This window comes from Mytilus trossulus, chromosome 9 (genome assembly GCF_036588685.1).
Source record: "Mytilus trossulus isolate FHL-02 chromosome 9, PNRI_Mtr1.1.1.hap1, whole genome shotgun sequence".
In the NCBI taxonomy this organism is placed as follows: domain Eukaryota; kingdom Metazoa; phylum Mollusca; class Bivalvia; order Mytilida; family Mytilidae; genus Mytilus; species Mytilus trossulus.
In genome coordinates this window covers 6,065,798-6,347,498 of record NC_086381.1, presented here as the reverse complement: position 1 = coordinate 6,347,498, position 281,701 = coordinate 6,065,798, and the positions used below count along the sequence as shown (strand labels likewise).

At 32.6% G+C, this 281,701-nt stretch overlaps 4 protein-coding genes and 1 long non-coding RNA gene across 13 annotated transcripts; 4 read left to right on the top strand and 1 right to left on the bottom strand.

Annotated features, from left to right (window-relative positions):
- Positions 1-22,626: 22,626 nt before the first annotated feature.
- LOC134685033 (transgelin-2-like) lies at positions 22,627-38,674 on the top strand. Of its 6 annotated transcripts, XM_063544394.1 has the most exons (7): positions 22,627-22,644; positions 22,695-22,779; positions 28,670-28,767; positions 30,592-30,678; positions 31,793-31,851; positions 37,002-37,224; positions 38,147-38,674. In XM_063544394.1, exons 3-7 carry the CDS (start codon positions 28,708-28,710, stop codon positions 38,210-38,212), a joined length of 495 nt encoding a protein of 164 aa, XP_063400464.1. In that variant the 5' UTR covers positions 22,627-22,644; positions 22,695-22,779; positions 28,670-28,707; the 3' UTR covers positions 38,213-38,674. The 6 variants fall into 6 exon arrangements, with proteins under 6 accessions (XP_063400464.1, XP_063400459.1, XP_063400463.1 ...); XM_063544389.1 differs by lacking the exons at positions 22,627-22,644; positions 28,670-28,767 and adding an exon at positions 28,132-28,214 and having other exon boundaries at positions 22,689-22,779; XM_063544393.1 differs by lacking the exons at positions 22,627-22,644; positions 28,670-28,767 and adding an exon at positions 28,008-28,088 and having other exon boundaries at positions 22,689-22,779.
- Positions 38,675-74,522: 35,848 nt separating this feature from the next.
- Positions 74,523-165,124, bottom strand: LOC134685029 (uncharacterized). 4 transcript variants are annotated; one of them, XM_063544384.1, is made up of 10 exons: positions 165,056-165,124; positions 140,122-140,242; positions 115,917-116,210; positions 115,055-115,170; positions 113,584-113,773; positions 105,085-105,213; positions 88,289-88,327; positions 87,022-87,069; positions 79,225-79,320; positions 74,523-74,870 (listed from the first exon to the last, which is right to left on the bottom strand). In XM_063544384.1, exons 2-9 carry the CDS (start codon positions 140,207-140,209, stop codon positions 79,232-79,234), a joined length of 993 nt encoding a protein of 330 aa, XP_063400454.1. In that variant the 5' UTR covers positions 140,210-140,242; positions 165,056-165,124; the 3' UTR covers positions 74,523-74,870; positions 79,225-79,231. The 4 variants fall into 4 exon arrangements, with proteins under 4 accessions (XP_063400454.1, XP_063400455.1, XP_063400456.1 ...); XM_063544385.1 differs by lacking the exon at positions 87,022-87,069; XM_063544386.1 differs by lacking the exon at positions 105,085-105,213.
- LOC134685030 (uncharacterized) lies at positions 123,896-159,596 on the top strand. Its single transcript, XR_010101249.1, has 5 exons — positions 123,896-123,945; positions 132,031-132,111; positions 133,456-133,569; positions 136,811-136,931; positions 157,892-159,596. It is a non-coding gene; the product is annotated as an uncharacterized LOC134685030 (long non-coding RNA).
- An 11,727-nt stretch (positions 165,125-176,851) lies between the features above and the next one.
- LOC134683659 (uncharacterized metal-dependent hydrolase YabD-like) lies at positions 176,852-178,076 on the top strand. Its single transcript, XM_063542971.1, has 2 exons — positions 176,852-176,998; positions 177,501-178,076. The coding sequence occupies exons 1-2, from the start codon at positions 176,852-176,854 to the stop codon at positions 178,074-178,076; spliced, it is 723 nt and encodes a 240-aa protein (XP_063399041.1).
- Positions 178,077-192,828: 14,752 nt separating this feature from the next.
- LOC134683526 (uncharacterized) lies at positions 192,829-214,136 on the top strand. The gene is made up of 5 exons (XM_063542836.1): positions 192,829-193,133; positions 197,050-197,391; positions 198,292-198,612; positions 208,573-208,833; positions 213,519-214,136. The coding sequence occupies exons 1-5, from the start codon at positions 192,923-192,925 to the stop codon at positions 214,007-214,009; spliced, it is 1,626 nt and encodes a 541-aa protein (XP_063398906.1). The 5' UTR covers positions 192,829-192,922; the 3' UTR covers positions 214,010-214,136.
- The last annotated feature ends 67,565 nt before the right edge of the window (positions 214,137-281,701 follow it).

The following is a 281,701-nucleotide window of genomic DNA, read 5'->3' as shown; positions in this document are numbered from 1 at the left end:
TATGCTGAGTTACAAAATGAATTGTGAATAGCTAACTGATTTATCAAGCAGTTTATATAATTCTATTTACAACGAAAAAATATTTTTGTTAATGGCGTTGTCTGAGGAATGAACAGCATACTTTGTCATTGAGGTAGGACAGGTGTTATGCAGCATTTGGGTCAGTTTTGGCATAGTGTTACATCCCCTTTTTTTATTTTTATAGATCAAATGTATTCGTTCGGTGTATGTATCAGCGTGACATATCAAATAGTAGCATATTTTTCATTCATGACAATAAAGAAGATAACTGGTTCATCTGATGTTTTATGAACAATATGTTAAGATTAAGGGTAATACCCCACCCCCTTTTGTTAATATGCAAAATAAAAGCGATGTCTCCTATGCATACTCTTTAAATGCCAGAGAGAGGAAATTGTTTGGACAATACTTAAATACGAACGTCTGTGGAGTTTTTCAAATTCCTGTTCACCGTTTCTGGCCGTCATCATAAATGATGTAAATATTTTTTTAAATTATTATTTGTAATTTCTAATAGGATCTTATGCATGAGGCGAATGTCATGTATTTTCGTTGTTACACATGGCTTGACTCGGTTCGTACACATCCCGTCATTCTCTTTCTGTGCTATGGTATGAAAAATTTATTGTTTGTTCACAAATCGTTGTCAATATAATGCAAATATCTACGACTGGCATACAAGAATGCGGTTTATCTAGCTATACAACCAGGTTTAAAGTAGCACAATACAAATATTTGTTCACTTCCAATCAGACAACTTTAAACTGATGTAATTCATTTAATCCTTCTTTATATATTATAAATGAGGTACCAAAAGAAAGAAGAAAGATTAATCTTTCAAAATGTAATAATTTAATTATGACATAGTTATTACATAATTGATTATTATGTAATTAGTTGCTATACTGTGATGTTATCACTTGAAAAAAAATAGCGTCTTTGTTCTTCATAGCTTCCCAAAATATTTTATAGATTCTTGTACAACACAGCTTGACCTCCAAAACTGTGTCTCAGATTTTTCCTATTATAGACGATGAAAACATTGTTAAACTTAATAACATCTGTTAAAACAAGGGCTTGTATGGTGAGACCTCACTTTACTTGGTTGAAATAGTAGAAACATATCACTATTTTCAAAGTTAAAACAATTTTTCAGAATGTTATAAAATCTACGAGGTACTTGTACATATATATTTATTCTATAAATGACAAACGCGAAACCTATTTTTTTCCGACTCTGCTAAATGTACACTCGATTAAATTCAATTGAAACAATTTTGCATTTTAAAGTTCAGCAATTGAGTCATTAACGGCAAATCCGTGTTTTTGTTTTGTTTTTGCAATCTTTGGACACACGCTAAACTAAGCTGAGAAAAATATTCCTAAATTTTGTCTCACATGCTCCCTTCAGACTCGTTGTAATTTATTTATCGTCTGATGATACAGTTCAATTAATATTGTGCAATTGATATTAATTTCACTTCAGACCAGTAAAAGTCTGAAATTACCTATATCTGTATTTAACTGTATTGATTTAAACTCGACCAGTTTGAAGATTTTACTCGACATTACTTGACCCAAGTCTTACCCATACTCGATTGTACTGATATGTACTTGAGCCTTTTCTTTGCCATTCAAGACCTTTCTGAACTGTTACTCGATATTACTCGACCCAGTCTTAACCATACTCAATTGTACTGATATATAATTGAGCCTTTTTTGCCATTCAAGACCTTTCTGAACTGTTACTTGACCCAGTCTAAAACAGTCTTAACCGATTCTCGATCTGTATTCGACATATTGTTTTCAGTCTAAACCATACTAAAAAAAGGTCTCAACAATACTTGACCAGTCTGAATCATACTTGCAAAAATAACCTCTACTTTTGTAATATTTTATCTGTGAAAAAAATGTTTTTGTTTAACTGACATGACAACAGCCGCAAAACGATAAAGATATGAATGTATATTTAAACATATTTATATATCCTGGCAGATTATCAAATAGAGATAGTTAAAAAAAAATGATCGATTATTATAATTTAATTATATCTATTTTGGAGTTTTGAATTCACTAGAAAGGTGCTACACGAGTTTAAGAAAAATGACTATCATTTTAACTGTAAAAAAAAATGATGCAACTAAACTGTATCAAAGTGTTTCTTGTATGCAATTTATTTAAAGTTAAGATATGAACGTTGTTTTTAACTTATACTGGTTATATTTTTGTCGTTTTGTCCGCTTTAATATATTTGCCTTCGGGTTTATATGATCCGTTCATCCTATTTCGACGCTTCAAAATTCAAGAGCTTATCCTAAATTGAAGTAAATTATTTTGCCTTCCTAATATCGATTCGATTCTTAACATCACAGATGAGACATTAATTGTCGAAATCCTGATATGGTGTACAATTGTTTGCAAATCATGTTTGCGGAGGAACACCATCTTTTCCGCAAGATTATTGTTTGCTGTTTTGGAATACATTAATAAAAAGATCTATTTTGCTTCATCTGGTGATCCGTGTATTTGGCAATCGCTAATTGCATTACGTAGGGTTGAAGAACATCCGTTGCTAGTCAAATACGTTAAGTTAAAATATACTTTTTTAAAACTTTTTTTGTCTTTTTGAAAATGTTGTTTGTGCTATATTTGACCCCTCTACCAAGACATGTGTCTTGCATGCACACGTATAAAAAAATGAAGTTTTTATCCATATTATTTTAGACTTGTTTCTTTGTATAAATATATCAGGTTCTCCTTTAGATGACCGAGCATTCTCTTTTACATTAATTTCGAAAATTAAAAAAAGAAACCGATATAAAACAAAACGCATTAATAATTAAAAAAGTACAACATACCTTTAAGGTTCTATCCCCTCTACATGCGCTAACTAAAAATGACAAAGCAGATCTAGATCTCTTACATATTTAGATATATCACATGCAATAGTTATTTAATTCGACAAGCAATGTATCAGTTTTCAACATTATATTTACTCAAAAACGGAAAGTTTATATATGTAATAATACCTTTCTTTATTTATAACAATTGATATGGAACAGATCGTTTTCTCTAAGGCTGTTATCGTGTTCTATAAGACTACGCACTTATACCTTATACGATAATGCATATGCTGCTCAATAAAGAGATGTCCTAAAATGAGAATGTAAAAAAAACCGTTTGAGCGATGATTTACAATACAGATGCTTCTTCTATTTGACAATCTCACCTTACGTGTCTTTTACAATTAAATTTCTCACAGAATTTTACATACTTCTTTTTCTGAACAATTTTGATTGTACAAAAAAATCATTTTCAACTATCACCATCGATTAATTTGAAGATTCCAGTAGAGCTAGGGTTTGTTATATGTGTATGAATGCAATCTGTAATGAATACCATTTCTTATTTGAATGCAATTCCATATTAGAAAAAACTATTTATGCATATAAAATCAATACATTCTAGAGTATTATATAAAATATTCCAGCGCAACAAAAATAAAAAGAACTACTGTCATTGGGTAATAGAAAGGTACTAAAACTATATTCCTATTTATTTCAAAGTTAACCAAAGTAGTATAAAGTGAAGTATATATTACACTTTAAACATGTTAAAGTTGATTTATTTATTTCTATAATCCATGGGATTGAATTTGGATATGTTTACCTCTTTTTTCACAAGTATATGTGTCATAGTGTTTTTGTTTGTTTTAATAAATCGTATACCGGGTATTAGTAAATATAACAATAAAGCATAGCTTTAGTGCATATGGAATGTCTATATGGAATGGCGTAAATATGATATGTAATATTGTATCTATAATGAGTTTATTCTCAAATAACAACTTTGATTATTCGGAACTTCTCGTCCTCTTTTTATCGACTGTTACATCAGAGTTTCAAGCCAACTATTACACATTTATTACTTGCAAAGCGACGGGTTACCGACACAGTACTTCATGTTGTTGTTTTTGTTGAGTTGGGGTTGCTCAATCGTTAGTTTTCTGTAAAGTATTTGTAAATTGTATCTGCCTTTGTTCGGGTGTTGTTTGTCCTTTTCGGCGCGATATTATCGGCTTTTGATATATCTTGTTTTTCGAATTTTGTTCATTATATATATATTTTTTCAAACAACTGGAAAATGCAAGACAAGAACTACCACAGAAATGCGTTTTGATGCAATATTTTACGAATGTCTATGGTTCACGTAACGAAAATCCCTTCAGCTTTATCGTTTTTATTTGTAGGAACAAAGGCTGATATAATTGATAAATACGTATACTTCACAGAAAACAAAAGATTGAGCAACAGTAACATTCGTTAAAATGTATCCCTCGCTAACGTTCAGGATAAGATTCGAATATTAAGACCCAGGGCAAGGGTAGACTTCCAACAAATCTATTGCTTCCAAGAATCATTTCCCAAATCTAATTTAATTCAACTAGTTTCCGTTATCATAAAAACTTTAAATGAGATTCCATAGGTAGCACACAACAATTTTATTGTTTTGACTAGATGATGCTAGTTGATGCAAATGTCTTCATTGATGGGCGCCATAAAGAATCCGTTATAAGTAACTTATAGCACATGGAAACAATTTATCGGGGCACACACTGTTCCTTCAGATATTTCTGATTATGTGTGGGTCAAAAAGGCGAGAAAAAGGTTAATATCTTTGCAATTATAAAATTGCTTTATAAACTGCAAACAAAAAAGTAATCAAAAAATCTTAAACTAAAAAAATGTTGATTTTAACTAAGTAGATATAGGAAGATGTGGTGTGGGTGCAAATGAGACAACTCTCCATCCCATAAACAATTTATAAAAGTAAACCATTATATGTCAACGTACGGCCTTCAAGACGGAGCCTTTGCTCACATCGAAAAACAAGCTATAAAGGGCCCCAAAATTACTACTGTAAAACCATTCAAACGGGTAAACCAACGGTCTAATTTATATTAAAAAAAGTACATAGATACGCCATTTTATTATAAAAAGATAATGTATGATTGATGAAAAGTTCCTTTACATGTTCCTGAATTAAATCTTAGTTTTTTTACACCAGTTTTGAAACAATAAAGTATATCACATAACACTAAGACTTAGACACTTTTATTCTCTTTCACACTGCATTTTTACGTATAGATGAGTTTTGATAGTTTTCGTTCGAAGAGAAATGATAATTCGCTTTTAGCAACCAATATGGTTCCATTTTGTCAAATAAAGCTAAGAAAAATTGATGATGAATTATTCTATTGCAAGTGAATAATTCAATCTCATTTAGTCCGTATTCATATGAACTTTAGTTCATCCCATTAAATAGAAATGGATAACGCATGAATAGTGTGTGCTCGGTTATTCAAATTAAAAGAATGTCAACATTGAATGTGAAACAAAGGTAAATCGTTTGATTGAATGATTTAATCCACAAAAATCATTCTTATATACAGGTAATAACAATGATAAACATATAGTTTTAATCTATAATATGAAATTAAACAGACCTAAATATTATCGAGCCCATGTCCTGTAAATTGTTCATATTATACTTTTATTTTATAATTCGGAATAATGTTTTACATGGTTATAAATCAAAAATGAGAATTTGAGTCAAATCGGTGAACATGCATTCGTCAGCTATCGTGGCTTTATTTCAACCCTTATTTCATTTTTTGTAACATCCTTAAATCAATAGGTCTGACTTTTTCTCTTCAACTGTTTTGGTTCTCATAAATCCTTGTCTTTCAAATATTCGGCTTAAAAGCATTCCTGATGAGGAATATCGAGAAAAGCGCTCCGATCATATTTGTTTTAACAAATTGTGAAATATGTTTTCACCATAGCTTTTCTTACACATTGTATAACACAGACCTCCATATAGGTATAAAAAGTTTGTAATATGATATAATTGTTGTTTTGTAATATAGGTAAACATTATGTCTAGGAAATTAAAGTTAGATATTTTGTTTTGTAATTTAAAAATAAGTATACTGACGCATTGTTCAAATATTTATCATACAGGTTACTTGACTAGCATTCATCGTATTTTTTTTTTACTTTCACCTACTTTTTAAGAACCATATATGCAATCGTAAAGATGCTGTGGTAGCTGCTGAGCATGTTTTAAGATTAAGAAAACAATTGGATTGGATAATCCTTGTAAACTTTTAGAAAAATTATTTGATTCATTAGTAAGCCCCATATTGCTGTATTGTAGTGAGATTTGGGGTGTTTTTGATAATTCGGGAAAATTCCATATGAAATTCCTAAAAGAAATTCTAGGTGTTCATTGTAAAGCAATTAATGCTGCTTGTAGAGCTGAACTTTGCAGGCTACCGTTATGCTCAAAAATATCATTTTCTTGTATTAAGTTTTATGATCATATTTTAAGGTCTGAAAACACACTTATATCCAAAGTTTTTCTGGCAACTGAAAAAAATAACCCCCGGACAAAGAAACTTTATTCTATTTTTAACAATCTAGGATTTTCAAACCTAGCCGGGGGGAAACTTTTCTATTAAACAATATCTACCAAGTATTAAACAACGAGTGATTGATCAGTGCACACAGGATCAATCATCAAAAATTCATGATTCATCAAAATTAAAATTTTACCAACAATTTCATAATTCAAAGCAGCGTAGTTCTTATGTTGATGTTCTAAGAAATAAATTAGAAAGGTCATCTCTGTGTAAAATTATATTGAGTGCACACAATCTTGCTATTGAAAAGGGGCGATATCTAGGTTTACACACTGATGAACGAGTTTGTAATGTATGTAAATCAGGTGAGGTAGAAGATGAAAATCACTTTTTACTGAAATGTGAAATTTTTTCCAACTATAGAATTAACTTTAAAAATAAGATATTAAATATACTTCCTACATGTTGTAGTGAAAATCAGCTAAATATTAATAGTTGTGTTAATAGTAATTCTTTAAAAGTCCTGAAAGTGACTAGTTCTTATATATATAAATGTCTGGTGTATAGAAACGAGATTTTAGCTTCTTAATTGTAACATATTTAAATACTAGTAACTGTATGCTGTATTCATTGTTGTTATGGACTGTAATATGGGCCTTTGCCAATTATTGTGATTGTGTTTGTGCCAATAAAAATATTTGTATTTGTATTTGTATACATTTGTCATCTTTTGGTCGTCTCGAATTTAAAATTTGTTAAAAGTCTGACCGTGTGAAAACTAGTTGGTCTTTTATCTTTCGGACTTTGTGTTCACATTGATAGTTTATCTTTTAATTCGCATATCATCTCTATCTCAATTTTTTCATCTTATATCTTTTATTGAATTCATGAAACTATTTATCCGATAATGGTTTCTTTTATATCTACATAAGAATTTTTGAATTTGATAATAGACAATAACTTATCCCTTATTTGTTAGTGTTATGAAAATATTCAGTGTTAAATTTTGAAACAAAGATAATTTGATTTAAATCGTCAAAAACCTGAAAAAAAGTTCGCGTTTTGTGTTAAAAAAATTCTGACTCAGACAAAAAATCATAACCGCCCCCAACTCCCCTTTTTGAATTTAAATGGTTGTTCCCTTATGAATTGTCTTATGTCTAATTTAAACAAAGAAGAAAAACAAGAAAATAATAATTCTCATAGTACCGTGTATAAAATTGTCCAACGGTAATAGAATATCGCCAAAAGTGAAAACATGCTTCGAATTTTCCTCAAATTTGTATTTTATTGTTCAGTCCTTTCCGGTCTGAATGTTTATATAATAACCAGAAACATTTAGTGCATCGAATGTATGCTGTGGAGTTTATTCCACTATTCAAGATTTCTCACAATGTAAGGTTGTTTTCGTCGTAATTGTCATCCCTACGACGTGATATTTTGAAAAAAAATCAAACATAATGGTTTGGAGGTGTTTTTTTTCGGAAGTTCAATAAATCTTAGGAATGAAAATGCCACAACTCTATTTATTGAAAATTAGCCATACATGATCGACAAAAAACATGTGAGGAGGGAATGGCGAAAAGATTTTAGATACAAAGCATACCTGGATACGACACAACAAAAACACTACGCTAAAACGGCCCGAACTATAATATAACAATGGCTATTTTCCTGATTTGGTCCAGTAAAAAAAATGTTGGGTTGACCTGGTATTGTGGCTAGCCATACTTCCCGCTTTTATGGCAATGTTAAATATAAGTAAAATGACAACATTGCAAGACACGATCTCAATACAAATACATTGGAAAACATATATGACAAAGAAACACACAAATAAAAGCTATCAAAAGCTACCAGGTATCTTCTTGCTGAAAAAAGATTGGTAAAACATCAACAATTCCGCAATTTTTTTTATTTCTTACTTCAAAATATTTTTCACAGTATACAAATTTAGCGTTGCACGAAATTTGTGGAATAACATCCGCATGAGGAGCAGTGACCATCCTTTATAGCTATTGACCCCAGTTTTATCATTTAAGGAGACTCGCGGGTACCAAAAAATCAGAAAAAAACTCAGCATTTGTTTTTGTCATTACAAATATTATTTATTACACTGTTAAGCCCAGTTCCACTAGACCACGATCGCACCACGCTCACCGCGATCTAAAATAAATTCATATCGCATTGATTTCACGATGATAATACGTCCTCAGAAAGTCAGAAGTGAATTTTTGTATTTTATCCGTTTTTGTTCTGTAGCTAGTCACCACTTCAGTTTTACCATGTATGTCTATTGTATAGTCATTTTATAAAAACTGTTTGCAAAGGTATGTTTCATTCTAAATTCTAAATAATATTAAAGGATGTTGTTGTCCCAGGTGGATAACACTGGCCGTGTTGGTCGAGACTTTTAAATTTTGGGTCCTCGATACTTTTCAGCTTTGTACTTGTTTTGGCTTTCAAACTGATTTCATCTGGGCGTCGCTAGTTAGTCTTATGTGGACATGGCGCGCGTCTGACGTATTAAATTTTATCAAAGTACCTTGTTTTAGCTGTTAATCGTTTGTGTCTCTGTCCTATTTTCCCTCATTTATTTGTATTGTAGTCCTGTCATGTAATTTTGTCAATTAAATGTTATAATTAACATTTCCATTCCGGGAGATTTGGCAAGCCACAAAACCAGGTTCAACCCACCATTTTATCTTAAAATGCCCTGAACCAAGTCGGGAAATTGTCGTTATTATGTTATAGTTCGTTTCTGTGTGTGTTACGTATTAGATAAAATACAAAGGTAGCAAAGAAACTTGACCTGACTACAAGTGCAGAAAAACTATTCGGTGGTTGTTACCGGCCTGTTTCTTTTGATACTTTTTTTTTTTTTATCTGAATTGAACGACGTTTCAAGAAAGTAAGAATACATTTTGCATGACTAAATATTTGAGAAACTTAAATAGCCTTGAAGCAGTAGTAGAAATGAAAATTATAGTATAAACACATTGTTTTTCATTTCCCTTCAACCGAGATTTTCATTCAAGAAAAACAATCAGGAATCTAATAATTTGATAAAAGAGAACCATTTCATGTTGTACACATTTAAGACTTTTTAGAATGCAACTTCGTCAAAAAAAAATTATTAATATATTAAAGAAATATTAAAGAAATATTTAAGTGGTAAGTAGGATAACGTTTGATTTTTATGGATGAACCGGACAGCGGGGAAAAGGGGGTGGGTCATTTTAGAATAAGCAGGCTGTTATCTTTATTTTTGATAAAAAAAATGCAGGATGTACCATTCCACCCCCCCCCCCCCCCATTCCCCCTTAAAAAATCGTAAAATTTGCGTGTTTGTAGCCAAATACATGAATTCAATATTCAGTGGTGGGGGGTCCCGGGGGTTAGAACAACCCTTTTTGGAAGATCAATGTATTTAAAAGGGGACATACATTGGACTCCCCTGTTTTGTCCTGGATTTGGAACTGGGTCCGCCACTGATATAAATTCGATAACAATATAAATGTATCGAAAGAATGAATTTCCTACTTCATTATATAGTAAATGAAATGTTTATGAAGAATGGATTTTATCTTAATATTATACATATTCAGGCATATACTTAATTTTTTTTCCAATTCATGCTTGTCTCTAGATCTGCAAGTGTTGGTCGGTATTAAACCAGTTTTACATTATGATCCAATCGCAGCTTACTGCCCAAATTTGAATGATTTTCTTCTTGATTTGCTGCATATTTGGACGTGTCTTACATGATCATTGATAGGGATTTTATCTTTTGATAAGATTTGACATTTTTGTTCATTTCCTGTCTCATTTTTATTGAAATATACACGTCAGTATCATCATTTCTTTACTTCAGCATTGTTCAGTTCAAAATACTATTCATGTTCATATATTGAAGAAAACATTTATTGACCGAATATTTTACTTCATAAAGGGGGCGTTTGTTCTTTTTTTTTAGTAAATTAACTATTTACTTTGCAACGCCATCACCCAAATGTTTTTGTTTAAACTATATTCAAAATATCTTTTTAAGGAGAAAACCATATCCCCCTTTTTGAGGTTAAACGTTTAATCCCTAAGTGTACTGATATGAATAGTATTTTACTGGAAATGTTTGAAAAAGATATTGATGCTAACGTTAATATTTTGTTCAATTAAAAGACAGGAAATAAGTCGGTGAACCAAAAAAGTCAAATCTAATTGATAGTTAAAGTGCCCATGAACTCACTGATCATGCACGAGTGATTCTATTTATAAAAAGTGTCCGTGTAACAACTAAAAAGAGTCCGTGTAACACCCGTTTATGTACTGCTTTTCTATAGCTCTGAGGGGGACAAAGTCGTACAAATTTTAATGGTGTGTTTCTGTTGTGTCGTATTTTTTTTTTATATTTGATACGTTTCCCTCATTGCAGTTTTAGTTTGTAACTCAGATTTTTTTTTCTTTATTGATTTATGATTTTCGAACAGCGGTTTCTACTGTTGCCTTTATTTACGCTTCTATAACGATCCTACTACGATTATACCACGTTCTCACTACGCTTTTTCTACGATAATCATGATCTTACTACGCTTATCGCGTTTTCACTTCGACCATACCACGAGTTATCCGATTCCAACACGATCTTACCACGCATCTACTGCGATTGTAGCACGTTCTTACCACGATTACATTCCGGTCAAAACGCGATTTTACTACGTTCTCAGCAATAACTTCGACATCGTGTTCCATATAAACGATTGCATGGGTAACATAAATGTGTCAAGCATGGTTGAGCCGTTGGAGAAAACGGACAAGAGGTCTTAATTACAGACAAACAAAAATATTAAAACCTGGAGAGTTTTTATATTTTTCACGTGAAAATGACAATGAACATGATGGTCGTGGTAGGAACGTAGTCAGGTCGTACGAATAGAGTGATGAGGACGGCATAGGCGTTCTAGAATCGTACTATGGTCTTGAAAAGCGTAGTGTAAACGTGGTATCGTCGTAGTGGGTTGCGGAGAGGACGTGATGGTCGTTGTGAGGTCGTAGTCACATCGCTGTCAGATCGTAGCGCACTCTCTCCGAATTGAACCAAGCTTTCGCTACGCTCTCGCTACGATGGTACAGCGACTTTCGATCTTACCACGACCTTATTGTGCTCTCAAAACGCTTCTACTACGACCTTATTTTGCCACGACCGCACCACGATTGTATAAGTTTATAAGTTTACAAGTTAAAATATGGTACAAAAATCAACCAAAAAATTGATTCGGTTTGGCCCCAGATGTTTTAAAATGTTTATATCATTGACAAAGCTCTAAACTATCCCCCTTTGGTGCAAAATGCCATAGATTACCTTAGCCGTATTTGGCACCACTTTTTGGAATTTTGGATCCTCAATGCTCAACTTTGTACTTGGTTGGCTCTATAAATATGTTGATATGAGCGATACTGATGAGTCTTATGTATAATTTAGGTCGTTAGTTTTCTCGTTTGAATTATTTACATTGTCATTACAGGGCCTTTTAAAGCTGACTACCCAGTATGGGCTTTGCTCATTGTTGAAGGTCGTACGGTGACCTATAATAGTTGTTAATGTGTGTGTCTTTTTGGTCTCTTGTTGAGAGTTGTCTCATTGACAATCATAGTTACCATATCTTGCTTTTCCCCCTAAATATCGATAGTTAATTAGATGGCGTCAAGACTTAAATACACACAAAACGAGGCTACATATTATCGAGCCCATATCTTGTAAATGGTTTTTAAGAAATGTTTTACATGGTAATAAATCAAATATTAGAATTTCAAAGCTAGTGCCTATTTTATGTATTAGTATTTTCTTATTTCATTTACGTACTATTCTTAAATCTATGGATCTGGCTATTTATATTCTTTTTAACCATAGAGCTCTTCTACTGTTTAAATTCTCATACATCCTTTGGCTTTCAAATATTAGGCTTTGAGCATTCCTGATGAAGGTAAATCCAGAAAAGCGCTCTATATATATGCAATTATTATAATATAGTTTTCATTTTTTGTATCTCGTATTTCATATAGGATCTTGACACAAAGAGCTAGTACAGCATCATAATTAATGATAATATTAAGTCTGTTTCAACAAATTGTGAAATTCTTTTTCACCCTAGCATTTCTTTCACATAGTATAAAACAGGCCTCCATATATGTATATACAATTTGTAATATAATATAAAAATGTTTGTTGATGTTAACATTATGTCAAGGAAACAAAGCTATATAGTTAGTTTTGTTATTTAAAATTAAGTATACTGACGCATTGTTCAAACATCTATCGTCCGGGTTACCTGACTAACAAGCCATTGCTGTTCATTTTAACTTTCACCTTCTGTGTATCCTGTAATAAGAAAGCATTACGGAATCTGCGCGATTGTTACTTTTTGTTCGTCTCGTAATTTTAATAACTATATTTTGTTGAATGCATGTATAATATCTACATGAGAATATTTAAACAAATTTATTTTCACAGTGGGCAATAACTTATCCCTAGTTACAATACTTTTGTGTTATGAACTTCTCAAAAAAAGTTCAGGGAATGACCATTTAACTTCAAGGGGAAGCGGAAACTGACGAAATTTGTTTTACATGCACACGTAAAAAAATTGGGGTTTTTATCCAACGTTTTTTTTATACGTGTGCATGTAACAAATTTCGTTGCAGAGGGGTCTAAATACGACACAAACAACATTTTAACATATTTTAACAAAACGCATTTAACTAACAGGTCGAACAACTGATGTTCTAAAACCCTGCTGTCATCCACTGACAATTGCCAAATAAATTGTTCACAAGGTATAACAAAATGGATCTCTATATTGATTTAATACAAAGTAGAAAACAATAAAGTTGCGGCATAGATGGTAAATCACAACATGATGGTGCAGAAAAATTGGTACCGTTAATGTTATAACTAGCACTGGGTCGATGCCTTTGCTGGTGGACTGTAAGTCTCCGAGGGTATCACCAGCCCAGTAGCTAGTACTTCGGTAGTGGCATGAAAATACGGATTTTTGTGTTATTAAAATTTGCTGTTACAAAATGTTTGAAATTATTATAAACTACGGAATGTATCTCCCTCATGCAAAGCTCTGATTCCTTTCACGGATTTGGCTTTACTTTTTGGAACTTTTATATTATAGCTCTTCATCTTTTATATAAGCTTTGGATTTCAAATGTTTTCACCACGAGCATCACTGAAGAGACATGTATTGTCGAAATGTGCATCTGGTGCAGAAAAAGTGGTACCGTTAATGTTATCATATAAGGCATGAAGACGGAATTGTTACAGATCAGCTGAAATATCCCGTATAAACGATCCTACAAATGAAAGATACAGTCACAGAAATACTTATATTTATATATATAAGAAATAGGATTTTCGAACTGATAATGAACCATGTCATTCTATGCATGTTTACTAAATATTGTTTGGTATAAACAAGGCTATTAACTCTCAACGGGTCAAGTTTTACGACATCATTTATACAAATTTGAGCTGACTTTTATGCATTTTGATACTATTATTTCATAGTATTATTTCATTGGCGACACAGTTATAAAATTGTTTGTCATCTAACTTTTTATTTTTAAAGTTTCATTTCTTTATGTCATGTGACTATATCTGTTGTAAACATTTAATTTACTTGTCCCATATACATACTGCGTCTAAAGAGTTCACATTTATTACTCAAAAGTGTTTAGGTTTGGCTTATTAAATACAGCAGGTATAATAGTTAAAATATCAGATGTTGTGATAGAAAAAACACATATGAATTGATATGTTACAAATCTCTGAAATATATTTTGAAAAAAAACATCACACGGACGTCGTTATTATTCTCAATCTAGAAAGTGGTTTTACAGCCTGCCATTAAGTCGTTGTCGTTTATTGTTCTAGATTATTTTGTATTTCGTTCATTATTTCGTACATAAATCTAGTTTTCTTGTTTGAATTGCTTTAAAATCATTTCAGGGGCTTTTAAAGCTGATTATACGGTGTGGGATTTTCCCATTATTGAAGGCCGTAGGATGACATATGTTTGTTAATTTCAGTGTCATTAGGGCTCTTGAAGAGTTGTCTCATTGTCGATACTACCACATCTTCTTTTTTGTATTGATACAAAATGCACCAAGGAAAAATGGCGTCTTAAAGGAAGCACTCTAGTTTATCCACTTACTAAGAATCTACAGAAAATTAACCAAATGTGTTGTCATCTAGATGCTGAATAGAAAGATTATCAGATTAAAATACATGTAGCAACTTTTTCGTACGATATGTTTGTAATTGGAGGGACGTTATCATACAACGTATGAACAATCATTCTTAAGCGAATTCTTAATTGTAATTATCGAACTAACTGACGTGGCGGAGATAATGTAATTTGTCAGTATCAAGGTTGCCTCTGTCATAAATTCTGGCTACCATCAGATTTCTGATGTTTTACAAGATCTTGTACAACCTAACTGTCAGAAATGATAACTATGATAGATATAAAGTATTTATTGTGGGCGAAGTAATATATTTGTTATATCTAACAGTAAGAAAGTAGGCATTTCATTTTTTAGATGATCAAGGTATAAAATCACACCCGCAACGACACGCATATGCATAAACAACAAATCAACCTTAATTATCTAAACTAGTCAAAGAAAGAAAACAATTACAACAAACAAACACACAAACAAAAATGAGAGGAACAAAGACAAAACTAAAAAAAGAAGAGTGAGAGAATTCACACACGGTAATAAATAGACAATTATATTAAGGAATACCAGGCAAGCATGCTGACAGAACTAATATTATTACCTTGGATATCTTGACATCATGCTGTCTCATATATACACTAGCTACATTTATCCTTAATCTTAAGTTATGTTCAAGGTTCAAGTAATATTTAAAATATACAAGTAATTCATAATCATTCCAATTACATTATGTTATTTCTCATAATCTTAATGTTAAAATAATTAATTGATTGATTGTCGATTGCTTAACGTCCATGAGAACACATTAGAATATAACAGCTAAGAACTATCTTTATACCTTAAAAAGAAAAGAACGAGCAACAAATATGTAACAGCTGCAAACGGCAACTACTGAATTACAGGCACATGCATACGAAATTGTGGCGGGTTTAAACATGTTAGCAGTGTCCCAACCCTCCCCTAACCTGGGACTGTGTTGTAACAGTACACCAAGACAATGAACTCTGAAAATCAGTTGAAAAAGGTTTGACTCATCAGATGGATACAAACAGAAATACACATAACAAAACATGTAGACGTGACTGGGTACTTGTACATCCCCACAACAAAAAGACACTCATTACAGATTTAGTTTAAACATAATTTATTTGCTGAATTAAAGCAAAATGGAATAGACACAAGTAAATCATACTTATGAAGTCTTCTCCATAATACAATATAAATTTACAGTACTAGTATAGTATAATACAATGGACATGCATATAAAACAAACAGTTTTTACAATAATATAATACAAGCTTTCATAGGTAAACAAAGAGGAGAGAAAGTAAAAAGAGAAAAAGAAAGTTTGAAAAATCGTATAATTCTGGGACGATGACTTGTGAATTGATGACAACGATGAATCAGTACAGATATGAGAGTAATCACAGTTAATAACAGCTTGTTCAAATCCAATTACAACTAACATAATATATCATGCATCTAAGACTAAATAATCAATCGGAACACATCCAACATCAAATGAATTTAGTGTAAAAATATTATGAACAGGCAGATAGTTTAAACACGTGACCTTGTGCAATGCCAAGATACTTGAGTCGACAGATTGTAGTTCCATGAAAGTGTATATGTATATTACAACAATATTTAGTCTGCTTAAAATTTACTGATAGCAAAATCAATATTAATACCAATGGAGAAAAAAATATTATATATTTCAGTCAACCCTTTGAAATTGTGTTTTTTATTTGATATGTGCTATTAGTGTTTGAGATTTGTTGTTAGGTCAACACGTATGATGATTTATTCTTTACCCGGGTACTCGTCAATGTATACACATGTATATAAGTCAACGACTTTAGTAAGACAACAGTGTCCTATGGTTAAAGCTGGAGTCTTTTTGGTCATAAACTAAAGTGTAGATCAACTAAACCTTTGTCCTTTTGTTCAGATCAATGCCAAGTCGAACATCCAGACCTATGAAACTTCAATCAAGCAAACATTTATAAGGATTATTACAAAAACGAGTGACTGAGTAAACATGAATTGGTTTTATAATTGGAGTTTTTCTTCCAATATGACTCGAAAAACCTGATTTCGAAATCCACTTTTTCTTTTCTTATATCAAACTTTAGAAACAGAATTCTATACATTTATGAATAAAAATGAAATATTAAAGTGTTGGCAAACCTTAAATAATTCCCTATTTTTGACAACTTATAATAAAAGTCTACCAAAACACTCTGAATACGCTACTGTATTTGATTTAAGATTTTACGTTCTCACGTTTGTATACGCACACATTATCCTTAAAGCTGAAACGATTTGAGGTCAAGAATGAGTAAATGTGTCACGAATGTTTGTAAGATTTGACATAATATATATATATATATATATATACAACTCGTCGAAACATTAACCCAACAATGTTAGATCTGTAAATTTGCTTTCGCAAATTTTTGGTTCTTCCCTCGCCGGGATTCGAACCCATGCTACTGTGATATCGTGACACCAAATCGCCTGCACTGCAGCCGTCCCGCTAGACCACACGATCACCTGGGCTATATATATATATACATGAATACATCTTCAGTGTCAATGTCTTTATCAAATACAATACACTAAGTGTTTGTATGTAAAATTATCTCATTCGAACAGCTAGATTTTAAACTTGATGAATTAATCTGAAATATTGCACCTCATACATGTGCAAGTAATACAAAACAAAACTCAATACTATATTGACGTGGATGTGCACTTATATATCCCAAAATGCTCATGATAGCTCGTGTTTATAGGTTTAAAATAATTGACAAGCGCCTCTATATCAACGAAAACTACTTTTATAGAGTAAAAAATGTATTTCTGTTGTAGTCATTTTAATCAAGCACATTTAGATCTTTTATGGCTTTGGAATTATTTTGCATAATCTGGGACTTTTTCAAATCCTCATTCATAAAGCTCATGAATAAAACCAAAGCTGGTTATTTTTAAAGGGGTGATAAATAGACATTTGCGGAAACTCTAGGATTACACTTTAGACTTACGATTACAGGTAACAAAAACAAGGGGTCATCCCAAAATACAAAAACAAACCAACAATACATATACGAAATAGCAAATGGTGTTTTCTATAAAACAAAATCAAATGTCCATAGCGCTTTTCTGCGTTTACCACACAAAGCCGAAAACCCTAAGACAAGGATTTTTAAGGACCGAATGTGTAGATTGAAATGTATGATATGATCAGCAAGAGAAATAGACTTTCCCCGCGAAACAGGGTTCTTTTAATGCAATGGTAAGTATACGAAAAACAGCAAAAATATTGTTCAGATGATTCTCTACTGCACGATTACAACTTTGTATCCGCAACTGTTGCGTTGTCGATTTAAATAGATTGAGATTTTTTTAACAATTTCTTTTCGCCTGCTGCTCTTTTGATTTTTTTTTATTCCTAACAATCAATTGAATAGATTTGCGTATAAACTTTTAGTTGAAATGAACAACGTCGCAGTGAGTTATCACGGACTGTTCTGGGGGTTGGAACACCCCTTATAAAATTTGTACCAGTCTCGGAACAGGGGTTAAATTTATCTCATGTTTCGAGCATACCAGTTCCACCTATGCTCATGGAAGATAGTTATCGACACCGTGAAAAAAAACCTCCATACTTAATGATTCCAGTGATCTTTTTATAATAATTGCATGAAAAAAAACCCCAACTTTCATTGGAACTCGTATGTCATTTTCTGTGTGTTGCTGTTGATAACATAGATAGCAAAGTTTTAACTATTTGAGTACAGCTATTTTACATTTGAGTCTGGCGAACAGTATAAAATATATTTCCGACACAGAAAAGTTCGTCGATAACTGTTTTTACCCTTGAATAGTTGTGTTTTTTTTCTATTGAAACCAAAAACGTAGACAAAAGTGTTTGTCCAATTCAGATTGAATAAAAGATTTCAAAATTATACCAAACGGCAAGTGAACTTTCATGAAGAATAAATACATAAAAAAACACGTTCGCTGTGTTTCATCATTTTCTTTAAAACAAAATAAAAGAGAGAAAGTATGTCAAAGCATAAACATGCCCCATGGTTGATTGCACCTTTCTTAAGCTTACACAAAGTATTGCTGACTTTTTCAGAAATTGTCACAATCTATCAACTACAATTGCGATATTGTGTGTGTCTCATGTTAAATTTATTTCTAAAAAAAAGTTAGTTCATTCTAGGCAGTTGCTATTTGTCCGGCTAGCCGGACGAATAGTTCCAGGACTATTTGTCCGGCCAATACAATGCGCATGTCACTATAATATTTGTGTGTGCGTGTAATATTATCATCAGCAGCACCAGGGGGTAGCACATGTTTGTAATCTTTAGTGTTAGGCCTAATCTTGTTACTGGTAATTGAAATTAATTTGCTGTTTTCTTCATACATGTCATACTGGTATATATAGTCCAATATGGATAACGAATAATTAAAAAAAATCATATCATATATATATCCCATATTTGTTATACATGTTATATAAGAAGAGAGAAGAAATTACTTGTAAAACAAACTTGACTCGTGCATTTTAGGTTAACGTAAAGGAATTGGTCTTGCTGCAAAAGGTACAAAATTATACATGTAGTCATTTTCTAAAAATAAATAACTGAAACGCGTAACTGTTAGTATTGTTATATTGAAGAAATTGTACACATGTATACAACCCTTTTCAAAAATTAAAAAATACACCGCTGATTATGATTTTAGCTTATTAAAGCGATGTAACTCTAAGAAAAATACGCTTGTTCCTGCATGAGAATGAAATCGTATAAATTAAAAAAAAAGTTTGCCATTCCGGATCCATTTAAGCATGGCATTCCAACATTACATGTTAAACATAACGCTATGATCTTACACTGAGGTAAGATTGCAGTCAAGAGAAGGAAGATTGTTCTTTCTAAAAACGAAGACTTCATAATTGTATACCAAAAATATATTAAACGTCTCAATATAAAACTTTGATACGTTTAAGTTTAACTCAACTACAAAGATATATTAGTTTCAACATGAACATTACTGAATGAATTTTGTTTTTAAATAAAATAAGAACTTTTGTATAGAACGCACGTAAATTCTGTGGGAGACTCCGTTCTGAAACATAGTCCAGTCAATGCAGTGCTTTGACTGGACTATGTGAAAATTAGTAATTTTAAAAAAAGTCGAAATTCAGCTTTTCGTAGTCTTTTTGTATACATGTGCATTCTATGTAAAATATACATTTATTTTAAATAAAACCTTTCCGTTATATTTTAATAAATTGATACTTAGTTATCTGTTTTTATCACTCACATAATATTTGGCGCTCAGAAATCCGAATTGAGTAAAGAAAAAGGCCTTTGTTTTATTTTCGATGATCTAAATTGTAGTATGCATTTATCTAGGTTAACTCATCCGTCAATTACTTGTAATTTTATATTTGATTTTATTTGGTTATGAAAGTGATAATACATATATATGATAGGAAAAATAGTCCATGATTAAATCATATCTGATATTCTGCACTACATGCTTTCAGTATTTGCCTGCATGTGCAAAAAATAATTAATTGTTCAAACAGATACTTATGCATACTAATTATGTTATGTTACTGCATGAGTTTTACTGGACTGAGATTCGGACAACGGAAAAATATACAAACATACCGCATTCAAATGGACTAGCGGACCTTAAGACTAACGAAACTTCGGACTAACACGACCTCGACAAACGGTCACCGTAACTGATGTGCAATATCATACATGCGTACTCGTTAAATACGAGAGAGAAAGAATTCAACATATAGGCACACAAATAGTTCAATTTAATTTAGAGGTGTTTTGCGTATTTAATACTCTTAACAATTCTATGTATGAACATGTCAAAATAATCAATGATTTAAAATTAAAACATAAAATTACACTACAGATTTAAAACAAATTTGGCGTTTATATACCACACTTTTAAACCAAAGTCCATAAAATTTCTTACAAATTCTCACGCATTTTATTGTCAATGCAGTACTGTGAGTTGAAAGATATAGCTGCAATCTTCCGTTGATTACGAAGTTTCAGTTATTCGTTGTATTTTGCCATACAGATGATATTAGCATACATTATGATTCAATTGACCCAAAGAAGAGTGATACGTTTCGCTCGATGATTAGTATAGCTGAGTACAAACAATCACCAAAATTAGTGCAGAACAAACAAGAATTATACAAGTGTGAAAAAACTCAGATGTTTTGGCAATTGTCATACTTAGCTATTTATCTATTTATTACCCGGAGGTATAAGCTAAGTAGTGTCAGTGTTAAAGACGCATAAATACATATGTACATACTTCGGAATGACACTTATATACATCGATTGGTACCGTTTTTATGATTTATTTCAGAATATAATCTAAGTGAAACAAGGTCCAAAACTGAACCGGCTGCTAACTTCACATCCATTCCAAAACAAGATAGTCTACACTATTCGATATCAAATAGTACAGATATGTTATAGAATAATTGAGAGAGAAGTTGAACATTGATATATTTTTCATAACCTTTTTACAATATTACTGAGCTTGTCTAATATATATTTATAATCAAGACAAGACCATTTTCTTCTTTTAAACCATTGTATACACTGGAACACAGAATGAAAATATAAGACATAGCATATATACATTGTAATACTTCGTGCACCTGACACACTCAAATTGTTATAATTGATATAAAAGATTATTTAGATGAATAGATTGGCAAATGCTACTCAAATTAACATGCTGTGAATTTATAGCTTTCATAACAGACATTTTTTTTTTTATAATTAAATTATTTCTATGCTGTATTTGCAGTAAATTACAAAGTTCAAATACGTGAATTTTACTCTGTTCAAGTACAAAATATAAAAAAAGTGTTTGTAAGTCGACTGCAGATTTGCAATTTAAAAGAAAATGAAAGTCGTCACCTAATTCTTGACATTTACATGTATTACACTATGTTCTCTGTCTTTCTGAACCGTCCCATCAACCAGTTTCAATTGTCAATTTGTGAATTCTAGTTCCTAATTTACCAATATGATCAAATCTGTTTTGTAATATTTCGAAATTATTTTTCGAACCTTGATGTTTTATTAAATATTTTTTATGATATAAGTAAGCCGTGAACCATTGTATGTAGACCGAGTCAGATTTTTTTTTAAATAAAATTTCATTTTTTTTTAAAATAAAATTTCATTTTTTTTTTAAAAGTTTAAAATTTAATTACTTTACATTGAAAATTCAGCAGCAAGTATTAGAGTACATGCACGAAATAAGAAACATTTTTTTTTATTTCTTGCAAACTGATTAAAATAAAATCGCGTGTAAAACAAATTCGAAAAATTATCCGTTTAAAACAACTTTGGAAAAGTTTTAAAGAGATCAAGTTAGATAAAGCTCGATAGATAAAGATGCTACAATGAAGCTTAATTTTTGCTTATGATGTTTTTGACAGAATTTAGAATAGTGCATCTTTGAAACTTTAATCTGGTTCAATTGATTTATAAAGATAAAATGATCTGCATGTGATATTATCATACAACGCACATTCCATGCCATTGTGATTTCTCTTCTCAAAGACATTTATTCGCAATAAGCACAAATCCCACTGCAAAAATATAATAAATTCCTATAATAACAACACACGAGCAAGCAGATAAATAGTTGAAATTCTTTCATTAATAATTTCACAAGTAAAACAAAAAACGCGAATCATAAATATATATAGAAATACACAGCGAAAGTTAATTATATGCTGTATATTTTCTACCGTTGACTCAAGCAACGCTATGTTATCGTTGTGTCTCAAGTTACCCTTCACTAAGCGAACCAAAGTATTTATCAGATGATGGGCGCGTGTTGTCTGTCTATAAAAGGATAGAAGTAGGCGAAGGGCGCAAGTTCCATAGCAGGAAAGTCGCCTCCCAAAACATCAATAATAAGGGCGGTTGGTGAAAACGAGGAATTTGATAATATTTTCACGTTAGTTCGCCTGTTGTACGGAGTAGGAAGGAAGGTTTTCAATCTTTAGAGTAAGTATACTTTACCTTTTTACAAATATTATGTATCTACTTAATGAATTGTTTGACCACTTTCCACTGTAGTTTCTTTATTTTCCAATTTGTTCCGTAGATTTGCTACACATTCAGGAAGTTTAAACCGGGAACAAGGAAGTGAGATTTTATCATCTCAGCGGAACGATTCTCATGCTATAGTTCAATCACTTTTACATGTAGCATTATTAACGGTTTGCAAGTGAGACAAGATAGGGAAAACCTAGGGAAAAACTAAGCTTAATTGCTGCATTACTTATCAAAAGCGATAACTTAAGCCTATAACATAACTACTTAATAAATCACATTTCGTAAAGGAAGCACACGTTTCTTCGTTTTATACCTTCTTGTATAAGAATATATGTGAGATAAACGCGTATAAGACAGCTACCCAACAACACTAGTTTTTAAAGCAAAACATCTTGAGAGATAATAATATGTGTGCTTGACTACTCTTCATTTGTTACAAGTACACATTTCTCCGTAGAGCATCAAATTTTGGTTCCTGCTGTTAATCACAATATACTTCGTTATGCCTTGGTGGTAATGTCAATTTCAAATATCAATATTAGCATAAAATAGGAAGATGTAGTATGATTGCCAATGAGACAACTCTCCGCAAATGCCAAAAAATTACATAGACGTTAGCAACTATAGGTCACCAGGTTTAACCTAATATATTTGTAGTTTAAGATTCAATATTAAAGTTCAAATTTATGAATATATTCGAAAGTTTAAAGCTGTTTTGGTTATATGCCATTCAAGGTGCTTATTTGGGAATACAAATTATTGTCTAATCTTACAGTCTACAGACAAACATTTTATCCATACACCATGCGAACTAATACAATACAGAGACTATCGAAGTTTTTGCAATACATTTTAATAACACATTAAAAAACAATAACAACCACATTCGTGGTTTCTGAATTGGGACAGTTGCACAAAATCATTTGACAGAGAAAATAGTATTTTACGTCATCAACCCTCCCCTTTTATCTAGATAGTTCCCTATTTAATAAATTCAGAAAAGACCCCCCCCCCCCCCCTTTTTCTCTCTGGATGATCTAGAATAAAACCAATTCAGAAAAAACATTTTTTTTTTCTCTGATCGATCTAGAATAAAACCAATTCAGGAAAGACCTGTTAATATATGAAACAGATTACAATTTGCATTAAAATGTACATTATATGCTTAAACCTTTCAGTTAGTATTGTATCTAGAGCGACGTTAAATTGTCGTCAATATTTCAATATTATAGAAAAAATATATAAAAATTCTTACTCAGTTCTATTCATACATTCATGCAAGTGGTGGGAAGTGCACATTTTTGATGTCACTGAATATTTCTTTCCGTTTTTCTCAATCGGATTATATATGTTTAAGTATTGATCGTCATCAGAGCTACAATGACGTTATTAGTGTGACGTGCCCACTATGTTGATTTGGGACAATGCTTGCTATATTGCTCTTCAATCTGTTGACCCTAAAGGCCAAGTGGTGTTATAATACTCTGTTCAAATTCATATAAAATTTCAAAGGACGTATATTTATCGAGAAAACTCTATCTTTCCAAAATATTTTGAAACCGAAAATTTGTGTATTTTTTTTTTTTTTGCTTATTCTGCATAAATTGAAGACAATTTCTGCTGATGCTCTATTTTAAGTATCAGAGGAGATACATAATCAGCTATAAATATTACCGACATATTTGTGCCATTAGTAATTAGCTGATACGTACTTGTGTGTGTCTGATTGATGGGTTAAGCAGTCGGTATATTTTTGGAAATGTTTATGCGCTTCTAAATTTTCTACTGTTTCTTATATATTTTCACCCAATAATTTACGTGTTTGGAAACATAGATATTTGAAGAATGCAAATATTATATCACTAAAATGTATCAAATACCTATAGCAAAATAAAAAAATACAAGTAGCAGTTCACAATTTCAGTTATCATAACTAGACACATTATTTTCTGAACTTAATAAGGAGGAGAATTTTCAAGACGTATTTAATGCCATACAACCTGTTTGTATATAACGCTTAAGTGTTTATTGTAAATTTCAATACGGAATAAGTGACGAAAAGTTGAATTGCATTTTTCTTTTATCAAATTTTATTTCAAAGAAAATACGCAAGGCTAAGAATGAAATAGAATTGCTTTACAAAAACAAAAGTCACATTATGAACTTTAAACTGGTTTTGGCGTTTTATTCTTGCATTCAACATCGTTTGCTGCCTGTGAATTTCAAATAATTTGCATTAAGTGTCGTCGGCGGAAAATAATGTACGTAACAAGGATTACGGTGAACCAAAGATGTATATTGTGATCAAGGATTAGTTCTGATAATCTTATTTCTTTGATCCTAATTGATGATAACGCAATCGGATTACTACGATGTCGATTACAGTATAAAACAAAAGTATAATGCCTCACACATGTATACATGCATTAGTGCGTGCCCATACCTCTTGTTGAATTCTTATGTCTCCGCAAATTCTCGGATTTGTACCTGATAAATATTAGTATGTCGGTAATGTGGAAAATATTTACCTTCCCCCTTTTTCAACGTCAAATTGGAATATAACAAATTCCTGGTGCATGTCTTTTTCAAGTGTGCATATTTGACGATAAGTATCTGATACATTCATGGAATTCAATTATAATGTGATTACATTGTACTTGTGCGGTAATGGCTGGCTCTAGAGCTCTTAACGATTAATTATAATCTGTCTTGATCTTATCCACTAACAACTGTATTAAATTGTTATGCTATTTCCGCATTGCTGAAATACATTGTCAAAACATCTTCCACTGCAGAAGATTCCATGACTCACACACACAGGCGTATGTAAATATAAGGCACTGATGATGATAAAAATAGATAAGATAATAATGCACGTGTAATTCAGTAAAGCATGTGCGGTCAAGGTTAATCAAATCTATTTGCGTGGTAGATACCGTCTTGGGTTTTTTTCTGGATTTAACGATTAAACTTGTCTACGCAGTACAAGCAATTCATTTGTTTTAAGTGCACGATTTCCACTAGACGCGTTGAAGAAAAATGTTTCTTTTATAACAGATTTATTTTTTGTCTTAAAAGTGAAATTTTAAGATGTGATATGCTGGCCTTTTAATATTACGTATACAGTATGTCTTTATTTTAAAAGTTTACTTAAAATAGATTTTTTTTATTATTAAAATCTGTAGAATAAGTACTCGTTTTGTTTTCTGTTCTGTACTTAAATAAACATTGAAATAAATGAAAAGTGACTGATATTTTTTTTGTTTGGACAAAACAGAAATTAAACTATCGGTCAGCAGACTTTATCTTTTTTGACACTTGTAGAACCAAGAGAAGCAAAATAGTAACGGTCATAAATATATTTTTATTGCACAGACGAATACTATAGTTCTTCATGTGAAATTTAATTGCATAGACGAATGCCATATTTATTCATATGTTATGAACATGTCTTTTGAATAAGGGACACAACATTTTTTTTAACTTTATTTCCGGATTTTACACTGTTCTTACATGATTTAAAGATATAATTTTATATATTTCTTTACAGTTATTTAACTACCACACGAAAAGAGACAAACACATTTATGCACCCTGTTAAGTTTACTTGGTTGTTGATCTCCTTAATAAGTTTACACAGCTCATTGGTTCTGAACATACTTTGAAATTCATTAATTCATGAAACTTCATTGTCTATTCCATCATGATATATAATGTATTGTGGCCTTAAGTAACCAAAAATTAAACAGTAAAATGTAATTGACTATATTCATAACTAATAGCATCATAGACAAGACCAGATTTAAATCATAATTGCACAATACGCACATTCTTTTTTTCTCTTTCTAAATTTTGACATCTGACAGTTTTAACGCGATGGGTACCAGACATAGAGAAGGTCAATGCTCACCTTTCCGAAGCACTCTAGTATACCAGATTGGTTTTTTATTTGCCTCAATTTCCTCCTTTTTAAGTTTTTACGTTGTGGTTTTTATACTTTTGTTTGTTTTTTTGTCATATTTCGTTTTTTGCCATTGCGTTGTCGGGTTGTTTTCGGCTTATGAGTTTGATTGCCCATTTCATATCGTCCGCCTTTCTTTTGAATTTATCAAGTCGAGGATATAGCTAAAGTAACCCTTGCGTGGTCGACTCTTTCTGGATTTTGGTATTATAATAAGATGTATCACCGATAAACTATGAAATTATGTTTACACAGACTACCTCTGGCATCACACCAGAACTTATACATTATTGAAAATCTAACTGAGATGTAGCGTTCTTGACGTTGAAACAATATCACCATTATCTGCCTGTCAAAACATTCGGATGAATGCCTTCTTGAAATAGTTTTATTTACATTACTTTTGCTGATAAATTATTCTAGATTGTTTATCTCAGTTTCTTTGTTCAAAGTTACCCAGTTAACAGAGTCTTTGTGCACTGTTGATCTTGCGAGTTTTAGGACTATATTGATGCTAGGATTTGAAGATGTTAATATCACGTTTGTTGCTTCCTTGTAGATATAAACTGCTAGCAACTATAATCCCTTGAAACCGAAGTAATCAAATTAAGGTGAAAGCAGGTGCGAGTCTGACTCATAAATCTAGTAATTTGCACAATGTTTTGAAAATTTGCCAATGACGTAAAGGAAACCGTTATTTTTTGTGTGTAATTAAAGGTAACTGTTCAGGGTTACCTAACAACAATTGATTGATTATTTCTTCTTTTTTCTGTTCATAACATGCTATACAATGTTTGACAAAAAAATGTTTATTGGAAAATAAAAAAAAATCATTTATATCCTTTTCATCAATACTACAAATATACAAAATCTAACACAAACGAGTATATGCTTTTTTCCATTCTCAATTTATTTTGAGATTGCGTTAGTTATCATTTAGAAAACGACCTCGATAAAATAAATAAAAAATAGTAAATGGATAGCCTTTTCAAAACTAGTTGTGTACAAGCGACCAACCTTCCATTGTTTTCACAACACTGCAACTACGATATAGTGTTACTGGTAGACTTGCTACAATTCTCTTTGTTTATTTCATCCTTACTAATTTATATGTGTAATGGACTAAACGCTCTCCTCATTTAAACTTTCTAAAAGCCGATAAGTTTTTTTTAGTTGAAAAGAGTATTTGTATTTCTTTTTACTTTTCAATAAACAGCAAAACAACATATCAGCAACCATGAGTGGCAGAGCTTCAAAAAGCGGTATTGGGTTAAAAGTTGAAAAGAAATTGGAAGAAGTAAGCATTTATTTTTAAGTGTATATACTTTTGTTATGTACAGATAATCCGAATTTCAAGATGTCTGGAACTGGTCGTGCAAATAAATCCGGCTTGGGATATGAAGTGGAAAAGAAGATGGAAGCGGTAAGCGGCATGACACGTGATCGTGACACGTGATTATTGAATGTTTTATTCCACATTTGTCTCTGATCTGAGCATGACTCTGCGTAAATATTGTCCTCAGTAGATTTGTACACTACACGGGTACAATATACATTCTTCTAGGGATAATATTCACCGATATTCATGCCATTACCCATTTATTGTTAAACAAAGCTTGAAAAAAAATGTTTCAAACATATTTGAAAGCTATACACTTGTGTTCAAAATAAGTTGATTTACAACAAAATGATGTACATGGTTTTGCCTCATTCAAAAATAAAACTCAATGTGGAATAAAGCATTCAGCTAGTGTCGTGATTCAACGTCGTGACCAAGAGTGTAGTAGTCTGACGTCATGATTCAAATGACAAATAACACTTAGAGTTGTGCCCCTTTGTCTCATTATCCCACTAATATCATTTATCATTTATTCGCAGTATAAGCAACAGAAAACACTACACATTGAGGGCCGAGGATGTCCTTCCGAGCTTCTAAGTCAGGATTAGGCTATGAAGTGCAACGTAAATTGGAATTAGTAAGATCTAGAGCTAGTTGTTTCTCTGTACAGTATAATCCATTTAATAGATTGTAGCTAGAATATAAACACATATATATGCCAAATTTGTCGTGACGTTGACAATGCAAAATGTAACTGCACTAGCATACAACTAAGGCGCATCACTTTATATATATAGTTTTTAGTTTATTGCACGCATACATGTAACTGTGAATTGTACACAATGTAAATATACTAAAAAGCAATAGATAGAATGAAGCATGGTTGATCGAGTTATAATTTTTCTGTGGAATGCATCATTTATGTATTCACGTTTAACTTCATGAAATATAAATTCGCGATTGTTTGTCTATTTGACTTCAGCATTAACATGTATCCTGAAAACTTTTCAAAATTTAGAAGAAGAAAACATGCTGTTATATCATTGCCGAAATATAGGGATAATGCCCATGTTTTAAATTTATATATTATTTCAAAATCTTGACCGATTTAGGGATATAGTGCAAAGTCAACGTTACATCATTTGCATGAAATAAATTAGCTACATCATATTATGTGTACACACATACAGTACCGTTCAAAATTTGATTAAACATAGTACAATATTTACATACAAGAGAAACAACTATACTATGCTAAAAATTTACTTAAGCATGGTGGCAGTGTTAAATGGACGTAACTAATGGTATCTGATTATACGAATGGCTAAAATAATTTTTAATTGGCGCAGCAAGTATAATGAAGTATAACACACTTTTTGTAACAGATTTAAAATCAAAATATTAATGACCAAAAACCAACATATACTGATACATGGTTCAAATATATTTGAAAATATATAATCGTCCTACAATCGCTTCATCTGCGTTCATTTTCATGGTCTGTTTTATTATATGTTTAATTCTCGCATAAAAATCCCATCACATTCTGAACTACACCTATTGTGTGATGTGTTTTATTTTTTTTACGTATTTTCTAGATACCAGTGCTGGAAGTTGAAGGGATTAACTTAAGATTATCTTTTTGAGTTAATAACAAGTAATAGAAAAATGTAACAAGTATCAATTTTATGAAATACACAATCCGTTTAACAGATTTTTTTTTATAGCATTGTCTGAATTAGAATTAAGTTTAAGGAGTTAATTTAGAAAGTGATATATATTTATCTATATTTCTCCCTCTCTCTCTACATATACATTGTGCTACATGTATACTAATGTACACTAATTCTATTCTGGCTTGTAAAAATGTCAGTATCGACATTTCTCATACTATTCATAATATTCAGCATAGCAAGAAAGTATCTTGTTTTAACAATTCTAATTATTTAATCATTCACTATTTAAAGTTTATGAAATTTAAACGGTTACTTCCTTTTACTGTTATATTGAATTTGATATGTACTTTATTTTGAATGTGTTATTATATATTATTGTACACATGTATTTTAAGGAAACAATGATATATGTTGATAAAAGTTTGCTTAAATTTTCCACTTGATTTTGATAATTTATTTACAAAATATAATATATAAAGTTAAACAAAAATCAGAGATTAGTTTTGAATTTGAATGTTTGAAATTTATTTGGATTCACACAAAGCACTGTAAAAATAGAAAGAAACATATGACTGAAACTGTTACAATAATTTAAACGTTTATATCTTATGTAAGTTTATAATTGTATTTTTATTACTTTTGTAAGTAAACATATATTTTGTCGATCTGAACAGCTCATTAGAACTTGTGTTTATCTAGTTTATTGAATATTGATTCTAAATAAAAGCTTTAAAAAGTTGACTTTGAACGCTATTACGTCATTAATATTTTTGATCTATTTTTAGAACTACGACAGAGAGGAAGCAGCAGGAACTCCTACTCACGTAGTCAACTGGGTAAACGCCATGGTCGGCAGCGAGCACGACCCAATCGTAAGTCTTATTTATAGTCAAAATGTGTAGATCATTTTATTATATTAATAGCCTATTTATCAGAAATACTTTATTGAGTTATATACACATGTATTTAATTTTATTGTAAAAGCAAATATTACAGCAATACTAATTTTCGACCGATATTGAATTTACTCTTTTAAAAAAAAGTAACTTATCATGAAAAGAGATGTTTAAGAGCAAAGAGGTCAATACCAAAGATGGCGTTCATATTAGTTTTTTTTCTTGTTTTTTTTTTGCATTCATAACTCTAAACGTTTACATGTATATACATAATTGCTTTTACGTACTCTTCAAGATGACTGAGATTGTATAGTTTTCATCTTAACTAATTTTCAACATATAAGGATCAACAGAAAATCATGAATATTATGCATAACTACAGAAATCATTGCTGTCTATGAAGTTATAATTTTTTGGCGCATAACAAAGGGCATTACAACTTTCATTTCACGTTATTTGTCCAGATCAGTTCGATTGAATTTAACTATGAAATTTAATTTTAGAATATTTCTTTCATCTGAATACATTTAGAAAAAAATCTGTGTTACTTTTAGAATATTAATGTGCTGATTATATTTGGGAAAAGTCCGTATCGTTTTTGAAAAGCTCAATTCATTGTCTCACATAATTTGAATATATAATGACTTGACATGTTTCTGAAGATTCTCAAACAAGCCTTTTTGTTTTACAATCGCCTTCCATATTAAAATAAACTCAATTTGTGAAATTCGAAAAAATATTTGAAAATTTACTGTCAACATTGAATAGTAGACATGTACTTTTGGTTATTAAAGCATTGCGGCTGAGCAAAGGTATGTTTGTAATAGTAACCATAGCAACCACACACATCTAACCTCAAGATTCAATTTTCATCATTACCACTTTGAATGTAGGTCTTCGAAAATTCAAAAACTATTTTGCAAATGAATTAATTTTGTTTTAAAAGAAAAGTAATAGTCTTGTATTTAATTTGTTTTTCGAAGACGTCTTTCACCTTTACCCATATATCATTCCAGTCGAGTTCCTGGTCTATATATAGATATCATAGACTAGTAATTTGGCTTGTGTTTACTATTCCTTTCCTTTATAGCCTGGCACTGATTGGAAGTCAATTTGCAACCATTTAAGGGACGGTGTTGCACTTTGCAAGTGAGTAGCTATGTTTCAGTCTTCTGTTGCTGTTGCATCGCTTACTTAGTTTTCATAACTTTTCTTGGATTGTGTTATTTCTGCAAAAAAAGCTAGAAACATTCAACATACTTATATTTTTAATCTTAAATTATATGTTGCATATACGTTTAGCATGCTTTCGAAAAAAATGAATTCCAGAAGAATATTTAATAAATTATTTAAATTAACCACTTACATTTCTTAATCTTTAAATTTGATCCCATTCGTCAAATTATTGTACTAAAATGAAGTGTTGTAATGGAATGCATAAACAATCAACATACTGTTTACAAATTAAATTCAGTTTTGGTTTGATGGCCAAACTCATAGCATGCTCGTTCATATTGGGTCTTTATGACGAAGCTAGGATTTGTTTTTGTGTTTCTTATCTTTAATAAATGATTTGAGCAAAACTTGTCAGTACAGTAATAGTCTCCTCTTTGTAAGAAATTAAAACGAATAAAATATGTTAATTTGCTAGTGCTAAATTATGCATGGGTAAATACCATAACTATATGTATGCCTTAATATATTGTAAAATTGATTTCAACATCAATGCATTACTGCACGATTTTAGTTAGAATACTTCTTTTGACCATTGTATATTTTCATATTTATTTTCCAGCAGTTTTAAAACATAATTTATTATGTATACCGAATAATGCAAATGTAAACTAGTAATGCCACTAACTGCCACTTTTCATAGCAATTTTCCATGTCACTGGCAATACGACTGATAAAACTAGTAAAGCAGGAACTGATATCCTGCCGAAGCATATGAGTATCTCTGTTTTGTTGTAAATGCAATTTACATAATATCTAGTTTTTAAATAGGATTTTACGAACTGCTTTTCGCCTTTTCGTCTTTCGCTTATTTTCTATTTATCAGTTTTGGTTATTTAAGCTTTTGGTTGTCATTCCGTTAAGTGTAATATTCCTACTCTTCTTTTTGAATTACTTAGCAATAAAAACACACATATATTACCATATTTGCGTTAAAGCTTCCAAAAAGACATTCTTACTATGACCAATTTACATAGTGTTAAATTTAATAACGATGCAGTCAATAACAATTTGCGTTAATAAAAATTTAAAATCCTTTAATGAAATTTGGGAAAACAAATCTGTATCGATATTGTTTAAACGGCATACTTATCAAAGCACTTGAATCATAGCACTCCATAACATAAGATTCTAATCATCTTGCTTTTCTTTTTATTATATACCTATCTGATCGTTTTAAAATTTTGTTAGTTGTGTTTGTATGAAAGCTGTAAGTTATTGTATCTAATTGATGCATAACATTAACAAATATTTACTATTGCCTGTATTCTGCTCATTGCTCTGTTTCATTTGTCGATTTCATTAAACATTTTCTATTTCATTATTTATGTTCAAATTTATACATATACATGCTATTATACACATTGCTCATACCTTTTCCCTGTTTAGTTCATATTTGACATAGATTTAGTAAATTGTTATTAAGTTAAATATATTTACCAATGTCTCCAATCATATACAATTGTTAGAAACCTTATAAAAGGAAAGTTCACAATAAGAAATTTCTCTGAAAGTTAAATATTCACATTCTATAAGAATTTTCGGATACTTTGAAGTCAAAACTAGTTGAAATATTTTATAGAACATTGAATTTGTACCGATATATTGATTTATTAGCGATTTCATATTCACGCGTCGGTAACATTTTCATATGGACATATTCGATCATCTGCTTATACGGAAGCTATATGATTGGCTCCCTGGGGTTTGAACTGAACGCTTTACCTGCTTGAATGCTGTTTGATTGCAAATTTGCAGATCTTCATGCTTTGTGAAATAAATCAATTAGGTAAGTTGAACTATAGTGGAAGAATAGTCTTGTATTCATGTTCATTGCACAATATAAAATTGATCATTTGCCCTTAAGTAGTTGAAATAAAGTTAAGTAAAATACGTTACGTTAGAATTTCGTTTTATCGATGCGGACATTTCAAAATCTTCATATACAAATAAATTGAAGAAGATAAGAAGGAAAAGTAGCATCACCGTGTTTTATTTCTTCATGATATATACACAATAGTTATTTTCTAATTCAATCTTTGTCACAATATTCTAGTTTTGTTTTAAATAGTATAAATGTTGAAATATTGTCGGCTAAATTATTATACGCTCATGTTAATATTTCTCTGTGTTTACAATGATTAAAAATTCTCCATAGGTTGATCAATATTTTATTGAAAAAAGATGGAAAATCACCAATCAATTTCCAAAAGAAGGTCATGTCACCCTTCGTTGCCATGACAAACATTGAAAACTTCAACAAAGGCATTCAAGATTATGGCGTAGACAGAGAATCCGAATTCCAAAGTGGGGATTTGTGGGAAGTAAGAAAAGGTCCTTTCCTCAATGTTATCAACTGTATCTCTAGCTTAGGATTTGTTGTAAGTGTAGTATATATGAAGATCAAATCAATCTTTGAAACTTAGACACTATTTAGTCACCAAAGAGTTTGTACTTAAAACATAACCAGTTGAAAGTCGAATTCAAACCAGTATTAGTATATCAAACATACCGATTAAAATTTTGTATGCCAGATGCGCGTTCCGTGTACAAAGGACTCATCAGTGACGCTTGACTGCCCTATTGAATTCCTTTTTTGCACATGTAAAACCATGGTGTTGTATATCTTTATTCCAAGCTCTTGGGAGAAAAAATGAAGAATATCAGATTAAAGCATTGTGCACAAACATACAACAAAATTTGACGAACATTTCATTGTTTTTACAAATGCAAACAACCCAATAATGTTATTCGTAGAAATATCATATCTGCTGCTAAGAACTACAAGACTTCATTAATATAGCTATTAACAGCAGTACTGGGAAATAATTTAACACAACCCACTGAATAAGGAGTAATACAATCTAAATGCAGTTTACAAAAAAATAAAAAATATTTAAGACAATTAAAGTGACGTATTATAGAAATTACTTTTCAGGCATAATATTACTATTCTAACAATATGTTACAATCGAGTATGCGAAATATGAGTTAGCGTTACAAAAACAAAACATGAACAATTCGAGTTTTATATCAGCTGATTCAAAATATGTCATATGCGGCCTGTATCCGAATTGTAAAAAGGACAATGAACAGAGATTAATATTCAGTCAAATAATTTGAAAACAACAGAATGTGAATTTTTGGAAAACATTAGAAATCCTGCTGTTTCATTATTTATGCGATGTAATGATTGAATGTATGATATGTTTTCATTTCAATTATCAAAACGACATACTTATACACTTTTGTCTCTATTGTAGGCAAACAAAAAGGGAGTTACTCCAAAATACACAGGAGAAATTCGTAAATACTTGGACAACGAATAGATGTGATACAAAATGCTGCAAGGACTCATGGCATTACGTCATCATTTCATTTAGATTGGACATTTTTTATCTTTAATTTGCAAACATTTACAATTTAAATAGTTTTTAACAATATGAGGACTGATGTACGTACAGAGGAATAACACTGAACCAACCTCAGATTGAACACTTATAAAACGGCAGCTTCCGGTCACGTGTTTTTGCGGAACCGCTTGAATCGCTAATCCATGTTTTCTAAGTTTCCAAAGATATTGTCAATGATTTAGATTTGTGTTTCTAAAAATAACAAGTAAAAGGACAACGCATCAAAAATTTCGATACATTTATTAATTAAAAGTTCACTGATATTCCCGTGTAGAAAAAAGATCGAATTGTCTGTCAACCTTACTATTTATGTTACAATAAATAAAATATTTATTGATATATTTTGATATCTCAGTTTATTAAAAAAAGACGATGTAGCAATTAATCAAGCTTACAAGTTTATTCATTTATATTGTCTTTTATGTCTAAAAATCCCCTAGTCGTCATTATAATTTCTTTTTTGTTTAAATATTCTATCAAAGGTTTTTATTTGCTTGATTATCCTTCATCAGATACGCTCAAAATTAATCATTTGAAAGCCAGGGATGAAAAGACATAGAAAAACTTTAAATGCAATATGGAAAATTGGGGCCGTTATAAGAAAAACACATCTTTGCCTTATAAAGCAGACACATATGTTTATCACTAATTATTGAATATTCAAACGGGGAATTTCAGAACAGATTGGTTATAGTTATGGTAGTACTAAAGCAATGACTACTGAACTTATTATACTCTAAAAAAGACAACAGTAGTATACCGCTGTTCAAAAGTCGTAAATCGATTGAGTGAAAATTAATCCTGGTTACAAACTAAAACCGAGGAATTCCAGGGACTTACAGGTCATCAGCAGTGTTAAACACCAAGTGCTAGCAAATGAAAATGACTGTATGTAATAGGTTTCATGTGTCTGAAGCGTTTTTGGATTAACCTTTATGGGAATGCTTAATCATCAACATGTAAAAAGTAATATCACAAAAATACTGAACTCCGAGGAGGATTCTAAAAGAAATTTCCTTTATTAAATGGGTATTTCAAAAACTCAAAAACATCAAACGAAAGGATAACAACTGTCGTATTCCTTATTTGGTACATGTATTTCAGTATGTAGACAATGATTTAAAAAACAGGGATATATAGTTACTTACAAAAACGAAGAGCTGTTTGAAAAAAATTATACAGAGAAAGGAATATCCGAATTCGTTTAAGGGTGAATTGTTCTGAGGGAGAGGGAACATTCGTTTGTTGAAAAGATTCTTAATTAGTCATTGGGGAATATAAAAAAGGTATGTTAAAATCGTGTCATAACAAATCATTGACACATTGAAAACAGGTAACGAGATTAAGCTGTGGGTAAGAAGAGGAGGAGTACTTATTACTTGTCAATATGTTAATTTCAGCGTTATTAGATTTGACTTAAATATGTCAAAGCATATAAATGTATAATTCTGAATAGATTAAAGCTGTCTATCGAATAAAGATTTTCCAATATAATCAACATTTATTTTATGATTATATTTCAGTAGGAATATTTAACTTTAACTCTTTTATGATGTTTTTAATTATTGAAAGAATACAGTTAGTATTTGCATGTTTCAATTGCCTAAAACTAATTATAATAAAATGAAAATTAAATCGTCATTTCTGTTTTAGGTTAATCAACATTCTTTTGAAAAAAGACGACAAACCACCAATTACCTTCCAGAAGAAGGTCATGTCACCATTTGTTGCTATGACAAATATCGAAAACTTTAACAAAGGCTGTGAACAGTATGGACTGGAAAAAGAATTTCAATTCCAAAGTGGTGACTTATGGGAAGTAAGGAAAGGTCCCTTCCTTAACGTCATCAACTGCCTCCATAGTTTAGGATTCTGTGTAAGTACTTGAAGTGAATGTTAATACTCTACTTTTGTCAAATATGATTCATATATAACAGAATCATGAGTATAATGTTAATACAAAGTTTGAGTATCATTCGGGTTTTGAAAAGAAGTGTATTAAATATATATCATTGGTAAGCTTTTGAACCCCATGCTATCCCACGTACGTTTGAAGAGGAATTTTTTTTTAAATAATATTTTTTTTCTGTAATATTTAAGTCGTTGTATTCCTGCTTTTTCTTGTTTAACACTAGTTAGTTTGGGTCATTCATAACTTGCTCGTTGGTATGAGCTAAGCCTCCGTGTTATAGGCCGTACTTTGACCTATAATTGTTAAGATTTTTTAAAAGTATCGATTTTTATGTTGATGATACGTTTTTGTTATACAAATTAGACATTCTTTGAAACAGGGGATTCCATTACATAATCTCTGCGGCAAGTCATCATTGAAAAGGAACAGTCGAATGGTTTAATAATAACAAGGTTACATGCTATTAAAACAATTACACAGCGCTGATATGCCTAAAACAATTACACAGGGCTGATATGCCTAAAACAATAACACAGGGCTGACATGCCTAAACAATAACACAGGGCTGACATGCCTAAACAATAACACAGGGCTGACATGCCTAAAACAATTACACAGGGCTGATATACCTAAAACAATAACACAGGGCTGACATGCCTAAAACCATTTCACAGGGCTGATACGCCTAAAACCATTACACAGGGCTGATATGCCTAAAACGAATTTATCTAAGATATCCAATCGTAGTATTTATCAAAGGATATGCAGACACAAATCCACACTTTTGAACAAATCTGAACCGAAGCAGCTTTATGCATACGGGTCAAAAATTATAGCGATACCCATCCAAATTTTTTTATATCATAAATATATTTTGTATTTTCAGTCAAATTCAAAGAGAGTCATCCCAGCATACACAGGAGAAATTGTTAAATACCTGGATAACGAATAAATGTGATAATGAGGCTGCAAGAAATTCATTTCAAAATGTCATCATATCATTAGTATGGGACAATTTCAGACTTGCACATGATTCTTACAAACTTATCTTGAGTACGTTCGGAAAAAGCCTATAAATGAGAGACCTACTGTTGTAACGGCAGCTTCCAGTCACGGGACTTTTCGGAAACGCTTGATATGCTAAATGAATGTTTCTGGCTTTTTGTGTCTATGTCTATTAATTTATTATAATGTGATGTATATATGATTAACTATTTTAGGAGGGACGAAAAACAGATCTTTACTCAATATTTTAACTTTTTTTAAAAATCTTTAAAGCCTATTGGATTTTAATTCATTCAAACATGTTAAAACTGCAATGGGGTTCATCGAGAGCACTATGTCTTAATTTTTATACCGAATATCAGTTGTCTCAATGTACCTTTAATTTATATTAAAATTATCTATTATTGTACCTCATTTTATTCTTTCTTTTGAAAAGTGTTGCTATGCAATGTCCTATTGAGTTCATAAAATCACTAGATTTCCTTACTAGAAATTTTTGGAGCAACTTGGATAGAAAAGTAAGTCGCATACTTTTTCAAAAAGTAAAATAACATTAAAAACGAACCAAAAGGAAAATGTAAAACGGAAAGTTTCTTTTTAAATGGCAAAATCAAATCACTAAAATGGAAAACAACTTTCATATTCCTGACTTGTGACGAGCATTTCTTAACGTCTAAAATAGTGGAACAAACATGGTTTTATAGCTATCGAAACATCTTCATTTACAGTCGGAGAAGATGACATTATATTTACAACAATGTATGAGCAAAACAAATAGACATATAGGTAAAAATGTCAAAACTTGGGTTACAGCACTCACGTTGTGTTAAAATTATCATCACTGTTAAACCTATATAACTTTATAAACAAGGAAAAACAAAATAGCATACAGACGTTCAATAGACTAAGCATATACACATCTATAAAAGACAAGCTTACTAAAAATTATCATATCACAATTTCACAGTGGCGAGATAAAAATAGATACCGAGCCACGCAAGAAAGGTATTACCAGCAATCAACTCAATAGTAAAGATTAAAAAACGTTTTAACATGTAATATGGTGGATACACAATCTATACTTCAAGGCCATCATGCATTATTTGTGAAATTTTCTCGGCATAATCATCAACTAGCTCTTGGTATCCTTCGATGAACCTTTTTGACACAAATAGACGGTAACATTCTTTTCGTTAGATAACAGTGGTTCAACAAACTTCCTGTCTAGACACTATTGACGTTTTAAACACTGAGTCGCCACTGAAAACTCTTGAATACCGAATAGTAGTAAAAGGTATATCCAATATACAGTTGAAGTTTGTTTATTGCTGCTAAGGTGGTAGACATTTATTATTTCGTTTGTCATAGATTTTGGTACTGAGATTATAGCTTATGTCAAATTCAAGGTATAGGTGTTTATATGAGACGGAGCAAGCCGTCTCTGCTGTTTCATTTATTTCTAGTTCTTGGAGGATACTTTAATGCAACCTAATAAACAAAAGTAAGTTTGATTGTTAATGATAAAAACACCATCAGTATATTTGAATGTGAAATTAAATCATCTGCCTTCTTTGATCTTCTTGAGTTTGACAAGTGACTAAAGTAGCTCCGATAAGTATGGCAATAAGAAGAGGTTTACAAAAAATGGCGCACATTTCGTAGTATAAGGAATGCTGACAATGTGTTGAAACAGTCTTCTTCCTAATTGAACAATTAGTCTATATAAGCATGGCTCATATATTTTTGTGAGCCAAACTCTTTGTTCGGGGTGTTGTCTCTTAAACACATTCCTCCATTCTCAATTTTATAGCATGTCAAAAATACTTAAAAATCGTTATTTTAACTATCCGCGGACAATAGAGATTAATGTCATACCAATATACACAAACAAATTTGTAGATGTAAATAAAAACGTGGAAATAAATAGCTTAAAGTCACACGTATCTGTTTCATTTTTTGTTGTTGTCAAGCATTTCTAGAGCTATGAATTTTTATCGGAGACGACTTTTAATCGGATATTTTCAATGTGTTAATAAATATCTGACCTCGGTTTCAAAAAAAAAATGGTGGAGGGAGACAAAAAAACCTATGGCAAATAACCCCCAGTCAAAAGATTCATGAGGTAATGCATGAACTAGATTCGATCATTAGATATATGGCGCCAGCAGCACCCTTTTGATAAAAGGTACACATGGCAGGGTCCAAATCGCAAACCAAGTCGTTTGGACTACTTCATGATTACCTCAGATATAGAATAAAATTGAGAAAGGAAATGAAAAATGTGTCAAAGCGACCACAACCCGACCATAGAGCAGACAACAGCCGGAGGCCCCCAGTGGGTCTTCAATGTAGCGAGAATTCCCGCACCCGTAGGTGTTCTTCAGCTGGCCACTAAAAAATATGTATACTAGTACAGTTATAATGGACGTTATACTAAACTCCGAATTATATCGTTGGTAGTTTCATCAGATATAGGGATAAGTTATAAATCGGACCATTCTCATGTATTGATTAATTTAAGGTTTCTAGTCAGAAAAGAGGGAAGGGTACATGGAAAGGAGAAGGTCCGGTAAGACATCTTTTTGGCCCAAAAATATAACAGTTTTACACAATTATTAAAATGTAAACTTTTAGTTATTTTTTGGACAAAAGAATGCTTCTGCTACATAAATATGGGCTGTTTTTAGCAATACATGGCACTTATATCGGGTACTAGCACCGTGAAGTCATGCTAAATCACTGAAATCTTCACAATTCTAGCATCATAGTATAATTTTAGACGGTTTTCGTCTAAAATGTAAGTTGTATTTGATTATATTACATACCATATATAAAGGTTGAGGATGAACACGGATGCGGCCACTTTCATTTTTGACAAAAACCATCTGAAAAGAGACATTTTCTCGGCATATTTTGTAGATTTTTCATTTTTGAGCTTGAATCGGATCGTTTATAATGACAAAATTTGAAACCAAAATCGGTCCTTACCGGACCTGCTCCTTTAATAACATTCTTTTGACGGAAACTGAATTTATTGAGAAAGTAAAAGGGGACATCGAAACTGTCATTGAAGAATATGAGTCTGATCCATCTATGGATATTGAGACTGATATTAAACATGGTATGAGCTTTTTAGTTTGCCATTTGATTTGGGACTTTCGGCTTTGAATTTGAACTTTGTATTTTACGTTTTTGTTGTCAAAACAAATTTTTGCCGAAACGTAACATACAGAGAAACGAACTATAATACAACAATGGCAATTTTCCTGACTTGGTACAGGGCATTTTATGAAAAAATGGTGGGATGAACCTGGTTGTGTGGCATGCCAAATCTCCCGCTTTAATGGCAGTGTTAATTATAACATTAAAATAACAACATTACGCGACAGGGTTACAATAAATAAACAGATAAATGAGAGAAAATATAGGACAAAGAAACAAACGATTAATAGCCATCCAAAGGTCACAGGTTAACAATTTATTTCATACACCAGACGCGCGCTACATCCACACAAAACTATGCTCCGATGTAAAACGTTTGAAGGCCATAACAACTACCAAGTTGAAGATCGCCGAGGACCAAATGTTCCACTATAAGAACTGATTAATTTATGTTGTTTTCAAAATGGAAATTTATTCAATCACTTTGATGGTTATCTGTATTTAGTTAAACATAATATAAATCTAAGGCGTATACAATGACTAAAATTGACGGAAATGTATAATCTCTATCTTATTTGCTATGAGATAAACCCACTTAACACTGACCGTATCTGATTATGACTGTCAACGGTACTCCAAAAATTCATGTTGGTAAATGTAAATGATTGTTTCCTCGTAAACGTCCGACAGCTGGAAATCTATAGAAAACGGTCATTTTATGTTTTCATGTAAGGAATAAATACTATGAATGGATGACCAGTAATCTATTTTAGATTTATTACATCATTGCAATCTTGCGCTATGTTTCGAAACAACCTCAATCTGATTATTCGAATTTGTATTGCATGATTGATTAAGGTATTTTTTTTATTTTTTTACCAGTGTACCACCCTTTTACATGTATTCGAAAGTCAATCCCTTTAGCAACAATATCCGCTGCAGTTGCAGATCGAGATCACAGTTTAAGTATATCGATTTTCTTTCCCTGTATATTTGACAACCAAAACATAAAAAAGAAGACAATTTTTATGAATTATTATGACAGATTTGGTGTTATAAAATAATAAAAAAATGTATATGAAGAATTCTTTCAAAGGGATAATATGAATACTTGGTGAGTATTATAATACCAATTTTTACAAAATTAAAAAAAATATCTATTTTTTTATTCTGTTTTCCTTTTGTTTCTCTACCAATATATTGCCCACCTGAAAAATACCTGTTATCCTACTTTTCGATTTGATGGAACATAATCCTGTAAATTGTTTTTTTTCCAAATATTTCAGAAGAAAAATCGCTATATGTTCGCAAACTTTGTAGGAAGGAGTCAAAATTGAAAGTAACTGTTTAAACAATTGTTTGGTACAGTGTCTAGTTACAAAATGCACACAACGCACAAAATTGTTGGTTTTGATGAAATAATTAATCAAATATTAACAGAAATATATACCCCCCCAAAAAAAAAGTAAATAAGGGGCTCTTTGTTTACCCCAATATTTATATCAGTCTTTAAGTTCTCTTTGATACAGTTCAACATCCTTTGAACAAGAATTGTTGTTAATGATGGGCATTGTGAGCATTGTCTCTACAAATATATGAGTTCTCAAAATTTACCCTCATTTATCACAATAAATAAAGGCAACAGTAGTATACCGCTTTTCAAAACTCGTAAATCTATGGACACAAAATTAAAATGTAACACACACAGAAACGGACAAAGCATTAGACAAAATCCGATGAGAATAACAAATATAACATCAAAACCAAATACATGAATGTGGGATAGAAAAGTACCGTGACACGTATTATAATAATGCAAATTCACACTCAAATATAAGAGAAAACAAACGACACAACGGAAACATAACGTTAAAATGTAACACACACAGAAACGAACTATGATATAACAATGGCAATGTTCCTGACTTAGTACCGCACATTTTTAAAGATTAAAATGGTGGGTTGAACCTGGTTTTATGGCATGCCAAACGTCGCACTGTAATGGCAATGTTAAATATAACATTGAAATGACAACATAATATTACAGAACTACAATACAAAAAAAAAGGTGAATTTTTAGACAAAGAAATACAGGATTAATAGATGAAAAAAGGCACCAGGTTTAAAATACAATACGCCACAATAAAAGTGTTGAAAAATTATTTTTGAGTCGTACACATTCATACGTCCTAATAACTTGATCACTTGTAATTTTTATCCATTGTGTATAATACTGTTTTATGTTCACATGTTTCACTTGGAGATAAATACCACTCTCTTTGTCTGCATAGTATCAGTGATCAAAAACCACCAAGTATGATAGTCTAACAGCATTTTTTAAAGCCGACTGTAGCCAAATATTTTGAAACAATTAATTGCATAGCTTTTAGAATATACGTGTATGTGCTATATGCTACCGGTAAAATTTTAATTAAGAAGTAAATATATGACATCTTAATAAGAAAAATTCGGAAATTTGTTATTTTTAATGGAAACCCCGAGTTTTATGGATCCTAAGATTTGCTATAACTAATAATTGGCGAAAATGTAAATATTCCCCGATATAAACTGTCTTTGCGGAAGATCACGCTTTTTATATTATCTTAAGCTTACTTTTTATCTTAAGTATTATGATATTATTTCCTAAACAAACATTTATATATATAACTATATACTATTACTGACGTAGAATGCTAAAGTGAAAATCAGAAAAATCGGAAATTCAATATTTTAAGAGAACTTTCTGTAAATAAGTCAAGCCCATCGTTTCCTTTTAAGTATTCCCACTTGAGGGTTTTTGCAAATTTAGTATGTTATAAAGCCTGTCATTTCTAAAGTTTTAATAATTCTAAAGACATTTGATCACACAAAAAGATGCAGTTCATTAGTAAGAATTTATATATTTTGTCATAAAAGTAATTAAGTAATCAGTGATCTTTTAGCTACCATGTCATTTGAATATTTGATTTGATATACAAGAATATGAAATAAGATATACAAGAATATGAAATAAGATATACAAGAATATGAAATAAGATATACAAGAATATGAAATAAGATATACAAGAATATGAAATAAGATATACTGGAATATAGTTTAAAAAACGTATTCAAGATATTCCATACATGAACATATTTTACAGATACAGTAATATAGGTGTACAGTGCGCAATGTGTATTATCAAAATGCAAGAAATAATGATTCCACCACTGCATCAAATGAGATACGACATATATTACTTCAGACAGTAAATTTTCCAATTTAAAACGCGAAACTCGCTCAGCGTTTTAAATATTTAAGATGTAACCGTCGAGAGTGGATAACTATCGTATTTAAAGAGATTTGGTGGTGGAATCTGTTTCTCTAATGTTTTTCTAAGAATATGCAGGCAAACCTATTCCTTCTTTTCGAAAGAACTGCAAAGAGATTTGTTATGTCTATGTGACGTCATCAGGCATGGTTGCCTTTAGGATGTCATACCATCAATTAAGGGCATCCGATACAGTTTCAAGGGAGTTAACTCTTGGCGCGACGTCAAGCGTTTGAATTCCCGCAAAACGTCACTTTTTGCGGGACGTAATGTGTGTAATGTTCCGTAATAAGAAACGTAATGTGGAATTTCGATGCTCCAATATCTGTTTCTCACGCATGCTAACTTCTACGCCATTAATATTAGTGCATTTGATTCTAATAGGATAACAGTCTAATAACATTATAAGAAATAAAACAAATTACTGTTTCTTTGAGATCTTCAACAAAATATCGTATAGTGAGCAATCTCAAGACGACTGACTCTTTTGGTGCATGTCAATTATCATTTTTACTATCATTCATCATCCATGACATTTTATTACAGCACAGGAAACCAATGATATTTAAAAACTAAAACCGAAAATGTAGGTACACGCCGCTAATATAAACAATGATACAATTTTTTATAAGAGAACAAAGTTCTTATTTCTTCCACGTTGCACGTATTTTATCTAACAAAAGGCAAAAGCCAACAATATGTTTATACACCCGTAAAAATTTTGACCGTACGTAATATGGTATACAAATGCCCGCGTCCGTCTGTCCGTCGTATACATGGTACAGCATATTATCAAAATTTCATTAAACTGAACATGGTTCTTTTTTCAGACATGATGGTCAAACGATCTGTTTAATTTTTGGTGAACTTTTTGAGTTACAGGAATTTGTTACTTGAACAGGTTTTTTTTCACAGTTCGCGCTGTATCTCAAATACAATTTAGGACTATTGCTTAAAAATTTACACACTTCTTAGTTATGTTAATCTGAAGATCTGTATATACTTTTTGAGGATGATTCAAAATTGTGATTTTAGAGTTATTGAGTTTATGACAAAAAAGGGGTTTTCACATGTCGCGCCGTATCTCAGAAACTATTTATAATTATTGCATAAAACTTCACATACTTTTTAGTTAAATTATTCTTAAGATTTGTATACTTTTGCGCGATGATACTTTAATTCATTTTTGAGTTCTTGAATTTTTATTGAGCTTCAATTTGGGGATCATATAAAACATGTTGTGATATACAAACTTCTTATGGAGCAAGAATAATGAATGAGTCAAGATATACTTAGCATGACTTCCTGTACAACCCCCGTTTTATTTTAAAAACATGTATTATGTTTTTTCATAAGACGACGGGCATATCATGCGCTCGTAGCGCAGCTGTTTATTTTGTTCTTTATATTTTTTATAAATATATTAGACAAATGACCGAATGACAGCAAATACAATGCAATTTCCAATATAATCAATATTTCCAAATGGCATAACTCTTTTAAAGAATAGTTGATATGAACTGATTTTCGAGCGTGCCCATACGATATCAGTTTTATAGAAAGTAACCAGAAGGACCGGAAGGACAGACAGAGGAATGGACGTGCGATATTTTATGTACGCGCTATATGGTGAAAAAAATATATAGTTATTGACAAAAAAAAATTACGCTATGAGAGTAGGATTTTAATCGCAACTAAATCCAATCGTTTTTGCCAAATCAAAAAATTCAAAGTTATAGTTTCATTGTTTGGACAAAAGCATTCTTTAGCAAATTGAAGATTCTCCTTTATCAGATTTTGCTTTTGTTGTCTGACCACATAAAACAGAAGGTGAGGTAAACTTTCCAATGAGACAACTCTCAACAAGAGACAAACATGACACAGAAATTAATAACTATAGGTCATCGTACGGTCTTCAACAATGAGCAAATCTCACATCGCATAGTCAGCTATAAAAGATCCCGAAATGACAATGTAAAACAATTCAAACGAGAAAAGTAACGGCCTAATTTATGTGCTGCAATTTATGTACAAAAAAAAAGAAGTTCCGTTTGCAGGATAATGCTGAGTTCACACATAATTCGAATTCGATTCGCATTAACTAATTCGAATTAGTTTAAGGTGGTATGGGTGTCTTTCGCCATCTTGGATTGTAAAAAACAGAGAATCTAAGGTCCATATTTTCTATCAAATTAGCAAAATTTGATGCAAGAATGCAGATATTTCATGTGTTTTTACATTTAAAAGATCCAATTTATAAGAGTATAACTTATAAATATAAATATATGTACAAGTGTAGATTATTTTTGGTTGTTTTTAAATATTTTGAAATTGTCATTTTAAGGGGAGGTAACTCTAAAACAGTGCATTTTCTGTTGGATTGTTCATGGAAATTGTCTACTTTGTATTTTAGCCGGAAAAAACGCACGGTGACCCTATCTTTTCTTTTGATATTATCAAAGCATTGTTTGAAAGCTATATTTTCCTAATTTATTTTACAATTCTATCATTTCGTTTAGTTTCTAATCACAAAATAGTGTTTTTTCCTGTATAATCCATACAAAATTTGTCATTTTGTCACGACCCGTAGCTTGAAAAAATGCACGGTGACCTATCATTTTAATAATATTTTTTAACATGTATCAATAGATACTACATTTTGGCAAAGTATGAACAAATTCTATCATTTTTATTTTAGACTCCCATACCACCTTAATTCGCATTCGAAATGTTTTACGTACTAACGTAAATTCTAATTCGAATTGCAATGCGCGTTAAATTTGATTTACTGTCCAAACGACGTTAACTTTTAATTCGTATCAACAAAACCGGATTTCTCAGTGATTAAAACGTGAATAAAAGGATTTTAAGGAATATTTGTAATGCAACAGCAGCCCACCAAACAAAACAAAATAAATCTAGAGGTCAACATACGGTATGAAATAATATAAGAGTGTGAACAGTAAATGTACCTGTATGTCAAGTTCTAAATTGCCGAGTCTTTAATTTTAAAAGCCGTAAAAATTATCAGCAGTGCCTAAATAACTTTTTCTTGAGATGTTTCTCACTTAGACCACAAACAGAGAGAGGTATTTGTTATTCACATGATTTTATTTCCGGAAACAATATTACCAATTAATAGATAGTACTTTACAAGCAATATTTAAACATCTGAAAATGTCGCCGGTAATTTGCAGAGATAACGTCGAAATTGTCTGCCAGCGACGTCGTGCACTTTAGCGCTAACGTTGAGGTTACAAAGGGGGGATGCAATTTTCAGGATAAATCGCGTTTATCAGGGAATCAAGCACGGTGACCTATATTTTTTATTTGAGATTTGGAGAAAACATGACAAAATGCAGTTTATGCAGAAAAATGATAAAAATGACATTTTCAGAAACAGTTTATTTCCATTTTTTAGGTTTAAAAAAATACCACTTTGAGCATCTGGTCCGCAATGACAAGCAAGGCTTGAATAATTGTATAGTTATTCATGTAGTGATTTATTTTTTTCCTTTTTGTCACTTATCACAGCTTCAGATTGAACCCGATCTTAATAATTTACGACGAAAAATATCTGCTCAAAAAAAATTATAACATTGCCTAATTTTTTTACAAAATTGCACAAATCCCCAATTTTCAGCCTCAACTTTCTCGAAAACAAGCACGGTGACCTATGTTTTATTTTGTGTTTTATTTCATAACTCGCCAAGGCCTACAATATATTTCAAAACTACAAAAATGACATTATATCGAAAAACTGTATCGGATGCCCTTAAAAGTCCCTATCTGTTCAACCAAATTTTACAATTTTCACAGCTTTCTAAATATTTCACCTTAAGTTTAACGTCATAGAAAGCAGGTATATCTTGAATAGTAATATATGTCTCTTTCACCTAAAGTTTCATGTCTGCAAATTTGTTGGTTAGTTTAAATAAACAATGACATCAAATGCACTATTTTTTGTCCGAGAAGGCCTTCTTTCACGTCCTAAATTTGAGGGATTAATTGGTGGTGTGACGCCTTAATCACATTTGGAAATTCATAGAAAGCAAGACAATTCCCACGTCATACTATAATTTTAACCAATGAAGAACTGAGATCAAACGAACCACACGTTGATAAAAAAAAATAGACAAGGGTGCAGAAAGGAATTTATTGACGAATAATTAGAGAAAGAATTATATCTGTTTTTCCAGACAGTCAAAGAGAGAAAAAAAATATTTGTTTTAATTGATATTGCATTGTCGTTGTATTTTACTGCATTAAAGCTTTCCAAGGAATCTTAATTAGAAAACAAAATTTCCTAAATTAAATAGAGTATTATTTTATGTAATTCAACAATAATTTCCGCGGGAGTTCCATCATCCGGGTCTGTTATCATTTAACACTAACCAGGCAACTGATTATGTTAATAAAAAAAGAAGTATCAAGCGCAGTGTGTTAAAATCAGTTGTATGAGGTTTTTTTTATAATATAAAAATGCCTTGTATTCGAATGCTTTAAAAATCCAACAATACTCAATTCAGCATATGGACTTGTCCAAGAAGAACACATATATCCCGTTACTGCACATATTCACATTGAATAACGCATTCCCTGAGAAAATTCGTCATAATTATACTTACTAACAGGTCATTATAATTACAATATGCATTTATAACACTCTAAATAAGTAGCAAAACCGACGTAAGAAGCTTCAAAGGTAGAATTAATTGACATGAAAAAACAGATTTGCACGGCTTACGGATCGACAATTAACAAAAGTGTAAAACGGACGTTTGTTTTGTGAACAATTTTGTATAAGCTTTATACCAAAAGACCGCTAACAAGGTGCTAACAGTTTTTTTTCGGAATTTAACAGTTTCTAACGAAAGGCATCATATATCCACGTAATACAATTTGATATTAAAGAATTAATCTCTAGTCAGCACAAATGTTAAGAAAAACATATAGGAACATGTATAAGAAAACCAATCCGTATTATACCTACGAGTCATCAAATAAAAGGATTTAGGTAAATCATTAAAACATATTTCAAAATTTATATTTGTAGAAATATGTCTTTCCCTGGTAATGTTGATATGTTTATTTACAATGATAAAACCAACGAACGGTTTCTCGCTTCGAAAAATACTCAATGCTGAGGATTCTGATGAACACAAAGAACTTTTCAGAGCTATGTTTTATTCTAATTGGAGCATCGATATCTTTGTAAGTATTGCATCTTATTTGTTTCCAATATATATTGTGTCTACGTTAGTATAAATAATCAAGTACTAATGATTTTATTCATTCAAAAGTATTCTAAAAATCACATAAAATTCAAGTATAACATTATTTGTTTTGCAACTGATATAACATTATTTGCAGAAATAATGGAAGGATTACGTGTGTTATATGATAAGTGTTTCATTTTTCAACATTTACGTTCGACGCTCAAAAACAAATTGAGCATATGCTATCAATATAAATCGATAGAATTATACAAAAAAGACAGAAAATTATCGTAACAAACTGCCTTAAAACACGTTAAGAAAATTGTAAAATAAATTAAAAAAATACCTTTCACTTTTAGTGCATGGTCCGTTATAGTTTATAGTAGGTTAAGTTATTAAGTATGGTTTTGTTTAGTATTTTATTGGATTTGTATATTTTATGAATTTTCAATTTGTCATTAGAATACGGACTTTCTGTTTTGAATTTTCCTTAGAATTGAGTATTTTTGTGATTTTATGTTTTATAGTTTTGATATATTTTAATACTAATGTTGCCTTTGGTTTTAGTGCACTGCGAATTCTGTATATTTTGAAAGTCTGCTGCTTACATGTCAAGAAAGAGCATTACAAGAACCTGTAATAGAATCTGGAAACATCACAGATATTGTACAAGTACGTAAACACATTCGGTTTTTGATTCTTCTTACTTTTCATCAATTGAGTACTTCAGTGATTTTTGGTTGAAATCCAGTTTTTAAATGACAATAAATGCATTATATTCATACTTAAAAATACGAAACCAAAATTTTATTAATTCCATGCCGTCTATTCTTCCTGCAATGCCGATTATTTGTTAGCCTATATATCTATAGCTAGGATGTACAAAAAACAGTTAAGTTGAAGAGCTTTATATCCATCAAAACGAAATTGACAAAATCCGAATTAATCAAATGTTAAATCTACCTGAAGATTTTAAAACACGGTATTCATTATCTTTTGCTGATTATCCTAAGTGTACAATTGAAAATTGATAGGGCCTAGAAAACTGAGTTGTCTATAAGCTCACACTATTATATCATTTGCCTAAACATTTGACGTTTTTAGCTCGAATGCTACTAGTGGTAGGTGTGCTTAAATCTTTATCAACTATGTTTATTGTCTGAGGTCGATGTTTATACAATGTATCTAGCCAATACATATTGAAATAAAACAAACATGCTGAAGATGGCATTCATCACAAACCAATCTTCTCGAATATAAAATGATTGTGGTTGAATTGACAAAGTGTATCTTGAATTTTGTCCATTATCTATCATGATATTTATGTCAATTTTTAAAGATAACATGTTATCAGTACATCAGCAAATAAAGGGAACATGCGCAGAAACGTAAGCAAAATGCAGAATGAACGTTATTGGGCGTACACATTCTTATATTGCAGATATCCTTAAATATATTGTGGTTAACTAAAACATGCATACTGATGATTAAAACATTCCTATCTAAAAATATTGCTGAGTTGTAGTTTTAATTTCCAAAGTCATCAAAGAACAATCATCAGGGATAACCTAATATTGAAAGAGGATATACCTTTCCCTAACAAAATAAAAACAAATTATTGAGCATACAAACAACTCACTGCAAACTGCAATCAGGAATACTAAATGTTGATGGAGCAACACAAAACAACATGACTGATTAAAATGACCGTGTCTTGAGAAAACACCATTATCGGCAATATTTCCAAATATATGACATTTCCGTTAAATAATAAGTGTAAAAGGTTTTAACAATGTAGTTAGTTTTTATTTTGGTTCATTCAGTTTGGGGATAATGCACGTTAAAAAATGTTTTAAGAAAATATGGTAGAATGCTTATGAGAATGCTTTGTTTTTTTGCAGGTTATAGGTAAAATGACAAGAAACGTTACCATCATACTATCTGGAAGGACCCAGTATGAAACTGTTTTGGACAAGTTGAAACAAATGTTACTTCGTCTTATGAGTACATTTCATGTTAATCTTGGGCCAATATTGAACATTCATGGAAGCGATTATCAGTATAACTCACAGCGAGATGTTCCCATCATTTTGTCATATTTAGGAAAAATACACAGATTGCTCAACAAAATATATCATAAAATATAAAATATCTGTGATAAATGGATTTACTTTGTGTTCACAACAATAATTTTGCTCAATTTGTCTTATATCAAATCATGTATTTATGTTTTTTGTATTTAAGTTTTTTTTATTACTCAGGGTAACAATTTGCATTATTTATTATTCGTTTTCCATTTCATATCGGCCCATATAAATGCATTTTTTATGTTTATTTTCCAATTGTATGTTATATTTATTTTTATTAAAAAAACAGTATACAAAGACGAATGTTTTCTTATGAATAAAGCAAAGGGTTTAGTGGGAATTTTATTGACGTCAAATGAGCTAGACTGGTTGAGTGGAGAGGATGAAAATATTCTGCAATGCAAGTATCACACACAATGCAAATCCAAAAATCTATGTCGTATGATTACAACTTACATTTGTTTTCTTCCTTTGATCAGACCGTTGAAGAATAACCGTTTTGTAGAATCAACTTCTTCCTTGATACATAGATAATTAATGGTATCTCTTTCAAAACGAATGTTATCAATAACACAAACATTCTAAGTTTATTCGACCTTATATAGATATCAAAATTACTATTTAAAATAAAATAATAGACGATAATAAAGCTGTTATCCGATAACATGTCTATATCGAGGCACTGAGTATATATATTTTGTCACAACTTCCACCACTAATTATAAGCCGCACGATATAAGTTGCGGAAACAATTGTTTTATCAGTGGTGATCCTTTCACGTTAACGTAATTTTACAAACAGATATTTCAAGTATATAAATTCAAAATGATAATATACAGAGAATAAAATACAAACATAGCACAACATATGATAAGCCTTATGAACATTATTGATAAGCAATGTGTCTTTGTTTAATGATTAACGTCAATAAATGATAAGTATCAAAAGAGAGGCGAAAGATACAAGAAGAACATTCAAACTCATAGATCGAAAATAAACTTAGAACGCCATGGCTAAAAAAGAAAAAAACAAACAATAGTACACAAGACACAACACTGAAATCTAAATAATAAATAACACGAATTTAAAAAAATCGTGGGTGATCTCAGGTTCTTCGGAAGCATAAAACCGATCCTTCTCAACATATATTAACCATTTCAAGTTTTGAGAATAAAATATATTGTCATCCCATAATACAAAACAAGCATTGACGAACACATATATTTGAGAACGAGCATTTCGTCCCATTTGACCTCAAACATTGACTGTATATGTAAATATTATAACAAAATGACACATAAATACAAAGAAAGAACTACTATAAGAACTCATCCCACTGCATTTGTTAGTTATTCAAAATCTATATTGACCATTTATTCATCCTTCATAAAAAGAATACAATGTACCACCAGTTGACAACATGTACAGAGACAAAAAAAATACACATGAACTAACGTTTCCGACTCACATAACATAACACAAAGTTAAATATACAAAAGATCAATGATAGATAATTTCTTCATTGATATCAACTGAATATCAACTTGAAATCAACTGTGAGAACAAAAATCAAAACCGGCTTATCTTACATTTTTCCTTGAGCTTTTTTTTGACAATCTTTTTAAATTCCGGACAAGTGAAATAACGATACTGCATTGTAAAATTCATTATTCCGGAAATGAGATGCTAGAAAAAGCGACAATATGAATACTAATTTTCAATTTTTGTGTTGGATTAACAGGTTGATGAATGCCAACTTGTACAGTAGATAATATAGGGTTATTGCATGAATATTGGGGAATATTGTCACAAGTAGAATTTTATATTGCACGAGCTTTCGAGTGCAATATATGTTCAACGAGGGAAAATATTCCCCAATATTCATTCAATAACCCTTTTATTGTAAAGAAATATAATATTTGAAAGAATAAATTAGTTTCAACTAAGATTTTGTCGTTGAAGACGTCATGAATTTTGAAGATTTAATGCACTAGTGCAATATTGGAATTTATTGCACGCTAACTTTTGGTTACTTTCTGTTGGAAATATTATATTGCTATGCAATAATATAAGATATTATCCTACAATACTCCATATTAGGTATAATCGGAGGTGTTGAGAACAGACTATCTTCTATCAGCTGTTATCAATGTATGTCAGATAATCGTTAACTTCAGTAATAGTCTTTACACAATCCTTGATATTCATATCAAGGAATTCAGGTAACATTCTTAAATGTTTGTTACGAAATAAACTTTTAAAACTAATTACAAATGAAAATAACTACAAAGGCGTAACCATTACAATGACTAAAGTCAAATTTATTTTACCGTTTGTCATCTCTACGAGATTGGTTATGTAGCTTGGGCATGTACGGTGAAAGCGAGAGAGGCAATCGAGTTGAGATTAACTTGAACGAAGGCAAAATTATGAAAAAGACAATTAATTGTACCAGTTTATATGAAATATTAAAACATCAGATTTTTTTTTAACTCTCCCAATATATTATCCAACTCGGATATACCTGTTATCTTACCTTTCATTCGATTTTAAAAAAGGAACAAAATCCTGTAAATTGTTTTTCTCAATTGTTTTTGAAAAAAATTCGCTTCATGTTTGTAAACTTTGTAGGAAGGGGTCAAAATTGAGCGTCACTACTTAAACACTTGTTTGGTACAGTATCTAGTTACAAAATCCACACATGATTGAGCAATTGTTGTATCTGGGTACATTCTTAATTATTTCAGTCAGTTCAACATCCCTTGAAATAGTGCAGTTGTTAATGCTGGGCATTATAAGCATTTGCTGTAAAAAATATATGAGTCCTCAAAATTTGACCGTTTTGCACAACTTTTTTCAGTAGTATAATTTCATAAATCCGTATAAAACAGGGACGAAAGATACAAGCGGGACAGTCAAACTCAAATATGTATATTGGATAACAAAACTGACAACGCCATGGTTAAAATAAAAAGACAAACATACACAAAATAGTACAGAAGACACAACTTGATTAATCGTTTGATGCATTGTGTCTGATACTGTTTTATGTAAGGTCACATGTTAAATTTGGAAGCAATTACCCCTCTGTCGGCATAATATAAGTTATGAAAAACTACCGAGTTTGGTAGTTTAACATTAGTTTTATGATTCTTACCGTTTCTTTATTCCTCTTTTTCTTAGTATATCAATGAAAATGCTATAAATCTAATTTGTCATGTTAAAAACAAATACTTGCATGCTACAGGTTAAACTTTAATTCAATGGAAAATATATGATATCTTATTATTAAAGATCGAAAATCGGTTATTTTTTGGTTCTAACCAAACATGGCCACAATCATCATTAGGTTATTTAGTTTAAAACATGTGTCACGTGACCCGGTCGCTAACTAATATGGCTGCATTAGCTCAACATAGAACATAGAGGTTAAATGTTTTTGGTTATCTTGAATATTATAACAAAAAGAGATAAACTGTAAACAGCAATAATGTTCAGCAATGTAAGGTTTATAAATGATTCAACATGACCAAAATGGTCAGGTGTCCTTTTCAGGAGTTATTGTCCTTTATAGTTAATTTTTAACAATTTTTCGTAAATTTTTGTTATCTTTTAAAACCTTCGAAACTACCAAGACAAACTTCACCACACTTGTCTTCGATTATTAATAAGGTATCTAGTTGAAAAAATGTGTCCAGTGACTTAGCCCGCAAACCAAGATGGTCGACATGGTTTAAAATAGTACATAGGTTTAAATGCAGTTTTTGATTTATCTAATATCTCTAAAACTACAGCATTTAGAGCAAACCTCACAGTGGGCAAAACGTTCATCAGATTTAGATATATCTACCATAAAATTTGCAGACAAATCTGATAACCCGTTGCTACCCCTGAGTTATTAATTTTACGAAAATTTTGCAGTTTTATACGACCGCAAAAATTATAAATGTTTTGCTATTATCTTAGATATGATTATAGTATCTAATAATATCTAATACTATAAATTATGATTTTAACATTATTGTACGTGATTTCAAAAGCATCAGTAAATCCATAGCGACACAGGCTCTTGAGAGCTTTAGTTTATGGATAACCAAGAGTCTTATGGATCCTAAAATTTGCTATAACTTGTTATTGGAGAAAATGCAAATATTCCCCGGACATAAATTATATTTGCGGAAGACCACGCTTTTTATATTATCGTAAGCTTGTTTTTTATATTACGTATTTTGATATTATTTTCCTAAACAAACATATATACAACTATATACTGTAACTAAAGTTAAATTCTAAAGTGAAAATCGAAGGAAAAAAATCGGAAATTCAAGATTTTGTATAAATTTCTGTAAATAAGTAAAGCCCATCGTTTCCTTTTAAGTATTTCCACTTGAGAGGGATTTTGCAAATTAAGTATGTTATAAAGCCTGTCATTTCTAAATTTATAATAATTTTAAAGACATTTGATCACACAAATAGATGCAGTCTATTAGTAAGAATTTAAATTTTTTGTCATTAAACTTTTCAAGTATTCAGTGATCTTTGGGCTAACAATTCATTTAAACAGGCAAATGCAACAAGATATACAATAATATATTAAAAAACCCGTATTCAAGATATTCAATAAATGAACATAAATCCAGTAATGAAAATGTACAGTGTGTTCTAAGTGATTCCAATTTGTATTGGAATTCATTTAAATGCAAGAAAGAACTTTATCTGTTTTTCCAGATAGTCAAATATAGAAAAATAAATGTAATTTTTTAAATTCATTGCTTCATGTACGCTTTCTAAGAAATCCTAATCAGAAAAATGTTTCGGAAGACCAGATAAGTTAATAGAGTAATTTTATCTACTGGGATACATTTAAATTTAATCCAAAAATAATTTCCGCCAGAGTTCTGTCCTTCGGCTCTACATGTATTATCATTTTACACAAACCAGTCACATGATTATGTTAATAAAAAAAGAGATATCCGGTGCATTCAGGTAGGGTTGTATGTTAAAATCATTTATATGCCTTTTTGTGATATCAATATTCCTTGTATTTTAATGCGTTTGAAGTCCGACAATACTCCAATTCAGCACATGGACTTGTCCTAGAGGAACGCATATGTACAGCTACTTCACTTTTCCACATTGAAAATAACATCCCCTTAAGGCGAATATTCGCCTGATGAAAATTAAACATTACAATATCTTCTAACATGTCAGGTCATTTGCAATATATATTTTATAGCACTCCAAATAAGTAGCAAAATGACATAAAAAGCTTCGAGTGTAGATTTAATATTTTCTAAGATGTCAGGTCATTTGCAATATATATTTTATAGCACTCCAAATAAGTAGCAAAATGACATAAGAAGCTTCAAGTGTACATTTAATTGAACATAAAAACCATATTTGCGCGGCTTTGATCGACAATTCCCAAAAAAATAAAACAAACGTGTGATTTATGAACAATGGTTTATATGCTTTATTCAAACGGCTGCTACCAAGGACCTGACAGCTTTTCAAAATTAACAAATAAAACAATCTAACGATTTACATCATCTTGCCATGTATTATAATTAGATTTACGAGAATTGATTAAGTTCGTGAATATTATTAAATATCTGGTCAACATAAATGGTCAGAAAAACATGTAGGAACATATGTTATTGTAGAAGAAAACCCATTCTTATAATACCGAGGAATCATCAAATAAATTAAAGAATTTTGGTAAATCTTTGAAACATATTTTTAAATTTATATTTGTAGAAATATATTCTTCCTTGGTAATTTTGATATGTTTATTTACAATGATAAAACCAAAAAACGGTCTCTCGCTTCGAAAAATACTCAATGCAGAGGATTATGAAGAACGTAACGAACTTTTGAGAGCTATGTTTTATGCTAATAGAAGCATAGGTATCTTTGTAAGTATTTTATCTTCATTTAAAATAAATATCGCTATCCACGTTACTTGGAATAATCAAGCACAAATAATTTTATCCGTTTAAAAGTATCCTTATATTGACATAAAAATCATATACAATTCAAATATAGTACTATTTTGTTTGTAACCGTTGAAACATTATTCAAAGAATAAATTGAAAGGTTACGTAAGAGTTTAATTTTTTGTCATGTGATACGTGTTTTTTTTAAAAACATTTACGTAGTCCGCTTAAACAAATTGGCCGAGCGCTATACTCATAAATCGGTAGAATTATATCAAAAAAGGCAGAAAAAGATCTTAACAAACGTTATTTAAATGTGAAATAAATTAAAATATATTATAAATTTTTCTTCTAAAGGACAATGAAAGCATTATATTCATAATTAAAAAATATGTAACCAAAATTTTATAAATTCTATGTATCCAAAGTGATTTTCCGGACTTTGGAACGTGCAATGCCGATTAATTGTTAGCCTAGATGTACAAAAACAAGATAACACGAAGAGCTATATATCCATAAAAGGAAATTAGCAAAATCTGAATTTATCAAAGTTTAACTCTGCCTTAGGAGTTAGGAACAAGGTATACATTGGTTTTGGATGATTATCCTTAGTCTTCAAACAAATTGAGATCAATTGGAAACTGATGGGGACTCAATGGCTGAGTTTTCTTTTTTAAAAAGTAAAACTACTTTTCACAAATGATATCGGATATGTTCCTTACGTTGTAACTACAATCCCCTTCCCTTTCATGAATGTGACCTACCGAATTAGACTATTTACCGGATTTGTTATCAGATAAGCAACACGACGGGTGTCACATGTGGAGCAGGATCTGCTAAGCCTTCCAGAGCACCTGTTTTTGTTCTGGTTCGTGTTGTTTATTCTTTAGTTTTCTATGTTGTGTCATGTGTACTATTGTATGTCTTTTTCATTTTAAGCCATGGCGTTGTCAGTTATTTCTCGATTTATGAGTTGGTATCTTTCGTCCCTTTTTTATATACATTATTAGCCTAAAACTCTGACGTTTTTACAGTGGATTGGGAAACAAGTTTTGCAACTCATATTAATCCCTTTCCACTTTGCGGGTGCGAGTGCTGCCTTGTAGCGGCATTAGCCTACTCTTTTTCGAAATCTACAAGACTGTCTTAACGTGCAAGATATATGGCTCTCTCTTAACACGGGTCAGCCATTTATCGTCCCCTTCCGACGGACTATCATCGTTTCCTCAAGACCATACTCGCAGATGGTGTCCAGGGAGAGCCGAAAATTGAGTTCCTGAAATTTTCATCATAAACGGGAATCGAACCAGAAACCTTTGTGTTAGTAGTCCGATGCACTAACCACTACACCACGGCTCTCTTGTTGTAGGTGTGCTTAACTCAGATCTGTATAAACTAGGATTGTCTAAGGTCGGTGGTTATATTTAGTTAATCCATACTGAAATGAAACATGCTGAAAGTGGCATTTATCACAAATCAATCAACTTTCAAATAAAATGATTGTAGAGGAATTGACAAAGTGTATCTTGAATTTTTGTCTATTATCTATCATGATATTTATGTCAATTTATAACGATACCACCGTATCAGAACACCTGCAAATAAAGGGAACATCCGCAGAACTTACGCAAATACAGAATGAACGTAATTGGGCGTGCACATCCTCACACTGGAGATATCCTCAAATGTTTCGTGGTAAATCAAAACATACGTACTGATAATATGAACATTCCTGTGTAAAACTATTGCTGAGTTGTGGTTTTACATTCCAAGGTCATCAAAGAGCATTCAACACTGGAAGCTAATACCAACCAGATGCTCCGCAGGGCGTAGCTTTATACGACCGCAGAGGTCGAATCCTGAACGGTTGGGGCAAGTATGGACACAACATTCAAACTGGATTCAGCTCTAAATTTGGATTGTGATTAAAAAGTTGACACAGCATAGGTTTCTGACAGAGAATGAATGTGTTCTAATGAAATTAAAATTTTTGTTTTCTCTTAGAGCAATTCACTATGCTGTTGAATATTAATCCTCTCAAAAAAATGTTTGAAGAAATTTTCTTTTTATTTATGAAATTTCAAATGAGAAAAATTGAACCAAATTTTTTTTTTATCACATCCCCCTTTCCCTTATTCCAAAACTGATCTCAATTAAAATTTCTAATGGAGTTTGCAACAATAACTACTCATTTAAATACATCATAAAATATTAAGATGTAAAAAAACTGCTTGTTATCACTGAATGGTAAAGATTATTTAAATTTATCAGTTGGTAGTAAAAAGTGAATATACATTGTATATTGTATATAACAAAGATTTAAGTTGATTCTGGACAAAGAATGATAACTCCAATTACAAAAAATCCTTGCTATTGCACAATATTGTGCAATTAGATATTTCTTGCTTACTATTCTGGACAAAGAAAGATAACTCTAATTAGAAAAAAAATTGCTATTTCACAATATTGTGCAATTAGATATTTCTTGACATTGCGCAATACTGTGCAATTGAAAAGACTTGCTATAGCACAATACTTAATATAATAATTTTAGATCCTGATTTGGACCAACTTGAAAACTGGGCCCATAATCAAAAATCTAAGTACATGTTTGGATTCAGTATATCAAAGAACCCCAAGATTTCAATTTTTGTTAAAATCAAACTAAGTTTAATTTTGGACCCTTTGGACTTTAATGTAGACCAATTTGAAAACAGGACCAAAAATGAAGAATCTACATACACAGTTAGATTTGGCATATCAAAGAACCCCATTTATTCAATTTTTGATGAAATCAAACAAAGTTTAATTTTGGACCCCGATTTGGACCAACTTGAAAACTGGGCCAATAATCAAGAATCTAAGTACATTTTTAGATTCAGCATAGCAAAGAACCCAACCCATTCATTTTTTGTCAAAATCAAACTAAGTTTAATTTTGGACCCTTTGGACCTTAATGTAGACCAATTTGAAAACGGGACGAAAAGTTAAGAATCTACATACACAGTTAGATTCGGCATATCAAAGAACCCCAATTATTCATTTTTGATGAAATCAAACAAAATTTAATTTTGGACCCTTTGGGCCCCTTATTCTGTTGGGACCAAAACACCCAAAATCAATACCAACCTTCCTTTTATGGTAATAAACCTTGTGTTTAAATTTCATAGATTTCTATTTACTTATACTAACGTTATGGTGCGAAAACCAAGAAAAATGCTTATTTGGGTCCCTTTTTGGCCCCTAATTCCTAAACTGTTGGGACCTAAACTCCCAAAATCAATACCAACCTTCCTTTTGTGGTCATAAACATTGTGTCAAAATTCCATAGATTTCTATTAACTTAAACTAAAGTTATAGTGCGAAAACAAAGAAAATGCTTATTTGGGCCCTTTTTGGCCCCTTATTCCTGAAATGTTGGGACCAAAACTTCCAAAATCAATTCTTACCTTCATTTTGTAGTCATAAAACTTTTGTTAAAATTTCAAAGATTTCTATTCACTTTTACTAAAGTTAGAGTGCGAAAACTAAAAGTATTCGGACGACGACGACGACAACGACGACGACGCAGACGACGACGCCAACGTGATAGCAACATACGACGAAATTTTTTTCAAATTTTGCGGTCGTATAAAAAGGGATATATCTGTATCTTACAAAAATAAAATCAAATTATTGAACATGCAAACAACTCACTGCAAACTGCAATCAGGAATACTAAAAGTTGATTGAGCAACACAAACCAACATGACTGATCGAAATAACAGTGTCTTTAGAAAAAGTTATTATCGGAAACATTTCCAAATATATGATACTTCCGTTAAATAATAAGTGTAAAAGGTTTAAACAATGTAGTTAGTTTTAATTTTGGTTCATTCAGCTTAGGGATAATGCACTTTAAAAAACGTTTTCAGATAATATGGTAGTATGCTTATGAGTATGCTTTTTTTTTCCAGGTTATAGGTAAAATGACAAGAAACGTTACCATCATACTATCTGAAAGGACCCAGTATGAAACTGTTTTGGATAACTTGAAACAAATGTTACTTCGTCTTATGATTACATTTCATGTCAATCTAGGGCCAATATTGAACGTTCATGGAAGCGAATATCATTATAACTCACAACGAGATGTTCCCATCATTTTGTCAAACTTAGGGCGAATACAGAGATTGCTCAACACAATATCTCATAGAATATAAAATATCTGTGATAAATGGAGTTACTTTGTGTTCACAACAATAATTTTGCTCAATTTGTCTTATTTCAAATCTTGTATTTATGTTTTTTGTATTTAAGTTTGTTTTTTTTATAACTCAGGGTAACAATTTGCATTATTTATTATTCGTTTTCCATTTCATATATGCCCATATAAATGCATTTTTTATGTTTATTTTCTTATTGTATGTTATATCTATTTTTATTAAACAAAAGTATACAAAGACGAATGTTTTCTTCTGAATAAAACGAAGAGTTTATTGGGAATTTAATGAACGTTTAATGAGCTACACCGATTGAGTGGAGAGGATGAACATATTCTGCAATACAAGTATCACACACAATGCAAATCCAACAATCTAAACGGTGTATGTTTACAACTTTGTTTTCATCCTTTGATTGGACCGTTAAAGAATAACCGTTTTGTAGAATCAGCTTCTTCCTTGATACATAGATAATTAATGGTATCTCTTTCAAACAGAAGGTTATCAGAAACACAAACATTCTAAGATTTTTCGACCTTATATAGATCTACAAATTACTATCGAAAATAGAATAATAGACTATAATAAAGCTCTAATCCGATAGCACGTCTATATCGAAGCACTGAGTATGTATACTTTGTAACAACTTCCACCACTTATAATAAACCGCACGATATAAGTTACGGAAACAAGTGTTTTATCAGTGGTGATCCTTTCACGTTAAAGTAATTTTACAAACAGATATTTTAGGTATATAAATTCAAAATAATAATCTACAAAGAATAAATTACAAACATAGCCCACATTGGATAAGCTATATGAACATTATTGATAAGCAATGTGTATTTGTTTAATGATTAACGTCAATAAATGATATGTACCAAAAGAGGGGCGAAAAATACAAGAGGGACATTCAAACTTAGAGATCCAAAATAAACTTAGAACGCCATGGCTAAAAAAGAAAAAAAATACAAACAATAGCACACAAGACCCAACATAGAAAACTAAAGAAAAAGTATCAAGAACTTCAAAAAATCATGGGATGGTCTCAGGTTCTTTGAAAGGGTAAACCGATCCAATTTTATTTTCTTAAACCATTTCAAGTTTTAGAATAAAATATACTGTCATCCCATAACACAATACAAGCTTTGACAAACACATATATATTTTACGATGAATAGTTCATCCCATTTGATCTCAAACATTGACTATATATGTACATACTATAAAAAAAAAATACACTAAAATGTAAAGAAAAGAACGATTATAAGAGCGTATCCCACTGTATCTGTTAGTTATTCAAAATAAGTATTGTTCTTTTACCCATATTTCATAATAGGAAAACAATAAGTTGACAACATATACAGAGGAGAAAACAAACTGCACATGGTGGAACGTTTCCGACTCACATAACTTAAAACGAAGTAAAATATACAAAATACCAAAGGTAAATAATTTCTTAATTGATATAAACCAAATTTTATTTTGAAATCAACTTGGACTACAAAAATCGAAACAGCTTATCTTATATATAGCTTTGATTTTTTTGTAGAAAACCATTTTAGCTTCCGGACAAGTGAAATAGCATGCCTCTAACGAAACTTTATTGAAAAATTACGATTCCGGAATTAGATTCTAGAAAAAGCTAAAAGATGAATACTTATTTTTAAATTATGTGTGGGATTAACGGGTGTTTTTTTGTTATAAAAATGTTGAAAATGCCAAAATGTACTGTAGATAAGATCTTAAAATACTCAATAATAAGTATAATTAGAGGTGTTAAGAAAAGAATATATTCTATCAATTTATTTCAGATAATCATTAACTCCAGTAATACGTTGACAGTCTTTATTAAATCCTTAATATTCATATCAAGAAATCTAAGTAATATTTTTTAATGTTTGTTATAAAATAAACTTTAAAACTGATTATAAATGAAAATACCTACAAAAAGCATGCACATTAAATAAATAAAATCAAATTTATTTAAAACTCCTCTTTTGCTTTATATTAGATATTGTATTGGATCAGCATACTATTTATTGATTATCGTTGGTCATCGCAACGAGATTTGGTATCTCGCTTGAGTCTGTACGGCGGAAGTGAGAAAAGCAATCGAGTTGAGATAACCAATGCTATTCAGTTTATCGCCATTTTTCCTATGAATACATTTATTTTTACATGGACAACGGCAAGTGAGCCTCCAAGTTCGAGAAAGAACATTATTAGTCAGATCAAAGGATTTTTTACGTTAAAAAGTTATATTCGAAATTATTTTATATTTCGTAAAAATATCGTATACAATTCATTATGTCATATTTGTTTTCGATTACCAACTTTTGACCAATAATTTAGCAAAATAAATGTTACGTTATTTGAAAATTGTACAAACGTGACACATTTGACACAAAATAAACCTTAACGAAGGCAATGTCATAAAAAAAAATGAATGGTACCAGTTCATATGAAATATAAAAATCAATTTGTTAATTTACTTTATTTTTAAATTACTCCTAATATATTGCCAAACATGGAAATACCTGTAATCCAACGTTTATTTCGATTTGAAAAAAGGAACATAATTATGTAAATTGTTTTCTCAATTGATTTTAGAAGAACGTTCGCGTTATGCTAGCAAACTGTGTAGGAAACGGTTAAAATTGAAAGTCACTATTTGAACAACTAAAATTGAGAATGGAAATGGGGAATGTGTCAAAGAGACAACAACCCGACCAAAATAAAAAAAACACAACAGCAGAAGGTCACCAACTGTTTGGTACAGTGTCTAGTTATAAATAAAGGCAACAGTAGTATACCGCCGTTCAAATTTCGTACATCGATGGACAAAAAACAAAATTGGGGTAACAAACTAAAACTAAGAGAAACGCATTAAACATAAGAGGAAAACAACGACACAGCATTCACATATAACACTCAGAAACGGACTAATCATTAACCAAAATCCGATGAGAATAACAAATATAACATTAAAACCAAATGCATAAATTTGGGATAGAAAGGTACCGAGACACGTCTTATAGTAATTTGAATTCTCACTCAAATATAAGAGAAAACAAATGAACCAACGGAAACACAACGTTAAGATGTTACACACAACGAATCGTGTATAACAATAATACAATACTTACACTCTCCAAAAAGTGGGACGAAAGGTACCAGAGGGACAGTCAAAATCATAGATAGAAAATGAACTCACAACGCCATGGCTAAATATATTAGCAGACGCACAGGTAAATAAAAGTACATACGACACAATATATAAACCTATAGACTAAGCAACACGAAACTCACAACAAGAGTGGACGCGCTGATATGTCTCGCTACTTTACTACTCATTGATATTATGTTGATAGTCTTAAGTATAAAGCTTTATTAAAAACTGTCACATAAACTTAACATTAACCAAGATAACTAAACAGAGACCAATGAACCATGATAATGAGGTCAAGGTCAGAGGAACCACACCTGCAGACATGTACAGCTAACAATGGTGTCATACAACAAATATAAGTGACCTATTACGTATACATGTAGTTTAAGAAAAATAGACGAAAACACCAAAACTAACACTGAGCAATGAACCGTGAAAATGAGGTAGAGGTCAAATAAAACCTATACAACTGACATATAGATCATAAAATATTTCCATACACCAAATATAGTTGACCAATGGCATATAGTATTAGATAAAAAGATCAAAACTCAAAAACCTAACTTTGACCACTCAACCATGCAGATGAGGTCAAGGTCAGATGACATGTGTACGCGAGACATGTGGAAATTACAACCCTTCCATACAACAAATATAGTAGATCTATAGCATCAAGTATGAGAAAAACACACAAAAACCATGAAAATGAGGTCAAGGTCAGATGACAACTTCCAGTTGGACATGTACACCTTACAGTCCTTCCATACACCGAATAATCTAGCCATATTGCTTATAGTATCTGAGATATGGACTTGACCACCAACACTTAACCTTGTTCACTGTCTATAAAATGAGGTCGAGGTCAAGTGAAAACTGTCTGACGCGCACGAGGACCTTGCAAGGTACGCACATACCAAATATAATTATCCTATTACTTATAATAAGAAAGAATTCAACATTACAAAAAATCTGAACTTTTTTTTCAAGTGGTCACTGAACCATATAATGAGGTCAAGGACATTTGACTGACGGAAACCTCTCAACATGAGGCATCCATATACAAAGTATGAAGGTTCCAGGTCTTCCATCTTCTCAAATATAAATCAAGCTAACGCCCCCGCTGTAGCCGCCTGATCACTATCCCTATGTCGAGCTTTCTGCAACAAAAGTTGCAGGCTCGACAAAAATTGTATATGATATCAGGTGCTTTTTAAGTGTAAGCAGATCTTGCTGCAGATGTGGCAGCCGTCGAACTGCTCGTGTTCTTACAAACCCGGTAAAAAGTCTAATTCGGTAGGTCACATTGTTAGCTTACGTAAACCGGGTTCTAATTCTACTTGTTTTCTTTAGGTTTGGTTTTGATGTCTGTTTGCATAGTATTATCGATAAAGTATATGTAGCTAGTTCACATGAAAACTTTCAGCAAGGATTTCGCGTTCATTTGGACGTTCGCTTTAATGCTTCTTCGTTATCGAAATGTAATCGAAATTTAAATGAATGACTAAAGCATTTCAGAATTGCACTACAATTTCTAATAAAGAAAGAACAAAACAATACATATGAATGTCTGTGTTTTATAGTGGAGCGGCAAAAAGGACAATTTTAGTAGTTCAAATTACCTAAATATCTCAGCGCATTTAAAGAGCTCATCAGAATGCTGAACCCGTGCACTTTTTGAAAATATTTGTCGTAAATAAAACTAGAGGCTCTCAAGAGCCTGTGTAGCTCACCTTGGTATATGTGAACAAAGGAAGCAGACAGTTCATGACAACATTGTGTTTAGGTGATTGTGATGTGTTTGTACATCTCACTTTACTGAAATTCTTGCTGCTTACAATTATCTCTATCTATAATGAACTTGTCCGTGTAGTTTCAGTGGAAAATGTTAGTAAAAATTTACAAATTTTATGAAAATTGTTAAAAATTGATTATAAAGGGCAATAACTTCTAAGGGGGTCAATTGATCATTTTGGTCATTGGACTTATTTTTTAGTGTTAAATTGCTGTACATTATTGCTGTTTACAGTTTATCTCTATCTATAATAATATTCAAGATAATAACCAAAAACAGTAAAATTTCCTTAAAATTACCAATTATGGGGCAGCAACCCACCAATGGGTTGTCTGATTCATATGAAAATTTCAGGGCAGAAAGATCTTCACCTGATAAACAATATAACCCCATGTCAGATTTGCTCTAAATGCTTTGGTTTTTTATTTATAAGCCAAAAACTGCATTTTACCCCTATGTTCTATTTTTAGCCATGGCGGCCATCTTGGTTGGTTGGCCGGGGAAAAAAACACAAATTTTAAACTAGATACATCAATGATGATTGTGGCCAAGTTTGGTGAAATTTGGCTCAGTAGTTTCAGAGTAGAAGATTTTTGTAAAAGTTAACGACGGACGACAGACGACGGACGACGACGGACGCCAAGTGATGAGAAAAGTTCACTTGGCCCTTTAGGCCAGGTGAGCTAAAAAGCAGGTTCGATCTTGCAAAAAACCAAGCTCAAAGGTTTTCCCTTAAAATGTTCCTATTTTCATTAGGAGAAACGAACCATTCATAATATTAAAAATACAAAATATATTAAAAACCTATTCAATAACAGTAACACAATGCCGTGCTATTTGACATCGACATAGCACCTTGAATAGGATTTCTTGAATACTTAAGAGTATTCAAAATGCAATGTTGATAAATCAAAAAATTTGCATTCATATTAAATTAAGTTTCAGTATTCCAGGATTCGACATGTCACCGAGTTTTCTTAAAATAAATGTCAACAGTCTCAAAAAACGATAATTTTTCAGCTGATGCTAGTTTTGTGTTCATTCGACATTTCCAAAATGAATGTAAGCGTATTGTTTAAAAAAATCAAAAAGTTACACATAACTGTTTCCATACAAAATGTAACGTTGAAAAAATCAAAAGTTACTAAATATGTAAAAAAACAATTCTCATAATAATTCATCTGTGTCATCACCTTTTTCAGCTGATACGGTATGGATATGGTTGTAAGTATCTACATTTTGTCAAGGTCACAAATTGCTTTCAAACACATGCTTCCTGTCAATATTTTTCTGCTTATACGAACAAATAAGATGTTTTCGGATGTCTACTGCCATTTTTTTTTCTCCAAGAAAACTGTCTCGAGCTTGTCATTTTTCAAACTTTTTCACCCAAAGCACATGGTTAGCCATTATCTTTGAAGGTTAAAGTTGCCGACACCAAAACACCAAGCCTTGTCATGTAGTACGTGTTGTTTAAATATTGATTCACATGGATAGAGCTTTATACGACTTTCATCTTTATAGTCAACTGATGTCTCACAAAACTTTGAATTTTTGAAATACTAGGGCTTTTCTTCCTTAGGAATAGATTACCTTAGCTGTATTTGGCAAAACATTTTGGAATTATTGGTCCTCAACATGCTCAATACTCTTCAGCTTTGAACTTTATTTTGGCCGTTGAAACACTTATTTGATTCGACCGTCACTGATGAGTCTTTTGTAGACAAAACGCGCATCTAGCGTGTATATCATGTATATAATCCTGGTATCTATAATGACTTTATTTATCAGCAAATTTACAATGTTTTGCTATTTCTTAGTATTATGAGTTGTATAAAGTAGTAACACACACCTTATAATCAACCACAGGACCAATATCAATATTATTAATGTTTTATGGCTACAAAATTAATGAAGCGGCCTCTGTTTTGTCCTGAAGAGGTTGAATTCTGAACTGTTATCGATTCCAAAAAATAAAAATTGAAATGGAATCAAACCCTTTTAAGGCTTGAACGACAGACTACCGTTGACAACTGGGTCAAAAGACGAATAAATAGCGTGAACATACATTCTTTTGTCAAAGCGTAATGACAAAATATAAAAGAAGAAGCGTTCACAAGATGTTAATGTTAACTCTTTAATAAATTTTCAAATAAAAAAAAGAGTATAAAATGTATTTAACAACCATGGAAATTTGAGCAAACGGTTATAGATTAAATTTGTGTTCGGAAAGGCGAACAAAGTCAATAAGTATAAATTCCTCTGCCATTAAAACTAATATTCCTTTGGAGTTGCACTTAACACATAATTGGTACAGCACCAATACACCTGGGTAACGGATTGATTGATTATGATGTTCAAATACACTTGATAAGCTATTGGCAATTCTGTGGCGGCAAGTTTTATATTGGAGGTACAGTGAGCCAGACAACATGGCTAAACCATACTTTCGGCTGGGGAACTGTCAATCCTAGTTAGCACTGCTCAGTCAGATGTGTAGATTTGCATTTTGGTCTCATTGGATTTTGACATATGAAAGCTAGTGTGAAATACAAATTATTTTTGGATTGCTGAAAATTAAGATGGTTTTTATATTGAATTTATATGAACATCAAGATTATGGGCTGATTTCTGCACGACAGAGCGTATTGTCATATATGCATACCACACTTTGGTGAAAATGTTTTTAACGTTTTGTCTTATAATATTGATACAAATTACAACCCCAAGTCTAATTCGAATATTTTAGTAAAAGTTGGACAGTGTATCCAATTTGATTGGTATTCTAGTTTAATAAAATTGAGAATGGAAATGGGGAATGTGTCAAAGAGACAACAACCCGACCAAATAAAAAACAACAGCAGAAGGTCACCAACAGGTCTTCAATGTAGAGAGAAATTCCCGCACCCGGAGGCGTCCTTCAGCTGGCCCCTAAACAAATATATACTAGTTCAGTGATAATGAACGCCATACTAATTTACAAATTGTACACAAGAAACTAAAATTAAAATAACACAAGACTAACAAGGCCAGAGGCTCCTGACTTGGGACAGGCGCAAAAATGCGGCGGGGTTAAACATGTTTGTGAGATCTTAACCCTCCTCTAACCAATGTAGAAAAGTAAAACTATATGAGGTAAAATGTGACATGATCATTCACATTTTACATTTTTTAAGTGATTACATTTGAAATGTTGACATACATACACAAAACAGGAATAAAACTTCACCCATTTAACTTTGAAAATCAAATCTATGCAAGATACTGATTACTTTTCCATATGCAGGTGACTTTTTGTATGACAACAATCGTTGTCTTAGTGGATAAGCATGCATGAATAGAAGATTTCAGTTTGGCTAACTTAATCAACTACAGTCAGGAGTCGATCGCATCGGCCTCGCAAGACGTTTGAACTTACCGCGTCACTGGTGTTGACAAAACGCGCGTCTGGCGTACACATATTTAATCATGGTATACATTTATATGATGAATTTGTTGATCTACAACCTGTTGTGACAGGCTGATGATCGCTGTAGATGTATTCCTTTTTCGCTTTTTTATAAATGACCTCTTAGACCATTCGAACACTTGTTCACTCTGAAAACAAAGACATATCAAATGCTTGAGAATCAGGTTATATATTAAGCTTCACCATTTATGTGTGATAATCTAAAACACCAAGGTCAACAAAAACAAAGGTTTGGTTGTAAATCATGTTTATTAAAAAGAATATATTTTAGATATAATCACCGGTAGCAGAACACACAATTACAGTGTAAAAATAGTTATTGGCAAGTCTTAAGTTATAATTCGTAAACGCTTCACGAATGTATATTTTCGACATATTGCAGTTATAGGCACCGGTAAATGAACACACTTTAACAGTGGATATCAAATGAACACACTTCGAAAGTGTATATCAATGAACACACTTTAACATTGTATATCAAATGAACACACTTAAATTATATATCAAATGAACACGATTTCAAGAAATTATTACACTGCAAAAATGTCTTTTTACATGGTATTTAACTATACATGTAGCTACAATTCGGTAAAAGATTTATTGCTTTTAATCGATCATAAAAAAATATTTAAAAAATTTAGACATCCATTCTAATTATAAATGTAAAATAACCCAGCCTTGTTTTTCAATACATGTAAATGAACCATGGCATAATGTGACAAATCAAAATTTCTTTTTTGAAGTTGTACAGTTATGTAAAAGTATCAACAAATATTTAAGTCTTCAGAAAACGTCTTCTGGAACGACGTCACATGGACGACATGCTTGCTTTCCAATAACAGCTCTGATAATCGCTGTTTTTAACTTTAAAAAAAACCGTAAATCACGGTGAACGCTTAAACATAAATACTGTGACAAGAGTTAAACAAAAAACGTAAAAAAAACAATTAAGAACCTGCAAAAAACAAATCACCATGTGCAGGCACAAGCGTTGTAAAGGTACTAAATATAAAAATAAAATGATGTCGGGAAGCAGTTTGTTAGGACCACAGAAATCAAAACTTATCAGGCATTATCTTCCCATCACGAAAAAAAACTTCAGCAATAATTCATAAATTGACAGAATCGTTTGACAAAGTTTTAAAAATGAATCTCATACTATATCTATTTCTATACAAGAAAAAAGTCCTAGATCCTATATCAGTAAAATGTGTCAAATTGGAAAAAATAAAATATTGTCAAATTGTGCTCTGGGTACTGTGTATGGATCACAAAAACAAGAATAAGTGCATAGTACACGTATGCTACTCTCACAGTAACATCTTCTATGTTTAATGGACTGCGAAAATTGGGTCAGAAGTTTAATTTGACTTTTTAATATGACGGTAATTTGAAAAATTAAAAGAATGGCGTGTACAAAAACGTTACATAATTTAAATATACAACAACACACATATGATCTTGAAACAACTTTAAGACTAAAATATCTAAAATTAACAACTGATCAAAAGTTATCATTCATCTAAAAAACACAGTCAATTACATGCAAAGACAGGTGAACAAAATTGTATAATACATAAAATGCTTAACGTTTACTTATCAGAGAGTACTCTATTAAGAAAAGAGGGGTAAAAGATACCAGTGGGACAGTTAAGCGCATAAATCGATAATAATCGGACAGTGCCTGAACTAAAAAATATATTAGAAGATAAAAATTGGGCTACCGGTAAAAGTTATGATAAATATTTACATATCAATTTTGTATATAAATTCCGTAAAAGTATAAACATGAGATACATTATAAGATGTTTCAAGCAATAGAAGCTGTACGTTCCTGCTTGTAAATGATAATGCTATTAAGTGTAACGTGACGGTATCCAAATTGCACCTTTTTTGACAGTTTTTTCACCTACGTTTTTTTATGATCAAGAAAAAAATGTCCATACTGTGTTTATTTTGTAGCCCTATCCTTCTTTATTGTATAGGTACACCAATTTATTTTTTTATCCTTATTGAGTCATTAAAAAATGGGTTTGAATCAACCTCCAAACTATCCATGATTCTGTAATGAGGAGTACCCAAATTGCATCCATGCTTAAATTCACGTCGTCAAAAGTCTAATAACTGAGCTTTTGTTTAATTTCTTCAAATATTTTGAACAATTGGATATTTGTCCATGCTTACTCTTCATATTTTACCAAATGGATACTTCTAATAAGATTGTATTTGCTAATTTTAAAAAGATGACGTTTTAATGACGTCGCATGATGACGTTTTCGTACATTTTGCTTTTTTCAGTCAACAGTCCATCTGTTGATAAATACTATAAAAGTTTTGTGTATATCTAAATATGTTTACCTATGTTGAAAGACGTGCATAGTATCAAATCTTAAAAATACAAATTGTTTAGCCTCTAGGAAATCTTGTAAGATTTTTGTTGCTATTTTTTCTAAATAGGTGCAATTTGGGTACTCGGTGCAATTTGGGTACCCTTACGTTATAAATGAAGTCAAAAAATCATATAACAGTATTCAATCGAGATTCACGAATTTGAGAAGAAACCAATGTTTCGTAAATATTGTGCTCAATATTTAAAAAGAGCTTCTTGCGTCGATCAATATCGTTGCATGAAAAATGAAACAAATAACAAAACACATTTTACACTGTTCAAAAAGATTTACATCATGTGACAATATAGTTCTTATATTGATATACTGCTTGAACAAATTAAAGTCTAATTCAAAACATACAAAAGAAATATTAATAAGATCAATCAATGAATCAATCAATATATCAGGTACCCGAATCTGAATTTCAACTGTGCGTTCAGAACTTCTGAAAATGTTTCTTACAGGTGTATTGTGAATAGATTGATAATACAAAACAATCCGGAGTATATCGATACTGATTATCATTATGTTAAATGCTATGAAATACCTGAAATTTTTTGTTAATGCTACATGACATTTTTATAAATATATGCCACCTAAAGAATGTAAAAAAACGTACTATTTAAATGGAAACAGTTGTCAACCTAAGTACATCAAACAATACGCCATATTGAAAACAATATTGGATTTCTTTTCTACTTCCAAATCAATTTTGACAGTCTAGAGTAGAGCATTTAAGATTTAACTAAAAAAAAGTGAAAATATTATTCTAAACAAACCAATTGAAATTAGTTTGACTAAAATCAGATCAGTACATGATATATAAGGCATGAAGATGTTATTGTTACAGATCAGCTAAATTATCTATAGTAAATGATCCTGAAAATTAATGTAAGATACAGTCACAGAAAATAATTATATTCATAAGTACGTCTGAGTCAGTTACAACTCTACAACAGATGTATCCATCGGATCGCCATCAATGATGGTGATACATGGCTGTGTACATAATGTATATACAACTCGATTAAAAATCAACCCAACAATGTTAGATCTTTAAATTTGCTTTCGCAAATGTTTGGTTCTTCCCTCGCCGGGATTCAAACCAATGCTTCTGTGATATCTTGACACCAAATCGCCTGCACTGCAGCCGTCCCGCTAGGCCACACGACCACCTGGGCTGTATCACCATCATTGATTCTGATTCGATGGATAAATCTGTTGTAGAGTTGTCACTGACTCAGACGTACTTATACATATAATTGTTTTCTGTGACTGTATCTTACATTTATTTGTAGGATCCTTTACTATAGATAATTAAGCTGATCTGTAACAATAACATCTCCATGCCTTATATATTATGTACTGTAGTACGCCGCTAGATTAAAACTGACGAGGAAAGGTAACACATGCCACCGAAAGTTTTACTTTTGTGAAGGCAATTTGGTGTCACGATATCACAGTAGCATTGGTTCGAATCCCGGCGAGGGAAGAACAAAAAAAAATGTGAAAGCAAATTTACAGATCTAACATTCTTGTGTTAATGTTAAGACGAGTTATATATACATATATATATAGTGTCTAAAATATATATATATATAATAAAATGGTAAAATAAGCTACAAAGTTAACAGTTCCATTCAATCGATTTCATCCTTCCATTGGGACTCTTCAGGATAACTTTATAGCTTATTTTACTATTTGATTTAATGAATATATACATCTACACATGTGAAAATTATTTTTTCGTCTATATATATATATATATATACAAAAAATAAAACAACAATAACAGCTTGGAATTTACAGGAAAATATTCGTCACCAAACTGCTACAGGTCCCGAAAAAACCACCATGACATAATGCTGTAATATATAATGTATATAATTAGCGTAAAAAATGTAAAGTAAAGACGAAATCATCAATACCAAAAACACATTTGTTTTCGCGTTTTTTACCCGATAATTTTTCAATCTTGGGCATTTGCTGCTATGTATCGATATTAAGATGTATTATCATGATTATATCTAAATAACCGTTTTTCTATCAAATTTTTTATATGGATATAATATTTTGACGTTTCAGTCTCGTACACATCTCGTCTTGTTTTTTTCAAAAATATTTGACACTAGTGGAAAAAATCTATGAATTTTAAAAAATTTCATAATCGAACATACAAAAAAAAAATTGTATTTACAATGAATAGTTTTTTTTTTTAAAGTAGTCCCGTTTTCGCTAAATTTTTGAAAATATAGGTGAGGGGTAAAAAGAATTATGTACATCCCATATCATTTTTGTCTCTTCAAATTTCTTTGATATGATTTTTTTTAATCATTTTTAACAAAAAAAATTGAAATAATATGCATTTTGTTCTAAAAACTGAGAAAAATCACAATTTTACAAAATTGACAGCATGGTAAATTTCACACAAAAACGCAGAAAAATATAAAACTTTCTTATATTAACACCTACTGATAGTTGATGTAAGTTAAATATATTCAGATTGGTTCACTTCGTCTTTATTGATAGTATGAAAAAAAGTTTTAATTGGAGAACTGTGATTATTTTTCATGATATAAGCCCCAAAATAGTTAAAAAAAGTGAGGAAAAATAGGAAAATCATCCAAATTGGGTATTTTCAATCGGTGGTAGCAAAAAACGAAGTGCACCACCATATTTTTTTCTTACCCAATTATCTTTTTATAGTCCTAAAAATCTCAAAATGGGGACTAGAAAAAAAAGTTTAATTCTAGAATTTGTTTGGCTCTTCAAAGGTGTACATCCTTAAAACAAATATTGGTTTAACTAATTAACCAATTTAATGGAAGAACCATTGTGCATGGTACCATACCAAACATGCCACAGGCAAACCAAAAAATAAAAAGCGAAAAGACTCATAAGTTCTTAAACTTTAACTGATTAAACATTATTGTACAAATGTAAATCTACATATTATGTCATCATTAAATGCAAACTTTCCCAAGATGTGTGGTTCCAGTGGAGTTTCGATAAGTTCAACATCTAGAAAAAGAATCTTCAAAGATTCACCAAATGTTTGTGTTTTTTTTCGGCGAAGTTGAGATGATAAATCTTTGCAGTAGTATATTAAGTCAAAAGTGCTTAGGATAAAATAGAATAACTCCTAGAAAAAAGAATTAAATCTGGTTTCCTGTTGATATGAACATCTACATAGTGTCTTTAGTATCTTTAAAATTTCACAAAATTCTGTTGTATGATTTAAAAAAAGTTGAATTAAAGAACTGATGTTGTTATGATGACAGGACAAACGGACCGGCGGACGGACGAATAGACTGACAGGCGGATGTACTGGTTTACAACATCAACAATATACTAATTTGTAGCGTGGTGTATACAGATAACTAAATGGATTAGCCATTGCATCATTTCCGTAAATCATGTTTGGGAACAATTAGTTTTACCGATAGAAAGTGGATGTGCACTGTGAATCCATATCTTCTGATAGTAATGATTTTTTATATAACCAGTATCTTATCCACACATCATAAAATAGCATTGATGTGATATTGAGCAGCAATCTACTATTGTCAAGCAATTGCAGTAGGTTATTGCAATTATTGAAATGCATTGTAGTTACGTCAATATCTGTATAGCTGAGTTTCAGTTCACCTTATAATGATGCAATTTGGCGTGGATCTTAACTTTGTCTCAACTATAAAGAAAGGAATCCCACATTTGTATTCACAGTGGATACAATCTTGACTTAAGTCAGGAGAATGGGCAATGTTATATTATAGTTTGTTTCTTTGTGTGTTACATTTTAATGTTGTGTTTCTGTTGTTCTTCTCTTATATTTGATGCATTTCCCTCAGTTTTAGTTTGTAACCCTGATTTGGTTTTTTCACTATCGATTTATGAATTTCAAAGGCGGACGCCCCCCCCCCCCCCCTTTGGGAAAAAAAATGTTGCTTGATTAGGGAATCACTGAAGCGTGACTGAAGCGCCCCCTTAGGCAGACAGAGGGCCCCTATTTATGAAAAATTCTGGATCCGACACTGGAATTCAGAATAGCAGAACGATCTCATGAGAAAGGGGTTGCACATTTTTCTCTGATTTCACAACATATTTTTGTGGAAAAGAAGCTAATTCTTTCAACAATTTTAAAACGACTAGTTATATTCTCTCATTTCTGTGGCAATACAAAATTGAGAAGCAGGATAGAGTATCATTGTCGACAGTTATTGAATTGTGTGGCTGTACCCATATACAAAATGTCAAAATGTTGTCATTGTGGTCATTTATTTGAAATCTATAAACATAAATCAAAGCAAAGAAGCTTGAGAAAAGGCATGTGCAGTATACAAAAATATGTGTGAGTGACGGTTCTCCCCTTTTTGGTCAAGTAAAATTATTATCACAAGTGACGAAATAATATCCCATCAGATATTAGAAGTAAAACAATTATTAGTTATGTAAGAAAACTTTTACCAGTAAAAAGGAGATTCGGAGGATACAAAATAAATATGCAAACTCGTGTCTAAAACTTAATGATAAAGTTATGACAAAAATCTAGTAGACAATCACTAGTAAACAAAACAAAACTTTTATAGAAACAAAAGAAAAAACAGGACCCACCAAATCCCAGAAGTTATCTGGGAAGAATAATCAGATTCTTCATAACATATGAAACCAGTCATGCTTGTAACTTACAAGCTCAGTGATCTGTATAAATCGTAGTAACCCTCTAGTAAGGAAATCATGATAGGAAAGACAATATATAAAATATCATTTCAACTGAAATATGTATGCCATATGTTGGTGCAAGATACATGAGTTATTCAAACTCGTAGATTAAAAATAAAATTGCAGATACGCCTAATTCTACATGACCATAACCAAATTGATTTTAATATAAACTTTGGCCCTATGTAAGGTCTGGGAATTTTCCGTAGGTTTTAATTTTGGGTCAACAATGCCCTTTAAGTTAGAACGTTATCATAACGTTTTGAATATTTGTTTCGAGCGTCAATGGTGAGTCTATCATAAGCGAAATTGGCATATGGCTAACATAACAAACGATTTCCCTTCATCTAAAAAGAGAGTATTTATAGATTAAAATGTATGACAAATCTACAACTAAACGTTTTTCATGAGATCACATAGGAATAAATACAGGGCTAACACCTCAAGAGATATATACAGTTGGGTGCAGACCAAGAATAACACAAGGTAAACGCACATTAACGCCGCTTGCAAATATTTCATAAGCTAACTTTAAATGTTTGCGTTTACAAGTAAACCTGCATTTACTATAATAACGTTAACATAAGTGGAAATGTGTAATGTCTACCCGAGTAAACGTGCGTTTTTCTAGTGTCCGTTTAGCAAGTCTACTTCAAATTTACAAGTTTGTTATTATATGCACTTCAAATTAAGCGTGAATCTACTACGGATTTATATTTTTTACGTGCACGTGCTCTTGCATTAACTACTTGTATAAGTTATAAAATAAATTTGGTGCACATTTGTACATTTTCTAAATTTTTCTTTAAAAAACCTTTTATCTTAATATTTTAGGCGGATTTATTTTTGGCAGGTTCAAAAGTTTTATCAATATCTTTGCATGAGCACTTTGCTCAATTGGCAAAAAAAACCGCTATAATGTACGGTCTTTAAAACACTAAAAAATTCAACATCACTTTTAATTTGACATATTAACTTTTATCAAATGCATGAAATCAGTTCCAGTGACTTTGTTTAACGGATTATCAATGTTTTCTTTAAAAAAAAATATGTACAGATATAGACTTACAAAAATATTGCGAGAATATGTGTACATGTTAAATTGTGTTGTGAATAGTAGCATGAGTAATAAGTAAAAATTCGCTCCAGCAGATTCAACTGTTATGCTTCAGAAATAAAATAAATAACAAATCGTACAAAAATTTGGTTCCATGTCAAGGACAATTTTCAATTCATTAAAGTTGTGTTATATCATTTACTGTATTCGTCAATAAATCAATCAAAAACGGACAGCTTGTCATGTGATATGTTAGATCAGTGTATCAAGAAACGATGACAATCTGCGAAAACGCTTTTACTACAAACAGTAAACGCCTGTTTACTCTTTACACAATAAGAATCCACACTGCTTTCGTATTAACGCGGAGGTTAACATGAAGGCTAGTATATTTCCCTCAACTTTTTGTAACCTATAAATGCAAGACCGATATAGCTCACCTGCATGTTAAGTTTTGCACAATAATTCAACACATTCAACATATTCTGGATCTTCTTTCTTTTTATTTAATGTTGATTCATCTGTCGTATATTTATCTACCAAATAAAGACATGTGTAATTTCAGGAAAATTTATTACGAACTAGTATTAGAATTACATAAAGCAATTTAAAAACCAGATGCTCCGCAGGGCGCAGCTTTATACGACCGCAGATGTTGAACCCTGAACGGTTGGGGCAAGTACGGACACAACATTCAAGCTGGATTAAGCTCTAAATTTGGAATGGATTAAATAGTTGACACAGCATAGGTTTCTGACACAGAATGAATGTGGTCTAATAAACTTAAAATTTTTGTTTTGCCTTTGAGCAATTCACTATGCTGTTGAATATTAATCCTCTCAAAAAAATGTTTGAAGAAATTTTCTTTTTTTTTTATGAAATTTCAAATGAGAAAAATTGCCCCCCTCAATTTTTTTTTTTCACATCCCCTTTTCCTTTATTCCAAAACAGATTTCAATTCAAATTTCTTATGGAGTTTGCAACAATAATTACTCATTTAAATACATCATAAAATATTAAAATGTAAAAAAAGTGCTTGTTATCACTGAATGGTAAAGATTGTTTTAATTTATCAGTTGGAAGTAAAAGTGAATATACATTGTATATTATATAAAACAATGATTTAAGTTGATCCAACTACTATTCTGGACAAACTCCAATTGAAATTATGCAATTAGATATTTCGTGCTATTATGCAATACTGTGCAATTGAACATACTTGCTATTGCACAATACTGTGCAATCGAAGATTTCTTGCTATTGCGCAATAATGTGCAATTGAAAATTTCTTGCTATTGCACAATACTGTGCAATTGAAGATTTCTTGTTATTGCTGAGTACTGTGCAATTGAAAATTTCTTGCTATTGCACAATACTTAATATAATAATTTTGAATCTTGATTTGGACCAACTTGAAAACTGGGCCCACAATCAAAAACTAGGTACATGTTTGGATTAAGCATATCAAAGAACCCCAAGAATTCAATTTTTGTTAAAATCAAACTTAGTTTAATTTTGGACCCTTTGGAATTAATTGTATACCAATTTGAAAACAGGGCCAAAAACTGAGAATCTACATACACAGTTAGATTTGGCATATCAAAGAACCCTATTTATTCAATTTTTGATGAAATCAAACAAAGTTTAATTTTGGACCCCGATTTTGACCAACTTGAAAACTGGGCCAATAATAAAAAATCTAAGTACATTTTTAGATTCAGCATATCAAAGAACCCAACAGATTCAATTTTTGTCAAAATCAAACTTAGTTTAATTTTGACCATTTGGACCTTAATGTAGACCAATTTGAAAACCGGGCCAAAAATTAAGAGTCTACATACACAGTTAGATTCGGCATATCAAAGAACCCCAATTAGTCAATTTTTGATGAAATAAAACAAAGTTTAATTTTGGACCCTTTGGGCCCCTTATTCCTAAACTGTTGAGACCAAAACTCCCTAAATCAACACCAACCTTCCTTTTATGGTCATAAACCTTGTGTTTAAATTTCATAGATTTCTATTAACTTATACTTAAGTTATGGTGCGAAAACCAAGAAAAATGCTTATTTGGGTCCCTTGTTGGCCCCTAATTCCTAAACTGTTGGAACCAAAAATCCCATAATCAATCCCAACCTTTCTTTTATGGTCATAAACCTTGTGTCAAAATTTCATAGATTTCTTTTAACTTAAACTTAAGTTATAGTGGTAAAACCAAAAAAAATGCTTATTTGGGCCCTTTTTGGCCCTTTATTCCTAAAATGTTGGGACCAAAAACTCCCAAAATCAATCATAACCTTCCTTTTGTGGTCATAAACCTTGTGTAAAAATTTCATAGATTTCTATTCACTTTTACTAAAGTGAGAGTGCGAAAACTAAAAGTATTCGGACGACGACGACGACGACGACGCCAACGTGATAGCAATATACGACGCAAAATTTAAAAACCCTTATATTTTTCAATATCGACAAAGAATAACATAGCTACAAACATAAATCACAGTTATTATCATTTTTGTTTAAAAAAGAAGCAACAATGCATATTGAAATTAAACCAGATGTTCCCCAGTGCGCAGCTTTATACGACCGCAGAGGTTGAACCCTGAACGGTGGGGGCAAGCATGGACACAACATTCAAGCTGGATTCAGCTATACATTTGGATTGTGATTAAATTGTTGACGCAACATAGATTTCTGACACCGAATGAATGTGGTCTAATGAACTACAAAAAATGTTTGTTTTGCCTTTGAGCAATTCACTATGCTGTTGAATATTAATCCTCTAAAAAAAATGTTTGAAGAAATTTTCTTTTTATTTATGAAATCTGAAATGAGAAAAATTGACCCTCCCCCCCATTTTTTTTCACATTCCCCTTTCCCTTATTCCAAAACTTAACCAAAAATTAAGAATCTACATACACAGTTAGATTTGGCATATCAAAGAAGCCCAATTATTCAATATTTGATGAAATCAAATCAAGTTTAATTTTGGACCCCGATTTGGACCAACTTGATAACTGGGCCAATAATCAAAAATCTAAGTACATTTTTAGATTCAGCATATCAAAGAACCCAAAGGATTCAATTTTTGTTAAAATCAAACTAAGAACCACAAGGATTCAATTTTTGTCAAAATCAAACTAAGATTACTTTTGGACCCTTTGGACCTTAATGTAGACCAATTTGAAAACAGGACCAAAAATTAAGATCCTACATACACAGTAACATTCGGCATATCAAAGAACACCGATTATTCAATTTTTGATGAAATTAAACAAAAAAAGTTTAGTTTTGGACCCTTTGGGCCCCTTTTTCTTGACTGTTAAGAACTAAACTTCCAAAATCAATCCCAACCTTCCTTTTAATGTCATTAAACCTTGTGTTTAAATTTCGTAGATTTCTGTTTTCTCATAATAAAGTTATGGTGCAAAAACCAAGACCAGATGTTCCACAGGGCGCAGCATCATGCGCCCGCAGAGGTTGAACCCTGAGCGGTTGCGGCAAGCATGGACACATCATCCAAGCTGGATTCAGCTCTAAATTTGGATTGTGATGTAATTGTTGACACAGCATAGGTTTCTGACACCGAATGAATTAGGTCTAATAAACTAAAAAAAACATGTTTTTTTGCCTTTCAGCAATTCGCTTTGCTGTTGAATATTAATCCTCTCAAAAAAATGTGTTGAAGAAATTTTCTTTTTATTCATAAAATCTAAAATGAAAAATATAAACCTTGTGTTTAAATTTCATAGATTTATATTCGCTTATAATAAGGTAATGGTGCGAAAACCAAGACCAGATGCTCCACAGGGCGCAGCTTCATGCCGAAATGTTCTTTTTATTTATGAAATCTAAAATGAAAAAAAATGATCCCCCCTCAATTGTTTTGCACATCCCCCTTTCCCTTTTTCCAAAACTGATCTCAATTCAAATTTCTAATGGAGTTTGCAACAATAACTACTCATATAAATACATATTAAAATGTAAAAAAAAGTGGTTTGTTACACTGAAAGGTAAATATTGTTTTAATTTATCAGTTGGTAGTAAAAGTGAATATACATTGTATGTTGTATAAAACAATGATTTAAGTTGATTCAACAACTATTCTGGACAAAGAAAGATAACTCCAATTGAAAATTTCTGGCTATTGCACAATATTGCACAATTAGATATTTCTTGCTTTTGCGCAAATCTGCAATTGAAAATATTTTCTATTGCACAAAATTGTGCAATTGAAGATTACTTGTTATTGGGCAATACTGTGCAATTGAAAATTTCTTGCAATTGCACAATACTGTACAATTGAAGATTTCTTGCTTTTGCTGAATACCCTGCAATTGAAAAGTCCTTGCTATTGTACAATACTTTATACAATAATTTTACATCCTGATTTGGACCAACTTGAAAACTGTGCCCATAATCAAAAATCTAAGTACATGTTTAGATTCAGCATATCAAAGAAACCCAAGAATTTAATTTTTGTTAAAATCATACTTAGTTTAATTTTGGACCCTTTAGACCTAAACGTAAACCAATTTGAAAACAGGACCACAAATGAAGAATTTACATACACAGTTGGATTTGGCATATCGAAGAACCCCAATTATTCAATTTTTGATGAAATCAAACAAAGTTTAATTTTGGACCCCGATTTGGACCAATTTAAAAACTGGGTCAATAATCAAAAATTTAAGTACATTTTTTGGTTCAGCATATCAAAGAAACCCCAAAAATTCAATTTTTGTTAAAATCAAACTAAGTTTAATTTTGGACCCTTTGTACCTTAATGTAGACCAATTTGAAAACGGGACCAAAAATTAAGAATCTACATACACAGTAACATTCGGCATATCAAAGAACACCGATTATTCAATTTTTGATGAAATTAAACAAAAAAGTTTAGTTTTTGACCCTTTGGGCCCCTTTTTCCTTTACTGTTAAGAACTAAACTTCCAAAATCAATCCCAACCTTCCTTTTAAAGTCATTAAACCTTGTGTTTAAATTTCATAGATTTCTGTTTTCTCATAATAAAGTTATGGTGCAAAAACCAAGACCAGATGTTCCACAGGGCGCAGCATCATGCGCCCGCAGAGGTTGAACCCTGAGCGGTTGCGGCAAGCATGGACACATCATCCAAGCTGGATTCAGCTCTAAATTTGGATTGTGATGTAATTGTTGACACAGCATAGGTTTCTGACACCGAATGAATTAGGTCTAATAAACTAAAAAAAACCATGTTTTTTTGCCTTTGAGCAATTCGCTTTGCTGTTGAATATTAATCCTCTCAAAAAATGTGTTGAAGAAATTTTCTTTTTATTCATAAAATCTAAAATGAAAAATATAAACCTTGTGTTTAAATTTCATAGATTTATATTCGCTTATAATAAGGTAATGGTGCGAAAACCAAGACCAGATGCTCCACAGGGCGCAGCTTCATGCCGAAATTTTCTTTTTATTTATGAAATCTAAAATGAAAAAAAATGATCCCCCTCAATTGTTTTGCACATCCTCCTTTCCCTTTTCCAAAACTGATCTCAATTCAAATTTCTAATGGAGTTTGCAACAATAACTACTCATATAAATACATATTAAAATGTAAAAAAAAAGTGGTTTGTTACACTGAAAGGTAAATATTGTTTTAATTTATCAGTTGGTAGTAAAAGTGAATATACATTGTATGTTGTATAATACAATGATTTAAGTTGATTCAACAACTATTCTGGACAAAGAAAGATAACTCCAATTGAAAATTTCTGGCTATTGCACAATATTGCACAATTAGATATTTCTTGCTTTTGCGCAAATGTGCAATTGAAAATATTTTCTATTGCACAAAATTGTGCAATTGAAGATTACTTGTTATTGGGCAATACTGTGCAATTGAAAATTTCTTGCTATTGCACAATACTGTACAATTGAAGATTTCTTGCTTTTGCTGAATACCCTGCAATTGAAAAGTCCTTGCAATTGTACAATACTTTATACAATTATTTTACATTCTGATTTGGACCAACTTGAAAACTGTGCCCATAATCAAAAATCTAAGTACATGTTTAGATTCAGCATATCAAAGAAACCCACTAATTTAATTTTTGTTAAAATCATACTAAGTTTAATTTTGGACCCTTTGTACCTTAATGTAGACCAATTTGAAAACGGTACCAAAAATTAAGAATCTACATACACAGTAACATTCGGCATATCAAAGAACACCGATTATTCAATTTTTTATGAAATCAAACAAAAAAAGTTTAGTTTTGGACCCTTTGGGCCCTTTTTACCTTTACTGTTGAGACCAAAATCAATACCAACCTTCCTTTTATGGTCATAAACCTTGTGTTTGAATTTCATAGATTTCTATTAACTTATACTAAAGTTATGGTGCAAAAACCAAGAAAAATGCTTATTTGGGTCCCTTTTTGGCCCCTTATTCCTAAACTGTTGGGACCTAAACTCCCAAAATCAATCCCAACCTTCCTTTTATAGTCATATATCTTTTTGTGCTTAAACTTTATAGATTTCTATTGACTAATTCTTAAGTTTTGTCGCAAAAACTAAGAAAAATGCTAATTCCTAAACTGTTGGGATCTCAACTCACAAAATCAATCCCAACCTTCCTGTTGTGTTCATGAGCCTTGTGTGTAAATTTCATTGATTTTTATTCACTTATACTAAAGTTATTGTGCAAAAATCAGGAATAATGCTTGTTGGGGCTTTTTTTGGCCCCTTATTCTTTAACAGTTAGAACCAAAACTCCCAGAACCAATCCCAACCTGCCTTTTGTGGTCATTAACCTTGTGTCAAAATTTCATAGAGTTCTACTTACCTCAACTAAAATTATAGTGCGAAAACCAAGAACATGCTTTTTTGGACCCTTTTTGGCCTCTATTTTCCTTAACTGATGGGAAAAAAACTTACAAAATCAATCCCTTCCTTTTATGGTCATAAACCTTGTGTTTAAATTTCATAGATTTCTATTTACTGAAACTAAGTTATAGTGCGAAAACCAAAAGTATTCGGACGACGACGACGACGACGACGACGCCAACGTGATACCAATATACGACCAAAAACTTAAAATGTTTGTGGTCGTATAAAAACTTTACTATAACCACTGAACCATGAAAATTAGGTCGAGGCCAAATGACACCTGCCAGTTGGACATGCACACCTTACAGTCCTTTTCATTGATTTCTATTTACTTATAAAACGAACCAAAAAAAATGCTTATTTTGGCCCTTTTTTGGGCCACTAATTCCTAAAATGACCTCAACTCCCAAAATCAATCCCAACCTTCCTTTTATTGTCATTAACCTTGTGTTAAAATTTTACTTATAATAAGAGAGAATTTAACATTACAAAAAATCTTAACTTTTTTTCAAGTAGTCATTAAACAATGAAAATGAGGTCAAATACATTGGACATGTGACTGACGGGAAGTTCGTAACATGAGGCATACATATACAAAGTATGAAGCATGCAGGTCTTCTACGCTTTAAAATATAAGAAGTTAGCTAATACCACCGCCGCCGCCGCCGGATCAGTATCCGTATGTCGAGCTTTTTGTTGGCCCCTTTTTGGCTCCTAATTCCTAAACTGTTCGGACCTCAACTCCCCAAAAAAAACCGACCCTTCCTTTTGTTGTAATAAACCTTGTGTTCAAATTTCATTGATTTCTATTTACATATACTACGAACCAATAAAAATGCTTATTTCGGCCTTTTTTTGCCCACTAACTCCAAAAACTCCCAAAATCAATCCCAACCTTCCTTTTTTGGTCATTAACCTTGTGTTAAAATTTTATAGATTTCTATTCAATTTTTCTTAAGCTAGAGTGCGAAAACTAAAAGTATTCGGACGACGAAGACGACGACAACACAGACGACGACGCCAACGTGATGCAAGTATTCTTCCAAAATAAAATTCAATGTTTGCGGTCATTTTTATAAATTTACTTTTTTGCAAAAGAATGCATTTTTTTCGAAATACTAAGGATTTTCTTATGCCAGGCATATATTAAATTAGCCGTATTGGGCACAATATTTTGGGTCCTCAATGCTATTCAACTGTATACTTGTTTGGCTTTCTTACCATATTGATATGATCGTCCCTTATGAGTCTTATGTAGACAAAACGCGCGTCTTCCATTTCAAATCATAACCCTGGTACAAATGTACCTTTGATAACTATTATCTCATCAGTTAAATGACAAGTTAGAGACCCAGGATATAATATACCTTTGGGTTTAGCATTGTCCTCTACTAACTCTATTAGCTCCATTTGATCTACAAAATGTTTTAAAATTCCCTGTTAACATATTCCACATTGTTATACATACTTTTAATATGAAATTTGATAACTATAATAAAACAATTTGGCAAAGTTAAACTGAACTGAACCAAACAGAAATTTCTTAAAAAACTACTAATTCTTTAAAGTTAAACTGAACTGAACCAAACAGAAATTTCTTAAAAAACTACTTATTCTTTAAAGTTAAATTTTTGTATAGGTCTTCCACGTCTAAATATAAATAAACCTTCAAACTACCATTTATTTGTCTATTAGTTTTCTTTTTTGTACTAAAATCTTTTACAATGTATCATAAAAACAATACATCAACTATCATGGATACTTTTGGAAGAATAAAGAAGAGGAGCGAAAAATACCAGAGGAAGATTCAATTCTTTAGTTATATATTAACAAAAAAGTTCTTACACAATCAAAAGCATTATAAAAGACCACTCATTTGTGAGCTTGAAGTTAGTAAATCAAAGTTGAAGAAGAATTCTAAAGTTGTTGTTTCCATAACATTAAATATTATAGGTTGCACTTTGTTAATACAGCTGTTTCCAAAACACGCCTCTTTTTGAGAGTATACTGAATATTCATAGAAAATAAATTTTGTTTACATACTGGTTCCCAGTTATGCTCTCTGTGATCCATCTCACAGAGACATAACTTGGGAATGTTACGAGTAAATAAACATGTGCATATTGTTTACATTGGAATCTGTGATAACCCTTCATTCAAGGTAGGGGTAGTTAAGACAATTTAAGTTAGTTTAAACTCTGAGAAGTTCAGGGAATATCAACGTTGCCAATATGCCGCACAGCCCTTTTTTTTTGACATATGAAAAAAAATGTGGTGCATATGAACTTTCAATTCTAGGATAAGTAGGCAGCACTTCGGTTTTCACATGAATATCAATTATAAGGAAATTTTGATGAATGTACTGGTTGCAAAAGTATAAATTTTTCGACATACTAAGGATTTTCTTGTCCGTGTCATCGTATTGGGCACACATGTTTTGGAATTTTGAGTACTCAATGCTCTTCAACTTTATACTTGTTTGGCTGTCTACCCATATTGATCTGAGAGTGCCTGAGGAGACTTATGTAGACAAAACGCGAGTCTGGCGTATTAAGTTATTATCCTGGTACCTTTGATAACAATTACCTTATCAGTTAGGTGCCAAATTAGAAATCCAATACATGTATATTATACCTTTGAGTATATTCTCTTCCTTTATAGGCTCCCTTTGATCTACAAAATACAGACAGGCTGTTTTAAATTTAAGTACTATAATAAAACAATTTGGCATATTTAAACTGAAGTTACTAACAGGCCTGGGGTAATGGTAATTTGTAATTATAATGCATTGTAATAATTTTTTTTTTATGTAATGCAAAGTAATTTGTAATGCACAATTTCTACATTACAATAACATGTAATGTAATGATTATTTTTGTTAAAATCAATGTAATTACTGTACATTACTTTTCATTACAAATTTGTAAAATACATAAAATTGTAAAATAGAAATAAAATATTAACAAAAATAAAAGAAAGTATTGAATAAAAGTATTGTCACAGTTAATTACTGTATTAAATAACGTAAACACACATATTAAGGTAAGAAATATAAAATTGTAAAAATCATCAAGTCTTAATCTTGGTTTCTGATATTTGTATAAAAAGATATTGGAAATATTTTAGTGTTTAGTGGTCTATGAAAAACAATTCTAAAAAAATATTGAACAAAACTATATATATGGATGGACAAAATATGGATATGAAACTTTTTGAATATTTTAGTGTTTGGTGGTCTATGAAAAAAACTTCTAAAAAAAATATTAAACAAAACTATATAGTTGGATGGACAAATAATGGATATGAAACTTGTGTATTCTATACACACCTTACATGTATTTCAATGAAAGATTGAATATGTTAATCAACATGTTTACACCAACCTGGGGTTTGGGTCCTGTCTGTGTTGTTATTTCACCTAATTAATATCAAAATGTTTTTATTGCAATCAAATCTTCTAAACTTATGTTTGTCTTCACAGAGCCCTCAGGCATTTAACAAGATAATCCTTTAATGACACATTTATTATATCTCTTTGAAATCCCTTTATGATGTCTTAATGATTAATATAAGTGATCAATGATAAAAACAAAATTTTATGATAATTTATTTATTTTTCACCACCGAAGAATCTTAAAAGTGACTTTTTCAGTTTCATGCCTCCTACTACTCCACCAAAGAGTAGACACAAGTTTGGTGCAGTTCATGATTTTGACATTTACTTGTCAAAGCCATGTGAAGAAATGTCAATCAATCCACTGGAATACTTGAAGTCAAATTCAGTGCATTTTTCTTAAGCTAATACAGCTATATCAAGTATTTAGCCATTTCCTCAACATCAGCTCCTGTTGAAAGGCTTTTTAGTATTAGTTGCCGGAAAGGTGTACAGACCTGATAATTTTTCTCTTAATGACAGCATGTTTGAATCAATTATGATAATAAAGAGCAATGGACATGTTAACTAACCAGTATTTGAAGTATATGTCTAAAACACTGTATACATGATATATATATATGTACATACTAGAACACACCCGTGATATTGCCGGTCCGTGACTGAATTAAAGTATATAACTATGCGTATGCCTTATTTTAGTATTGGTATCTGATATAAAGTTATGCTGATTATAAGATGCACAGTTTTCTCTGTTTTCAAAATCTTTCTGTTTGAACATGTTGAAGCCGTCGACCTGGAACCTATCAATTATTGGTAATATTAGTAATTTGCAAAACAAAAGGGCCTGGAATGGAATACTTTTTAACAGAATACAGGAAAATTCTAAATACACCGTTGGGTGGTGCGCCTGTCAAATGCGGAACGTACAGATAAGGTAATAGGCAACAGGTGAATATAATATTGGTATCGGTGTCGAACTCGATCCGGAACTTCTTAATTTATTGGCAGTATTAGTTACGTGGAAAACAAGGGCCTGGAGTGGTGTAATTTTTAATCAACACTATTGTACTATATTAGTTATATATAAAGTTGAATTCTTTGATTCATCGTTTTACGTGATGACGGCTGACAAATTGGACCTCGTAATTTTAGTATTATAGATACATGTACACCAGGCCAGTAATTGTTTCTTAAAAAAATCTGTTTTTGAAATGTTTTTAGTTTTTATATTGAAAAAGTAATGTGTAATGTAATGCATTACACAGGCAAAGTAATTGTAATGTAATGCATTACATGTGAGAAAAAATATAATTGTAATTGTAATGGAAGAATCACAAAGTAATTGTAATGTAATGTATTACATTGCAATGTAATGCCCTCAGGTTTTGTTACTAAACATAAATTTCTTTAAAATTATAAACTAATGTTTAAAGTTACACATTTGTATAGTTCTTCCACGTCTAAATAAACCCCAATCTACCATGTATTTATGTCGGCTTTTCTTCCTTCTTTTCATTCTAATATATATTTCAATGTATCATAGAGGTTAGGTTGCACTTTCTTAATACACCTGTTTCTCAAACTATGCCATTTTCGGGGAGATATATGATATGAATAGATAATTAATTTTGTTTTGGTACTGGTAACCAGTTATAATCTCTATGTTTCATTAAAACACTACTCAGGAATGTTGCCAGCATATACATATGCATATAAGTCATTTTGAAATTAAAGAACCTAGTGAGCACGCTCACATACCCCACGTCCCCAAATTGGCATTGGAGAATTAAATAAGTGTAAAATAAAATGTATAAGAAAAATAATGACTAATAATTTCTAGTCAATATGCACATCATGCACATCTACATAGTATTGTCATGAAATTCTGTTGTGTGTTTTCAGAAGAGTTGAGATAACAAACTGTTGCAGAAGTACATTGAAGCAAATGAGTTCAAAGGGGTGTAACTCCTAGAAAAAGAAATTGAATCGCAATTTCTCGTCGATATGCACAACTACATAGAATGTCCTTATTATCTGAAAAGGTTTCGTGAAATTCTGTTGTGTGGTTTGAGAGGAGTTGCGATGACAAACTGTTGCAGTAGTACATTAAAGTAAATAAGTTCAAAGAGGAGTAACTCCTATAAAATAATTGTATCGCAATTTCCTGTCGATATGCACAACTACATAGTATGTCCTTATTATCTGAAAAGGTTTTGTGAAATTCTGTTGTGCGGTTTGAGAGGAGTTGCGATGACAAACTGTTGCAGTAGTACATTAAAAGTAAATAAGTTCAAAGGGGCTTAACTCCTAGAAAAAAAATTAATCGCAATTTCCCGTCGATATGCACAACTACATAGTTTGTCCTTATTATCTGAAAAGGTTTCGTGAAATTCTGTTGAGTGATTTGAGAGGAGTTGGGATGACAAACTGTTGCAGTAGTACATTAAAGAAAATAAGTTCAAAAGGGCGTTACTCCTAGAAAAAAAAATTGAATCGCAATTTCCGGTCGATATGCACAACTACATAGAATGTCCTTCTTATCTAATAATGTTTCGTGAAATTCTGTTGTGTGGTTTGAGAGGAGTTACGATGACAAACTGTTGCAGTAGTACATTAAAGTAAATAAGTTCAATGAGGCTTAACTCCTAGAAAAATGTTGAATCGCAATTTCCTGTCGATATGCACAACAAATTAGTATTTCCTTATTATCTGAAAAGGTTTCGTGAAATTCTGTTGTGTGGTTTGAGAGGAGTTGGGATGACAGACTGTTGCAGTAGTACATTAAAGTAAATAAGTTCAAAGGGGCGTAACTCCTAGAAAACAAAATTGAATCGCAATTTCCCGTCGATATGCACAATTACATAGTTTGTCCTTATTATCTGAAAAGGTTTCGTGAAATTCTGTTGTGTGGTTTGAGAGGAGTTGCGATGACAAGAAACAGGATTGACGGACTGACGGACGGACGGGTCAAAAACATTATATCCTCCGCAACGCCTTGCGTGGGGTATAATTAGTGGTAATCCTTTACTCAAGGTAGGGATAGTTGAGAAATAAGTGCAAGTTTAGTTTGGGGTATATAAACGTTGAAAATATGCCGCACAGCTCTTTATTTTTACCTTTGAAAAAAAGTAGTGCATATGTATTTTGCAGTCTTCAAAACTTCATAGTAATAGTGGAACAGTGTTAGCCACAAAAGGAGTTCCTATGGGAAATTGCATTATCAATGTTTATAGAAATGCAACCTATATTGGGTGAAAAAAAAAGACGATACAGAATTTAACCAAAACAGGTTTATCTCACAGATTTTGTAATAAATAAAAATCAGATAGAAAGTTTTACAAGTATTTGAATATCTCATGACGATTGTGAAAATCCTGGTAAATAATTATGACGTTTCAGCATACAATCGCAGTTTACAGTATGCATAAGTTATTTAAAGCTCTGAATATAATATTAATTCATAATAATATATGTATATTTGTACGTTAAATGTTTAGAAGTGCTTATATTTACTCGTCACAGTCATTGAAACTCTAAGATCCTTGCTGAATAAAATTGTTGGGTTGTTTTTTTCCTTTTTATATCCCAAGAGTAAGTCGTAACCCCTAAACGTGCGTTTTCATCACTTCATAATAAATATAAATACGCCTAAGTGTGCGTTTTCATCACTTCGTAATAAAAAAAAATACAAGCTTAAAAGAAAATTGTCTCCTAAAAAACTTACAAAAGTGTGTTCTATCCGGAATATAATACATACTAAATATTCCATTTTGTTTGAAACATCAGATTAATTTAGGAAATTTAGAGGCCTACGGGGCAAAAAACTGAGAAAAACATCTACCCCTGGGTAATAAAATTAACGAATAATTTAATTCGTTAATAAAACGATTTTATGATTCTAAATATCTTTGATATAGAAAACAACCAGATGCTCCGCAGGGCACAGCTTTATACGAACGCAGAGGTCAGTTAGGGCAAGTATGGACACATCAATAAAGCTTGATACAGCTCTGAATTTGGACTGTGAATAAATATTTGACAAAACATAGATTTCTGACATAGAATGAATGAGGTATATGTAAGAACTTGAACTTAAAAACTGATTTTTATTAAATTGGACGTTTGCCTTTTTGGTCAAATATCCAAAATCTAAATACATGGTTAGATTCAGCATATCATAGAACCCCAATAATTCGATTTTTGATGAAATCAAATAATTTTTAATTTTAGACTCTTTAGATCTCAATGTAGACCAACTTGATAACCAGGCCCGAATATTAAAAATCTAAATACATGGGTCGATTCGGCATATTGAAGAACTCCATATATTTAACTTTTGTTGAAATCAAACAAAGTTATATTTTGGACCCCGATTTAGGACCAACTTGAAAACTGGGCCCATAATCAAAAATTTAAGTACATTGTTAGATTTAGCATATCAAAGAATCCCAATAATTTATTTTCTGGTGAAATCCAACAAAAATTCATTTCGGACCCTTTTGGCCCCTCATTCCTAAAATGTTGGGACCAAATTCCCAAAATCAATCCAAACCTTCCTTTTGTGGTCATCAACCTTATGTTTCAATTTCATAGATTTCAGTTGACTTATACTAAAGTTATTGTGCGAAAACCAAGACAAATGCTTTATTGGGACCTTTTTGGCCTATAATTTTTAAACTGTTGGGACCGAAACTCCCAAAATCCATCACAGCCTTCTCTTTATAATCATAAACCTTGCGTTTAAATCTATAGATTTCTATTTACTAATACTAAAGTAATAGTGCGAAAACCAAATGTCTTCGGACGACGACGACGACGAGCACGCCAAAGTCATACCAATATACGGCCAAACAATTTTCAATTTTTGCGTCGATAAAAACTGTGATTTCAAGTTTAATATGCTAAATCAGTTGTGAGCAGTCATTTCTTTAAATTGTTAAGTGAATTCATACATCAGACAGCTATCAGCATTCATACAACTTTTGCAAACATGGCTTTGTTTCAACACTTCTAGATCATATATTAGTTAAACTTTGTTATATAAAAGGCTAGAGATGATACTGTTGTGACAAGATTTCTTCACTGACCATTTTAGACAGAACTTGTGACCAGTCATTGACAAATGGGCATACAGTATGATGCGGAATGGAGACCGAGGCAGGATTGGATTATTCATATAACCTTGAATGTTGGAATGATTGACAGCTAAACAATATATTTCTGTGCTCTACGCGTAGTTATTTTTAGACGTTTTTATCTATTGTAAGAACCGGATTTGGATTTGGCGGGTAGTATATAAGTAAAGGGGCACGTTTTTTCTTTTATCGAGGTTAGGCGGTGACCACTACGTTGATTAATATTACAGTGTAGACATAGTTACAGTAGTGTAGAATTGTTATATAATTCAGAGATCAATCGGATGATTGTGTATTAATTATGATATTTGTTTATTTTTAGATATTCTGTAAGACCAGTGTACCATAAAATCAAAGCGCTGTAAGCACTGCAGGCAGTTAACCATGTATGTCATTCAATCTTTTTGAAATGAAAAACAGGAATGAATATGGTTTAGGCGTTGGTATCTAAATCTTTTTTCAAGTTTTCAAAACACACACAAGAAGGTGTGGGGTGACCCTAGGGACTACCCCTATTTTCATTTGATTTTTTATATTGTCCCATACATGAATATATATATATATGGTTTAAGGGTTCGGGATCTCGACCGTTATCAAGTTTTCAAACAGGGGACCCTAGTGACTTCCCCTATATTTCATTTGATTTGTTATATTGTCCAATACATGAATATATATGGTTTAGGGGTGGGGGTCTCATCTGTTTCTAAGTATCAAACAGGAGTGGGTAGGGTGTCCCTAAGGACTCTCCCCATATTTCATTTGATTAGTTCTCATACATGAATATATCTATACCATTAAACGAGAAGACCTCATTTTGGGTGTCGCTTCTCTTCTTTCCAAAATAAATTAATCAACACGCCGCTGTGTACTATAGGTAATGTGCATAGTGCCATTTGTCATCCACTCATATGATTATTCAGATTGAGTTATTTTTTGAGAAAAACGAGAAATAAGGCATCCGGATATTGTCCCGTCATTGGACGAAATTTTAAGTCGGATTAGACTTCCGGTTTGAGTTTTTATGTAAACTTTGAACATACATATACAAAGAATAAAGTGTATTTTCAGAATTATATCTGCTATCATTTTCAAGTTCACTATCCACGGCAGTCACAGAGTTTATTAAATAGAGAGGGTCTGTAAAAAATCGTCACTCTGTATACTATATCAATGACCACTATGGATCGATTAGTAAACTTAGAATTGAAAGTAAATACACTATATTTATTTAGTAATGCCGGAATGTTCATAATATACATTTAAGCGCTAAAAATATTCATGAATTCTGAAATTCTCCAGTTATTAAATCTTTTACAAAATTCATTGATTAAAAAAAAAAGAAGATGTGGTATGATTGCCATGTTGAGACAACTCTCCACAAGAGACCACTATGATACAGATATTTACAACTGTAGGTTACCGTACGACCTTCAACAACGAGCAAAGCACATACCGTATACTCAGCTTTAAAAGGCCCCGAACTGACAATGTAAAACAATTCAAACCAGAAAACTAGCGGCCTTATTTATATATACAAAAAAATGAACGAAAAACAAATATGTAACACATAAACAAACACTGAATTAGGCTCCTTACTTGAATGTTCATAACATACTTAATATATGTTCATATTGAAATTGATAGAAAACCAAAAAATGGGAATATTGGAAATAAAGGAGGAGGGATAAAAAAAAAAAAGCATTTTCCTGTCCCCAATAACCTATAACTTATGATACTTTTGCTGAAATTCTCATTCAATATTTTACAAAATTCTTCCAACAACACTTTACATACTTTAAACAACGCTCTGAATGCCCGCGATTTCACGGGTGTGTTCTAGTATGGTTTATTTTAAAGGTTGGGATCTCGACTGTTTCCAATTTTATCAATCAGATGACTGCAGGGACTCCCCCTATATTTCATTTAATTTAGAATTGGGGATCCCAACTGTTTCAAAGTTCTTAAACATGAGGGGTAGGGTGACCACAGGGACTTCCCCTATATTTCATTTGATTTGTTATATAGTCTTGTACATGAGTATATATGGTTAAGGGATGATGATCTCGAATTTTTCCAAGTTCTCACTCATGAAGGTGTACAGTGACCATATATAGGGACCCCCTTATAATTTATTTGATTTGTAATATTGTCCCATACATAAATATATATTGTTTAAGATTGTGGATCTCGACCGTTATAAATTCTAAAACAGAAAGGGGTAGAGTGGCCCCACGAACTCCACCTATATTTCATATGATTTGTTATATTGTCCCATACATGAATATATATATTGTTTTGGGGTGGGGATCTTGACCGTTACCAAATTTTGGTCATTTTGGTTTCTTGTGGATAGTTGTCTCCTTGCCGATCAAGCACATCTTTTTTTTTTTTTTTTATATATATAAGAAACCTGGGAACAGTATATCTATAAAGTCAATATATATGTTCCTGAAGAAACGTCCAGCTATTTTAACTGACCTATCAAAATTGAGGAGAAAAAAATACCCCTTGAAATTGCAGCAATATGTTTAACTTGAAAAGCATTTAACATGCATAACCAACATTTATCACTGATAAAAAAAAATTAAACTGTTACCAGGAACATATATATTGTTAGATAAACTGTTCCCAGCTGTCACTTATCAATGCTTGTATTGGATTTTGACATTAAAATTGGTGTACAAAATATTTTCTGCTTTTTCTTTCTTTTAATTAATTTTGGTTTTCAATTCTAGTGTTTATATTTATTTACAATGCATAGCTGTATTTTGTCACCTATCTGGATTTTTTGGTTAAAAAACCCGGGATTACCCTTATCCGCTTCCGGAATCGGATCCGATATTGTAGTCTCGCGGCAGCCATTTTGTTTACAATGTTGTTTTTGTCAGAAAGTGAGATACGAATTTACTCGGATTTACACATTATTTATCGGCGATTTTCTGTATAAAGCTAGCGGTTGAACAAATTGAACATCGCTGTCATGAATAGTTGGACCCATCCTATTTAATATTTTTATTAACGATTTGTTCTTTTTTGTAAAAAATTGTTCTTTATATAACTATGCTGATGACAATACTTTGTCAAAGTCTGAAAATTCCTTACAAGTTGTAATTTCTGCTCTTGAGGAAGACAGCAATCATTTAATACAGTGGTTTTCTTCCAATAAAATGCAGGCCAACCCAGAGAAATTTCAAGATATCTCTCTTGGCAAAAAAAACACATGATAAAAATATTGTGTTTGACTTGAATGGTATTTCTATATCATGTGAGGATGAGGTGAAACTTCTTGGAGTTACAATTGATTTTAAATTAAACTTTAATTTACACATTTCAAATATTTGTAAAAAGGCTGCAAGGCAATTAAATGTTTTGAAAAGAATTGGGAAACATCTAAACAAACTGAGTAAGCTTACAATTTACTACTCTTTTATTATGTCTAATTTCAGTTACTGCCCTTTGACTTGGCATTTCTGTGGGGAACAAAATACCAGAAAAATAGAAAAAATACAAGAACGAGCGCTTCGATTTATTTATGAAGACCATCTGAGCTCATACGAAACACTCCTACAGATTTCGAACCTTCCATCATTAAAAACTCGTAGAATGCGCTCAATTGCCTTGGAGACCTTTAAAATAATTAATAAAAAATGTCCTTTATTTATTCAAGATTTAGTTGTAATAAAAACTAATTCATATAATTTCAGGTATGTAAACACTGCTGAGGTACCTAGACCTAGAACCTCCAGTTATGGTAAAAGATCTTTTAGATTTGAGGCAGCACAAGTATGGAACTCACTTCCTAATGAGGCTAGACTCATGACTTCTTTTGACCAGTTTAGGAATTACATAAATTCCTGGTGTGGGGGTAAAAAATGCTTCTGCAGTTCATGTCGTTTCCATCTAGTGCTGTCTCAAAGCTGAAATTTCTTTCTTTCTTTTTATAATGGCCTTTTGCTCTGCTTTTTATGCATGTTTTTAAATATATATCTGCCATTAAATGCTAGTGCTTATTTTTATTTATTTATTGTTTGTATGCTTTTAGTTTGTTATATTTTATGATCGTCAAGTGATTTGTTGATTCCCCCGCTTCAATGCACATAGAGGCGCTTGCCACATGAGCTTTGACTCTGGAGGCTCACAAATCAATAGAAGTTTGCTTTCATTATATTGCATGTTTTATTTGGTAGTATTTGCATGATGCTGCATGGTTTTTATTGTGATAGTCGGTTAAAGAGCTCACCAGAGCTCATGTTTTCTCTGTTATAATGTATATATATGCCGACTCTAAAATAAAATTTACTTACTTACTTACTTACTTAGTAATGATGAAAATAAGTTTGTGATCGTTTTTTAGGAAACTTTGGTAAAAATGTTTGCAAAGTTATGTTTTTATTATTTTCAAGGTCCGTCGGGCGGAGCTAGTAATTAAGAAGAAAGTCCGACTGCAAAAGAGGAAGGTCATAGACCCCGGACAACCGCTAATTTGAACCCCTGCGTCCAAAATAAAAAGATACGAAAATTTCGTCTTCTAATTCAATATTGCCGCCAACAGCGTTATCAGTTGAACTTATATACGTAGTTGACTACGTATTGACGACAAACAATATTCCTACGAGTTTTGCAATTTGGGAAATCATAACTACTTGTCTTTAGAAATTTTCGTCGATGAAATATTTCATACATTTGTTCTTTGACATCTTCGCCAAAAGCTCAGGTGTGCTCTACTTCCTATGTGCAACTCGACGATCATTTAAGGTTTTTCTGGTCATATTTTTTGTAATCCAGAATGAAAAGTATGAAAAAACTGTCCAATAAGTTATAAATAATATAGTAGACAGCTAGATAATAACAATGGCACGTATTTCAGCATTTATTGGGTAGCACACAAATCCAGGGTGCTCGCATAAGGCAGCTTAACTGCCTAAAAACCTAGAGGCTCCAAAGAGCCTGTGTCGCTCACCTTGGTCTATGTGAATATTAAACAAAGGACACAGATGGATTAATGACAAAATTGTGTTTTGGTGATGGAAATGTGTTTGTAGATCTTACTTTTCTAAACATTCTTGCTGCTTATAATTATCTCTATCTATAATGAACTTGGCCCAATAGATTCAGTGGAAAATGTTAGTGAAAATTTACAATTTTTATGAAAATTTTTAATAAAAATTGACTAAAAAGGGCAATAACTCCCAAGGGGGTCAATTGACCATTTTGGTCATGTTGACTTATTTTTAGGTCTTACGTGGTGAACATTATTGCTGTTTACAGTTTATCTCTATCTATCAGTCTATAGTAATATTCAAAATAATAACCAAAAACAGCAAAGTTTCCTTAAAATTACCAATTCAGGGGCAATAACCTAACAACGGGTTGTCTGTTTCATCTGAAAATTTCAGGGCATATAGATGTAGACCTGATAAACAATTTTACACCTGTCAGATTTGCTCTAAATGCTTTGTGTTCGAGTTATAAGCCAAAAACTGCATTTTACCTCTATGTTCTATTTTTGGCCGAAGCGGCCATCTTGGTTGGAATGTCCGGTCACCAGACACCATTTTTAAACTAAATACCCCAATGATGATTGTGGCCAAGTTTGGTTTAATTTGTCCCAGTAGTTTTAGAGGAGAAGATTTTTCTAAAAGATAACTAAGATTTACGAAAAGTTGTTAAAAATTGACTGTAGAGGGCAATGACTCCTTTGGGGGTCAATCGACCATTTTGGTAGTGTTTGACTTATTTGTAGATCTTACTTTGCTGAACAGTTTTGCTGCCATCAGTTTATCTCTATCTATAATATTATTTAAGATAATAACCAATAACAGCAAAATTTCCTTAAAATTACCACTTCAGGGGCAGCTACCTAAAAACGGGTTGTCTGATTCATCTGAAAATATCAGGGCAGATAGATCTTGACCTGATAAACACTATAACCCCACGTTATATTTGCTTTAAATGCTTTGGGTTTTGAGTTAAAAGCCAAAAACTGCATTTTACCCCTATGTTCTATTTTTAACCGTGGTGGCCATCTTGGTTGGTATGCAGGGTCATCGGACACAACTTTTAAACTAGATACTCCAATAATGATTGTTGCTAAGTTTGGTTAAATTTGGCCCAGTAGTTTCAAAGGAGAAGATTTTTGTAAAAGTTTACGGACGACGGACGCTAAGTTATGAGAAAAGCTCACTTGGCCCTTTGGGCAAGGTGTGCTTAAAATATTTAGTGGACGTTTCGTATTTGCAATCAGTGAATCGCATGTTTTGGTGGACTATGAAAATTACTGTGGATTTATTTATTTTCGTGGGCATCAATTTTCGTGGATTGACGAAAACCCGTATTTTCGTGGATATTTGATTTCGTGTGTTTGCCAATATCTGCATACAAAGCCTATAGAAAATATGTTATTCGTTGAACACCTGTACCCACGAAAACCACGAAAATTGGTATCCAACGAATAATAATGAATTCACAGTAATGATGATTAAGTTTGTACAAATAAATGTTTAATAAAATGGACATGGTCACCATGCTGGACAAAGTCAGAAATATGTTTCTTTATTTTATAACAAAATGAAAAAGTATACAGTTTGGGTTTGAAGAAGGTTTCCGAAATTAAGTAGCGATGAGCACATAAATACTTTATGTTCGTTTGAACAAGTGAATTAGAACATAATTACATTTACAGTTTTCTGAAATGCTTTCAATTTGTTAATTATCAGAATAGTTTTAACCGTGTGCATAGGGTAAGCTGTCAATAAATAACGTCTTGCATTCAAATTCTTAAAATGGGTCACCATATATTCAATTTGGGTGGCATTCCAGTTATTGAAAGAGGGAGGGCCAACTTGCCGGAGATTTGTTTCATTCGATAAGATAGGTAAATCATGTTTTAAATAGCCCGATAGATGCTAATCATAGTACAAGAAAATACGTCACATTATTTATTTTCATACCTTGAACAGGTATTCCTACAAAAACAAGGCCAAGACTATTGTTTTTTTAATATTGGTTTTATTTAATTATTAACATCCTTAAATCAAGGTGGCATACTACGTTACTTGTCAAGGAGCCAAATAATATCGAACAAATTCAAATCGTGATTTTCTCATTCAAAATATACATTTATGTATATCTGTAATTGTCCTGGTCTTTTATTGTTTTATCGTCTATAAGATAAGATGAGAAAATACATGTATATATTTTGACCGGAGAACATCTTACATCAGTTGGTCATAGGTCAATGTTATATTGTCGTTTCTGTCATTTTAACAAATCGGCCCTTCGTTGTGATACAGATGCAACAGCTTCTTGATGTTTTACCTGATTTGTTCTGTTGTGTTGTTTTATTTTCTGATGCCTTGGGTACCGGTGTAGGGACGGGGGTAAACATTTCAGTACTAGTGTATTTATACAGTTTGTGAATTGGCGACAACATTGTTGTTGACTGCATTTGTTACATATAATACCATCTTCTTAAAAGGTTTCGAAAAAATGTCTGTGTTGTTTTGAAACTTGTATACAATGGCCTCATTTGAAGTTATGTGTATATCACACCCGCAACATGTAGAATTCATTGCTATAGGATTAATTCTCGTGTTATTGGTTATGTTCAGTTCAACGGCAGTTGTTCCTTGAATATATGTAATAAATGTAAACATGTGAATAGAAAGTACGTCAAAAGTATGCACGCAATAAGCGATACATTATTTTTTCTTTGATACATGTAAATTGATAAACTAGTATAGTCAAAATGAACCAGAATGACTCTTTGAATTAAGCAAATATCCAAAAAATATGATAGAGACATTAAAATTTAATATAAAAACACAAAAAATGCAAATGTATCTGAGCGAGATTCGAACCTTTTTATCAAAACCATCAATTATTAGTAGTTCTGTGTTTTACGGATGGAGCTACGGCGATACTTATATACAAATTAGTTATTAAGAAGCTATATAAGAACAATTTATCGATGTTACAATTTTTTCTTTAAAAAGTTGTTTTTTTATGTAATAAGGACACACTAAACCAATTTCATTTTTAAGGGGAAAAGTAATATAAATAGCAACAGTCTTAAAAAGCATAACTTTTTTTTGGTTTGAAATGTCCTTCTGTGGGGATTCCCTGTTTTTCTTAACTTAAAACACCCGAAAATCCGCATATTGGACTTTCATCCTTTTTTTAGGGTTAAATTAACTATTGATCACACATATCATAATATATGTAAATCGATATATTGATCAAAAAGCATTTTTATTTTTTGTTTCTATTGGAAATTTTATTCTGTCGGCACTTTTTGAAATTGGCCCTCCTGTGAAAAAAATCCTCGGCAAATTGGCCCTACCTCTTTGTGTCAGATTGGATAATGAACTAAACCTTAAGGAATTGATCTCACAATTTAATACAGAGCCATAGTATGCGACCCCTACCTGGTAACACAAACCAATATGTCAAGAGGCGAAATTCATCACCACAGATTACAAGTTAAGATAGGATAGATAAGTATTCAAAATGCTGGCCAAACAGGAACTACAACAAGATCTGTAGACAAGGACGAACCGGGCGTTGAAGCCAAAGTTAGTATTTATGTAAAAGTATTTGAAGGGCTGATTCACGCTATTGAACCAAACGAATTCCCCTAAAAAGCATGTCCGAAGAGAACCATAACTGCCGAAATAGCAAGTAAAAAATAACCCTAACTGTGAGCGTATTGACATTCCACCAAGTAAACCACCGTACAATATTCAAACTTTGTAAGACAGTGATTGCGCCGAATCAGCTAGACGACACTGTTGTTCACGCATCAAACGTAGGAACATCAAACCTGTCTTCTCGCACCGCCAATAAATCGGCGGCGCTCTCACAAACCGCTATATTAAAGCCAGCATCGATATCGACAATTTATTAACATGTCATACAGATACAGTTGTATTGTAAACACAGATTGAGTCGGATTTCCAGTACACCGATCTGTCTTATAACCAGTAGAAAGTGGACCAACACGGACACATTATATTTTCTTATAAAAAAAGCAGTTTGTAAAACGAAAAGACTATCAAGTTTCCCCCGATTATTATACAAATTAAATATTTTAACAATATTTTAGTTTTACTTCACATAATCAATAAAAGTATAAAATAGATTTATAAAATGAGTATCTTACCAACATTGGTTGTTACACTTCGATCTTTCGGGTAATAAGAAGGACTGAGAGTATGTAAATTAGTTGCCGGTTGATTACTACACAAACATGATAACACAAACAGATACCAGTTTGTATGTGAAATAGGAAATACGAAACCAAGCGCGGTAGACGGAGAAATATAATGGAAAGTAAATACGAATCAAGCGTAAGCAGAGATATGTAATGGAATGGAAGTTAAAGTCAATAGTATTGGAACAAGCCGCTGAAAGCCTCATTTTCCAAAAACTCAACCAAAAGGGAACATGTGTACAAAGTTTCGAGTTGATTGAACTTTAATTTCATCGAAAACTACCTTTACCAAAAACTTAAACCTGAAACTCACACTTTTAATTTCTATGTTCAGTAGACCATGAAAATGGGATCAGAGTCTAATTATCCTGAAGTGGGAGGAACGGACAGACAAACGAACGAACGAACGGACGAACATACGGAAGGATGCACAGACCAGAAAACAGAATGCCCCTCTACTATCATAGGTGGGGCATAAAAATGAAACAGGGGAAGAGTATTAAATGTAAATTAAAAGAAAAATAAAAGTATATGTAGTGATATCGATCTGTAAAGCTATATATTATATGAGACAAAGTGTTTGGAGAGTTTTCTATTTAAATAAATGTTTGTATTGGTTGCACTTTGTTCATACAGCTGTTTCTCAAACCACTTTTGAGGAGACAAATAATTTGCATAGATAATTAATTTTGTTAACGTACTGGTTACAAATTAGTATCTCTATGTTTCATCTCACAGAGACATAACTTTGGAATGTACCAGTAAATATACATAGGCTAATTGGTCATATTAAAATCTGTGGTAATCCTAAACTCAAGGTAGGGATAGTTTAGAAATTTAATGTTATTTTAAACTTTTAGACGTTTTGGGCATATCGACGCTAATAATATGCCATACAGCTCCTTATTTTGACCTTTAACAAATAGTAGCACATATCAACTTTCTATTCTAGGATATATTTGTTTTCAAAACTTCATAGTAAAATTGGTACAGTTTGAGTCGTAAAAGGAGTTCTTATGGGAAATTACATTGTCAATATTTACAGAAATCTAAGCCACAGACGCTACATAAACTAATATGAATAATGTTTGAAGACCATAGAAACCGAATATATTAAACATGGATTTTTTGGGGGTTTTACATCTAAAAAAAAACAACAGCTGTGGGCATAGACATAATAAAAACTTGAACAAGCGTCATCCTTATAACAGCTTTTGCTTATAAATCATTAAACGATATGCCACTTATTTTATCTTATTTCGATATTTATATTAGCTTACCATCCAACGAAACAGATGGAACTTAAATTATGCAATAGCTAGGATAAACACAACTAGGTAATCAACCTTAACCTTAATCTAGTGCCTTATACTTATTATTGCGTGTGTGTGTGTTTGTTTATGTATTTGAGTTGCTGTCTCATAAATTTATATCAAACATAAAGAAATTTACAAGAGATAACATCCTAAAATAATGCAGAATTTGAGCCAGGATTGAAGCTAAAAGCAATCAAAGAACTCGTGTACATGGAATCAAAGATCATGCTCTTTTGCTAAAGTAAGAAACCGGTACAAATCGCTTTACTTAAAAAGCTTAAAATGTAATTATTTTGCAGAAAAAAAACAGTTATTGAACACCTTAGAAATAAAATCATCGTTTAAAAAAAATGAGGAAATCGTTTTCTTACCTTTATTTTTCCTTCGCTGATGGACAGATCTTAGTTGTATTACAAAAACAGTCAGTATAACTGTTATAATTATAGTTGCTAAAGCAGTTATACCTAAGATAACCATATTATCTGTTGTTGTATAAATTGCTGAAAGAAAACAAGACATTTTGTGATGACGTTTTGTCTTGATGATGTAACCGTCAGCAAACACACTAATCGCATACTTAAAACCAACTTATTTGCGATATATTTTCGCGACTTTCGCGAGTAGAAAAATAACGCGAATATAAATCGTCGCGAATATGTAAACCGTGAACCTTTCCTTATTAAACTTCATCAAGTAAATAAAAAAATCGCAAAATTAAATAGCAGCGAAGTGGTCAAGAAAAGGTAAAAGGCGAAATAAAGTATCCGCGAAAATAAGTTGGTTTAACGTAGTATGTCCTCTTATTCTACAAGGTTTCGTGAAATTCTGTTGAGTTGTTTTAGAGGAGATGCGATGACAAACTGTTGCAGTAGTATATTGAATCAAGTAAGTTTAAAGTGGCGTAACTCCCAGAAAAAAAATTGCACATCAACATAGAATACCTTTATTATTTCAAAAGGTTTCATGAAATTTTGTTGTGCGGTTTTGCAGAGATGCCATGGCAAAAACAGGAATGACGGGCGATGCGTGGGGTATAAAATTGCTTTGTAAGATTGAAATATATTAAGTTTTGTATTTATGGTTTATAATTAATGTTTTTCATATTCGTTTGCGAAAATGACTTACCATATATTATTCAGTTTTTAAATGATTACAGTCGGAGATACCTTATTCGTTAATTGGTAAATTTAGTGATTTCTTTTTACTAATGCATTAATTTGAAAATATTGAAATTCAAACTTTGCACTTTTATTTGACCTTTCTGTGATTTAACACTCCACCAAAATCTATAATGAGTGACAATCGAAAACTTAGTTGACAGCAATTTTGGTTTAAGTAATAATGTACCAATTAAGATCCCCATATTTTAGAAAGGTCACCAGCGTAAATTTGAAAAAGAGCTATTTGCAGCAAAACCAAACAACTTAAAGTAGGTTATTATATATTCTCTAGAGTGATACATAAAGCCAACAGTAGTATATCGCTGTTCAAAAGTGATATATTCATTGAGAGAAGACAAAATGCCGGCAAGGTTGCAAACTAATACCAAGGGAAACACATCAACTATAAGACAACAAACGACAATGCAACATACATAGAGACGAACTATTTGATAACAAATGTCATGTTCCAGACTTTAAACAGAACATACTAAGAAAAATGGTGGGTTGAACCTGGTCTAAAGGCTACCTAAACCTCCGCGCTTAATGCTTATATTAAATATACGGTCGACAGCATTACATGCCTGGAATACAGTACAAATAAATGCAAGAAAATCCAAGACAAGACAAATACATAAGTGAATAAAATAATAGTACATTTCGACATGTTAACCACAGAAATACTACGAATAACTACACTAAAGTAAGGGCAGTACACAAAACCAGCTTAATAGATTTACGAGTCGTGTCTGTCACACGAATGCATCAACGCCACAAAAAGTAACATCACAGGTAAATTTCTTAAAAATCGATATAAATCAGGATTCTAATATGATGTGATTCTTTCGCTTTGTAAACAACACTATGATAAAATACTCGATATATCTATACTTAGCGCAGACTCCGTGGTGTACATAAAAATGGCTGTTACAATATACTCCCCACGTAAATCCACATGTATTGAAACCTATTTGCAAACCCTTTGCCGATTTTTGTGTGTGAAAAATTGCAATTTAAAAAGGACAAAATCACTTTTATTCTTATTCGGATGCGTAATAAAAAGAAGTAATGCACAAGACTTCGGAGAAACCAACAAAATAAAAATAAAATAAAATTCCGCGAAGGTCTATTAATGTTTTTGGCGCATTTAAGTCATTTCAAAACATGACGTCATACAAATGAAAACGCTAGAGTTGAAAGTTTTCTGTTACGTGAACCTTTGAAATGTTTTTTACTATTGTATTAAAATTGATTATCAAGGTGGGAATCATCGATAGAATAAATAAGAGAAAGGACTATCTGGAAAAATTTGTAAAAAAGACTGGGCTTAAATACGACAATGAAGGAAAGACATTCGTAAAGGTCAATGGAGAAGAATGCTCAGAACTGGACTACTTCCTACATGAACTTTGGAAAATAAAGCCAACACACAAGCAAGTGTTGAACAGCATTATGAACAACACGTCGGAACATCATCCTATAAAAATGAAAATATTATATTGAATCTCGAATGATGCTGATTGCAAAATCTAACTAAGGACTATACAAACCGAGCTGTCAAATGGGATAAAGTTGATATTGACCTATATGTAGCCATTACAAATGAACAGTCAAATTCTATACTGAACATGCCGCTAGAATCATTAGAACAAGCTACATCCGTCTTAGAGCAGGTGCATGTATTTCTAAATGATGCTACCGCTACATGTGCCTCAAACAAGCCTAGGTACAACGCAAAACCTAACTGAATAAATGGTCTCCAGATATAAAGTTAGCCCTAGATGAGATGCGTTAATATTATGCGCAGTGGGTCAAGCAAGGAAAAATAAAGGACCATGCAAATAATATATACCAACACAGATTGAGAACTAAAAAGGAATTTAGGAGACAGGTGCGAATTGAAAATGCTAAAGTCAAAGATACTGAAAAACAACGCAAAAGGGAAACAAGAACAAAGGATACAGAACTACCGTATAGCGGGCTTTTTTCGCGGGTGTAAATTTTCGCGATCGAGGGGCAACAAGGTATACGAAAAATTTTGGCGGTTTTTATTTTTGGCGGATTAATAATTCCCAATTAAATATTTTGGCGGTACCTAAATCATTGCATTTAATAAAAGTTGTACAAATTGACAGGAAGAAAACATTTGAAACATCTGAGTTGTAGTTCTGTATAAATACAAGAAATTAAAAGATTATCTGAGGAGGAAGAAATTCTCCTAAAAAATATATAATTACAAGTGAGTTTCTTTATTGTTATTAAATCAAATAAGTGTCTATTGTTATAGTTAATTATTTTTTGTTACCTGAATGACCTCTGATGTATTAATTACTGATGCAGTTAATCCTTAGAATACCGGTAACAAAGATCGATATTTGTCACAGGTGATAAAACTTCTTGTAAATGTTACGGTTGTTAAATATGAAATTGATCGGACCTTTGATGTACTAATTAGGTGATACAATTATAAATAGGAATTTACTTCTCTTATGTAATTTGACACTAATTAATAAGGATGAAATACCTGACAAAGTACTTTACACACTTAAATAATTTGACACTATTCAATATTATAAGGGTATTTTATAAAATACATGTATGTACAATGCCCTTTGGCATTTATAATGTTAAACTAAAATATTCCGTTATTGACCTGCCGACCGGAAAAAAATTATCTCACTTTAGCTTTGAGAAAGTACCGAACGTATGCATAAAATTTCGCGGAATTTATTTTCGCGATTTTCATTTATCCGCCAAAATAAGAGAAAATAAACACCCCGCGAAAATAACCCGCTATACGGTATTCCATCAACTTGTAAAGAGCAATAGAAAGAACAGGGGTAATACTATCATGGATCTGCACGTATGAGACATATGTATGTCTGGTGAGCAAAATGTTATTGAAGGCTTCAAACAGCACTTTAGAAACTTAGCAACTCCAGAGGAATCTAGTCTTAGAGAATAGACAATATCACCAGCAAGTAGAATACGAAATAGGATTAATCACAGAGATGGTGAAAGAGAAGAATATGCCACCGGCCACACTAGAAGAACTACACAAGGCCGTCAAATCAATTAATAAATGAAAATCAGCTGATATCTACGGAATCACTGTCGAACATATATTGCATGCAGGAAAAAAATGTTGCTACTGAACCTCTTAAATTTAATATTCAAAGAAGGCATGCTAAAGGAGGGATTACTCACCCCGTGTTTAAGAACAAAGGCGAGAAAAACATAGCAACCAATTACAGAGGAATCACTGTATTACCTGTGTTAAACAAAGTGATAGAAACAATTGTGAAATTAAGGATCAACCCAACAGTACTAATAACACAAAATGTAACTCAACGAGGATTTACAGCAGACTCAGGACCGGCAAATGTAGCATTACCGGTCGAAGAAATATACTGTGAAGCGAAAGACAACAATCAAGAATATGAACCTGTACTGCTGGACGAAAAATCAGCCTTTGATGTAATTATACATTCCCATGTAATGAAGCGGCTCTATAATGCTGGAATTGTTGATAAACACTGGACAATCATTCAGAGTATGCACACAAATGCAACAAATACAGTTAAATGGAATGACAAAACTTCAGAACTAATTAATGTACTACAAGGAGTACGCCAGGGGGATCCTAACTACAGATCTATACAAGCTTTACATTAATTCTCTACTTAACATGCTGGAAACATCAAATTTAGGATGTAGAATTGGAAATATACTCTGCAATACTAGCGCATTTGCAGATTATGTCGCACTCATGAGCAAAAAGACAACCGATATGCAAGTACAAATCAATATGGCAAACACCTTTGCTGGCATGGAAGGATATAAGCTGCAGCCCAAACAAAGCGTCGCTATTAACATCAAACCTAAGCCAACAAAGAAAGAAACGCTACTGGTAGACTATACATTAAATGAAGCTAGTATGCCACGAGTTGACTCAGCTATGCATTTAGGAATAATCCGAATGAACTCTTTGAAGCAAAATATCATAGCAAATATTGAGAAGAATATAAAAAAAATCAAGAAGAAGTGCTTATGCTCTACTTGGCAGTGGCTTCCATGGTGAAAATGGACTGGATATGGAAACTATTATACACCTGTTTAAAATCTATATCTTGCCGGTGTTATTATATGGAATGGATATATTAACACCATTATCTCTGGATCTAGAGAAATTGGAAAAATTTCAAAAGAAAATGCTCAAGCAACTGATGTCACTACCAACTAATACACCAGATCCGGCAATTAACATCTTGACGGAAAAACTACCAGTTGATACACAAATACACTTAAAGGTCATGACCCTATTAATAAATGTATTTACCCAACCCAACGAAAGTTTAGAAAAACAACTAGCAAGGAGGCAATTGTGCATCAAGTCAATGAATAGTAATAATATCTGGTTTATTCAAGTAAGAACAATCATGCTAAAATACGATCTAGGAAATGAAAGTGAGTGGCTAGATATTCAAATGAAAAAGGATGAACTGTTAAATAAAGCTAAAAAAGGTATCAATGCCTACTGGATTGAACGAACATCATCTCTAGCTAAGCTCTACATCGGCCTTCGATACCTCAACAGTGATATATTCATGCCAGGAAAAATACATCCATTATTGCGAATCAAGCACCAATCTCCAAGAGGCAGCAAGAGAGTACCCACCAAGATCAAACTTTTAACTGGAACTTATATTCTACAACCTTTAAGATATAAGATATACAAAGAAGGAACTGAAGATCATTGTATAGCCTGTGACTGTAAAGAAGAGACATTAGAATATTTGCTTATAGAATTTGAAGCGTGGAATTACCTGCGAGATCCAATATTACAAACAATTAAGAACCTACTAACCACAAATAGGAATGTGATAGTAGAAGATCTCACATGTGAAATAAATTAAAGTATTAATGGACATTACAAAAATACAAAAGATATACAGAATCACATCGGACCTCAAATAGAATTCCAATCAAGAAGAATAGTGTTCTTCATACACAACGCACGATATCAACTGGTGATGAAAGACCAAGCAAAGAAAAAGGCTGCCTGAGAGTGGGGGCAAGGATGGGAGGACAACAATGTAAAATTTAAACAAAGCATTTTAAAAATGTATTCTACCTAATACTATTTTTAACAGTATAATCTTTCTCATTAAATCTTAAGAGTCTCAGTTCATAAATATTCTGTAAACTAACTGTAAATAGTTGTAAAAGATATCATCTTACTAATTGTTCTTATAATACACAGCGAATAAATTAGTGTTAAATTAACTTTTAAAGATATATATAAAGGCGAATTCCTAAAGGACAAAGACCAAAATCTTTTTCTTTTTCTTTCATTTTGTTAATTATCTAAAAAGTGAATATGTAACCTAATCTGTAAATGTTATCATATTAAATATTGATCAGTAAACCAAAAAATAAAACAAACAAAAATAAATGAAATATAACTGCTAAAAGTAAAATCATAATGTTTCCTTTAGTTGTGTAATAAAAGTATTAAAAACTGTGATCTTCCCATGTAAAAGTCAAAATAAAACATGTAAACCTCCTTTGTAACAAGAGGCTCTCAAGAGCCTGAATCGCTCATCTTAATTTGTTTGGTTAAATCTCTCATCAATGATTACTTTGGCTTTTCAATTTATTTCAATGTTCTTTGAATCGTCCTATTTTCTTCAAAAGCAAAAAAAAAAAATCTTTTTCTCCTATGTTCTAATTTAGCCATAGGAGCTATGTTTCTTGACATACAAGGAAATAAAATATAAAATTTATACTAGATACTCTGAAACTCATTTAGCCTAAGTTTGGCTGAAATTGATACAGCAGTTTCAAAGGAGAAGTAAGTCAACATGATGAACAAATTGTAAAAAAAAGTCTTTAAGGGGCAATAACTCCTGAAGGGATCAATTGACAATTTTGGTCAAATTGACTCATTTATATATCTTACTTTGCTTAACATTTTTGCTATTAACAGTTTATCTGTATCTATAATAATATTCAAGATAATAACCAAAAACTGCGAAATTTCTTTAAAATCATCAATTCAAGGGCATTATACCTAAAAAACCAGTAACCCAATTCGGCTGAAAATGTCAGGATAGGTAGACCTTGACCTAATAAATACTGTAATTTCTTGTCTTATTTGCTCTAAATGCTTGAGTTTTTGAGATTCAAGCCAAAAACTGCATTTTACCCTGTGTTCTATTTTTAGCAATGACGGCCATGTTTTTTGACGAAATAGAAAATAAAACACAAACTTTATTTTATACACCCTACTGATCATTCAGTTGAAGTTTGGTTGAATTTGGTTGAGTAGTTTTAGAGGAGAATATGTTTTAAAGTTAGCAACCATGATGAACAAATTATGAAAAATTGTCATTAAAAAGGACAATAACCCATTAAGGGATCAATTGACAATTTTGGTCATATTAGCATATTTGTAGATCTTACTTTGCTGATCATTTTTGCTGTTTACAGTTTATCTTTATCTATAATAATATTCAAGATAATGACCAACAACTGCAAAATTTCCTTAAAATTACCAATTAAGTGGCAGCAACCCAACAATGGGTTGTTTCATTCATCTGAAAATATCAGGGCTGATAGATGTTGACCTAATTAACATTATACCCCATGTCAGATTTGCTCTAAATGCTTGCGTTTTTGAGATATTAGCCAAAAACTGCATTTGACCCCTATGTTTTATTTTTAGCGATGGCGACCATGTTTGTTGATAGATCAAAACTTCGGATACAATTTATAAACTAGATACTCTAAGGAACATTCAGTTAAAGTTTGGAAGTATTTGGCCAAGTAGTTTCAGAGGAGAAGATTCTTGAAATAGTTTACGACGACAGACGACGACGACGACAGACGACGATGAAGACGACGACAGACGACGGACGACGACGGACGCCAAGTAATGGCGTACGCTCACTTGGCCCTTTTGGCCAGGTGAGCTTAAAACACATAAAGACTTAAAAAAAATGTAAAAATAGTGTATATAATGTTGTTGTGTTACGATTGTTAATTTATTCTTCATGTCTATATTATTTTAATTTTTTTGGTGGTGGAACTGTTCGACATACAAAGTATGGTACCCTTAAAATGGTGTAAAGATCCAGAGAAGAAGAAGAAATTTCTAAGGGTGAAAATAGACTAAATATCAAACGCCTCGAGTCAAAATTCAACTGGGGACCTACAGTACTATACTCAGACTTTTTTGTCATCTTTATCCATTGGTCTTAACCACTAGACCAGGAATCCACGCTAATTAATCTAATTACATGAAGTATTGTGTCTAACAAATTCCAGCAGTTTAACGTTTTGCTAATATTTGAATGGCAAAGCGAACGGAAATAGGAACAGACAATCTGGCATACATCAATTTGAAATCATTACTCCGATAGCGATAGGGTTTGTTCTTCTCAGGATTGTTTTTGCTTCTAAATTTCAATTGATTTGAGAATGTCAGCACACATTAAAGTATTCCACGGAAATATCAATAATATTTGATCGACAGGCTTATTTTCAGTTGAGATATGTTGAGTGAAAACAGTTTTTCATGGTTTAACTGACCTACATTGTTATATGCCAATTCTGAGCAGAACATAATTATATAAATTTTATGGACTACCGATCGTTTAAACATACATGCGCTGTTCAAATTGAATCAGAATGGTTCCCAGTACTTACTTTTCAATTGAATATCTGCTATTGCTTCAAAAACTTTGAATTCATTCATTCCGATTGTGCAGTCGATTTGTATGGTTCCTGAACATTTCTTGTGCTGGCATATTCGATGGGAAATATTTAACTTGCCATTGAAAAATAGACTTGTTGTTGAATAAAAGTCACTGGTTATGTGTTCTGTGATATCTAATTTCTAGGAAAAATTATGTCAAAATTTGAAGGTGAAACAGATTCAAAGCAATTAAATGCACTTAAACATTACGTTGTTCAACTTCATTATTGCATTATTATATTAAGTTAAACAATTATCAATGTTCTTATTTTTTTCTTTTATTTCTTCTTCTTTCATGACATCATAGAATGTTTGAATTACTAATAAAAGAGTTTAACAATATATATTTCTTGTGCATATTTCACGGTCAACATTATGATCAACTAGATTATCAATACAAAAAACATAAATCACACTTTGTTTTTTGCTTTGTTGATTGTTGCAATTTTGTTTTAACACTTGTTTAAATATAAATGCAACTGCTGCAATTTGAATTTATTTCGATTTTAATGCATTCTATGTTTTTGTTAATGCTATAATGTATATTCATTATCTTGATGAAATACAATTAAGCAATTACACATTATTATGTTTATTCAATCTGTACTGATTCTTGAAACGTTATCATAACAAACAAAGTACCAGTAGAACATTTTTAAAGTACTTAGAAATTGTTTTGCTCGAGATCTGTTTATGACATTTTGAGAGTTTTTTGCTGTGTGGACGCTGTCTCATTAAAATATATAGTTAATATCTCCTCCAATTCGTTATCAGAAAATCGTTATCAGAAGAACACAATCAACATTTACAGAACGTAAATTACAAATACAGTGGGAAGAATATTCGTAATTATCTTGTATAACGTTTCCAAATGAAAGATATTTTGCAACTAAAATAGTGAACTATGAATCTATAACTATTAGTTATTTATAACCAATAGATCGATGCCACTTATGGTGGAGTTTTTGTACCCGATGGTATTACCAGCTTTGTAGTCCGGACTTCTGAGTAACATCTATTATCATTGATTTGGTCATAATTATAGAGTAACTCTTTACAAACATTTGGATTTTCGAGATACCTTAGCATTTCATACACAAGCAATAGATTTCCAAAGCTCCAAAACTTGCAGGAATGTTGTGTCGTCAGTACTCTCCAAATTCGTTCTTTAATTAGTTAGCCTTTTTTTCGAGCGTCACTGATGAGTCTTATTATAGACAAAACGCTATTCTGGCGAACACAATTTTCATCCTTGTATGTATGTCGCGTTATCATGAATGAGAAAGAACGAAGGTTTCAATTTATTTGCTTATTAAATATGGTCACACCCTGCAAAAATTACCATTAAATTTAAAAAATTGCTATATGCCATTCGTTCATTCTTACTTAAAGAAAGTCGGTATAAGAATTGTAGACTCTTACCTGAAATGAACCATTACATACTGGTTTAGGGTAAACTTCCAAGAATTCAACATTTGCATTCAGATAACCATTTATTACAGTAAAATTCTTTTTTAAAGTTTTCTCTGAAGGCATCACTAAAACATAAAATTCAATTTCTATTGACAAGCACCATAATTGTGAAGTGGTCAAACTTGTGATGACCTAAATCGAAGGCAAATTTTCAAATGACAAGCACAATGTTATGAAAGTAGTCGGACTTTAAATTGTATGGCTTTTGAATGATTGTTGATTATTATATAGCAATAAAAGCTGATCTTTGTATAACTGAAGTTAAATCACGTTGTATTATCATTCCAGTTTGATACATCAGTTCATAAAAAGATCATTTAACGTAAACTTTTGTTTTTTCATATGAAATTTCAATAACAATTTATGCATGTATATTTACTATAGCTTCTCATCGAGCTACATCTTGCTGTTTGTTTTAACTGTATGATTAATTTACTGAATAACATATCATTTTATAAGCTTTATTGAAAACCAAACGTTTTCCTATTCACGTGATATAAAGAGAAATTATAAATTGAGTTTCAACTAATGAATAAATTTATATAACATCATTTAAAAAATGTTTGCACAGAATACAATGTAACTATTGCCTGTTTGTCCTTACTTTGTCACATTAAGAAGGACGTTACAGGACTATATCCTGTTTTTATGTCATTAATATTATTCGTGTACACACGAACATGCTTTACTTTCTAATATTTATTAATACAAAGCGCAATTTTTGTATATTCATATTTCAACAATGTTTCATATCAACTGTATTATAATAATGACCCAATAACACATTTCCTTTTTACTATTACATACTTACGCGCAAAGTCATTTTCCTTAATTGTGAGATTTCTTGAGTATTTCAAAAATCCATGAAAACAAGTATACAAGCTATCTCCATCGTCTATTCCAAAGTTTTTTATTGTTAGGTAGGATGCATCAACACCCCATGACTCCTTATATTTGGCCTTATTATTCGACACTCGTCCTAATGTAAGGAGTGCGTTGGTTTTCCCTCCTGTCCACTGTGTTCCCTCGGGACAACAATCTTTGATATAGCATTTAAGGATGACATCCTTGTTGAATAAAAGCGGTTTCAATGGTTTCCAGTTAACTGAAGAAAACAATTTCATCATTTTATTTAGATTTTTTTTTTTTTTAATTCTTATCTCAACATAAAAAAAACCCGCAGAAAACACTCTTCCAAAACTACTTTATTTTATATTACATAATCATAGGTTGAATGTATGTGCAAATGAAAACAAATATCTCAAAACTAACATGTAAGGTTTAATTACAAAATGTATGAAGAATTGAATCGAGAGGGGCACCAAAGGGTTATTCAATCTAATATGTTGAAAACAATTTGACAATGTCGTGGCAAAATAAAATTTGTCATCAGGTAATGAAAAGTTTTTTCTTCTTAACAAATAGTTACTTCGGGTGAAGGAAAATAGGGGAGTGGCTTTTTCTTGACGTCGTTAAACAGTTCGCATTTAGAAATTATTTTATTTAACAATTTTTGGAAAACATAATTTAGTGGAAATGAAAAGAAAAATACAATTATATCATGTTAAAAGTTTCACAGAGTAAAAAATATTGACCTGAAAATTGAGCATGCATCGGTAATATCTTCAAAAAGTTATTTCATTTCTATGTGACGTCATCAAACATGCTTGTCGAAACGTCCTTTTAAGAAACTTGTAGGAAAGCCAGACATTTTGAATTTTGGCCAACGCAGAAGTGAGACCAAACGAGCCATACATTAACAATGATAAATCAACATAATAAGTCAACTGGGCACGAAAATTCAAAACACAAGAGTGCACACGCTGAAATGTCTCGCCTTCTTTACTAACCATTGATATTATGTTGATAGACCTAAATATAAAGCTTTATTACAACTATCACATAAACTCAACAATAACCAAGAAAATGAAACATTGATGCATGAACCATGAAAATGAGGTCAAGGTCAGATGAACCATGCCAGGCAGACATGATCAGCTAACAATTCTTCAATACAACAAATATAGTTGACTTATTGCTTATAAATTAAGAAAACAGACCAAAACACAAACACTTAACACTTAGCAATGGACCGTGAAAATGAGGTCAAGGTCAAATAAAACCTGCGTAACAGACATATAGATCATTAAATATTTTCATACACCAAATATAGTTGACCTAATGCATAAAGTATTAAAAAAATTGACTAAAACTCAAAGACTTAACTTTGACCACTGAACCACGAAAATGAGGTCAAGGTCAGATGACACCTGTCAGCTAGAAATGTACACCTTACAATCATTCCATACACCAAATATAATAGACCTATTGCATATACTATATAAAAAAAAAAGACTAAAACACGAAATATACTAGACCTATTACTTATAGTATTTGAGATATAGACTTGACCACCAAAACTTAATCTTTTTCACTGATCCATGGAATGAGGTCGAGGTCAAGAGAAAACTGTTTGACGGGCATTAGGACTTTGAAAGGTACTCACATACCAAATATAGTTATCCAAATACTTACAATAAGAGAGAATTTAAAATTACAATAGTATTAACTTTTTTCAAGTAGTCCCTGAACCATGAAAATGAGGTCAAGGACATTGAACATGTAACTGACGGAAAGTTCGTAACATGAGGCAACTATATACAAAGTTTGAATCTTCTACCTTCTTAAATATAAAACTTTTTATAAGTTAGCTAACGCCGCCGCCGCCGGGTCACTATCCCTTTGTCGAGCTTTCTGCAACTAAAGTTGCAGGCTCGACAAAAACGGCTTTTCCAAATTAAAATATAACTGAAATGAGTTGATTATCCAATGTGTCAACAAAACGGAACTATAAACAACCGTCATACAAATGGGAGGTACGGCTATCCATAAACCAGGTTTAACACACCATTTTAACCTCACAAAGATAAGATCGAATATCACAACTTACAGAATAATTCATATCAAACATAACATGTGAAGCAATAACCGGTATTTATTACGTTAGTCATGCTTAGTAAAAAGGAATAGTGGTATCACAAATTCTTCTTTGACAAAAAATAAATAAAAGCGCTGTAAGCACTGTAGGCAGTTAACCAAAATCCAAGGCAAACATAATTATGAAAACTGTAGCAATGTTGCTTCAAATTTTGTTTTAAAGATTTAAAAGAACAAACATTAAACATTCATATATAATTGTACATTTATGTTCATTAAATGAATTAATCATTATGGCAAATAATTCATATTTTATCAAGGTTTTCAATAGCAACGCACTTTACCACGAATGGTCATGCGTTTTTCATGAGTCAGCAGTGGTACAAGTTTGCAATGATTGCAGTTATTCTAGTTGATCGTAATTGTTCGTATTAGTTGACTGTTAGTAGTTCAAGTTGTCTTTAGTACGAGCTTATAAAAGTATGAATGGACTTGCTTCCCTGGAAAGAAAACTAAGTTTGTGTTGTACAGTAAAAAAGTTATGAGACACAAATCAGACAAATGTTTACTACAGGTATCAACGGTGAGGTCTGACTGACCTGTCCATAGTAAATGTAAAAGACTCCCAACTTCACCCCAAGTTCATAATGTCTAAGTTTGGAATAAAATGACAGGTGTTAGGGTCTAGCAAAGTGATATGCATATGAGATTGACCTTGTGTGTCATTCAATCTTTTTTGAAATGACAAACAGGAATGAATATGGTTTAGGCGTTGGTATCTCAATCTTTTACAAGTTATCAAACACACACAAGAGAGTGTGGGGTGACCCTAGGGACTACCCCTAATTTTCATTTGATTATTTTTATATTGTCCTATACATGAATATTTATGGTTTATGGGTGGGAATCTCGACCGTTATCAAGTTTTCAAAAAGGAGGGGGTGGAGGGCCCAAGTGACTTCCCCTATATTTCATTGGATATGTTATATTGTCCAATACATGAATATATATGTTTGAGGGGTGGGGATCTCATCTGTTTCTAATTTATCAAACAAGAGTGGGTAGGATGACCCTAAGGAGTCTCCCTATATTTCATTTGATTAATTCTCATACATGAATATATATGGTTTAATTTAAAGGTGGGAGCTCGACTGTTTCCAATTTCTCAATAAGGAGGGGTAGGGTGACTGCAGGGACTCCCCCTATATTTCATTTAATTTAGAGTTGGGGATCTCATCTGTTTCAAAGTTCTTAAACATGAGGGGTAGGGTGACCACAGGGACTTCCCCTATATTTCATTTGATTTGTTATATAGTCTTATACATGAGTATATATGGTCAAGGGGTGATGATCTGGAATTTTTTCAAGTTCTCAAACAGGAGGGTGTACAGTGACCATAGATTTCATTTGATTTGTAATATTTTCCCATACATAAATATATATTGTTTAAGATTGTGGATCTCGACCGTTATAAATTCTCCCACGACCTCCACCTATATTTCATATGATTTGTTATATTGTCCCATACGTGAATATACATGGTTTAGGGTGGGGGACCTTGATCGTTACCAAGTTTTGGTCAATTTGGTCTCTTGTGGATAGTTGTCTCATTGGCAATCATACCACATCTTTTTTTTTTTTTTTTTTTTATATAAGAGACTTCCAACTATTTTAACTGACCTATCAAAATTGAGAAGAAAAAAATACCCCTTGATATTGCAGAAATATGTTTAACTTGAAAAGCATTTAACATGAAATTACCAACATTTATCACTGATAAAGAAAATTAATACTGTTACCAGGAACATTTATATTGTTAGATAAACTGTTCCAAACTGTCACATTGTATTGGATTTTGACATTAAAATTGGTGTACAAAATTATTTTTGAAAATATTTTCTGATTTTTCTTTCCTTTGGTTTTCAATTCTAGTGTTTATATTATTTACCATGCATAGATGTATTTTGTCACCTGTCTGGATTTTTTAAGTTGAAAGCCAAAACCCGGGATTACCCTTATCCGCTTCCTGAATCGGCTCCGATATTGTATTTTCTTCTCACGGCAGCCATTTTATTTTCAATGTTGTTTTTGACAGATAGCGAGATACGATTTTGCTCGGATTTACACATTATTTATCGGCGATTTTCTGTATAAAGCTAGCGGTTGAACAAATTGAACATCGCTGTCATGAATAGTAATGATGAAAATAAGTTTGAGATCGTTTATAAGGAAACTTTGGTAAAAATGTTTGCAAAGTTATTTTTCTTTCTTTTAAGGTCCATCGGGCGTAGCTAGTAACTTGGGCAAGTAGAAAGTCCGACTGCAAAAGTGGAAGGTCGCAGATATCGGACCACCGCTAATTTGAATCCCTGCGTCCAAATTGAAAAGAAATTTCGTCTTCTAATTCAAAATTGCCGCCAACAGCGTGATCAGTTGAACTTATACTGACGTATATATACGTATTGTCGACAAACAATATTCCTACGACTTTTTCAATTTGGGAAATCTAAACTACTTTTCTTCAGAGATTTTCGGCGATTAAATATTTCAAACATTTGTTCTTTGACAGCTAAGCCAAAAGCTTAGGGGATAATAAACTACATAAGGATTCCTAATGCGCTCTACTTCCTATGTTCAACTTCAAAACTTTTGGGAAAATCGACGATCATTTAAGGTTTTTCTGGTCATATTTTTTGTAATCCAGAATGAAAAGTATGAAAAAACTGTCCAATAAGTTATAAATAATACAGTAGACAGCTAGATGATAACAATGGCACGTATTTCAGCATTTATTGGGTAGCACACAAAACCAGGGTGCTCGCATAAGGCAGCTAAACTGCCTAAAATTGAATTAGAATGTTACCAGTCCATCTGATCCTTCATTTCAAATTCTCATGATTAAAAAAAAACAGATCTATATAATTTGTTGAAATAAGAAATTTTGGAACTAAAATTATCTTAATTTGTAAATATTATATTCAGTTATCTATATAACTCTAATGACAAAGCACTTCAGAATATAATATTAATATACATATATGAGGTTCCAGTCCCTTATCTTAGATGTTTGGAGTTTGTGTAGTGTCATCAAGTCTAATGCGTTATAGTCAAACTTCAATCGGATTGGTGACGTTGATTGGTGTTTCAAAATATTTAAATTTCAGGACTATTGTGCTATTTCCTTGTCTTCGCTTTTTACTGGTAGACGAAGCCATGGTGCCTTTTAGGTGTATAAAAATATTTGATCCATTATTTCAAACATGAATATGTCCTAGCTTTCCGATGAAGGGACTGACACAAAATTGTAACTAATCTAATCACAATTTAACACATCAAATTCGCCTACCTTGTTAACTAAATGAAATAAGATTCGTCAACAGAAAAAACGATAAATCAAAAGAAAATTATCCAACAGCCTGTGTCGCTCACCTTGGTCTATGTGAATATCAAACAAAGGAAGCAGATGGATTAATGACAACATTGTGTTTTGGTGATGGTGATGTGTTTGTACATTTTACTTTACCGAACAGTCTTGCTGCTTACAATTATCTCTATCTATAATGAACTTGGCCCAGGAGTTTCAGTGGAAAATGTTAATAAAAATTTACAAATTTTATAAAAATTGTTAATAATTGACTATAAAGGACAATAACTCCGTAGGTGTCAATTGACCATTTCGGTCAGGTTTTCTTATTTGTGGATCTTACTTTGCTGAACAATATTGCTGTTTAAAGTTCGTCTCTATCTATAATAATATTCAAGAAAATAACCAAAAGCAGCAAAAATTCCTTAAATTTACCAATTCAGGGGCAGCAACACAACAACGGGTTGTCAGATTCATCTGTATATTTCAGGGCAGATATATCTTGACCTGATAAACAATTATACTCCTTGTCTGATTTGCTCTAAATGCTTTGGTTTTTGAATAATGAGCAAAAAACTGCATTTTACCCCTGTTCTATTTTTAGTCGTGGTGGCGATCTTGATAGGATGACAGGGTCAACGGAAACATTTTTGAAGATTGTGGCCAAGTTCAGATCAATTAAGCCTAGTAGTTTCGGAGGAGAAGATTGTTGTAAAAGATTACTAAGATAAGGGCAATAACTCCTTAAGGGGTCAACTGACCATTTCGGTCATATTGACTTATTTGTAGATCTTACTTTGCTGAACATTATTGCTGTTTACAGTTTATCTCTTTTAATAATAATATTCAAGAAAATAACCAAAAACAGCAACATTTCCTTAAAATTACCAATTCAGGGGCAGCAACCCAACAACAGGTTATCAGATTCATCTGAAAATTTCACAGCAGACATATCTTGCCCTGATAAACAATTGATACCTTATCGGATTTGCTCTTAATGCTTTGGTTTTTTAGTTAAAAGCCAAAAACTGCATTTCACCCATATGTTCTATTTTAAGCCGTGGCGGCCATCTTGGTTGAAAGGCAGGGTTTCCGGAAACTTTTTTTTTTAACTTAATGCCCCAAAGATGATTGTGGCCAAATTTGGATTAATTTGTCACTGTAGTTTCAGAGAAAAATTTTGTAAAAGATTACTAAGATTTGTGAAAAGTTGTTAAAAATTGACTATAAAGGGCAATAACTCCTAAAGGGGTCAACTGACCATTTCGGTCATATTGACTTATTTGTAGATCTTACTTTGCTGAACATTATTGCTGTTAACAGTTTATCTCTTTTAATAATAATATTCAAGAAAATAACCAAAAACAGCAACATTTCCTTAAAATTACCTATTCAGGGGCAGCAACCCAACAACAGGTTATCAGATTCATCTGAAAATTTCACAGCAGATATATCTTGCCCTCATTAACAATTGATACCTGATCGGATTTGCTCTTAATGCTTTGGTTTTTTAGTAAAAAGCCAAAAACTGCATTTCACCCCTATGGTCTATTTTAAGCCGTGGCGGCCATCATGGTTGAAAGGCAGGGTTTTCGGAAACATTTTTTTAAACTTAATGCCCCAAAGATGATTGTGGCCAAATTTGGATTAATTTGGCACTGTAGTTTCAGAGAAATATTTTGTAAAAGATTACTAAGATTTGTGAAAAATTGTTAAAAATTGACTATAAAGGGCAATAACTCCTAAAGGGGTCAACTGACCATTTCGGTCATGTAGACTTATTTGTAAATCTTACTTTGCTGAACATTATTGCTGTCTACAGTTTATCTCTATCTATAATAATATTCAAGATAATAACCCAAAACAGCACTTTCCTTAAAATTACCAATTCAGGGACAGCAAGCCAACAACGGGTTGTTCAATTCATCTGACAATTTCAGGGCAGATAGATCTTGACCTGATCAACAATTTTAATCCATGTCAGATTTCTCTAAATGATTTGGTTTTTGAGTTATGAGCCAAAAACTGCATTTTACCCTGATGTTCTATTTTTAGCCATGGCGGCCATCTTGGTTGGTTGGCCGAGTCACCGGACACTTTTTTTAAACTAGATACTTCAATGATGATTGTGACCAAGTTTGCTTTAATTTGCCTCAGTAGTTTCAGAGGAGAAGATTTTTGTAAAAGTTAACGACGACGGACGACGACAGACGACGGACTCAAAGTGATGGGAAAAGCTCACTTGGCTCTGTGGGCCAGGTGAGCTAATAATAAGACATGTTAGTATATATTCTTTTTAAATATTGTTCAATAGATCAAGGTATTAACAAAACCCTACCACACATAATCAAGGTATCATGTTCAAATAATAAATTCAAACTTGTCGTTTCAAGGTTTTGATTTTTTATTCATTTATACATGTCATTATTTATTTAAACCGTAAAATTATCACATGATCATCTGTTTATCATTTGTTGATAACAACGAAGGGGCGTACAAAGATTTAACCAGAAAGGAAATTTCTTTCCGTAAAATTAAGGTAATTAAAAACTATTTTGTAGAATGGTCATCGAGCAATTAATGTCACAATGAGCAGTTTATACAAATAAGTCAACAATTTATACACTTTAAAGCACTGAAACGTACGTCACATTACCACAGCGTATACATGCATTTGTTCATGAATTACTGAAACTAGTCTCGACAGGAACGCTGTAAACTTTTATTCTTTTGATAAAATTTATAACTTAAAATGAATATTTAGAAAGAAATAATTTAGGTGACAACTGGTTTCGCGTCATCAGTTATAAACAAAGGATGTATGTAGTGATTCAATAAAAAAAATTATTTGAAACTGTTATCGACTTTTATTTTGTAAACATTTGTATTAAGGTAGCACAATTCACAGATTTTTTTTACTTCCAATCACTAACATTTGAAATGCTGTAACTTTCTTATGATTGTATAGAAAATAATAATAGAGGTATATATAGATAGATAAAAGATTAATCTTTTAAATGAATGCAATATTTTTATTATGCAATCATTTGTAATCAATTATTATGTAATCAGTGGCTAAATCTGGGTAAGTTCACTTGAATGAAATTTAGCTCTATCATATCTTTACCTATACAGAAAATTTTAACTAAATATTAATCAACACATTATGGGCTTCCAAAGGGTGTCTCAGATTGTCTCTATGGTATTCCATTCTCTCATAAATCTCTAATTAATGTAAACATCCAAACCACATACAAGAAGATAATGTTTAATTAGGTGTACAATTTGTTCCATACATTCTATCTGAAATCTGAGACACCCTTTTGTAGATAATGGCCATAAGAACAACATATAATAAATTCAACCCTCTAGGGATATCTATGCAGAAGCTAATTTCAAAAATGGAGATTTGGTGAAAAATCTTTTAGACACAGTTAACATTATAATTGGTTACACAATTATTGCATAATACTAACATTGCATTAATTGGAAAGAGTTATCTGTTAGCTATCCAAAACTACCACTTTTATAAATTTTCAAGCATTATTAAGAAAGTAACATTTATATAAGCTTTGGATTTCAACTATTTTGGCAACGAGCATCACTGAAGAGACATGAATTGTCGAAATTCGCATCTGGTGCAAGAAAATTTGTACCGTTAATTTTATTTATAACAGCATTTTAAAACTTGGGAGTTGGAGTTATAAAATCTTTGTATTGTGCTACCTTAATCAACTAATAAATATTTCATGAAGAGAGGTTATTTGCTTTTGATAAACTGTATTGATACATGTTTGTCAGTTTTAAATAAACTATGACATGTGTATGAATACCTGCAATAACCCAATATGAAGGTTTTATTTTTCTTTGTTTTTCATCAATAAATACTGAACACCATCTTCGCTAGCCAAGGGTTATAACCCTTGGCTAGCGAAGATGTCGTATTGGAAATTATATCAAAATATATTCCATATTTTTGCCATATGAATCATCGAAGAAACATGAACTATTGAATTGCACAGTTGGTGCAGTAACCTTGTTTTTTTTTTATCGCTATGAACATGATTGAATAAGGAATAAAATTATATTTGACTATATCATGTTAATGAAAAAAAGATTAAATATTTAATACTGAAACTCCTACAAACCTAACAAGAAAAAATCAAGCCTTTTTAAAAAATCCTCTTTTAAGATTCCTAAATTTCGATGTCCTAGAGAAAGAAAAAAGATAGATCGCGGTAAAGCATTCATCTGTATTAAAGAGCAAACTATATATTATAATAACTTTAATTACATAATAGTTATTGAAAAACTGGTCATTGTCGTGATATATGGACCGTCCAAAGTACAGTCGAATTGACTTAGACAACGATAATGACGTGGCAGTTAATGTCATTGTCTAAGGCAGTCCATTACAATGCCAAGTTTTTCGATAACTATTATGATTATTTCATTAAGGAACTATATTTTAAAATTCTCATCAGTTCAAATTGTTCAAAGCAAACTCGAATAAGTGTACGATTTCTATATAAAAAAAAAAGAGTGAAGACAAGTCATAATGACAACTCTTAGTCACTACCAATCAGTTACGGCCATATTTCATTATATGAAAACAAAATAAAGTACTCTAAACCTTTATCAAGTTTATAGTTAACGAAAACATATGATAAACAATCAACAACGTCAATATAAAATTGAAATCAGAAAAATGTTCTATCTAAGGGACATCACTCTAAAGGGCTTTAGAGAAACCACGACGCATTAGTCATTAACATATACATTCATTAGTTTTCCGGTCCGGTTTCTTTTTCTGTTAAAGACCGATCGAATTTAATAATGAATGAAAACCTCCGCCATGAGCGCATGATTGGCCCGTCGTCGTGTGTGCGAATTTTAATGCAATAGTCATAATTAATTTCTGACATTCATCACGAAATGTAAAAAAAATAACTTTTTATTACAACAAGAGTGCACACGCTGAAATGTCTCGCCTTCTTTACATATCATTGATATTATGTTGACAGTCCAAAATATAAAGCTTAACTACAACTGTCACATAAACTTAACATTAACCAAGAAAACTAAACATTGACCAATAAATCATGAGGTCACTTTCAGACAGATGAGGTCCATACAACAAATTTAGTAACCTTTTGCTTATAGTTTAAGAAAAAACGGATGACACCTGTCAGTTGGACATCTACGCCTTACAGTCCTTCCATACACATAATATTCTAAACCTATTGCTTATACGATTTAAGATCTGGACTTGCCCACCAAAAATTAACCTTGCTAACTGATCCATGAAATGGGTCGGAGGTCAAGTGAACACTGTCTGACAGGCATGAGGACCTTGCAAGGTACTATCAAAGATAGTTATACCATTACTTATAATAATGAGGACCTTGCAATGTACTATCAAATATAGTTATCCCATTACTTATAATAAGAGCGAATTAAACATTACAAAAATGCTTCACTTTTTTTTCTTCAATTAGTCACTGAACCATGAAAATTAGACCAAGGACATTGGACAGGCATTCATATACAAAGTATGAAGCATCCTGGTCTTCCACCTTTTTTAAAATATAGACCTTTTTAAGAAATTAGATAACGCCGCCGCCGTATCAATATATCACTATCCCTATGTCAACTTTCTGCGCAGGCTCGACAAAAAAACTCAGTAACTCTGAAATAACATTTTGAAATATCACCAAAAAAGATACAGATCTGTAGATTATTAAAATCAAAGCGCTGTAAGCACTGTAGGCAGTAAACCAAAAGCCAAGGCAAACATAATTATGAGGCAATGCTGCCTCAACTTTTTTTCAAAGATTTAAAAGAACAAACATTACATATTCATATATAACTGTACATTTATGTTCATTTAATGAATTAAACATTAAGGCAAATTATTCATATCTTATCAAGGTTTTCAATAGCAATGCACATGACCACGAATGGTCATGAGTCTTTCATGAGTCAGCAGTGGTACAAATTTGCAATGATTGCAGTTCTTCTAGTTGAGCGTAATCATTCGTATTAGTTGAATGTTAGTAGTTCAAGTTGACTTTAGTAAAAATAGTAAAAATATGAATGGACTTGCTTCCCTGGAAAGAAAACTATCAGTTTGTGTTTACAGTACAAAAGTTATTAGACACAAATCAGAGAAATGTTTACTACTACAGGGATTAATGGTGATGTCTGACTGACCTGTCCATAGTAAATGAAAATGAAATGACTCCCACCTGCACCCAAAGTCCATGATGTCTAAGTTTGGAATAAAATGACAGGTGTTAGGGTCTAGCAAAGTGATATGAATATGTGTCGCCTATGAGATTGACCTTGTATGTCATTAAATCTTTTTAAAATGAAAAACAGGAATGAATATGGTTTAGGCGTTGGTGTCAAAATCTTTTACAAGTTCTCAAAAGCACACAAGAGGGTATGGGGTGACCCTAGGGACTACCCCTATTTTTCATTTGATTTTTTATATTGTCCCATACATGAATATTTATCGTTTATGGGTGGGGATCTCAACCGTTATCAGTTTTCAAACAGGAGGGGTGGGGGACCCCAGTGACTTTCCCTATATTCCATTTGATTTGTTATATTGTCCAAAACATGAATATATATGGTTAAGGGGTGGGGATCTCATCTATTTCTAAGTTGTCAAACAGGAGTGGGTAGGGTGACCCTAAGGACTCTCCCTATATTTCATTTGATGAGTTCTCATACATGAATATATATGGTTTAATTTATAGGTGGGGATCTCTACTGTTTCCAATTTCTCAATCAGGTGACTGCAGGGACTACCCCTATATTTTATTTAATTTAGAGTTGGGGATCCCACCTGTTTCAAAGTTCTTAAACATGAGGGGTAGGGTGACAACAGGGACTTCCACTATATTTCATTTGATTTGTTATAGTCTTATACATGAGTATATATGGTTAAGGGGTGATGATCTCGAATTTTTCCAAGTTCTCAAACAGGAGGGTGTGAAGTGACCATAGGGACCCCTTATAATTCATTTGATTTGTAATATTGTCCCATACATAAATATATATTGTTTAAGATTGTGGATCTCAACCGTTATAAATTCTCAAACAGAAAGGAGTAGAGTGGCCCCACGAACTCCACCTATATTTCATATGATTTGTTATATTGTCCCATACATGAATATATATGGTTTAGGGGTGGGGATCTTGACCATTACCAAGTTTTGGTCATTTTGGTTTCTTGTGGATAGTTGTCTCATTGGCAATTACACCACATCTTTTTTTTTTATATTAGGAACTTCCAGCTATTTTAACTGACCTATCCCAGTGTTCCAGCTTGGGCAGAAGGCCTAGGGTGCTTTTATGTTATTATTTATATAACTTAATTATACAAGTCTATAAAAATAAACAAGTAGTTCTGAAAGATGGAGCTAAACAAACTAGAATTTGTTATGTAATTTTAAAATTATCTACATTAAAATTACTTGCTTAGACATATAGTATTCGTGTTATTGAAAGTTACCGTACTTGTAATCATTTTAAAAATTGTTACAAAAAAGTATTAAGAAGTGCACACCAAAGTGCTCCAAAGTAGGGAGTTTTATAAATATAACAGGTATCGCGTGATACAAGAGATGATTATATTATAATGATGCAATAATACATTGCATATATTACAGAAGGTATTAACTCCATTATGGTTAAAAAAATAAAAGCATTTGTTAAGGGCTCCTATGTATGCCAAAACCCGGGATTACCCTTATCCGCTTCCGGAATCGGATCCGATATTGGAATCTCGCGGCCGCCATTTGTTTTCAATGTTGTTTTTGACAGAAAGTGAGATACGATTTTACTCGGATTTACACATTATTTATCGACGATTTTCTGTATAAAGCTAGCGGTTGAACAAATTGAACATCGCTGTCATGAATAGTGATGATGAAAATAAGTTTGAGATTTTTTTTTAGGAAACTTTGGTAAAAATGTTTGCAAAGTTATTTTTCAAGGTCCGTCGGGCATGGCGGGCGTAGCAAGTAATTAGGTAGAAAGTCTTACTGCAAAAGTGGAAGGTCACAGACCTCGGACCACCGCAAATTCAAACCCCTGCGTCCAACTTGAAAAGATACGAAAATTTCGTCTTCTAATTCAAAATTGCCGCAAACAGCGATCAGTTGAACTTATATTAATAGACTACTGCAAATATATACGTAGTTGACTACGTATTGACGACAAACTATATTCCTACGATTTTTGCAATTTGGGAAATCTGAGCTACTTGTCTTTAGAGATTTTCGGCGATTAAATATTTCATACATTTGTTCTTTGACATCTTAGCCAAAAGCTCAGGGGATAATAAACTACATAAGGATTCCTAATGTGCTCTACTTCCTATGTGCAACTTCAAAACTTTTGGGAAAATCGACGATCATTTAAGGTTTTTCTGGTCATATTTTTTGTAATCCAGAATGAAAAGTATGAAAAAACTGTCCAATAAGTTATAAATAATATAGTAGCCAGCTAGATGATAACAATGGCACGTATTTCAGCATTTATTGGGTAGCACACAAATCCAGGGTGCTCGCATAAGGCAGCTTAACTACCTAACAAAGAAGTGGGTAAAGTTTTTAGCAATAATCACAAATCGTTTTGGCGCGACTGGTGAAAAAAAACACACCCCTGGTTTAGTTACAAAGTCCCGTAACTCATAAAGTTGTAATAATATTTTCACAAAAAAGACTGTTTGAGTATCAGAAGAAACAACTATGTTAAGTTTAATTAATTTTGGATAACTCATGCTCAAGTTACGGTGCGACATTTTTACGTCAGATAGACGGAGGGACGCCGGACATTTGTATTCAATACTACGTCTTGTCTAAATTTGACGGGCACATAAAACTAGAGGCTCTAAAGAGCATGTGTCGCTCACCTTGGTATATAAGTGAATTTTAAACAAAAGAAGCATATAGATTCATGACACAATTGTGTTTTGGTGATGGTGATGTGTTTGTACATCTTACTTTAATGAACAGTCTTGCTGTTTACAATTATGTCTATCTATAATGAACTTGGCCCAGTAGTTTCAGTGGAAAATGTTAGTAAAAACTTACAAATTTTATGAAAATTGTTAAAAATTTACTATAAAGGACAATAACTCCTAAGGGGGTCAATTGACCATTTCAGTCATGTTGACTTATTTGTAAATCTTACTTTTCAGAACATAATTACTGTTTACAGGTTATTTCTATCTATAAACGTATTCAAGATAATAACCAAAAACAGCAAAATTTCCTTACAATTACCAATTTAGGGACAGCAACCTAACAGCTTAATACCCCAAAAATGATTGTGGCTTAGTTTGGATTAATTTGGCCCAGTTGTTTCAGGAGAAGATTGTTTGTAAAAGATTACTAAGATTTACGAAAAATGTTTAAAAATTGATGAACATTATTGCTGTTAACAGTTTATCTCTATCTATAATAATATTCAAGATAATAAACCCATAACAGTAAAATTTCCATAAAATTACCAATTCAGGGGCAGCAACCCAACAACAGGTTGTCCGATTCATCAGAAAATTTAAGGGAAGATAGATCTTGACCTGATGAACAATTTTACCATTGTTAGACTTGCTATAAATGCTTTGGTTTTTGAGTAATAAGCCAAAAACTGCATTTTACCCCATTGTTCTATTTTAAGCCATGGCGGCCATCTTGGTTAGTTGACTGGTTCACCGGACATATTTTTTGTTAACTGGATACCCTAATGATGATTGTGGCCTAGTTCTGATTAATTTGTCACAGTTGTTTCAGAGAAGATTTTTGTAAAAGATTACTACGATTAAGGAAAATGGTTAAAAACTTTCTAAAAGGGCAATAACTCCTAAAGGGGTCAACTGACCATTTCGGTCATGTTGACTTATTTGTAGATCTTACTTTGATGAACATTATTGTTGTTTACAGTTTATCTCTATCTATAATAATTTTCAAGATAGTAAACCAAAACAGTAAAATTTCCATAAAATAACCAATTCAGGGGTAGCAACCCAACAACGGGTTGTCCGATTCATCTGAAAATTTCCGGACAGATAGATATTGACCTGATGAACAATTTAACCGCTGTCAGATTTGCTCTAAATGCTTTGGTTTTTGAGTTATAAGCCAAATCATTTTACCCTAATGTTCTATTTCTAGCCATGGCGGCCATCTTGGTTGGTTGTCCTGGTCATCGGACACATTTTTTAAACTAGATACCAAAATGATGATTGCGGCCAAGTTTGGTTACATTTGACCCAGTTGTTTCGGAGAAGATTTTTGTCAAGTTAATGCCGGACGACGACGGACGACGGACTCCAAGAGATAAGAAAAGCTCACTTGGCCCTTCGGCCAGGTGAGCTAAAAAAGAATGTCATGTGACTAAATAATATCCAATTAGAGAAGTTTATTCTTAACAGATATGAAATAAGATACATTACATCTTAGTTTATTCTTTGAACTAATTGTTCTATGGATATATTCAACGACCAATATTCAAAGGAAGGAACTCAAACTTGTTATTTCGACTTTAATTCCGTCTATATGTTTTTTTAAATAATAAATTTACACGATGCAAACACTGCCATTTTTAGGAATTCTGTCCAAAGGGAAGAAACCCAAACTTGGTATAGAGTTATCTATTTGTTGTAGCAACGAACAGGTAAAAAATAAAGGTAATGACAAGCGCACAAAACAGGTAAGCAAAATGTAATTTCATAGAATAATCATATAACGATCAGTTTAGTAATAATCATATATACAATTAAATCAACGTTTTATATACTTTGGACATATAAATATATATATATATATATTTTATATATAGCACTGACAGATCCATCACATTTATCGGAATCATTGTTTAAAATCAATTAGTCCCATTTATAACTGAAAACATGTCTCGACAGCTTTGAATTTTTCAAAATAAAAATTATAAATGATTTTGAAATATTTAGTGAGACAGAAAGACTGTCAACTGATTTTGCTTCATTACAGATTTTGTTTAATGGTAAATCATAGATTTTATGACTGATTTTTTAATTAATACTTTTAATTTGTTTATATCTATTGAACTACTCATAAGTATTTCTTGGCGAGATATCGTTTGCCTTTGATTGTCTAAATTGAGACATATTTCTTATGTTATAAGTTTTGACATGTGAAGGAATACTTGCAACAACACATATGAAGGTTTTATTCAATTAAACATTGTCTTTGTTATTTAATAATTAAGCCTGAATAAACACACCCACACATATATGAGGTATAGAAAAAAGTCATTATTAGTTGGTTTTTAAAGCATATACCAATTACATTTTCGTGTTACTATTGTTCTTCTGATACAGTACAAGCTATATGATCCTATATCTGTATAATCACATAAGGCACATGAACTAAACCAATACAGTGTGTGTTTAATTTGAATGGATTTGACTGTTGTTGTAATGCGAAACTATAGACTGGCTTGAAACAAAGTTGCATCACTATAAGCTGGCTTGAAACAAAACTTTGAAGAGATTGATACAGTTGATGTGACGACAGTCTGGTATTGTTCTGACCATACTTTTAATAATAATTTTATTATTTTCGTTTCCATAATCTCACTGTAAAACTACTATTCTATTGCAAAAAGATAAAAAAGATGGCGATTTTTTTATTACAATAAAACTTGTTGTCTTCATAATAATTGGTTTAAAATTTTCTATAAAGAGGCATAATAATGCACTTTCATGACAACAAAAATAAATAATTAACTATGATCTAAATCGTTGGTCACCCTTTAAAAAGGAAAAATCTTTTCCAGTACTAAAATATGTATGTACAATACATAATTCAAATAACTGATAAATAACAATATAATAGGGAATATACAAATATTGTTTTATACAGAAAATGCTCAGATAATAATATGCAATTGTGTTTATAAACATTGCTTCCACTATTATTAATAATAAAACATAAATAGTAACTTAAATCCTAATGACTTAGCTGATATCATGTTTAAACATTTATTTCAGACAGCCATGACTGTACAACTGTATAATTATGTTATTCCTATTATCGACATAAAATTTGATAAAAATAACAGAAACCAGTGTAGTGCAAAGATTCAAGAACGTTTAAGAAATATGGTAAGAAATAATTAACATGAATTTAATATAATGAACTGAAGTTCAAAATTGTACTTTGTATATATTTATTTAATTTTGAAAAGATTTTGTAAAACCGTTTACATATTAACATAAAACAAGAATGTTTACTGGACCGTGAAATTGGGGTTTATACTTTAATTTGGCATTAAAACTAGAAAGATCATATCATTGTTAACATGTGTACTAAGTTTCAAGTTGACTTCAACTTCATCAAAAACTACCTCGACCAAAAACTTTAACCTGAAGCGAGACGAACGAACGGACGAACGAACGGAGGCACAGACCAGAAAACATAATGCCCCTCGTAGGTGGGGCATAAAAAAACCGGACACTGTTTGCCACCCTACCGCCCGAAACAATTACAAATTTTTACAAAATAAGGCTTAACTTCACTTATAAACACCTTCATGTTAATACTAAAATGATTGTAGTTTGTATGATTTTTGTCCAAACTATCTCTTAATTTCTAAGCTTAGGTCATGCAACGTTTTAATAAGATCGGCAAGTCTTTCTGTCCTATTAGGTCCAATGACACAGTAACCTTTTTGAGATAGAGCAGGTAGGATTTTTTTTTAATTTGAATTTATTGTTTGAAAGAAATGCATTACGAAATAACGGTGTTCTAGGGCCATCTGTCCCCGACCATAATTATCTTGCAAATGTAAAGGCGGTTGTAACAATTCGAAGTGCAAATTCAAAAACAAAACAAAATGTATTGTGTAATTCCAAGTGTCGTGGTTCGCCCACCTGCTCCAACAAATAAGAGCATTGTATATTATGATATAGTATTATATTGTAAATAGAGTTATCAGTGTGTTTCATATTGATTCGTTTTAAAATTGAATTCATTTTGATTTGAAAATATTGTGCAAGTTATAAGTGAAATTAAGCTTGATTTTGTACAAATTATAATGTGTACAGTCAAAAGTAAAAATACAAATTATAATTTGTACAATTGTTTCGGTACACATTATAATTTGTACAAAATGATAACTTGTAGACAATATATACAGCAATCAACATAACAACTGATGAACTCAACCTTGAATTCCGGTATTGGCAGAATTCTTGTTTGTACAGGGCATAGTCAAACTCGGATGTTTTTAAATCTAGGATAATGGATTATATTTCTAAGTCTTTTAAAAGAAAAATTAACTTAATTCTAGCCTGATGTGTCGAAGATCAAAATAAAAGAATTGTTGGACGGAAAAACAAATTCTCTAATCAAATATTGAAATATGTTGTTTTATTATTTATAAAAGTTTCCTTTTTGGTCAAGGCTAATCTATTTGTTTGCATCTATTCAGAAATTAGATTGGGATACTTTATGAATAGTTTGTCGACAACTTTAATGTTTGACATAATGTTTGTGGAACACATTTTACCCGAAATAAATAGGGAATGAAATAACAGAATAAAGACGAGAAATTTAAAGATCGACGAGTATTAGATTGGCCAGGATGCCAGGATAATAGATTAACTGTTGATTGCATAAGATCGAATGATACCTATTTTAAGAATATATACATTTCAAAAATGGAGGAAAAGAAATAATTGAAAATCAAGGGAAAAGTTTTGGTGGAATTAATTTATGACACGATAAAACAAGAACGTGTCTATAGTACATGGATGCCCCATCTGCACTATCATTTGTTATGTTTAATGGACACAGAAAATGGAATAAAAACTCTAATTTGGCATTGAAAGTAGAAAGATCATATTATAGGGAACATGTGTACTAAGTGTCAAGTTGACTGGACTTCAACTTCAACAAAGGCTACCTAGACCAAAAATTTTAACCTGGAGCGGGACAGACGAATGGGCGGACGAACGAACGGCCAAACAGACGCACAGACCAGAAAATATAATGCCCATAAATGGAGCATAAAAAATGGCCACCAATTTATCAATACAGTATCTTCGTTTATAGACCACGTTATTCGTTTTTGAAGATCTCTTGTTTTGCTTCAGTTGTAGATCCATTTTTAATTCAGTGTTGGGTTCACAATTTTGACTAGTGTTTGGGTCCTCAATTCTCTACAACTTTATACTTGTTTGGCTTTCAACTTTTTTGATCTGAGAGTTACTGATTAGTCTAATGTAGATGAAACGCGAATATTGTGTATTAATTTTTTAAGCCTGGTTTCTCTGATAGATATTTACACCACTAGGTCATGCCACTCATGGTGAACGTTTCGTGAACAGCTCATTAGTCAGCACTTCGATGTTGACATGAATATAAATTATAAGGTCATTTTTATAATAAAATGTTTACAAAAGTATAAACTATTCGATGCTTAGGATTTTCTTATCCCAGGCATAGATTACCTTAGTCGTATTTGGCATTTCATTATGGGATTCAGTGTTTTACTTCCTAACTTTATTTTATCTAAGCGTCACTAATTGGTCTTATGGACACAAAACGCGCGTCTTGCGTATCTTTTTATACGCCTGGAACTTTGATGGCTATTTATCCCAGTGGGTCGATGCCACTGCTGGTGGACGTTTCGTCTCGAAGGTATCACCAGCCCAGCTCTTCTATGTTGAAATTTATATCATTGATCTGGTCATTTTTGTTTTAAAATGACCCGATTGCAAAAGTATGAATTATTATAAATACTAGGGATTGTCTTATCCCATGCATAGATTACCTTAGTCGTATTTGGCAAAGCTTTTTTGTAATTCTGTATTTGGCTTACTAACTATTTTTATCTAATCACCACTAATGGGTGGTATGTAGACGGAACGCGCGTATCTATTTATATGCTTTGTACCTTAAATAGCCATCTACACCACTAGGTCGATGCCACTACTAGTGGACGTTGCGTCTCGAGGATATCACCATCCCAGTATTCCGCACTTCGATGTTGCATTTATATCAATTTAATGGTATTTTTTTTTTTAATTTGCTGAATGCAAAAGTATGAATTATTCGAAATACAAAGGATTTACTTATCCCAGTCATAGATTTAATACCTTAGCCGTATTTGACACATAATTTTGGAATTTAGTGTTTGACTTTCTAACATTTTCATCTGAGCGTCACTGATAGGTTTTATGTAGACGCGCGAATGAATTAATAAGCCTGGTACCTTTGATAGCTATTGACACAACTGGTATGATGCCACTGCTGGTGAATGTTTTTCAACTTAAAACCTGTTTAAGCCAAGTCACACGCTTATCAATACATAACATGGTCATTGATTTTATTGTTTACTAGGTGAAGAAGGCGGAGCTATACAGTGAAATACCAACCTGAGATGGAAGTTAAAGCGAAACTGGACAGAGTAATAACTAATCAAAGAGCAGATAGCTCTGAGGTGAAGGAAGATGCATGAAAGGTAACTTAAATTACCATGATAGTCCACACCCATCCAGCGTGATCTGTCCTTTATTTGCTTTGATGCTTTGAACGTAATTTTTTAACGATAACAAATATTTTTATTTAATTATTTTCTGTTATATAAATACCTAAGTAGCCCAGGTCGCATACTTAGGGACCCCTGTTTTTAACAGCCTCATTTGACCAGGGAAAATATCAAATGAGTTTAAGCTTCCCAAAGTTTTTCATAATTATACATTTAAAACTAACCAATACAATTGATTTTACCTGATACGCATCACTGGCACTGAAATAAATTATAATTAATGTATATCCGGTTCACTGACTTACATTATACATGTGTTGATTTAAACGCGAAAACTATATATTTGATTGCAAAAACATAAAAGTTAAAGTTAGAATTGGAAATTATGGAATAATGTGAATGAACAAAAGTTGAAATGATTCTGTGACTTACGTATGGATTATAAAAGTATAAAGCACATGTGGTGAGTACTGATGTATAAGACACGTGATGTGTGAATTTACTTATATACATATCAATATGCACAGACATAGATTCAAATATCAATTACAGTACAAATATTTCTTTCTGTAAAAAACACAATACCAAACAAACAAATTGTTCCCTGCGTTCTTCCTAAGATATACATGTAGTATCATTATTACATATGGAATCAAACACACCTTTAGTTTAGTGCAGTTGAACTAAAAATATCTACCTACATATCTCCGATAAAGAGTTAAATTTTTAATCTACATATATATTCTAAATCTGACCGTAGTAAAAGTAGTTTTAATTCGTTTTTCCTATGCAATTTCAACAAAGCCTGTATAGACTGCATACTCAGTTTATTTTTTTCGAATTTGCATTTATTACGTATTTTCCAAATAGCCCATTTAAAATAAAGTATTATTGCGTTAACAATTATATTATTCGAATTATCTAAACAGATTCCTAATAGAATATCTTTTTCAAAGAGTGCATCGTTATTTATTAAGTTACACAGTTGTAAATTTCTGATAACTGTTTCTATCAATGGTTTAACATTGTTACATTGGTAAAATAAATGCTTAAGAGTTTGGCATGATCTTCAGCTTCTGTGTTTTGGGGCTGAAGCTTTATAACTGTAGCTTCATAAACTCATATATGAATCCCTTATTTAGTGCATGCGTGAGTGAGGGGTGTTAGAAGATTGTTGTAGATTTTTCCGACTTGTAAAAGACCTTGCCCTCATAACTCGAAGGTTCTTCGAGGATCATGGACATATTGTTTTACCTCTGTCCGTCCATCCGTCAGTCAGTCAATAGATACTTGGTCCGGATGATTCACTAGGACGCATGCACATACATCTATTTCTAGTACTTCATTATTGCATCCCCCCTGAAGATTTTCAATTGACTTAGATGAATGCAACACCAGTTTTCTCAGCAACCATTGACATAACATTCACTAGATTCTTTTATATGGAGGGTCAGCTTGAGTACTCCGGATTGAGGTACGTCTCTACCCTTATTGTTTTCTGTCCCGTTTTGGGGAAATATATGGGGATAGTCTCAAAAAATAGAAGCTCGCAGATTTCTTGCTAATTATGGTTTTTTTTAGAGATTGTTTTCAGAGGTGGTTTTCGTCAGTTTCAGCTTCAAACTTAAATTTCTCGCTAATTGTACCACGCAATAGTCGAGACAAAATTGAGAATGGAAATGGGGAATGTGTCAAAAAGGCAACAACGCGACCATGGTTAAGACAACAGCAAAAGGTGACCAAACAGGTCTTCAATGTAGCGAAAATTCCCGCACCCAGAGGCGACCTTCAGCTGGCCCATAGACAAATATATTCTAGTTCAATGATAATGAACGCCATACTAAACTCCAAATTGTACACAATAAACTACATTGCATCTTCTATGTCTACATTGCATCCCCTTTAGAAAAATATTTCAATAATTTTACCTCAGAAAAACAAGTTTCGCCCCCTCCCCCCTAAGCTGATATCCTGGATCCGCCCCGGATATAGTTAACAATTCAAACCCATTCATTTTCTGTGTGTGCCTCACACAAATCTATTACCATTATTTTGCTATTGTTAATCATTTTTGTATTTCGTCTAAAAATATTTAACAAAAGTACGAGGGTAGGAATGCCTTTTTTTTTGTCAAAAATCAAATGGTCATTTTCTTAAATGTTACGTTACCATTAATACGTTACACAGCATCGAATTACTGGTTCCATACTCGAGGGTTGAAAAGTTGTGGTACCTTCATGACGAAAATGGTAAAAAAATTGGATTACTTATTATCACTAAAAACCCTTGTAACGTATGGCAATACATGTTATCAGTGAGAACATTCCTACAATGACTGACATGAAACTAGTACGTACTTTCGATATGGATTTTGACTTAAATGGTTTATACATTGATATTTCTGTCAACTGACGATTTATCGTTAGAAGCGTAAAGCAACAGCATATTTACGTGTGCGCTTGACTCTTTCTTATTGCAAAAGCATATTTGAAATATATATATACAACCTTTTGTTTAAAATAAAACCGGAAATATGGCTTGATTGAGTTAAGAATCTAAACATAAACAGAACAAAACAATCCGTATGTTTTTGTCAATCTTTGAGTTGAAGTCCTTTTCTAAGCATACAGATTATGCATTGTATGAATTAATGAAGAAACTATTTATTATAAAATTATTTGGAAACTTTCGGGTGCACAATTAAATTTCCAATGTGTGCATATGATAAGATACATAACCAACCTGCTTTGGATTACTTGTAACCCAAAAGTGTGACTTCTTTGTAAATCTTACTTTGTTGAACATTATTGCTGTTTACAGTTTATTTCTATCTATAATAATATTCCAGATACCAGATACTGCAAAATTTTCTTAAAATAAACAATTCATCATGTTCATGGGCAAAAGCCTAACAATGGCTTGTCTGATTCGTCTGACAACTTCAGGACAAATAGATCTTGACCTAAGATCACCTGATGAACAATTGTTTGCTCTAAATGCTTTGGTTTCAGAGATAAAAGCCAAAATCTACAGTTAACCCCCATGCTCTATTTTTAGCCATGGTGGCCATCTTGGTTGGTTGGCAGGGTCATTGGTTAAATTTGGTCAAATAGGTCCGGAGAATAAAAATGGAAAATACAACAATATAACGGTTTTATCTCACTTGTAGTCTGGCTGTCATTCAGGCTTTTTACTCTTTCTATGATGATACAAAGCAGAAACAACATGAAACCATTCGTCCTATTCTTCATTATTTACCATGGCATATTCCAAATTGGTTTAATCTAAAAAAAAAAATCATAGTATCAAAACTAATAAATTGCTTTGCTTGGCGCAGCCTGATACGACTGCCGAGGTTGAACCTTGAACAGCTGGGGCAAATTTTGAAACAAATTCAAGCTTTATACTGTCTGAATTTGTATTGTGATCAAATTTTTGACATAGTATAGGTTTCTGCCACAAAATAAATATCAAAATCTTACAAATATGTTGCGCAATAATGTACAATTAAAGATTCTTCTTGAATTTTTTCAAACATTTGTGAAATTTGAAAATTTGAGCAATTGAAATTCATATAGCTTGTTGTTCGGTGTGAGCCAAGGCTCTGTGCTGAAGGCCGTACATAGCCCTATAATGGTTTACTTTTTTTAAATTGTTATTTGATTGGAGAGTTGTCTCATTTGCACTCACACCACATCTTCCTATATCTATTATACACAAGTTACTACCCTAAAAGTAGGAACACGCTTTTTTTTTTAATCTTCCTAAATCCCCATCATCCCCAACCTTCCCTTTGAGGTACTGAACCATCTTATTAAATTTCATAGAGATCCATTCACTTAAACTAAAGTTATTGTTCGGAAACCAAATGTGTCTTCAATCGACGACCACCCAGACGACGACAACATCATACCATTATACGATCCCAAAAACAGATTTGCTGTCGTATCAAAATTGTGATAGCTGTTCACCATACAGGTATTGTATCTATAACCTCATTAGTCTAATTCAAGTATGAGAATATTGTCTTTTCAAAAACATTTCGAATCAATCTTAATATCTACATGATCATCATGATCTGTGCACATCTTTGACCTAATTTCATTCAAAACCTAACGGGAACATAAGACACTGATAATGCACTTTCATTATTCTTATCAACTGCTTAAAAGAGGGACAAGAGATACTAGAGGGAGAGTCAAACTCATAGATAGAAAATAATCTGACAACGCCATTGCTAAAAATAAAAAGATAAACAGACACAAGAGACAACATAGAAAACTGAAGAATAAACAACACGAACCCCACCAAAAAGTTGCGGTGAAATCAGGTGCTCCGGAAGGGTGAGCAGATCCTGCTTCACATGTGGCATCCGTCGTGTTGCTTATGTTTTTACAAATTCAATAAATAGTCTAATTCGTAATTCGATAGGTATCATTCGTGAAAAGGGAAAGGGTATTGTAGTGACGATAACGGTCAACTTCACCATTTGTAACTCTTGATTTAATAGCTTCCTTGTGAGTATCAATCCTCCATCAAGGAAATCATGATAGGAAATACAAGCCCGGGAATACAACAACAAATGGAAATTTTAACGACCTTGACTGGCTATATATTCCTTGCACGGTCGGGAATTTCGTATCAATCGAGAGATATATACTCCGTATGCAGGCGTTCCTGGAATGTTGCTTCATAGAAATTGTAAGTTCACAATTGGCAAGCTGAAATCATCTCTTTTGTCATAAAGTTTTGATTTTAACCAACCCTCATTGTCAATTTCTAGATGTAAGTAAAGATATGAGGTTGACTTAGCTGTATCTGTAGTGTCCTTTTTCTCCAGTTTGATGAGATAGATCCGTTCAACGTAGTCTCGAATTTTGTATTATTAAGTGAGAGAACATCCTCTATACCGCAGAAAGTAATGGATATTGCTAACTTCCTATCTTTTTTCCTACGAAGTTCCTGTATGAAGTCAGCCTCATAATAACATGAATAATAAAGAAACAAGTCGGCAAGAAGACGGACACAATTGGTTCAAATAACGGTCAACGAACTCGTGAAGGCGTCCGTAAAATTTACGAAGGGATGATTTCAACTTCACCATTTGGAACTCTTAGTTCAATAGCTTCCTTGTGAGTAGCAATCCTCCATCAAGAAAATCATGATAGGAAATACAAGGCCGGGAATACAACAACAAAAGTTTTTAACGACCTTGACTGTAAGTCAAGATATGAGGCTGACTTAGTTGTATCTGTAGTTTCCTTTATCTCCAGTTCGATTGGATAAATTCGTTCAACGTAGTCACCATTTTTTTTTAATTAGTGAGAGAAACATTATATATATAGCGGAACGTAAAGCTAAAGGGTATTGCTAACTTCCTAAGAAGCTCCTGTATGAAGCCATGCACATAATATTAAAGAAACAAGACGGCAAGAGCAGGGGAACAATTGATTTCCATTGAAATTCCGACAGTCTGTTGAAAAAGACGTTTTCCAAACGTAACAAATATGTTGCCAATCAAAAAATCAAGCATCTTGATAATGTAAGTTTCAGAGATTTTTTACAAAGTAGATGTGCGCTACAACATTTTCTATATTAATTAAGCAAAACCAATTTAATATAAATTTTGATTTACAAATTAAAGGAACTAAAGGCATATGGAAATCTTAAATAAAGAAGTTGTTGGCCTAAATTTTTCTCAATTTATGGACAAAGTTGGCAGTTGATGATTAAATTGGTGTACATAATTTTGATCTGCAAGTCATAGAAACACACAATTTTCATGACATGTCTTCACTTTATGGCTGAGTAAAAAGAATTGAATGAGAAGTAGGATGATGTATAATAGTTATAAAAGGTACCAGGATTATCATTTGGTCTTTTTCGTCTACATAAGACTCATCAGTGACGCTCCGATTAAACTAGTTAAAAAGCCAAACAAGTACAAAGTGGAAGAGCATTCAGGACCCAAAGTTCCAAAAAGTTTTGCCAAACAGAAAGGTTATCTATTCCTGGAATAAGCAAATCATTAGTTTCCAAAAAAAATCTATAACAGGAAATCTAAAAAAATAACCATATATTTGATATTCAAGTCAACAACGAAGTGCTAACTATTGGGCTGGTGATACCCTCGGGGACGAAACGTCCACCAGGATGGCATCGAGCCAGTGGTGTAAATAGTTATCAAAGGTAACAGAATTATAATTTAGTTTACATATAAGTAAATATTTTTGCCTTATCGAGTTTTCAGGACTAGACAGTCAGCTTGAACGCAGAAAGGTGTATCCCACTTTCTCTTTTCGATCACACTATATATATAGTCTCAGGGTCGATGCAGAAACAGCTTGGTAATAATACTAATTTAATATGTTTAAATATATGAAACCTTACGTTTAGGACATTCCTTCTCAGGAAAATGTTGCTTCGTTTTACAATTTTCATAAAATATATATGTACAATTCGTAATTAATCATTTATCCTGATATGTATATCATCATGCTCACTAACATACAAATTCATAAAAAGACTATATTATATTTCGTAATCCCGGGCTTTATGGGCCTGCTGAAGGACACCTCCGGGTACGGGAATTATCTCGTTACATTGAAGACAAGTTGGTGACCTTCTGTTGTTTTTTCTATGACCACCAGTCGAGTTGTTGTCTCTTTGATACATTCCCCATTTCCATTCTCAATTTTATTTGCTAGGGTTAATGATTGAAGACCTCATTGAACCTTTACTTTGCATAAGTTTGAGTACACCTGTAAGCGTCCTATTTATTTTAAAGGTTACACCTCAAGAACCAACAGACTATCGTGGTTAGTTACTATATATTATCAAAGATATGTGTCTCTAATATATAAAAATCATGCTAATATAGCTATGATTTATAAAATTTCTATACAGGCTTCTTTTGTTGACCTATATACAGTTACAGTTTGAGCGACAGTGATATGTCCGACTCAGACCACGATAAACTTGGTAAAGTGGACGACGACCAAGTTCTAACGTTATTCGCATCAGAAGAATAAATATATGCTTTTTTCTGGGATACCACAGGTGTAACGCGGAGCTGACACCGTTTCCATTCCGGATAAACCGAAAGTAGGTAAGATGCAAATGGATTCAAGGGTGTGAGATTGCTCGATAAAACTGTTCATATGAAAGAAAAAGTGCGAAGAAAAGACATGATAGTGGAAAAGAAAGGCTCCAAAACGGAAAACCTCAATAATTTATCAAAGAGTCCGCTGAGATGCTGTTCGGTGTGAGTCAATGCTCTGTTTTAAAGACCGTATTTAGACCTAAAATTTGTAAGGGTTCCGCGGAACCCAGTGTCTCGCCTACTTTTGCTGTAAATCACAGGCTAAACAAAAATGAGGAAAAAAATCAATAAAAATATTCCTCTTGATACTATCTTATGATTGTAAGAAGCTTCTGTCCAAGTTTGGTAAAAATCTAGAATAATTAATGAATCTAATAAATGTTTTGAAAACTTTAACTGCAGACTGTATGTAATGTTCACTGGAAGAAAATCTAAGTCCATTTAAAAGTAAAATACAGAAAAAATGGAGTTGTCTTTTTACAAAATTTACTTCTGGATACTATCTAATGATCATAAATAAGCTTTTGTCCAAGTTTAGTACAAACCCAGGATAGTTTAAGAAAGTTATTAAAATTTTAAAAACTTTTACCACAGAGTGAATGTTATGTTTCCCGCAGAAAAACTAAGTCCATTTAAAAGTAAAATACAGAAAAAATGGATTTATTTGTTTACAAAATTTACTTCTGGATACTATCTTAGGATCATAAACAAGTTTCTGTCCAAGTTTGGAATAAACCAAGGATAGTTTAAGAAAGTTATTAAAATTCTAAAAACTTTAACCTCAGAGTGAATGTAATGTTTCCCCGCAGAAAAAAACTAAGTCCATTTATAAGTAAAATACAGAAAAAATAGAATTTTATTTCTACAAAATTTACTTCTGGATACTATCTTATGATCATAAACAAGCTTCTGACCAAGTTTGGTAGAAATTCAGTATAGTTTAAGAAAGTTATTAAAATTTCAAAAACTTTAACCACAGAGTGAATATTTGTGGACGCCGCCGACGACGACGCCGACGCCGACGGAAAGTAGGATCGCTTAGTCTCGCTTTTTCGACTAAAGTCGAAGGCTCGACAATAATGGCTTACTTTTTAATACAATTGTAACTTGGATGGAGAGTTGTCACATTTGAGCCATAACGCATCTTTTATAGATCTGTGGTAAAGGTAGGACAATTGTCGAGAGCGATGATAATAATCAGAAGTATAACAAAGAGTCCGACAACCAAGGGGACGATGACCATAATAGTGACGGGCACACTTCTTTAGTTAGCCAAGTATTGAATATAGGGATGAAACATATGGTAACGAAGTTTGTGAATCCATCTCAAAAGTTGTTAAGGTATCTGGCACAAAGTCAAATGATAGTTAACAAATAAACAACAGCAAAATAATTTGTAGGAAGAATACAGATGTTTCAGCATTGAATGCATTCATGAACAGGCCAGTAAATCCAGAGATCTGGTAACTCCTAGACACGAAAAACAAAATCGTCTGATTTAGGTTTGAAAAATCTCCAGAGACTTCTTGCATACAGCATAACCACAGTTATCACTCTTTCTGGTGTTTACAAAACAAAATCAAAGCACCAATGGCGCTGTAGGCAGTTAAGTAAAAAAAAGCAGAGACAAACTTGGCAGAAGTTTATATAATAAGACAAATATTGTTGCTTCAATTTGTTTTTTAAAGATTTTTTAAAAACAACAAACATTAAACAATCATATATTGTACATTTATGTTCATTTAATGAATTAATCATTGAGGCATATAATTCATATGTTGTCAAAGTTTTTAAAAGCAACACGTATATCAAGTATATTTTTTTCATGGTCACGAGTCTGCAGTGGTACAAGTTTGCAATTATTGCAGTTCGTTAACGTTAGTATTGGTTGACTTTTAGAAGTTCAAATTGACTGTAGTACGAGCTTGTAAAAGTATGAATAGACTTGCTTCCCTGGAAAGAAATCTGAGTTTGTGTTCAACAGTACACTAAGTTATCAAACAGGAGTGGGTAGGGTGACCCTAAGGACTCTCCCTATATTTCATTTGATGAGTTCTCATACATGAATATATATATATATGGTTTAATTTAAAGGTGGGGTGACTGCAGGGACTCTCCCTATATTTCATTTTATTTAGAGGTGGGGATCCCAACTGTTTCCAAGTTCTTAAACAGGAGGAGTATGGTGACCACAGGAACTTCCCCTATATTTCATTTGATTTGTTATATTATATAAGTCCCATACATAAGTATATATGGTTAAGGGGTGAGGATCTCGATTTTTTTCAAGTTCTCAAACAGGAGGGTGTACAGTGACCATAGGGACCCCCCTTATAATTTATTTGATTTGTAATATTATCCCATACATAAATATATATATGGTTTAAGATTGTGGATCTCGACCATTATAAATTCTCAAACAGGAAATGGTAGAGGGGCCCCACGAACTCCATCTATATTTCATATGATTTGTTATATTGTCCCATACATGAATATATATGGTTTAGGGGTGGGAATCTTGACCGTTACCAAGTTCTCAAACAGGAGGGTTGGGGTGACCCCCAGGGAACCCCCTATATTTCATTTGAATAGTTATATTGTCCAATACATGAATAAATATTGTTTAGGGTTGAGGATCTCAAATGTTTCCAAGTTCTCAAACAGGAGGATGAACAGTGACCCTATGGACCCCCACATTATTCCTTTGATTTGTAATATTGTCCCATACAAGAATTTATATGGTTTAAGATTGGTGATCTCAACTGTTTCCAAATTCTTTAACCGGAAGGGGGAGAGTGGCCCTTGAACTCCACCTATATTTCATATAATTTGTTATATTGTTCCATACATAAATATATATGGTTTAGGGGTGGGGATCTCAACCGTTTCCAAGTTCTCAAATAGGAGGGGTGGGGTGATCCCCAGGGACTCCTTCTACATATTTTATTTGATTTTTTATATTCTCCCATACATAAATATATATGGTTTAAGGGTGGGGATCTTGACCGTTTCCAAGTTCTCAAATAGGAGGGGTGGGGTGATCCCCAGGGAATCCCTCTACATATTTAATTTGATTTGTTATATTGTCCACTTCATGAAGATATATGGTTTAGTGATAGGGATCTCGACCGTTACCAAGTTATCAAACAGGAGGGATGGGGTGATCCCCAGGGACTCCCCTATATTTCATTTGATTAATTATATGTTGTCCCATACATGAATAAATATGGTTTAGGGGTGGGGATCTCGACTGTTTCCAAGTTCTAAAACATTAGGGGGTGGGGAGACCCTGGGGGACTCCCCCTATATTTCATTTGATTATTTATTTAGTCTCATACATGAATGTATATGGTCGAGGGGTGGGGATCTCATCCTTTTCAAAGTTATCAAACAGGAGGAGGTAGAGTGGCCCAATGGACTCCACCTATATATAATAAGATTTGCTTACATTCAGGTATTATATATATAGTTGCACTATGTGTGCCTGTCCCAAGTCAGGAGCCTGTAATTCAGTGGTTGTCGTTTGTGTATGTGTTACATATTTGTTTCATAGTTATTTTTTTTATATAAATAAGGCTATTAGTTTTTTCGTTTGAATTGTTTCACATTGTCTTATCGGGGCCTTTTATAGCTGACTATGTGGTAATGGTAAGGGCTTTGCTCATTGTTGAAGGCAGTACGATGACCTATAGTTGTTAATGTCTGTGTCATTTTGGTCTCTTGGGAACAGTTGTCCCATTGGCAATCCGATACCACATCTTTTTTTTTATATAAGAAACTTCCAGCTTTTTTAACTGACCGATCAAAATTGAGAAGAAAAAAATACCCCTTGAAATTGCAGTAATATGTTTAACTTTAAAAGCATCTAACATGCATTATAAACATTTATCACTGATAAAGAAAATGTATACTGTTACCAGGAACATACATATATTGTTAGATAAACAGTTCCCAGCTGTCACATTGTATTGGATTTTGACATTAAAATTTTGTGTACAAAATGTTTTCTGCTTTTTCTTTCTTTAACATATATTTTTTGGTTTTGAATTCTAGTGTTTATATTTATTTACCATGCATAGATATATTTTGTCACCTGTCTGGATTTTTAAATGATAGCCAAACCCGGGATTACCGTTATCCGCTTCCGGAATCGGATCCGATATTGTAATCGTCTTCCCTGGCAGCCATTATATTTTCAATGTTGTTTTTGACAGATGGAGTGAGATACGATTTTACTCGGATTAACACATTATTTGTCGGCGATTTTCTGTATAAATCTAGCGGTTGAACAAATTGAACATCGCTGTCATGGATAGTAATGATGAAAATAAGTTTGAGATCGATTTAATTAGAAAACTTTGGTAAAAATGTTTGGAAAGTTATTTTCTTATTTTCTTTCAAGGTCCGTCGAGCATGTCGGGCGAAGCTAGTAACCAAGTAGAAAGTCCGACTGCAAAAATGGAAGGTCGCACACCTCGGACCACCACTAATTTGAACCCCTGCGTCCAAATTGAAAAGATACGAAATTTCGTATTCTAATTTAAAATTACCGCCAACAGCGTGATCAGTCGAACTTATTTTAATAGACTACTGACGTAGTTGACTACGTATTGATGAGTCAGGTCTGCGCATGTGTGGATGAATGGACGTGTGAAATTCTGAGGAGCGCTGAAAGAAAGACTTTTATCCTTTTATATATTGCATTTCGTATTTTTATGGGCTTATTTAATTAACTTTCATGTACATAATCTTGTCTTATCGTTTTAATTGACATATTATTTCTAAATATTGACTTTCTAAGAAATTGCGATTCAAATGTAAAATGTTTTCCCGCCAGTAGCCGCCATCTTAGTAAACCGTGGTCTGTACAACACGAGGTACAACAACAACATAACCATCCCGGTACAACACTATTTGGCTGACAGGTAGAACTGTATATATATTTTTATTTTCCAATCTGTAAATACTTTTGCATTTTCTGATAAATATAACAGAGGAAATTCATGTCATTAAACCGTCTCACAAAATGTCTGGCAAAATACAGGCTGCCTTACGGTAACGTAAAAACCCATACCCCGGTAGTCCTCACAGATAGCAAGGGGCGCTGGCTGCAGGGTAAGGAAACTCACCAGTCCGAAAGGGAAATTATATGGTGGAGTAAATCTTCTGAAAAAGTCCAGAAACGAGTCCAATACTTGGAAAATATCATTGCAGAAAAAGTTAAAACTCTTGGTAACATTTGGCTCTATGTATGGCTCGGTACTTGTGACCTCACCTCAAAACAAGGAAAATATATTTCAATTACATCACAAACTGGCGACGAAACCATCGACCACATAATAGAATATTTTAACCAGATAATAAGCATCATTAAAAAATATCCTGGCTGTAAAGTAACTTTTTTGGAGACCCCTATATACTCAATCCTGGAATACAACAAACAGAAAGGTCACCCTCACCCAGAGACTTTTGTAGATCAAGACGCAGAATTAAACAGACAAGTATATCAACTAAATCACGAAATTAGAACCTTAAACAATCAATCAAACCGCCACTCTCCATCTTTTAGCACAGACCTCATCTACAATACCACAGTCAAAAAAGGAAAACACAGAAAACCGGAAAAAAAGTCAAAAACCAATTTCTCACTTCTAACTGACGGTATTCATCCAGGTTTTCTTTTGGCAAGAACCTGGTTAAGCAAAATTGCACAACAATACAAGAAGGACTGCTGGAAATAAAGTAAACTAATAAATAAAGCCTTGAATTTTCTTTTTCGAAAGGATCTACATTCTTAATCAATTTAAATATTCAGTCAGCATGGATTTTCCAAGCTAAACTGATATATATGTGAAAGCTTCTACACCAAAATTTAACTTTCAAGCGTTTTTGCATTCTTCATTATTTAAAATAGTCAGTCAGCATGGATTTTCCAAGCTAAACTGATATATGTGAATATTCCTACACCAAAATCTCAAATATTGGATCATTCTTAATTCAAAAGATACTATCAGTCAGCATGGATGTTCCAAGCTAAACTGATCGGATTGTATTCTTGGGTTTAAGTCCGAATAGTACAAACACATAGTGAAAATCTACACTTCTCTGCTACCTAAGGAGCACAGGTCATCTGTTCCGCTTTATATAAATCCATATTATAAAATTTTCATCTGTATTCTATAAATAAATAACATTACATTATGGCTACAGGAGGTTACAGCCCACCAAAATCATTGCGCAGGAGCAATAGATCAAATACCAATTTAATGCGTCAAAGTCTGTCACCTCAAAAATCAAATATGAAATTATTTCAAAAAAATTACACTCTGAACCAAGAAACTGCCCTAGATAAAAAAAAAAAAAACAGGAGAACTGCTCGTCACTGCCCTTTACCTATGAAATGAAGCCAAAAAATAATTTCATAATTAAATGCAATACAGCAGCATTTGAATTAACAAAGGCAAAATTGGAGGAAATTCTTCATAGTAAAACCTTTCAATTAGAATATGTGGTTAATACGGAGACCGTAAAAGACAAAACTAACAATATAGTTGAGATCCGATATAAAATTCTGAACAAACGAAAGGATGGTTCAACAGGCTCCTATTTAAAGTTTACTATTAATGTATACAATACAACATCATCACTTCTAATTAATGGCCAAAAAGTAGACATTTTCACAGAGTCTATCTTAACTATTTTAGAGGATTATGTTGGGGTAAATTCCAACCAATTGGACGATAAAAACACAAAACTGAAATCAGTAATTCAGGACAGACAACCCAAATCACTGAATAACATGAGCAAACATCAAAATGAATATTGCCCAAAACCTAATCTTTGCATAGAAAATAACAGAATACAAAGTCAGGAACAAAAATTCACCTGCCCATCTTGCGGTGAAGAAGCTTCTTTAAACACTATAGGATGCGAAGGCTGTGATGAATGGTATCACTACAACTGTGTTGGCCTAACAAGAGCTGATATAAATAAGCTTGACCCGAATTCACCATTTATCTGCATGTCATGCAATGAGAATGATCTCTATGATCCAAATTCTGACAACACTACACATCCTATATCTGCCAGTACAGAAGAAATTTCTACCCCAATCATATTGTGCCCAGATCAGAATGACCAAGTACTACAAATCCAACTATCTCAACATGCATCATCTAGTCAGCCTAGCACAACACCTCTTCAATCTTCTCAATTATCTCAACATGCACCATCTAGTCAGCCTTCTATAACACCTCTGCAATCTTCGGACCAACCTTCCCCATCAGTATGTGAACTGAGCAAGGACACTCCTCTGACAAGACCAAAATCATCAAATCGCTCAAAAAATAATAAAACAGCTGAAAACAGAACATATACTATAGAATTAGAAAAGCGAATAAGAGAACAAGAAAAAACTATCAATCTTCTTCAGAAGCGGGAAAAGCTTATAGGGGGTGGCGAAATACAAAATTCTTCCACTAATGATCAACAACCATGCCAGTGCTCTAAGCCATCTTATTTCCAACAGTCTCATACATCTTTAGACTACCAATATCTTAATCTTCAAAGGCAAATTGAAATACAAGCTCTGGAATCTAGACTCAAAGCTGTAGAAACTCAGACAATGCAAAATTTATCAATACAAACTGCAATGACAACCCAGCTGGCCATACAAATACAACAACAAACAATCAACAGACTTCAAAGCCAAACATCAATGCCTTCCTACACCATGCCAACGCAAATGTTTTTTCCACCGCCACCATTTCAGCATGGATTGCAACCACCTCCATACCAGCCAGTCTTCCATCATAGGCATCCACCACCTTCCTGGCATGTTCCGCCAACAAATTCTGAACCAATTTATCAGCAAAATACTATGGGACACACTCAATCTGTTCCAATGAATCCCTCTCCATTTAGGACATCTAAATTGCAGCAAAATGCTTACTCAAGTGGTACTACAAATAATCATCAGACCCACCTAAATAATGCTAACCATCACAGGAAGAATTTCTATTCTGGGAGAAACAATGTCAGGAGTCAGTATATAGAAACACCAAGAATCCCGTTAGAGCCATTAATTACTCCACAACCCTCAAGATTAACAACAGATGGTCTACGTAAAAAAACCATAATAATGTGCAGAGTGTAAAAGATCAGTCAGCATGGATTTTCCAAGCTAAACTGACGAGCACTGATAGTGATAATCAAGCAAAATCTATAATCCATTCAAATGAAGTCAATGAGGCATTTAGACAGGGATCTGTACAGTCAGCATGGGAAGTCCAAGCTAAACTGACTGAGGCCCAAATTAACCATCATAGTCAATCATCAACTGAGAGCACAATATCCAATATCCAAAATGACTACCAAATCAAAACATCAACCAGTCATCCTATAACAACAAATGTAATTCAAAAATCAGTCAATGAATTAGATCTGCTTAATGATTCAATACAAACTATGTCTCCTGAGAAAGATGTCGCTCACACCGATCCTGCACAACATTTTTTATATCTTCCTCCATCGAAGAAACCACCAAATATAAACCAGCTCCAGTGGACAGACACCCGGGACTTATAATAATGACTCTCAACATTGAAGGGATAAAATCAAATTTTAACTATCTCCAAGACCTTGCTGAAGACCATAATCTTATTATATGTTTACAAGAACACTGGCTTTGGGGATATGAAACAAATTTCTTCGAAAAGCATTTTCCTCTACACACCATTTTTTCACGCTCCCATGACGACAATGATCCAATTCCTAATTTTAAAGCACGCAGAGGACAAGCAGGTACAGCAATCATGTGGCCTTCTTCTCTTAATAAATTTATTCATAAACTTCCAGATGGTAATTCAAGAGTAATGGCTATAAAGATAGAGTTAGAAAACCATACAGTATGTCTTATAAATACATACATGCCAACCCTGGCACAAAATTCACAACTAGGCTATAGAGAACATCTAGACATAGTGTCACATATAACCGAAAAATATTCTGATCTTACTCATATCCTCTGTGGCGACTTGAACGGAACTCTCAAAACATCAAGGAAAAACCCCCATGATAAGCTTTTAAGAGCATTCAAAACTCAAGGCAAATGGATAAATAAAGGCAATCATTTGGATAACGATACTTTTTTCCATCACAATGGGTTATCTTCATCTCAAATTGACTATATACTGACTCAGGATTTGGATATAGTAGATAAAATCTTAATAGAAAACACTTGTGGAAACAATCTATCAACTCATGTTCCAGTCTTCTGCGTCCTGGCAGCTAAAATACAATCTAACAACATTAAAAAAAAGTTCTAATTCAGGGAAAAAGTTTTAAATTGAATGGGATAGGGCGGATTTAAATAAGTACCAAGGAAAATTAAAAGAAACACTTCAAGAAACCCAATCTTCAAATTTAACCTCTACTGAACTGGTTGGAAATTTAATATACTGTTTAAAAAAAGCAGAAAAATGTGCTATTCCGCGGTCAAGGATCATTAAACTAAATGGCCCCAAACTGAAGGTCTCAGCCGAAACCAAAATTTTGCTAAACATCAGTAAAGAAAAACACAGGATATGGGATATTGGTGGTCGAAAAAGAGGCTTAGATGACTCCTTTAAACAACTTAAGGAAGCTAAATATAATGCCAGGAAAATGATCCGGAAGGAAAGAGCTATGGAAAGGGAAAACTTTTTTAGTCAATTAGAACAGAAACCCTCATCAAAAACCTTTTTCCAACTCATAAAAAGGAATCTAGGCAATAACAAAACCTCTGTAACCCAAGTCATTCGTCATGAAGAAAAAGACATTACTTGCCCAGATGAACAAAGAGAAGTCCTGGCCAAGTACTATAAAAATCTAGCCACGCCAAAAGATGATACAAATTTTAATGAGGAATATCTTCGTATGTGCCAGCTCCATTGTAACATAATTAAGGAACTCTCAGAAAATAATATAGAAACTAAAATTAATTTTACAGAGGAAGAAATAATTCAATCTATTAAAAATCTGAATTCAGGAAAAGCTGGAGATGAATATGGCCTTTTTGCAGAGCATTTAAAATTGGCTGATAAAGTAATCATCCCATATATACAGAATCTTTTTAATCAAATATTAGCTGACAGAAAAACCCCAGAACATTTTAAATCTGGCATAATAACACCAGTTTGTAAAAAAGGAAAAGACGGCAAAATTATGGATAGCTATCGTGGTATAACGGTTTCATCTGTTCTTGGAAAACTATTTGAACATGCACTTCTGGAAAAAATTATAGATCCAATCTCGAATGTATCTTCTCAACAATTTGGTTTTACCTCCGGTCTCTCCCCCACCATGGCTGCTCAATGTAGTAGACTCATATTCGAAAGAACATCAATATAATATCCACCCTGAAAAGAGTGTTCTCATTAAACAAAATGAAAACTCCACAAATTCTAGAAAATCATCCATATCCTCCTGGTCTCTTGGGGATAAGTCTGTTGCAAAGTCAGATAAGGCCTCACATCTAGGTATTATAAGATCATCAAAAAATGAAAATATAATAAATGTGAAAGACCGCATTAGTTTAGCTCGAAGAACAACCTATTCACTTATGTTAGTTTAGCTCGAAGAACAACCTATTCACTTATGTCAACAGGTGTACATGGTACAAACGGCTTGAATCCAAGGATTTCCTATAACATTTATAGAATCTACATATTACCCCGTCTGCTCTACAGTCTAGAAGTTTTGCCTCTTACGAACAGCCAAATCAACGACTTGAGTGACTTCCATTTATCCTTCTTAAAAAATATTCAGGCTCTTCCAACAAGAACAGCTTCTGCTGCAGTATTTTCACTACTGGGTGCCCTCCCTATAGAGGCCGAGCTTCACAAAAGACAATTAAGCCTTCTGCATTCAATCCTAGCGTCTGAAAATCAAAATCTTAAGGATATCTTGTTGCGTCAGTATCGGCTAGAAATCTGCAATGGAACTTTTCTACACAGAACTGAGAATGTCCTGCTTCAATATAGCCTACCAAGCATTGATGAGCTTCTAATATTTCTTCCAAAAAAAATTAAATGGAACCAATCCGTTAGACATGCTATCAATACATTTTGGAGTAATAAATTTAGGTCTTAAAGTAAAGAAAAATCAACCCTGATTAGGCTCTGTACTGACATTATCAATATAGGAGAAATACATCCAGTTTGGAAAACAGCAACAGAAATTCCAGGGGATACAAAGAAAGCCATAACAAAAGCTAGAATACTAACTGGGACCTACCTTTTACAAGCAACCAAAGCTAAATTTAATATAGGAAGTACAGACCCAATTTGCCCCCTCTGCAAACTCGAGGAAGAAAACCTTTCTACATTTCCTAACTAGATGTCCATCTCTGGAAGGGGTCCGTAGAACTTTTTATGCCCCACAAAAACAGACTGTTATAAATAAAATTGGGATTGATCAGTGGAAAACAAATTTTCAAAATAGGGAAACATTAAGCCAATTAATTGTAGACTGCAGAAAACTAGCGGGTTCTATACTTCCAAACGACAACAATTTTTTAAATATGGTTGAAATCTGTGTGATAAATTACATCAACAGAGGTTAAGTCAGATTAATGCTCTATCATAATATAAACATCCATTAACAATAACATGGAATTGAGCTTTCTTTCGATCCTTTTCAGAGCATAAAATAGTGAACATAAAGAACAGTTAGAAGTGAGAAGTGAGAAGTACATGGGGGACAGTTGAGATATATATGTACTTGGGAATACGTTGATATTATCAATAATATACGGAATATACAGACAATTGCCGTATCAAAGTGGTAGCTGATGCCTTCTAGAATATAGAGTCATATTTAATAGTGTCAGACCACGGTTTTACTAATATCATTAAGTGAATCAGTGTCATTTTAGATTTTAGACTATTTTTAACGAAGTATCAATTTGAAAGTGAATAACTTTTAATATCGTCCTTGTAAAATAAGCCCATCGTCTTTTAATATATGCAATTGCGTTTTATACTGTGAAATAACAAAGTGATTTTAGCTGTATAAGTCTGTGTAATATAAGCCCATTGTGTAAAATCAAGAAATTGATGTGCTCCTAACCACAGGAGGAAGTTACTGAAAGAAGAAGAAGAAGAAGATGACAAACAATATCCCTACGACTTTTGCAATTTGGGAAATCTAAACTACTTGTCTTTAGAGATTTTCGGCGATTACATATTTCATACATTTGTTTTTGACATCTTAGCCAAAAGCTTAGGGGATAATAAAATACATAAGGATTTCTTATGTGCTCTACTTCCTATGTGCAACTTCAAAACTTTTGGGAAAATCGACGATCATTTAAGGTTTTTTTGGTCATATTTTTTGTAATCCAGAATGAAAAGTATGAACAAAATGTCCAATAAGTTATAAATAACATTATATCCAGCTAGATAATAACAATGGCATGTAATTCAGCATTTATTGCGTAGCACACAAATCCAGGGTGCTCGCATAAGCCAGCTTACATGTAACTGCCTAAAAAAACTGATATCAAATTGACGAGAGAATCAGTCTAAAAAGCTATGACATAATTTAATTTAATCTTTTGATTGAGTAAAGCCATTACAATTGATGTATTATAATGTGTCTTTCAATATTTTCACTATTGTTTCAGATAGGGTGAAAAGTTGGTACATGTACCATTATTAAAGCATTTAATCCCGCTGCATCTGTCCTAAGTAAGGAATTGGACGTTAAGTTGTTGTTGTTTGTTAATGTGTTCATAAGTGTTTCTCGTTTCTTGTTATTTTATATAGATTAGATTGTTGGTTTTCCCGTTTGAATGGTTTTACACTAGTAATTGTTTTGGGCACTTTATACAGGGACTAGACTTGGGAATTACAAACTTGATAAATCATAACGTTCCAGTTGTGGGTCCAGAAATTTTCATAAGTTGGGGTCCATTGACTGCCGTAAAGGGGGGGCCTGCTCCCGTCACGCTTCAGTGATTCCCTATATAATCATTTTTTTTCTCAAAAGGGGGGGCCCGGGTCCCCTGCCCCCCCCCCCCCCCCCCTAAATCCGCCTTTGTGTTCCATGGTAAATGTTTCATGCATGTTCATGATGAGAATACATATATTTACAATTAATCTATATTCAGGTCGTGTAAATATTATAGATACAAATATGTAGACTGGCTTTAAGGGTTGGACATTTAAAATGCTACTTAAAAAAGAGGTTGTATTTTAATTGCCTTGTAACAAGCCACCCAAATCTTTGCTGCAAGGGTACTTAACATGCAATAATTGCAAAACTTTCTCTAGACAAGGAATTTCATTTAATCATTCCACTCTGACAAGATGTGGTTACGAATATTGCATCTCTCACAGCCAAAACAACACCGGTTGTGAATACTGTTTGACTACAGGTCAAAAGAATATCAAAAATGCCCAGTACTTTTTGACCCCAGTCAACCATTAAGAACATTTTTTTCTATGAAAATTAACTTTCATACTGGCTAATTTGTTAATTGGTTTTAAAAAAATCCATGTACATGTATTAACTGCTAAGTTAAAAATTTTCAAATTGACAACTCTATAAAATATACACCAAATTAATGGTTAAAATTGATGTTTTTGGTACACATACTGTGAATTTAAGGAAAAGTGTGAAGGACTTACAGTAAATGGTCCATGTGTGAAAAACAATCTTTTTGGTGCATTTTTTCACATTAACATTTAGTTTGCTGTTGTCCATTTTTCTTTAGCTTATTATACAGAATATACATTTTTCATAAATATACAGTAATTTTGATTTATTTGTTCTCTAATTATCATTTTAGATAATCGTGTGGTACATGGTGTGAGGGATGTTTCAGTGTATCTAAACTCAGGCGGAGTAGATTCCTTTACGTGCTTAGTACATGTAGTAACAGGGTAGAAGAGTAAGATATAAAGTTTGTGCAACTATACATGTGGAAGATAACTAAAGTCCCAGTCTGTAGAAAACAGCTACATGCACTTAAACTCAAGTTGTTAAGAGAAAGATTACATGAATCTGATGGTTTCTGAAGGAAACTGAAAAAAACTTAGAAAATGAAAAAAAGTTCACTTCACAACATGCTCAATAAAATGCTAGATTTTGAGAGAATCAATCAACAAGCAGTCATGTTTTTATTGCAGAGGAGGAAATGCTACAGTATAATGATTTCCTGAATGAAAAACAAACCAACCTAGAATTCCTAAATTAAGAGACAACAAATGAAAAAGTTAAGGATAGGAAAAATGAGGCCAATTTGGAAATTACATGAGAGGCTGTCAATAGCAAAAAAAACCTTTTTACAAGATTAATGGTCAGTGATGAAGGCAAAACATATGTACCAAAACTGACTAATACATTATATATAGTTACCATGGTTATGTCATGTATGAACAATGATGTAGGAAGCAATATTTTACACCAATCCTGAGATGATGTATAAATATATTGAAATAATTGAACATCTCCAATACTTGTGTAAAGATTGATGCAAAAAGGATTATATTATCACTTTTACCAAGTAGAATAACAAGAATAAGACTATGTATTCAAATGAAAACAACAAATGGCAACATGTTGTAAACCTTTTTCTTGAAAACATTCTGTGAAGCCTACATGTATGACAACACATGAGCATGATTAGGTCAAGTAGAATTTACATGAAAAAAATAGGGCTACACATTAAACCCTTATAAAAGTTTAAATGAAAAAGACCTGAAGTGGCTTGCGAAATGAACATGATGGAAAGTACCAACATACAATGATATACAGAAAGATCAACAGAGTCCAAAATCTCAATAAATTTTGTAACTTGGGTATGAACTTCAAAGAACCATGGTTCGTATCATGACTACTCAAAAGATCATATATGCATGACAAAACAAATCGTAACATCATCCACAGATTAGAAGATTACAAGGACATACAATAAAAGAGATGGCTGTATGAAACACTGTCTCAGACCTTCGAATGTCTTAAAATTATTAAACAATTCACAAAACCAGTTATAAATCTTAAACATGTTAAAGATGTTTGCTTCATCTATTTTTTTACTTTTTGTCAGATAAGGAATCCTCTTGATAGTTCAATGTTGTTTTATTCATAATGTCCCAATCAAATTTTAGCCTGCTAACAAATTTACTTTTTCTTTTCATATTTTGATATAATATATTTTCAGAAGCCATTTCTTTAAGTGAAATAAAATCCTTGTTATTTTTTCTCAGTTTTAAAAAGATGAAAAGTTTCAATGCTAAATGTATGAAGGGGGTCTCATTGGGGGGTTCCGATCCCGGATACCCGCTTACTGTTTTGTCAGATTCCGGTATCCCGCTTATACTATGTACGTAAGCAATTCTCGTTTTTTTTTTCATTTCCCGGGTCCCGCAAGACCTCATTTCCCGTTTTCACGGCAAAATAATTTGACTTTCACGTGTCACGCTTACAAAAAATCGGCAATCCCGCGTCCCGCTTAGACCCCAATGAGACCCACTATGAAAACTATACAGAAAATTTACCACCAAATTTACAATTGATAAATCATTTACATATATATATATATATATATATCTCAAAAAAAATGTTCGAACAAGGACATAGACTTGTCAATATTTAAATACTATCAATTTATTATATTCTTTCAAAAAGCTTGCTTTTTTAAACAGTACTTAGAGAAAACAGTCTTTAGTCAAAAAGTGTTGAATTTAATAAAATGTGCTAGTCAATTGATATTTCATTATTTATGGATATTTTATTTTATTTTTCAAAATTTATTTACAAATATATCATGCTAATAAGGGGTATTTGCAAAAAATATTATACAATTACTGTCTTTTGGTGAGGTAAATGTGTGGTTTTATTGACTTTTGAAAAACTGATATTCACTGAGGCCAACGGCTGAAGTGAATATCAGTTTTTCAAAAGTCAATAAAACCACATATTTACCGAAACAAAAGACAGTAAATGTTTTATTCCATATTCCCAGAGAAATTAATGTAATAGAAATATATTTACCAAAACCAATAGACCACTTTCGAGTTCATCCGTCACCGGAAAAAACTCGTCAATTATACGCGCCTTTATCAACGTCATTTGTGCGTTTAGGGGCGTCGTCACTTCCTTCCAATGTTGAGCGAGTGGTTGGAAAACTATAATTCTATATTGTACGAATTATTCGGCAAATTGAATTCTCAAAATTGACAATCAACACTGCTGTCATTAGGGAATTGTCAGTAAGTACCTACAGAGCAACCATTATTTCTAGTTTATCCTGCACAGAGAAGATCACCAAGACGCTTGATGAACGTAAATAGTGCAGGGATACAGGCGAGCCCCTCTATCTGGTAAATGACGTCATAAAGGCGTGCATAATTGACGAGTTTTTGCCGGTGACGGATGAACTCGAAAGTGGTCTATTGTACCTCAAACCTTTTTTACCAAAATTATACACGTAAAAGCACGTGACATTCTGCGCGGTGAATATCCATTTTCCGCAGGTGAATATGCTTATTTATTCAAAATCCCATTCATATAGAAAAACCTACTAATATTTTATCAATATGGAATAATGTTTTTTATTGCATTGCAATATAATATTTCCCACAGAAAATAACCAAAAGTTAGCGTGCAATAAATCTTCAAAATTCATGACATCATCAACGACTAAATCTTAGTTTAAACCAATTTTTACTTTCAAATATTATATTGCTATACAATAAAAGGGTTATTGCATGAATATTGGGGAATATAGAACATATATTGCACTCGCAACCTTGTGCAATATAAAATTCTACTCGGGACAATATTCCCCAATATTCGTGCAATAACCCTATATTACATGTATTATAGCATGGTACAATGATAAAGATACTGTTAGGCTTAAATCAAAATATTGTTTGTTTGCCCTTTACCTACAGACCCTTTAAATTCGTTCCACCTGAAAAAAAAATATTTGTATTTACCAGCAAGATTTTATTTTATTTTATTTTTTCATTTCTACCAAAAATCTGATCTTTGTATTTCCCGCTCAAAACTTTTTTACCGGATTCCTCGGGTTTTATCTTTAATGTATAAGGTCCAGTCCGTTTGGTATCACCTGAGCGTTTGACATGAACGCTTGCATTTGAAGTTTCAAAGCATTTGTTTGAAATCGATGTTGAACTCTTCTTGAAATCATGATATGACATACGTTTCTCTGTACCTTTATACTTAAAGAGCAGGGTTCATTTACAAAAAAGTTGGTCTCATACAAAATTATCAACGTGTGTACAAACTTATTTGTGAATGGACGTTGTATTCTATGTAGGGATGGCCTTTTGTGATCCGCAGATCAGGATGATTATGTTAACGATGCCGCTATATTATTTATATCTTACATGAACCAAAAGTGTCAAAACCCTGTAAAGTGGAGAATATCTGGCAGTAAAATCGGCAATTGAGTTTTAAGTCTTGTAGCATTTTTATTGGAAACAAAGGCACACACGAAATTTTTAACACTTTAGGGATTTTTTCTACTTGTAATGTATGTCTGCCTGGACATATCTTACCAGTACAAAGTTATCTCTTACAGAAAACCTTTAGGTAAGCATACAAGGTACGTAGTACAGAATATAAGTGCAAGTTCAAATTCCTCAAAGTTCCAGGCATATAAACATTGAAGATATGCGGCACAGCTCTATATTTTGATATTTGAAAACAAAATAGTAGTGCATATGAATTAGCTTCACATTCTATGTGATATTTTTTTTTTCAAAACTCAAAGTGAGGGGGGATAGGACCTTTATTGGGACTTCGGGATCAGATGTTTTTAAGCTCAGGATTTTGGGATTGACCCTTCCGGGATCCGAGAATATTTTTTTTCAAATTTCGAGACCTCTGTATTTCGTGTTTTTAACCCTGGGATTTTGGGATCTGGTGTTTTTCAGCCCAGGATTTTGGGATTAGGACCCCTCCTACCCTCCCTCAATAGTCCAAGACAACTTATATATTATGCAAAAACAAAACGGACAAAAATGACATTATACAGATTTTGTATCTATAAAATAAAATATTATACCTTCCTGCCTACCCATGACAATAATATACCAAGCTAAGTTATTTTTTGGGGGAAAAATAATATTTTACCTACCTACCTACCCTGTTTCAAAACATAGGGTCGGAAAAGGGCAATTTTTTCAAGGCATTCAAATGGATTCAACCAGAGGATTCCGAAAATCGGACAAATAATCTAAAACATGACAAGCTAGCTTCCTTAACTTAGTTTTTGCTTATTTTTTTTATCTAACTCTGTTCACAATATTCAGATTATTTACTATTCAAAGGGGAATAATCCTTTCATATAATAAAATTGTATTGATTAAGTTGTAATATTCTCGAGATCTAGACTTAACACAGATAATATGAACTTTAAATATTGTGGTGAAAGCCTCAATATTGTTACAAATTTTCAATACCTTGGTAGTATATTTTCATGTAAGAGTCATTTTAATGACGCCAAAGCGAATCTTGTACAGCAAGCAAGAAAAGCCATGTTTATAGTCTTAAGAAAGGCTAGGAAGTTGAATTTACCAATTGATATGCAATTAGAACTTTTTGATACAATGGTTGTACCTATTTTGTTATATGGTGCAGAAGTTTGGGGTTTTGAAAATTGTAATTTTATAGAAAACTTGCATATATATGCAATTTTGTAAAATAATTTTGAATGTTAACAAAAGTACTGCTCATTCTATGATTTATGGAGAATTGGGTAGAATACCATTACATATATTCTTATTAAAGCTAGAATGGTTGGTTTCTGGCAACGTATCATGTGTGGTAAAAGAGAAAAAAAATCATATACACTGTATTCTATATTGTATCAGCTTAGTAAAAGGGGTATCTACCACTCTAAATGGTTGTTAGAAATCAAAAATACTTTATATGAATGTGGATTTAATTTGATGTGGGATAATCAAATAATTGCTAAATCTGATAATATTAGTAAGAATGTCAAGAAATGTTTAAGTAATAAATTTATGTTGAACTGGAGTAATAATGTTATGAATTCTGCACAATGTCTTAATTACAGAATATACAAGTCAGATTTTTGTTTTGAGAAATATTTAACTGTGTTACCATCTGATCTAAGAATGTATTTATGTAAATTCTGTTGCCTTAGTAATAAATTGCCCATTGAAACGGGGAGATTTTTTAATATTGATAGATCTGAAAGACATTGTAATCTTTGTAATGCTAATGAACTTGGTGATGAGTTCCATTACTTATTCAAATGTACCTTTTTCAACAATGTTAGAGCTAAATTTTTACCTTTAGATATATGTAAAAACCCAAATGTTTTAAAATTTAAAGAATTGATGAATACATCAGATTTATTCACACTTACTGGAATAGCAAAATTTTGTAAAAGTGTTAATACATGTGCTTAATCATGTTACTATATTTTGTACTTCCTGTCAAATATCTGTATTAATCATATTTACTATTATTGCACCTTTGTTAACCATGTTCTAATGTAAATATGTAAATATGTTCATACTTTTATAGTTTGTTAAAAAATGTTGTACTAACATACCCCATGTGGGGGCTTTAGTGAAATAAAATGTCTTATGTGCTTTAGTGAAATAAAATGTCTTATGTCTTATGTCTCTTCCATGTGCATGTAATAACCTGTGTTGTATTTTATTTTATTTATATTTCATTGCCATAACAAAAATCGTAATTTTAGTGCCAGTCTGCCTAAGAATCAGGCAGTGGTGAAAACATGACCAAAAAAACCCACCCAATTTGACATTGATTTTAGTTCATAATATGTAGTTATGCACAAAAATAACATTCATTTCCGTTTTCTGTTCTGGTGAAAGAAGATACAATTTGGTTGAAATGCACTAGAAATTAACAAATGAGGGGAGATAACTCTGTAATTTAAAATCATTCTAACCAATTTTCTAGCCAAGTTATTTGATAATTCCAGACACACACAAACAAAATACTAATAATTTTTAACTCAGAATGATGGTTAGTATTACATGTAAATAGCATGATTAGCTTGGTGGGTTTTTTCTAATCATGTTTTGATTTTTACATAAATTGCCTGATTTTTACAAAGACTGGCACTTAATTGTTAAATTTAAAACCCAAGGGTCAATAATTGGATTAATAAAGAATTTCTATTTCTCAACATGACAATCATGACAATTGACAATGATTGAACAGTATAAACATATATATGAAAATTAATAAAAAAAAAAAAAGATTACATGATTGTCTCATTAAGAAAATGAGTTGAAAAATACATGTATGTTAATAATGACAAAGTACATTACTCAACTAACTAAAGCAGAGGCGGATAATGGTTCAGGTGAGGGGGGACTGGGCCAGTAAACAGACAGAGAGTAACAGGACAAAAGGTCACAGGATAAAAGTCACAGTTTTTGACAATTGTTTCAAATTATTAGACATGTAAGAGAAGATCTTGAAATACTTCATTTATATATATATATATTTGAAAGTTGAAGAAATTGTTCATAACTTTGATTAATGAAACATTATTGAATTTTAATCAAACAATGCATTATGGATATATATATATATATATATATATATATAATTCATGACACAATGAAGCCACCATGCATGTCCACCCAAACTAATAAGAAATCTGTCGATCTAATTTGTCATGATTGGTGGGCTCAATTTAAAATGATTGGTGCCATCTATATGACAGTAAAGAATTATTATTATTGTTGATATTTTAAATATGGACACCAAATAAGATCAAATAATGATTCTCACTTCCGTAATTAATCTAAATTTGTCTGTTTGTCATCATGCCCATGGTCATGCCATAATTTTATCAAGTGTTATCCTCATCTGCAGAATTCCTGCTATTCTGTGGTGAGAAATAATAAGTTAATTTCGAGAGTTAAATGAAATTTAGTGAAATGACGTCTGATTATGCACATGTACCTACAGTATGATAATATAAAAAAATTCTTTCATCAAAACATCAAAGGGTCGGTAAAGTGTAAACCAAACTCGGACACCAACCTGAATATTTTTTTCGGAAAATTTGAACGTAGTTTCAGTTTGTGATCTTTTTACTTTTTATGTCAGATTTTGTAATACAGGGTAGGTGGACTTTTCGTCAATTTACTGAAAATCCATGATTTTTTGGTAAAAAAGGAGAATGTTATGCCATAGATAAATAATACTCTTCTTGGTTCAAAATATCTAAAATTGACTCTTAAAGTTTAAGAGTCAATTTTAAAGTTAAAGTCTCAATCACTTTTCTCCTACGGATTATCATGTTTACATGCTTTGAATCCGATAGAACTGATATTAATGACTTAGCAAGAAAATATGCCAATTATTTGTGTTTTATATGCTTTACGATAACCACGTCTGTAAATTGCAAAAATATTTGTTTGTCAAGCCTACTCTTAGCAAAAAAAATAAAAAAAATCTAAATGGTTGAGATATAAAGGTATTGGTTGAGTCTTTCTGTCACAATGTTGAGACTTTCTGGTTACTTTGTGTCATAAAATATATTTTTGTTAAAAACATGGGCGCTCAGGTTTCAAAGTTCAAATAAACTACGACTAGCAATCCAACACGCGTGCATTATTACAATATAGAGCCAAAAACTGTTAAAACAGCTATGCTAGAGGTTATTTCAACTAATCAAAATGTAATTTCTATTGTAAAAATAAAGTTATTTCCCAAAATGAACTAAGAAACTATATCAGTGTACCATTTGAGTTTACCTTTTTACGGTTAACCTAATTTATGTTTTCTATCAGTAGTAAGTTAAAATCTAAATACAGATACAATTTTAAGAATGCCGATAGAAAAATGCATGCGTTACAAGTCTTACAAGTATAAATAAGATTATTTTAAAATACTTATTACTATGATTTAGGTGAATTCGATTCCTAACAGACATTAAATATTCAATGCCTAAAATGCGTACATTTATAAAGAAATAAAACTGTTAAAAACTTTTTTAGGTTGATATTTTCGTACACATTATTTCAGGATGAAGTCTAAAAGGTGGTGATAAAAAAAAAACAGGATTTGATTTTAAAACTGCTTTGCAAGTGCTATAAGTGTCGTACAACTTAGTGAAATTTCACGTGTTGTATTGAAATAGTTATACCTTATATTTTGTTCACAATTTCATTCAGAGCACCTTCTTAATGTTCGGTAATATTCAGCAACATTTATACTATAAACTATATACGGGCCCCGTCACACTAGGCCATGATCGCACTACGAGCTCTAAAAATAATAATGCTTTTGACGATCGTAGTGCGGTCATGTATTTCACAGTATAGTCGTGGTATTGTCTTGGTGAGGTCTTGAATATCATGTTGAGAGCAGCCGACTTTAATCATGTTCAAAAGAATAGTCTTGAGGTCGTGGCGAAATCATGTCGTATTTCTGATCTAGTCGTAGATTTGTTATAGTCGTAGAACCTACCAAAGATCTAGGTAGACTGTCTTAAAACTGTTAGGATTAGTTCTAGGTTGAACTTTGTACATCAGTTTTAGGTTGAACTGACCAAATCAGTTCTACAATGTAGGTTAGAACTGTTCTAGCTAGAACTATCTTACAAGTGTCAGAAGATAGTTCTACATTCTGTCCTAGAACAATCCTTTTTCAGATTATGACAGTTAGAGGTGATCTCCACTGTATGCACATCTCCTTTACACACATCTATGTTAAATGAGAATAACTGTTGATGAAATGTATGAATTTTTAAGATTATCCATTTTTAAATATTAATTCAGTTTTCTTTTTTAATATTTAAAAACTGGTATCGACGTAACTAAAGTGCGGGAGATGGTTAGTTTGAACTCTCGACAAGTCATTCCAAATAAAAAAAAATCGTTTGTGTGTGTCTATGCTAAGCATGCGATATCTGCTGAAAGCTGTGGTCAAACCTTACCAGACAGCTTGAACAGACGCAAAAAGGATAAAAATCCGTTAGGAGTCCGCGATGTTATGATCAAATAAACCGGACGTGTAATATGCCGAGAAATAGTCGGGATGGAAAAGAGACAAGAAATAACATGTCAAAATAAAAAACCATGCAATAACTTTGCCTGATCATGATTTAGAAATTGAGCCAAAAATATTCATCAAACTAAAGAAAACAAAAATACGAATAATTGTTTTTTTTCTGACGCGATTTTTTTCAATTGGTATATATCCGTTGTATTATCAATTATCTTTCTAGTATCCTTCCGTTCATGTCCGTTTCACATCTGTTTTATTCTTTTTACGTCCCGTTAGTAAACCTGTCTACCGGAACTCCAACGGATGTATAACGGACAAGTAACGGATACAAAACGGACACAACGGACGAGACTGAGTATTGTACAAAACGGACGCCTACCGGACACTTCATCCGTTGAACGTCCATTCAAAGTTTTGAACATGCTCAAATTTTTCCACCGGACCAAACGGACGTCGACTGATAAAGTAGACACTGAACGAAATGGAACAGATATGTATAGACGTCTAACGGACACGAATTGAGTGGGAAAGTTATCCGTTCGGCGTCCGTCCGCGCTATCCGGTAAGGTGTGACCGGAGTTTTAAGCACCGGTCACACATTATCGAATAGCGTAAACGGACGCCGAACGGATAACTTTTTTTTCCCGTTAGACTTCCGTTAATTTTCATTTCATGTCCGTTCAGCATCCGTTTTATCCATCAATGTCCCTTCTGTCCGGTGAAAAATTTTGAGCATGTTCAAAACTTTGAATTAACGAATGTTCAACGGATGAAGTGTCCGTTTTACATCCGTCAGGCGTCCGTTTTATATGATACTCTTCCGTTCTGTTGTTATATGTCAGTTTGGTATGGCAAGTCGTTTGGTAAAGTTAACATACTTTTATGAGAGTTATCTCTCCATAACCAGTCTTTGGTGTATTCATATTCGGATTGTATTCCGTTTTTGTATTATATTTTAGTTTATGTTGTTCTCTTGATTTATTGTTATGATACAATGTGGATGTGTTTTTGAAGAATACAACATTAACTTGAAATTTAGTTTAATTACTTATGCCAGAATGCAACATAAAATGGTGGAGGAACCCGGTTGTAAGAACATTCAAACACATTACTTATAACAAAACAACATCTATATAAGCACGATCCTGTAAAATTAACCCCAGTGGGGAGGCGACCATGCGGTCGGACACGTGGAAGTATTGCATTTTCTTGCGTAAATAGCATATAGAAAATCATTGGTAGACTTAGAACTGATTATTATAATTTCGATGTATTACGATTGGGATGATGATAAAGTAAGGTACAGTGACAGTGAGGAAGACTTATACACAAACCCTTCGTATCGAGATATAACGATTCTAGACAATACTTTTGTAAACAAATACCTTACAACATCGATAAACCATGATTCCGCAAATATACCTGCCTTCAATGATTTACCTCATTCTTTGAACGACCAACCCTATAAAAGCAAACCACCAAAGAAAAACATTATGGATAAATTAGCCTCCTGTAAAAAGTTTTCCGGATACCCCAAAGACAATGGCTCAAAATTTATTAAAGAATTTCAATCCTTTGCCACTCTCCATGAGCTTGATGACGCCAAAATTCTAGCAGCATTTCACCTCCACCTTAAGGGCCCCGCGATAACATGGTACAACGGACTATATATAGCTAACTTCTGATTTAGACTGGAATACAATCAAAGAACTTTTTAACGCTAAATATGTTAAATTCAACTGGGAAAATCCATCTGGCGTTATTGAAAATCAGTTATTCAATAGTTTGTAATTAAACCCCGGACAAGAGATTGAAGATTTTTATTGTCAGCTCGTAGAAAAAGCGGACTTGCTTTCCAAACACGAACACGAAGTCATGTCAAAATTTGTTGATGGGTTGCCTGACAAACTTGCATTTTATGTCTGCGCAAGTAAACCAAAAGATGCATCAGACGCATTAACACTAGCGAAAACAGGCGAGGCGTATAAATACAGGGAATGTGAAAATACAGTTGCCGCCGCACGCAATATTTCAGCAAGCCAATCCGAAATTTCGAGTTTAAGATCTCAAATGAATCAGCTGACCGATCTCGTGAGTGACATGAAAACACAAAAACAAACAGACTTCAATGTGAAACCACCGATGGGTTACAATATTTTTTCTCGCAACACATATCCAAGCGCATCACGCCGAAATTTGCCCTGCTATAAATGTAATGCAACAGGACATTTCAAAAGAAATTGTATATTTTTTTTAGTTACGGATCAGTTACGATTTGAGAAGAGAAGTTAATTTAGTAGAGAAAGTTTTGAATTTAAGTAATTCATTTTATTGAAGAAATATATATTTTAAAGTTTGCTTTCAAATGAATAGTAATTTTTGAAGTTTGATAAATAGCAAATATTGCATTTATGCAATTAAAAGTAAATTACTGCGTTTTAATGAGCATTTACAGTGTTGTCATTTGTAATGACGGATTTGGTGTACAATACCAGAAATAACCTATTTTTTTATGGTTATATTTTTTGAGGCAGCGTAAATGGCCATTGTGTTGCTTTAATTGTATTTCCATTTAATAAGAGCCAGGGTCTCTGCTGGTGTCATCATTTATTAAAGTTTGCTCTATATAACCAATTTTATTATGGAATATGCAGTAGGAAGTGATTTTTATTTTGAGTATAGTCAAAGATTTTGATATTGATTGAATGAATAATAGCTTGGAAGAAATAAAAGGCCATAATTTGTATGAAATTAATTAATTTTTTGAACTGTTTTAAGGTAGCACAATACAAAGTTTTTATAACTCCAACTCCCAAGTTTTAAAATGCTGTAACTTTCTTAATAATGCTTGAAAATTTATAAAAGTGGTAGTTTTTGGATAGCTAACAGATAACTCTTTCAAATTAATGCAATGTTAACATTATGCAACAATTATGTAACCAATTATAATGTTAAAAGTGTCTGAAATATTTTTCACCAAATTTCCACTTTCAAATGAAATTAGCTTCTGCATAGGTATCCCTAGAGGGTTGATTTTATTGTATGTTGTTATGACCATTATCTACAAAAGGGTGTCTCAGATTTCAGATAGAATGTATAGAACAAATTTTATACCTAATTAAACATTATCTTCTTTCATGTGGTTAGGATGTTTACACTAATTAAAGATTTATGAAAAAAATGGAACCCCATAGAGACAATCTGAGACACCCTTTTGAAGCCCATGATGTGTTGATGAAGATTTCGTTAAAATTTTCTGTATAGTTAAAGAGATGATAAACCTAAATTCATTCGAGTGAACTTACCCAGATTTTGCCGCTAATAACATAATAATTGATTACATAATGATTACATAATAAAAATATTGCATTCCTTTAAAAGATTAATCTTTTATCTATCTATATATATATACCTCTTTTATTATTTTCTATGCATTCATAAGAAAGTTACAGCATTTCAAAGGTTAGTGATTGGAAGTAAAAAAATCTTTGTATTGTGCTACCTTAAATGACCAAACGCCTTGACCATTGAAAACAAACGGGGTTTGTTTATTTGTTCGGGGGGATGTTATATGTCAGTTTGGTATGGCAAGTCGTTTGGTAAAGTTAACATACTTTTATGTTAGTTTTTTTTACTCTTTAGTTTTCTATGTTGTGTCGTGTGTACCATTGTTTTTCTGTTTTTCTTTTTCATTTTTAACCTTGGCGTTGTCAGTTTGTTTTAGATTCATGAGTTTGACTATCCCGATCTATCCCTTTGGTATCTTTCGTCCCTCTTTTATGAGAGTTATCTCTCCTTAACCAGTCTTTGGTGTATTCATATTCGGATTGCATTCCGTATTTGTATTATATTTTACTTTAATATGTTGTTCTTTTGATTTATTGTTATGATACCATGTGGATGTGTTTTTGAAGAATAGAACATTATTAACTTGAAATTTAGTTTAATGACTTATGCCAGATTGCAACATAAAACTGTATCCGTTTTTAATCCGCATCTAGTCAATTATTAATCCGTTAGAGGTCCATTTTATTTGGTCAGTACATCAACGGACTCCCAACAGATCACAATTTTGTCAACAGAAACCTTTTTCTTTTATCCGTTAGCCGTCCGTTCGTGCTATCCGATAAGGTGTGATCACAGCTTAAATGAGGAGTAATCACTTCTAGGCTTAGATAAAGAATAATGTGTTCTTAAAATGTCACAAATCTTCAACAATGAGCAAAGCCTACGGCTATACTGCATAGTGCAGGGGCAGCTAGATCAGGCTGGGGGTCCAAGTATATACTCCCATTCATATGCATTGATGTTAAAAAAAAAATGGGGTTCCAACCCCTGGACCCCCTCCCCTTGATCCTCCAATGAGCATGTCCTTGTTTTATTCAAAATATTGAATCATCATAAACAAATATCAGTAGTTTGTATACTTCAGACTGAGTCGATCGTGTAATAAAATCTTTTGACTGCACGAACCAAAACTTACCACATTTGCTTTTTATAATGTAAATCTATATAGCTGCACAGCAATTCAGTTATAATTTTAGTTCAAGAGGGACTGTAGTATATAAATAACTGCATTATTGGAAATCAATGAATCAGAAACAAATATCATTAGTTTTCATACCTCAGACTGACTCGTGTAACAAAATTATTTGTCTGTATCAATCAAAACTGGCCATATTTGACAGCAATAACCAAAACTGACCATATTTGACCACATCAACCAAAACTGACCATATTTGCTCTTTTTTTATACAACTCTTATAGTCGCATAGTAAATCTGTAATATTTTTATGTAAGGATGGAGTGTATAATCATTATAATACAAATGATCTATATTATAGGGTTATTGCATGAATATTGGGGAATATTGTTCCGAACAGAATTTATATTGCGCGTGCTTATTTTTTTTATATCAGGATGGATTGTTCAATATGAAGGAAAGCAGCATGGGAAAACAAAATTATGCTCCCATCAGTTTAAAGTGCCAGCATGTCCTCTTTTTAATCAAAATTTTGAATCGTAAACTAAATTCAGTAGTTTTGATATCTCAGAATGACTCATGGTTATAACAAAATTATTTGTCCGCATCAACCAAAACCATGAAAACTGACCATATTTGACCGCATCAACTCAAGTGTCAGCAAAATGATTGAGCACCTGGAATGGCCATCTCTGGAAAAAAGGCGAAAAGATGCTAGGCTAACTATGCTCTATAAAATAGAACACGACAAAGTGGCTGTAATTAAGGAAGGTCGTCTTATGCAACCAACACGACTGTCGAGGAACATGCACGACAAAAGATTCCAAATTCCTGCAAGCAGAAGTGATTACAGAAAATACTAATTTTTCCAAAGAACAATCAGGGATTGGAACGCTCTCCCTCCTGGGGTAGCATCAGCACCGTCAGTCGAGGCCTTTAAAGCCTCACTGACAAAGCTGAACTAAATTATTGAAATTGAGGGGTGGGGTGGGGGGGGGGGGGGGGGGGGGGTTGCATGCGCACCTTAGTCATGACATAATAATCAGCTCGTTGATTGTGGTCATTATCAGGCAGAAGCAGAAGAAGCAGAAACTGACCATATGTGACAGCATCAACCAAAACTGACCATATTTACACTTTATCATGTAAATCTTAATATATATATTGACAAATTCCGAATGTTCAAAGGTGGTGGATGTGTATTTTACCTGTGCGACTGAAAATTGTATTTTATGTGGTGGAGGCATAACATTGAGAAGATTCAAGTTTATTAGTGTTCCCAAACATTTATAACAAGCCAGAAACTATTAATTTACATTCAGAAAACGTCAATTCCTACATTTTAAAAGTCTGTTCCAAGTACATTTTTCCTGACACTTCTGCACGAGAAAAAATGGCGGCTTTTAAAAAAAAAACATACTAAAACAATCTGGTCTTTGGCGATCTGCAATCATTCTATTAAATTTCCAGCTTATATAACATTGAATACAAGAAAACTTCTCAATACTATTGCATTGTTGACATTTTAGTGAATCTGTATTTTAAACTGTGCTTATAAACGAGCAGAACTATCTTGAAATTTTATCGAAGTGTTTTTTTAGAAACAAGACTCAGTTTTAGATTTTATTTGTTTTATCCTACATAAACAAATTTTAATCATAGGATTCGAACAATTCATTTAGCATTATATAACATTTTAATCATCTGTGGCTTTTAGCAAAATATATATAGACTTGCTTGCACGAACTAATTAGTACCTGTGTGTTATAGCTGCTTGCATAGCTAGATTTTAGAGTAGTGTGTAGTCAACAATATTATTTTACTCTCTTAAAATTTATCGATTATATGCTAACAATCTTAGTTATTATTCATGACGGAGCATAAACTATTAAAGTATCTTGCAAAACCATTTGTAATACCAGCTGGGGTAAAACAACTAACTCATGTAGTGTTTACTGACAGTAAAGGGAAATATTTGGAAAGGTATTGCAGAAATACAGTTGAGAATAGTATTAAATGGTGGAATCAATCTGGGCGTAGCTCCTCTCAAGCTCTTGTATGGTTAAAACAAAACCTTGAATACAAAATTGGACATCTTGATAATATTGTGTTATATGTATGGTTTGGCACATGCGATCTCACTATTTATGACAAAAACAGTAGATATATTACCTTAAGAACTGAAACGGACGATTCCATTCAAACAATTGTTAACAATTATCAAGAAATTGCTGATCTCCTTAAGAGTTATTTGGGTGTAAATTGAGATTTTTGAAAACTCCACCATACTCTGTATCTCTTTGGAATTCGTATCAAAAACATCCTGATGTTCAAAAATTCAAAAAAGATGATGACATTTTATTAAAGCAAATAAAGACATTAAACAATCACATCAGTTACATGAATGAAACATTGGGAACTAGAACTCCAAATATATCAGCTGATATTCATCATAGAATCAATACTAGCAACAAAAATAGTTTGAACATAGCCAGAAATCTATATAAGTTCAATCTGTATAAAGACGGCATCCATCCTTCAACAAACCTTGCAAAAGTCTTGTTAAAAAAGATAACCCAGCAAATAAAAACGGACTGTTAGTAATTCACAATCCTGCTGTGAAGTATTTGATCTTAAAGACAATCTGTATATTGCTGCTGTGACATAGTGGGGGAACGGTGGGATTTTCCACAGTACTCTTACTTGCCACAACATATTTTATACTAAATTGCTGGTTAATTTAAATTAAAAAAAATGGAGCTAGCTCAAAGAACTAAGCGTAGAACGTCCAACAAAGGCAAAAATATGAGCCCGCACCAAAAATATGAAAACAACTATACTTTGAATATTGAAAAATCTTTGAAGAAAAAATTAGAAAGTACTAAAGTCACTAAAATAACATACTAAAAAACCGGAGGTGGTATCACTGGAAAATTTGATGCTATAACTTTTGAACTTTTTTTATATGCATGTGAAATCTACTATAAAAATTCACAGGACATACTTGACTTCAGTAAAACTGCTGCAACTGACAATGTGGGTAATAATGTACAAATAACCTATAGTATCACTGATACATCAAATAAAAGATTCGTGCTCAAGAACAATGGAAAACTTTTGAGGAGGATATAGATTATGTGACACCATTGGCTGTACGTAGAGTAAATGCAGTACCAGACTTACCTGTATGGATTGGACAAATACCTAGAGAAGAAATAAAACAATGCCAGTTACAGGATCCAGACACGTCATTACTGCTGACATGGTTACAAGAAAATTACTCACCTTCAAGAAATGAATTACAATTGTGTAGTCCGGCTGTTAAACATTTTTGGCAATGTCAGTCCAAACTAAGAATACAAGATGGTATTTTATATTACTGGTGGGAAGATCCAATATTACCAAAATTGTTGTTAGTGGCTCCAAAAGCACTACATAAAGAATTTTTGGAGAATTGTCATAGTCGTAAATTTTCAGGACATCTTGGACAGGATAAGACTCTGGCAAGACTTAAAAAACAAGTAGTTTGGCATCATATGAGGGAGGATTGTTTGTTGTTCATCAAGACTTGCAAGATTTGCAGTATGAATAAAAAAACCAAATATCAGACCAAAAGCTGAACTTGGACAGTATTTATCAGGAGTACCTATGGGTAGAGTTCACATGGATTTACTTGGACCACTTCCAGTAACCAAACAGAAAAACAAATATGTACTCATGATTGTTGATCAATTCACCAAGTGGTTAGAATGTTTTCCAATTCCTGGTCAAACTGCAGAAATAGTTGCCAAAGCAGCAGTTGATGGTTTTATCTCCAGATTTGGGTGTCCGTTGGAAGTCCATACCGACCAAGGCAAGAATGTGGATGGTAATTTAATGTGGAACCTTTGTGAGCTGTTAGAAATTTCTAAGACAAGAACCACAGCCTATCACCCAGCTTCTAATGGACAAGTAGAAAGGTATAATCGTACAGTTCTCCAAATAATTAGATGTTTTTTTAAATAAGAAACAATGTGAATGGGATGTGCACCTGCAACAATTAGTAGGAGCCATCCGTGCTACAGAGAACAGACAAACAGGATTTACACCAAACGTTATGATGCTGGGACGTGAAGTTTTCCATCCGATAGATTTAATGTTAGGAAAATCAAGAGATACTGCTAAAGACCCACCAGAGTATATTAAACAGTTAAAGGAGACATTATATGAAGTTCATGAGCTGGCAAGAGTTAATTTACAAAGAGCCCAGAAAAGACAGAAGAAGGACTATGATTTAAAAACCAACCAACAACAGTATGATATTGGTGATATAGTACTTAAGATAAACTCTGCTACCAAAGTGGGTCAGACCCCAAAGTTTAAACAACCCTGGAAAGGACCTTATATCGTCACAAAAGTAAAATCCCCAGTACTATATAAGATACAAGACAAGAAAACAGAGTCTGTGGTTCACCATGACCGACTTAAGATGTGTTACTTCACAGAACTTCCCATTTGGTTAAAAAGATTGAGAAACAATATTTTACATGACACGGACAACAATGTACCAATAGAGAATGAAGATTCAGAAGATTTGGATGATATTTATGATATTTCTGGACTATTTACTAACCCAGATCCGGTGTCGGATTCTCTGACATCGGAACCTGATACTAATTTTACACATGATTTACAGGATATCACTCTGGAGTCGGATACTCTGACCCCAGAACAGGGACATAGACCCGTTATCCAGAATATAGACGAATTGTTAGACCACGCTACTGACCTGGATCATACATTTATATATGATGTCGAAGAAAATAACGCAGAAACATCTACTGCTAGTAGGGGGAGACGGAGACGTCAGGTACCAGCTTATCTTGCAGATTACGTGCAAGACTGGGAGTTAGAATAGAGTATTCGTTGAAGTAGATTGGAAATGTATATATGTATAATCATTGGTTCATGGATTTTAATATTATTTGTATTCACTGAATGTTGGATTCATTGAATTTTTGCAGTATGGATGAAGACACAGACTTGGATTAGGAAGATTATATCTCAGACAAAGATGAAACAGAACCACAAAAGACTGAAGCAAAACATATTAATGGGGCAACTTTAGTCAAGACACGCGGCCGTAGCTGTCCTCTGTGTAAAGGCAAGTTCACACACCCTAGAAGGCCCACTCTTCGTTCACATTTGCCATGGTATTTATCTCCAAGTACGGCATGCTGGAGTTGCAAACTTCAATTTGGACAAGCAAGGTTCGTACAAATACACATGATCGAAGTTCACTCCTCGGATGATGTGGGCTGTAATTACACAGAAGAACAGTATGAACAGAAGTGGGTTGAATTGGTTAATGGATACTTAAAGCAAATATCAAATGCATTTGGATTCAAAGAAGTTACACAAGCCTGTGATTATGTAAACCAAAACAAAAAATATAGAGATTTATGTCATCAATCCACCTTCCTTGATGAAGACGTATATCCCATTCTTTCATTCAACCGTATAAACCATTTAGAACCGGATACAGCCTACATGAAACCATACCCAGCCGTCTCTCTATCTTCTCTTCTCCATTGGAAAGTACTTTCATTACTTACTTTGGACTCGGGTTACCTTGATATATCTACAGAACAACGTCTCCAACTATACATACCTCCAGTTAAAATCAACTATGTGGATGCACATTTTCATTTGGAAAAAATAAGAAGGAGAGTCGGATCGTCTGACTTTCCACAATTCAACACTGATAAAGACCGGATAAAAAACTGTCTTCAGTTTGGAATTTCAAATTACTGCTTCCCTAAGAAATGGCCAAACAGTTCTGAACGCGAAAAAAATTAGAGAAGATAAAAGGGTAAGATTGACTTTCGGGTTACATCCTAGAACAGTAAACCATGAAAGCCCAAGAACTCTACAGATATGGCTAGAGGACTTAGAGGGATTGTTGGACTCCAAGAAAGTAGTTGCGGTAGGAGAATGTGGGTTAGATATAACTGGCAGACCATCGTCAAAAGATTTTGAAAAACAAAAAGATATCCTGGGAAAGCAGGCAAAAATTGCACAACAGAAAAGATTACCTGTGGTCATACATTGTCGGGGAAACTATGATACATCCAACGAATGCTTAAGATGTCTCACAGACAACTTACCTGCAGACCACCATATCCACAGACACTGCTTCAATGGATCGTATGCGGAATATATCAAATGGAAAATTGCATTTCCAGAGGTAAAATTTGGAATATCCCCTTTCCTACTCAATGAGATTAAATACCCCCAATTTAGGGTATTAGTATGCAAGATGGAACTAAGGGACCTGCTATTGGAAACAGACGCACCATACCTACCAGGAGCTGATGGAAGTACTGGTTCTCCATTGTTGGTGAAAGATTTGGCTGAAAAGATAGCCAACCCCCACAATGTCTCCACAGAGGAGGTGGCCAGGATAACAACAGATAATGCCAAGAAGTTATACAAAATAAAAGAACTGTAGATAACATATATGACTTTATGTATAGGATAGGTTTTAGTGTACAGAAGGACAGATTTTACCATTGATTGTTGGATAATTTTGTGTTGCGATATTTTTAATCTGTGGACATATGTATATAGTCTTATGGTGGAATTATATGGAGATTAGCACTCTTGCTGAAAACGGTGAGGAATGTTGTATTGATAAAGTTGGTATTTGGTCATACCGGAAACCGGAAATACAGATCAGCTGACCGCGGGAACTTGACGATTCGAATCAGTTACTTGAAAACAACCTCTGTGTCTAGACGTATAACTTAGAACTAGAGACTTGATTGATAACTTAGTTGGTTGGATACTCCCGACTAAAAGGTAACTCATATATTCACACATTCACACATATTCGTACATTCACCATTCGCCCATTTACAACAAATTTAAAAGGGAGTTTTCTCCCCTCTTGTATTTAAAAATACGCCAAGGGTGAAATAACTCATTAACCAAATATAATTAAGACCTATATATGGTCTTTTGATTTTAGGTCCTTTGTTTATGACCTTAAAATTGATGTCAAGGTCATAGCTTAATTTGACGTTCTAGAATTTGAAACCTTTGCTTTTACCTTATATGTATACTTGATAAAGCCATGAGACTTTAAGCAATATGTTTCAAATCATTTAACCTTGAAAAATACAACAGGAAGTGACCTCATGTAACCCGGAAGTAGCTATTTTTTGTACTTCATTAATATAAAAGTATAAAGAACCAAATATTTTTGGAATCTGTGTCAAGTATAAAATATTCAAATAGTATCGGAGGTAAGATTTTTCAAAACGGAAGTAACACATTATACGATCGTCAAATTTTTATTTTTTTTACAGATTGTAGCGCGATGTTGGCTTAGTGGGACTGCTGTATTAAAGCAGTTAAACCGAAAACTGTAAACTAAAATGTCAAAGAAATACATATAAAGTTGGGGGAAAAAGACGTCGATACAAATGAACGATTTTTAAATGGTGAAATCACAGTGACATTTACACACAGATAGACGTTACAAAAAGACAGCAATACAATATAATTTGACATCATAAGTTCACAAGTACATTTAATTCTAATTGAATTCGAATCGAATGCATCTCGCGTTCACACACTCTTTTTTTATGATTCGAATTGACTAATTCGAATTATACAATTCGCATTTTAAATACGGTTTTGTTAATACGAATTTCAAGTTAACGTCGTTCACTCACAGCAAATTTCTTACAAACCCTTTGGGTAAACATACAGTCCAGCAGGATACACATAAGCTAGTCTAAGAGACTAAGTGGCACGAACCCTACCAAAAATTTGCCAAATTATTGCAAATTTAAAGAAATAGAAATTACGATCCAATGAATACGAAATTACACAGACATTAGAGATTCATAAATAGATTAAAATAATGTTTTCATGTAGAGGTTTCCCAGCTCATAAAAGCATATCTTAAGTATGTGTTGACAATGATTCTACTAAAACACTTGTACTAGGAAATCAATTTATTTGTTCAAATAGATATTTTTTAGTATTTTATATTTAGCGGAAATGTTTGAACTCATGCTTTTCAAAGTATTATATCACATAAAACATATTTCATAGGCGGATGTATTATTTTTGAAAACATGGTCGACTGCAATCTGGAATAAAAATATTTCATATTTTAAGTTCTTGCAAAGGTAGGTTTTTTTTCGTTATTATTTGTCATGATTAAAGTCAATCATAGGTACTATATGGGACATACTAATTTTCTAGTCATACTTTTTTTTTCTAAAATGCGTTGTTTTCTTTCTATTAAATTCAGTTCTTATTGCGTTTTTCTATAGACACAAATACTTTCTAGTCTAATTCAAATTTGGTATGTGTATGCATGATGGATACGCGGTTGGCAAATTCAGTCATCAGTCGACCGTGATCTTAACTTAGACTTTTGATTTAATGATACTGCCTGGTTTATACATATATGTATACATATGGTTATAATTTATATTGATTTATATGGTCTCTCGTAATTCTATATAGAATGGCACTTGTACTTTAATTTATAAAATTACTGTTTTATTCCATGTACATGTATATATTATGATGTTTGTAGTATATATGTATTATAATTGGTAATACTCTGATAAAACAAATATTGAATCTATGTATAGCTACATGTAGGTTCAAACTGCCGATCTGATCAACTCGATGATCCCGATTGTCCAAATTTCCACGACCAAGCTCAATCAAATTCTTGATCAGGCCTGTCTACGACTTCTACCCGACCGCCATCCGACTGCACACGACCTTAACTCGAACATGCACGATTCCTTAAAGACTTCATTACGACTCCATCCCGACAACAAAATGAATACTCAATCGATAATTCCGATCAGTTCACGATCTTTACTCGACAAGCTAGACCAAACCAACTATTCACGATCTCAGCCTTATCTCGACCAGACCAGATCGACCTGATCGTAAATAATTGGGAATTGGTCGGATACGCACAATTTTAATGTAAAAACTTCCGATTTTTTATTCCCCGCAGCTATGGGGTGGGCATTAAGTGTTGCCCTTATGCGTCGGTCCGTACGTACGTACGTCCCAACATGACCCTTTACAATGTTATATTTGCTAGCTGAGGCATTATAAGTGTCCCATGGGCACACTCCGTTTACATTTGGTTATATTCAGTAGAAGGTCCGAGTAAAATCATACATTTAAAATATCTACATAGAAATAAAGCAATGCGATTTAATTGTGGGCAAGGTGGTAAGAGCTCAGAGAGACAGGTTGACGGAGCTTGAAGAATGCATAGAAGACAAACAAGAAGGTGTAGACAGCAACGACAAAAATCTAGGTTAGACAGTGGCTAGCACGACGACCACTCTGTGGGCAGTACGAGAAACTTGCACTAAATCAACAAAGAGGAACCCAATGCTTATCAAAACTTCCTCATAGAGGACACTGATATTTAATGGTAGTTTTTTGCTATTTGTTTGGAAATGACATCACAAAATGAGATTTGTCACTGGATAAGTACTTATGTTAGATAGCAATATACATAAACTTTATCACCCCCTTTTCCTTTCTTTTTTACAAATAACGCGTACTATTTGTCATAGATGTGCATAAGTATGTAATCAGTTTGTTTTCCATAGATTTGATATCCAGTAGTTGAATGGTTAAAGATATTCATTTTCTTTTTTGCTGTGTGGCAACAACCTGCATGTATTTGACAAAAAATGTTGCAAAAAGAGAGCAAAGATGTCACATATTTCCCAAAATATGACCCAAAGTAGAATTTCTGTGGACTGCTGTTTGTCTACTCGTCGATTACCGTTTTTCGCGGTTTGCTCGACCTTTGAGTTTGATTGTTCCTTCGATGTCTTTTGCCTCTCTTTTAAAATGTTACCTCTCCTTGAAAAAGTAAAGACACGTACTGTATATACACGGAGGAGTTTGTGTAGAGTTAAAAATAACGTTGCCAATATATCTTTGCATAAGTCGAGTTATGAGGGTTAATCAGATCTGCACACACTTTTATAGAATCGTTTAGCAGTCATGTGTTCTCGTGTATGGCCGAGTAGAGATCGAAGAGTGGTCGAATGTGGACGCGAAGGGATCAGGTATAGGTCGAATTGGTCTAGGATAAAATAAATATACAAGTCGCAGTGATCTGGAAGTCATCGGATTGGTTTGAGTTTATCTGGAAATGATCGCAAATTTGCCGAGCAAAGGTTGAAATGATCGAGTCCTGATTGGGAAAATATTTGTATTCCGACCAAACTCGATCTCTACACGATCCTTTTCCGATCAATTCGACCGCTACTCGACAAGTTATCGATCTCTTCTCGAGTGACTTGTTTCTCGATGCCTACTCGAATGTTTTTGACATTTCAAAAACTCTCGGGTAGACAGTCAGATCAATGCCGAGCAAGGTAGATTATCTCGAACATTCTTGTCGATTGAGCCGGACTAGTCTCCCAATCACGTAATTTGTCTTGATCGGGCTTGATCGAGTTGATCTGATCGACAGTGTGAACCTAGCTTATCCTAGAACTTATATTGATCAAATGAAATTGATTAAGGTCTTCTGTTATAACATGGGAAATGGGGCCATAGATGTATTCGGAATTTTTAGGCAGTTAAGCTGCCTAATGCGAGCACCCTGGATTTGTGTTCTACCCAATAAATGCTTAAATACGTGCCATTGTTTTCATCCAGCTGGCTACTATATTATTTATAACTTATTGGACAGTTTTTTAATACTTTTCATTCTGGATTACAAAAAAATATGACCAGAAAAAACTTAAATGATCGTCGATTTTCCCAAAAGTTTTAAAGTTACACATAGGAAGTAGAGCACATTAGGAATCCTTATGTATTTTATTCTCCCTGAGCTTTTGGCTAAGATGTCAAAGAACAAATGTATGAAATATTTAATCACCGAAAATCTCTAAAGACATGTAGTTAAGATTTCCCAAATTGCAAAAGTCGTAGGAATATTGTTTGTCGTTAATACGTAGTCAACTGCGTTAGTAGTCTATTAATATAAGTCCAACTGATCGCGCTGTTGGCGGCAATTTTGAATTAGAAGACGAAATTTTCGTATCTTTTCAATTTGGACGCAGGGGTTCAAATTAGCGAGGGTTCAAATTAACGGTGGTCCGAGGTCTAGCTGCGACCTTCCACTTTTGCAGTCGGACTTTCTACTTGGTTACTAGCTACGCCCGACATGCCCGACGGACCATGAAAGAAAATAAAAAAATAACTTTTGCAAATGTCAGTTTTCTTTCCAGGGAAGCAAGCCCATTCATACTTTTACAAGCTCGTACTAAAGTCAACTTGAACTACTAACAGTCAACTAATACAAACAATTACGATCAACTAGAAGAATTGAAATCATTGCAAATGTGTACCACTGCTGACTCATGAAAGACTCATGACCATTCGTGGTCATGTGCGTTGCTATTGAAAACCTTGATAAAATATGAATTATTTGCCTTAATGATTAATTCATTAAATGAACATAAATCTACAATTATATATGAATGTTTAATGTATGTTCTTTTAAATCTTTAAAAACAAGTTTAAGCAACATTGCCACAGTTTTCATAATTATGTTTGCCTTGGTTTTTGGTTAACTGCCTACAGTGCTTACAGCGCTTTGATTTATATTTTTTATTTACATCTTTACACACTTGACTATAATTAGACAGTCACATACAGTATTTCCGGTAGATTTCTTGTAAACATAACAAATACAAAGGAGTTCAGTATAATCAAAATATCCAGGAATTTGTTCTTTAACAGAATGATCGTTAAACATACCATCAATATTTAGAGATTCACTTGTTGTCGAGTATCGAGTTGCAACTCGCAACTCGACTTTTGTAACTCGCAACTTGACTTTTGTAACTCGCAACTCGACTTCCGTAACTCGCAACTCGACTTTCCTAACTCGCAACTCGACTTTTGTAACTTGCAACTCGACTTTTGTAACTCGCAACTTGGCTTTCTTAACTCGCAACTCGCCATTTGTAACTCGCAACTCGACTTTTGTAACTTGCAACTCGACTTGTTTAACTCGCAACTCGACCTTTTTAACTCGCAACTCGACTTCCTTAACTCGCAACTTGCAACTCGACGATAATAAATCCTCCAATATTTAAAAAATCAAAACCTTTATTGACATACTTGATTTTAATAAAATGTTTTTCTTTCTGATCTGCAGGGCGATCAATTTTGGGAAACAGTTTAGAATAACAATATGCCATTACAATTTGAACGATTTCAGACTTAGGACTGCAATATGAAATTGTGTTGCAATCCTCTAAAATGTCATTTAGTTTATAATCAGGTAAAGAACAGAGCCAAGATAACAGATAATGTCTTCGTTTTTATGGATAGAAATTACGTCCCAAATATTTGTATAGTTGGTCCGAAATGTTCCTATCATATTTCCATTAAAACCTAAAGAGTAGACAGTCAGTAATTTTTTAATCCAATTTAATTCAATTATTATAATAGTAGAATGGGGCGGAATATTGAAGTACTACTTGATGAAAATTATTCCTAAAGTAATAAACATGGAGAGATCTAGCTCAGACACACACTCCATAAACTAGTATTTTAAAAGAGCATAAACCTGAAACACGAGGAGGCATTCCACTGTCTCCACACGGCACGAAAGACAAACTCTGTAAAAAAAAAGAGAATTGAAATGTGTCAAATAGACAACAACCCGATCATAGAGCAGAAACATGCTGCTGAAGGCCACCAATGGGTCTTCATTGCAGCGAGAAGCTCGAGCACGCGGAGGAGTCCTTCAGCTGGCCCCTAAACAAATATGTATACCATAGTTCAGTGATAATGGACTTCATACTAAACTTCGAATTATACACAAGAAGCTAAAGTTAAAAATCATACTAGACTTACAAAGGCCAGAGGCTCCAAACTTGGAACAGGGGCAAAAATGCGGCGGTGTTAAACATGTTTTTTTTAGATCCAAACCCTCCCCTTTACCTCAAGCCAATGAAGAAAAACCAACACACAATAATACGCTCAGTAAATCACAGTTTAAGAGAAGTCCTAGTCTGAAGTCAGAATAAGCAACAAAAGAAACTAAAAAAAATCACAATAGTACATAAATTAATAAAGGACTACGAGCAGTTACTGACATACCAGCTCTAGACCTCAATTGAAATCATATGTCTTCATCATATGAATAACAAGCATAATCCCTCCCGTTAGGGGTTTATTATTATACCATCTTAAACCATTGTGTTGACATAAAGGGTATCTGTACATTATATAATGATATATAAAGTTTATTATAGTATTTGTGTGGCGTTCTAAACTAGATTTTATGAATTGTAAATGGTTTTTCGTCAAATTTAAAACAGCTGGAATGTAAAATGGCTATCCCATCCGGACTTGGTGTGTCAGTGTAAGATCACCCCGATGGCCGGAGTTCTCGTGGGATAACTATTACGGATCGTTTGACACGATTACAGGTTTATTTAAACTCACTTACAATACCTTATAATTAAGAATAGGGGTTAATTTTTAAAAAGACATTATATATTGGACCCTCATGAATTATTTCTTAGGTATACGTGTTCAAACAATCTAAAACAATACCCTTAAACAAAAATGGCATAACAAGACCATATACACAAATATACATTAGTTTGTCCCATTGGCAATCATACCAAATCTTCTTTTTTTATATTAGACATATAAAGGCACGTACTAATAATCAAAAAGTGACTCCTTAAACTGTGGAGGCTAATATTTAATGTTTCTTATAAAAAAACTTTAATGATAAGTAAGGAATCAGCTACGGAAATAAATATTAGTTGGTTGTAGACTTTAACATTATCCTTTTCATATTGGTTAGAAGTCAATGCATAGTAATGAGCTTCAAATGGTCATTATTATAAAAAATAAAGAACTGTAGTATGATGGTCAATGAGAAAAAATACCTATCAATTTGTATATGGCAAGCATATATAGGGCGTTCAAAAAGTTTGTTTTACCAAAACACATATACAACTTTTATAATATTTGATTTTAATTTCTAAAATTGTTTTTTTTCCCTCTCAGATGAAAGGTATCCTTGTAGTGATGATTACCGTTTGTTTGTCGGGCATCAAGACAGGCAAGTTTTTTTTAAATATTTTTATCTGCTCTTCAACGTTTGTATTTAGATTTTGAGTTTTCAATTGTCGAGTTGCGCAACTGGTGCAGTAAAATGAACCGTTATTATTATTACTATCACTGGGTTGATATTTCTGTTGGTGGATTGGTTATAGTATGTGAATTAAAGAATAGAGTTGTCATAACTGCCTGTATTCGTACAGACCCAGAAACGGATGTCCCAGCAGGGTTCACGTGCTTTATCGTCATTATTCAACTCAGTGAATGATTTGTACTTGTCTAAGAAAAAACAACTTGATTTATTTGACGGTATGGTGGCGTCTGTTCTTAATTATGTTTCGGAAATATGGGGTTTCAATCGAGGTAAAGATGTGGAGATTATTCACAATCGTTTCTGTCGATAAATTTTAAATTTTGGCATAACTGTGCCAATTTATGTTATTTCACGGATAATTGGGTCATTTTCCTATGTATAGTATGAGAAAATTTAGAAATTTTGAAATACTGGTTGAATATTTTAACTAACAAAACACTTATTGTTTATGATGATTATAAATTGTTACTTGAAGATGCCAAAAGTGGCAAAAAACTCGGCTTCTAATGTTCGTGACTTGTTATTTGATAGTGGTCTTAATTATAAATGGTATCAACAATCAGAAACACAAGTTATTGAATTTTTTTATGTAATGAAGAATAAAATTAAAGATCAGTAAATACAAAGCTGGTTTGCATCTGTAAATAAGAGTAAAAAAATAGTATTTATTAGAATATAAAGAGAGAATTAAGATTTGAACATTATTTAGTTTGCTGTTATGATTCACACTTTTGAACTAAATTGCGAAGTGGTACATTTCAGCAGATCGTTGAAACAGAAATATATACTGGCATGGCTAGATACTTACTTTTATGTAAATGTTGTAATATGCAGTGTGTTGAAAACGAAAACCACTTATGTATGTCCTGCTTATAGATCAATTAGGCCTATATATTTGCCAAACTTCTATTGTTCTTGTCCAAACATTACTAAATTACAGTATTTATTTAAATTTATGTCTGTTTAACATATAAAAAAAATGTGTAATTACATAAAATCTGCGTGGTCAATCAGATCACATATTGTTACCTAATGTTGTATATATATATATATATTTTTTTTATAATGATTGATACATGTGAATTATCTCGGCTGTTTATCATTTGTCATGTTGCAAATATATTTTCGTTGCTATAGCATATCATATATGCTTTTTGCAATAAAGTATTCATTCATTGATGAATATTATTAGATTGGAAATGGGTTTTTTCCTTCTCAAACTAAAAAATATATTCTATAATGTAAAAGAACTGTTTAAAAACACAAAACTTTTTATGATACTTAAAATTCTAAAAACTCCTTTAAGTTCATTTATACAATCAATAATGATTAAAAATTCATAAATGAATTTTATAACACTCATTAGTGTGTTAAAGTTACATTCTTAGACACTTATGTAATTTGATTTAGTAACTGCATGAACAAATCTAAATAATTGGAAGAGTTTCGTTTTATTTATTCCTTTCAATGACTGTCACTTTGCACCAGTAGTCCGTAATTTAGTTGTTCAACCCAATATGCTTAAAGTGTCATGTTTGCTTTAGTAATTACTTAAAAAGGTGAATGAATGAAGAAACAGATAACACAGATAGGGAGTTGTACAGTTATTATCTTTTTATCAAGAAAAACTGTACAGGTAATTACTCGTACAATTGTATTTGTACAAGTAATAACTTTTATGATGGCATCATACGAGTAATTACTCTTACAATGTTTTTGTACAGGAAATAACCTGTACAAAATAATAAAATGTACACGACATATTATATGTCATTCAGTTCTTATACAGGGTATATACTGTGACATTCCCGGCTTAGAGTTTATATAATATAAGGCCTGAGCCGGGAATGTCACAGTATATACCCTTTCTGAGACCTGAATTACACATATATTATGGATTACCCCTGACTCAATGTTATTTTCCAGTGCAGGTTTTTGTTCATTTAAGTTGAAACCCCCAATATGTTCGGCATACATGAAGGATTTTCTAATTTGCTGTGGACATTATTTTTTCGTGTATGTAATAATTTCTAATAACACTTTTAACATTAAATTTAAGCTGGGGTCACACATTCACGATTTTTACTACCGTTCTTGACAGGACCATTCCCGATTAAAATTTATTAAAAGTCTGATCAAGATCCTGTGAATCGTGGATGGAAATTCAAACATAAATTAAAATTTGTAAAAAAAATAATTTGATCACGACAACAATCAGATAGTGTTCAGGAAGCACCGATCTTCAACCGTTTCTAAGCGAATAAGTCCCGATAATCCCGTTCTGAATCCGCTTCTAATCCGATTTGTATTTTTCGCCAGGTAAAATTCGACCGAGTCTGTCACGACTGCGTCCCGACTCTACCGAATGTAATCCGACTGAGATCAGACAGTGACCAGACTGTAAACCGACGCTGACGGAAGTTATTTGTTCGAAAACTGTCGGCATATTCGGGATGATCAGGTACTGTCGGAACGTAATCCTATCACGGTCCGCTCTATCGCATTGCAAACGGCTTTGTCTGGTCTCAGTCGTATTGTATTCTGTAGTTTTCGGGACTCTGACGTGGGTATCGTTGACGAATTTCGTACTAATAACGGGACTGTTTCGGAACGGTTTCGGCAAAAAACGGTTCGCAATCGACCAGATCTGGATGCAATCTGGACTCAATCGGCAGAAAAAACAGCTTTGAAAAATTACTCCGGATCATTCCCGTTCCACAGGACACCGTCCAGAATACACAAGACATTGTTCGGAATTCGATCCGATACAGCAGAATCTGTCACGACATAGCCACGATTGTAATCCGATTAGACAAAATCGGCTGAGTTGCCCCGAATGTTACGGGACGCACCTAACTGTCGGTATGCTTTGCCGAACTATTCGGACCCTTCCCGATCCGTAGGAATCTGTTACGAACTAAAACGAATGCGTTCAGACAATGATAGGACATTCCAGATAATTGAGGATACCGATCCGACTTTTTCACTTTTCATATCGTATTGCTGTCTGATCTCAAACGGGAGCAATAATCGGCAATGTGTGAACCCCGCATTAAGTATTAAAAGTGTAAATTGCGTGATTTTGTATCAAAAATGTATTATTGACCGAAGCACGTCATTATTTTCTTCTGTGAGCCTCTGGCATACTGATAGCTTTTGACTACGTCACATAGTAACAAGTGTTATGATGACGTTTTTGAGGTTCCAATTGGAGATAAAAACGTCGTATATACCCCGGCAGTTTCCTGACTATACACTGACATCTCTGTGTTGTTATCCAATCACAAACCTCGACACATTTTTAATCCGTAATATATACTGAGTGCCAATGAAAACGCAACACTAAGTTTTTTGGAAATAACATTTTTGTCGAGCCTTCGACTTTAGTCGAAAAAGCGAGACTAAGCGATCCTACATTCCGTCGTCGTCGTCGTCGGCGGCGGCGTCAACAAATATTCACTCTGTGGTTAAAGTTTTTGAAAAGTTCTTGCACCATGTCGAAAACTTCCTGTCTCTGGTTGTCTAAAAGTCTTGGCATCTACGGCTTAGTTTATTGCAGTGGCTAACAAAAAAAGGATGGGAAAGTTCAATTCTTAAGCGAGGCTTTCCAAAACACACAATGAGAAAATCACTCGTGCGTTAAATAGCGATGCACTCGACTCATCCCCCTTTTTTGCAACCAAGCACGTAACTTTTTTTCTAAAATCATTCAAGCGTAAAGTTGTCGAAAGAAGTCTGACGATTCATTTTCTAACAGAGTGTTTCGTTTTCATTGGCACTCAGTATATACATATAGAGAGCCCAGGTGGTCGTGTGGTCTAGCGGGACGGCTGCAGTGCAGGCGATTTGGTGTCATGATATCACAGTAGCATGGGTTCGAATCCCGGCGAGGGAAGAATCAAAAATTTGCGAAAGCAAATTTACAGATCTAGCATTGTTGGGTTGATGTTTAGACGAGTTGTATATATATATTCGACCTGTTAGTCAAATGCGTTTTGTTGAAATATACTTTTTTAATTTTTTGGTCTTTTGGAAAATGTTGTTTGTGCTGTATTTAGACCCTTCTACAACGAAATTTGTCTTACATGCACACGTATAAAAATTGCGGTTTTTATCCAACGCAATGATAGGTTTGAACCTAGTTTTCAATTTATACTCGTTTATATTTTTTCGTTTGGGCTTGTATCATATTTTCCTCCGGTTTATATGATCCGTTCATCCTATATTGACTCTAGATCTTAAAATTCAAGAGTTTATCTAAAATTGAGGGCACTTTTTCTAAAAATGAGGATACTTTTAATATGGCTTTCCAAATACCGTTTCGATCCATAACATCACTGAAGAGACATTTATTGTCGAAATCCGGATCTGGTGTACTAACAACATATTGACACCGTGTGTTTGTGGTATAACATCATGGCCACAAGTTAATTTTTATCTGTTTAGTATTAAATTTTTATTAAGATCCATTTTGTTACATCTTGTGATCAATTTTATTTGGCAATCATCAATGGCAGTCAGCAGGGTTAAAGAACATCAATTGTTCGACCTGTTAGTCAAAGGCATTTTGTTTAAATATACTTTTTTGGTTTTTTTTGGAAAATGTTGTTTGTGCTGTTTTTAGACACTTCTACACCAAAATTTGTTTTACATGCACACGTATAAAAATTGCGGTTTTTATCCAACGCAATCATAGGTTTGTACGTAGTTTTCAATTTAGACTCGTATATATAGTACGCCGCTAGACTAAAACTGACGAAGAAAGTTAACACACGACCACTGAAAGCTTTATTTTTGTAGAGCCCAGGTGGTCGTGTGGTCTAGCGGGACGGTTGCAGTGCAGGCGATTTGGTGTCTCGATATCACAGTAGCAAGGGTTCGAATCCCGGCGAGGGAAGAAGTAAAAATTTGCGAAAGCAAATTTACAGATCTAACATTGTTGGGCTGATGTTTAGACGAGTTGTATATACATTATGTACACAGCCATGTATCACCAACATTGATGGCGATCCGATGGATAAATCTGTTGTAGAGTTGTCACTGACTCAGACGTACTTATAAATATAATTATTTTCTGTGACTGTATCTTACATTAATTTGTAGGATCCTTTTCTATAGATAATTGAGCTGATGTGTTATAGTAACATTTCCATGTCTTATATGTCATGTACTGTAGTACGCCGCTAGATTAAAACTGACAAAGAAAGGTAACACACGGCCACTGAAAGCTTTATTTTTGTAGAGCCCAGGTGGCTCAGATTTCTTTCAATTGTGATTCTTTCGGCCGAGTACTCGTATATGTTGGAATATCCCAGTAATTCATTGCAACCAGTTTACTATTATTCCATATATAAAAGTAGGGGTTTTTTTTCTATATAGTGGGAGATATTAAGGACATTATTGTGCAAATCGTGATACAAGCATGAAATTTGGTATAATGGTTGACTAAATCATTCTTATAAAAAATCCGCTGCTGGCCAGAAAAAAAATAAAAAAATTTAAAGATGGCTACCACAAATTTTGGAAAAGGCGTCATTATAAATTGGCAATAATTCGTTAATCCTTTGAAAGGTGTGTTATATAAATGACAGTCATGACATAATTATACATTCTGAGTTTAGCTTTCATAATCCGAAATTAACAGTTCAAGCAAAATACATGCAGTTGTCTGATGCGCCTGTCTAGTCCGAGGTACATTTTAACATACATAAATATAATCTGCCGTTCTTTTTGTTGCCATAGGACAACATTTCCATCCCCTATCACGCAATACATCACCCGGAGTTTAATAACAAGTCATTTTAATTTGCAATTCACCAAACGTGACGATTAACTTATCTTTTCCGTAAAACTCAGGCCATTACCAGTGAATTTGCTTAGGTATTTCCAAAAGGGGCCGATCTGCAGTTACAATAGATGTTTCTCCAGGATTCGCCGAATTTTTCGCCGGAAAACCTTGAAAAATGTTATTAAACCAATGCATTATATCATTAGAAATAAAAAAAAACACTACATATATGGTAAATAGTTCAAATGTTTTTGAAAGAATTTTGCAATATTTTCGCGCATGCGCAAATACTGTATATGTCAATTATTTTTTTTTACTAAATGTTTGATGTAAGGAAGGTAGCCGCCAAACCTGATAATTTAGTTTTTTGATAAAAGAAGTTCAAAGAAAAGTTTTCCAAAAAAATCAGTATTTTCAAACTGAAGAAAACAGCCATTTTAGAAAATCCTGAAAAAATTTTTTTTTTAATGGCCAGCAGTTATTTCTTTAAAAGTATATAATAATGATGCTTTGTGGTAATTTTCATGCCTGTATCATATGCACAATTCCTTCGATTTTGCCTGCTAATATCTTCCAATAATATGAATTGCATTTTGATCAAATAAGCATATTCATCTGCGAAAAAGTATATTCACCTCGCAGAACGTCGCGTGCTTTTAGGTGTTAAAGAACGATACAATGTTTGACGTTAAGTTAGTTTTGGTAATGAACTGTTATTTCATACATATTTTCCTCTCTCGGCACATGGAATAAAACAATTATTGTCTATTGTTTCGGTAAATATATGGTCAAATTGACTATTGAAAACCCAAGTGACATCCACTTCGGCAGTTGGTCTCAGTGAATATAATTTTTTTTCAAAAGTCAATATAAACGCACATTTACCTCATCAAAAGACAGTACTTGTATAATATTAAGTGATAAAACAGTTTTTTAGTACATGAGAAAGTGTTGATAATTCATTTTTTGAGGGTTAACTAAAAATGTAACGATGGGGTACGTAGCCCTCATTAAAAATATCCAACCATAAAGTTTATATTGAACAAATTGGTTAAAATCATTGAATTAGAAAAGTAATGAATCATTTATAAATCAATGGTATTACTCTTTATAAACACATTCATTATCAAGTTCAATTAATAAAAACACAATTTCCGTTTGTTATATAAAAAAACCTTATCTTTCTATTTCAGAACATATATTTTTAAACCCAGGAGAAGACGCTTTACATAGTATATATACAGGCGACACCGTAACACTCAATTGCCCTACAGACCAAACAACCAACGCAAGATGGTCATATATGAAGGACAGCATGGAATATATTTTATCAATTGGATTGCATTTATCTATAGAGGCTTTTCGTTTTGATGTTTCCTACACGACCCATCTAAAGCAAGTAATATCTTTAAGGATATTTAATATCACTTGGAAAGAACAAACTATATACAATTGTTATTATGGTTTGCGAAATGGATCATATGTTCATTATACGTACAGCATACAATTAGCAAGTAAGTAGTTTCTCTGATCAGTTTATTCTTCTTAAATGCGGAAAAGATAGAACAAATCCTTTATCAAAGTCTTTATAAAAGTCTGATCACTTGTAACATGTAAAATTAACCGCATATCATAATACAGGCTAACAACAAGAGCCACTCTTTGAGAAAATAAAACAGTTTTGAAATATGATATAAATTCGTAAACTATCATGAGTAAAGAATATATATGTTCGCTGATGATTAAATAAAATCTTTTGCAGATATTTGGAAATATTAAAGATTGATTTTATTATAATATTATGGATATCTGCATATACAGGATAGTGTAACAAGACATGATTTGCATCTTTAAAATCAACAGTACTATTAAAACATACTCTTTTTCTGTATCAATATTTCCGTAACGATCCGTTATAATTGAGATAGACGCTATGTCATATTTTAATAGTGTTGAGCCCTCTTCCAGATATCTCAACAACAAGATAAATTTCGACACCATATTGTAACGTTCGTGGTTTTCTTGTCAGGATATACACCGTTGTTACTTAATATGTGGTCCTACGGTGAATGAAGTAGTACAAAATGTACTAAAAATCATAATGAAAGTTCATAAATTATACGATTTCTATTTAAACAAAACATCATGAAACAGAATACGTTAATAATAATATACATTATGCTGTATTTGGCAACACTTTTAGGAATTTTGGTCCTCAAAGTTTTCAACTTCGTACTTTTTTAGCCCTTTTTAACTTTTTTGGATTCGAGCGTCACTGATAAGTCTTTTGTAGACGAAACGCGCGTCTGGCGTATATAGAAATTTTAGTCCTGGTATCTATGATGAGTTTATATACAATAAGTAATACAGCAAGGTGAATTACTTGCACAAAGTTAAATAAAACAATTGCCCGTTGCAAAAAAATCTACTCTAATTGCACGGAATTCAAATACTCATCGTATTCGGTGCAGCAAATCTACTTGGTGCACTGCATTCCTCTGCATACAATCACAAAGTAATTTACTTGGTGCAGCAAACCTACTTGGTGCACTGCATTTAAATACTCTGCATACTCTGTGCATGGTTAGTCATTTACCCGAGCAAACGTTAACAGTTCAACAGCAAAAATATTTTCACTAAGCAGTTTTACGTGGTGCAGCAAATTATAGTCTAAGAGAGTTTTCTAACTGCATGGAGGTTTTTCGAGAGAATCTCTCCGTAAGAACATGCGTTCCGTATTTTTTTCAATGTGAGACTGAATACACAAGTTATTCATAAACAAGAATATGTAACGTTACATTTGGCGCGTTATACTGCAACTAATTATAAACAAATACAAAATGAACAACTACACCTCTAAATAAAGTCGATATATAGATTTAAAGAAGTCAGTATATATTATAAGGTCAAAATACGCTTGTCTGCTGTAAAATATGAATCCACAAACAACAACGGCCTTCTGCGTGTTTGGCACGGAGACCACAGTAAAATATATTTCACCTTTCTAATTACCGGGGCGTACCAATATACATATTTGAACAGCGTATATGTTCTTAATTGATATTTTAATTGTTTGAAATAGTTTTCCGATACCATTAAATTATTTTCTAAAGATACATGTTCAATATATCTTATTTACCTGGTTTAAAATACATTTTTACAATCACATTGGATTACATTCTGCATTTATATATTCATAGTGAACAGCGTTTTCACGAAATATTTGTTTTCATTTTAGAAATAGTGGCGATTAATTTAGACGTAAAAATCAATTTTGTACAAAAAAGTAAAATAACAAAAATATCGATCTCCAAAGTAAATTCAAAACAGAAAGTCCTTTATCAAACAAATTAAACGAACGGAAAACTACTGGCATATTCCTGACTTGGCAAGCCATTATTGTATTATATTACGGATTACAAATGTGTCGAGGTTTGTGATTGGATAAAAACACAGAGATGTCAGTATGTATTTAGGACACTGCCAGGGTATATACGACGTTTTTTCTCCAATTGGAACCTCAAAAACATCAGCATAACACCGATTATTATGTGACGTAGTCAAAAGCTATACAGAACATTAAGGAATGTCAGAGGCATACAGAGGGAAAATAATGACCAAAAAAATCTGTTATGAATATACATGCTGCACTGTGAATATTAAACATATACCTGAACATTAATTCAGGGGTAGTCCGTCATATATGTGTAATTTAGGTCTCAGATATCATTGTATATACTGTGACATTCCCGGCTTAGAGTTTACATCCCCTTTAGGGCTTATATCCGCTGAGCCGAAGGCTAAGGGATATAAACTCTAAGCCGGGAATGTCACAGTTTATACCCTGTATGAGATTTGAATAACATATACATGTAATGTAGAGAAGGATGGATTTTTAACTTTGTTTTTAATTTATTTTATTAATAAAAGTTAAATGTTAATAATTAAAATACGAAATAAAATGAATGTGCTCAAAGTGTACAACCTTCACTTAAAATACTCTTTACAAACTATAGACCGTTGGTTTTCCCGTTTGAATGGTTTTACACTAGTAATTTTGGGGCCCTTTATAGCTTGTTGTTCGGTGTGAGCCAAGGCTCCGTGTTGAAGGCCGTACTTTAACCTATAATGGTTTAATTTTTAAATTGTTATTTGGATGGAGAGTTGTCTCATTGGCACTCACACCACATCTTCCTATATCTATATAAATAAAAAAAAACTGTGTAGTAATAAAAGTCCACACTTTAACCTTATTCACTGGAAGACAACAGATGAATTGTCATGCCTATAATAATAAAAACGCTTATCTGATTTTGTGTGTCTCTTCTACATCTTCCTTACGAAATATGAGACCCTACTGTTATTCCTTCTTATCGTTAATAATTTTGGGTTAATTGAGAACAGATTCGAAAAACGAAATTGTTACTTTGGGTTTCCTTTCCGTTATACCTATTGGTTTCAGAATTTATTTCTAATCTAACACAAAAATTTCCGTATATACTTTAGCTACATTAATTATCCAAAACTATATTCAAGTCAGACTGATTAATTTTCTAAATATTTTTCAATTTATGGTACAAGTGTGTGACATACGGGAAACAAAAACATGTGGACGATTGAGAAACTGATTAATCGAAGCAATGAAGTAAGACATTGTCAAATTTCAGTCGTAACAGTCTTTCGTCTTCTATCAACATTAACGATGTTTGTTTGAAACACGGGAACATTTTAGTTAAATTTCTAGGAGCCTCCGGGTGCGGGAATTTCTCTCTACATTGAAGACCTGTTGGTGACCTTCTGCTGTTTTTTTTTATTTGGTCGGGTTGTTGTCTCTCTGACACATTCCCCATTTCTATTCTCAATTTTATTTAAACTGAAAATGATAAATATAAAATTAATGGCTCTGCTGTAATCAGGAGTAAATCTTTAAACTGTCCTTTGAAATTACGTCTCCTTATTGAAAGTAAAAGAACAGGGATCGGAAATTTACAAAAATCGTGAAATTCAAATTATGTTAAATTGTTGGTTTCACAAATACAAATGTTCAAAGTTTGGCAAAGTGAATGATTTTGCGTGTGATGCATACAAAGAATTATTCTTGCTAAATGAATGCTATATTGTCTTGTATTGACACTACACTTGGTATTGTGTTCTTTGTGAATTAACAGTATATTATAATATCTTAAAAACGGATTTGTTTCAAACGTGTACAAGGACAATTCATTCAGTCTTTTTGGTTCGTGTTGCTAAATCTTTAGTTTTCTATGTTGTGTCTCGTGTACCATTATTTGTCTGTTTGTTTCTTTATTTTGTAGCCATGGCGTTATCGTTTTATTTTCAATCTATGAGTTTGACTGTCCCTCTTGTATCTTTTGCACCTCTTTTGGATATATGTTTGAGCACTTAAATACTATAAATTGTACATTTTAGATGTAACCAATTCGTTGATAAAGAAGCAACATGGAACAGTTTGTTGTGTAGTGAAGGGCCATAATATAAAGACTGCCAATTACTTATGGGAACAGCGCACATTATTTGATGAACACGTTCGGTTTATTTACAATTTTAATATAAATGACTCAGAAAAACAACAAGACAAACCTCCGCATCTTGATAACGACAGTCAACTGATGTCTTGCATGAAATTCCACAAACCTGGCATTTTAGCGTATAACATAGGAGGAACATACATATGTACTGCGCAACTTTTCCTTTATGGTAGGAGGCAGATGATAAGTAGAACTACATCTTTAAAGATAGAAAATATACAAGGTATTTCTGGTATAGGCATTTCAGCAATATGCATTAAGTCATTACATGTAGAATGAAACATCAAAATACACAAAATAAACGAAGACTTACTAAAAAAGTAAAATTTGAAAGATATACTAGTAACAGATAAGCAAAATCAGTACACTTTCTTTCTCCCAAAGCTAAAATGTTCATACATGGATGCAGCTTGATTATTTTTTCCCTAACTGTCAGAATTTAAAAAGACTGTATCTTTTGTTGTTGTTTTAATTGCACTAAAATGTTTGTATTAAACCATGTTACTAGTAATTAGCTATATCGTAATACTTTTCTTACTGCACAATTTCTAGGTTTTGCTTTGGATATTGTATAGGCTAGGCAGTTGTATCCACGAAGAACGCAATTTATTAACTCTTTCAATATTTATGTACCATATGTGATAGTTGTTTCATTGTCCTTTGATCTTTCTAGATTAAATAAAAACATAAAGGTGTCAATGTAGACATCAGAAAAAGAGATGCATATCGAATCTTTCATCTATCAGATGTATTTATAAGATTTGGTATGACCTGTAAGATATACATATTATGCAATTGAAAACGGCAATATATTATTCTTTACTTGTTATGAATTCTGTTAAAATAAAGAGACCATCAAAATCAATCATGCTCAATAACTTATTTATAATGCATTGCAAGTCCGATACTTAATCATCATTATAATTTACAATGTTTTGTTTAAAAAATGATTGAAAAGAAATGTATTTTTCAAAATTCAAATTTGTAGTTATGTTTACTTTTGGCTATTCTCAAAGATATCCTTCTAGACAAATGTAATTCAGATATATCTAACATAAATAAATGACATAGGGACTAAAATGGCAAGACAACAGTCAAAGGTATTTCTTATTGAAATTTTCAGATCGACCATTGTGTATAAATGACATCAAAAGACAGCATTACATTCTAGGAGATAATATCACCATTATTGCGCATTTCTACAGCAAGCCACAATATTTATCTATAGTTTTGAGAAAAAATGAGAATATCAAACTGGAAAACAGCTTTACAGTTTTTAAAAAAACATTAATTTTAGAAATTTTTCAAGTAACCGTTATGATCATTAGTTATGAAATTACAGTTAACGTTCCAGAATTTAGGGAGGAAGACATAGGCAATTATACAGTTAATATAACTAATGAGTTTGGTAGCTGTTTATGTGAAGTACAAATACTGCTTGAAGGTATATTTATTGAAGCCATTATTTCCTAGCATGCATGTTTATATATAACCTTAGAATATAGCAAATTGCTCTCGACCAATGAAAAGTACAGAATTTTGTGTTTCCTAATTTTAAAGAATAATGGTAAATGATTTTCTTATGCCGGTTTCATACATTGACCTACAGACTGGCGTGTACCAGACGTACAGAGACAATTGACAAAGTCGGTATACGTTAAGCAATCGTTAAACCCGCGTTGCATCAGTTTAAAGTACCTCGACATGCAAAATATACGCTTGGTAAGCGCTATAACTCCAGGAAATGTTTATACAGCATAAAGAATTATATCCAGCTCAAGTGTTTGTCTAGCGTATACTTGTGCACTACACGCACGTCATATATACGCTTCAAGAGCGTTGAAAATGATACAGATAGTTTGAGAAATGTTGAGGGCACATTATATACGCTTCAAAATCATTCGACTTTAACAAAAACGTATGCGAGTGTTTTTGTGTTAGTAACAAACACCCCATTATAAAACGGCACAAACACTCCAAAAAGCACGGATTACTAATATCGTCCCAGATACGATCGGGACGCGTCTCAAATACGTTCAAGAGATTTGTTTTCTTCTTAGCGTGCATTCCATTTACGTTAGATAAACGCCGGGCCTATGCAAAAATACGTTACTTGAAAGCCCGAAAATCGCTTAGCTATTCTTCTCGTACCACCAATATTCGCTTTAAGGTGCAATACACGCTTAAAGCTCGTTATGCACACGATACAGATAATTTATGATCTACAGGTTGAATGCATCAAATATTAGCGTATTGGCAGCGTACATAATCTTTTAACATGCCCGGCGTACGTCGGAGCTATACACTGGTGTGTGAAGCCAGTATAATAAGGATTATCATTTTGTTAAGGCTATTTTACAGTTCATAACAACAAAGTTCTATTAAAACTGCCCGAAACAAATTTATTAGGATTATTGATTGAAAATTGAATCTTGAAACGAACTAAAAACACAAAATCTAAATAATATTTAAAAAATTCTTGATTGATACTGTTTTTTTTTTATATATATTTATGAATGTTTAGAACTTTCAAATACTGCCCCATTCCCCCCAATAAAAATAGCAAAAGTAAAGCTATGTTAAAGAGAATAAACTTTTTAGGATAAAATAAAACAACTTCTACATCTTTTACGTTTATCAAGATTACTGTCATTTCCAATTTACCGGTGCATACGTGAACTTTTATTTACTTTTGAATGTCTTATGAAAAGTATTTTCTTTGAACATTTCAATTTAAGTTATTTAAGTAGTATTTGATGGACAGATCTGGAATAAAGTTGGCTGTGGAACCGAAACTAGTTGTAACTGATTTTGAATTTTTAAATTAGATAATAATTCCTCGGTAAAACATAATTTAATAGTCACTCTCAATCAGGAAATGTATTTGAACTCAAATCTGTTCATCATATGTAACGTTGTGTCCGAAACACAATTTATTAAAAGTACCAAAATTTAAAAAAAGTCCGGACACTACCACGACCATCACATAAATGAAATGCTTAAAAGGAAAGTCATCCTTATAAAAAACATTGCACTAACAATAAAACACATTTTTGAATAAAAGCAACCAAGAGATCATTTGAGCTTTGAACACTTTACAATATTCTAAGTTTGTAAGAGAAAGATACTCCCTTTCATCATGATAAGTACTCGCTAACGCTCGTACTTCATCACGACGAAGGGATAACCATTACCCTAGTTATACATTGATTATTTCGAAATACCTTTTCGTGACATTTTTAGCCAATATGTATATGAGATGATTGCACTAAAAAAAAAGGGAGCGGACTTCAAGTTAATAAAGGTTACCTACAGATAATCATCTAACATACTTGATGTTCACACAGTTTTGTTTTATAGATAAATAAATTTGATAATAGTATTATTAGATTTTTCATTTTTCTATTTTCGGTTTTTCCTATATTGCAAAATAAAGTTATATCAACGTTTAATGGAATAATTATTTGTGTTTGGTTATAAATATAGCCACCAAGGCTTATTCACAGATCTGCTATTTTATAGCATGTCAAAAACATGTGTTCAATATTTTTGGAGTTGTGAGCTTTTTGTGAAGTAAAAAGACATATATTGAGAGTTGTCTAATTGGCACTCTAACCACATCTTCCTATATCTATATATTATGCACAGTTTTCCATTCAAATGTGTTTTTCGGTGAAAAGAACCATTTTTCTTCACATATAAGTTTAGTACCGCTTTTTTCCAATAAAACATAATGCATATCTTTCAACCCTTGTTTTGATAAAAAAAAAAAACTTAGATCATTTGGAATTATTGGTCTTGTGTTTCATAAGAATTGTTCCATGGATATAATTTAAAATATAAAACTAGTTTTTCAATATTAATTTTTAGCTTATTTATTTTTCGGTTGTTTTTCAGCAACCATCTTATCCTTGTTAGTTGCGTTTTGTTATTTGATTTTGCCATGTGCTTGATTGTTTAGACAAAATGTTTATGACATTTTCGATTTTCTTAATTCTTTGGCCATAGTGCAACAATTCTATTTCATGCATCTGACAGAAAACATATTTGGGACACTGATGGGCTTATATTTGTGTAAAAGGTCTTTATCCAATGTTTTTAAAGGGTACAAAATTTAAAAAAAGGATCATACTTCATTTATAAATTCCCATGATACGGATGGAAAAGCGTTGTCAAAATCTACGAGAAGGTAAATCCCTAGCATATCAATTACCTCTGTATAGAATAGAATATCATATATGAGACCAGCGTTTTCTTCAATATATCTTCCAGGAATTAAACCTTTCTGATCATTGTTAATAATAATGGATAGAACAGATTTAATCCGCTCTGCTATACAACTTAATACTAGTTTATATGTTGTATTCAAAGGACTTGTTGGTCGACAAATTTTACGAACTGTCTAGGTCTATCACCTTTTGGTGAACAAGTAATAGTACCCTGCTTTTGATTAATTGACAATTCCCCCTTATGTGACCATAAATTAAAAATCTGAAGAAAAAAAATTCCTACATTTGTCCAAATGAATTTAAAAATTCATCTTAAAAGCCATCTGGACCTGGCTGGACTATTCTCATTTTTCATTCTACGCAAAGCTATTGTCAGTTCATTATAATTTATCTCCCTCTCTAAAGATTCTTTAAAAGCATTATTTAAGTTTTCAATATCAGTATCAGGAATGTCGCTTTTGCGATTTACTTTAACCTAGCGTTCTGTTTTAGTAGATAGTTTTTATAATTATTTTTGGCCTCTTTTAATACTTTGTCTTGTTTACAAATTGTCTCTTTTTTTCGTAAACTTATTTGGCGATGGTTTTATTTATAAAATGTTTGATTTTCATCTTTTTTATTTGTTCTAAAGTGTCTCTTTTATATTCAAGTGATGCATATAATGGTCTTTTACTTTTAGTATAGTGTCTTTCATAGTTTTGGAATATATTCAATATCATGAAAACGTGAGTTATTTAATATTCATAATCCTTTCCCAATGATGAAATTATTCATCTCCAGATTTGAAACTATTGGAAGTGATCTGAACTATAGCTGTTGTGAATTTGTACATGAACTACACTTTGATTAAGGTCTTTGGATACTAAAACGAAGTCTAATCTTGCATGTTTTATGAGATAAGCTTTTTACCATTGGAATTGTTTCAAATCGTGACTAGTTTTCCTAAAGGAGTCTGTTAATTTATAAAAATCTATGAGGTCTAGAACTTTCTCTTTAGGTTTTGGATTATTAATATTTTGATAATTATATGTATACAAACTTTGGTTTTGTATTAAATTATAGTCTCCAGTTATAACAACTGAATGACTGTTTAAAGTCTCTATCACTTCACTTAGTTTTATATAAAAAATCCGGTGTATCTTTGTTAGGACCATAAAAGGTTTAAATTTTTTAGATAGTGATGTTCCTTTGGTACCATCTTACGGTGTTAAAAATTTCACAGCTTGTTCGCTATGCCCGTGTCGGTTGTGACGTTTTTGATTTTAACGAACGCAACCGATGTATTACTGGGAAATTATTAAACCAGGGATATCGTTACCATAAATTACTTAAAACCTTTACTAAATTTTTCCATAAATATAAAGATTTGGTTTTGAAGTTTGGTTGTACCTGTAGAAAACGTATTTCAAACAGGATAGCATATCCTCGTATTTACGGAAATGTTGTAAACCGTGCCCGGAAATTTATAAATGATTCATGTAAACTTGTTGCTCCTTTAAATAAACTTATTCTAAAAGGTTAAAGTCTTAGAGACATGATTTTTTTATTAGTTGTTAATGGCTTTGAACTAGCTGTCAGATAACTGCGAGTACTCTCAGATCTGTTCATTGTGTCTTTTTGTGTCGGGGGTATAAGTACCCGGCCACGTCCATTTGTATTTTTCGTCTATCTGATGAGTTAAGCCTTTTTCAACTGATTTTTATAGTTCGTTCTTATGTTGTACTGTTATACCACTGTCTCGGGTTAGGGGAGGGTTGGAATCCCGCTAACATGTGAAACCCCTCCACATTATTTGTGTGTGCCTGTCCCAATTCAGGAGCCTGTAATTCAGTGGTTGTCGCTTGTTTATGTGTTACATATTTGTTTTTCGTTCATTTTATTTTACATAAATAAGGCCGTTAGTTTTCTCGCTTGAATTGTTTTACATTGTCTTATCGTGGCCTTTTATAGCTGCCTATGCGTTATGGTCTTTGCTCATTGTTGAAGGCCGTACGGTGACCTATAGTTGTTAATGTTTGTGTCATTTTGGTCTTTTATGGATAGTTGTCTTATTGGCAATCATACCACATCTTCTTTTTTTTTTTATAAAATGTCATTCTCTTACCTTTGATTTTCATATCAATTCCTAAAAAAATACCTTAATCGTCTTTATTTACTTTATGTATTTTATACTCAAAGTTTGTTGTCAATAAAGCAGCTACCTCTCTATGATTCATTGCAAATGAATTAAAAAATGCACTCTCCTCCCCATATATTTTTTATTGATACTTCATCATTTTTTTTTTTTAACAAATGTGTATCTTGTAAGCAATATGTAGCGACAATTTTGATAGAATTATTACTCATTTTTGTATAGATGTTTCAACTTTATAAAAGAGGGACGAAAGATACCAAAGGTACAGTCAAACTCATAAATCTCACACAAACTGACAACGCCATGGCTAAAAATGAAAAAGACAAACAGAAAAACAATAGTACACATGACACAACATAGAAAACTATAGAAAAAACAACAAAGTATGTATTTTTGTTAAATGCATACAAAACTAAATGAACCATACAGATGCGTATTTCAAAGTGTGTAAATGCCAAAGTATTCTTAAGATGTATGATCTCACCTGCCATGTTTGTGCAGAATTCAAATTGTAACCAGAAAACACAAACAATGCTGCAAAATATAATATAAAGTACTGTGCCAATAACACGAAATAAAGGAAAAGGACAAATACTTTGTAAAATGTAAAAATAGAAAGAAGTAAAAAATCAGATCATATATAATAAAAAAAAAGATAAAGCAAGGAAATTAAAAACAAATTATGTTGTTAAAAAAAGTAACATATCCACTGCTATTTTATTTTATTATTTTCTTAAGTAGAAAAATTAAGTGCTCTATTTGTGAGATCTGTATCTTTAAAACTAGATGTCATTATAGCCCTTACATCATAAATCAATAGAATGATTCTTGAGAGTCATTGATTGATATGACAGTTAGTTTAGTCATTAAAATATATACTTTTTTTTAAAGATTATCTTCTAATTACTCATCCAAATATATACCCAAATACATTGTAGTTAGGTTTGCTTAGTTCGTATTTTTTAATTTACTGGTTCTACTTAATATTACAATAGTACCAGGATTATAAAATCTTGTACAAATCTTTATGTAAGCTTTTGTCATGTTTATGCTATATTGCAATTAAGGATTCGACATTCATGTCAAAGAAGAAACATTTCTCTACAAAGCAGTATAAAGTTTGATCTTGACCAGACTATAAATATATATACAGTACATGTATACATGTAGGTTAAACACTTGATAAGTAGTAGCACTTGTAATGTACTGAAAAAGCACTGCCAGTTAAAGTTGAAGCTAAACAAACATCATAAAGAAGCTTAAAGTTTGTTAAGAGCAATGAAAAGTGTTTCAAAAATCCGTAAAGAACTTATAAACAGTATATTTTAGAATATATATGGAGGGACACGGTTGGTACATACAGTACTATTTTGATACGAAGGTGCAGATGCTGATGTTAAAAATACTAGGTAAAGAAAGGTATTCATTATAGATTGTGATTTAAAGTTTGATATATCAACAATTCAGTATAAAGAATATAATCCTTTGAGAGCCCAACCACTACATGTTAAACACTTTATGTTCCTTTAACTTATGATGTGTTGTTGCGTTGTTGTTCAATTAGTACAAATCGCACATCCTTTGAGTTCAGTCATGTTTCTAGGACTAGGACTATGACTGTGCCTCTTACTTTTATTCTGTTTTGTTTTTCTCAACACTTTTTTTTTTATATGCAACTTTTGCCAGATCAAATCGTGCTTCTTTCATTTTGACGGGTAAATCGTCTACTATTATGATTTTTTTTCTTTGCAACTGTAACTTGTATGCATTTTGCATTATGACTTGTTTGTCTGAGTAATGCACACATCTCACAGTTATAGCATCCCATTTGGCCAACGACTAGGACGTTTGATGGAATCATGTAGAAATATGAGGGGGAAACTATTAGCTGCTTTAAACTTTTCTATCCCCAAATCCATCACAAAGACAATTTCTTTTACATGCCATATGTTCTCATCTTGTTTTTGTTCTATACTGTAAAGCAGAATATTATATTTACGCTCATATTTCTCTAGAAAAATGTATTTTCTGTCAATGCATAAGGTTTGTCGTCAAGGCTTTTTTTCAGACATTCATTTTTTTTCTAGAGTACTGGGTTGTAACTTTATGTGTCCTATACCTCTCTCTAGCTTGTTATGATCTAGTCTAAGGTTTTTAACCTCAGTTTGTGTAGAACTTGGATCTGATTTTACTTGCACAACATCTAACCTAACCTCGGTAATAAGATGCGTTCAGTTTTGTTCAGCAGAGTCTAGCCTTGATTTAAAGAGTGTTGCCTTGAATCAATACCCATGACAACAGACTTAAGATAGGCAATAGGTCCTAAAGTCGCCATATTATTGAGTGATGTTTTCAGATATAACGTTGATTATGTAACCTTTTATAATTATTGTTATTAACACAACATTCTGAATTAAACCAGAAGTATTTTTTAAGTTGTAATCTGTTTGCATTGTTTTTTCTCGACAAATTACTAGTTTCCCAGTGGACATGTTCCTTTTTTTCGTTAGTTAATAAACTGCGTCTGTGCCGCCATAACAGGGGCACATAAATTGATAAGTTAGGGTTTAAAATTTCATTTTGAACACAAAAGAAAGAATCTTTGAAATAATTATCTGTTTTTAAGTAAAAAATAAATATTGTACATGCATGATGTACATTGTATTCAATTGTTCGTGTTCATTATCTAATTATATTTCAGATGTAAACTTATCAAACATGTTATCTTCAGTATGGCTAATTTCTGTCATTAAAGCGAAAATTTGTCTCCCGAAAAAATTAAGAACACTTTCGATAGATAGTTATATGTTCATGGTCTATTGATCAAATCAGAAGCAAAAGAAATGCTTAACCGCTACAACATGGAACATATTTAAAATGTTGACTCCTTTATAAAATATTCATTAGAACTGAATTGTATATGTGTTTTGATTTCTTATAGCATTGTTATTTCTTTGCATTATAATGTTTTATTTTTATTTATGATGTCACAGAGTAATTATGTGTTTATATAACAATACATATATAACTTATGCTGTAATGACTATTTTGAATATTTTTATTCAATAGAGAAATAACGAACTGCCTAAATTCTTTATTTAGAAAGGAGTCATGCCTATTATTTTAAACATTTGTTAAACAATGTTTAATAAAATATTTACAAATACAAGAAGAAATATAATAACATATTTTAGTTCATCTTGTGTATGTCAACGTATGTGACATTTTTTTTTCTTTCAGATGATATATGTACACTTTTAGAAAATTAGTTAATTTGGTTTATATCAACACTAAATGACTGCGTTGTTCAGTATAATAACACACCTAATGACTGGTTGTGCGGGTAATAGCAAGTTTGTTGTCCCTTCGCATACCAACTATTGCTCTCGGCTTTGCCTCGTTGGTATCTCAGGGAAAACAAACTTGTTATTACCCTCACACCCAGTTAATTAGTCTATAATTTGCATTTATTCTTCACATGCCTCAAAAACATGTAAAAAAGTACTAAGATTGATTTAGTCATTTAATAGGTATAACATTAAAACAAAGTCATGAGACTTTTTTTCTTTAAAAAACTGTTATTGAGCTATAGTTTAATTTCATTTCATTCCCCCCCTCATTATCACAGTTATTAAATTTGACAAACGCATATATTTTACCTGATACACTTTACCTATATTATATATATATAGTTCTCTAATTCTATGGAAATTTATCCCTTTCCGAACCAATTGTATAAAAAAATCTAATCAACGTGTGGTTGCTGGTGAGCTCAAAAGATCATTGGATGATTTTAAGGGTCATGACCTTTTTAGCTAACTGGATGAATCAAAATATGATAACAGGTGTTAATGAAATTGACAACTTCGTGCAACGTGAAAGGCACTCGAAGGTGATTTTCGGTAAACAATAAAAAGAAAATATCTTTTTAATCATTAGAGAAACAGATTCTTACATAGTTACTCGTGGATTATCGGATTTATCCAATCTTGATAGTTAAATTATCAATTGTAAAGTCCTCGCCGAGGCGGCTCGGACTTTAAAATTGATAATTTAACTATCTCGATTGGATAAATCCGATAATCTACTGGTATCAATGTAATAATCTATATTTATATAATTTTAACACTTCAATGCAGTCATGATTTCCCTTTATCCTTGACTAGTATGTGATTAATAGATTGTGTATTAATTAAGTAACCGTAGGTATAATGGTGGACATATAGTGGACATCGTATGTTTTTCTATGTTGTGATGTTATGCTATTGTTTCAGAAAAAGGGAGAAGGTTTGGATCCATTAAAACGTTTAATCCCGCTGCAAATGTTTGCACCTGTCCTAAGTAGGGAATCTGATGTACAGTAGTTGTCGTTTGTTTATGTAATATATACGTGTTTCTCGTTTCTCGTTTTGTTTATATAGATTAGACCGTTGGTTTTCCCGTTTGAATGGTTTTACACTAGTAATTTTTGGGCCCTTTATAGCTTGTTGTTCGGTGTGAGCCAAGGCTCCGTGTTGAAGGCCGTACTTTAACCTATAATGGTTTACTTTTTAAATTGTTATTTGGATGGAGAGTTGTCTCATTGGCACTCACACCACATCCTCCTATATCTATATAGGGCCATCATGGTGGACATAATTTTTAACTTTACAATTAATAAGATAAAGTCACAGGTAGTACTAAGTTGACATCTACAGCGATTCGAGCAAAATTTCTCCGAAAAATCCTAACCAATCCGCATCATGATATAATATAGTTTGGACCAAAAAATTATCACATATTTATCTCATCTGCCTACAAACAGTTGAATATGAGACAAAAGATGACTTTATGATGATAAATATCACTAATGGACCTCTTTGTCTAACTTATAATTCAATAGTTATTCATGTTTACCAAAACTATCCTCTTTATCATAATAATCTTTTTTGTATATGCAGCGATTACTAAAGATTTTCACTGTTATATTTTTTTTATTTATTAAATTCCGTTTTACTTTTCTTTATAATTACTATTGTTATTATCTATTTTGCCAAACCAGACATAACTATTCAGACATATCCAACAGTCAACGTCCTTGAAGGCCAGAGTGTTATATTTATTTGCCAAAGTATTAGCAAAAAGACAACAAATAACTTTTCATGGACGAAGCACGGTGTCGTTGTATCTAATTCTTCATCCATCATGTTACAAAAAGTAACACAAGGTGACAACGGAAACTACACCTGTCGTATGAATAACAATCAAAAGTTTCTGACAAAGAATGAAGTCTTGGTTGTCAGACAGTCAGTATGTACACATGGTAAATGTTATCTTATATTTTAAAGAATAATTTAAAAGTAGTTTCTTTTATTATATTATTATGAAACAGGTGCACAAAATATCTGTGGTTTATGTTTTTCTTACAGTGTTGTTAATAGTTATCAAAGGTACCAAGATTACAGTTTAGTAAGCCAGACGCGCGTTTCTTCATCGTTATAAGACTCATCAGTGACGCTCGTATCAAAATATCTGTAAAGCCAAACAAGTACAAAGTTGAAGAGCATTGAGAATTACAATTCAAAAACGTTATGCCAATTACGGTTAAGGTTATGCCTGGAATAAGAAAATCATTAGTTTTTCGAAAAATTAAAAGTTTTGTTTATCTTTTCTTTAAATTCAAATAACAGTGAATTTTCATGCATGTGAATATTTTTGCTATTTGAAATCCACATATCTTGTTATTTTATTTGTAAGTACAATTTGGGAAACAATGTCACTTCAAATATACGTGATTTTGACGTATGACATTTTAAAAATATAAGTCAAATGTGGACGTGAAAAAAACTGTTTATTGAGCATTCTTACAGAACGCCCTTTAAACGCATTGAGTACACACCCGTGGTAAAATATGTATATATTTCCAGAGCTGTTCCGATATTACTCCCACGTCAAATCGTTTTTGTCGAATGAGGTACAGGACGTCATAGAACGATGACGTTAGAAAATAAGCATTTTACAAGAAAATACACGCTTGTGAAAATCATCAAAACCAGGAAACGAAAACAAACGATGCTTAAATATGGTTTAAGAAATTTTCCACACATATAAGACATATAAGTAAACAATCATTTAATTTCATCCCAAAATATCTATATACAGTCAGTACTGTAAATAGTTTAAGCATATCAACAATTCAGCAATTTAGTTTGCTCCTTTCTTTTTCGCCAATTTAATAGTGTAAAATTGAGAATGGAAATAGGGAATGTGTCAAAGAGACAACAACCCGACCATAGAACAGACCACATCAGAAGCTCACAAACAGGTCTTCAATGCAGTGAGAAATTCCCGCACCCGGAGGTGTCCTTCAGCTGGCCCCTTAACAAGTATAATTACTACCTTTGATAACTATCAGTGTACACAAGAAAATAAAAATAATACAAGACTTAAAAGGTGAAGGCTCCTGACTTGAGACAGGCGCAAAAAGGCGGCGGTGTTAAACATGTGCTTATTTATTACAACGGAAAATAATGCATCCACCTAGAGCGCCTTGATCCAAAAACAAAATGTTGTGTGTGTCCTATTACAATCGCAATAATTCATTGGGGCTTCAATATTTCGTGATTTTACCACGGGTTGTCCCTTTATGCCGATATTTTACTCTTCGTCTTCGATCAGGGTAAAATATTTGTAAGAAAGGGCTAATCCGTGATAAAATCATGGTATATTCAATCCCCATGAATTATTTCTTAATTAAATTCTTTTCAAAGTACCGACCAAATAATGCTTATCTTTGGAGAGAGGTCAATACTTTTTTTTTTTTTTTTTTTATATATAAGTATTAACAATTTTTATTTTTACAAATTTTTTAAACTGTGTTGATGTCTTGACATCCGATTACTTATAGATTCTGTTCAAAACAGCAGAAATGGCAGAACAAAAATAACATATTTTGTAAATTAAACTTGTTGAGAACATGCTGAAAATTCGAAATTTAGTTCAAAATATTAAGTTGAGATTTCTAGTACTTTTACTTAATTTTAGTTTTATTAGTAACACTTTATCTTGTGTGATTATTCGAAAATATCGAAAGAACATTTTTTTCGCGACGTCAAACTATGACATATCGAGAAAAGATGCATTTCGCGACTGATTCTTATCATTCAAATTGATTTAATTTGAAAACGAGTTCATGGACCCCTATTTTTTAAAACGGCAATTTGTTTCATTTTGCAAGGAGATTATGTGACCCAAATTTTATAAAACTGTAAATAGCGCATTTTTTTAATATTGATAAACATGCAGCAAAAAAATGACGTTTTTTCCTCTATTCATGAACATTTGATAAATATGAGTTATTTCTGAATAAAAATTGCATAAATTTAATGATAATTACAAAATACAGAAATTTCCGATTATGTAACAAAAAACAATTTGTGTTTATCTTTTAAAACCAAAAAGTTATGTCTTTCTTTCGAAAAAGAAAATACGTACACAAATATGAATTTTGAGCAAATATACAAAATTTCGACCTCATTTTACTCAAAAAGTAGCACATTTTTTATAACATATTTGATTTAATCAGGTAAAAAATAGCCTATATGCAAATTTTCATCAACTTGTAAATACAGGTTCAAAACTGTATCGTATGCCTTTAAGGAAGACGTCAATATCAATACTTGTGCGTTAATTTGTAGGGGCAATACTACTGTTTTTTTTACAGGGAGATGGGTATTGTTGTTGACAAAAAAAAATGCAATTTTGTTTTATTTAATTAATCAAATTGAACTTGAATTTTGTTTTTGTTATATAGGTTGTAGGTGTGCTTATAGTATACATAAAATTCCGATCTATCGTAATTGGCTTACATAGTCAAAGACAAAGCTAAATCACAGATCAATATTTTAATTAGATTTGGTTTGCTTAACACTAATCATAATCGGGTTTCTAATTATTTTACTTTGAACTCGATAGAAAATCCTAATATATGAAAGAATATTGACCTAAATGACCGTTCGAATTTCATTTATCCTTTTGCAGACCATCTGCTAAAATGAGTAAAAATAACTGTATTTATCAATTTGAATATTTAAGAATAGGTTTGATAAGACAAATTGCATAGTGACGGTTATCTAGCATATGTCATATATTTATAAATGACTGTTTTTTATTTTTATTTATTTTTTTTTTTTTTGTTTTGTTTTGTTTTGTTTTTTATAAGACATATAAACGTTTTATTCCTAAATATTTCCTGTTTACAATTCCTTAGTCGTCCAGGATCAGACTAATGGTCCCTGTTTAAAAAGTGAAACCATCTATCCAGGGGAAATAGAAGGCAATAAAAAAGTAGTCCACTTTTAACCTTGGATTTACATTTGGTGTAAAAAAAATTATATCCATATAATGTTAGAAGCATCTAACAGATCTATACTTTAATTTCAAAATAGTAAGTAAATAAGTATAAGATACCTCCATAAAATATGTGCATTTACAAAAATAACCATGCTAGGCTAATACTTTTTTGTCATATTATCTTATATACAATCATTATTCTAATGCTGTAAACCATAAAAAATGTACTTTGAAGCTATATTATACTATATAAAATGTCTAAATTTTCATTAATACAGACTCCAATTTTGTCTTATCAATGATATCAACGCCTTTTAAAAGAAGAACAAATTTTAGATTATATTTCAAGTTGTGTTTCCAAATTTTATAAATATCTTGTGGTGTTTTAGGCGTTTGTTAAATTTTATTGAATTCCTAATTTTCCATATTTAAAATATATGATAATTATGTTTAAAAAATTATCCTCTTTTGGTTCTCCCGTATGTTTGCCCAATTGAACCTCCTTTTCACCAAAAGAATTATTTATTCCTATGTTTGATTTGATAAGTAATTCTTGGAGTTTTTTTTAAATTAACTGTGATGTACTACAACTGAAAAATAAATGTTGCAGGGTTTCTATATTATTGTCATTTTGACAAATGTGGCATTTTCCATTTGATAACTTCATTTTTTTTAATCTTTCTTCAGTATATAAAATATTGTGCATGGATTTCCATTGGAATTCTTTTATAGATATAGGAAGATGTGGTGTGAGTGCCAATGAGACAACTCTCCATCCAAATAACAATTTAAAAATTAAACTATTATAAGTTAAAGTACGGCCTTCAACACGGAGCCTTGGCTCACACCGAGCAACAAGCTATAAAGGGCCCCAAAATTACTTGTGTTTACTTTATTTTCAATTTTCAAATATTTTAATTCCGACCACATATTTTCCCAAGGTATATTTGTTCCAAATATTTCCTCCCACTTAATTTGACATTTTGGAGATACATTTTTATTTAAAACCGTACGAATATAATTGAGTTTTAACTTCGCTGGTTTGATTTTTTGGTTGTTTAAGTTAATGATCTCAAGATCATCTGATATGTTTAATCTACTTTCATAATGCAAATTCTGGTTTCCGCAAGATTTCAAAATTTGCACGAAATCTTTTGGAATTGCCTGTTTAATTTTTGAAAATTCGGAAATACAATTTCTCCGATCAATCAGCTTCCTATAAATTTCATTACAGCTAATGAAATCCGTAGTTTCTAAATTCCAAATGTCCTGGATAGTTGTGATACCGCTTTTTAAAAAAGAAGAGTAGAACAATGGTTTATTTTTGAAACGAATAGAAGAGTTTCCAAATATCTTCATATTTAAAATAGCACTTTTATATGGAGGTATTTCGACATTTTGAATAAATTCTGACCACGTATTTAAAATTTTCTGATAAATGAGGTCAATACTTTATATCGATAAAAGGTTTTAACTATGGGATATTCCTGGCTACCATTTGTCCTATTATTTAGCATTACAACGCTTACTTCGATTATTTCACAATTAACGATAGCTAGACACATACAAAATTATATTACCAGTATTTTTTTTAAATATAGAGAACCATGTTATAAAAACTGAATTATATAAATGATAGGTTTGCTTATATTTCAGGATTTCTGGAAATGAAAAGTGTCCTAAGTTTCGGAACATTAGCAATATCATTAGTATTGCTGATGACATCTGTCATATGTAATATTTGCATTCATCGTTACTACAAAAAAATAGCAAGAGTATCGTTCGCAACTGACGGAAACAACATTACAGAAGAAGGTATGGAAATGATAGAAACAGAAAATGCGTATCATACTATCAACGAAGAACAGATTCGACTTGACGATACTGAAACTGAAAATACAAATGAATTGAGTAGTTCTTTTCGTGAGATTTCAAACGTGTCAGCTGCTACTTTTCCTGTGGTGGCATCAGGTAGAACTGAACAACTGATAGAAGAAGAAGATTATTTAAATCCTTATTGCACAATGATGCAAAGCACAATTGATGTGCACGAGTACAGAGTTTTTTGTCATGGAGCTGAATGTGATGGTACGGATGATGTTTCAAATCAGGCACTAGGACGACTGTACGAAAATTTGAAAATCTAATTTTCGGACATGTTCATCCGTTGCAAATTATCGAATTACCTTTTCAGTGAAATTGTATACATTTTTAGTGTATCGAGTTGGTTGTAATTTGCATTTTAATTTTGAACTGCATACTTCAATGTATATTAAACATTATATTTACAACAAAGTGAGCAAAATAAACATACATAATACGTATAAATGACGAAATCAAAAGCAGTCAAAAGTTTGTTTTCTAAGACTATGTTATACATCTTAGAAAACAAATAATGTTTCAGTAGTATTTATTTCAATGACAAATATTGAGAAAAACAAAAAAAATCTTTTAGTTTTATTTGAATAAAGGTTATAACAAGATGACCTCTGCTAAAGAAGGAAGTTATTGAGCGTCCATGTTCTTAATTGAAACACACACACATCACATCTTTAGTTTAAACATGTTTTTTTTTATAGTGGATTGGGAAACAAGTTTTGCAACTTACTGATATCAATCCCTTTCCTTTTATGTGGATGCGAGTGCTGCCTTGTAGCCTCATCTCTTTTTGTTTTGATAACCATTTTAGAATATTCGAATCACACATGATAACAGACAATTGGTGCGAAAGTATAGAGTACAGAATAATGGCCTTAGAATAAAAATATTTAAAACATTTAAAAAAAAATCTACAGAAATGAAGTACCCTTCCCGCCTAAATACCCTCATATACTTGTAATTTACATGAAGTAGCCACACTCCCGTCTCATTTCTCAATTTCAATACTTTCGAATGCGAATGATCACACAAAAAATCACTTGTCTTAATTTACGTGACGGGTATCACCAAACAAGCAGTTCTTATCGTTTGAACTGGGTTTTTTTAATGTCTGTGCTGTTTATAACAGATTATACCAGTCATGATTCTACTTCGTGAAAACTATCACCCCATTACGCCCATTGATTTCCACAATTGTTAAAATGGAAGCCATTGTAGGGATGACGCGCTACCAATTTTGCTCTTGGAAACCGATAAACTTATCCACATTGTACCATAACAATCCTTATATGTCAGTTGTATTTTGAAAGACAAATGTATCAACTAGCTAATAAGCATCAGTTAATGATCTTGTCTGCAGTGATTCAACTTAAAATTATTGTCTGATCGGTTGTCAGGGTGAATGTTCGAAAATTCATAAACATTTAAGAAAAATCTAATGAAATATTTCGTGGAAGGGCAGACTAGATTTTTTTTAGTTAATGAAGAATATAAACACACACACAATTATAATTTTTTGAAAATATGCATTTTCATCATCCAACTTGAAAGACTGTCGTCAAGTACTTTCAGTAAAAACATAGCTATTCGTACACACCTACTCTGTTTTTGTGATTCATTAGATTGGTTATAAAGTCAACCTGTAGCTTTGATATATAAAAATGATAGAATCTGAAGAGAAGATGAAATATTCTTGCTTTGTACGATATCAAGACAAAATATTCAACTGAAAAAGTAAAATCACAAAAATACTGAACTCAGAGGAAAATCAATTTGGAAAGTCCATAATCACATGGCAAAATCAAAAAACAAAACGCATCAAAAACGAATGGACAAGAACTGTCATATTCCTGACTTGGTACAGGCATTTTCAAATGTAGAAAATGGTGGATTAAACCTGGTTCTATAGCGCTAACCCTCTCACTTTAATACTTTGAAGTATTGAATACTCTCACTTTGAAACACGCCCTAACATAAAAAGGTGCATCCGATTTTCTTTTTTCGATACTATTATTACAAATTTTAGGATTTTTTTCTTGAGTCACACAATGAAAGAGCAGACACGAAAATCACTGAACTTCCAGCAAGCAATTCCCCCGACATATTTTCCGTATGCATGGTGACCTCAGTGTGACCCATCTCGTAAAAATCCGGTGACCACAATTACATGGATGTCCTTAAAATAAACTATTATCTGTATTTACATGTTAAACAGGTGACAATCGTTAAACTTCGGCTTCAAAACACGAACTTTAATCACCTGCCATATTTTCACAACAACACTGACCGATTGAAATAAAAATTGACGATTTTACGAAATTTACACGAAAAAAATGATAAATTCGAGTACAGAAGACTAAGTTTATGATGTTTGTATGCGTTGGTTCAAGAATTGCATGAAAATTATTTTTCACCGGTCACTCGTTTCTTATGACTTTAAATTAAAAAAACAATCATAATTTTTAACGCAGGAACGTTAACCGCGTTTCGTTTATACCAGACTCACCAGTACCCTTATAATCCACGCAGTTGGAATGTTAAATCAATAACGAAATCGAAGAGCAGTAAAATTAAAAAGGTGTTAAAGGTAGTATATGGATTAAGTTATGTATTCCCTATGATAGAAAAGTCTAATGTTTCGAATTATGCCTACATTCATATTACAGGAAAACTACAGTACAATTTAATGACAAAAGTAATGACCACTGGACTGGCGATATCCTAGTAAAGGTACACACCAGCAGTCAGCTAGCGATTGTTCAAACTAAGAAATAAAGGAATATATTTTGTATGCCAAATGTGCGTTTCATCTTCATATGATACTATTACCATATAGTATCCCGTGTTTGAAGCATAAATCAAATTCCAATTCCATAAAATTCTGAAATGACAATAAATTCCGAAATGAAAATAAATTCTGGAATTTAAAAAAAGGAATTATGGCAGGATATTACATTGTTGATCTCCATATAAAAAGTAAAATCACAAAAATACTGAACTCAGCGGAAAATCAATTTGGAAAGTCCATAATCACATGGCAAAATCAAATAACAAAACGCATCAAAAACGAATGGACAAGAACTGTCATATTCCTGACTTGGTACAGGCATTTGCAAATGTAGAAAATGGAGGATTAAACCTGGTTCTATAGCGCTAACCCTCTCACTTTAATAACAGTTTCATCAAATTCCCCTACATTTACATGATTTAAATATCTCCGTGTTTATATGTTTAAGTACAAGTTCATTTGACAGTTGGTATGCTTGTCTATGTTTTTCCTTTATCTTTCTTTTATTTGTTATTCAGAGAAACACATCTTTTATTTAAAATACCTTTATACTATATGGTTTTACAGCACTTCACAACTTGAGAGTATGCGCAATGTCTTTGAGTATCGTTGAGGATTTTCGGTTGTTATAAACGTACGTGGAATTCTTTTGACAGAACGTACATAAAACAAAGCTTCAAGTTTGTTTTTTACTTGCCGACAGGCCACGTTTATTACTTCTGGTTACCGGAACATTGTCAATAACACTTCCCTCCGAAATATGCTATCCAAAGGTCCGAAATTTAGTGAGCCTAAATCCATTTATTAGAAACACAACTTCAAAATAATGATGCTTTCAGTCGAGATTTATGACAGGCAATGGGGAAAATGCGAGAAAGAAGACGTAGATACTTTTTCCTGATGGATTAAGGATATGAAGTCGTTGATACACATCAGAATTTAGAAACTATGTCGGTCTATCAATTCCAACGCTACTTCAATTTTTAATGACCGAAATGTTGTAAAACACTTGCTTTACCTCCAATACAAATATGTTGGTGTCCCCGCAGATTATGCGCTAACAACATCGTGTTTGTGTGTAAATCAAATAACATCAACTGCTTGATAAATAACCGAAGAAAAACAACTGAAGGGGATATGAGGAAAAACCCCAGTTCTTATATGATGATATATTAATTGTGACTTCTAACGAAATTTTAAAATTAACAAATATTTACAATTTATACCGATTTTATATACACTATATATAGTAAATTAAGAACAATATTTGAAGAGTAGTTTCTTTTCATTCGCATCATGGTTTAAGCAGTTTTATGTGAAGTTGATTATACACTTGCTGCTAATGTAAATAGGGCTTTATGTTTAAAATATTTCAATCCGTATCAGCATTAAAAGTAATACACGATGGTCTTGAAGTATATATGATATGTACTGATGTCGTTTATCTTCCTTATAACGTGTTATGGTGTATGATTTTCGAACACCGTTATACTACTGTTGCCTTTATATAGCACAATGTTGACTGCTCATCCCCTATTTTTGACATTTTTACCTAATATGTCCATTTGGTTTGTTCATACGTTGTTGTTAATATAATGGAAGTATTTGCGACTGACATACAAGTGAGAGATTTAACAAGCTATAAAGTCATGTTTTATCGACAATGATAGAAAATATATGTACCATGTAAGGAATATGCAGTTGACAGCCATTCGTTTTAAATGTAAAATCACAGAAATACTGAGCTCTTAGGAAAATTCGAAACTGACAGTCCCTTATCAAATGGCTGAATGATAAGCTCAAACACACCAAACGAATGGATACCAACTGTCTTATTTCTAACTTGGTACTGGTTTGTTTCTGATATAGAAAATGGTGGATAAAATCTGGTTTTAAAGATAGTTTTACCTCTCACTTGTATGGCAGTCACACCACCCAATTCTATTATATTGACAACGATGTGTGAACAAAACAAACACAATAGGTAAAAATGTCAAAAATAGGGGTACAACAGTAACACGTAATGCAGTAACGCTCATTATCCTTTTTATATGTTGAAACGTATTTGTCTCTTGCGTAAACGATTATCGTGCTCAAAATCATTGTTTCTATTTCAGAAAATATAAACATTAACCCAGGAGAAGAAAAACTACACATTATATTTGCAGGCGATGACCTAACATTACTTTGTCCTGTTAACAATCCAAAAGGTTCTGTCAAGTGGGCAATAAGCGGGACACCGGACAATATATTATCAGATGGGATAAAATTAAGTTCAGCAACATTTCGTTATAATATTTCATATACAAACAATCTGGAACAATATATGTATTAAAGAATATATAATATCTCTTTGACCGAGCAGCATGTTTATAATTGTTACTATCCTAGTGAAATCAAAGCAGTGATTAAACTATAATTACACCATAAAATTAGCAAGTAAGTAATTCCTTGGTATAAAAATGAAATTATAATAATATTAAAAAATCTGAATGTATTCTTGATGAAAAACTTCTGATTGCAGAAGCCTTTCCAGAATGTTGTTTCAATACTGATGATTTACTTCAACTTATCATAAAAACCTTAATGTAACTAAACGTTTTGCCGTTGTCATATGGAGGAATGAATAAATATCTTTTTCAACATCTTCAATTACATTCAGCAATAATCATAAATACCTCTCCTTATACTAAAGTTACGCTGCTTGTATAGAAAATATCGTAATATAATCATGATATCAATTGAGATACATTTTACTGACTAACGAGTATTGTTTTATTTCTGCAGAAGGATAAACATTAAGTGTGAATGTTTAAGAAATAATTCATGGAAGCCATAGATTATTGGAAATTTACACATGGCCTGGGCCGTGATATTCGAATTTTATCCTGAGCGTTAGCGAGGGATAAAATTAACGAATATCACGGCCCAGGCCATGTGTAAATTTCCAATAATCTATGGCTTCCATGAATTATTTCGATTCTAATAGGACAAATACGATCATTAAAAAACTGAAGCGAGGGTGGGTAAAGCTCTGTGTGTGGCTGTTCTTTTTTACTCCCTGTTAGATAAAGCTCAAACATTCTAGTAAATCCGTTGCTTGCATGGATTAATTCGTGAACAACCGCTGAAATAAAAATCTGTTTCATTCTCAAAACCAACAAATGTCGTTTTGATTTACATGTTTTTCTCGTAAGCTACTGTCAAATCCAAAGTTGACATTTCGTAACTAAGGATCCGCCATGTTGACTTGCTGAAATCAGTAAATATGCGAATAATGCGCAATAGAATAGAAAATCAAACAAAGCCTACCTTGATACTCAATTTTAATACAATAGTAAACACCATTTCAATGGTTAACGTAACAGAAAACTTTCAACTCTAACGTTTTCATTTGTATGACGTCATGTTTTGAAATGACTTAAATGCGCTAAAAACATTTATAGACTTTCGCGGAATTTTATTTTATTCTAATTTTGATGACTTCTCCGAGATCTTGTGCATTACTTCTTTTTATTACGCATCCGAATAAGAATAAAAGTGATTTTGTCTTTTTTTACTTGCAATTTTTAAAACAATAAAATCGGCAAAGGGTTTGCAAATAGGTTTCAATACATGTGGAATTACGTAGGAAGTATATTGTAACAGCCATTATTATGTACACCACGGAGTCTGCGCTAAGTATAGATATATCGAGAATTTTATCACCGTGTTGTTTACAAAGCGAAAGAAGCACGTCATATTAGAATAACTTGTATCCTTTTAAAGATCTTTACCTCTGGCATTGGACACTCTTAAATAGTTAATACCAGATAATGTGGATACAAATATGTGAAACATATATTGACCAAAATTAACAAAATAATTAATTTTGGTAATATACTAATTAAATTTTAACTTTGGTGAATAGTTTTTACGTTGGTAATCATACTTCATCTCTTTATTGTTATATCGACATAAATATAATCTTAAAATGATACGTAATGATAATCAATAGTTAATGACTTGATGAAAAAAATGGACAACGCATTTAGTCAAACAAACATGTCAATATGGATGGTTCTATTTGAATATCATTGCAAAAACAGAGATATTCTAGTCCAAACCATGTATTGTTGATATTGTGTGCTTTATTTGGTAAAAGTGTACATAGGAATAAGGTTCCAATTGACTAATACTAACGTACTTAAAAATGTGTCTTTATTAATTTCGAAGTTAACTAATAAATTATTTAATTTTATAATATGAAGTAAGAGAATTTTCTAAATATTTCATTTCTAAGCTGTTTTATCTATTTCTTTAATTGAATGTGATTGTATTTTGTAATTTAACTCTTGTTTCACATGTCAATGTGACGGAGTGTTTTTGAAATAAAGCATATTGTATTGTTTATTGTATTGTATTGATTGTTTGACGCTGACGTGGGTTTTCTATCACGCGATGGTAGCATGGTAACTCTATCTTGTTGATAGCTACACCGAATTAAGATGGTGTTAACGCTGAGTACAAACTATTTTTTTAATGCAAGATAAAGTCGAGATATACGTTAATGTGTTTAGTTGCAGTTTTTTGAGTTTTGTTTCAGTTAATACAGGCCGATAATCATTTGATACTCCAAGAAATGAAGAGCATTGGTGAATAGGGGTAAAAATACCTTCTATTGCAATTTATTGTTTTAAATCTACCAAATATATTCCTTTTACGTAAGATGGAGCGTGGAATTCTTTAAATACAAACGAGTCCACAAACATACTCTTCGTATTATAACATCACGGTAAACGAGAAATTTACGAGAGGAACAAAGTAAGGATAAAATTAAATAACATATTTTTTTCTACATGCAGACAATCAAACATGATTATCTCTTATTTAGAATGCAATTGAAATTAAGGACAGACAAAGACCATTATGAATGTAAATATTTGTACTAACTATTAAAAAACCACTTCTCACATAAATGCACATCTATTGATATTAAACTAGACAACACGCGTAAAATAGACACTCGCACATCATTGAATTGACTATCACCTATCGTCGGAGACCATCATATATTTCTAAGAGTTGATGAACAGTTGAATTTTTAGGGAGAAATCCTGATTGATACTCATAAATTAACTTATTAGCTTTTAAATGATTGTATAAGTGTTTAAACACAACTCTTCCCATATTTTTTCCTACACAACTAATTAAGGATATCGGTCTATAATTTGATGGCAAAGATGAATCTCCCTTTTTGAAAATGGGTATCAGATTTGCTATCTTCCAGCTACTGAGCTAGTTGGGTATATTCCCTCTCTTAAGGATTTATTAAATATAATATGAAGTGGAATTGCTACCTTTTCTGGACACAGCTTTAACATCTTATGACTGATCACATCAGAACCAGATGCTTTATTTGGATCTAATATCTGAATAATATCTATTATTTCCTTTATATTTACTTGGATATCTAAAAACTTACTATTAGTTTTTGTATCAAATTCGGGCAAATCAACATGATCTTCATCTAGTTTTGAAATCATATTAAAATACTTTTTTTACAAATTACATTTCTCCTCATCTTCATATACAATATCAATCAGTTCATTATCATTTATAATATTTTGGAGAGGGGGTATGGTTTCTGTACCTTTTTTGGATTTAATTAACGTTTTCATTAATTTCCAATACGTTATTGAGTTTGAGGGTTCTTTTGATTTTAGACAGTCCAAATTTGTTTCAAAATTTTCTTTGGCGATTTTTTTCATATTAATTTCCTTTTCGGCAAATACGGTTCCACACAATATACACATCCTTTATTGAAATACGTTTGTCTACTTAAAGTTTCAAAATTTTTAGATGAACAATTTTACCACCACATCTCGTGTAATAAGATATTTCACCAATACCCATATAGTTCAATTAGAAATATTAAAACGCACGGCGAATTTTCCGCTTTAAGCTTGAAACTTTATCTGTCTTGAGATGGGAAATTTTGTATTGCCCTCGATGCAGAAGTAGCATCTGTATTCATTACTTATATTTCAATCTAAACTCTTTATTGGTTTATTTTAATAAATAATCTATTATAGTTTTGTTTTTTTGTACCTAGCACTTTCAACCACGAGGCTGGTATTACTTGTTTTGAGAATAGACATTTTTATATCCAATTATAAGTTATTCAAAATAATTATCACTGTGATCTAGTTATGCATATTAAACATGCTAAGAACCGACATATCTAAACAGAGGAGAAACAGATATTTATATCAGTCATATTACGCATACTCTGGTTCTTACCTACCTGATACTTGTGTATATTATTTAATTTTATCCTTTTTACCGTTCCATATAAAAATTAAGATTGTTTTTTTAGTTGTATACATATACAAATAAATATGACAAAAAAAGTAACGTATGCTAAAGAAAACTAAATGTAGTATGATAAAGTTTTAACTTTCAGAAATTTACGTAGGATTTTTATGTTGCTTTTTGTGCATGATGTACTTTTGCATTTTTTATTTAGAATCCCAATTTCATGTTTGCACAATATTGTCTTTTTTTTTATGAAAGCCAAGATTTATTCCTAGAAATTGAAATCGTCTCCGTTATCTGTACAATGTTTGAGTTTGCAAATTTCATGTGTTGACGTTTGTTTTGTTTTAGCCGGACACCAAATTTTTCATTATATTTATGCATGTTTTCTTAAAATGTTTACAGGAATGATTTATGAAATTAAATTTTGAAATAAATCTAAAAAGAATAGGACCTTCTATCATAAACTTATCTGCGTAATCTATTATTGTTATAATTCAAAATTAAAGTATTGGCTTTAATCAAATCCTAGGAATCTGTTTTGTATGTATTCTGTTTTATCAGCCATAATTATTAGATATAGACTATAGAATATTGTTCTTCAAGTTAAATGTATGACAGAATTTTGTATTCGTTATATAATAATAATAATGATATTGGTCTTAACTTTCAAATAAAAAAATGATTTATTTTTCGCATGAATATTGTTTGAGTTTGTTTCGAATACACTAATTATAATGTTGTACTTTTAAAGATGACGTAACTAATAGAGACTCCTGGTTGAATAGGTGACCTTTAATTCGATGTCTCGAGTAGGTTCGGAGTCATGTTCCCTACACGTTTCAGACTCCTTCGCAAACTGTTCAAAGTATTCGTTGGTTGCCTTCTCCCTATGTTTACACACAATAAAGAAAATTTTATCAAATAAATATTTCTTAATATTGTCAATCGTCTATATTACATTTGCTATACTAAATTGTTGAATGTTAAAATATTATTTGTAATAAAAGCTTTTTCAATGTGTCCTTCTTCTTTTATCTAGAACTGTTATAAGACGAGATTATCATTCCGAAATTGCACCAACATCAACACAGCGCTATTATACATAAGTGTGATGAAATAACTACTTAACAACAAATATATTATGAGCTGCAGAACTATGATGCAAATAATACCTAACATAACACCTTGATAAAGTCAAAATTTGACGGTTTTTATAGAAAAGAAAATACAATAATTGGTAAGGGGGTTAAAATACTTCCAAATTTTTTTTTTTATATTTTCATACATGTTGACGAAATCTTTATTTGATTCTTCATCTTTTCCATCACATTCAACAATTTCTGTACCAAGAAAACTGTATTCGTGCACATCAACTGTACATTGAATCATTGTGAAGTGCGGATGTAAATAATCATCTTCCTCTCTCGATATTTCAATTCCACCAAATGCCCCCTCAGGAAGTTGAATATCTGACACGTTTAAAGACTCGCTGTTTGAACATGTTATTTCAGATGGATTTTCAATTCCAGTAGCAGCGAGTCGCAAGTTGTCTTCATTTATAGTATGAAAACCATTGTCTATATCTGTCATTTCTATGTGTTCTCTTGGAAAGTTGTTTTTATCTCTTTCGAAATGTGTTATTCTTTCATTCTTGCAATAAATGTGGATTGCGATATTGCATACGACAGATGATTTGAGAAGTACAAATGATATAGGTAATATTCCAAACCCTAGAAAACTTACCATTCCAAGAAATCCTGCAATAAATATAACGGTCTTGATAATATATTTATTTTCAACTTCAAAGATTAGATTGCACTAATAGTTGTTAACAATGTCTATCTGCGCTACCAGAATGACGATAATATTCCTCCCTGTGTTGTAAATTGCTAATGCAACCAAATTTATCAAACATCTATACTCTGTGTTAAATGCATTGTATATTTTATTTCTTCGAGCACGTGTATAAACAATTTTTATGACACTCAAAAGATTGAAAGAATCAAACCGGTTTATAGTTTTATGTAGTTTCCAAACCGAAAGTTAAATTGACCATATGATCTAAACAACAATGCCAAGAAAAGGTAAATAGTTACTGCGTATTATGATTCTTTTTTTCACCAACCTTTATCAGTGAATACAAATGTTAGCACACCTCTTAATAAATCGATAAAGTACGATTTAGAAAGCAATCGTGGATGATATCAATTCAATAACCAAGTTATCAAAAATGCAATAAGCATGCATGCTGGTCGGATATAACCATAATGACTCTTACCTTATCCGCGGTCGAGCTGTGCATGTTTTAATGTTGATGGTGCAAGCTCGCAGTAAGGTTGCCTGTCAAGTGTTCTAATGCATAATTGTACGAGACATTATGATCAGGGATTTCGTAAAGTGAATGCGTGTTTTTTCAAGGAGCTTACAGTTACGTATCTAATTGATTGAAGTAACGGACTACTTGTCAAACTGTAGTTGTATTCAATATCATTTTCTTAGAGTTCACTACTATGCTAATTGTTATTTAAAAGGAGATGCGAAAGGTATTAAATGTATATTTAAACTCATAAGTAAAATACTAACTAACAGCTCTATAACATAATACACAACAAAACACAACATAAAAAAAACAAAGATGTATGAACACGAAGCCGACCATAAACTATTGATGATCCTAGGTTGTGTTTTGAAATGTAGAGCAGGTCATTAGCAACGTTTGGTCTGTAAGGATCGATATAACTATGTAATTCCGAAGCACCTGAGATCACCCCTTATTTTGTTGGGTTCGTGTTCCTTATTCTTTAGTTTTCTATGTTGTGTCAAGTGTATCATTATTTGTCTGTTTGTCTTTACCTTTTTAGTCATGGCGTAGTCAGTTTGTTTTCGATCAATGAGTTTGACAGTTCCTCTGGTATCTTTCGCCCCTCAAGCATGCATACAAACATTCAGCTGTTTAGTGCTAACTTGTACATGTATCAACCACCTTCCCACTTTAACTTTATAAGAAATAATAGTAACGTTTTCTTTTTTTTTTGTATTCTTCACCCCATTGTTGGACAAAACTCACAATTGATTCAATCAGTATCCTAAAGTTGTATTTCCAATTCGTTGATTTTCGCTCACAATGTCTCGGTTTCTTTGATAACACAATGCAAAAACATAGTTTTTATTTTCAGAGATCAAATCACCCGTTATAAAGTGACAAGCCGATTGATGTTGATGGCAACGAGATTTTAGGACATGATATTCTACTCGTTACCAGTTTACAGACCAAAGCCAGTCTGGACAGGCTGTGACTGACATTATCCTTAATAATGTCTAAAAGTTTTTAATGTTTTGAATTGTGATTTGTAGAAGTAATTTTATGGAGAGAAATTTTGAAACGATTTATGAATATAGCATCTTTTGGATGTAAAATATCAAACTACTTCTGTATTCTTGTCAGTAGATTATGATTACAGATCTAACATTTTTGGGTTGATGTTTAGACGAGTTATATATATACAGAATGTACACAGCAATTCCATCTGTATGCCTTATATATCAAGTAATGTATTGCGACGCTAGATTAAACTGACGAGGAAAGGTAACACCCGGCTACCGGAAGCTTTATTATTGTGAAGCAAAGGTGTCGAGTGGTCTAGTACGTCTGATATAGTGCAGGCGATTTGATGTTACGATATCTAAGTAGCACGAATTCGAATCCCGATGAGGAAAGAACAAAACATATGCGAAAACAAATTTACAGATCTAACATTATTGGATGGATGTTTAGACGAGTTGTATATATATGTAGTCTGCGAATTTCAAAATTTTAATTTATATTTCATGGAGAGTAGTTGATGTTTAACTACGACATTGGCTTGACAATGCAGAGCATAGGATATAACAATATTTATCACCAAGCTACAGGATGGCCATCGATTTGGAAATTGCAACATTAAATAGTCGTCGTTCTAAATTCTCGGATTGAGTTGTATTGCGTTTGGCCACGAAAAGGTGTTGATGATTGGTAGTCCTGTGGTACATTTGGTCGATGAGTTAACCTTACATAAAAAGGAAAGAATGATCAGACTGATAAAATTTATGGAGAGAAATTTTGAAACGATTTATGAATATAGCATCTTTTGGATGTAAAATATCAAACTACTTCTGTATTCTTGTCAGTAGATTATGATTACAGATCTAACATTTTTTGGGTTGATGTTTAGACGAGTTATATATATACAGAATGTACATAGCCCATTCCATCTTTATGCCTTATATATCAAGTAATGTATTGCGACGCTAGATTAAACTGACGAGGAAAGGTAACACCCGGCTACCGGAAGCTTTATTATTGTGAAGCAAAGGTGTCGAGTGGTCTAGTACGTCTGATATAGTGCAGGCGATTTGATGTTACGATATCTAAGTAGCACGAATTCGAATCCCGATGAGGAAAGAACAAAACATATGCGAAAACAAATTTACAGATCTAACATTATTCGATGGATGTTTAGACGAGTTGTATATATATGTAGTCTGCGAATTTCAAAATTTTAATATATATTTCATGGAGAGTAGTTGATGTTTAACTACGACATTGGCTTGACAATTCAGAGCATAGGATATAACAATATTTATCACCAAGCTACAGGATGACCATCGATTTGGAAATTGCAACATTAAATAGTCGTCGTTCTAAATTCTCGGATTGAGTTGTATTGCGTTTGGCCGCGAAAAGGTGTTGATGATTGGTAGTCCTGTGGTACATTTGGTCGATGAGTTAACCTTACATAAAAAGGAAAGAATGATCAGACTGATAAAATTGGTGATGAAAATTGTCATTAGCAATATTGTTTATGTCTGATCTATAGCCACTTATACATGTACGGTTTTTGAGCATTCCATCACTTTCACTAACATATAACAGTTGGCAATCGGTATCCACTGACAAGACTTTAAAGTTGGGATCATGTAAACTATAAATGAAACACTGTTGTAAAAGTTGCAAAAAGATGAATTACATGTGATAAGAAATAAGCGTAATTTGTTATTGACGATATATTTTTTATGGCATGACTGCCGACACAGACATCGATTTGAAATTATGCGAGTGTATCAATGTTCATCATTACGAATTTATTGTTGATTGTTTTCAAATATAGCATAAAAACATAAGATACCTTTGTACCATGATACACCTAGATGTCACCAAGAAATGTAAGTGTGTGAAAAGAATCTGCAATACATTTACTTATTTAAAAAATAAATGGTAATTGGACCTTTTGACATTTCTCTTCAGAATGTAATACTATTTGCCTAACGTTTTGAAATATATCATACAAACAAAAGATACATATGTACCATGATATAGCTAGATGTCACCAAGAAATGTAAGTATGTGAAAAGAATCTGAAATCAATTAACCTATCTAAAAAAAAATGCTAGTTGGACCTCTTGACATTTCTTGTCAGAATGTAACACGATTTGCCTAGCGCTTTAAAACGAATTATTAATTTCAATTAATGTCAAAATTCACATTTGTAGACCTCATAAACTTACAAAACCTTTGAATAGACTTATTAAGAAGGGATATAATTACGATACTGTTGTCAAGTCATTAAAGATTGCATATTTTGGCGTTAATATTGAGTCACTGATGAGGTCTTTGCGTCGGAACTAAACACATTTATTCTAAAAACAGTTGTTGGCATGACACGGGTTATGTTCTTCTCATATATGTTATGATGGTATGATACTAAACCCCTTACGGGAAGGATTGTGCCTGATGTTCATATGATGAAATCATAATCTTTCAGTCAGTTTAATTGAAGTCTGGAGCTGGCATGTCAGTTAACTGCTAGTAGTCTGTTGTTATTTATGTATTATTGTCATTTTGTTTATTTTCTTTGGTTACATCTTCTGACATCAGACTCGGACTTCTCTTGAACTGAATTTTAATGTGCGTATTGTTATGCTTTTACTTTTCTACACTGGTTAGAGGTATAGGGGGAGGGTTGAGATCTCACAAACATGTTTAACCCCGCCGCATTTTTGCGCCTGTCCCAAGTCAGGAGCCTCTGGCCTTTGTTAGTCTTGTATTATTTAAATTTTAGTTTCTTGTGTACAATTTGGAAATTAGTATGGCGTTCATTATCACTGAACTAGTATATATTTGTTTAGGGGCCAGCTGAAGGACGCCTCCAGGTGCGGGAATTTCTCGCTACATTGAAGACCTGTTGGTGACCTTCTGCTGTTGTGTTTTTTTATTTTGGTCGGGTTGTTGTCTCTTTGACACATTCCCCATTTCCATTCTCAATTTTATTATAACACAAGTGTATTTTAAGTTGCGTGTATGCGTGTATAAATGATTTGTTTAGTATAATCACCTGGGGACACAATTTTTAAAGTGTAATAGAAAAGAAAAGAAAAAAACACACCAAGCAAAACAAAATCAAGGTTTATACACACAAGACATACGTACCAAACGTTTGTGCTAATACTGCTTTACATTTCGATGGATCGACATTCAGTATTTCAATCTTTGTTATATATCTTTGTTTGTCCTTAATACGACAAGTATAATTTCCTTTGCCAGCTTACGTTACATTTTCTAACACAATGGATGAAGAATTTGATAATAAAACGCCGTTTTTTGTCCAGGAATAGTTACATTCTATAATTCTGCCAGTACTTTGACAAATGAAAATTACACTTTGGCCTTCACAGACGATTCCTGGTGGATATCTGTTGATTTTTATTTTGACTTTGACTGTATGGAATAAATAAGAATTATCAGATTAAACAGGTAAAGTAAACAGATACCAGAAGAAGAAAGTATATAGACTTGTACCAAAAGAAGTATAGTTTTGTATGAAATGAAATATAGACTTGTACAAAAAGAAATATACTAATAAATTTTCAATATATCTAAATATCATATAAGGACGCTGATAAATTTACAAAGGACACATAGGTATCTAAACACGTTTCACAGACGATTCCAGATGGATATTTGTTGATTTTGATTTTGACTTCGACTGTATGGAATAAATAAGAATTATCAGATTAAACAGGTAAAGTAAACAGACACCAGAAGAAGAAAGTATATAGTTTTGTACGAACAGAAGTATAGACTTGTATGAAATGAAATAAAGACTTGTACAAAAAGAAATATACTAATATATTTTCAATATATCTAAATATCATATAAAGACGCTGATAAATTTACAAAGGACACATAGGTATCTAAACACGTTTCGTGTGCCTGTTTCAAGTCCGACACCTATAGAAGTTTGTAACGAACGATTTAAATTTTGAAATTATAAAATTTCCCCACCTTTGTAGTCAAATACCATCATTTACCTTCATATGGGATATGTATTCCCTAACTATTTCGGTATTTAAGAGCTTGCAGCTGCTACTAAGACTTTGTTAAACGACACCAGTGTCTGAGTAGAAAGTTAAAAAATTAGGGGTATATCAAAGAAAATTCATCGGATGGAATGACGACCTTGTTGATAAATAATCCGAAATAATTTCAGAAAAAATACACGATGATCTTAAAATATTGATTACGGGTACTTACTTCATATAATGTTATAGTATTATTCTATTTTTTTTATGATAATAACTTTTACTGTTTAGTCTGTTTGAATTTTTTTTTGTGACGACATTCATTTGACGTGGCTCTGTACTTATACATTCCGTCATTGTTTTATTGTGCTATAGTAAATTTTTGTACTCTTGTCTTTATTGTTTGCTAATATATCTTGTATATGTGTTTTTGTGTTTCCATGTAACATATTTATTTGTTTTTATAATAATTACGATTATTACACAATGCTTACTGCTGTTTTTTATTTGGACATTTTATCTACATGTAATATATATAAAATTGAGAATGGAAATGGGGAATTGGTCAAAAAGACAACCACCCGACCAATGAACATACAACAGCAGGAGGTTACCAACAGGTCTTCATTGCAGCTAGAAATTCCCGCACCCGGAGGCGTCCTTCAGCTGACCCCTTAACAAATATATGAACTAGTTCAGTAATTATGAACGCCATACTAAACTCCAAATTGTACACAAGAAACTAAATTTAAAAATCACACATCGTTGTCAACAAAATTGAATTTTTTGCGACTTACAAGTGAGAGATTTAGCTAGCTATAAAAACATGTTTAATTCACCTGGTTCTACAGAAAATGTATGTAACAAGTTAGGAATATGAATATTGTTATACATTCGTTTGATGTATTTTACCTTTTGTTTTGCCATATGATAACGGACTTTTAGTTTTCAATTTCCCGTTCGGTATTTTAAGCTATTTTACCATTTCTTAATTTGTTATATATTCATGTTTCGTTTTTTTGTTCAGTACATAAATTTTGCCATTAGTGTTCTGGTTTGAAATGTTTTGCATTTGTCGTTTCAGGCCATTTATAGCTGACTATTGGGTATGAGTTTTGCTATTTGTTGAAGGCCGTAAAGTGACCTATAGTTGTTTTTTTATGTGTCATTAGGTCTCTTGTGAACAGTTTTCCCATTGGAAATCATACCACATCCTTTTTATATATTTGAAATAATTCTGGCAAGTTATAGATGTGTTAAAAAGTTTTACATGGTCTATGTCATTCGAAAAATAATACAAGTGCATGTAGCGCATTGGTTTGTTACAATTGATCAAGGCCTGCATGAATTATTTCTACAGCAGTTTTGTACTAAACGTCTTTCTGTTTGTTGATATCTTCTTACCTTTTATTAATTGAAAATTTGTCATTTCTAATGTCAATAAGCATATTAATAATCACATTATTATTTCTATCTGAAGTGCTAGCGGACACCTCGTGTCCCTTGTTTACAGCGGGTTTTCATTTAGCGTCCTTGTCATTGACCTTTGGACCGGTACCTGTACTACTTTAACCAACACTTGTTTTTTGTTTGGCATTCTCTTTTAGCGGGACCTTGCCCCATTCCTTCATATGCTATTTCATCTTCATTCCACTGAATTAAATCATCTATAGAAGAAGATTTATGAGTTTTATCTCCTTTCTCCTTGTTCGGCTTCCGACATCTTTGTCAAATAATAATCTCGTTTCTTACTTAAACGTTCTCTTTATAAAAAACATATACTTTTATTTATTATAATTCAAATATCTGTACAAGTCAATCACATTGACTAGATATATAAACTTTGTAAGAGAGGTTGCATAATCACGTCGGCTCGATAGCCAAGTTAGCACCACATTGAGGTTACAGTTGAGCTGTACTATCTCATCTAATACAGGAAGTGTTTTGACGTAATATTAAAGCTGAACACTTCATAATTACCTGGCTAGCATGAATTATTAATGAAATACCTTATTAAAATGTTCAACTCAAAAAAAAATTTCAATGACTTCTTATAATTGTCCAACAGATACTTGACATGTCTTAGCTAAGAAGTGAACCGCCGTGTTGAATTACCGAAATTCAAAAACATTCGAATTATTGAATATACTATAATTAATAACCAACACCTACATTGGGACTTCATTTTTGTGCGATATTATCCGGATCTAGAGCGTTGACGTAATTTAAAACATAACCCTCTGCTTGATAGTTTCGAATGTTTTTGACGTCATGCATGTTTTGGCATTATTTGAATGCACCATTAAAATTCATGGAATTCCATTGAATTCATTTTTATTTTATTTAATTACACTCATTTTCAACTATAATGCATTAGTTGTGTTTGTTTTGTATTATGATAGGAATAATGGTTCTGAAGTTTAAAACTGAATTTCTAAGTACTGTGGACTCATTTATTTTCGTGGGTACCAATTTTGTGGATATTGAAAACACTGCATGTTCGTGGATATTTAATTTCGTGGATTTGGCCAAACTCTGAATATAATTCTATAGAAATTTTGTACTTCGTTGAACATTTAACTTCGTGGTTCACCTGTACCCACGAAAGCCACGAAAATCGGTATCCAACGAATTATAATAGAACCACAGTCTCACATTTCAAAATAATAATTAACAAGACGTAAAAGATTAGACTCGGAACAACATTTTACAAAAACAACATGTGTCGATTGAATTGAACCAATTGACAAGTGTTAAAGTGAAAACAGGAACGTTAACATCCATTTGATAATCTGAATTTTGTATCTTGATTTTTAATTCTTTTCACACTTTAAAATAAAAATAATCAATTCAGTTCATCTCCGAATTGAAAGATGTACATTGCAAAGTCATTGCTATATATCATATTTGTTATTTTATAATGAACATTGTACGAAATTAATCTCAAGTACGACGTGCATAGTTTTCCGTGGTTAAATTTTTATTCACTGAGATTCTAGCATATTTTCTATGCATATGAACAGACAGTTGAAAATAACATTTGACAAGGTATGTACGTACAACAGAATAAGGTCGATTTTCTTAGTCCTATTTGATCGCTTGGGTTACGTAAAACCTTGAAGAGGCTGTTCAAGTAAACATCAGGCAAATCCTATGATATACATAATTGTTGTCCCACTGAAATGTTGGTATTAATGAAATGTTTATATCATACAAAGGATATATATGTCAAAGATATTTTTATATCAACACTGGTGGCTCAGAAAATAACTTTAAAGTTCACTAACAATACAACAAAATTGTGTATTAAATTATCTCCCCTTTTCAATGAAATTTCAGTGCTTTCTATGTATTTTTTTTTCTTTTTTTTGTTGCAATTAATATAAAAACACATTTTAACTTTGAGAAAGAATGAATTTGTGATATGAAATAGATGAAAAATTTTAAAACAAAATATGTCAAGTGCCATCCACAGCCTGGTTTTTCAATGAACACCTTCTTAATTACATGTACATCATTTTTTCATAACTTGCATGAGACATTTGAGGTTCGATTAATACACGGATTTGTTCTCCCTGCTACTGACTTCCCTTGTATCCAAATTTTTAATGTAATTCCTTTCATCTAAAGGACACACACTAAGCACATGCGCAACTTTTTTTTCAAATATTTTTGAATTAAAAGGTAGTAATGATACGGATTAAAAAGCAGTTGAAATATTTAGACGAAATTGAACCAAACTGACCTTTAGATGGATTAGCAGACATTTCGTTCAACTACGGGACACACATAATGCATATGCGCAACATATTTCAAACAAAATGTCAATGAAAGGTCGTTTGAATAAGAATTCAAATGTGTTAATCTTTTAATCGCAAGTCAAAAATAAATCAGTGATATTTTCAAGGTTTTGATTTGCCTGATGTTTACTTGAACAGCCTCTTCAAGGTTTTACGTAACCCAAGCGATCAAATAGGACTAAGAAAATCGACCTTATTCTGTTGTACGTACATACCTTGTCAAATGTTATTTTCAACTGTCTGTTCATATGCATAGAAAATATGCTAGAATCTCAGTGAATAAAAATTTAACCACGGAAAACTATGCACGTCGTACTTGAGATTAATTTCGTACAATGTTCATTATAAAATAACAAATATGATATATAGCAATGACTTTGCAATGTACATCTTTCAATTCGGAGATGAACTGAATTGATTATTTTTATTTTAAAGTGTGAAAAGAATTAAAAATCAAGATACAAAATTCAGATTATCAAATGGATGTTAACGTTCCTGTTTTCACTTTAACACTTGTCAATTGGTTCAATTCAATCGACACATGTTGTTTTTGTAAAATGTTGTTCCGAGTCTAATCTTTTACGTCTTGTTAATTATTATTTTGAAATGTGAGACTGTGGTTCTATTATAATTCGTTGGATACCGATTTTCGTGGCTTTCGTGGGTACAGGTGAACCACGAAGTTAAATGTTCAACGAAGTACAAAATTTCTATAGAATTATATTCAGAGTTTGGCCAAATCCACGAAATTAAATATCCACGAACATGCAGTGTTTTCAATATCCACAAAATTGGTACCCACGAAAATAAATGAGTCCACAGTACTTAGAAATTCAGTTTTAAACTTCAGAACCATTATTCCTATCATAATACAAAACAAACACAACTAATGCATTATAGTTGAAAATGAGTGTAATTAAATAAAATAAAAATGAATTCAATGGAATTCCATGAATTGTAATGGTGCATTCAAATAATGCCAAAACATGCATGACGTCAAAAACATTCGAAACTATCAAGCAGAGGGTTATGTTTTAAATTACGTCAACGCTCTAGATCCGGATAATATCGCACAAAAATGAAGTCCCAATGTAGGTGTTGGTTATTAATTATAGTATATTCAATAATTCGAATGTTTTTGAATTTCGGTAATTCAACACGGCGGTTCACTTCTTAGCTAAGACATGTCAAGTATCTGTTGGACAATTATAAGAAGTCATTGAAATTTTTTTTTGAGTTGAACATTTTAATAAGGTATTTCATTAATAATTCATGCTAGCCAGGTAATTATGAAGTGTTCAGCTTTAATATTACGTCAAAACACTTCCTGTATTAGATGAGATAGTACAGCTCAACTGTAACCTCAATGTGGTGCTAACTTGGCTATCGAGCCGACGTGATTATGCAACCTCTCTTACAAAGTTTATATATCTAGTCAATGTGATTGACTTGTACAGATATTTGAATTATAATAAATAAAAGTATATGTTTTTTATAAAGAGAACGTTTAAGTAAGAAACGAGATTATTATTTGACAAATATGTCGGAAGCCGAACAAGGAGAAAGGAGATAAAACTCATAAATCTTCTTCTATAGATGATTTAATTCAGTGGAATGAAGATGAAATAGCATATGAAGGAATGGGGCAAGGTCCCGCTAAAAGAGAATGCCAAACAAAAAACAAGTGTTGGTTAAAGTAGTACAGGTACCGGTCCAAAGGTCAATGACAAGGACGCTAAATGAAAACCCGCTGTAAACAAGGGACACGAGGTGTCCGCTAGCACTTCAGATAGAAATAATAATGTGATTATTAATATGCTTATTGACATTAGAAATGACAAATTTTCAATTAATAAAAGGTAAGAAGATATCAACAAACAGAAAGACGTTTAGTACAAAACTGCTGTAGAAATAATTCATGCAGGCCTTGATCAATTGTAACAAACCAATGCGCTACATGCACTTGTATTATTTTTCGAATGACATAGACCATGTAAAACTTTTTAACACATCTATAACTTGCCAGAATTATTTCAAATATATAAAAAGGATGTGGTATGATTTCCAATGGGAAAACTGTTCACAAGAGACCTAATGACACATAAAAAAACAACTATAGGTCACTTTACGGCCTTCAACAAATAGCAAAACTCATACCCAATAGTCAGCTATAAATGGCCTGAAACGACAAATGCAAAACATTTCAAACCAGAACACTAATTGCACAATTTATGTACTTAACAAAAAAACGAAACATGAATATATAACAAATTAAGAAATGGTAAAATAGCTTAAAATACCGAACGGGAAATTGAAAACTAAAAGTCCGTTATCATATGGCAAAACAAAAGGTAAAATACATCAAACGAATGTATAACAATATTCATATTCCTAACTTGTTACATACATTTTCTGTAGAACCAGGTGAATTAAACATGTTTTTATAGCTAGCTAAATCTCTCACTTGTAAGTCGCAAAAAAATCAATTTTGTTGACAACGATGTGTGATTTTTAAATTTAGTTTCTTGTGTACAATTTGGAGTTTAGTATGGCGTTCATAATTACTGAACTAGTTCATATATTTGTTAAGGGGTCAGCTGAAGGACGCCTCCGGGTGCGGGAATTTCTAGCTGCAATGAAGACCTGTTGGTAACCTCCTGCTGTTGTATGTTCATTGGTCGGGTGGTTGTCTTTTTGACCAATTCCCCATTTCCATTCTCAATTTTATATATATTACATGTAGATAAAATGTCCAAATAAAAAACAGCAGTAAGCATTGTGTAATAATCGTAATTATTATAAAAACAAATAAATATGTTACATGGAAACACAAAAACACATATACAAGATATATTAGCAAACAATAAAGACAAGAGTACAAAAATTTACTATAGCACAATAAAACAATGACGGAATGTATAAGTACAGAGCCACGTCAAATGAATGTCGTCACAAAAAAAAATTCAAACAGACTAAACAGTAAAAGTTATTATCATAAAAAAAATAGAATAATACTATAACATTATATGAAGTAAGTACCCGTAATCAATATTTTAAGATCATCGTGTATTTTTTCTGAAATTATTTCGGATTATTTATCAACAAGGTCGTCATTCCATCCGATGAATTTTCTTTGATATACCCCTAATTTTTTAACTTTCTACTCAGACACTGGTGTCGTTTAACAAAGTCTTAGTAGCAGCTGCAAGCTCTTAAATACCGAAATAGTTAGGGAATACATATCCCATATGAAGGTAAATGATGGTATTTGACTACAAAGGTGGGGAAATTTTATAATTTCAAAATTTAAATCGTTCGTTACAAACTTCTATAGGTGTCGGACTTGAAACAGGCACACGAAACGTGTTTAGATACCTATGTGTCCTTTGTAAATTTATCAGCGTCTTTATATGATATTTAGATATATTGAAAATATATTAGTATATTTCTTTTTGTACAAGTCTTTATTTCATTTCATACAAGTCTATACTTCTGTTCGTACAAAACTATATACTTTCTTCTTCTGGTGTCTGTTTACTTTACCTGTTTAATCTGATAATTCTTATTTATTCCATACAGTCGAAGTCAAAATCAAAATCAACAAATATCCATCTGGAATCGTCTGTGAAACGTGTTTAGATACCTTTGTGTCCTTTGTAAATTTATCAGCGTCTTTATATGATATTTAGATATATTGAAAATTTATTAGTATATTTCTTTTTGTACAAGTCTATATTTCATTTCATACAAAACTATACTTCTTTTGGTACAAGTCTATATACTTTCTTCTTCTGGTATCTGTTTACTTTACCTGTTTAATCTGATAATTCTTATTTATTCCATACAGTCAAAGTCAAAATAAAAATCAACAGATATCCACCAGGAATCGTCTGTGAAGGCCAAAGTGTAATTTTCATTTGTCAAAGTACTGGCAGAATTATAGAATGTAACTATTCCTGGACAAAAAACGGCGTTTTATTATCAAATTCTTCATCCATTGTGTTAGAAAATGTAACGTAAGCTGGCAAAGGAAATTATACTTGTCGTATTAAGGACAAACAAAGATATATAACAAAGATTGAAATACTGAATGTCGATCCATCGAAATGTAAAGCAGTATTAGCACAAACGTTTGGTACGTATGTCTTGTGTGTATAAACCTTGATTTTGTTTTGCTTGGTGTGTTTTTTTCTTTTCTTTTCTATTACACTTTAAAAATTGTGTCCCCAGGTGATTATACTAAACAAATCATTTATACACGCATACACGCAACTTAAAATACACTTGTGTTATAATGTCTACAAATGTGAATTTTGACATTAATTGAAATTAATAATTCGTTTTAAAGCGCTAGGCAAATCGTGTTACATTCTGACAAGAAATGTCAAGAGGTCCAACTAGCATTTTTTTTAGATAGGTTAATTGATTGCAGATTCTTTTCACATACTTACATTTCTTGGTGACATCTAGCTATATCATGGTACATATGTATCTTTTGTTTGTATGATATATTTCAAAACGTTAGGCAAATAGTATTACATTCTGAAGAGAAATGTCAAAAGGTCCAATTACCATTTATTTTTTAAATAAGTAAATGTATTGCAGATTCTTTTCACACACTTACATTTCTTGGTGACATCTAGGTGTATCATGGTACAAAGGTATCTTATGTTTTTATGCTATATTTGAAAACAATCAACAATAAATTCGTAATGATGAACATTGATACACTCGCATAATTTCAAATCGATGTCTGTGTCGGCAGTCATGCCATAAAAAATATATCGTCAATAACAAATTACGCTTATTTTTTATCACATGTAATTCATCTTTTTGCAACTTTTACAACAGTGTTTCATTTATAGTTTACATGATCCCAACTTTAAAGTCTTGTCAGTGGATACCGATTGCCAACTGTTATATGTTAGTGAAAGTGATGGAATGCTCAAAAACCGTACATGTATAAGTGGCTATAGATCAGACATAAACAATATTGCTAATGACAATTTTCATCACCAATTTTATCAGTCTGATCATTCTTTCCTTTTTATGTAAGGTTAACTCATCGACCAAATGTACCACAGGACTACCAATCATCAACACCTTTTCGCGGCCAAACGCAATACAACTCAATCCGAGAATTTAGAACGACGACTATTTAATGTTGCAATTTCCAAATCGATGGTCATCCTGTAGCTTGGTGATAAATATTGTTATATCCTATGCTCTGAATTGTCAAGCCAATGTCGTAGTTAAACATCAACTACTCTCCATGAAATATATATTAAAATTTTGAAATTCGCAGACTACATATATATACAACTCGTCTAAACATCCATCCAATAATGTTAGATCTGTAAATTTGTTTTCGCATATGTTTTGTTCTTTCCTCATCGGGATTCGAATTCGTGCTACTTAGATATCGTAACATCAAATCGCCTGCACTATATCAGACGTACTAGACCACTCGACACCTTTGCTTCACAATAATAAAGCTTCCGGTAGCCGGGTGTTACCTTTCCTCGTCAGTTTAATCTAGCGTCGCAATACATTACTTGATATATAAGGCATAAAGATGGAATGGGCTATGTACATTCTGTATATATATAACTCGTCTAAACATCAACCCAAAAAATGTTAGATCTGTAATCATAATCTACTGACAAGAATACAGAAGTAGTTTGATATTTTACATCCAAAAGATGCTATATTCATAAATCGTTTCAAAATTTCTCTCCATAAATTTTATCAGTCTGATCATGCTTTCCTTTTTATGTAAGGTTAACTCATCGACCAAATGTACCACAGGACTACCAATCATCAACACCTTTTCGTGGCCAAACGCAATACAACTCAATCCGAGAATTTAGAACGACGACTATTTAATGTTGCAATTTCCAAATCGATGGCCATCCTGTAGCTTGGTGATAAATATTGTTATATCCTATGCTCTGCATTGTCAAGCCAATGTCGTAGTTAAACATCAACTACTCTCCATGAAATATATATTAAAATTTTGAAATTCGCAGACTACATATATATACAACTCGTCTAAACATCCATCCAATAATGTTAGATCTGTAAATTTGTTTTCGCATATGTTTTGTTCTTTCCTCATCGGGATTCGAATTCGTGCTACTTAGATATCGTAACATCAAATCGCCTGCACTATATCAGACGTACTAGACCACTCGACACCTTTGCTTCACAATAATAAAGCTTCCGGTAGCCGGGTGTTACCTTTCCTCGTCAGTTTAATCTAGCGTCGCAATACATTACTTGATATATAAGGCATACAGATGGAATTGCTGTGTACATTCTGTATATATATAACTCGTCTAAACATCAACCCAAAAATGTTAGATCTGTAATCATAATCTACTGACAAGAATACAGAAGTAGTTTGATATTTTACATCCAAAAGATGCTATATTCATAAATCGTTTCAAAATTTCTCTCCATAAAATTACTTCTACAAATCACAATTCAAAACATTAAAAACTTTTAGACATTATTAAGGATAATGTCAGTCACAGCCTGTCCAGACTGGCTTTGGTCTGTAAACTTGTAACGAGTAGAATATCATGTCCTAAAATCTCGTTGCCATCAACATCAATCGGCTTGTCACTTTATAACGGGTGATTTGATCTTTGTAAAATAAAAACTATGTTTTTGCATTGTGTTATCAAAGAAACCGAGACATTGTGAGCGAAAATCAACGAATTGGAAATACAACTTTAGGATACTGATTGAATCAATTGTGAGTTTTGTCCAACAATGGGGTGAAGAATACAAAAAAAAAGAAAACGTTACTATTATTTCTTATAAAGTTAAAGTGGGAAGGTGGTTGATACATGTACAAGTTAGCACTAAACAGCTGAATGTTTGTATGCATGCTTGAGGGGCGAAAGATACCAGAGGAACTGTCAAACTCATTGATCGAAAACAAACTGACTACGCCATGACTAAAAAGGTAAAGACAAACAGACAAATAATGATACACTTGACACAACATAGAAAACTAAAGAATAAGGAACACGAACCCAACAAAATAAGGGGTGATCTCAGGTGCTTCGGAATTACATAGTTATATCGATCCTTACAGACCAAACGTTGCTAATGACCTGCTCTACATTTCAAAACACAACCTAGGATCATCAATAGTTTATGGTCGGCTTCGTGTTCATACATCTTTGTTTTTTTTATGTTGTGTTTTGTTGTGTATTATGTTATAGAGCTGTTAGTTAGTATTTTACTTATGAGTTTAAATATACATTTAATACCTTTCGCATCTCCTTTTAAATAACAATTAGCATAGTAGTGAACTCTAAGAAAATGATATTGAATACAACTACAGTTTGACAAGTAGTCCGTTACTTCAATCAATTAGATACGTAACTGTAAGCTCCTTGAAAAAACACGCATTCACTTTACGAAATCCCTGATCATAATGTCTCGTACAATTATGCATTAGAACACTTGACAGGCAACCTTACTGCGAGCTTGCACCATCAACATTAAAACATGCACAGCTCGACCGCGGATAAGGTAAGAGTCATTATGGTTATATCCGACCAGCATGCATGCTTATTGCATTTTTGATAACTTGGTTATTGAATTGATATCATCCACGATTGCTTTCTAAATCGTACTTTATCGATTTATTAAGAGGTGTGCTAACATTTGTATTCACTGATAAAGGTTGGTGAAAAAAAGAATCATAATACGCAGTAACTATTTACCTTTTCTTGGCATTGTTGTTTAGATCATATGGTCAATTTAACTTTCGGTTTGGAAACTACATAAAACTATAAACCGGTTTGATTCTTTCAATCTTTTGAGTGTCATAAAAATTGTTTATACACGTGCTCGAAGAAATAAAATATACAATGCATTTAACACAGAGTATAGATGTTTGATAAATTTGGTTGCATTAGCAATTTACAACACAGGGAGGAATATTATCGTCATTCTGGTAGCGCAGATAGACATTGTTAACAACTATTAGTGCAATCTAATCTTTGAAGTTGAAAATAAATATATTATCAAGACCGTTATATTTATTGCAGGATTTCTTGGAATGGTAAGTTTTCTAGGGTTTGGAATATTACCTATATCATTTGTACTTCTCAAATCATCTGTCGTATGCAATATCGCAATCCACATTTATTGCAAGAATGAAAGAATAACACATTTCGAAAGAGATAAAAACGACTTTCCAAGAGAACACATAGAAATGACAGATATAGACAATGGTTTTCATACTATAAATGAAGACAACTTGCGACTCGCTGCTACTGGAATTGAAAATCCATCTGAAATAACATGTTCAAACAGCGAGTCTTTAAACGTGTCAGATATTCAACTTCCTGAGGGGGCATTTGGTGGAATTGAAATATCGAGAGAGGAAGATGATTATTTACATCCGCACTTCACAATGATTCAATGTACAATTGATGTGCACGAATACAGTTTTCTTGGTACAGAAATTGTTGAATGTGATGGAAAAGATGAAGAATCAAATAAAGATTTCGTTAACATGTATGAAAATATAAAAAAAAAAAATTTGAAAGTATTTTAACCCCCTTACCAATTATTGTATTTTCTTTTCTATAAAAACCGTCAAATTTTGACTTTATCAAGGTGTTATGTTAGGTATTATTTGCATCATAGTTCTGCAGCTCATAATATATTTGTTGTTAAGTAGTTATTTCATCACACTTATGTATAATAGCGCTGTGTTGATGTTGGTGCAATTTCGGAATGATAATCTCGTCTTATAACAGTTCTAGATAAAAGAAGAAGGACACATTGAAAAAGCTTTTATTACAAATAATATTTTAACATTCAACAATTTAGTATAGCAAATGTAATATAGACGATTGACAATATTAAGAAATATTTATTTGATAAAATTTTCTTTATTGTGTGTAAACATAGGGAGAAGGCAACCAACGAATACTTTGAACAGTTTGCGAAGGAGTCTGAAACGTGTAGGGAACATGACTCCGAACCTACTCGAGACATCGAATTAAAGGTCACCTATTCAACCAGGAGTCTCTATTAGTTACGTCATCTTTAAAAGTACAACATTATAATTAGTATATTCGAAACAAACTCAAACAATATTCATGCGAAAAATAAATCATTTTTTTATTTGAAAGTTAAGACCAATATCATTATTATTATTATATAACGAATACAAAATTCTGTCATACATTTAACTTGAAGAACAATATTCTATAGTCTATATCTAATAATTATGGCTGATAAAACAGAATACATAAAAAACAGATTCCTAGGATTTGATTAAAGCCAATACTTTAATTTTGAATTATAACAATAATAGATTACGCAGATAAGTTTATGATAGAAGGTCCTATTCTTTTTAGATTTATTTCAAAATTTAATTTCATAAATCATTCCTGTAAACATTTTAAGAAAACATGCATAAATATAATGAAAAATTTGGTGTCCGGCTAAAACAAAACAAACGTCAACACATGAAATTTGCAAACTCAAACATTGTACAGATAACGGAGACGATTTCAATTTCTAGGAATAAATCTTGGCTTTCATAAAAAAAAAGACAATATTGTGCAAACATGAAATTGGGATTCTAAATAAAAAATGCAAAAGTACATCATGCACAAAAAGCAACATAAAAATCCTACGTAAATTTCTGAAAGTTAAAACTTTATCATACTACATTTAGTTTTCTTTAGCATACGTTACTTTTTTTTGTCATATTTATTTGTATATGTATACAACTAAAAAAACAATCTTAATTTTTATATGGAACGGTAAAAAGGATAAAATTAAATAATATACACAAGTATCAGGTAGGTAAGAACCAGAGTATGCGTAATATGACTGATATAAATATCTGTTTCTCCTCTGTTTAGATATGTCGGTTCTTAGCATGTTTAATATGCATAACTAGATCACAGTGATAATTATTTTGAATAACTTATAATTGGATATAAAAATGTCTATTCTCAAAACAAGTAATACCAGCCTCGTGGTTGAAAGTGCTAGGTACAAAAAAACAAAACTATAATAGATTATTTATTAAAATAAACCAATAAAGAGTTTAGATTGAAATATAAGTAATGAATACAGATGCTACTTCTGCATCGAGGGCAATACAAAATTTCCCATCTCAAGACAGATAAAGTTTCAAGCTTAAAGCGGAAAACTCGCCGTGCGTTTTAATATTTCTAATTGAACTATATGGGTATTGGTGAAATATCTTATTACACGAGATGTGGTGGTAAAATTGTTCATCTAATAATTTTGAAACTTTAAGTAGACAAACGTATTTCAATAAAGGATGTGTATATTGTGTGGAACCGTATTTGCCGAAAAGGAAATTAAGAAAAATGCAAGAATATTCAACGTCATAATGAGATTTTGACAAATGAAGAACTGAAATGAAACGAACCACATTTGGATCAAAGAAGACTAATCAAAGGGCCAGGAAAGGGATAAGCCAGCTACGAATTAGAAAAACCTGTACATCAACACCTCGTTCCACACACATTTCTCGAAAAATTGGCATCAGCAAAGGGAAAGAAAATTACAAATAAATTACAGTTTTACCGAAAATATCTTAAAACATATGAACCAAGATTTAAAACTGCAATAATCTTTTAAAAGGAAATTTAATAAGTTGCATTCTACAAAATACAGAAAAATATGAACGAACGCCATTACGAATTCTTAAAATCAGGCCTGACAGATGACGAAGAACAAATCTTTTACTTAAAATCCCAGATTATTCTGGAATGAGTCCTACCGAGTTGAAATGTAACCAGGTTGGTACTTGATATTAGCAACACGAAGGGTGATACATGTGTAAATAAATTCGGCTTTACGGAACTGGAGCATCTGGATATCTCGCTGGTTTTTTTGTTAGATCGTGTTGCTAAGTGTTTAGTTTTCTATGTCTTATTATGGCACCCTCAACGGAGTTGGGGTGACGTATTGTTATTCTACGTTTCTTTTTTTTAGGTCTTTCCACTTTTCTGTGGAAAGACCTATTGTTTTTCTTCTGATTATTTTTTTTTTCTTCCGCCTAATTTTGTTCTTGCGATAAACATTTGTTTCGCAATATGTCGCTTAGATATTTTGTATATGATATCGAACAGTTTATGCGCTTTTGAAATTTACCCTGCGTAAACGAATACTTTTCTTTGTAGGAGTTATCTCCCCAAACACTGTTTTCCTTGTTATCGCATCTCCTTCGCAACCGTAAAAGATTATGACAAATTTATTTTATAAAATTGCTCGTTATATCCTTCGCATGATTTGTCCTATTTTGACCGAAGCGATATGACCGCTCCATATGAGAGTTATTTCCCCTTATGCATCTAACATAAGTGATATGAACTTCTATCTTATAAACCATAAGTGATAGAGACCTAGGATCTTTTGATTTGAGGTCCTTGGTCCCAAAAAATGAAAATTAGGTCAAGGTCAAAGGTCAAGGTCATATTCTAATATTTGAATTTGGCTTTTTTCACTTATATCCAAAGACTGTATAAAATATCAACAAATTATTTTTACTAAATTGTTAGTTGCGACATGTCGTAAGATGTAAATTTTGATTGCAAGCGTACGTTGAATGTAAAAGGGAGTTTTCTCCCCTCTTGTATTTAAAAATACGCGTTTGGTGATATAACTCATTAACTAAATATAATTAAGACATATGGTCTTTTGATTTGAGGTCCTTGGTTGATGACCTTGAAATTGATCTCAAGGTCATAGCTTAATTTGATGTTCTAGATTTTGACCTTTGCTTTTATTCTATATGTATACATGATAAAGATATACAACTTTTAGAAAAAGGTATCAAACCATTTAACCTTGAAAAAAAAACCCGAAAGTGACCCTTTGTAAACCGGAAGTAGCTATTTTTTGTACTTTATTAATATAAAAATATATAGAACCAGATATTTTTGGAATCAGTGTCAAGTAAATATTCAAATATAATCGGAAGTAACATTTTTCAAACCGGAAGTAACAAATTATCTCCCTTATTTAAAAAAAATGTATGGAAACAATTTATTTTTGGAATCAGCTTACTAGGAGCTATCATTTGACGATTGAAATGACATTTTAAACTTAGTTTCACAACTTTTCATATCAAAATACATTGTTTTGATGGAAAGACCTGCAATTGTTCTCTGAACAATTGGTTTTTAATTATGGCACCCTCAACGGAGTTGGGGTGACATCTTGTTATTCTACGTTTCTTTTTTTTCTTTTTATTTTTATTCTTCCACACATTTTGTCCACGCTATTTCTCGTAATTGGTCAGACCCATGTTGATGGAACTATACCATAATATGAACCGCCATGTGAAGTTGTGCAATAGACATTGGAATGGTAAAAAATGGCCGCCGTTACCATGGAAACAAAAAAAAATGTAAAAAAAAATTCAAATTTTAAATCTTTCGTTATAAGAGGCAAAGTCTTGAAAGTTTATGTAAATGTTGGCAGTGGTGCCCCGAGGTACCAACAGTTCTTGGAATTTTCAAAATGGCTGCCATTGCCATGGAAACTAGACAAAAGTTTAACATTGACCCTATGGGAAAATGCGTTTTAGCTGCATTTTCTTGAAAAATATAACAACAATTCCACGGAAATCGTAATTAGGAGTGTGTGCAAATGGTCACATGCAATTGCTGTACTGCTAACATGTACTAGAATATTCTAGAATAAAAATATGTATTTTATTTAATGTGCTTTAAAGAGAAAATCGCCACCGAGAGAACGAGAAACACTCAGAGTACAAATTAATGACATTTCTGCACTTGCGTTAAAGTACATATCCGTGAATGACACACCTGCTAAAATATACACATTAGCTGAAATTAATCGATAAACATGTAATTAAATTGTACACGATAAGTTACATGTATTGTATGATACGCGAGCTATTGAAGAATAAATTGAACAGTTAATACGCCGCTCCGTCAATATATACACATGTTGTCTGTCCAAGGTCCCCTCTAAAAAGAATATTAATATGCTAAGTCCACGATAATATACTTGAGTATCACGTGACACCACCTTCCTACTCGCGCGCGTGTCTAATTTTAGATTTAAAAGGATTCCCAAACTATGTATAGAACTGAAACGTAGTCTACGGAAAAGAAAAAAAAAGGGGGGGGGGTGTTAAGAAATGCTGATTCTGTCATGTATAATAGATATGTCATTTGACTTTTGTACACTCATAAGTGTTGATGCTACTGTGACAATGTGCAGTACGGGGTGCCATCATCAGCTATTGCTAGCAATAGCAAATCTAGTTATTATTTTTATTCTTCCACACATTTTGTCCATGCTATTTCTCGGAATTGACCTAACCCATGTTGATTGAACTATACCATAATATGAACCGCCATGTTAAGTTGTGCAATAAACATTAGAATGGTAAAAAATGGCCGCCGTTACCATGGAAACTACAAAAATGTAAAAAAAAATCCAAATTTTAAATCTTTCGTTATAAGAGGCAAAGTCTTGAAAGTTTATGTAAATGTTGGCAGTGGTGCCCCGAGGTACCAACAGTACTTGGAATTTTCAAAATGGCTGCCATTGCCATGGAAACTGAACAAAAGTTTATCATTGACCCTTTTGGAAAATGCGTTTTAGCTGCATTTTCTTGAAAAATATAACAACAATTCCACGGAAATCGTAATTAGGAGTGTGTGCATATGGTCACATGCAATTGCTGTACTGCTAACATGTACTAGAATATTCTAGAATAAAAATATGTATTTTATTTAATGTGCTTTAAAGAGAAAATCGCCACCGAGAGAACGAGAAACACTCAGAGTACAAATTACTGACATTTCTGCACTTGCGTTAAAGTACATATCCGTGAATGACACACCTGCTAAAATATACACATTAGCTGAAATTAATCGATAAACATGTAATTAAATTGTACACGATAAGTTACATGTATTGTATGATACGCGAGCTATTGAAGAATAAATTGAACAGTTAATACGCCGCTCCGTCAATATATACACATGTTGTCTGTCCAAGGTCCCCTCTAAAAAGAATATTAATATGCTAAGTCCACGATAATATACTTGAGTATCACGTGACACCACCTTCCTACTCGCGCGCGTGTCTAATTTTAGATTTAAAAGGATTCCCAAACTATGTATAGAACTGAAACGTAGTCTACGGAAAAGAAAAAAAAAGGGGGGGGGGGGGGGGTGTTAAGAAATGCTGATTCTGTCATGTATAATAGATATGTCATTTGACTTTTGTACACTCATAAGTGTTGATGCTACTGTGACAATGTGCAGTACGGGGTGCCATCATCAGCTATTGCTAGCAATAGCAAATCTAGTTATTATTTTTATTCTTCCACACATTTTGTCCATGCTATTTCTCGGAATTGACCTAACCCATGTTGATTGAACTATACCATAATATGAACCGCCATGTTAAGTTGTGCAATAAACATTAGAATGGTAAAAAATGGCCGCCGTTACCATGGAAACTACAAAAATGTAAAAAAAAATCCAAATTTTAAATCTTTCGTTATAAGAGGCAAAGTCTTGAAAGTTTATGTAAATGTTGGCAGTGGTGCCCCGAGGTACCAACAGTACTTGGAATTTTCAAAATGGCTGCCATTGCCATGGAAACTGAACAAAAGTTTATCATTGACCCTTTTGGAAAATGCGTTTTAGCTGCATTTTCTTGAAAAATATAACAACAATTCCACGGAAATCGTAATTAGGAGTGTGTGCATATGGTCACATGCAATTGCTGTACTGCTAACATGTACTAGAATATTCTAGAATAAAAATATGTATTTTATTTAATGTGCTTGAAAGAGAAAATCGCCACCGAGAGAACGAGAAACACTCAGAGTACAAATTACTGACATTTCTGCACTTGCGTTAAAGTACATATCCGTGAATGACACACCTGCTAAAATATACACATTAGCTGAAATCAATCGATAAACATGTAATTAAATTGTACACGATAAGTTACATGTATTGTATGATACGCGAGCTATTGAAGAATAAATTGAACAGTTAATACGCCGCTCCGTCAATATATACACATGTTGTCTGTCCAAGGTCCCCTCTAAAAAGAATATTAATATGCTAAGTCCACGATAATATACTTGAGTATCACGTGACACCACCTTCCTACTCGCGCGCGTGTCTAATTTTAGATTTAAAAGGATTCCCAAACTATGTATAGAACTGAAACGTAGTCTACGGAAAAGAAAAAAAAAGGGGGGGGGGGGTGTTAAGAAATGCTGATTCTGTCATGTATAATAGATATGTCATTTGACTTTTGTACACTCATAAGTGTTGATGCTACTGTGACAATGTGCAGTACGGGGTGCCATCATCAGCTATTGCTAGCAATAGCAAATCTAGTTATTATTTTTATTCTTCCACACATTTTGTCCATGCTATTTCTCGGAATTGACCTAACCCATGTTGATTGAACTATACCATAATATGAACCGCCATGTTAAGTTGTGCAATAAACATTAGAATGGTAAAAAATGGCCGCCGTTACCATGGAAACTACAAAAATGTAAAAAAAAATCCAAATTTTAAATCTTTCGTTATAAGAGGCAAAGTCTTGAAAGTTTATGTAAATGTTGGCAGTGGTGCCCCGAGGTACCAACAGTACTTGGAATTTTCAAAATGGCTGCCATTGCCATGGAAACTGAACAAAAGTTTATCATTGACCCTTTTGGAAAATGCGTTTTAGCTGCATTTTCTTGAAAAATATAACAACAATTCCACGGAAATCGTAATTAGGAGTGTGTGCATATGGTCACATGCAATTGCTGTACTGCTAACATGTACTAGAATATTCTAGAATAAAAATATGTATTTTATTTAATGTGCTTTAAAGAGAAAATCGCCACCGAGAGAACGAGAAACACTCAGAGTACAAATTACTGACATTTCTGCACTTGCGTTAAAGTACATATCCGTGAATGACACACCTGCTAAAATATACACATTAGCTGAAATTAATCGATAAACATGTAATTAAATTGTACACGATAAGTTACATGTATTGTATGATACGCGAGCTATTGAAGAATAAATTGAACAGTTAATACGCCGCTCCGTCAATATATACACATGTTGTCTGTCCAAGGTCCCCTCTAAAAAGAATATTAATATGCTAAGTCCACGATAATATACTTGAGTATCACGTGACACCACCTTCCTACTCGCGCGCGTGTCTAATTTTAGATTTAAAAGGATTCCCAAACTATGTATAGAACTGAAACGTAGTCTACGGAAAAGAAAAAAAAAGGGGGGGGGGGGGTGTTAAGAAATGCTGATTCTGTCATGTATAATAGATATGTCATTTGACTTTTGTACACTCATAAGTGTTGATGCTACTGTGACAATGTGCAGTACGGGGTGCCATCATCAGCTATTGCTAGCAATAGCAAATCTAGTTATTATTTTTATTCTTCCACACATTTTGTCCATGCTATTTCTCGGAATTGACCTAACCCATGTTGATTGAACTATACCATAATATGAACCGCCATGTTAAGTTGTGCAATAAACATTAGAATGGTAAAAAATGGCCGCCGTTACCATGGAAACTACAAAAATGTAAAAAAAAATCCAAATTTTAAATCTTTCGTTATAAGAGGCAAAGTCTTGAAAGTTTATGTAAATGTTGGCAGTGGTGCCCCGAGGTACCAACAGTACTTGGAATTTTCAAAATGGCTGCCATTGCCATGGAAACTGAACAAAAGTTTATCATTGACCCTTTTGGAAAATGCGTTTTAGCTGCATTTTCTTGAAAAATATAACAACAATTCCACGGAAATCGTAATTAGGAGTGTGTGCATATGGTCACATGCAATTGCTGTACTGCTAACATGTACTAGAATATTCTAGAATAAAAATATGTATTTTATTTAATGTGCTTGAAAGAGAAAATCGCCACCGAGAGAACGAGAAACACTCAGAGTACAAATTACTGACATTTCTGCACTTGCGTTAAAGTACATATCCGTGAATGACACACCTGCTAAAATATACACATTAGCTGAAATCAATCGATAAACATGTAATTAAATTGTACACGATAAGTTACATGTATTGTATGATACGCGAGCTATTGAAGAATAAATTGAACAGTTAATACGCCGCTCCGTCAATATATACACATGTTGTCTGTCCAAGGTCCCCTCTAAAAAGAATATTAATATGCTAAGTCCACGATAATATACTTGAGTATCACGTGACACCACCTTCCTACTCGCGCGCGTGTCTAATTTTAGATTTAAAAGGATTCCCAAACTATGTATAGAACTGAAACGTAGTCTACGGAAAAGAAAAAAAAAGGGGGGGGGGGGGGGTGTTAAGAAATGCTGATTCTGTCATGTATAATAGATATGTCATTTGACTTTTGTACACTCATAAGTGTTGATGCTACTGTGACAATGTGCAGTACGGGGTGCCATCATCAGCTATTGCTAGCAATAGCAAATCTAGTTATTATTTTTATTCTTCCACACATTTTGTCCATGCTATTTCTCGGAATTGACCTAACCCATGTTGATTGAACTATACCATAATATGAACCGCCATGTTAAGTTGTGCAATAAACATTAGAATGGTAAAAAATGGCCGCCGTTACCATGGAAACTACAAAAATGTAAAAAAAAATCCAAATTTTAAATCTTTCGTTATAAGAGGCAAAGTCTTGAAAGTTTATGTAAATGTTGGCAGTGGTGCCCCGAGGTACCAACAGTACTTGGAATTTTCAAAATGGCTGCCATTGCCATGGAAACTGAACAAAAGTTTATCATTGACCCTTTTGGAAAATGCGTTTTAGCTGCATTTTCTTGAAAAATATAACAACAATTCCACGGAAATCGTAATTAGGAGTGTGTGCATATGGTCACATGCAATTGCTGTACTGCTAACATGTACTAGAATATTCTAGAATAAAAATATGTATTTTATTTAATGTGCTTTAAAGAGAAAATCGCCACCGAGAGAACGAGAAACACTCAGAGTACAAATTACTGACATTTCTGCACTTGCGTTAAAGTACATATCCGTGAATGACACACCTGCTAAAATATACACATTAGCTGAAATTAATCGATAAACATGTAATTAAATTGTACACGATAAGTTACATGTATTGTATGATACGCGAGCTATTGAAGAATAAATTGAACAGTTAATACGCCGCTCCGTCAATATATACACATGTTGTCTGTCCAAGGTCCCCTCTAAAAAGAATATTAATATGCTAAGTCCACGATAATATACTTGAGTATCACGTGACACCACCTTCCTACTCGCGCGCGTGTCTAATTTTAGATTTAAAAGGATTCCCAAACTATGTATAGAACTGAAACGTAGTCTACGGAAAAGAAAAAAAAAGGGGGGGGGGGGGTGTTAAGAAATGCTGATTCTGTCATGTATAATAGATATGTCATTTGACTTTTGTACACTCATAAGTGTTGATGCTACTGTGACAATGTGCAGTACGGGGTGCCATCATCAGCTATTGCTAGCAATAGCAAATCTAGTTATTATTTTTATTCTTCCACACATTTTGTCCATGCTATTTCTCGGAATTGACCTAACCCATGTTGATTGAACTATACCATAATATGAACCGCCATGTTAAGTTGTGCAATAAACATTAGAATGGTAAAAAATGGCCGCCGTTACCATGGAAACTACAAAAATGTAAAAAAAAATCCAAATTTTAAATCTTTCGTTATAAGAGGCAAAGTCTTGAAAGTTTATGTAAATGTTGGCAGTGGTGCCCCGAGGTACCAACAGTACTTGGAATTTTCAAAATGGCTGCCATTGCCATGGAAACTGAACAAAAGTTTATCATTGACCCTTTTGGAAAATGCGTTTTAGCTGCATTTTCTTGAAAAATATAACAACAATTCCACGGAAATCGTAATTAGGAGTGTGTGCATATGGTCACATGCAATTGCTGTACTGCTAACATGTACTAGAATATTCTAGAATAAAAATATGTATTTTATTTAATGTGCTTTAAAGAGAAAATCGCCACCGAGAGAACGAGAAACACTCAGAGTACAAATTACTGACATTTCTGCACTTGCGTTAAAGTACATATCCGTGAATGACACACCTGCTAAAATATACACATTAGCTGAAATCAATCGATAAACATGTAATTAAATTGTACACGATAAGTTACATGTATTGTATGATACGCGAGCTATTGAAGAATAAATTGAACAGTTAATACGCCGCTCCGTCAATATATACACATGTTGTCTGTCCAAGGTCCCCTCTAAAAAGAATATTAATATGCTAAGTCCACGATAATATACTTGAGTATCACGTGACACCACCTTCCTACTCGCGCGCGTGTCTAATTTTAGATTTAAAAGGATTCCCAAACTATGTATAGAACTGAAACGTAGTCTACGGAAAAGAAAAAAAAAGGGGGGGGGGGTGTTAAGAAATGCTGATTCTGTCATGTATAATAGATATGTCATTTGACTTTTGTACACTCATAAGTGTTGATGCTACTGTGACAATGTGCAGTACGGGGTGCCATCATCAGCTATTGCTAGCAATAGCAAATCTAGTTATTATTTTTATTCTTCCACACATTTTGTCCATGCTATTTCTCGGAATTGACCTAACCCATGTTGATTGAACTATACCATAATATGAACCGCCATGTTAAGTTGTGCAATAAACATTAGAATGGTAAAAAATGGCCGCCGTTACCATGGAAACTACAAAAATGTAAAAAAAAATCCAAATTTTAAATCTTTCGTTATAAGAGGCAAAGTCTTGAAAGTTTATGTAAATGTTGGCAGTGGTGCCCCGAGGTACCAACAGTACTTGGAATTTTCAAAATGGCTGCCATTGCCATGGAAACTGAACAAAAGTTTATCATTGACCCTTTTGGAAAATGCGTTTTAGCTGCATTTTCTTGAAAAATATAACAACAATTCCACGGAAATCGTAATTAGGAGTGTGTGCATATGGTCACATGCAATTGCTGTACTGCTAACATGTACTAGAATATTCTAGAATAAAAATATGTATTTTATTTAATGTGCTTTAAAGAGAAAATCGCCACCGAGAGAACGAGAAACACTCAGAGTACAAATTACTGACATTTCTGCACTTGCGTTAAAGTACATATCCGTGAATGACACACCTGCTAAAATATACACATTAGCTGAAATCAATCGATAAACATGTAATTAAATTGTACACGATAAGTTACATGTATTGTATGATACGCGAGCTATTGAAGAATAAATTGAACAGTTAATACGCCGCTCCGTCAATATATACACATGTTGTCTGTCCAAGGTCCCCTCTAAAAAGAATATTAATATGCTAAGTCCACGATAATATACTTGAGTATCACGTGACACCACCTTCCTACTCGCGCGCGTGTCTAATTTTAGATTTAAAAGGATTCCCAAACTATGTATAGAACTGAAACGTAGTCTACGGAAAAGAAAAAAAAAGGGGGGGGGGGGTGTTAAGAAATGCTGATTCTGTCATGTATAATAGATATGTCATTTGACTTTTGTACACTCATAAGTGTTGATGCTACTGTGACAATGTGCAGTACGGGGTGCCATCATCAGCTATTGCTAGCAATAGCAAATCTAGTTATTATTTTTATTCTTCCACACATTTTGTCCATGCTATTTCTCGGAATTGACCTAACCCATGTTGATTGAACTATACCATAATATGAACCGCCATGTTAAGTTGTGCAATAAACATTAGAATGGTAAAAAATGGCCGCCGTTACCATGGAAACTACAAAAATGTAAAAAAAAATCCAAATTTTAAATCTTTCGTTATAAGAGGCAAAGTCTTGAAAGTTTATGTAAATGTTGGCAGTGGTGCCCCGAGGTACCAACAGTACTTGGAATTTTCAAAATGGCTGCCATTGCCATGGAAACTGAACAAAAGTTTATCATTGACCCTTTTGGAAAATGCGTTTTAGCTGCATTTTCTTGAAAAATATAACAACAATTCCACGGAAATCGTAATTAGGAGTGTGTGCATATGGTCACATGCAATTGCTGTACTGCTAACATGTACTAGAATATTCTAGAATAAAAATATGTATTTTATTTAATGTGCTTTAAAGAGAAAATCGCCACCGAGAGAACGAGAAACACTCAGAGTACAAATTACTGACATTTCTGCACTTGCGTTAAAGTACATATCCGTGAATGACACACCTGCTAAAATATACACATTAGCTGAAATCAATCGATAAACATGTAATTAAATTGTACACGATAAGTTACATGTATTGTATGATACGCGAGCTATTGAAGAATAAATTGAACAGTTAATACGCCGCTCCGTCAATATATACACATGTTGTCTGTCCAAGGTCCCCTCTAAAAAGAATATTAATATGCTAAGTCCACGATAATATACTTGAGTATCACGTGACACCACCTTCCTACTCGCGCGCGTGTCTAATTTTAGATTTAAAAGGATTCCCAAACTATGTATAGAACTGAAACGTAGTCTACGGAAAAGAAAAAAAAAGGGGGGGGGGGGTGTTAAGAAATGCTGATTCTGTCATGTATAATAGATATGTCATTTGACTTTTGTACACTCATAAGTGTTGATGCTACTGTGACAATGTGCAGTACGGGGTGCCATCATCAGCTATTGCTAGCAATAGCAAATCTAGTTATTATTTTTATTCTTCCACACATTTTGTCCATGCTATTTCTCGGAATTGACCTAACCCATGTTGATTGAACTATACCATAATATGAACCGCCATGTTAAGTTGTGCAATAAACATTAGAATGGTAAAAAATGGCCGCCGTTACCATGGAAACTACAAAAATGTAAAAAAAAATCCAAATTTTAAATCTTTCGTTATAAGAGGCAAAGTCTTGAAAGTTTATGTAAATGTTGGCAGTGGTGCCCCGAGGTACCAACAGTACTTGGAATTTTCAAAATGGCTGCCATTGCCATGGAAACTGAACAAAAGTTTATCATTGACCCTTTTGGAAAATGCGTTTTAGCTGCATTTTCTTGAAAAATATAACAACAATTCCACGGAAATCGTAATTAGGAGTGTGTGCATATGGTCACATGCAATTGCTGTACTGCTAACATGTACTAGAATATTCTAGAATAAAAATATGTATTTTATTTAATGTGCTTTAAAGAGAAAATCGCCACCGAGAGAACGAGAAACACTCAGAGTACAAATTACTGACATTTCTGCACTTGCGTTAAAGTACATATCCGTGAATGACACACCTGCTAAAATATACACATTAGCTGAAATCAATCGATAAACATGTAATTAAATTGTACACGATAAGTTACATGTATTGTATGATACGCGAGCTATTGAAGAATAAATTGAACAGTTAATACGCCGCTCCGTCAATATATACACATGTTGTCTGTCCAAGGTCCCCTCTAAAAAGAATATTAATATGCTAAGTCCACGATAATATACTTGAGTATCACGTGACACCACCTTCCTACTCGCGCGCGTGTCTAATTTTAGATTTAAAAGGATTCCCAAACTATGTATAGAACTGAAACGTAGTCTACGGAAAAGAAAAAAAAAGGGGGGGGGGTGTTAAGAAATGCTGATTCTGTCATGTATAATAGATATGTCATTTGACTTTTGTACACTCATAAGTGTTGATGCTACTGTGACAATGTGCAGTACGGGGTGCCATCATCAGCTATTGCTAGCAATAGCAAATCTAGTTATTATTTTTATTCTTCCACACATTTTGTCCATGCTATTTCTCGGAATTGACCTAACCCATGTTGATTGAACTATACCATAATATGAACCGCCATGTTAAGTTGTGCAATAAACATTAGAATGGTAAAAAATGGCCGCCGTTACCATGGAAACTACAAAAATGTAAAAAAAAATCCAAATTTTAAATCTTTCGTTATAAGAGGCAAAGTCTTGAAAGTTTATGTAAATGTTGGCAGTGGTGCCCCGAGGTACCAACAGTACTTGGAATTTTCAAAATGGCTGCCATTGCCATGGAAACTGAACAAAAGTTTATCATTGACCCTTTTGGAAAATGCGTTTTAGCTGCATTTTCTTGAAAAATATAACAACAATTCCACGGAAATCGTAATTAGGAGTGTGTGCATATGGTCACATGCAATTGCTGTACTGCTAACATGTACTAGAATATTCTAGAATAAAAATATGTATTTTATTTAATGTGCTTTAAAGAGAAAATCGCCACCGAGAGAACGAGAAACACTCAGAGTACAAATTACTGACATTTCTGCACTTGCGTTAAAGTACATATCCGTGAATGACACACCTGCTAAAATATACACATTAGCTGAAATCAATCGATAAACATGTAATTAAATTGTACACGATAAGTTACATGTATTGTATGATACGCGAGCTATTGAAGAATAAATTGAACAGTTAATACGCCGCTCCGTCAATATATACACATGTTGTCTGTCCAAGGTCCCCTCTAAAAAGAATATTAATATGCTAAGTCCACGATAATATACTTGAGTATCACGTGACACCACCTTCCTACTCGCGCGCGTGTCTAATTTTAGATTTAAAAGGATTCCCAAACTATGTATAGAACTGAAACGTAGTCTACGGAAAAGAAAAAAAAAGGGGGGGGGGGTGTTAAGAAATGCTGATTCTGTCATGTATAATAGATATGTCATTTGACTTTTGTACACTCATAAGTGTTGATGCTACTGTGACAATGTGCAGTACGGGGTGCCATCATCAGCTATTGCTAGCAATAGCAAATCTAGTTATTATTTTTATTCTTCCACACATTTTGTCCATGCTATTTCTCGGAATTGACCTAACCCATGTTGATTGAACTATACCATAATATGAACCGCCATGTTAAGTTGTGCAATAAACATTAGAATGGTAAAAAATGGCCGCCGTTACCATGGAAACTACAAAAATGTAAAAAAAAATCCAAATTTTAAATCTTTCGTTATAAGAGGCAAAGTCTTGAAAGTTTATGTAAATGTTGGCAGTGGTGCCCCGAGGTACCAACAGTACTTGGAATTTTCAAAATGGCTGCCATTGCCATGGAAACTGAACAAAAGTTTATCATTGACCCTTTTGGAAAATGCGTTTTAGCTGCATTTTCTTGAAAAATATAACAACAATTCCACGGAAATCGTAATTAGGAGTGTGTGCATATGGTCACATGCAATTGCTGTACTGCTAACATGTACTAGAATATTCTAGAATAAAAATATGTATTTTATTTAATGTGCTTTAAAGAGAAAATCGCCACCGAGAGAACGAGAAACACTCAGAGTACAAATTACTGACATTTCTGCACTTGCGTTAAAGTACATATCCGTGAATGACACACCTGCTAAAATATACACATTAGCTGAAATCAATCGATAAACATGTAATTAAATTGTACACGATAAGTTACATGTATTGTATGATACGCGAGCTATTGAAGAATAAATTGAACAGTTAATACGCCGCTCCGTCAATATATACACATGTTGTCTGTCCAAGGTCCCCTCTAAAAAGAATATTAATATGCTAAGTCCACGATAATATACTTGAGTATCACGTGACACCACCTTCCTACTCGCGCGCGTGTCTAATTTTAGATTTAAAAGGATTCCCAAACTATGTATAGAACTGAAACGTAGTCTACGGAAAAGAAAAAAAAAGGGGGGGGGGTGTTAAGAAATGCTGATTCTGTCATGTATAATAGATATGTCATTTGACTTTTGTACACTCATAAGTGTTGATGCTACTGTGACAATGTGCAGTACGGGGTGCCATCATCAGCTATTGCTAGCAATAGCAAATCTAGTTATTATTTTTATTCTTCCACACATTTTGTCCATGCTATTTCTCGGAATTGACCTAACCCATGTTGATTGAACTATACCATAATATGAACCGCCATGTTAAGTTGTGCAATAAACATTAGAATGGTAAAAAATGGCCGCCGTTACCATGGAAACTACAAAAATGTAAAAAAAAATCCAAATTTTAAATCTTTCGTTATAAGAGGCAAAGTCTTGAAAGTTTATGTAAATGTTGGCAGTGGTGCCCCGAGGTACCAACAGTACTTGGAATTTTCAAAATGGCTGCCATTGCCATGGAAACTGAACAAAAGTTTATCATTGACCCTTTTGGAAAATGCGTTTTAGCTGCATTTTCTTGAAAAATATAACAACAATTCCACGGAAATCGTAATTAGGAGTGTGTGCATATGGTCACATGCAATTGCTGTACTGCTAACATGTACTAGAATATTCTAGAATAAAAATATGTATTTTATTTAATGTGCTTTAAAGAGAAAATCGCCACCGAGAGAACGAGAAACACTCAGAGTACAAATTACTGACATTTCTGCACTTGCGTTAAAGTACATATCCGTGAATGACACACCTGCTAAAATATACACATTAGCTGAAATCAATCGATAAACATGTAATTAAATTGTACACGATAAGTTACATGTATTGTATGATACGCGAGCTATTGAAGAATAAATTGAACAGTTAATACGCCGCTCCGTCAATATATACACATGTTGTCTGTCCAAGGTCCCCTCTAAAAAGAATATTAATATGCTAAGTCCACGATAATATACTTGAGTATCACGTGACACCACCTTCCTACTCGCGCGCGTGTCTAATTTTAGATTTAAAAGGATTCCCAAACTATGTATAGAACTGAAACGTAGTCTACGGAAAAGAAAAAAAAAGGGGGGGGGGGGTGTTAAGAAATGCTGATTCTGTCATGTATAATAGATATGTCATTTGACTTTTGTACACTCATAAGTGTTGATGCTACTGTGACAATGTGCAGTACGGGGTGCCATCATCAGCTATTGCTAGCAATAGCAAATCTAGTTATGGCACCCTCAACGGAGTTGGGGTGACATATTGTTATTGTTCGTTTCTTTTTTTCTTATTATTATATTTATTCTTCCACACTTTTTTGTCCATGCTATTTCTCAGAATTGGCTTGAACAATATTGATGGAACTATACCATAATGAGGACCACTATATGAAATTGTGCAATCGGGGTATGGCACCATCAAGATGGCTGCCGTTGCCATGGAAACGAAACAAATGTGAAAAAATACTGTTTTTTGTTTTGGTGAACTATTTGGATACTATTTAACTCAGAATCATTATATTTTAATACAATGTAGGTGCCCACTATATACAGGTGTTGGATGATTTTGGCACTCATTGGAACTACTGTGTTGCCATGGATACTACTCCAAAAAATTCAAAAATCTCAAAATGTTCCAAACTTAATGAAACTTCACAGTAACGATGAGCAACATTGGAAGATGTGGAATTTGGCGTTGGAATTTCCAAAATATCTGTTGTTACCATGGAAACAATGCAAAAAGGTCAAAACTTTGAATTTTCACAGAACATTCTAGAACTTCAATGTTTAATTTATTCTAGAGACATTAAATGGTATATGATTGTGGAGGGAAAAAATTGCAGCGGGGGTTTGACTTTGGAATATTCAAAATGGCCGCCGTTACCATGGAAACAGCAAAAATACAAAAAACTTCAAAATGCTTCAAATTTATTGAAACTTATAACAAATGTTGCTCAGCTAATGTAGACTTGACTTTTGAGTTTGGAATTTCCAAAATGGCCGCCGTTACCGTGGCTACCGCTCACCTGGCAATAGGGGAAGGGTGCCATCCGCTATTGCTTGCAATCGCAAATCTAGTTATTATTTTTATTCTTCCACACATTTTGTCCATGCTATTTCTCGGAATTGACCTAACCCATGTTGATTGAACTATACCATAATATGAACCGCCATGTTAAGTTGTGCAATAAACATTAGAATGGTAAAAAATGGCCGCCGTTACCATGGAAACTACAAAAATGTAAAAAAAAATCCAAATTTTAAATCTTTCGTTATAAGAGGCAAAGTCTTGAAAGTTTATGTAAATGTTGGCAGTGGTGCCCCGAGGTACCAACAGTACTTGGAATTTTCAAAATGGCTGCCATTGCCATGGAAACTGAACAAAAGTTTATCATTGACCCTTTTGGAAAATGCGTTTTAGCTGCATTTTCTTGAAAAATATAACAACAATTCCACGGAAATCGTAATTAGGAGTGTGTGCATATGGTCACATGCAATTGCTGTACTGCTAACATGTACTAGAATATTCTAGAATAAAAATATGTATTTTATTTAATGTGCTTTAAAGAGAAAATCGCCACCGAGAGAACGAGAAACACTCAGAGTACAAATTACTGACATTTCTGCACTTGCGTTAAAGTACATATCCGTGAATGACACACCTGCTAAAATATACACATTAGCTGAAATCAATCGATAAACATGTAATTAAATTGTACACGATAAGTTACATGTATTGTATGATACGCGAGCTATTGAAGAATAAATTGAACAGTTAATACGCCGCTCCGTCAATATATACACATGTTGTCTGTCCAAGGTCCCCTCTAAAAAGAATATTAATATGCTAAGTCCACGATAATATACTTGAGTATCACGTGACACCACCTTCCTACTCGCGCGCGTGTCTAATTTTAGATTTAAAAGGATTCCCAAACTATGTATAGAACTGAAACGTAGTCTACGGAAAAGAAAAAAAAAGGGGGGGGGGGGGGTGTTAAGAAATGCTGATTCTGTCATGTATAATAGATATGTCATTTGACTTTTGTACACTCATAAGTGTTGATGCTACTGTGACAATGTGCAGTACGGGGTGCCATCATCAGCTATTGCTAGCAATAGCAAATCTAGTTATTATTTTTATTCTTCCACACATTTTGTCCATGCTATTTCTCGGAATTGACCTAACCCATGTTGATTGAACTATACCATAATATGAACCGCCATGTTAAGTTGTGCAATAAACATTAGAATGGTAAAAAATGGCCGCCGTTACCATGGAAACTACAAAAATGTAAAAAAAAATCCAAATTTTAAATCTTTCGTTATAAGAGGCAAAGTCTTGAAAGTTTATGTAAATGTTGGCAGTGGTACCCCGAGGTACCAACAGTACTTGGAATTTTCAAAATGGCTGCCATTGCCATGGAAACTGAACAAAAGTTTATCATTGACCCTTTTGGAAAATGCGTTTTAGCTGCATTTTCTTGAAAAATATAACAACAATTCCACGGAAATCGTAATTAGGAGTGTGTGCATATGGTCACATGCAATTGCTGTACTGCTAACATGTACTAGAATATTCTAGAATAAAAATATGTATTTTATTTAATGTGCTTTAAAGAGAAAATCGCCACCGAGAGAACGAGAAACACTCAGAGTACAAATTACTGACATTTCTGCACTTGCGTTAAAGTACATATCCGTGAATGACACACCTGCTAAAATATACACATTAGCTGAAATCAATCGATAAACATGTAATTAAATTGTACACGATAAGTTACATGTATTGTATGATACGCGAGCTATTGAAGAATAAATTGAACAGTTAATACGCCGCTCCGTCAATATATACACATGTTGTCTGTCCAAGGTCCCCTCTAAAAAGAATATTAATATGCTAAGTCCACGATAATATACTTGAGTATCACGTGACACCACCTTCCTACTCGCGCGCGTGTCTAATTTTAGATTTAAAAGGATTCCCAAACTATGTATAGAACTGAAACGTAGTCTACGGAAAAGAAAAAAAAAGGGGGGGGGGGGTGTTAAGAAATGCTGATTCTGTCATGTATAATAGATATGTCATTTGACTTTTGTACACTCATAAGTGTTGATGCTACTGTGACAATGTGCAGTACGGGGTGCCATCATCAGCTATTGCTAGCAATAGCAAATCTAGTTATTATTTTTATTCTTCCACACATTTTGTCCATGCTATTTCTCGGAATTGACCTAACCCATGTTGATTGAACTATACCATAATATGAACCGCCATGTTAAGTTGTGCAATAAACATTAGAATGGTAAAAAATGGCCGCCGTTACCATGGAAACTACAAAAATGTAAAAAAAAATCCAAATTTTAAATCTTTCGTTATAAGAGGCAAAGTCTTGAAAGTTTATGTAAATGTTGGCAGTGGTGCCCCGAGGTACCAACAGTACTTGGAATTTTCAAAATGGCTGCCATTGCCATGGAAACTGAACAAAAGTTTATCATTGACCCTTTTGGAAAATGCGTTTTAGCTGCATTTTCTTGAAAAATATAACAACAATTCCACGGAAATCGTAATTAGGAGTGTGTGCATATGGTCACATGCAATTGCTGTACTGCTAACATGTACTAGAATATTCTAGAATAAAAATATGTATTTTATTTAATGTGCTTTAAAGAGAAAATCGCCACCGAGAGAACGAGAAACACTCAGAGTACAAATTACTGACATTTCTGCACTTGCGTTAAAGTACATATCCGTGAATGACACACCTGCTAAAATATACACATTAGCTGAAATCAATCGATAAACATGTAATTAAATTGTACACGATAAGTTACATGTATTGTATGATACGCGAGCTATTGAAGAATAAATTGAACAGTTAATACGCCGCTCCGTCAATATATACACATGTTGTCTGTCCAAGGTCCCCTCTAAAAAGAATATTAATATGCTAAGTCCACGATAATATACTTGAGTATCACGTGACACCACCTTCCTACTCGCGCGCGTGTCTAATTTTAGATTTAAAAGGATTCCCAAACTATGTATAGAACTGAAACGTAGTCTACGGAAAAGAAAAAAAAAGGGGGGGGGGTGTTAAGAAATGCTGATTCTGTCATGTATAATAGATATGTCATTTGACTTTTGTACACTCATAAGTGTTGATGCTACTGTGACAATGTGCAGTACGGGGTGCCATCATCAGCTATTGCTAGCAATAGCAAATCTAGTTATGGCACCCTCAACGGAGTTGGGGTGACATCTTGTTATTCTACGTTTCTTTTTTTTCTTTTTATTATTTTTATTCTTCCACACATTTTGTCCATGCTATTTCTCGGAATTGGCTTGAACAATATTGATGAAACTATGCCATAATGTAGTCCACTATATGGAATTGTGCAAACGGGGTATGGCATCATCAAGATGGCTGACGTTGCCATGGAAACTAAACAAATGTGAAAAAATCCAGTTTTATGTTTTGGTGAACTATTTGGATACTATTTAACTCAGAATCATTATATTGTAATACAATGTAGGTGCCCACTATATACAGGTGTTGGATGATTTTGGCACTCATTGGAACTACTATGTTGCCATGGAAACTACTCCAAAAATTTCAAAAATCTCAAAATGTTCCAAACTTAATAAAACTTCACAGTAACGATGAGCAACATTGAAAGATGTGGAATTTGGCGTTGGAATTTCCAAAATCACTGTTGTTACCATGGAAACAATGCAAAAAGGTCAAAACTTTGAATTTTCACAGAACATTCTAGAACATCAATGTTTAATTTATTCTTGAGACATTAAATGGTATATGATTATGGAGGGAAAAAATTGCAGCGGGGGTTTGACTTTGGAATATTCAAAATGGCCGCCGTTACCATGGAAACAGCAAAAAAACAAAAAACTTTAAAATGCTTCAAATTTATTGAAACTTATAACAAATGTTGCTCAGCTAATGTAGACTTGACTTTTGAGTTTGGAATTTCCAAAATGGCCGCCGTTACCATGGAAACAGCAAAAATACAAAAATATTCAAAATGCTTCAAATTTATTGAAACTTATAACAAATGTTGCTCAGCTAATGTAGACTTCACTTTTGAGTTTGGAATTTCCAAAATGGCCGCCGTTACCAATGCTACCGCTTACCTGGCAATAGGGGAAGGGTGCCATCCGCTATTGCTTGCAATGGCAAATCTAGTTATTATTTTTATTCTTCCACACATTTTGTCCATGCTATTTCTCGGAATTGACCTAACCCATGTTGATTGAACTATACCATAATATGAACCGCCATGTTAAGTTGTGCAATAAACATTAGAATGGTAAAAAATGGCCGCCGTTACCATGGAAACTACAAAAATGTAAAAAAAAATCCAAATTTTAAATCTTTCGTTATAAGAGGCAAAGTCTTGAAAGTTTATGTAAATGTTGGCAGTGGTGCCCCGAGGTACCAACAGTACTTGGAATTTTCAAAATGGCTGCCATTGCCATGGAAACTGAACAAAAGTTTATCATTGACCCTTTTAGAAAATGCGTTTTAGCTGCATTTTCTTGAAAAATATAACAACAATTCCACGGAAATCGTAATTAGGAGTGTGTGCATATGGTCACATGCAATTGCTGTACTGCTAACATGTACTAGAATATTCTAGAATAAAAATATGTATTTTATTTAATGTGCTTTAAAGAGAAAATCGCCACCGAGAGAACGAGAAACACTCAGAGTACAAATTACTGACATTTCTGCACTTGCGTTAAAGTACATATCCGTGAATGACACACCTGCTAAAATATACACATTAGCTGAAATCAATCGATAAACATGTAATTAAATTGTACACGATAAGTTACATGTATTGTATGATACGCGAGCTATTGAAGAATAAATTGAACAGTTAATACGCCGCTCCGTCAATATATACACATGTTGTCTGTCCAAGGTCCCCTCTAAAAAGAATATTAATATGCTAAGTCCACGATAATATACTTGAGTATCACGTGACACCACCTTCCTACTCGCGCGCGTGTCTAATTTTAGATTTAAAAGGATTCCCAAACTATGTATAGAACTGAAACGTAGTCTACGGAAAAGAAAAAAAAAGGGGGGGGGGGGTGTTAAGAAATGCTGATTCTGTCATGTATAATAGATATGTCATTTGACTTTTGTACACTCATAAGTGTTGATGCTACTGTGACAATGTGCAGTACGGGGTGCCATCATCAGCTATTGCTAGCAATAGCAAATCTAGTTATTATTTTTATTCTTCCACACATTTTGTCCATGCTATTTCTCGGAATTGACCTAACCCATGTTGATTGAACTATACCATAATATGAACCGCCATGTTAAGTTGTGCAATAAACATTAGAATGGTAAAAAATGGCCGCCGTTACCATGGAAACTACAAAAATGTAAAAAAAAATCCAAATTTTAAATCTTTCGTTATAAGAGGCAAAGTCTTGAAAGTTTATGTAAATGTTGGCAGTGGTGCCCCGAGGTACCAACAGTACTTGGAATTTTCAAAATGGCTGCCATTGCCATGGAAACTGAACAAAAGTTTATCATTGACCCTTTTGGAAAATGCGTTTTAGCTGCATTTTCTTGAAAAATATAACAACAATTCCACGGAAATCGTAATTAGGAGTGTGTGCATATGGTCACATGCAATTGCTGTACTGCTAACATGTACTAGAATATTCTAGAATAAAAATATGTATTTTATTTAATGTGCTTTAAAGAGAAAATCGCCACCGAGAGAACGAGAAACACTCAGAGTACAAATTACTGACATTTCTGCACTTGCGTTAAAGTACATATCCGTGAATGACACACCTGCTAAAATATACACATTAGCTGAAATCAATCGATAAACATGTAATTAAATTGTACACGATAAGTTACATGTATTGTATGATACGCGAGCTATTGAAGAATAAATTGAACAGTTAATACGCCGCTCCGTCAATATATACACATGTTGTCTGTCCAAGGTCCCCTCTAAAAAGAATATTAATATGCTAAGTCCACGATAATATACTTGAGTATCACGTGACACCACCTTCCTACTCGCGCGCGTGTCTAATTTTAGATTTAAAAGGATTCCCAAACTATGTATAGAACTGAAACGTAGTCTACGGAAAAGAAAAAAAAAGGGGGGGGGGGGGTGTTAAGAAATGCTGATTCTGTCATGTATAATAGATATGTCATTTGACTTTTGTACACTCATAAGTGTTGATGCTACTGTGACAATGTGCAGTACGGGGTGCCATCATCAGCTATTGCTAGCAATAGCAAATCTAGTTATTATTTTTATTCTTCCACACATTTTGTCCATGCTATTTCTCGGAATTGACCTAACCCATGTTGATTGAACTATACCATAATATGAACCGCCATGTTAAGTTGTGCAATAAACATTAGAATGGTAAAAAATGGCCGCCGTTACCATGGAAACTACAAAAATGTAAAAAAAAATCCAAATTTTAAATCTTTCGTTATAAGAGGCAAAGTCTTGAAAGTTTATGTAAATGTTGGCAGTGGTGCCCCGAGGTACCAACAGTACTTGGAATTTTCAAAATGGCTGCCATTGCCATGGAAACTGAACAAAAGTTTATCATTGACCCTTTTGGAAAATGCGTTTTAGCTGCATTTTCTTGAAAAATATAACAACAATTCCACGGAAATCGTAATTAGGAGTGTGTGCATATGGTCACATGCAATTGCTGTACTGCTAACATGTACTAGAATATTCTAGAATAAAAATATGTATTTTATTTAATGTGCTTTAAAGAGAAAATCGCCACCGAGAGAACGAGAAACACTCAGAGTACAAATTACTGACATTTCTGCACTTGCGTTAAAGTACATATCCGTGAATGACACACCTGCTAAAATATACACATTAGCTGAAATCAATCGATAAACATGTAATTAAATTGTACACGATAAGTTACATGTATTGTATGATACGCGAGCTATTGAAGAATAAATTGAACAGTTAATACGCCGCTCCGTCAATATATACACATGTTGTCTGTCCAAGGTCCCCTCTAAAAAGAATATTAATATGCTAAGTCCACGATAATATACTTGAGTATCACGTGACACCACCTTCCTACTCGCGCGCGTGTCTAATTTTAGATTTAAAAGGATTCCCAAACTATGTATAGAACTGAAACGTAGTCTACGGAAAAGAAAAAAAAAGGGGGGGGGGTGTTAAGAAATGCTGATTCTGTCATGTATAATAGATATGTCATTTGACTTTTGTACACTCATAAGTGTTGATGCTACTGTGACAATGTGCAGTACGGGGTGCCATCATCAGCTATTGCTAGCAATAGCAAATCTAGTTATTATTTTTATTCTTCCACACATTTTGTCCATGCTATTTCTCGGAATTGACCTAACCCATGTTGATTGAACTATACCATAATATGAACCGCCATGTTAAGTTGTGCAATAAACATTAGAATGGTAAAAAATGGCCGCCGTTACCATGGAAACTACAAAAATGTAAAAAAAAATCCAAATTTTAAATCTTTCGTTATAAGAGGCAAAGTCTTGAAAGTTTATGTAAATGTTGGCAGTGGTGCCCCGAGGTACCAACAGTACTTGGAATTTTCAAAATGGCTGCCATTGCCATGGAAACTGAACAAAAGTTTATCATTGACCCTTTTGGAAAATGCGTTTTAGCTGCATTTTCTTGAAAAATATAACAACAATTCCACGGAAATCGTAATTAGGAGTGTGTGCATATGGTCACATGCAATTGCTGTACTGCTAACATGTACTAGAATATTCTAGAATAAAAATATGTATTTTATTTAATGTGCTTTAAAGAGAAAATCGCCACCGAGAGAACGAGAAACACTCAGAGTACAAATTACTGACATTTCTGCACTTGCGTTAAAGTACATATCCGTGAATGACACACCTGCTAAAATATACACATTAGCTGAAATCAATCGATAAACATGTAATTAAATTGTACACGATAAGTTACATGTATTGTATGATACGCGAGCTATTGAAGAATAAATTGAACAGTTAATACGCCGCTCCGTCAATATATACACATGTTGTCTGTCCAAGGTCCCCTCTAAAAAGAATATTAATATGCTAAGTCCACGATAATATACTTGAGTATCACGTGACACCACCTTCCTACTCGCGCGCGTGTCTAATTTTAGATTTAAAAGGATTCCCAAACTATGTATAGAACTGAAACGTAGTCTACGGAAAAGAAAAAAAAAGGGGGGGGGGGGGGGGGGGGTGTTAAGAAATGCTGATTCTGTCATGTATAATAGATATGTCATTTGACTTTTGTACACTCATAAGTGTTGATGCTACTGTGACAATGTGCAGTACGGGGTGCCATCATCAGCTATTGCTAGCAATAGCAAATCTAGTTATGGCACCCTCAACGGAGTTGGGGTGACATCTTGTTATTCTACGTTTCTTTTTTTTCTTTTTATTATTTTTATTCTTCCACACATTTTGTCCATGCTATTTCTCGGAATTGGCTTGAACAATATTGATGAAACTATGCCATAATGTAGTCCACTATATGGAATTGTGCAAACGGGGTATGGCATCATCAAGATGGCTGACGTTGCCATGGAAACTAAACAAATGTGAAAAAATCCAGTTTTATGTTTTGGTGAACTATTTGGATACTATTTAACTCAGAATCATTATATTGTAATACAATGTAGGTGCCCACTATATACAGGTGTTGGATGATTTTGGCACTCATTGGAACTACTATGTTGCCATGGAAACTACTCCAAAAATTTCAAAAATCTCAAAATGTTCCAAACTTAATAAAACTTCACAGTAACGATGAGCAACATTGAAAGATGTGGAATTTGGCGTTGGAATTTCCAAAATCACTGTTGTTACCATGGAAACAATGCAAAAAGGTCAAAACTTTGAATTTTCACAGAACATTCTAGAACATCAATGTTTAATTTATTCTTGAGACATTAAATGGTATATGATTATGGAGGGAAAAAATTGCAGCGGGGGTTTGACTTTGGAATATTCAAAATGGCCGCCGTTACCATGGAAACAGCAAAAAAACAAAAAACTTTAAAATGCTTCAAATTTATTGAAACTTATAACAAATGTTGCTCAGCTAATGTAGACTTGACTTTTGAGTTTGGAATTTCCAAAATGGCCGCCGTTACCATGGAAACAGCAAAAATACAAAAATATTCAAAATGCTTCAAATTTATTGAAACTTATAACAAATGTTGCTCAGCTAATGTAGACTTCACTTTTGAGTTTGGAATTTCCAAAATGGCCGCCGTTACCAATGCTACCGCTTACCTGGCAATAGGGGAAGGGTGCCATCCGCTATTGCTTGCAATGGCAAATCTAGTTATTATGGCACCCTCAACGGAGTTGGGGTGACATCTTGTTATTCTACGTTTCTTTTTTTATGGCACCCTCAACGGAGTTGGGGTGACATCTTGTTATTCTACGTTTCTTTTTTTTCTTTTTATTTTTATTCTTCCACACATTTTGTCCATGCTATTTCTCGGAATTGGCTTGAACAATATTGATGAAACTATGCCATAATGTAGTCCACTATCTGAAATTGTGCAAACGGGGTATGGCATCATCAAGATGGCTGACGTTGCCATGGAAACTAAACAAATGTGAAAAAATCCAGTTTTTTGTTTTGGTGAACTATTTGGTTACTATTTAACTCAGAATCATTATATTTTTATACAATGTAGGTGCCCACTATATACAGGTGTTGGATGATTTTGGCACTCATTGGAACTACTATGTTGCCATGGAAACTACTCCAAAAAATTCAAAAATCTCAAAATGTTCCAAACTTAATGAAACTTCACAGTGACGATGAGCAACATTGGAAGATGTGGAATTTGGCGTTGGAATTTCAAAAATTGCTGTTGTTACCATGGAAACAATGCAAAAAGGTCAAAACTTTGAATTTTCACAGAACATTCTAGAACATCAATGTTTAATTTATTCTAGAGACATTAAATGGTATATGATTGTGGAGGGAAAAAATTGCAGTGGGGGTTTGACTTTGGAATATTCAAAATGGCCGCCGTTACCATGGAAACAGCAAAAATACAAAAAACTTCAAAATGCTTCAAATTTATTTAAACTTATAACAAATGTTGCAGAGCTAATGTAGACTTGACTTTTGAGTTTGGAATTTTCAAAATGGCCGCCGTTTCCATGGAAACAGCAAAAATACAAAAAACTTCAAAATGCTTCAAATTTATTGAAACTTATAACAAATGTTGCTCAGCTAATGTAGACTTCACTTTTGAGTTTGGAATTTCCAAAATGGCCGCCGTTACCAATGCTACCGCTTACCTGGCAATAGGGGAAGGGTGCCATCCGCTATTGCTTGCAATGGCAAATCTAGTTTCTTTTTATTATTTTTATTCTTCCACACATTTTGTCCATGCTATTTCTCGGAATTGGCTTGAACAATATTGATGAAACTATGCCATAATGTAGTCCACTATATGGAATTGTGCAAACGGGGTATGGCATCATCAAGATGGCTGACGTTGCCATGGAAACTAAACAAATGTGAAAAAATCCAGTTTTATGTTTTGGTGAACTATTTGGATACTATTTAACTCAGAATCATTATATTGTAATACAATGTAGGTGCCCACTATATACAGGTGTTGGATGATTTTGGCACTCATTGGAACTACTATGTTGCCATGGAAACTACTCCAAAAATTTCAAAAATCTCAAAATGTTCCAAACTTAATAAAACTTCACAGTAACGATGAGCAACATTGAAAGATGTGGAATTTGGCGTTGGAATTTCCAAAATCACTGTTGTTACCATGGAAACAATGCAAAAAGGTCAAAACTTTGAATTTTCACAGAACATTCTAGAACATCAATGTTTAATTTATTCTTGAGACATTAAATGGTATATGATTATGGAGGGAAAAAATTGCAGCGGGGGTTTGACTTTGGAATATTCAAAATGGCCGCCGTTACCATGGAAACAGCAAAAAAACAAAAAACTTTAAAATGCTTCAAATTTATTGAAACTTATAACAAATGTTGCTCAGCTAATGTAGACTTGACTTTTGAGTTTGGAATTTCCAAAATGGCCGCCGTTACCATGGAAACAGCAAAAATACAAAAATATTCAAAATGCTTCAAATTTATTGAAACTTATAACAAATGTTGCTCAGCTAATGTAGACTTCACTTTTGAGTTTGGAATTTCCAAAATGGCCGCCGTTACCAATGCTACCGCTTACCTGGCAATAGGGGAAGGGTGCCATCCGCTATTGCTTGCAATGGCAAATCTAGTTATTATTTTTATTCTTCCACACATTTTGTCCATGCTATTTCTCGGAATTGACCTAACCCATGTTGATTGAACTATACCATAATATGAACCGCCATGTTAAGTTGTGCAATAAACATTAGAATGGTAAAAAATGGCCGCCGTTACCATGGAAACTACAAAAATGTAAAAAAAAATCCAAATTTTAAATCTTTCGTTATAAGAGGCAAAGTCTTGAAAGTTTATGTAAATGTTGGCAGTGGTGCCCCGAGGTACCAACAGTACTTGGAATTTTCAAAATGGCTGCCATTGCCATGGAAACTGAACAAAAGTTTATCATTGACCCTTTTGGAAAATGCGTTTTAGCTGCATTTTCTTGAAAAATATAACAACAATTCCACGGAAATCGTAATTAGGAGTGTGTGCATATGGTCACATGCAATTGCTGTACTGCTAACATGTACTAGAATATTCTAGAATAAAAATATGTATTTTATTTAATGTGCTTTAAAGAGAAAATCGCCACCGAGAGAACGAGAAACACTCAGAGTACAAATTACTGACATTTCTGCACTTGCGTTAAAGTACATATCCGTGAATGACACACCTGCTAAAATATACACATTAGCTGAAATCAATCGATAAACATGTAATTAAATTGTACACGATAAGTTACATGTATTGTATGATACGCGAGCTATTGAAGAATAAATTGAACAGTTAATACGCCGCTCCGTCAATATATACACATGTTGTCTGTCCAAGGTCCCCTCTAAAAAGAATATTAATATGCTAAGTCCACGATAATATACTTGAGTATCACGTGACACCACCTTCCTACTCGCACGCGTGTCTAATTTTAGATTTAAAAGGATTCCCAAACTATGTATAGAACTGAAACGTAGTCTACGGAAAAGAAAAAAAAAGGGGGGGGGGTGTTAAGAAATGCTGATTCTGTCATGTATAATAGATATGTCATTTGACTTTTGTACACTCATAAGTGTTGATGCTACTGTGACAATGTGCAGTACGGGGTGCCATCATCAGCTATTGCTAGCAATAGCAAATCTAGTTATGGCACCCTCAACGGAGTTGGGGTGACATATTGTTATTCTACGTTTCTTTTTTTTCTTTTTTTTTTTATTATTATTTTTCTTCCACTATTTTTGTCCGGAGCAGTTCTTGGAATAGAATGGACCAAGATTGATGGAACTATGGTATAATGTTGACCACCATGTGGAGTTGTCCCTCTGACTTTGGAATGGTCAAGATGGCTGCCGTTGCCATGGAAACGGGTAAAATTTTCAAAATTTTCAAAATGCTTCAATCTTTCTTAAACTTTACAAAAATGGTAAATGGCATGTGCTGATGTGCTCTTTGACTTTGGAATTTCAAAAATGGCTGCCGTTGTCCTGGCAATTGGGGAAGGGTGCCATCCGTTATTGCTGGCAATTACAAATCTAGTTATTATTTTTATTCTTCCACACATTTTGTCCATGCTATTTCTCGGAATTGACCTAACCCATGTTGATTGAACTATACCATAATATGAACCGCCATGTTAAGTTGTGCAATAAACATTAGAATGGTAAAAAATGGCCGCCGTTACCATGGAAACTACAAAAATGTAAAAAAAAATCCAAATTTTAAATCTTTCGTTATAAGAGGCAAAGTCTTGAAAGTTTATGTAAATGTTGGCAGTGGTGCCCCGAGGTACCAACAGTACTTGGAATTTTCAAAATGGCTGCCATTGCCATGGAAACTGAACAAAAGTTTATCATTGACCCTTTTGGAAAATGCGTTTTAGCTGCATTTTCTTGAAAAATATAACAACAATTCCACGGAAATCGTAATTAGGAGTGTGTGCATATGGTCACATGCAATTGCTGTACTGCTAACATGTACTAGAATATTCTAGAATAAAAATATGTATTTTATTTAATGTGCTTTAAAGAGAAAATCGCCACCGAGAGAACGAGAAACACTCAGAGTACAAATTACTGACATTTCTGCACTTGCGTTAAAGTACATATCCGTGAATGACACACCTGCTAAAATATACACATTAGCTGAAATCAATCGATAAACATGTAATTAAATTGTACACGATAAGTTACATGTATTGTATGATACGCGAGCTATTGAAGAATAAATTGAACAGTTAATACGCCGCTCCGTCAATATATACACATGTTGTCTGTCCAAGGTCCCCTCTAAAAAGAATATTAATATGCTAAGTCCACGATAATATACTTGAGTATCACGTGACACCACCTTCCTACTCGCGCGCGTGTCTAATTTTAGATTTAAAAGGATTCCCAAACTATGTATAGAACTGAAACGTAGTCTACGGAAAAGAAAAAAAAAGGGGGGGGGGGGGGGGGGGTGTTAAGAAATGCTGATTCTGTCATGTATAATAGATATGTCATTTGACTTTTGTACACTCATAAGTGTTGATGCTACTGTGACAATGTGCAGTACGGGGTGCCATCATCAGCTATTGCTAGCAATAGCAAATCTAGTTATTATTTTTATTCTTCCACACATTTTGTCCATGCTATTTCTCGGAATTGACCTAACCCATGTTGATTGAACTATACCATAATATGAACCGCCATGTTAAGTTGTGCAATAAACATTAGAATGGTAAAAAATGGCCGCCGTTACCATGGAAACTACAAAAATGTAAAAAAAAATCCAAATTTTAAATCTTTCGTTATAAGAGGCAAAGTCTTGAAAGTTTATGTAAATGTTGGCAGTGGTGCCCCGAGGTACCAACAGTACTTGGAATTTTCAAAATGGCTGCCATTGCCATGGAAACTGAACAAAAGTTTATCATTGACCCTTTTGGAAAATGCGTTTTAGCTGCATTTTCTTGAAAAATATAACAACAATTCCACGGAAATCGTAATTAGGAGTGTGTGCATATGGTCACATGCAATTGCTGTACTGCTAACATGTACTAGAATATTCTAGAATAAAAATATGTATTTTATTTAATGTGCTTTAAAGAGAAAATCGCCACCGAGAGAACGAGAAACACTCAGAGTACAAATTACTGACATTTCTGCACTTGCGTTAAAGTACATATCCGTGAATGACACACCTGCTAAAATATACACATTAGCTGAAATCAATCGATAAACATGTAATTAAATTGTACACGATAAGTTACATGTATTGTATGATACGCGAGCTATTGAAGAATAAATTGAACAGTTAATACGCCGCTCCGTCAATATATACACATGTTGTCTGTCCAAGGTCCCCTCTAAAAAGAATATTAATATGCTAAGTCCACGATAATATACTTGAGTATCACGTGACACCACCTTCCTACTCGCGCGCGTGTCTAATTTTAGATTTAAAAGGATTCCCAAACTATGTATAGAACTGAAACGTAGTCTACGGAAAAGAAAAAAAAAGGGGGGGGGGGGGTGTTAAGAAATGCTGATTCTGTCATGTATAATAGATATGTCATTTGACTTTTGTACACTCATAAGTGTTGATGCTACTGTGACAATGTGCAGTACGGGGTGCCATCATCAGCTATTGCTAGCAATAGCAAATCTAGTTATTATTTTTATTCTTCCACACATTTTGTCCATGCTATTTCTCGGAATTGACCTAACCCATGTTGATTGAACTATACCATAATATGAACCGCCATGTTAAGTTGTGCAATAAACATTAGAATGGTAAAAAATGGCCGCCGTTACCATGGAAACTACAAAAATGTAAAAAAAAATCCAAATTTTAAATCTTTCGTTATAAGAGGCAAAGTCTTGAAAGTTTATGTAAATGTTGGCAGTGGTGCCCCGAGGTACCAACAGTACTTGGAATTTTCAAAATGGCTGCCATTGCCATGGAAACTGAACAAAAGTTTATCATTGACCCTTTTGGAAAATGCGTTTTAGCTGCATTTTCTTGAAAAATATAACAACAATTCCACGGAAATCGTAATTAGGAGTGTGTGCATATGGTCACATGCAATTGCTGTACTGCTAACATGTACTAGAATATTCTAGAATAAAAATATGTATTTTATTTAATGTGCTTTAAAGAGAAAATCGCCACCGAGAGAACGAGAAACACTCAGAGTACAAATTACTGACATTTCTGCACTTGCGTTAAAGTACATATCCGTGAATGACACACCTGCTAAAATATACACATTAGCTGAAATCAATCGATAAACATGTAATTAAATTGTACACGATAAGTTACATGTATTGTATGATACGCGAGCTATTGAAGAATAAATTGAACAGTTAATACGCCGCTCCGTCAATATATACACATGTTGTCTGTCCAAGGTCCCCTCTAAAAAGAATATTAATATGCTAAGTCCACGATAATATACTTGAGTATCACGTGACACCACCTTCCTACTCGCGCGCGTGTCTAATTTTAGATTTAAAAGGATTCCCAAACTATGTATAGAACTGAAACGTAGTCTACGGAAAAGAAAAAAAAAGGGGGGGGGGGGGTGTTAAGAAATGCTGATTCTGTCATGTATAATAGATATGTCATTTGACTTTTGTACACTCATAAGTGTTGATGCTACTGTGACAATGTGCAGTACGGGGTGCCATCATCAGCTATTGCTAGCAATAGCAAATCTAGTTATTATTTTTATTCTTCCACACATTTTGTCCATGCTATTTCTCGGAATTGACCTAACCCATGTTGATTGAACTATACCATAATATGAACCGCCATGTTAAGTTGTGCAATAAACATTAGAATGGTAAAAAATGGCCGCCGTTACCATGGAAACTACAAAAATGTAAAAAAAAATCCAAATTTTAAATCTTTCGTTATAAGAGGCAAAGTCTTGAAAGTTTATGTAAATGTTGGCAGTGGTGCCCCGAGGTACCAACAGTACTTGGAATTTTCAAAATGGCTGCCATTGCCATGGAAACTGAACAAAAGTTTATCATTGACCCTTTTGGAAAATGCGTTTTAGCTGCATTTTCTTGAAAAATATAACAACAATTCCACGGAAATCGTAATTAGGAGTGTGTGCATATGGTCACATGCAATTGCTGTACTGCTAACATGTACTAGAATATTCTAGAATAAAAATATGTATTTTATTTAATGTGCTTTAAAGAGAAAATCGCCACCGAGAGAACGAGAAACACTCAGAGTACAAATTACTGACATTTCTGCACTTGCGTTAAAGTACATATCCGTGAATGACACACCTGCTAAAATATACACATTAGCTGAAATCAATCGATAAACATGTAATTAAATTGTACACGATAAGTTACATGTATTGTATGATACGCGAGCTATTGAAGAATAAATTGAACAGTTAATACGCCGCTCCGTCAATATATACACATGTTGTCTGTCCAAGGTCCCCTCTAAAAAGAATATTAATATGCTAAGTCCACGATAATATACTTGAGTATCACGTGACACCACCTTCCTACTCGCGCGCGTGTCTAATTTTAGATTTAAAAGGATTCCCAAACTATGTATAGAACTGAAACGTAGTCTACGGAAAAGAAAAAAAAAGGGGGGGGGGGGGGGTGTTAAGAAATGCTGATTCTGTCATGTATAATAGATATGTCATTTGACTTTTGTACACTCATAAGTGTTGATGCTACTGTGACAATGTGCAGTACGGGGTGCCATCATCAGCTATTGCTAGCAATAGCAAATCTAGTTATTATTTTTATTCTTCCACACATTTTGTCCATGCTATTTCTCGGAATTGACCTAACCCATGTTGATTGAACTATACCATAATATGAACCGCCATGTTAAGTTGTGCAATAAACATTAGAATGGTAAAAAATGGCCGCCGTTACCATGGAAACTACAAAAATGTAAAAAAAAATCCAAATTTTAAATCTTTCGTTATAAGAGGCAAAGTCTTGAAAGTTTATGTAAATGTTGGCAGTGGTGCCCCGAGGTACCAACAGTACTTGGAATTTTCAAAATGGCTGCCATTGCCATGGAAACTGAACAAAAGTTTATCATTGACCCTTTTGGAAAATGCGTTTTAGCTGCATTTTCTTGAAAAATATAACAACAATTCCACGGAAATCGTAATTAGGAGTGTGTGCATATGGTCACATGCAATTGCTGTACTGCTAACATGTACTAGAATATTCTAGAATAAAAATATGTATTTTATTTAATGTGCTTTAAAGAGAAAATCGCCACCGAGAGAACGAGAAACACTCAGAGTACAAATTACTGACATTTCTGCACTTGCGTTAAAGTACATATCCGTGAATGACACACCTGCTAAAATATACACATTAGCTGAAATCAATCGATAAACATGTAATTAAATTGTACACGATAAGTTACATGTATTGTATGATACGCGAGCTATTGAAGAATAAATTGAACAGTTAATACGCCGCTCCGTCAATATATACACATGTTGTCTGTCCAAGGTCCCCTCTAAAAAGAATATTAATATGCTAAGTCCACGATAATATACTTGAGTATCACGTGACACCACCTTCCTACTCGCGCGCGTGTCTAATTTTAGATTTAAAAGGATTCCCAAACTATGTATAGAACTGAAACGTAGTCTACGGAAAAGAAAAAAAAAGGGGGGGGGGGGTGTTAAGAAATGCTGATTCTGTCATGTATAATAGATATGTCATTTGACTTTTGTACACTCATAAGTGTTGATGCTACTGTGACAATGTGCAGTACGGGGTGCCATCATCAGCTATTGCTAGCAATAGCAAATCTAGTTATTATTTTTATTCTTCCACACATTTTGTCCATGCTATTTCTCGGAATTGACCTAACCCATGTTGATTGAACTATACCATAATATGAACCGCCATGTTAAGTTGTGCAATAAACATTAGAATGGTAAAAAATGGCCGCCGTTACCATGGAAACTACAAAAATGTAAAAAAAAATCCAAATTTTAAATCTTTCGTTATAAGAGGCAAAGTCTTGAAAGTTTATGTAAATGTTGGCAGTGGTGCCCCGAGGTACCAACAGTACTTGGAATTTTCAAAATGGCTGCCATTGCCATGGAAACTGAACAAAAGTTTATCATTGACCCTTTTGGAAAATGCGTTTTAGCTGCATTTTCTTGAAAAATATAACAACAATTCCACGGAAATCGTAATTAGGAGTGTGTGCATATGGTCACATGCAATTGCTGTACTGCTAACATGTACTAGAATATTCTAGAATAAAAATATGTATTTTATTTAATGTGCTTTAAAGAGAAAATCGCCACCGAGAGAACGAGAAACACTCAGAGTACAAATTACTGACATTTCTGCACTTGCGTTAAAGTACATATCCGTGAATGACACACCTGCTAAAATATACACATTAGCTGAAATCAATCGATAAACATGTAATTAAATTGTACACGATAAGTTACATGTATTGTATGATACGCGAGCTATTGAAGAATAAATTGAACAGTTAATACGCCGCTCCGTCAATATATACACATGTTGTCTGTCCAAGGTCCCCTCTAAAAAGAATATTAATATGCTAAGTCCACGATAATATACTTGAGTATCACGTGACACCACCTTCCTACTCGCGCGCGTGTCTAATTTTAGATTTAAAAGGATTCCCAAACTATGTATAGAACTGAAACGTAGTCTACGGAAAAGAAAAAAAAAGGGGGGGGGGGGTTAAGAAATGCTGATTCTGTCATGTATAATAGATATGTCATTTGACTTTTGTACACTCATAAGTGTTGATGCTACTGTGACAATGTGCAGTACGGGGTGCCATCATCAGCTATTGCTAGCAATAGCAAATCTAGTTATGGCACCCTCAACGGAGTTGGGGTGACATATTGTTATTGTTCGTTTCTTTTTTTCTTATTATTATATTTATTCTTCCACACTTTTTTGTCCATGCTATTTCTCAGAATTGGCTTGAACAATATTGATGGAACTATACCATAATGAGGACCACTATATGAAATTGTGCAATCGGGGTATGGCACCATCAAGATGGCTGCCGTTGCCATGGAAACGAAACAAATGTGAAAAAATACTGTTTTTTGTTTTGGTGAACTATTTGGATACTATTTAACTCAGAATCATTATATTTTAATACAATGTAGGTGCCCACTATATACAGGTGTTGGATGATTTTGGCACTCATTGGAACTACTGTGTTGCCATGGATACTACTCCAAAAAATTCAAAAATCTCAAAATGTTCCAAACTTAATGAAACTTCACAGTAACGATGAGCAACATTGGAAGATGTGGAATTTGGCGTTGGAATTTCCAAAATATCTGTTGTTACCATGGAAACAATGCAAAAAGGTCAAAACTTTGAATTTTCACAGAACATTCTAGAACTTCAATGTTTAATTTATTCTAGAGACATTAAATGGTATATGATTGTGGAGGGAAAAAATTGCAGCGGGGGTTTGACTTTGGAATATTCAAAATGGCCGCCGTTACCATGGAAACAGCAAAAATACAAAAAACTTCAAAATGCTTCAAATTTATTGAAACTTATAACAAATGTTGCTCAGCTAATGTAGACTTGACTTTTGAGTTTGGAATTTCCAAAATGGCCGCCGTTACCGTGGCTACCGCTCACCTGGCAATAGGGGAAGGGTGCCATCCGCTATTGCTTGCAATCGCAAATCTAGTTATTATTTTTATTCTTCCACACATTTTGTCCATGCTATTTCTCGGAATTGACCTAACCCATGTTGATTGAACTATACCATAATATGAACCGCCATGTTAAGTTGTGCAATAAACATTAGAATGGTAAAAAATGGCCGCCGTTACCATGGAAACTACAAAAATGTAAAAAAAAATCCAAATTTTAAATCTTTCGTTATAAGAGGCAAAGTCTTGAAAGTTTATGTAAATGTTGGCAGTGGTGCCCCGAGGTACCAACAGTACTTTGAATTTTCAAAATGGCTGCCATTGCCATGGAAACTGAACAAAAGTTTATCATTGACCCTTTTGGAAAATGCGTTTTAGCTGCATTTTCTTGAAAAATATAACAACAATTCCACGGAAATCGTAATTAGGAGTGTGTGCATATGGTCACATGCAATTGCTGTACTGCTAACATGTACTAGAATATTCTAGAATAAAAATATGTATTTTATTTAATGTGCTTTAAAGAGAAAATCGCCACCGAGAGAACGAGAAACACTCAGAGTACAAATTACTGACATTTCTGCACTTGCGTTAAAGTACATATCCGTGAATGACACACCTGCTAAAATATACACATTAGCTGAAATCAATCGATAAACATGTAATTAAATTGTACACGATAAGTTACATGTATTGTATGATACGCGAGCTATTGAAGAATAAATTGAACAGTTAATACGCCGCTCCGTCAATATATACACATGTTGTCTGTCCAAGGTCCCCTCTAAAAAGAATATTAATATGCTAAGTCCACGATAATATACTTGAGTATCACGTGACACCACCTTCCTACTCGCGCGCGTGTCTAATTTTAGATTTAAAAGGATTCCCAAACTATGTATAGAACTGAAACGTAGTCTACGGAAAAGAAAAAAAAAGGGGGGGGGGTGTTAAGAAATGCTGATTCTGTCATGTATAATAGATATGTCATTTGACTTTTGTACACTCATAAGTGTTGATGCTACTGTGACAATGTGCAGTACGGGGTGCCATCATCAGCTATTGCTAGCAATAGCAAATCTAGTTATTATTTTTATTCTTCCACACATTTTGTCCATGCTATTTC

What these genes read in the sequence shown, in the direction of transcription:
- LOC134685029 (XM_063544384.1), bottom strand. Translation starts at nt 140,209, where the DNA reads ATGAAGAATAGGACGAATGGTTTCATGTTGTTTCTGCTTTGTATCATC. An exon ending in GGAAGAGAATATACTCAAAG is followed by an intron (nt 87,070 to 88,288) that starts GTATAATATACA and finishes AACATTTTGTAG; the next exon opens with ATCAAATGGAGCTAATAGAG. An exon ending in GGACAATGCTAAACCCAAAG is followed by an intron (nt 79,321 to 87,021) that starts GTATATTATATC and finishes TTTATTTGGTAG; the next exon opens with ATAAATATACGACAGATGAA.
- LOC134685033 (XM_063544389.1), top strand. Translation starts at nt 28,149, where the DNA reads ATGTCTGGAACTGGTCGTGCAAATAAATCCGGCTTGGGATATGAAGTG. An exon ending in GCAGCGAGCACGACCCAATC is followed by an intron (nt 30,679 to 31,792) that starts GTAAGTCTTATT and finishes TTTCCTTTATAG; the next exon opens with CCTGGCACTGATTGGAAGTC. An exon ending in GACGGTGTTGCACTTTGCAA is followed by an intron (nt 31,852 to 37,001) that starts GTGAGTAGCTAT and finishes TTTCTGTTTTAG; the next exon opens with GTTAATCAACATTCTTTTGA.
- LOC134683526 (XM_063542836.1), top strand. Translation starts at nt 192,923, where the DNA reads ATGAAGGACAGCATGGAATATATTTTATCAATTGGATTGCATTTATCT. An exon ending in AAAGATAGAAAATATACAAG is followed by an intron (nt 197,392 to 198,291) that starts GTATTTCTGGTA and finishes TGAAATTTTCAG; the next exon opens with ATCGACCATTGTGTATAAAT. An exon ending in AGTACAAATACTGCTTGAAG is followed by an intron (nt 198,613 to 208,572) that starts GTATATTTATTG and finishes TTGCCAAACCAG; the next exon opens with ACATAACTATTCAGACATAT.
- LOC134683659 (XM_063542971.1), top strand. Translation starts at nt 176,852, where the DNA reads ATGATCGAAGTTCACTCCTCGGATGATGTGGGCTGTAATTACACAGAA. An exon ending in TTACACAAGCCTGTGATTAT is followed by an intron (nt 176,999 to 177,500) that starts GTAAACCAAAAC and finishes AGAACTCTACAG; the next exon opens with ATATGGCTAGAGGACTTAGA.